This window comes from Equus caballus, chromosome 7 (assembly GCF_041296265.1).
Source record: "Equus caballus isolate H_3958 breed thoroughbred chromosome 7, TB-T2T, whole genome shotgun sequence".
NCBI classification, from domain to species: Eukaryota; Metazoa; Chordata; class Mammalia; order Perissodactyla; family Equidae; genus Equus; species Equus caballus.
The window spans coordinates 48,402,174-48,690,531 of NC_091690.1; the positions used below are offsets into that span (position 1 = coordinate 48,402,174).

The window sequence follows — 288,358 nt, forward strand, 5'->3', positions numbered from 1 at the left end:
AAAAGTCATAAGTATGTGGAGATTAAACAACATGCTGCTGAACAACTTTTGAATCAATGTATTCACAGAAATAGAACAAAAACATCCTAAAATTTGTATGGAATCACAAAAGCCCCAGAACAGCCAAAGCAATCCAGAGAAAAAACAAAACCAAGGCATCACACTCTCTGATTTCAAACTATACTACAAACTATAGAAACCAAAACAGTATGCTATTGATAGAAAAACAGATACACAGATCAATGGAACAGTACTGAGAGCTCAGAAATAAACCCACACAGCATATATGGAAAACTAACTTATGACAAAGGAACCAAGAATATACAATGGAGAAAGTCACTTCAATAAATGGTATGGGGGAAAACTAGCTAGCCACATGTAAAAGAATTAAACTAGACCACTATCTTGCACTATACACAAAAATTAACTCAAAATAGAATAAAGACTTGAATGTAAGACCTGAAACCATAAAATACATAGAAGAGTACAAGTAGTAAGCTCCTTGACATCAGTGTTAGCAATGTTTTTGTGGATTTGACTCCTATGGCAATGAAAACAAAAGCAAAAATAAAGAAAAGGTACTACAAAGTAAAAAAGCTTCTGCACAGCAAAGGAAACCATCAACAAAAGGAAAATGCAACCTACCAATTGGGAAACGATATTTGCAAATTGTACATCCAATAGGGGGTTAATGTGCAAAATATATAAAGAATATATACATCTTGGCCATAAAAAAGATGAAATTTTGTGATTTGTGACAACATGGATGGACCTCAAGAATATTATGCTAAGTGAAATAAGTCAGAGGGAGAAAGAAAAATACCATAATTTCATTCATATGTGGAATATAAAACAAAACCAAAAATAAACTCACAGATGTAGACAACAGATTGGTGGTTACCAGAAGGAAGAGAGTGAGAGAAGGGTGGAATGGGTAAAGGGAGTCAATTGTATGGTGTTGGATAGAAACTAGACTTTTGGTGGTGAGCAAGCTGTAGCATAAACAGCTGTCAAGTGATAATGTGGTATGCTTGAAACATATGTTATGAACTAATTTTATCTCAATTTAACAAATCACCTATAAAAAAGAAAAATTAATACACATGTATAAACACGTGCTCACATACACACATCAAGTAGGTTCTGTTTCCCTGGAGAACCTTAACTGATGCCATATTTTATTTTAAAAAAATTTTTGTTTTTGCAGGGAAAGATTTCCCCTGAGCCAATCTGTTGCCAATCTTCCTCATCTTTTTTTTTTTTCTTGCTCCCCGGAGGCCCAGTACATGGTTGTATATGCTAGTTATAAGTTGTTCTAATTCTTCCATGTGAGCCTCCACCAAGCATGGCAACTGACATACAGGTAGTGTGGTTCACGACTAGGAAATGAACCTGGGCCACCTCAGTGGTGAGTGCTGAACTTTAACTACTAGTCCATCAGGGCTGGCTTTTTCAATCTTTATAAAACAAATGAGCGATTCATTTTAAATGAGAAGCAATTTCTGCATGTGTTATCTTCCAAACAGTAATTTTTTAAATTGAGGTCATAATAGTTTAAAACATTGTGAAATTTCACTTATACATTATTATTTGTCAGCCACTGTATAAGAACACCCGTAAACACTTTGTGCCCACCACCAAACCCCTCCCCGTGGTAACCACTGAACTGTTCTCTTTCTCCGTGTGTTTATCTTCCACATATGAGTGAAATCATATGGTGTTTGTCTTTCTCTGTCTGGCTTATTTCACTTAGCATAATGCCCTCAAGGTCCATCCATGTTGTTGTGAATGGGATGATTTTCTATTTTTTTTATGGCTCAGTAGTCTTCCACTGTATATATACCAGATCTTCTTTATCCAATCATCAGTCAGTGGGCACTTGGATTTCTTCCACATCTTGGCTGAATAATGCTGCAATGAACATGGGGGTGCATAAGTCTCTTTGAGTTGTTGATTTCAAGTTCTTCAGATAAATACCCAGTAGTGGGATACCTGGGTCATATGGTATTTCTCTTTTTAATTTTTTGAGAAATCTCCACACTGTTTTCCATAGTGGCTGCACCAGTTTGCATTCCCACCGTGTTTGAGGGTTACCTTTTCTCCACAACTCTCCAGCATTTATTACTTTTCTCTTGGTGATTATAGCCATTCTAATGGGTGTAAAGTGATACCTTAGTGGAGTTTTGATTTGCATTTCCCTGATGATTAGTGATGAACATCTTTTCATGTGCCTGTTGGCCATCTGTACATCTTCCTTGGAGAAATGTCTGTTCGTATCCTCTGCCAATTTTTGATTGGGTTTTTTGTTTATTTGTTGTTGAGTTGCATAAGTTCTTTATATATTATGGAGATTAACCCCTTGTAGGATATATGACTTGCAAATATTTTCTACCAGTTGGTGCGTTGTCTTTTTGTTTTGATCCTGGTTTCCTTTGTGTTGCAGAAGCTCTTTAGTCTAATGAAGTCCCATTTATTTTTTCTTTTATTTCCCTTGTCCAACTAGACATGGTATTTGAGAAAGTCCTTTTAAGACCAATGTCAAAGAAAGAACTATCTATATTTTCTTCTAGAAGTTTTATGGCTTCAGCTCACTGACCCACCATCAGCTACGTTGCTTCCAACATCACAAGGGGAGAAGACCACGACTGCATTCTATTGTTTAATTTGGTTTACAAATGGGTCTTACTTAAATGATAAACAAGGACGGTTATCAAGCTGGATATGCTGTCCAGCCTCAAGAATGCCTGCTACTTTCTGTTAACTCTGCTAATCCAGTAAAAACAGTTCCTTCTACAGGCTTAAGAAATCACCACGGAAGAAGAAAAATATGTATATAGGTTACAGCAAAAGGGAAAAATACTTTTGGCAACTTTCTCCCAGTGGTTCATATAGCCTCTACTTGTTGTGCTATATGCCCAAAGTATAATCCAGAGAAGTCACTTCATGAGTCACAAAGCCACTTTCCCTTCCTAAGGGATCCTTAGAGGTATGACAATTGGACTTTGTCCAAATGCCACCATCTCAAGGATAAATACATCTTGTAATGATCTGTATGTTCTCACATTGTTTTGAGGCCTTTCCTTGCAGAAGAGCAATGGCTTTAACAGCAGGTAAATTACTATTAGAGAGAATAATTCCTGTTTGAGGAATTCCTCCTGAGTTACACAGTGACTGGGGAAGTCAAATCTGTTTGTAATGTTTGGCCAATATTGCAGCATTTCCACTGTGCTTACCATCCTCAATCCTCAGGATTGGTAGAAAGAACTAATGACACAACCAAAACTTAATTGGCAAGGTTTCAGAAGCATTTACTCTCTCACCGCCAAAAGCTCTTGTGCTAGTGCTCCTTAATCTTAGATCTACACTTTTTGTAAACATCAGCTGTCTCCTTTTGAAATAATAATAAAACAGCCTATGCACTTAGATGAAGAAATATATGAACCAAACTTTGCTTAAGGGGTATATTAAATTGTTGTCATGGTCTTATTGAGGTGCTTAAAGAAATGAAAGATTGGTAGCTGATTCTTTCACAGAGAGCTCCCAGAACTTAAGGATCTTGGACTATAACCTGGAGAATTTATTTATTGAAAGAGACAGCAAATAAGACTGTTTGCAGCCCTGTTGGAAGGGACTATACTAAGAGGAGAAGAATACGGCATCTGTTGTAGACAGCTGTCCCAAGACTCTGGACCTGGCCTGTATTCCTGACCTTATATCTCCTCATTTAAACCTTTGTTATGTTTAAACTGTAAACCTATTTTATAATTTGTTTGGAATACTATCATACTTAAAGAAAGGGATTAATTTGGAACAGACTGGTCTTGAAGGCCAGGCATTTATCGAGTGACTCCTAATGGAACTCAATGGTTATGTGGAACAAATCTTTGGCCTTGGCTACTGCCTGGATGGCTAAAACACTGCACCCTGAGTTTCCTTTAAAAGCAGGGAAGGAGTCAGGCTGAGTTAAAACCTGTTGCCAATCTCCCTCTCTTTAAGGCCGGATGGGCTTGTTCAGTCCTCCACTGGTATGGCTGTATTAGCAACTGTATGTGCTTCTTCTTTGGGGCTAACAGATGTCATTATTACATATGGAATCTCTGACTAAATTTACTCAAGAAGCCCTTAATGATAGTCAAGCAGGAATACCCTTATTTAAATACTGAAATGTCTTTAAAGAGAAGGGCTGTCCTTCAGAATAGAATGGCCTTAGATATTCTTACAGCATCCCAAGGTGGCACATGTGCAATCATTCAGACTGAATGCTGTGTTTTTATACGTGATGAGTCTTCCAATGTGTCATCTCTGCTAAAGCACATGAAGAAGCAAGTGGATGCCTTAAGTGATCCTACACCCAGTTTGATTTGCTTGATTGGTTCCCTTTCAGTACCTGTTCCCTTTTTCAATCTGGATTGCAATTCCTATTTCTATTACTTATTGGAATCCTTGCACTGATCATAATATTCAAACTAACTGTTGTTTTCTTTACTCAGTGTTGTAAAAATAGCATACAAACTAAAGTAATGATTGCTCGATGGCTTGAGATGGTCGATTTGTCTTATAACCCTGGGCAAATTTCCTTTTCTGATAGGGCCTATGACTAAATTCATTTCAGACTAATCCTTTCAAAAATATTATTGTTACTGTACTTGTTCTATAATCATATGCAACGTAAATGTGAAGTGTCATAGAAAATCACATATACAATGTTTGTGCAACAATCTAAATTAATTACATAACATATGAAATGCTTCCTCTGTTAATACATATACCTCTATGCTTGTCCACTATTTCTCCCCAATGTGGACAACTAGGCAAATAATGAGATAAAAGCCTAGCACCAAGGGACACGATGGACCCAGGGCAGGCAGCAACCACCCTGGCGCTGAGGGACAATATTTTGATCATCAATGCTTTCTATCAAAAGATTATAGATCAAAAGGGGAAAATGACAAATAAAAATGGCAAGTAATAGGATATATTGGGGTATATGAGGAAGCCATTTTGTGTAAACCTAATTCGGCCTGACCTTGTCTTTCCAAAAGGGCCTGACCACAGCCCTTGAGCATGCACTGTATATCTGCTTTAGAGATTCCCTATGGCAAGAACAAAGGCCCTTGAGATAAAGGTGCAGCTTCCCTCCCCTCCCAACGGTGGCATTTCTTTAAGGATTAAGCATCTTTCCTTAGGCTAGAAACTGATTGCTGCGCTCACCTGTGACCACCCAGATCAAGACAATAGACTTGCCTCCTGCGACGCCCTCCGAGAGAGCAGACCCACTACCTGCTGTGTCCATCAAGCACAGTGCCAACAGGGCAATCTTGTGACTGTTGTGGGAGGGACATTTCAATCATATGTGAAATGTCCTGTATGGGGGTATATAACCACTCTGTATACCTCACTTCTTTGGTGCCCTTTCTTCCTTCGGGAAGAAAGGCCCCCGGCCGTGGTCCTCAGATTTCAGTTCAGAATAAACTCACCCAAATTTTCAAAAAAAAAAAAAAGATTGGAGCCTGAGCTAACAACTTTTGCCAATCTTCTTTTTTTTTTTCTTTTCTGCTTTTTCTCCCCAAATCCCCCCAGTACATAGCTGTATATTTTAGTTGTGGGTCCTTCTAGTTGTAGCATGTGGGACGCTGCCTCAGCATGGCCTGACAAGCGGTGCCATGTCCACGCCCAGGATCCAAACAAGCAAAACCCTGGGCTGCCAAAGTGGAGTGCAGAACTTAACCACTCACCACCGGGCCAGCCCCCCAAAATCAAGTATTGATTCATGTCACAACATGGAATTCCCTGAAAAAAATTATACCAAGTGAATGATGTCAATCACAAAGAGCATATTATGTAATTCCATTCATATGAACGTCAACAAGTTCGGAAATGTATACAGACGGAAAATAGATTAGTGGCTGTCTGGGGCTGGCGCTTGGAGGAGCTAGGTGGGCAGATAGGGCGGTGGTAGGTTAAGGGCAGAGGCATTTTTTGCAGGTGATGGAAATGTTCTGAAATTGACTGTGGTGATAATTGCAGGTATCTGAGAATATACTGAAGACGATCAGCTGTAGACCTTAAAGGGGTCCATTGTATAGGATGTGTACTGTATCTTTAAAACACCGTTTAAATAAGTGGATAAATGCATTGAGTTTTTGCAATGCAAATAAGTTTGCAGTCCAATCTCTTAAGCATACGAATCATTTCCGGGTACATCCCACATTTATATAACCTTTTCTTGTTTTTTGTTATATCAGTCCAAACAGGAATTGAATTACCTTAGGGATATTACAGCCTTCTACATTTCAAAGTTCTCTGAGGATAATTCAACCAATGATCTAAAATAAAGTTCCATTCAGGTAAAACGTACACCTGAGAATTGAATGAACACATGTCAGACCTTGAGGTTAGACTGAGAAGAGACCTTGCGCCCAGCTAGGGCTGAGGGCTCCAACTTCCCATCACAGCGAAGGGCTTGGGAGGCCATAGGATTCGTTCAAGCGTGACATGAGTGGGGTGGGGAAGCGCTGGGTGGAAGACTCGTCAGTGTCAACAGTCAGATCAAAGTGGAGCCAGACATTATTACGCATGGTGAAGTGATTTCAAATGTCTGCGTTTGCAAAGAAGGGTCACAGTTCCCCAAGTGGCCTCGCAGCATTGCATTTCAACGGAAAGGTCCCCAGAGAGGAGAAGGTCCACCTCCGGCTGGTCAGAAACGTAATCTCTGTCCCCCTGTCACTCAAGAGGGAGGGGGCGGGGATTTTAACCTGTCCAATCAGGGTCGGCTCCAAGGCAGGTGGGCGGGGCGAAGCTCCTCTACCACGCGCGACTTCCTGTTGCTCCACAAGCTTTCCAGTCACGGGTCGCCTGTCCTTAAACTCCTGGAGCTGCTCTGTCACCTGTGATGAATCGTATGAAGGATGCCAGGGGACCCAGGACAGTCAGCAATGGTGAGTGTGCGGTCCCGCGGTGAGGACGCGGGAGGAGGGGCTGGTGGGAAGCGGCCGGGCGGGCCCGGCCTCCCGCGGTCCCCTCCAGGGTCTGCGGCCCCGAGTCCGCGGTGGCGCCGCTCGGCCCTCAGGCCCCTCCGGCCGCAGCGTGGGGGCGGGGCCGGCAGCCGGGCCCCGGGCGTCCTGTGGTCCCTGCGCGCGGCGACTTGGGCCGGAGCGTCTCTGGGCCGCTGTGCGCCCGCAGCCCCGCGTGTCGCAGATGGTGCGGGGCCCGCGGGAGGGTTCGCAGGACAGTCGGGCCTCGGGCTCCGGGGTCTGTGCGCGGAGGGGCTGCGGTCTGTGGGTCCCCAGGGCCTCCTTTCTCCCCACATGGCACCCGTTTTCTCCTGAGTTTTCTAAACGTTTGGGGAGCAGCGTCTCAAATCCACGACCCTGTCCCCCCAGCTCTTCCAGGGCCGACAATAAATCCCTAAATTTCCAGATCCCTCCTCACGTTCCTGAACGCCAACTTCCGGTCCCCGAGTCACAGCATCGTCATCAGCTACAAACAGACCCGATATTTTAGTTGTTTATCACTTTTCCGTAGTCAGTGGGCGGCTCTTTTAAGAGGGTTTATTCCTCGTTCGTGGACGTTTTTCTTGAGAGAAAGTAGCGCATCCCCCTGGAGGCGCGTGGTGCGAGCTCCTCCCTCCTCTCCTCCAGGCTGCGTCCTGGGCGCGGACGTGCAGCTGGCAGTCCTTTGCTGCAGGTTCCTCTCGGCAAACTTTCCTGCGCGATCTGTCCGTCAGCACTGCCCCTCCCTGGGGTTGTCATCTTTACAAGACATATCTAGGAGCCAGCCGTGTGGCCTAACGGTTAAGTTCGCGCGCTCCGCTTTGGCGGCCCAGGGTTTCGCTGGTTCGGATCCTGGGTGTGGACATGGCACTGCTCATCAGGCCATGATGAGGCGGCGTCCCACTTGCCACAAGCAGAAGGACCCACAACTAAAATATACAACTATGTACTGGGGGGCTTTGGAGAGAAGAAAAAAGGAAAAGATTGGCAACAGTTGTTAGCTCAGGTACCAATCTTTAAAAAAAAAAGGGTGTATTCAGTCTTAATAATACTAATAAACTAATAAAATGATAATTAACTGCACTTTAATTTAGTCTCAGTTTTTCAACGAATAAAAATTTATTTAATCAATACAGCTCGAAACACAATATATTTCTAAAGAGGCAAGAAAGAGGTGAATTTCAGAAAAAATAAAATATTCCAGTGTTACATTGCATGATTTAAAATTTTTTTTTTCTCTTTTCTTCTGCTGGACATGATAGTAATATTCTGAGGTCTGTTCTTTCATTTTGGGTGAGTTCAAATGGATTTCCAGGGCTTAGACATGCAGACCTGAAGTGTGAAGTAGGATTAATAGTTTGTAAAACAATTCTTCTCATGGAAACAATTATTTAACATCTTTTTTTTTCCAGAATGCAATACATGCTTGTGGGATTTTTTGTTGAGCCAGCAAACTGCCTTTCCATTTTCTTTCTTCTCTTCCTGATAAAGACTCGTTTGATTGTTTTTACTGGATTGTTCAAACACTGGGTTTGTGTCATTTAAAATACCAGTGTCGCCCAAAAACTCCAGTGGGGGCAGACGCCTGAGGGCAGTGAGTTTAAGCTAAGGCCCCCGTGGGCCTGCAGAGGGAAGGCGTTGAAGGCCCAGCTGTCCTTCCTGGGGAGCCTCCCCCTGCAGGTGTCCTACTGCTCACACCCCATGGAAGGAGCCTTTATCCTGAGAGGAGCTGCAGAGCCCTGGAAAGCTGGGGGTGCACGTGCTCATGGGGTGGGGAGTGACGCCCTTTCTGAGGTTGTCACTCTGGATTCCTTGGGCCTGTTTCTAGACATAATTGGAGTTTTGCATGCACAGTGGAGCTGCACTCAGAGAGTAATTTGTTTACACTGAGAAAGTCTGTGAGAGTCAGGAGCTTTGTGTCGTGGATTAGGGCCCATTAATGTGGGGTCCATTTGGGTCAGAACCTTAAACTGGATCCAGCTGAGTTTCCTCACTGTGAGAATGGAGCCTGAGAGAGGGAGCCCGTGCACTGTTCCCTGGGGAGAGGAGGATGTGTGGGGCTCCCAGAGCTCCTTCCTGTGGCTGCTCAGGTGCCCTCCCCTCCTTCTCCAGGGACTGACCCCCTCCAGGGCTTTGTCTCCACGAGGAGAGTCAGGAACATGGGACCTTCTGACTGTGGCTTTCCTTCTGTGCTGTGGGAAGCAGGCTGCTCATCTGAGCTGATTCCAGTGTTTGTGTTTCTTCCCTTTGGATTCCTTTATCGATGAACTAGGGCAGCCCTTTGGCTCCAGTTTCCCTTAGCAGTTGGGTCCTGAGACTGTAAGTTGATGGAGAGAGAGGATGTTAGGGAAGCCAAAAAATTGTGGAACTAAATAGAAGTTTCATTCCTTTTAGGCAAGAGAACCTCAAGGTGTGTGATAAATGTATTAAGTTTTTGAGCACATTGTTTATTTTTAGATCAATTTTCATATGTGTGTGGTTCTAGAGAATATAGAAATTTAAAAGGCTAAAGTAATTGAATTTCTATTTTAATTGATGTGAGAAAAACTTCTGAAAGCCTGTGTAAATCTTTCAAAATTCAATACATGTAAGGAGTAAGACTCAAACCAGTATTGCATTAAAATATGCTCCTTATTCCTGAAAATACCCCAGTGTGAGATACAGGGGAAGGACAAACTAGGATGCAGCTTGTCCTTCTAGTTAGGAAGAGATTTGAAAGTTTTCATTTTGTGGTTTGCAGTTTTCTAACAGCGCTTAAAGGAATTAAATCCTAGAATGGTTTCCTATGTACAAAAGTTAAAATTAAAGACTGTTAAATAGTAAAATATATATAAATTTCTCTTTTTTTTAACAATAAATCTGTAAGATTGCTAAGTCTAACTTAAGACTCACGGCCAACATATCCTGGTCCCCTCCAGTGCTGTTACTCAAGTCACCCCCAAATACACAGTTGTATCATTTTTGAGCCTCTTGTTAGTATTTCTTTATATAAAAACAAGCAATTGAGAAGGCATATTTTTCTTACCCACATTTGTCCCTGTAGTGAGCAGTCAGACTCCACATTTTTGGGTGACTGCTCACAGCTTAAGCCTCACCAACCCTCTTCCCCTTGTGCCCCCACCTGGACAAGCTGAGGAGGAAGCCTGGGTGCTCTCTCCTCTAGAGCAGGCAGGAGATTCCCACCACACCAGCCCTGCCTGTGTGCAGAGCTCTTGCCCCGGCCCCACCCCGAGGCCCAGTGAAGCCCCAGGCCAGGCTCCATTCCTTGCTTTCTGAGCCCTGTCAGAGCTGCTTGAGAGGCCGGCCCTGCCCTCCCCTCAGACCTGTGTTATGTGAATCCTAAGCCTTTTCCTACCCTGTGTGTGTGTATGTGTGTCTGTGCCACACGGGTCTGAGTCTCAACAAGGGAGCCCCGCCTCTGCAGGTGACCATAAGAGCTGGTGCCCTGAGCAGCATGTCCAGATGTCACCGCACCCATGGGTCTGTCTTCTCTTGCTCTGACTTGCTCCGCCGCTCTGCTGCCTGGTGGCGGCGTGGGCTGAGGGCTTCTGCTTGCTGGGGAGCTTGTGCTATGAGCTGTGCTGCCCCGTGTTGCATTGTTGACCCACCAAGCCTCACTTCTACGTTCATCCAACCAGAGTGGGCAATTTTGAGAATTTATAGGCATTTTGGAGCATGGCTATGGGATTGGGGCCTCTTTAAAGTGGTCCCGTTTCAGTGTCTTTGCTATAATTTATCTGTGTGTTAGAGTGAAGCTGTGACAGAGGCTAGGTTAGCTCCAACATACCCCAGGAATGTGGGTGGCACAGTGGGACTATACCCTGTGCAAGAGGAGGGCACATCGGTGGTCACTCCTGAAACAGCTGTCATTTAAAAAGAGAAAGTGAAGAGGGGGGAAAGGCAGGGAGCAGGTGGCAGGCTGATTCCACATTCCTAAGATCAGAGGGCTCACCGGGACGCTTAAGTACCTCTGCTGCTGCCCCTGCCTCTTCTGCCACAAAGATCCTGACCCTCGGGGTTCTAGGGGACGATCCCCACGGCACCCCTGTGGCACAGCAAAGGGATTCCTTTAAACTTGACTTAAGTCCAGGGACCTTAAACTCGTTAAAGAACCCAGTTGTCATGGAGGAGGTTCCTAACCCTGGTGGCACTGTTTTGAGGTTCTTGGGAAGAAAAAATGTATAAATACCAGGGTAGAGAGGACACCCCTTCCCCTGAAGTATATCCAGTAACCAAAAAGACAAAACAGAGAAGGATAAGAGGGAGGGAACAAAAGAAAAAAATACTGAAAGAAAGGTCCACAGTTTGACCCAATTAGAAGTCTAGAATATACTAAACAGATTTACACAACAAAACAGATAGAGGTACACTGCTGGGCTTTTGGGCCTCTACTGCACAGGGTCTGAATTAATTTTGCTCTCTGATGTAATGCACTAATTCAGAAACCTTCAAGCAGTTGATCATTACTAGGTGTCATATTACAGTTATACCTAGGATCCCACTAAATTTAAGGAAGGTGCCCCTCATGATCTTAGGGGTGTTAATGAATATAATATAGAGGACAAATAAGACAAATGTTTCATCTTTAGCCCTCAGAACTATTGTTTTGCCTAAATTCTCCATAGTCATAACACCCATTGTCCTGAAATATCCCATAGTGAGCTGGGAAGCTCTGAACCAATGAGCAAGAATTAAAATTAAATGAAGTCTTTGCCACTTACAAATTGGCTTGACAAATTGGGACCCAGGGACCTTACCCCACAAATAAAGTAGTTAGTATGGCCCAATGTAAATTACCCAGGGCCTGGAAGGATTGAAAACTGTATAGAAAACCTAGTTAGTGAAGGGTTCGTTATTCCCGGTGCTTCTTTTAACAGCCCAATTTGTCCTGTTATGAAACCTGGAAAGAACGACTGACCCCTCAGAGTGGTTCACCTCAACTCGAGGCTGTGGCTGCACCACACAGACCTCTGTCCCCAGTCCCCACAGTGTGGAAATTACTGACCACAACCAATCAGCAGTTGATAAATACCCTGCTCTCACAGGTTTGGCTGAGTCTGTTCTGTCCAGTCCTGTATCCACAGCCTCTCAGCTGCACTTGGCCTTCCCCTCTGAAGGGACGTGATGCCCCTTTACTGGGTTGTCCTCATGGATCTTCTACAGCTGTGCCCTCCCACAGTCATTGCAGGCGGGGTCTGAACTCATCCTGGTTCCTCCAAGAACACAGGTACGATGTCACATTACTGACACATGCACTGAGGACATTCAGGACATAGAAATATTGGAAAAAGGAGCTCACAAAAAGTGCATAGACATTGCCACTCAAACATTGAGAAGCCTTGACAACTTTGTTAAATTTCTGGAAATTATTTGATAATGTGAGACCCGCTCCTTCTCTGACACCATGAAGAAATAGCTATTGTTCTCAGCGCTCACAACAGCTACTAGCTTCTCTTGATATTTGGGAGGGAATCTATTCTTTGCTTACAACGAATTTTACTTGAGCCCATTTGTGCTGTTACTTGTAAATTTACCACCTTGAATGGCACCCCCCTGTACAAAAGGCTGGAGACTCTCAAATTGTCTTAGAGCCAACACTCCTGTTAGTGCCCTCAAAGACTCCTTCACTATAGAGGCCTCAGTGACCTTCGGTCATGCCTCCTGGGGCACCCAGGTGGCCTTAAGTTGTCCATGGGCTTCTGATGCAAGAACCTGCCCTAGTCCCCAGGATATATGTTATTAGAGCTGCTATGACCTCTACTTATGAGGCTATTATGAAAGTAGATGGCCCTGAGCATGTGACCATATATGCAGCAACCCATTTTGCCTTGGGACCTGGAAGCAGCCCTTCAGGAGCTCAGCATGGCTACTGAGACCCCCCAGAGACACGATGGAGGCAAACCTGGGCCCTCTGGGATAGCCTACCTGCAGGAGGGGGTGGTCTTTGCTGTCCTCAGTCTCCTGCCAGGTGCCATGGTGTTGAAGGAGGTCATCCTTTGTCCAGACCCCCAGGCTCCCTGGGAACATCTTTAGGATTCCCTGAGCAAAAAGTAATGGGAGTTCATAGACTTTAAGGATGACATCACCACATTTGTACATGATGGAGCTCAGGCAGAGTTGCTTTTCATGTCTTAATTGGGCCATCTCTGATGAAGGACTGGATCTAAGGGTCATCACACTGACCACACATCAAGGAGTCATCTTAGCACCGACCAACAATGGGCTCCAGCTGCAGACCTTACAGACTATGTGCAGTTCCCTGAGAGTTGCCCCTTTGTGGTAAAGGACTCTGGGAATCTCTTGCCTCACAGTTACCTACAATAGAAATCAAAGTAACACTTGTCTATAAACATACGAAGGCCACACACAAAGCCTCACCAGGACACTCTCTATCCACGTGGGAGTTCCGGACACACCTGATGGTAACAAAGGCACTCATTTCACTTCTCAGAATACACAGTGCTGGACTCTTAACAAGGCGTTCAATGGAAATTTCTCCTCTCTTCCATGTCTCAGGGTGCAGGCCTCATAGAGCAGCATTATGGCTTATTGAAGTAAGTTCAAATTAGAGGAATGGAAGATGGTCTGTTTCTGTCATCAGTTAGTCATCAGAGGTGAATATTAGTGTATCTCATTACTTTTTTTTGTAGTAGTCTTTACTGTTTTAGGAGCAGTTTTAGGTTTACGGGAAACTTGATTGGAAAGTACAGAGACTTCTCACATATCCACTCTGCCTCCACTCAGTTTGCCCAATATTTTATATCTTGTATTACTGTCATACAGTTGTTACATTTGATGAGCCAATTTGATGCATGAAAGTTCATAGGTTGCATTAGTGTTGACTCTGTGTTGTGCAATCTCTGGGCTTTGGCTAATGTCAAATGGCATGTCTCCATCATTTCTGTATCGTATGGAACACTTACACTGTCCTAAAAATCTCCTGTGCTCCACCATTCATTCACCCCCAAATCCCTGGCAACCAATGATCCTTCAGTGTCCTACACCTGTATCTTTTCCAGAATGTCATATACTTGGAATCATACAGTGTGTAGCCTTATCACGTTGGCTAGGAACCTGGGAGGATCTCTTTGGAATAGAAGTCCATTGAAGGGGAATGAGAGTTTAGGGTGGTGACAGTGGCTTAATATGCTGGTTTCTCATTGGCTGAGTTGTTGCTGGGCAAGGAGAAATTCTTCCTTCCTCCTGCTGGGGTCTATAAATTTAGCTTCTTCCTGTTGGGGAATGGGAGGGACACTTCTTCCTCTCTGGGTTCTGCAAGGTATGGCTAGTAGTAGTGCGTGAGAGCTCCCCATTCAGGGCTTCCTGATTCCATTTTAAATGGGATTTCCTGTACTTATTTTAACATTTGCAACCCCAGGTGACTGTGAGGTGTGGCAGTGGCAGACCCAGAACCCATGTCGTGAGGCACAGGCCCCTTGAATACAGTACTCCCCACTGTCACATAAACATCACCTCTGTACCAACAAGCACAGTTTCACAATAGTCTCAATACCACCAATAATGTCAAAGAGATGTCCTGCTTTATCCTAGCTCTTGGAGTCCCTCAGGCACCCAGCTCTACCTAAATCACTTTCCCTGTTATCTCTGGCACATCCCACCCTCTGGTTTCAGTGGCCTCATGCACTGGCCACACCCCGTTCCCTCACCTCAAAACCCAGCTCCAGAGTGAGTTTGGTTCCCACCTACCAAGGCCAATGCTTACTTTTTCTGGAACAGGACTCAGACTGCAGGCTTCTAGCCCTGAGGCCTGGGGGAGATGGTGATCTCAGCCAGACCCTCTGCGCTCCTGGGGCCCCCTCCCTTCACATGGCTCCCAGAATGCAATGGGCACCACACCAAAGGAAGTGGCAGGAAATGGTGGAGATCTCCACCCCTCCTGAAGGGCACAGGTGCAGGAGGTAGTGCCCCCTTCTCCTTTGTTGGAGGCCACGCCCGCTGTTTCTTGAAGGGAAGAGGTAGAAATGGGTCAAGCCACATGCCTATGTGCTCTTGCAACAATATCCTGTGCTTTCCTGGGTCCCCAAGGTGATGTCTCTGTGGCTGGGAGACCTGGGGACTGAGGTCCCCAGGCCTTGACCCCCCTATCAGGGAATGTTCCAGGGCAGGGCAGGGGTCAACGCCTCAGTGAGGATGGCCCGTGGGACTGACCCACTCGAGGTCTGCATGCAGGTGATGGATCCCAGACCATAGTGACTGCAGCAGAGGACACAGTGGCTCGTGGAGGACCCACACACCTTTGTTGTCCTCACTGAGCTTCCACTGGGAAAGCAAAGTGAGGAAGGGACATGTGGTGATGGGCACATTTCTGGAACTGATCCTGGCAGCGTGAGGGGCTGGAACACGGTGATTGCTACAGCCATTGTGGGCCGACTCTCCCCTGTTCAGGCTCCTGAGCTGTGACTCTTACAGATATGACCTTACCGTACTGTGTGGGCTCAGGAAGTGGGAAGGCCCTTTGCCATCAGGAGGGGCAGATGTACCCTCCTGTCGAGATTGGTTTGGGGCCAGGAGTCACCCCTCTGTCACACAGCATGAGCTGAGAACTGTTCACTCTGTTGAGATCAATGGGGATTGATTTGGGAGCCAGGAGACACCCCTCTACCAGGTGGGATGGGAGTGAGAACAATGCACTTTGTGAAGATCTGGGCCTGTGATGAGGTTTGTGTAAAGATTTCATGTTTACGTGTGTGTGTGTGTCTGTCTGTCTGTCTCTCTATGAGGCCTGATATGTAAGAAGTATTGGTGTGACAGGCCTTCTGGTGGGGTCTTTGGTGAACAGAGCAGAGCAAATATCCCTGTTTGCTCTAAAGCTGACATTTTAGGAGAGAAAAAGAAGATATGTAAGTAAAATTATACCATGTGTCTGATGATTGGCCCTAAAGAGTAAAGAAAAGTGGGGAGGAGTGCAGAGGGTCTGGGCTCTGTGTGTCTGTGGAAACAGCTGTGTGTCTCTGAGCCATTAACTCTGAGGGTTTGTGAGTTTTATGTCTGCGTCTGCATGTGTCTTCCTATATGTGCCATGACAAAGCATGTGTGATTTTGTAAGTCTGTCTGTGGAGCTTTGTGTGTCTGTCCTTTGAAATCTGGAGTGGGTGGTTTTCCCATGTTCTTGCCTAACTGCCCTGGTAGCTCCTTTCTCACCACGGTGGGTGGAGCTGGTGAGAGCAGACATCTCTGTCTTCTCTCTGATCTGAGAGAGAAAGCCCACAGTCCTTCACCATCAAGAGTGACGCCAGCTGTGGGTTCTTCACTGATGCTTTATTTCAGGGTGAGGGAGTTGACTGAGGGAGGTTCTCATGGTTTATTGAGTGTTTTCCTTGTGAAGGGGGAGTTGAACTTGGTCTAATTCTTGTTTGTACCTATCGAGATGATCCTGTAGTTTTTGACATTGATTTTATTAACTGTTTCTTACGTTAATTCATTTTCAAATGGAAAACCAGCATTTCTTTCCTGGGTTATGTGGTCATTGTATTTAGGTTATTTTAGTATATTGCTGGATTCAGTGTATTAGTTTTGTGTGTAGGCTTTTTTCATCTATATTGAAAATAGACATTTGTTTACTGTATTTACTGTGTATAAAATTATCTAATACTGCATACAGTGTGTATCTGTGTAGATATAGAGAAAGAATGTAGAATACAGTATATATATTTATATATGGTATATTTAGTATATTACCTGTGTATAGTATAGGTAGCATATAATTTAGTATTATATGTAATTAGTTTATACTATAATTAGAATATATAATTAATATATGTATAATTAGTCTTATAGTATATGCTATAGTGTTATACTTTTACAGAATAGTATTTCAGTCTTAGTCTGTAGCATAGTGGGTATCATTGCTATGTCTGTCTACCATATTATTCAAATAAGCCATTCACAACCTGTCATGGGAACATAGGGACACCTCACTGTCTTGATCCTCCAAAGCCTGCCTCCCACACCCTCTGTTTGTCTTCTCTGCTTGTAAGTGAAACTGAGGTGGCAGCGTGGGCTTCAGAAATTTTAACTATTTTATCAGCCTGAGAGTTGAGGTGAGGCTCTGTGGTTTGATATTTAGTACATGCCGAGACATGTGTGACCTTCTTATGTATTTGAGTGATTATGAGCAAGATTATCCCAGAGTGCTTTCTCCTAATAGGGTGACCTGGGATAAGGAGTTGATGTTGATCTTGTTTTCAGGCAGCTAGACCATTGGCAGTGATCTACAAGTCTCTAAAACTGTGAAGATGAGGTAGACTGTTGGCCAGGGCATCCTCTAGCATGATTCCTTGGAGTTTGACTAATCCTACTGACCATTGTGTCCCATTTTCATCAGGGATGGCCTGGTTAGGGACAGTAGCAGCAGCTCTCCAGTGTTCTCCATCACATGTGCTGGTGGCACACCACTGTTGATATGAAAATAGGTGCAGGATTCATTTATACATGAACAAGAAATCAGAGCACATTTCACAGTGTACACCACGTGACCTTTGCATATCAAAGGCAAGGAAAAATCTATATTTTAAATTGCTTCTTTTTACATAAATGCTGAAAAGACTTACCAGAAATGAATGGCATTATTATCTACATGAACATGGGGATTCTATATGCCAATTTTAGAAGACATGCTAGGAGCAGCCTTCAGGCACACTTAAATCTCAGACTGAGATTTTGAAACTTGATATTTATAATAAACAATTCATGACACACAAAAAAAGTGTGTGAACCATATTTTATTTTTAATAGTGTTGAATAAAAAATTGAGCCTAGTAAGTTGTAAAGATCTAATTGGCTTTATTGAGCAACTCCTCAGTTGGGCAGCATCCCATCTAGCAGGCAGAGAGGGGCTCCAGAGGGTACAGAAAGGGAAAGGTTTTAAAGACAGGACAAGGAAGTCATAAGCAGAAGAAATTATTATGTTAGGCAATTTTACCTCCCTTGGGGACACAAGGGTAATATTAGATGGATCACCTCCTCATCTTCCTTTGGGGGATGGAGAGGCCCGTGTGACACATTGCCTCATTGGTGCTGACCAGAGAATCCTACACTGACCGGTCAGGCTACATTCCCAGGGAAGGTTACCCCTGCAGTTAGGTTGGGTATTAAGCTCTGGTTTGGTGATGTGAGTCTAGCAAAAGTGACTCCATTTGGAACCTGTGGTTTTCTTCTTTATAATTTCTTCCATTTTTATTAGATTCTCAGCTTAATTGAGAGATGTGATCAAAATTTAAGGCATTATAGCCACTCTCAGCTACTGTTGTGAAATTCTCTCCGTTTTTCTTGGTCCTTTGGGTGGTATCCAGAAGTCAGAACCCTTTTTCTTAACCTCTGTGACATTCATTGGTCAAGGCTTCAGGTTTACAGTCTTTAATCTGTCATCTCTTCATTCCTTTCCTGATGTTCCAGTCTTAAGGAGATCAGTTGCTTGGTGGTTAGCAGCTGCAAACATGCATTTAAACTTTTGAGATTATACAACACACCAGGGGGTTTATTATGATTATAATAAGCAGGATAATTCTCAATATCTGTAGTGCACTTTGAAGTCATCATCCCCAAGACCCTAATCAATAAAAGAGAATCAAGGGCTGTCCTGGTATCAAGAACAACTTTGACCAGAGAGTCTAAGGATCTTTGTTGGGTGTCTCTTGTCTTAGCAATGGGTTTTGCAATGTCTTCAAGAGCTAAAGAGAGGTTTTCTGATCATATTCTCATTTACATTTACTCCTAACCAAGGAAGTATGGCCCTGTCAAAGAAAGTGAATCCTGAGTCCTGAATGCCTCCTGGTAGGTCCTTTCAAACTCAGTGATGTAAATTCAGGGGAATCAACCAGTGAGATGTCTGAGTTCACCTGTGAAAAGTTAGGGGCACAGTTAGATAATGTAAGAGGCATTGCCCAGTTATGCACTATTTTTCTAGGGATTCATAGGCCCAAGAATCGTAACTGTTACCGAACCAGGTTTGTTTTCGCCTACCGCCCAGAGAGCCAAACATCGAGACGACAAGATTGCAGCAGAGAGAGAGTGTACTCACAAGGCAGCCATGAGACGAAGCGAGGGCATGAGCCTCAAATCCACTTCCCCCAAAATAGGGACTCAGGGATATTTATGGAATTGGGGGCAAGGTGATCTGAAACGTGGAGACAGGTGATTGGAGCGGGGGAGAGGTGTGGTAATTGATGATCTGTGCAAGCGTAGTCAGACTTCATGCCTCCTCATAGGACCCGTGTTCATAAAATGGTGGCATTAGCATGATTTGAGCATGGAGTTTTTAGCCTCTTGATGTCAAAAGGTCACTTATCGGACATCTGCACGGGCCCAGTTGATGGGTTGGTGGTCTCAACTGGCCTGAAGTGACCAAGGAATTCTAATTCCTGAAAAACAGCTCGCCCACCCATTACCGTGGTGACCCAAGCTCCAGGGAGATGTTATCTATAGGAACCTAGTGGGAGTCAGATAGCATTTTGCCTAAGCAGCACAGTTAACAATGGAGGGGGGAGGTTCAACAGCTAAAAGCTATAATCAGTAATTGCCAAAAGGACAGAACCTTTAGTTCCTAGCTACTTAATCATCAATGGCTAATTCTTTGCTGGTTTCAATAACTACTACAGACAAAGATAAATCCTATAACCACTCTCACTAAAGTGGCATTGTTCATGAATTCATTCACAGGGATTTTTGCATTTACTCATTCAAGCCAGGGGTCAGGTAGATTGTCTCCTAGCCAGAAATAAATAGTTCATCTAAATTCCAGAGGTTACCCTTCTTAGCAGTGGTCTGGGGGTATGGATGATGGTGTTATCTATCCAGGCCATTGCCAGACTAAAGGAAAGAAAGAAAAGAAGTAAGGGCTTTATATTTAGCTTAAGTAGGAAGTTGGTCTGGCATCCTTAGAGGATGCAGTCTATATCAATGTCAGTTACTTCTCTTCCCTGTCAGTTTTTTTTTTTTGGAGGAAGATTAACCCTGAGCTAACTGCTGCCAATCCTCCTCTTTTTGCTGAGGAAGACTAGCCCTGAGCTAACATCCATGCCCATCTTCCTCTGCTTTATACATGAGATGCCTACCACAGCATGGCTTGCCAAGCAGTGCCGTGTCTGCACCCAGGATCCGAACTGGCGAACCCCGGGCCGCTGAGAAGCAGAACATGCCAACTTAACCGCTGTGCCACTGGGCTAGCCCCTTCCTTGTCAATTTGATTTGGAGGTCTCTAGCATCTGTACAGGACCAGATGTCAGGTGGTGCCTTCTTCACCTGTGAGATGTGTGTCCAAGGTTCAAGCCCCTGAAGTTTGGCTGTCATCTGGGTAGTGAGGAGGACCTGATATAGTTTTTTCCAAGGAGATTTAAGAACAGTCTTTATGCTCACTAGTTTATTTTTATGATCTTAAAATTATCAGAAATTTGTACTTGTCAGAAAGTTCTTTCCTTGAATCTCCTTGAAGATGAAGTACTTTTGCAGGAACCCTTTTGTAAAAGCTTCAGAGTAAAACAAAAGCTGTAAATGAGAGAAGACAAAAATGCCCATGGTTAAAGATCTGATGAGAGTGCATTACAATGTAATTGACAAGGAAAATTGTTCTCTTTTTTTTTTTGTAACATACAACATTTTAAGGTAATAACTGGAAATTTGACTGATAACATAATACCAGCATATATCAGATTTCCAGGAATTTCACACACTTACTGGAACTCATGGAACATATATCAGTACAGACACAAAATAAAGAAGGCTTAATATTACTTCGTATCTGCCAATGCTTCCCGTGTGATACAGCATATCAAGTGTCTAATTAGTTTAACAACTTCCTTTTAATAAGGAGAGAGAACAAATCCTTTGAGATGTTCTGGGGACCCTCTGGAAAAACCCAAAGTCAGTTCAAAGTCATAAAGACTTCACTTAGAATTTGACTTTTGGGAAGTTTGTCAAAAGTATCAAAAGGTTTTTTAGATACTTGCCTAAATAGGATCACAGATCATCATGAAACAATACTTAATTATCTGTTTGACCAAAGTGACAATAAACGATTTCAAAGGCAAATACAGAGGTTTACATAGTCATGTGCAAATTTAATTATTTTAATATCAAGAATTCAGGATTTTAAGTAATCAAAGACCTGATGAAGAAAACTTGGAACACAAGTAATTATTTCGCAACACACAGGATCTTCATTTTTTTTCTCTAGGCAGATTACTTAAAAAGGTAAAGAAACAAACATTCTGTAGTCTCTGATTCTCAAGAGCAGACCAATAGTTCGGGAAATGTTTGTCCTTTATAGAGAGAAAACCAGTAGTAATTTTACAGCAGCTTACTTTACATATTAAAACTCGTTTACTGAATTAAATTTATTCCAATCTCAGCCAGCCCTGACCACACATGAAATTCCTTTTCCTTTTATTTTTAGTAGTTTTAATTATATATATTATAATTTTTAATTCTTCAAATCTTTAATTTTTAGTGAAAACTAAGAAGTGTGCAATTATGAACTGTCTTTTGCATTAGTATTCTGTGGATTGACAGACTTTTATAAAAACATTTTATAATTTCTAGAAACATGTGCTTCCTCATAGTAAATTTTTTAGCGTGGCATAAGAGGTGTTTCCTAATAGAGACAAAGATCTTTAATTCCTCTGCAGAGGAAAACATAAAGTAGATAGACCTATGTTCAGTAATTAATGTTTCAGTATTTCCTCTTTTTTGGAAATGATGTGGATATTCAGTCACTTTAGCTGAACTCATCATTTAACTTAACTCAGCAAAACTTTAAGGTTACAGTTGACCAAAAAGATTTGGGGAGCTATTTAATACGTTCACCTTTGAGTGTTTTATCTTCCTTGTATCTACTTAATTTGCTTGTTCTTAACAACTATGTTTAGATTACCCACAAAAACTTCACTAGACATTAGACAAAGTCAGCCATCATCCCAAACAAATTTTTCTTGCTGACAAATTTTGTAAAACATGAATTCATTTGATTAATAAACCTAGGTGGAATAAGAGTGGTATGTCTGCATTATATTCAATGTTGATAACACAAAAGACAGGTCTGTTTTAATTAAATCTACAAATGTAAACTAGTTTAATACAAATATTTCCCCAGATCACCTGAAAAGCATTTGGGTTAGTTTCTATTATAGTTTTGAGAATTTTATGAATACTAAGCACTTGTTTGTTTAAGCCAATTAAATAGAACTCTTTTACAAATTAATTTTAGTAATACCATTTGCAGATGGAAAAATACTACATATATACATCACATAGTGACAAATGCAAACAAAAACCTTATAGTGTTTATTTAAAAATTTTAGCCATGAGACAGGTATGATAATGTAGAACTTTCTAGTTGTTAAGTATTTGGATCTAAGTTGTGTTTCTGGTAGATGGAATCAGTTAAGTTTACCTTCTCAGATGACTAGAGCCGTTCACTAGTATCTGTGGAGAAACACTAAAAAGATTTATTTGCCCAAGTTTCAAATGACCTTTCCCCCTTTCATTTTTCTTCTGATAAGAATGACCTCCCTGAGTTCATACTTTAACGTTTGTATCTCAGAGGCACAGGGAAGGGATGCAAATGTGTCCAAGAAGGACTTTGATCCCCTAGGGCCAATCATTTATAAGCCTTTGGAGCTGAATAGGGCAGGTTTTGAGATTGGTAATAGGAATTTATCTGCCTCTAGAGCTGCATTTCTAGTTTTGCAAGGATTTGTGAGATTAGGACAGTTGCTCTCAATTCCTCAAAGAATTGGGTTGTAGCCTAGAAGATAAAGGACTGACACACCCATCCACCAATATTGGAATGTTTTTCTTGCCCTCTGGGTACATTTATCTTAGAGGAGAAGGAAATTTTTTTTTCTATCAGACTCTGAATATCAGCTCAGAATTTGACCAAATTTCTGGTTTAAAAGTTATTAAATTATTTGGAATATCTTTTCAGGTTTCAGCCAGGACAAGCAAGGAATACTTCTGGTAATATTGTACAACCTCTTGGACTCAAGAGGTGTCCCTGAGGAGGGTGCAAAATATGTTATCCTCACAAGAGCTAGAGTCACTCCCAAAGGTAGCCAAAAGGAAGGACTGACAACTTGCATGTCCCAGGCAGGTACAAAACCAAGCTATGTTTTAGGACACAAAACAAGACAAGGAAGAGACAGTACTTATCTTTGGGAAAGAAAGGATCAAAAACCAGTTGGTTTGGATTTGGAAGGGAAAGGACAGTGTGAAATCTTATTTCCCTCTCTTGACTGGGCCCTGCAGCCAGTGGTCCAGGAGAGCTGGCTCTGTAAGAATTCTCACCCAAAGCCGGCTGTTGCCAGTTCTCCCAGGATCCCAGCTGCAGGCTCCAAAGCAGGCTTTAAAACAGAGGGGTATAGCTCTGGTATCTGTCAGAATTTGGGGAAATTTTTCACTAATTTTAATTGTAGTTTCTGTTAGCTCTTTAAAGAGTAGCTTACTAGAAAATCCCTGTCAGCTTTGAGAGGGGCCTCCATGGGGTCCTTCCTTTGAAGGCACCTGTCAGGGTGTTTGTAAGGCTATAAACTTGGTGAACTTTGTTTATGGTTGTACAGTCTTGTTTTAGGTACATTTCACCTTAACATGCCAGCAGTAACCAAAAGATGTTACTGCAAACTGGCCAAGAAAAAGCCTTGTGTCCACCACCAATTCCTAACATGGAACCTGGGCTAGGGGATTTATTGAACCAGCAGACTTCAAGAAATAGGGACTGCATACTGATGCCAAACACATAGGAAACTGCAGATGCCACCATCCGTTACCAACATGGAATTTGGGGACAGAATCAAGAACTAGGGCTTCCAATCAAATTGGGAATTGTGGTCTGAACTACCAGCAATTCCCAACATGAAACAAAGTGACTCCAGACAAATGGGGAACTGACTTGAAAGCCAATTAGATTGAGAGGTTTTGGCAAGACAGTGGAGCCCAGAACCAAGATGGAACTTTTTCATGGCCCTCAGAAATGGTGAGAAAGACAGAACTCAAAAGGATTATATGGGTATTACTCCTGTGTTTCTCACTGTCCCCTAATGCTGTCAGTGGTTTGCTTTGGATCCTGTTGTTGCCATCACACATGTTAAATAAAAAAATTAAATTGAGGGGCCGGCTCCATGGCGGAGTGGCTAAGTTCACGCGCTCCGCTGTGGCGGCCCAGGGTTCGGATCCTGGGCGAGGACATGGCACCGCTCGTCAGGCCACGTTGAAGCAGCATCCCATATCCCACAACTAGAAGGACCTGCAACTAAGATATACACCTATGTACTGGGAGGTTTGGGAAATAAAGCAGAAAAAAAAAAAAAAAGATTGGCAACAGTTGTTAGCCCAGGTGCCAATCTTTAAAAAAAAAAAATTAAATTGAGTAAATTTTAAAGATTGAATTGGCTTTAACGAGCTATTCATGAACTGGGCAGCATCCCATCTGGGAAATAGAGAGGAGCTCCAAAGGGCTCCAGAAAGGGAAAGGATTTTAAAGGCAGACAAAGGAGGTCATAAACAAAATAAAAGGATTATTTCAGACAAGGTTATCTCCGTTTGGGGACAAAAAGGTCTTATTAGGTGGTTTACCTCTTCTTCCTCAGGGAGATGGAGAGGGCCATGTGGCAGGTTACCTTATTATTACCTGATTACAGGAAATCCTAGACTGACAAGTTACATTACATTCCTGGGGAAGGTTGAAGCTTCAGTTAAGTATTAAGCCCTGATTTGGTGATGTGGGACTAGGAAAAGTGACTCCATTTTTGGCCTGTGATTTTCTTTTTTTTTTTTTTTTAAGGAAGATTAGCCCTGAGCTAACATCTGCTGCCAGTCCTCCTCTTTTTGTTGAGGAAGACTGGCCCTGAGCTAACATCATGCCCATCTTCCTCTACTTTATATGCGGGACACCTACCACAGTATGGCTTGCCAAGCGGTGCTATGTCCACACCCAGGGTCCAAACCAGTGAATCCCAGGCCATCGAAGCAGAACGTGTGAACTTAACTGCTGCACCACTGGGCCGGCCCCTGATTTTCTTTTTAAGAATCTTTTATAATCAAATGACTGATTTATTTTTAATGGGAAGCCACAGTTCTGTGTGTTAATCCTCTAAACAATAATTTTTTGAAGTGTGCAAGACACTTTTACAAACCATAAAAAATTAATTTTCTCAATTCTGTTTCTCTATAAAAAGACAAGTGATATTACAGCCTGTAGTACCATCGTATATTAATCTGGAGAGGATTTCTGATATGGGCAGTGTATAAATGCACTAGGGGAGTATAATAATATGAGGAGCTCCACTGACCCACTCGCCACTGAAACTGGTGGAAATTATTTCAAAACAAACTTTTGAAGCCTCTGGAAATTATCCTAAAGACAAACAGCAAGTGAGGAACATCTATTCAAGAAAATCAATGGAAATTCTGTGAGAAAGGGGAGAGTGTGTGGGGTTTGAACCATGTCCACTCCCTCCCTCCTCTCAGCTCAGCAAGTGAGCCCTCCTCTCCACAGCGCTGCCCCCCGAACCAGAAGACAAGGTTCTCCCTCCCTAAGCTTCCAGAAGGGGGGCTTTTTCCCAGGAGGAGCAGGACTTCAACATTACCCATCCTGCCCGCAGCTACGTGTTGCTGAATTTAAATCCCTTATTGGTTCACATGAAATGTGGGGACCCCTTCTTGCCCCAGCCCCTCCTCATGGTACAAAGGCTCTGCTGTGCTCATGCTGTGCTGAGAATGCTGGGCACTGACCACTCTTTCCCCAGCTCATGAGGTGGCTGTAACATGAGACAATCAAGAGGACTCTGGCTGCTGTCTCTCCACTGCACTGATCACTCAGCCCCTAGAATGGGATTGTCACCAGAGAGAGGCTTCCTGATGTCCCCACCACAGCTCCAGAGTCCTGGCACACAGATTTTACCCGAACCTAGGGAAAAGCCAGCCATAAAACACAAAGTTCTTAATTCCTTCCAAAGGAATTAACTTGGCCAGCAAAACGTCATGAAAAGTTCAAGTCAGAGGACACTCTCAGGAAAGTGGAGAATGAAGTGGGAAGGCAATTAGTAGATTTGTGTATTTAATGAAGATAGAGCTTACACTAGAGGCTGATTAGTTTTCTGGAAGGAACCAAGGAATTACACTGCTGGGAGGACACTTCCTAGGGTCAGACCAAATATCAAACAGTGACTTCAGAAAGTATTGCCCCAGAGCCAGCCCTGATGGCCTAGTGTTAAAGCTGGTGCTCAGTGTTTCAGGCTGCCTGGGTTCCATTTCCGATCATGGAACCACACCACCTGTATGTCAGATGCCATGCTGTGGCAGTGGCTCACGTAGAAAAGCTAGAACAACTTACAACTAGGATATACAGCTATGTACTGGGGCTTCAGGGGAGAAAACTAAATTAATTAATTAATTAATTAATGAAAGTATTGCTACAAAGGAGCCAGAATTTCACTGGAATATTTGGTAGAGCAAGTTATATCCCCAGGACATTGGTAAAAACAGTAGAGCAATCAGCCAGCAATTAATCTAGTTTAACCCCTTGGTGTATACGTGAAAGAGGAAGAGAGCCCTACTAATACCACTGTCTCTTGAGTGTAGACATACACAAAGATATGCACAATTGTTGGAGCTGTGTTAGAGGTTTCACTCTGTATGGAGGACATAGACTTAACTAAAATAGTCCACTCAGTCACTGAACAAATAAATAAGCTAATAACAATATAAAGGGGACCAGTACCCGGATGTGCTACAATATATTACCTAAAATGTCTGGTTTGCATCAAAAATATGACACATGCAAAGATACAGGAAAGTAAGAACTATACACTGGGGGGAAACAGCAGTTGAAAAAATTACCCAACTTCTACAGGAAACCCCAGTAAAATTAACAAGTGATGTCTCAGCAGAGAAAAGGGAGGTCAGAAGGAAGAGGGGTAACATATTCAAAGTGCACAAAGATAAAACCTGTCAGCCAAGAATCCTATATTCACCAAAACTACCATGTAAAATATAAAGATGAAATAAAGACTTTCCCAGATTAACAAAAATTGAGAGAATGTATTACTATGTGACCACCTTATGAGGTTACTGAAGGAGTTCTTCAGGTTGAAAGCAAGTGACCCATAATGTAATTGATAGCAACATAAAGAAACAAAAACACCAGTGTAGGTATATTGATAGCCAACTACCTTCCAAGATTACTTCAGGTTGAAATCAAGTGACCCAGGATGGTAATTGATATCAACATGAAGAAATGAAAACACCAGTATAAGTAATTATGGAAATATGAAAGACAGAATAATTACCTCTTTTCTCCTTTCTTCTCTTAGCTGATATCAAAGGAATTGTATAAAATACTCTGTATTTAATGTGCTGTTGTGCTTATTACATATAGAAATGTAACGTGTGTAATTTGTTTCTCATTAAGAGCACAACATTCATGGTGGGAGCAAAGCCATGTTGTGCTGATGAAGTGACTACAGATGATAGAAAAATAAGTGTAACAATATGTTATTGGTTATGCATTAATAGATATAATCTGCATAACAATAAAACCACAAAAATGGCCAAAGTGAATGCAGCTATATACTAGCAATGATTCCATGTATCACTGGAATTAAGGTAGTGTTAATCTGAAGCTTTATTTATTTTTTTTCTTTTTTCGAGGAAGATTAGCCCTGAGCTAACTGCTGCCAGTCCTCCTCTTTTTGCTGAGGAAGACTGGCCCTGAGCTAACATCATGCCCATCTTCCCCCACTTTATATGTGGGATGCCTACCACAGCATGGCTTGCCAAGTGGTGCCATGTCCGCACCTGGGATCCAAACCAGTGAACCCGGGCTGCTGACGCGGAACATGCACACTTAACTGCTGCACCACCGGGCCGGCCCCAAGCTCCTTTTTTTTTGAAAGATTGGCACTTGAGCTAACATCTGTTGCCAATCCTTTTTTTTTTTTTTTTCCTTTTTCTCCCCAAAGCCCCCCAGTACATAGTTGTATATTCTAGTTGTAGATCTTTCTGGCTCTGCTATGTGGGACACCACCTCAGCATGGCTTGATGAGCAGTGCTAGGTCCATGCCCAGGATCTGAACCAGCGAAACCCTGGGCTGCCAAAGTGGAACTTAACCACTCAGCCACGGGGCCAGCCCCCTGAAACTCGTTCTTATAAATAGTAGAGCAACTGTTATAAAAATAACTTCATTCATTTAAATTAGAATGCTACATTAGAAGATATTCAATTAATGCAATAGAAAGTCATAAAGAAAAAGAGAAACTAAAAAGTATGTGAGAATTTTAGAAAACAAAAAATAAAGTAGCAGATGTAATTACAGCTATGTCAGTAATACTAAATATGAATGGATTACATTATCCAAACAGAGGGAAGAGATTGTCACCTCAGATTAAAAACACAAACAATCCATGATCCAAATATATGCTGTGTATACTAGCACACTGTAGATTCAAAGATACAAACAGATTGAAAGTAAAAGCATGGGAAAATATACATCTGAAAATAGCCTCCACAGGAAATCTGGAGAGATGATACAAATAACTAGCAAAGTAGACTTTAAAACAAAAAATATTACTAGAGATAATGAGGAAGATTATATCATACCTGAAGGGTGAAAGTTTATAGCCTGCATCTAAAACAGTACAAAGAAATAAATTTATAGTCATCAATGCCTATACTAACAAAAGAAGAGAGATCTCAAATCAATAACCTAACCTTTTACCTGAATAGGCTTGAAAAGATGAGGTACCAAACGCAAAGCAAGGAGAAAAGAAAATAATAAATTTAGAGCAGAAATTAATGAAATGAGGAATAGAAAAGCCACAGAGAAAATCAGTGAAACCAAAAGTAGATTCTCTGGAGAGATTAACAAAATTCTACAGAAAAATGGGGAAGATTCAAATTCAGAGAATCTGAAAGGCAGAGGAATATCACTACTGACATTGTAGAAATAAAATCATTATAAAATAATTCAATGAGCAATTTTATGGCAAAAAATAGATAACTGAGTTAAAGTGCACAAATTCCTCAAAAGATCCAAAGTGCTAAACCTAAATCAAGAATAAATGGAAAATCTGAATAGAACTATAAGAAGTGAAGGGGTTGAATTAGTAAACAACCGCCCACAGTGTAAGGCTAGGCCCAGAAGTCTTCAACCCACGATTCTCTGAAACATTAAAAGATTCTTTAATGCTGGTTCTTTTTTTTTTTTTTTGATATTTTTTCCTTTTTTAAAGATTGGCACCTGAGCTAACAACTCTTGCCAATCTTTTTTTTTTTCTGCTTTTTATCCCCAAATCCCTCCAGTACATCATTGCATATTTTAGTTGTAGGTCCTTCTAGTTGTGGCATGTGGGACACTGCCTCAGCATGGCTTGATGATCAGTGCCATGTCCGCACCCAGGATCCAAACTGGTGAAACCCTGGGCCGCCAAAGCGGAGCACACGAACTTAACCACTTAGCAACAGGGCCGGCCCCTAACACTGGTTCTTCACACACTCTTAAAAATTAGAATGGAGAGAAATATGTTGCACTCATTTTGTGAGGCCAGTACAATAAATACCAGCAAACTCAATCCAGCACTGTATAGAAGAATTATGCACCATGACCAAGTGGGATTTATTCCAGATGTGAAAGGTTCATTTAACATCTCAAAATTCATTCATGGAATAAAGGATATCAATAGAATAAGAAGCAAAACTGGCACATGGTTTCAAAAGATTCAGAAAAAATAATTGGTAAAATCCACTACCCTTTCATAATTAAAGCACTGAGATTACCAGGAATAGAATGAAATTTCCTAACATCGTAATGAGCATTTATGGAAAACACAAAGCTAATATTACATTTAATTGTAAAAGAATAGTTGCTTTCTCCTGAAGAGAAGGAGCCAAGGATGTCTACTCTTGCCACTTCTATTCTAGAATATACTGCAGATTTTAGCCAGAGCCATTATGCAAGAAAAGGAAGTAAAATGCATAAAGTTGGATAGAAAGATGTAAAACTGTCTGTACTTCCAGCTGAGATACCTTGTTTTTAGAAAACTCTGAGGAATCCCCTAAAAAATTTATTAGAACTGATGAAGTTCAGCAAAATGGTAGCGTACAAGATCAAAATATAAAAATCAATTGTATTTCAACTCAGTTACATTGAACAATCTGGTGATGAAACTAAGAAATGCATTGAGAATAAGATCAAAAGGAATAAAATACTTAGGAAAATACTCAAAAACTATAAAATATGGGAGTTGGCCCTGTAGCATAGTGGTTAAGTTCGCATGTTCCGCTTCGGCAGCCCGGGGTTCGCCAGTTTGAGTCCCGGGTGCAGACCTACACACTGCTTGGCAAGCCATGCTGTGGCAGGTGTCCCACATATAAAGTAGAAGAAGATGGGCATGGATGTTAGCTCAGGACCAGCCTTCTTCAGCAAAAAGAGGATTGGCAGCAGATGTTAGCTCAGGGCTAATCTTCTTCAAAAAAAAGTTTAAAATATAAAAAAAAGTATAAAATAAAAACTTTTCTTTATTTCATAAGAAATAAAAATTGTATAAATAAATGGGAAAACATTCCCATATTGTGGGTCAGGAGACTTAACATTGTTGAAATGTAAGCTATTTCATAAAATTATGTGGAATTGCAAGGGAACCAGATTAGCAAAAATAATCTTGAAAAAGGAAACAAAGTTGTAGGGCTAACATTTCCTTATTTCAAACTTTGTAATATGCACTGATAATCAAGAGGGTGTGAGGGGCCAGCCCCATGGCAAAGTGGTTGAGTTCGTGCACTCCACTTCGGCGGCTGAGGGTTTCGCCAGTTCTGATCCCGGGTGTGGACATGGCATCAGTCATCAAGCCATGCTGAGGTGGTGGCCCACACAGCACAACCAGAAGGACCTACAACTAGAATATACAACTATATATTGGGGAGCTTTGGGAAGAAGAAGAAGAAGAAAAAAGAAGATTGGCAACAGATGTTAGCTCAGGTGCCAATCTTTAAAAAAAAAAAAGTGTTTGCTACTGACACAAGGATAGATATACAGATCTGTGGAATAGATTGAGATTTCAGAAATAAAGCCATACATCTGTGGTCCACTGATACTTAAAAAAAGTGGCAAGTATGGGGCAAGAATATTCTTTTCATAAATTAGTGGTGGCCAAGTGGATAGCCATATGCAGAAGAAAGAAGTTTTATCCTTATATGACACCACATATAGTAATTTACCAGGAAAGATAAAGACCTAAACATAAGAGTAAACTATAACAAACTTAGATAAAACATAGGAAAAAATTCATCACTTTGGATTTGGCAAAGAATTATTAGATAAGACAAAAGCAAAAACAGAAAAAAAATAGGTAATTTGGACTTCATCAAATTAATGACTTCTGTACTTCAAAGGACTCTATCAAGAGAGTGAAAACACCCTTTGGAACCCTTGTGCACTATCACTGGGAATATAAAATTATGTTGATGGTATGAAATACAACGTGGCGGTTCTTCCAAAAATTGCAAATGGAATTACCATCTGAACTAGCAATTCTACTTCTGAGAATTGAAGTAGAATTGAAAGCAGGGACTTAAACAGCTATGTTTCCACTCGTGTTTATATTAACGTTATTCACTATAGCCAAAAGGTGGAAGTAACCCAAGTGCCCATCAAGAGATGAATGGATCTTAAAAATTTGGCACATACATACAATGTGTGTTATTCAGCTTGAAAAAGAAAGCAAATTTTGACCTGTGCTATAACTGACCTATACACTTAAAAAATTGTGAAAATGTAAATTTTATGGTATGTGTATGTTACCACAATTAAAAGTAAAATTTTTAAGGCAAGAGAGTGAAAACACAACCCACAGAATGGAAGAAAATTTTGCAAATCACATATCGGCTATGGAAGTGATATCAAACTGAAGACCTCTTAAACTTAATGATAAAATGTTAACCATTTAAATATGGCAAAGTATCTCAATACACTATTTTCTGAAGAAGATAGACAAAAGGTCTATCTTCTTGTCTACCTTCTTTGGCATATGAAAGATGCCGAAGAGCATATGAGAAGACACTGAACCTTGTTAGTCATCAAGGAAATGCAAATCAAAACCCCAGTGAGGTACCACTTCACAACCACTGGTATGGCTAGAATCAAAAAGTGAGGTAAGTTTTGTTTTGGTTGTGTGAATATAAAATGGTGTAATCACTGTGGAAGTTGTTGGGGAGTTCTTCAAATATAAAACCTAAAAGTACCATGAGACCCATCAATTCCACTTGTAGCTACTTAGTAACTGTGTGTGTGTGTGTGTTTGTATGTGTGTGCATGGTGAGAAGGCTTAATCCACAGTTTTAGCAAATTTCAAGTATACAAGTTGTACATGTATCAAATCATCATATTGTAATCTTTAAATATAGACAGTTTTATTAGTCACTTATACCTCAATAAAGCTGGGGGGGGGTGGTGGGAAAAGAGTTTCCAGGTGCATCCCACATTTACATAAGGATTTATTGTTTTTCTTATATCAGTGAAATAGGAATCAGTTGCCTTAGATCTGGATATTATAGCAGTTAACGTTTGAGAGGTCTCTAGGGACACAGGCAAAAAGTGATCTAAAATAAATTTCCTTCCAGTGTGAAATGTACACCTGGGACTTTAGTGAACACACATCACATGCTGTAGTTAGATTGTTACTGCACAAAGATTGGGTTCTCGTACGTGATGGGCATTAAAAAGCTAAATATTATGGCTTCCACTTTTGGGAAAAGAAACTAGGTTTTTTGCTAGATTGATCTGCAAGGAGATGGGAGGCATATATGCTCTCAGATCTGTTTCCCTGATTCAGGATTTGGGGCAAAATTTAAGAGGTTAGGGAGAGCAGACTGGCTCATGAAAACACTAGAGGGGCAGGTTTTGATTGGAGGGCTTTAAGCCTTTATAGTAAGGTTTTAAACATTGTGGTGAGGTTTGAAACATTTACCGTAGGGTGGGGAAAGGGTTTTAACACCGAATCTTCCTGGGTGATGGACCTTTCACCTCTGAAGATAGTCCCACTTTCAAATCCCGGGCATGTCGCTGTCCTTCGGTTCCACGGGGAGGAGAATCTTTGGTTCCTATGTCATTTCAGGTCAAGATTTCCTCTTCTCTGCATGCTGTGGCTACGTGACTTTCAAAATTTTCTGAAAAACAACACTTAATCACACTGTTGATAAGAGATAGGGTCAATTTGAACTGGTCCTACTGGGCCCATGGTTACAAGACAGAAAAGTCCTTGCTGCCAGGCTGGGGCTGTGGGATTCAAACTTCCCACCAGAGCCCAGTGCTCTGGGATTCTATATCAAGTACCAAGGGAGTGGGTTTGGAGAGGGATGGGTGGAAGGCTCGTTACTGGCAAGAATCGAAGATTAAAATGGAGCCTGACTCTTTATTACAGGTGGTGAGGTTACATTTCAGTGTCTGCATTTCTAAACAAGGGTTGTAGTTTCATGAGTGGCCTCGTAGGCTTACACCAAACCCTTGACCTCTAGAGGACATAAGACCCTCTTGTTTCAGTGTGGCCTGACCTGGGCCATGCTCATGCTTTGCGCTTACTTGCTCCATTTGAAACTCAATCAGGAATTCTCTGTGCACACCTGTGCCCACGGGTTCATAAAGAGCCGAGTGAAAAGAGTAGAGGCAGCCCCAGGCCAGGAAAAAGTTCTGTTTAAATGCAAATGTGCCAGGTGAGTCAGGTTCCAGCCAACCAGTGTATCTGGTTCATCTGAGCCAAGCAGCCCGTCACTCAGGCATGAGTGAGGAGGGCGTTCCACCCTGTCCAATCAGGGGAGCCTCTGGGGAGATGGGTGAGATGATGTGCCGCGCTGACTTGGAGGTCCCTCCTCACTCCTGCTGTGCTCAGGATGGTTTATCACCTGCCCTTAACATTACCTGGTGGCTCTGCCATAGTCTCTGTCACTCTGATCTGCACTGGCCATGGGGGTCAGAGGAAGGACTCAGGGGGACCCAGGAGACCTGGAGATGGTGAGTGTGTGGCCCCGGGGTGAGGAGATGGGGAGGAGGGGCTGGTTGGAACTGACTACGGCAGGACCCAGCCTCCACCCAGTCACCTCCAGAGTCTGCTGACTCAATTCCCCCAGTGGCACAGCTGTTACCTCAGTCCCCTCTGGCTCACAGCATGGGGGCTGGGCTGGCAGCTGGAAACTTGGGTGTCCTGTGTGTCATTGCATGTGGAGACTTTGGCCCCAGAGCCTCTCCAAGCAGTTCTGTGCCATGGCCCCACGTCTCCCCAGATTGTGTGGTGACCATGGGGAGGGTCATCAGGGACAATTGAGACGCAGTTTCTGGGGGTCATTTGTGGGAGGAGCTGTGGTCTGTGGGGTCCCCAGTGATTCCTTAATCCCTAGGCAGCCCCCATTTTCTCCTGAGTTGTCCATGGAGCAGTGGAGTTTGAGGAGCAGTGTCTCAAATCCATGCGCCTGTCCCCACATCCTAGCTTAGCTTTTTCTGTTGACGTTGAACCTGAAGTGAGTTTCCTCCCTGTTGGGCAGCAATCCAGTCTCTGACATGGGGGGTGGGGGGTAGTGGCGGGGGGTAGGAATGTTATTGCACAGCGCTGAGCAAGGAGAAAGGGTAGCTAATGCTGAGATCCCAAATTCCCTGAAAAGCTAAAAGGAAGGGTTTTTATTTGGGGTTTTAGGGAGGGGAGGGTGAGCATATGGCCTTGCTGGTCGTAGCTTTCCCACCAGCCTGTGTTTGGCCTTGAGACTACTTGTAGGGAGGAGGGAGCCGGTGACCTTGCTGGTTGGCAGCTTTCCCACCAGCCTGCAGCTGCTTTAGGGGAGGAGGGTGACGAGATAAGGGGTGTTCTTGGTTGTCTGTCTCTGTGATGGACTCTGAGGAGTAAGCAGGCAAAGTGCTTGCTTTTAATCCCATATATGCTGGGTTCAGTGTAGGGGAACTGATATCAGGACCGGTATCTCTGTGACTGACAGTAATTCCCTGAATTTTCAGATCTCACCCCACATTCCCAAAGCCAGCTTCCCCTCTCAGATTCACAGGAATGTTATCAACCCTTTGTTCTCCCTGGTGCATTTCAAAACGATGCACTATTTTGACTCTATGTTTCCCCAGCCCTGTGGATGCTTCTTTTTTAAAGGATATATTTGTAGATGTTTTATATGGGATGAAAGCAGAGAATAATCACCTGGAACTATGTTGGATAAAACCCTTATGCCTTTCCCCCAGGATCTTTCTGGGCAAGAACATCCTATGGGAAGTCCTGGGGTGGAGGTTTCTCTTGAGAAACTTTCCTGGGTGATCTGTCCTGTTGGGACTGCCCCTCCCTGGGGTTGTGACCTTGAAAAGATTTATTCACTTATTTAAGTCTCCATTTTTCAATATGGGTAAATATATTTAATCAGTAGAGCTTGGAAGACAGTATGAAGTACTTCCAAACAGGCAACAAAAAGGTGAACTTCAGAAAAAATAAAATATTCCTGTGTTACGTTCCATTTGTTAATAAAACTTACTGCCCTCTTTCACCTCCTGAGCAAGCGAAGTAAGTTTCTGAGGTCTGTTCTTTACATTTGAATGAAATTCCAGGCCTTAGACATGCAGACCACAAGTGTTCAAGTGTAATTTATTGCCGTGGAAATAATAAACTGACATCTTTTTTTTTCTTGAAAGGAATAGATATTTGGGATTTTCTAGTTGAGCTAGTAAAAGTGCCTTATAATTTTCTTCCCTATTTTGAATGGAAAGGCTGGGTTTAAGTGATTTTTCTGGATTATTCAAACAATGGGTTTGTGTCATTTGAAATAACAATGATGTTCCAAAGCATCTCCAGGTGGAGCGGAGGCCTGCAGTCAGAGACCCAAGCTAAGGCCCCCTCGAGCCTGCGGAGGGAAGGCCTTGCAGACCCAGTTGTCCTTCCTGGGGAGCCTCCCCCTGCAGGTCTCCTACTGCTCACACCCCCATGGAAGGAGCCTTTATCCTGAGAGGAGCTGCAGAGCCCTGGAAAGCTGGGGGTGCACGTGCTCATGGGGTGGGGAATGATGCCCTTTCTGAGGCTGTGGTTGTGGTTCTTAGGTCTGGACATTTTAAACGTTATTTGAGTTTTGTATCGACCCTGTAGGTACACTGAGAGTGTAATCTGTGCACAGTGAGGAAGTTTGTGAAGCTCAGGTGTTCTGTCCTGTGGACAAAGGGTTCATGAATTTGGAGTTCATGTGGATCTCAGAAGCTTAAACTGAATCCAGCTGAGAGTTTCCTCACTTATGAGAGTGGGAGCCTGGGGGAGGCAGCACTTCCATGCTCACAGGAGAAGGGAGGGTGTGCGGGGCTCCCAGAGTCCATTCCTGCACTCTGCTCAGGCGTCCCTACCCTCTTTCAGCAGGCACAAAGCACTCTAGGGGTGACATCTCAGCTGGGAGTGTTTAGACTTCAAGTCTGGGAATATGGTCACTTTCTGAGCGTGGGTTTTCCTTCTGAACTGTAGACAAGCAGGCTGCTTCTATGAGCTCATTCAAACATTTGTTTCTGTCCTTGGATTCCTGTATCAGTTGAAGATTGTAGCCCTTTGATTCTAGTTCCATTAGCACTTGGGTTTTAAAATGTAAGTTGATTGAGAGAGATGATGTGAGTTAGGCAAGAAAATTTGGAACCAAATAGAATTTTTGATCCATTTAGGCAAGAGAACCTCATGATGTGAGATGGGTGTACTTAGGTTCTCAGGTACATTTTCCATTTTTAGGTCAGTTTTTGTGTGTCCATGTTCTGAGGGAACTTTGACATTTAAAAGGCTATGCTATTCCTAAGGCAAATGAATTCCTACTTTAATGGATGTGAGGAAAAAGCACTTGAATTTCTATTTCCATTGATATGAGGAAATATGTAAAGCTTGTGTAAATCTTTGGAATTCCTAGTTTATTACAGGGCTTAATCGTAAACCCGTAATGTGATGCGGGATCGGTGAGCCGAGGAGTCGAAAGAAAGATTTCTTAGACTCTCAAGATCTGGCAGTAGTGCTCTTTTATTTAGAGAATAGTGTGGAATAGCATGGGGACAGGACCCATGGGCAGGCAGAGCTTCTGCTGCTGCCGCTGCTGCTGCCCCCGCTGGCATGGGGACAGGACCCATGGGCAGGCAGAGCTGGTGCGTGGGGACAGGACCCACGGGCAGTCAGAACTCCTGCTGCTGCCGCTGCTGCTGCCCCCGCTGGCATGGGGACAGGACCCATGGGCAGGCAGAGCTGGTGTGTGGGGACAAGACCCACGGGCAGTCAGAGCTCCTGCTGCTGCCGCTGCTGCTGCCCCCGCTGGCATGGGGACAGGACCCATGGGCAGGCAGAGCTGGTGCGTGGGGACAAGACCCACGGGCAGTCAGAGCTCCTGCTGCTGCCCTGAGTTGAGGGTTAGGGCTAATTTTATAAGGCATGGGTACGTGACTTATTTTTACTGGAAAAAAAGAAAAGATGATGTAAAAAGTCATTAAATGATTTCAGTGCAGATGGGGTCTGGTTATTGTGCGGTCATATAACTTTAGATACGAATCTGGCCATATAGATCGGCATGCAGGTGAGGATGCCCCGGGCTTCTCTCCCTGGGGCAGTCCTAATTCATACCATAAAAAAAGTCCACTGGGTCATATAGTTTGGCATGTAGGCCAGGTCACCTTGGGCTTCTCTAGCTGGGGCAGCCTTAATCCACATCATAATGTATTATATATAATATGCTACTCCTTCCTGAAAATATCCCCAGTGTGAAATATAGTGGAGGGACAAACTATCATGCCGCTTGTGCTTCTGTTATCAAGGGATTGGTAAATTGTTTATGCTTTACAGTTTTATATCCATTAGTGTTCAATGGATTAAATCTTGGAGTGGTTTCCTATGTAGAAATGTTAAATTAATTTTAAAAAGAAAAAGTTAATTAAAAATAGTGATCAAGCATAGGGAAATATGATGTCTATAAATTTCTCTCTTTATTTTAAATAAATAATGCATGGGAAGGTTAAAAATATTCCTGAGAGGAAACTCACTTAAGGAGACTCCCTGCCTGCACGTCCTGCCCCGCTCCTCTGCTCTGACTCCAGCCTCCCTACATGACCAGTTTTGATCACTGCTTCATCATCCTGTTAGTGCTTCTTTGTGTAAAAACAGGCAAGTGTGAATGTGTATTTTCCTTACCCTGTGTTCTTGTAATGAGTGGCCAGGGTTTGATGCTGATGATGTTTGACGACTGAACACTTAAGCCTCACCCTCCCTTTTCCCCTGAGCCTTCTTACCTGGACAGACTGATGAGAAAGCCTGGAGGCTCCTGCACTGTGGGTTGCTGCTTGCTGGGCAGCTCCTCCTGGGCGCTGTGCTGCCCTGTGCTGCGCTGTTGACCCCACCAAGCCTGGGTTCTACATACAGAGGACTGAGATGGCAGTTTTGGTAATTTCTTGTCCTTTGGGAGCATGAGTCTGGGAATGGGGCCCTCCTTAATGTGGTCCTCAGTCAGTGTCTTGGGTGGCATCTGTCTGTGTGTTTAGAGTGAAGGTGAAACTGAGGCTGAAGTTGCCTTGATGTTGGGTGGGTCTGGGGTTACGAGGATGACTATACCCTGTGAATGAGGTGAGCCCATCAGATGGTCACTCCTTAAAGAGCAGTTAATTTCGAGAGAAAGAGAAGAGACAGGAAAATGTAGCCAGTTTTTGGCAAGATCACAGAGGTCTCACCAGGGCCCCTAAGTAACTGCTGCTGCCCCCCACCCCCACCCCCCGCATCTATTGCAACAAAGATCCTGACCCTCTGGGTTATAGTGGACAACACTTCCAGTCTGAGTTTGTCACAGCAAAGGGATTACTTTAAACCTGGGTCCTTACACTCTATAAAGCAACCAGTTGTCATGGAGGAGGCCCCTGACCCTGATGGCAGTGATGTGAGGCACTCTGGAGGAGGAACTTAAGTTGTCCATAGGCTTCTGGTGCAAGAAACTGCCCCAGGTCCCACACTATCTGCCGTTAGAGCTGCTATTATCACCAGGTACTGAGATCTCTTGAAATAGAGGCTCTCACAAACACTGAGCATGAAACCCTCTACTGAGGTGCCTGTTATGCCTTTGGCCTTGGAAACAGCACCCTGCCTGCTCAGCCTGGTTGCTGACACCTACTTGTGATATGATGGAGCCTAACCTTGGTCCTGCAGCTTATGCCACCTACAGGAGGGGATGGCCTTTCTTCAGTTCCTTGAAAGATGCTGGGGTGCTGGAGGAGGTCACCCCTCTCCCAGATACCTTGGTTCCCTGGGTAGTTCCTTGGGATTAACTGAATGCACAGCACTGGGGCGTGCATAGACTTTAAGGACAATACACATTTGTACATGACAGAGCTCAGTGGAGAGTTGCTGCCCTTCATCCCTTAATTGGGACGTCTCTGAAGAAGAACCAAACTCATCTCACCAGAGCTTAACCAAACATCAGGCAGTCATCTTATTAGTGGCCAAATATTGGCCTCATCTGCATATGTTTAAACTGTTGAATGATTATTTAAGAGATGCCTTTTGTGTAAAAGAACTCTGGGAATCTCTTCACTCAGAGATACTCAAAATAGAAATCAAAGTAACACTTGTCTGTACATTACTAGGTCTGCAATACAAGGTCTCAGGAGGACACTTGTCATCCACCTTGGGGTTTTGACACTACTGATAGTGACCATGGCGCTTCTCAGAGGATACAGTGCTGTGCTCTCCAACAAGGCGTTCGATGGAAGTTTCCCCTCCCTTATGGGTCTCAGGCTCGTAGAGCACCGTACTGGCTTATTGAAATCAGTTGAATAAAAGGTGTCTTGTTTCACTACTCAGGGGTGAATTATTATGAGTCTTTCTTCATCTTTTTTTGGAAAGACTTCAGTTTTAGAGCTGTTTTAGGTTTACAGAAAATTGATCAGAAGTTATATAGTTTCCACATAACCCTTCTCTCTCCATCCACACAATTTGCACTCTTGTTTACGTTTTGTATTACTGTGGTATATTTTTACAATTTCTGACCCATATTGATGCATTACAGTGTGCAGTGTACATTAGCATTGACTCTGTTAGACAATGTATGGGTTTTGGCAAATGTATAATTATATGGACCCATCATTTCTGTATCATATAGTATAGTTTCACTTCCCTAAAAATCTTCTGTGCTCCAAAGGTGTACCAAATTCCATTTCCACCGGCAATGAATGAGGATTTCATGTAGCTTCACACATTCACCAATATTTGGTGTTCTGAGTGTTTTGAGGTTTATCCATTTAAGAAGAGTTTAATGATACCTCGTTCTTGCCTTATTTGCAGTTTCCTAATAACATTTGATGAGGAGCATGTGTTCATATTGCTTATTTTCCATCTGCATATCTTCAGTGAGCCTTCTGTTCAGATCTTTTGCCCATTTTCTAATTGGTTGTTTGTCTTCTGACTGTTGAGTTTTAAGAGTTCTTTGGATATTTCTGAAACCACTCATTTATCAGATAAGTGCTTTACAAAGATTTTTCTCTTACTCTGTAAATTGAGTTTTTATTCTCTTAAGATTGTATTTCTCAGAGCAGTAGTTTTTCATTTTGATGAAGAAAATTCTGGGTTTTTTCTTTTGTGGAGCCTGAGTTTTGGTTTTGTGTCTAAAAATTCATCTCCAAACACAAGGTCTTCTAGATTTTCTCCTATGTTATCTTCTCAGAGTTTATTCCTTTGGTGTTTTACCTTTAGATCTGTGATGTACTTTGACTTAATATTTGTGAAAGGTGTAAGGCCTGTATCTACATTCATTTTGTGTGTGTGTGTGTGTGTTTGTGGATATCCGTTATTTCCACCACTATCTGTTTAAAAGATTTTCACTTCCATTTTTTTATTGGGGTCATAAAAGTTTACAACATTGTGAAATTTCAGTTGTACATCATTTTTTCAGTCACCATAAAAATGTGCCCCTTCACCCCTTGTGCCCACCCCCTAATACCCTTTCACCTGGTAACCACTAATCTGTTCTTTTTGTCTGTGTGTTTAGCACCTACGTATGAGTGAAATTATATGGTGTTTGTCTTTCTCTGTCTGGCTTATTTCACTTAACATCATACCCTCAAGGTCCATCCATGTTGTTGCAAATGGGACATTTTTGTCCTTTTTTATGGCTGAGTAGTATTCCATTGCACATATATACCACATCTTCTTTATCCAATCATCAGTCGGTGGGCACTTGGATTGCTTCACCCTCTTGGCTCTTGTGAATAGTGCTGCAGTGAACATAGGAGTGCATAAATCTTTGTATTGTTGATTTCAAGTTCTTTGGGTAAATACCCCATCTTGGGATAGCTGGCTCATATGGTATTTCTATTTTTAATTCTTTGAGAAGTCTCCATTCTGTTTTCCATAGTGACTGCACCAATTTGCATTCCTACCAGCAGTGTACGAGCATTTTCTTTTCTCCACAACCTCTTCAACATTTGCTATTTTTTTGTCTTGGTGATTATAACCATTCTAATTGGTGTAAGGTGATATCTAAGTGTACTTTTGATTTGCATTTCCCTGATGATTAGTGATGTTGAACATCTTTTCATGTGACTATTGGCCGTTTGTATATCTTCTTTGGATAAATGTCTGTTCATATCCTCTGCACATTTTTTGATTGGGTTGTTTGTTTTTTTGTAGTTCAGTTGTGTGAGTTCTTTATATGTTATGGAGATTAACCCCTTGTCAGATACATGATTTGTAAATATTTCCTCCCAGTTAGTGGGTTGTCTTTTCATTTTGTTCCTGATTTCCTTTGCCTTCCAGAAGCTCTTTAGTCTGATGAAGTCCAACTTGTTTATTTTTTCTTTTGTTTCCCTTGTCTGAGTGGACATGGTATTCAAAAAGATCCTTTTAAGACTGATGTCAAAGTGTACTGCTGGTATTTTCTTTTAGATGGTTTACGGTTTCAGGTCTTACCGTTAAGTCTAAAAGACTTTCATTTCCATTTTGAGTGCAGTTCTTTCTTTGTCAAAGATCAGTTGACTATATCTGTGTGGGTCTATAAGGAAAGCAATTAACTCATGTCTCCTTCAACTTTGCTTTATTTGCTTATTAATTCCGGGATTTGTTTCCAGTGGTGGGAATTCCTTCAGATGTTTCACAGAGACAATCATGCCATATAGAACAAATGTTATGAATTTAGCTACAAGATTCATAAAGTTGTTCCTTCTCAAGAAGTGGAAGTTCCCCTCTATTACTAGTTTGTTATCATAAATGGATGTTGGATTTTGTCAAATCCTTTTTTATTTTTGATACCAATCCTGGTATCAATTTCCCTACATTAAGCCCAGCATATATGGGGTTAAAACCAAAACACTCATTCCCTGCTTACTCCCTGGCTTCCTGGCTCCAGAATCCACTATCCTCCATGGAGACAGACACCGCCAAGGACAAGCACCTGGATTCATTATCTCCTCCCGGCAAAGAGACACAGGCTGGTGGGAAAGCTCTGACCAGCAAGGCCATACGCTCGCCTCCCCCTACCTAAAACCCCAAAGACAAACCCTTCCTTTTCGCTTTTCGAGGAGCTTGGGATTTCAGCATTAGCTGCCCTCGCTCCTTGCTCAGCACTGTGCAGTAATAAAGTGCTACTTTCTTCCACCACACTGGGTGTCAGAGATTGGCTTGCTGCGCAACAGGTGAGTGAACTCCCTTCAGGTTCAATGTCATTTTCATTTCCCAGTCCTTTCTGATATTAGTAATTTCTGTCTTTCATCTTTTCTTTGTTATCCTGACTAGATGTTTATCAATTTTATTAGTCTTGTCAAAGAAAAAGCTTTAAAAAATTTTCTCCATTGATTCCCAAGATGACGTTGATTTATTTTCTAATTTTTATTATTTCTTTTATTGTGCTTACTTTGGGTTTAATTTACTCTTCCTTTTATTGTTTCCTAAAGTAGATGCTTTCATTATTGATTATAGATCTTTGGTTTTTCTAGTGTATTTGTTCAATGTCATAAATTTCCCTCTAGACACTGCTTTTGCTGCATCAAGAACCTTTGGTATATTGTTTTTTCATTTCATTTAGTTCAAAATAATTTTTTATTTCTCTGGAGAGTTCTTGTTTTATCCTATGTATTATTTAGAGGTGTGTTGTTGAATCTCCACATGTATGGGGGTTTCCCAGCTATCTTGCTGTTATTGACTTCTGGATGAATGCCTACGTGGTGTGAGAGCATGTTTTGTGTGATTTCTGTTGTTTCAAATTTGTTAAGGTTTGCTTTATGTCCCAGAATGTGGTTTGTCTTGGTGAATGTTGGATGTAAACTTGGGAAGAATGTATATTCTGCTGCTGTTGCATGAAGTATTCCATAGATTACAATGAAATCCACTTGTTTCACAGTGCTGTTCAGTTCACCTCTGTCCTTGCTCATTTTCTTCCTACTGGGATTTATAATTCATGGTAAGAGGATGTTGAATTCCCCAACTATTGTACTAGATTCATCTATTTCTACTTGCGTTCAATCAGCTCTTGCCTTATGTATTTCACCCCTCTGTTGTTGTGCACATACACGTGAAGGATTACTGTGCCTTCTTGGAGAATGGACCCATTTATCAGTATGTAATGCCCATCTTTATCTCTGGCACTTCCTTGGTTTGAAATCTGCATTGTCTATAAATCACATACCTCTGGCAGCTTTCTTTTACTCTGTGTTAGCATGGGTATTTTTCTCTATCCCTTTACCTTTCATCTATCTGTGTTTTTATATTGAAAGTGGGTTTCCTGTAGACAGTATATAACAGTTTGTTTTTTAAAAATATGATATTACTATATCATTCAATTATATTGAGACCATTGATGATTAAAGTTGTTATTGACACAGTTGGATTAATATTGAGTACCTCTTTTACTGTTTTTTATATCTTTCTCTTGTTGTTTGTTTCTTTTTTTCTTCCAGCTTTTTTCCAGCTTCGCTGGCTGAATTGAGCATTTTATTTGATTTTTTTCTCCGCCTTTAGCATATCAATTACTCATTTTTTAAAAAACTCTTTTGGTGGTTGCCCTTGAGTTTTCAGTTCACATTTACAAGTAACCCACTTATTCTGCCAAATGACACTGTACCACTTCACTGTGTGTAAGTACCTCAACACACTATTTCCAGTTTCCCCTCGCTATGCCTTGTCACATTGCTGTTATTTATTTCACTTGTCAATAAGCTTCTCAGTACCAAGTCCATTGTTGGGTAATATTATTTTAAACACAGTGTCATCTGTTATATTAATTATAAATATACAAATATTTTACCTTCATTTTTTCCTTTTCTAATTGTCTGCCTTTATCATTTATATTATTTCTGATAAATTTTTGAACATTTCATTCAGAGTAAGGGTACTCATGACGAATTTACTCAATTTTTGTCTCAGGAAGTCCTTATTTATCATTTATTTTTTAAGGATAATTTTCCTTGACTGGAATTCTAGGAGAGTGGTTTTTTATTTCCAACACTTTAAATATTTCAGTCTACTCTGTTCTTGTTGCATAGTTTTTGAAAAGAAGCCCAATTTAATTCAAATCTTTGTTTCTTTATGTCTAAGGTGTGTTTCTTCTGTTGCATTTCTCAATATATTCTCTGTCTTTCATTTTTCTCTAGTTTGAATATGATATCCTTAGGTGTGCAGTTTGTAGTTTAACATACTTACTGTTCTCTGAGCTTCCTGGATGTACAGTTTGCTGGCTATCATTAATTTTAAGATATTTAGTGACTATTACTTCACTAGTTTCTTCTATTACTTTCTTTTTGTTCTTTCAGGTATTCCCATTATGTATATTTTATACCTGTTAAAGAGGGTTGTTCTAGGATTCATGGATATTGTCTTCAATCTTTTTATTTCTTTTTGTCTAATAATGATATTTGTTCCATTGTATAGCATTTCTGTCATTTCAGAACATGCCCTTGAACCTGCCATTATAGAGAAATATGATGAGATGTGATCAGAGTAAATATCTGTAAACAATTTCCATGTGTTCATGATGCTGTTAAATTGATAGGGAAGTGTGTACAGAAAAATTGTGAGTTTTTGATGATCACATCATAGAATAAATGTTTGGAGAAGACACAATCATATGTAACCTTCCTGAAAATGGAGTATGGATGTCCACTGCTGTCAGGCTCATGTATCCTACTTTACACATATTTGCGGTGTTTTAGGACTCAGTGGCCATTGGGGACGTGGCTGTGAACTTCACCCCTGAGGAGTGGGCTTTACTGGATCCTTCACAGAAGAGACTCTACAGAGATGTGATGGAGGAAACCTTTAGGAACCTGGCCTCAGTAGGTAAGAATGAGGACACTCCTTCACTGCATCACTGAGAGAACAAGTGTTTCTTGACCATCAAAGTTGTTCCAAGATGTAGAACGTAGAAAGGCGAGATGTTGAAAAATAAGCTGAGAAATGGTCATAGCTCATCATGGTCTTAGAATCTAAACATTCTTCTACAATTTCTAAGATTTTGGAACCAACTTTCTGGATCTGCATTTCAGGAAAAACATGGGAAGATCATGGTATTGAAGATCAGTATAAAAACCAGGGGAGAAGACAAAGGTGAGTCACACTCACAATAGAAAGCAATGTCTCGTGTGAGAATCCTGTTATGTTATGAAATTTTAAAAAGATATAAACAAGACAAATAACCCTTGGTTCAAATTTAGTGATTCTTAGAAAATTTTCACCACATACACTTTCTGAAATGTGATGTAGAGGTTCAGTTTTGCAAAGTAGTTCACTTGGAAACAGTTTTAATAAACCCTATATATGAATATCACTGTTTGGATAATAGCAGGGCTGAAGTCCTCTTGCAAAGAATTCAGTATATTGAATTTCTGAGAATTCAGACAAGGTAGAAAACCTAAACTTTTCCTATAAATTAGAATAAATATAACAAATTTGAAATCATTAATAAAGAAATCATTAATAATGTGATTCTCATCTTTTACAGAAGTCATATGGTGGTGAGAGTCTGTGAAAGTGAAGAGGGTAGTCAAAGTAGAGAAAACTTCAGCCTTATTCCAAATCTCAATCTGAATGAGAAAACTGCAGCAAAACCATGTAAATATAGTGCATGCAGAAAAGTCTTCATGCATCATTCATCCCTTAATAGGCTCATTCAATGTCATACTGAACACAAAGCATATGACTATCACAAATATGGAGAGAAACCATATAAATGTAAGGAATATGAGAAAGCCTTCACTTTTCCCACTTCTCTCCAAATACGTATAAGAACTCAGACTAGAGAGAAACCGTATGAATGTAAAAAATGCAATAAAGCATTCACTGCTTCCAGTTCTCTTCGAATACATGAAAGAACTCACACAGGAGAGAAACCCTATGAATGTAAGGAATGTGGGAAAGCCTTTACAGCTCCCTCAAGCCTGCGATCACACATGATCTCTCACACTGGAGATGGACCTTATAAATGTAAGGAATGTCAGAAAGTATTCATTTCTCCCAGTGCTTTTCAAATACATGAAAGGAGACACACTGGAGAGAAACCCTATGAATGTAAAAATTGTGGCAAATCATTCAGTCATCCCAGTACTCTTCAGATACATGAAAGACGTCACACTGGAAAGAGACCCTATCAATGTGAGGAATGTGGGAAAGCCTTTATTGCTCTCACAAACCTTCGAGTACACATGATCACTCACACTGGAGACGGACCTTATAAATGTAAGGAGTGTGGGAAAGTTTTCATTCATCCCAGTTCATTTCGAATACATGAAAGGAGTCACACTGGAGAGAAACCCTATGAATGTAAAGAATGTGGGAAAGCCTTCAGTTTGTCCACTAACTTAAAAAAACACAAAAGAACTCACACAGGAGGGACACCCTTTGTATGTAAGGAATGTGGTAATGCTTTTAATTCTCTTCAAGTTTTCCAAATACATGAAAGAAATCACACTAGAGAGAAACCCTATGAATGTAAAAAATGCAACAAAGCACTCAGTTCTTCCAGTTCTCTTCGAAGACATGAAAGAAATCATACTGGAGAAAAACCTTATGAGTGTAAAAAGTGCAATAGAACATTCTGTTTTCCCAGTTCTCTTCGGGTACATGAAAGAATTCATACTGGAGAGAAACCATATGAATGTAAGGAATGTGGGAAAGCCTTTATAACTCCCTCAAGTCTTCGATCACACATGATCCTTCACACTGGGGTTGGACCTTATAAATGTAACAAATGTGAGAAAGTATTCATTTCTGTGAGTTCACTTCAAAAACATGAAAGGAGACACACTGGAGAGAAACCATATGGATGTAAAGAATGCAGTAAAGCATTCAGTTATACCAGTTCTCTTCGAAAACATGAAAGAACTCATACTGGAGAGAAACCCTATGAATGTCAAAAATGCAGTAAATCCTTCACTTCTTCCAGTTCTCTTCGAGTACATGAAAGAATTCACACGGGTGAGAAGCCCTATGAATGTAAGGAATGTGGGAAAGCCTTTATAGATTCCTCAAGCCTTCGATCACACATGATGTATCACATGGAATCTAGACCTTATAAATGTAAGGAATGTGAGAAAGCATTTATTTATCCCAGATTACTTCAAAGACATGAAAGAACTCACACTGGAGAGAAACCCTATGAATGTAAAGAATGTGGGAAGGCCTTCATTTCCCATCAAAGTTTCCAAATACATAAAAGAAATCATATAGGGGAGAAACCTTATAAATGTAAAAAATGTAGTAAAGCATTTAGTTTTCCCAGTTCTCTTCGAAAACATGAAAGAACTCATATTGGAGAGAAATCCTGTGAATGTCAAGAAAGTTGGAAAGCCCTTGTTTCTCATGCAGACTTTTGAGGATATGTGAGAATGCACACTAGAAGAAAAGCTATATATACGTTATGAATGTGGGAAGGCCTTTTGTCATTCCAGTTCTTTCTTAATGTATAAAAGGAGTTACTTAATAAAAATGTCTTGAATGTAAACAGCGTGGGAGAGACTTCAAATGGCCTACATCCTTATATGTGAAACTCTCACCAAAAATAATATGAGAAAGCTTGATTGAAATTGTGTATGAAACTTGTGTATGATGTTCTAGAAAACTTTCAGTATAAAAGAGTTGTTATAAAAGTTGTAAATATATTGTGTTTAGCAAGCCTCTTTCCTAAAGTCCAACATTGGATTGTGGATTTCTATTAATTTGTTTCAGAAATGAATATTGAGGTGAGATAATTCTGCAATTCATCCTTCATCAATAATACATAACATTAATGGCTAGTGCTTTTTCCGTAAGTCAGTGAATAATATTTTTTCTTTGTTTTTAAAAGGTTTTAATTGTTCTGTGTTAAGGGGCCACTGAAAAATGAGTTTGTATTTGTTGGGAGTTTCTTACTGGCCTTGTATTGCAGTTCCTGGTTATGCCTCATCCATTGTATGTATTGCTCTTTTCTTAGAGAAAGATACTTTTTTGGGGTGGTTGGTATAGAAGAGCCTGTTTCTATTTTCCGTACTATTAAACAGCTGGAACAAAGTTTTATGTGTGGCAAGTTTATCAAAGACTATAGTTTCATGGGAATTCTTATTTTCCTATTTGGGTCTTTGCTATTTGTCCTTCCTTCTGACTGGTATTTGGTGAATAGACTTTGAATTAAGTAGATGCCTGTGATGGGGCAACAAAATCTAGAGCTGGACACATCACCCTGTATTGCATTATGTCAGTGAGGGTAATGTGAAGAACTACATCTTTAAGAATCCACCCCCTTTATGGTTCCATGTTGGAATTCCCCAGTAGCCTCACTTGCATGAGATTTGGAGCAGAAGCAAATAAGGCATTCGGCAGGTTTTGAAGCCACCACACAGGGAGAGAGACAGTTATGTAGGAGCTTTGAGGACAACACATTCCATTCCATTTTATGGGTTCTTTCCCCCTTCTAGTCAAGATCATCTTGAAAACCATTCCCAACTGTTTGATTCCCATTTTCCTAGAGGTGTATTTTCTACTGATATTTTCCCAAGTTTCACATCAAAGATCCATTAGAGTTAGGATTTTTCTGTAAGGCCTCTTATGTCCACCAGGAAACTAATTCAGACTTTTGTGGTTGGGAGTGTTCTCTGATCCCCCCCTTCTCTAGATGATATCTGTATAAGGTCTAATGTGTATGGGAAACACTTTATGCTGTTAATAGTGCTAGTGAGCCTGTTTCCCTGATTCACCATGACGTCTACAATGGGGCATAAAAAGAAGGACATGGGAGTTTGTTTCTCTGCTGCACTGTGCAGTGGCTTCCTTGACCCAGTTCTTTCACATGAGAGCAATCATCTTTCTCATGTCAGGAAGACTGTGTGTTTCCTGTTACTTGTAGCTGCACATGTCCTCTCAATATATTTTCAATAATGTTTGATTGTATGTCATTAAAAGTACATTCATCATAGATTTATCCTTGTGAAATAAACACTTCTGTGGTGGTTTTATTGATCTATCAACTGTTCTAACCCACTGTATGCTAATAAATATTGTGGTTTTCATTTCCTCAGAATATACTAAAATCCATTTAACTAGGAATTTTAAAATATACATTGCAATTTTCTTCATTTGATCATTATATATTATGAGTCAGTTTTATCATGTGTGTTCAAATTCAGGTATTTTTTCCTTTGTGTTTTTTATTCTTTTATAGTGATAACTTTTACCACAAATTTAACTTGTCCTTCAGTCTTAACACAAAACTTAAAAATCATGTTTTTTCAGTGCCCTCTTGCCAGTGACCTGCAGGATTGCACCTGCAGTCAAAGAGAGGGGTGTAAGGAATTCTAGTAAGAATGACCACAGACCATAAAGGACTGTGAGGTGTAACAGTAACACGGTGCTCAAAGGACTGCTTATAAGATTATGGCCTGTGTTTGTGGATTTGATTTCTATTCAAGGAAGCAGGTCACTTTCTGTATTGAATGCTGTGAAGAGGTCAACTTAATTCTATCTTTGGTAAACATTTTATCTTTGGTAAATGTAATCATTGTTTTCCACAAGGCAAAATCAATGTAGTAGGCATAAAGCTATTTTGTAAGAAGTTCTAGTCAGTCATTTTAGTAAGAAGAAGGGAATATTAGTGATTTTTGTGATTTGGAATTTTATCTCTTACAATTTTTACTGGTGTGGTTAGGAAATATTTTAGTTTTGTCTTGGTAACTGTGCACCTTTGATGAAGGAGGTGTGTGACATTTGTCTCTTCAGCAGGATAAGACTTAGCCTTGCAGTGGCTGCAGGCCAGGTCCTAGTCCTCTGGAACAGCTTTGGTTTCCTCCTTATTATCAACACACTAATGAACTTCCTATGGTGTGTAAGACACTCTTTGCCATAAACTACCTCAGTTAAAATACATAAATTTACTTTTCAGTATACTGTGTATTATTTTTTAATATCTCCTTTATGACTCAACTGAGGCCTTAGAGTTTAGGTAAATTGTGAGACAATACACACCTAGCAAGGGAGAGAGACAGGACCACGGTGCCAATCCAGCCTTTCTTTCTCAGAGACTGTGCTTTTGATGCTAATGTTTCAGCATCCCTCACCTGCCATGCACTGTAGAGTCAGTGTACCCAGTGTAGCAGAAATAAGGCGTGGTAGGATGTGGATATAGTGGCATGAAACAAGTTCTTGCTGTCAGGTGCTTATATGTTTGTGGGAAAAGAAAGATGATTAAAAAGTGGTAAAGCTTTGTTTTATAAGATGGAATAAGGGCTTTGAAGGAAACTAAAGAATAGCATTGAGCCAATAGGGAGGCTGAGGTGCATATGTATCTTTTCTGTGAGGGTAGGAGTGAGCGAGGATGTCATTATTATTGTTATCTGGGACTGGAGACTTCCTGTTGATTTAGGCCACAGATAATTCTGGTGTCTTTTTGTGCTTAATATCTTTTGAGAGGATTTTTATTTACCTTTAAATATTTAAAATATGGTCTTTTGCATATTCAGTTTTCTGCTCTACAAACTTGAATGTGCAATATATACTCCATTCACCGTGGAGTTCCTCCCATGTAGAGAAGCGGTTGCCTTCATCTGTCCTGTTCTAGCTCATCCTGAGTGAATTCTGAGTAGAATGACATCTCTGTGAGTCCGCTGTGATCTCCCCGTGGAAACAGCACAAAGAGCTCTAGCTGGTTAGAGGCAACCATCCCAGGAATAATTGAGTGAGCTGCAGAGAGAGGGTGTCATTTTTAGTAACATCCTAATTGAGTATAAAAGAAGAAATAGGAAATAATCACTGTCTTTTTTAGCAGGAGTGGCCGGAAGTCTTTAGTTTCAATGATCCACAATGCCCCAGAGCACATTTAAGCTGTTCACAGGTTTCATTTCCATGTGCGTAAATGTCCAGCTATCTTGCGGAAAAGTCAGAAACAACAATAACAGCGACAAGGTTTGATAAAGCACAGAGAAATTGTTACTCTTCCATTTTTCTTTAGTGTTAACTTGTATATTGGAGGAGTGTCTTTCATATGAGCACACGAGTGTTTTTTGATGATGGCATGTTTTCCATTTTTTGATGACAGGATTGCTATACATTTGTGACAATTCACAATCGTGCCTGAAATACTATATATAATTAATAGAAAATGAATAACAGAATCACTTTCACATGTTAGGAGAATGTTAAATTCTCCTGACCCTTGATTTTTGTGCATTCAACACTTCTTTCTAGCACTGTGGGATTCTTCTTAGGAAGAATTGAAGTATTGAAAAGAAGAATTCATTCTTCAACAGGGCTTTCTTGCAACCCTGTCTTCATTGAGAAAACACCCCCTAGAGTTGCACTTGCCCTCCTCCCATCTCATAGTCATAACTAGGAGTGAAGTGAGAGGGCTCCCAGAATCTGAGTTTAAATCAGGTTCTGTGGACAGATGTGTAGAAATGCTGTGGTTCTGAAACAAAAAGGTGTCTCCTAAGTGGGATCTGTCTGGGGACGTCCTCACTCATGTGCATCAGCCTCATTGCCTTCCATTATTATCCATAGACTGTTTCCAGCTCTTCATTTCCCAACTCAAGCCTACTTGTGCCTTCTTACATGGAAACAGCTTTAGAAATCCATGCAGATCTCACTTTGGAAAATTTCCACCAGACAATGCTGGGGGCCTGTGAGCTGAGAGGATCACAGAGGCAGTGGTAGAACCCATGTCATGGGCACGTTCTGTCAGTCACCGTGACCAGAAACAGCACGTTTATCAGATCTGCTTGCTTACTTATTCAGCCGTACTTTAATGTGACTGACATTGAACAGGGAAACATAGCTCTAGAATTTGTCAAAATAAGTCCCTCCATTAGCATCTCCCTCCACACACTCCTTTCCCGTAAAGGCTTCAGCAGCCTCCTGTGATGCATCTAAGAGTCTCCAAACCTCTCCTGGTGGATGTAAATTGCCCAAGGCATTCTTCTACTGGAACTCTTCTCATCCAGTGCTGCACATAATTGGAGAAGCCACTGCTGGCAACTGACAGAGTCTTTTTGTAAATGGAGGCCCTCCCAGGGCCTGAGTTGATGATCCTCCACAGCCAGCTTCCCTTTGGGTCATGAATGCAGGACCCCTCAGGCCTGCTAACCAGAAGCCTCCTCATTGAAGAGATGGGTAGTTACAGCACTGAGCCAAAAATGGCGGTTCTGGCGTATCACCCTACAGGAGGAAGTGTGTTCCCCTCTTCTGTGATTGATGTAATACATTCAGGAGGAGGTGCCCTCCTTTTTACACACATTGGCACTTTAGGAGTGACTTGGGGGCACATGGATGACCAGGGAGTTCATATACTTTATGCACAGTGTGTACCACCACACCTGATGGGTCCACGGCAGAGTTGCTGTGTTCTTCCCCAGATCAAACAGGCCAGCCCTGATCACGGATTGGATCAGATTGATGAGTCAAACCCCAGGCAGTCATGCCAGCAATGTTGAATCCCCTGGCCAAGAATCAAACTCATCTGCACATTTTTATAAAAGATTTGTGGCCTTTGCCAATGATCTAGCTTTCTCATCCCACCAATAGCAATAGCTGCTTATCCAAGGCTCATTTCATTGCTCAGGGTGATAAATTCACTCAAATTTCTGAGACACATACTGACTCCTCAGACCTGATGGCCCCTGGGCCCCTGTGATATGGAACCATTAAGAGGCCTCTAACCTAAAGGCCTAGGCAGAATCAAGGAACTTCCCTCCCCTTTCCCATATAACTTAGTGACTGACCAATGAACCTGATATGAAAAAAAACATGTCACAGGTAATAGAATCCATGCTCATTAAGTCCAGGTGGAGGAAGGGACCCTATAGCTGATGGCAGATAGACTTTGTCGGGCTGCTCACCCCCTCTGCTGGGCTGCTTGCTATGCTCAGACCACGGTAGGACCTTTTATACACAAATTACCCCTCCTGTCTTACGTGATCCTCCTGAAGCGAGAATCAAGGACTCACCAAGACACTCTAGAAATTATTGATTTTATCAACTAATGTCTCAAAATATAAAACATTATGCTCTTGACAAAGCTATTCAATGGATCTTGTACCTCTCTTATGACTCAGGCTGCAATGCTCTTAGGGTGGCTGAGGCTTACATAGGCAAACCTTGCTTTCTTCTAAATAGATGTTCCTGCTCTTTGAGTTACATTCAATCTCCATGCTTTGGGGCTTATTACTTTTCTCTGATCATCAGGCTTACTAGCACCGTCTAAGTAGAGCCTTTCTATACTAGACATGTCTGTCAGAACAGTCACTCCTACAGGTCTTTGGTTTCTTGTAATCGTGCCCCCTGGCCACCACACTTATATCCCACTCACAGGTCTTCCTCCTAACGTCACCTGTAGTCTGAGTGCCCTGCATGTCAACATTTCATTTTGGGCACCTTCTTTCAGAATCCCTTCAGTCCATCCGATGCAAATGTTCTGCTTTCCTACCATTTGCCCTCACATGCTCATGACTCACATGGGAGTCACTGGTACTGACCTGGGCATCATGATGTCATTCAACAAACATGTCCTTAATGCCAATCACACAATGTCCCAAACACTCAAAATACATGTAGCAGTCAGCCAAAGTTTGAGATGTTTTCCATGAAGGAAAACTCCCTGGCAGCCATGGTACTCGATGACATCTGTGCCAGTCATCCTCTATTTTGTATGTGGGGTGCTGCCACAGCATGGCTTGATGAGCAGTGTGTAGGTGCATACCTTGGATCTGAACCCATGATTCCTGGACTGCTGAAGTGGAGCATGAGAACTTAACTACTATTCCACCAGGCTGGTCCCAAGTTTAGGGAATTTTTATAAGATGAGGAAAAGAAATCTGAATACAGAGATCCCACTGGGATAATGTTTTTAGATGCATTAATCACAAAAGAAAAATTTTGGAACCACCCATATGGCTCTAGCAGTAGGATTACCAAGTGAAAATGGTATAGCCTCACAAGGGAAAATACAGCAACACAAGTGAAGGATGGTTTCTGTTCTGATATGTAAAGAGCGCTGAGTGATCATCTCATCTTCACAAGAAACAAACTAAACCACCTGAAAAGCAACACCTCTTGCTTTTTCCAAGCGTGATGTGAGATTATATGGCAAACCAATGCTCCCAAAATGAGAGACTGAGAAATAGAGAGCACTGTTACGTACCTGGAGGAGAAACAACTGGAGCCAACAACCTCTAGGAACACATACTCTCTTACTGATGAATTTGCTGGAGACCCAGATTGGACTAGCTTGAGAGTCAAAAGCTTTAAGGAGTCCTGTGTTAGAGAACCCCCCAAATTTATGTATTTTTCCACCAGGAACCCTAGGAGGTTCTTGTTGTGAAGACTGGAAGAAATTGTCTCATGCTTCATTCAGGAAATGGGGGAAACCCTCTCGATATACACACAAAGCATTCTGTGCTCTGTGACTTAGGCCCTCCCTCAAAGGAAACTAATTTGCCAAAACATCTGGTTGGCGAAAGAGCAGTCAGACACACCCAGACTCTTCAGGATTTCTCTCTGACAAAAGGGGAGGAATAAATGCTAAGAACATATTCTGAAGTTCACCGTCCAGGGATTCTGTCCCATCAAAACATTACAGGTTTAATCATAACATGACAACATATTCTCACCCTAATGCCTTCCCACATATCAACGTGGCTCCAGTGTAGAAACAGTGAGTGAAAACAGAATTGCAAGACACGGATGACCTAAGATTGAGTTTCTAGGGACGCGCAAACACCAGGGGAGAAAAACACAAGGACACTTGTATGCGGCATAAGGCATAGTAAGAGAGAATTTTATAGCAATAAATACATATGTTATAAAGATATCAAGTTAACAAGGGAACTAGAAAAAGAACAAACTAAACCCCAAGTACAAAATGAATACTCTGAAAACTACAAAACATGGTCAAAGAAGAAATGTATAAATAAATGGGAAAATATCCCAGTTTCATGGTTTTCAGGACTTAACATTTTTGAAATGGCACTGCTGCACACCATGATCTAGAGATTCAGTGCCAGACCGATCGTAAGCCAGCTGTACCCCTTATAGATATTGGCAAGCTGTTTCACAAATTCTATGGAATTGCAGGGAAACCAGAATAGCCAACTAATCTGGAAAAAGAAAAAACAAAGTAGCAGGACTAACATTTCTGGATTTCCAAACTTTATAAAGCAAAGGTAATCAAGCTAGTGTGGTAGTGACATAATGATAGACAGAGATCTGTGGAAGATTGAGATTAGAGAAATAAACCCCACATTTATGGTCTTTGACAAAAGTATCAAAAGAGAGGAAAGAATATTCTTTTCCTAAATTTGTACTGGGCCAACTGACAGCCATATGCAAAAGGAAGAGATTGTACCCTTAAAACAAACAACATACACTGACTTCCCAAAAAGGATCAGAGACCTAAAGATGAGAGTAAAAGTGTAACAAAATTATATAAAACACAGGAAAAAATTCCTGACCTTGGATTTGGCAAAAATATTTTGGATATGACACCAGGAGCAATAATGGGAAAAAATTGGACATTTGGACTTATGCACTATGGATTACTACTATGGTACTAATTTTATGGGACCACTGTGATATATGTGGTCGGTCATCGACCCCAACATTGTTATGTGGACTATATATATAAGGATTACATCTCAATAAAGCTGTTCATATAAGTAAATAAATGCATTCAGAGCTTTGCAACGAAAAGAGTTTTGCAGTCCCCTCTCGTAGGCTTATTTAAATTTCCAGATTCATTGACAACATCCATCACCTGACAGTAACTTTGCGTATGTGTGATGACAATGTCTTAATCTCTTGTCTGCAGTATACATATATCACACCATCAAGTTGTAATCTTTAACTACAGACAATACTATTAATTATACCTCAGTAAAGCTGGGGGGGGGGGGAAGGTTTCCAGGTGCATCCCATATTGACATAATTTATTTGTTTTCTTAGATCAGTGATAGTAGGAATCAATTGCCTTAGGGGTATTACAACTATTTACATTTCAAACTTCTCTAGAGACAAAGGCAAAAGTGACCTAAAATAAATTTATCTCCAGTGTAAAATGTAAAATTGAGGATTTAGTGAGCACATCTCACAGCTTGTGGTTGGTGAGAAGAGTCCCTGTGCCCAGCTAGCGCTGCGGGGTTCCTACTTCCCGCCAGAGCCCAGGGCCCTGTGATTGTTTATCTTAAGAATTGATCGAGTGGGGTGCAGTAAGGATGAAAGATCAAAATGGAGCCAGACTCTTTATTACGGTTGGTGAGGTCACATTTAAGTCTCTGCGTTTCTAGACAAAGGACAGGTTCCATGAGTAGCCTCACAGCGTTACACCAAGCCCTTGACCCTTGGAGGAGATAAAACCCTTTTGTTCCAGTGCGACCTGGCCTGGGCCACCCCCTTGTCTGTACTTGTTCCTTCTTGAAACTCATCAGGCATTCCCTGTGCACACCTGCGACCACGCGTTCATATAGCGGTGGGGAAAGCAACGGCGTTAGTCCCAGGCCTGGAAAAATTTCTGTTTAAATGTAAATCACCCAGGCGGGGACAGGTTAGGGCCACTGGCAGAAGCCGGTTTGGCTGAACCAGGCGTCTTCCTGCTCCGCTGCCACTCAGGGTTGAGGGGCCTTTTGGAACTGTCCAATCAGGGGAGTCGCTGGGACAGGTGGGTAGGGTGACTCACCACACCTGCATGGAAGTCCCTTGTCTCTCAGGCTTCGCTGGGGACCCCCCGTCACCTGCCCTAAGTGGTCTCTGGTGGCTCTGCCGCAGCCTCTGTCGCTGTGACCTGCACTGGCCGTGGGGGTCGTAGGAAGGACTCAGGGGACCCAGGAGCACTAGAAATGGTGAGTGTGCGGCCCCGGGGTGAGGACGCGGGAGGAGGGGCTGGTGGGAAGCTGCGGGGCGGGCCCGGCCTCCCGCGGTCCCCTCCGGGCTCTGCGGCCCCGAGTCCACGGTGGCGCCGCTCGGCCCTCAGGCCCCTCCGGCCGCAGCGTGGGGACGGGTCCGGCAGCCGGGCCCCGGGCGTCCTGTGGTCCCTGCACGCGGCTTCTGGGGCCGGAGCGTCTCTGGGCCGCTGTGCGCCCGCAGCCCCGCGTGTCCCAGACGGTGCGGGGCCCGCGGGAGGGTCCGCAGGCCAGTCGGGCCTCGGTCTCCGGGGTCCGTGCGCGGAGGGGCTGCGGTCTGTGGGTCCCCAGGGCCTCCTTCCTCCCCAGGGGGCACCCATTTTCTCCTGAGTTTTCCAAAGGTTTGCAGAGCAGGGTCTCAAATCCAGTCCTTTCCCCACAGGCTGCTCTTCCTGGCACTGACAATAAATCTCAAACTTTGAAGATCCCTCCCCAAATTCCCAAAGCCAATTTCTGCTCTCCAATTCAAAGCATTCGTCCTCCGTGGTGCATCAAACAGACTCGTATTTTAACTGTCAGGACTATGAATTCAGAACAGGTTTTTACCTTTTATATTTCCTCAAGAGGAAATATAAGCTTCACGTAATAGGACGTTTTCTCTCCCAAATGCTTGACACCATGTCAGCATGGCCCCCAGGATAAAAACAGTGGATTAAAAAGAGAGCTTCAAGACACAGACTCTGCTTAAGAATGAGTTTCTAGGGAAACCCAAACACACCAGGGAGAAAAGCACAAGGACACTACAAGATATTGAAGCCTGTAGCACCCACAGCTGCAGCAAACATTAAAGATAATCTAGGGCCAGCCCGGTGGCGCAGTGGTTAAGTGCGCACGTTCCGCTTTGGCGGCCCAGGGTTTGCTGGTTCAGATCCCAGATGAGGACATGGCACTGCTTGACAAGCCATGCCATGGTAGGCGTCCCACATATAAAGTGGAGGAAGATGGGCATGGATGTGAGCTCAGGGCCAGTGTTCCTCAGCAAAAAGAGGAGGATTGGCAGCAGTTAGCTCAGGGCTAATCTTTCTCAAAAAATAAAAATAAAAAACTAATAGCAACAAATGTTGGAGAGGTTGCGGAGAAAAAGGAACCCTCATACACTGCTGGTGGGAATGCAAACTGGTGCAGCCACTATGGAAAACAGTATGGAGATTCCTCAAAAAACTAAAAATAGAACTACCATACGATCCAGCCATCCCACTACTGGGTATTTATCCAAAGAGCCTGAAGTCAGCAATCCCAAAAGTCCTGTGCACCCCAATGTTTATTGCAGCACTGTTTACAATAGCCAAGACGTGGAAGCAACTAAGTGCCCATCAACAGACGAATGGATAAAGAAGATGTGGTACATATATACAATGGAATACTACTCAGCTGCAAAACAGAACAAAATCATTCCATTTGCAATAACATGGATGGACCTTGAGGGAATTATGTTAAGTGAAATAAGCCAGCGAGAGAAAGATAATCTGTGTATGACTCCACTCATATGAGGAATTTAAAACTATGGACCAAGAACAGTTTAGTGGATACCAGGGGAAAGGTGGGGTGGGGGGTGGGCACAAAGGGTGAAGTGGTGCACCTACAACATGACTGACAAACATTAATGTACAATTGAAATTTCACAAGATTGTAACCTATCAATAGCTCAATAAAAAAATAATAAAAAAAAATATTAATACCCCCAAAAAAGTTTAAACTTAAAATAAATAAATTAATTAATTAAATTAAATTAAAATAAAAAAATAAAAAACATAATCTGACACTTGTTCAAGAAATAAGCTCACACTAACAGCCTATTTATCTCAAATATTATTGTGAAAATTCACAAATACATGGAAACTAAACAACACACTCTTGGACAACCTCTGGGTCAAAGACTAAATCAAGAAGGAATTTTAAAAATATCTTGAGACAAAGAAAAATGAAAACACAACTTTCAAAAACTTATAAAATGCAGCATAAGGAGTACTAAAAGGGAGTTTATAGCAATAAATGCCTATATTAAGACAACAGATGTCAAGATAACCTAAATTTATGCCTCAAGGAACTAAAAAAAAAACAAAGTGAACCCAAAGTTACCCAAAGTTAGGAGGAAACAATGAAAAAAAGGGTGATGATTCAAGTATATAAAATAAGAAATGAAAGAGAACCTATTATAGCAGATTCCTCCAAAATAAAAAGGATCAAAATGGGCTGTATTGGGGCCAGCCAGTGGGGCAGTGGTTAAGTGCGCACATTCTGCTTCGGCAGCCCGGGGTTCACTGATTTGGATCCTGGGGGCAGACATGGCACCGCTTGGCAAGCCAGCTGTGGTAGGCGTCCCACATATGAAGTAGAGGAAGATGGGCACGGATGTTAGTTCAGGGCCAGCCTTCCTCAGCAAAAAGAGGAGGACTGGTGGAGATGTTAGCGCAGGGCTAATCTTCCCCAAAAAAAGAAAAAAAAGAGAGAGAGAAAATGGCCTGTTATGCACATTTATATGTGAACAAATTGAATAATGTAGAAGAAAAGCAGAAATTCCTAGAAACATGCAACCTACCAAGAAAGAATTTTAAAATAACCTGAAGAGACCATCAACAAACTCAGAGAATTAATACTAATTCTTCTTGAACTCTTTCAAAAACTACAAGTAGAAGAAATAGAACAATCCCCCCTTCTCTATGGGGGATACATTCCAAGACCCTCCATGGGTGCCTGAAAGTGTGGACAGTACCAAACCCTGTATATACTGTGTTTCTTCCTATACATACGTACCTACGACAAAGTTTATTTTATAAATTTGGCACAGTGAGATCAACAACCACTACTAATAAAATAGAACAATTATAACACTATGCTGTAATAACAGTTATTGTGAATGTGGTCTCACCATTTTTTCCAAATTTTCCATTTAATATTTTTAGGCCATGGTTCTGAAACTGTGCAAAGTGAAACTCTGGATAAGGGGGGACTATGGTACTTCCAAACTCATGTTATGAGGCCCTGATCTCCTGATACCAGAGCCAGATAAAGACATCTCCACAAAAGAAAACTACAAGCCAATGTCTCTGTGTCAACTTGGCTCAGCCATAGTCAAACATTCTACTGGATGTTTCCGTGCAGGTTTTTTTCATGAGATCACCATTTCAGTGGGCGGAGTTTGAGTAAATCAGATTGCCCTCCTTAACGTGGATGCGCCTCATCTGATCCATTGTAGTTCTTAATAGAACAAAGACGGACCTTCCCCAAACGAGAAGGAATTCGGCCACTGGACTGTCTTGGGACTTGAAATACAATTCTTCACTTGGGTTTCCAGCCTGCTCATGTAGACTGCAGATTTTTGATTTAACCATGTCTCCATAATGACATGAGCCACTTCCTTTAAAAAAAAAAAGGGGGGGCTGGCCCCGTGGCCGAGTGGTTAAGTTCGCGCGCTCCGCTGCAGGCGGCCCAGTGTTTCGTTGGTTCGAATCCTGGGCGCGGACATGGCTGGGGCAGCGTCCCACATGCCACAACTAGAAGAACCCACAACGAAGAATACACAACTATGTACCGGGGGGCTTTGGGGAGAAAAAGGAAAAAATAAAATCTTTAAAAAAAATAAAAAGACAAGATAGAATATATATGTATAAACACACACGCACTTTCACAGACACATCATGTTGGTTGTTTCCCTAAAGAACTCTCACTAACACCGTATTGGGTTTTTAATACTTTATAATTCAAATGATTGATTAGTTTTGAATGTGAAGCCATTTCTCTTTGTGTAATCCTCTAAACAATAATTTTTAAGAAGTGTTAAATGGCTTTTTGCAAATCATAAAAAAATTTTCTCAATTTTGTTCACAAGTGATGTTAGAGCTTCTCCTTCCTTCCTACTTGAAACTCGTATTTCCTGGAATGAGCTTCCTCCTAAATGCGTTAGGATGGCGTGACCGTGACAGAAGCTCTGCTGACCTACTCCTCAATAAAACTGGTGAAAATTACTTAATAACAAGCATTTAAAGCCACTGGAAATGGTCCCAAAGGCAAACAGCAAATGAAGAACATTTACTCAAGAAAACCTGTGGAGTTTTGTAAGAAACATGAGAGTCTGGTCCTTGAACCAAGAACAATCCACCCTCAGCTCCCCCAGCTCATGTTGGGGGAGACTACCCCTGAGACCACTGAAACCGAGAGCACCTGGCACCTTGTCACTCAGCTCCACTGACAGGGCTGCCCAGGAAGAACAGGATGCAACACCGGGAACCCCGCCCCCAGTACCTGCTGCTGAGGGTTAACAAGCGCTGGGTGAGTGTGCTTGAAAAGTCAAGATACTGTTGTTTCAGTCCCTACACATGGAAGTGAGCTGATACGTTTGGAGAGATGAGCTGAGAATGCTGGGGTGACACTTGCCCTTATTCTAGCTCATGAGGTGGCTGTAATATAAGCCATTCCTGAGGGGCCAGGAGACAATCAAGATCCCTCTGGCTGCTGCCTCTCCACAGAAGTGAGCTCTCAGCTCCTATAATGGGATTGTCACTCCAAGAGGCTTTCCATTGTCCCCAAAACAGCTAGAGGGTCCTGGCACTGAGATTTTGCCTCTACATGAGGCCAAGCGAGACAAAGCACTTTACTTTCCAAAGAATTAACTTGGTTGGCACAAGATCATGATAAGTTCAAGTCAGAGGACACAAACAAGCAGAGAATAAGATGAAAGGCAGGAATAGATTTGTGTATTTATTGAAGATACAGCCTAGACTGTACACCAACTATTTTTCTGGAAAGAACCAGGGAATTAGACTGCTGGGAGGAGGATTCCAAAGCTCAGAACAAATATCAAACAACAACCTCAGAAATTGTTTCTAAAAAGCAGAGATTTTCAGTGGATTAATTGGTCAAGAAAGTTTTGCTCCCAGGACATTGGTGATGTCAATTAATAAAAGGCCTAAACTGCAAGAGAAGCAAGAGGTTTATTTGGGGTCCTGGGAGTTGCAATTCAGGGGGCACAGATTTGAGTAGGAACTCAGATGTGCTCTGAAGTGGACCAAGGAGGCAACAGGGGTTTATAAAAGCAAACCCACAAGCTTCCATAAGTTGTCCTGAACAATTAATGATCAGTTCTGGCAAGGAGAGAGCTGACATGCCAGTAGGTGATTGATTCCTAAGCTGGTCCTAAGCATTTTGTTCATTTCTGGGTGAGGAATTGTTCCAGGATATGGTTTCTGTGGTCAGGCAAAGTTCAAACCTTCAGTCTACACCTGGCTGTGGACGCACATAAACCTCCCTTAATGTCAGCTCCATTTTAGAAGTCTTGACATGTGTTATTATGTTTTGGAATCCTCATCTACATTATTTTCCTTTTGATCCAGATATTTAGGCGGTTGTGAATCAACTGTTTGATGTTATATGTTTAGGTGTCTCCCTATTTTCCAGGAAGGCTCATTCTTGTGAAGTTCAAATCCACATGGGGGGAAACTGAGGTCCTTTATGGGAGTAACTTAGTCAAAGGCTTAGGTGACATCTGAGCGAGAAGTAGGCGGTCAGAAAATGAGTCTTAGGCATCATTTATAGTCCCCAGACGTCGATAATGGTCTTGTTCTCAATGGTCATCAATGGATAGGTCTTTCGAATGCTCTCAAGTCTCTGGACAACAATGACCTTGATGTTTTGGGAAGCCACCAACAGTGAGAAGTACACATTATGAACAGTGTAAATATGACAAAAAGAGAGCAAATTAGGATTATAAGAAAATAATTTGTAATCCAGACCTTAGGAGAGTCTCAAGACCAGAAAGGAGCCACCTAAATATATCGGCTAACTTGAAATTCAAACCACTTGGAGTAAAATCAGAGTGGCCCTTCAGAGATTCAGCGAGTTGGATGAGCTTCAGTGTCTCTAGTTCAACGGGTTGAGAATTATTAATGCAGGTGCCACAGGAGGTGTCGGCAGGAGCACAGACTCCTCCTTGGGCAGCAAGGAGAGAGTCCAGGGCTGTCTTCCTGTCCAGGACTGCTCAAGCTAGAGCACCTGAGGGCTCCGTGCTGCTCTTATTGATTTGCCGTAGAGGGAGCAGCTGCACTGACAGTTCTGGTAAGATTCCTCATCATCAGGTCCAGTTGGAACATGCCAACTCCTAACCAAGAAAAGACTCCTAAGGAAATAATGTCCTATATGTCCTGAATAACCAGCAGGCAGGTCAAAGCCTTGAGTAAGAACACAGCTATTGTCTTCATATTCAGAGGGATCTTGGGGCCAGCCCAGTGGCACAGCGGTTAAGTTCTCACGTTCCGCTTCAGCGGCCTGGGGTTTGCTGGTTAGGATCCAGGGTGCAGACCTATGCACTGCTTGTCAAGCCATGCTGTGGCAGGCATCCCACATGTAAAGTAGAGGAAGATGGGCATGGATGTTAGCTCAGGGCCAGTCTTCTTCAGCAAAAAAGAGGAGTGTTGGTGGCAGAGGTTAGCTCAGAGCTAATCTTCCTCGAAAAAAAAAGAGGGATCTTCATCAGCATAGTCCTCTAAGATAGAGAGGGCCCTTTTCTTTTGAGTTTTCTGCGTAGAATCAGTCTGTCCAGAAATCAGTTTAGTAAAAGGAGTGGTTAATTGGCCTAGGAGACAAGTACCACCCATTTGTCAGCTATCTGGCCAGTCAAATGCCCATGGTTTTCTATGATATTCCCATATAAAAATATATCCTGGGGGCCAGCCCAGTGGCATAGTGCTTAAGTTTGTGTGCTCTGCTTCAGCAGCCCAGGGTTCACAGGTTCAGATCCCAGGCATGGACCTAGCACCACTGGTCAGGCCATGCTGTGGTGGCATCCCACATAAAATAAAGGAAGATTGGCACAGATGTTAGCTCAGGGCCAATCTCACACACACACACAAAATATCCTGAAGGGGCAAAGAACACCAGCCCATGTTTGATTACTCAAAGACTCATTTACAGATAAAGAAGGTAGCACAGGAGTGAACCAGAGCTCTGTCTTGTGTGTGCATATGGGAAGAGTGTCATTCTCTAGACGGTCTACAACGTCATCAGTCTTCTGGAAGAAGGTCTTCCAGACAGGAGTTGCACATCATGATATTAATCGGGGAACAATTATGGCCTCTCTGATGACATTTTTTATAGAGCCACATGTATGAGTGTGGGAGTTCATGGAGGGGCATGGATGGAGCATATTTAGAGGCAGTCAAGCATTCCTTGACAGGGGTTAGAGAAAAGCAGGGCTGATCTTGCTGTTTAAGGGGACAAAGATGAACTCTGTACGTAAAGGTGGAAGGCCAGGTTGTCTGATTTATGATAAAATTAGGGATAAAAGTGAAATTGTAAGTTCGTGCAGCAATAGGATCGTTTATTCCCCTAAAACTATTGGAAGGTTGGTGATGACAGATCTAGCAACCAGATAGGTTGCTAGAGGAGGCTAGGGATTGGGAGAATTGTTTCACAGCATTTTTATCCCAGGAATTAGGGACTGGGAAAATGGATGGTGGGAAAAGCACAGAGGTCAGTAATAAGGCAAACATGTTACCACCAACACAGAATGCCTACAGTGTGTAGGAGGACAAGGAACGTTAGAATTCCAGCAAAGAGGAAAAGAATGCCAAAAAGTTCAGATAGGTGATGCATGAATACTGGCCTGGTCCAGATTCTGGGGACAGCTGTCTACCTCAGATGTCATCAGCTTATCATCCAGGTGAAGAGCAGCATGAGATATTTTTAATTTGAGGTCTCCAGTGGGTGAGAGGTCCAGTGAGGTGAGGGTGCCTTTATGAGAAATATGAATCCATGCCCTGAAGTTTGGCTGCACAGGGATTGGTCAACAATATGTGGTATGGTGCTTTCCGTCATGGTTATAGGGCATCCTGGAGAAGGTATCTTTGTGAAGACTCTGGTGATGTACCTTTTTGTCTCCCAGGATCACCCTGTGAAAAGATTTTTCTACTAGAGCAGTATTATCCTTAAGAGCCTTGTGAGCTCCTTGCAGTAGGTCAGAATATCTACTTTAAGCAGGACAGGCTCATGTAGTCCTCGATCTAATCTCATATGTCACCCTTTGATGATTCAAAATAGGGAAAGTTTGTGCTTCCCAAAAAGTGTGGACCTAAGGTTAAATAATACCAAAGGCAAGGCTTTCATCCATGGGAGATTAAAAGATTCTGAGTTTGGCCAATTGAGTTTTTATGATCCCATTAGTTCTTTCAACAAGACAAGAGGATTGAGGATGATACACACAATGAAAATGTAAAATGGGCCAGATTTTACATACAGATTGTATGGTTTGACCTGTAAAATGAGGTCCTGGACTGCTGTGAGGCTCTGAGGGGACACTGCAGGTAGGTATCATCTTTTCCAGGAGAATTTTACTTACACTGTGACCTGTTGCCTTGCAGCATGGGAATGCTTCAGTCCAGTGGGAAAACATGCAGACCATTACTAAACCTAGTCATATCCTGGAGATGGTGGTAGTTGGATGAAGTCCCACTCCCATGTCTCGAAGGATCCAGAAAGTCAAGGAAATGGCCTATGGAACTGTGGTTGGGCTCTCCAGGGTTCTGTTTAGGACATATATGGCATCTTTGATAAACCCTCAAAGGCATTTTAGGTATTGGTTTCCTAATATTGTTTTCCCCACAGCACCATCTTATCAGTATCCCAGTGAGTGAAATGATGAGCAGAGCTTAGGATGCGTTCCTGGGGGTGATCATGCAGGAGAAGACAGCCATTAGGAGCGTACCATAAATTTTTCTTCCCTTCACATATGAAACTTTCTTCTGTCCATTTTCTCTTTTCCTGTTTGGTAACCAAATGTTGGGCTTCCATTAATTTATTTTTTTAATCTCTGATAGGATTAAGAGTAATGTTGGTTTTAGGGCAAATTCAAATGAGGTTTGTAATCTCAGAGAGTTGCATTTTTTGCAGCTGAATCAGCAAAATGATTACCTTTACTTTCCTCTGTGTTCACCTTAGAATGTCCAGGAATCTTTATTGTTCCTAAAGATTTCAGTTTCTGAATGGCTTCTACAAGATCTAACATATAGGAGCTGTTTTTCATCTTTTGACCTGTAGAGGTTAGGAATCTTCTTTGTTTCCAAAGCATGCCGCAGTCATGAGTTACTCCAAAGGCACATCTGCTGTCCGCATAGTTATTGGCAGTTTTCCCTTTGGCTGGATAACAGGCTCGGGTTAGGGCTATAAGTTCAGCTAGTTGTGTAGAGGTGGCCATTGGTAAAGGACTAGTGTCTATTGTTTCTATTAAAGACACAATTGCAAAGCCCACCTTATATTTCCTATTTTCGTCTTTCAGAGAAGATGCATTAGTAAACCACACTATGTCAGCATTTTCCAGTGGGATTTCTTATAAGTCCAGCCTGGGGACCAATTATTGGTCTGTCAAAGTAAAACAGTCATGAGGTGTGTCATCAAAAGGCAATGGGAGAACCCACAGCCAGCATCATACTCAACAGACAAAAACTGAAAACCATCCCTCTGAGAACAGGAACAAGACAAGGGTGCCCACTTTCACCACTCCTATTCAACATAGTACTGGAGGTGTTGGCCAGAGCAATTCGGCAGGAAAAAGAAATAAAAGGAATCCAAATAGGCAATGAAGAAGTAAAACTCTCGCTGTTTGCAGACGACATGATCTCATATATAGAAAACCCCAAAGAATCCATAGGAAAACTATTAGAAACAATCAACAGCTACAGCAAAGTTGCAGGGTATAAAATCAACATACGTAAATCAGTAGCATTTCTATACACTAACAATGAACTAACAGAAAAAGAACTCAAGAACTCTATCCCATTCACAATGGCAACGAAAAGAATAAAATACCTTGGGATAAATTTAACCAAGGAAGTGAAAGATTTATACAATGAAAACTACAAGACTTTCTTGAAAGAAATTGATGACGACATAAAGAGATGGAAAGACATTCCATGCACATGGATTGGAAGAATAAACATAGTTAAAATGTCCATACTACCTAAAGCAATCTACAGATTCAACACTATCCCAATCAGAATCCCAATGACATTCTTTACAGAAATTGAACAAAGAATCCTAAAATTCATATGGGGCAAGAAAAGACCCCGAATTGCTAAAGCAATCCTGAGTAAGAAGAACAAAGCCGGAGGCATCACAATCCCTGATTTCAAAACATACTACAAAGCTACAGTGATCAAAACAGCATGGTACTGGTACAAAAACAGGTGCACAGACCAATGGAACAGAATTGAAAGCCCAGAAATAAAACCACACATCTATGGACAGCTAATCTTCGACAAAGAAGCTGAGGGCCTACAATGGAGAAAAGAAAGTCTCTTTAACAAATGGTGCTGGGAAAACTGGACAGCCACATGTAAAAGATTGAAAATTGACCATTCTTTTTCATCATTCACAAAAATAAACTCACAATGGATCAAAGACCTAAAGATCAGGCCTGAAACAATAAGTCTTCTAGAAGAGAATATAGGCAGTACACTCTTTGACATCAGTTTCAAAAGAATCTTTTCGGACACCATAACCCCTCACATGAGAGAAACAATAGAAAGAATAAATAAATGGGACTTCATCAGACTAAAGAGCTTCTTCAAGGCAAGGGAAAACAGGATTGAAACAAAAATACAGCCCACTAATTGGGAAAAAATATTTGCAAGCTGCTTATCTGACAAAGGGTTAATCTCCTTAATATATAAAGAACTCACACAGCTCAACAACAAAAAAATCAAACAACCTGATCAAAAAATGGGCAGGGGACAGGGGGCTGGCCCCGTGGCCGAGTGGTTAGGTTCGCACGCTCTGCTGCAGGCAGCCCAGTGTTTCGTCGGTTCGAATCCTGGGCGCGGACATGGCACTGCTCATCAAGCCACGCTGAGGCAGCGTCCCACATGCAACAACTAGAAGGACCCACAACTAAGAGTGTACAACTATATACCGGGGGGCTTTGGGGAGAAAAAGGAAAAAATAAAATCTTAAAAAAAAAAAAAAAAATGGGCAGGGGACATGAACAGACATTTCTCCAAAGAAGATATAACGATGGCCAATAGACAATGAAAAGATGCTCATCATCACTAATCATCAGGGAAATGCAAATCAAAACTGCACTAAGATATCACCTTACATCCGTTAGATTGGCAAAAATATCCAAAACCAAGAGTGACAAATGTTGCAGAGATTGTAGAGAAAAAGGAACCCTCATACACTGTTGGTGGGAATGCAAACTGGTGCAGCCACTATGGAAAACAGTATGGAGATTTCTCAAAAAGTTAAAAATAGAAATACCTTATGACCCAGCCATCCCACTACTGGGTATCCTAAGAACCTGAAATCAGCAATTCCAAAAGTCCCAAGCACCCCTATGTTCATCGCAGCATTATTTACAATAGCCAAGATGTGGAACCAACCTAAGTGCCCAGCAACTGATGATTGGATAAAGAAGATATGGTATATATACACAATGGAATACTACTCAGCCATAAAAAAGGACAAAATCGTCCCATTCACAACAACATGGATGGACCTTGAGGGTATTATGTTAAGTGAAATAAGCCAGACAGAGAAAGACGAACTCTATATGACTCCACTCATAGGTGGAAGTTAACATATAGACAAGGAGAACTGATCCGTGGTTACGATGGGGAGGGGGGGTGGGGGGAGGGCACAAAGGGTGCAGTGGTGTACCCACAACATGACTAACAAAAATATACAACTGAAATTTCACAAGGTTGTAAACTATCATAATCTTAATAAAAAATAAAGGCAATGGGAGGAGAGTGGCTGGATTAAGGGAACAGCAGTAAGAGTTGATGTGGGGTCGGTGAGCCGAGGAGTCGAAAGAGCCGAGGAGTAGTTGAAAGAAAGATTTCTTAGACTCTCAAGGTCTGGCGGGAGTGCTCTTTTATTTAGAGAATAGTGTGGAATAGCATGGGGACAGGACCCATGGGCAGGCAGAGCTGGTGCGTGGGGACAAGACCCACGGGCAGTCAGAGCTCCTGCTGCTGCCGGCATGGGGACAGGACCCATGGGCAGACAGGCTGCTGCGTGGGGACAGGACCCACGGGCAGTCAGAGATGCTGCTGGCATGGGGAGCTGCTGCTGCCGCTGCTGGCATGGAGACAGGACCCATGGGCAGGCAGAGCTGCTGCCGGCATGTTGCTGCTGCTGCTTCTGCTGCCTCTGCTGCTGCTGCTGCAAAGTTGGGTGGAGAGTAAGGCTAAATTTAAGGCATAGGTATGTGAGTTATCTCTTTACAAGACAAAGAACATGTAAAAAAGTTAAAATGGTATCAGTGCCCGTATGGTCTGGCCATTTGGCGGTCCCACTTTTAGATAAGAATCAAACCAGATTGAGTAAATGGCAGAAGTCACAGCTTGAATTTTATCCTCAGCTAAAGACAAAGGAGGATTTGTTTTGGGCGGGGGGGGGGGGGGGGGGGGGGGGGTGTCAGTTACATGAGGTTGCCAGACAGTAACCAACTTAAGTTCTTGCCTCTGGCATTGATTAAGAGCTTCTAGAGATAAGACCATCCCCCTTCTTCCTGGCACAGAGAGGGAGGCATCTTCACAGATAGAGGTTTCCCTTAGAAATGTAAATATTTCCCAACAAAGGGGCAAACAAATTCCACTCCTTGGAGCCTGAATCTCATCTGTAGTTTTAAAACTAACCAGCCTAAAAATCCTCATCATAAACCATTTTAAAATTAAGCAGCCTAAAAATCCTCATCAAGAGTGACATTTGGCAAAGATAGAAGAAAAAGCTCATAGGGGGTTAGTCTGCTGGCAGAGAGGTGCTGAGCATGTTGAGAATTAAGAAGGGCTTCCAGTGAGTGGGGTACGTAAATAGTCAGAGGAGAACCTATAACAATTTTTTCAGCCATTTTAAAGAGAAGTGCTCTTGCAGCAAAGGCCCTCATGAAGGCAGGTGGTCCTTTAGGTACAGGGCCTAGTTGTTAGCTGAAATAGCCTATTCGCCTATATTGCCCTCCACCCTATTGACAAAGGATGCTAATGCATTTCCTTCTTTCTCATGGACAAAAAGGACAAAGGGCAATTTGTAGTTAGGATGCCCTAAGGCTGGGGTGTCAAGGAGACTCTGCTTAATAGTCTCAAAGGTGTTTTGATCTTCTTCAGTCCACTTGGGGGTTCTGGTTGGTTAACATTTAAATAGAGAGTGTGAGGGTTGAGCCACCATGAAGAGTTGGGAATCCAGTTTCTACAATAACCAATTGTCTTTTATTCTGGGGAATGGAGAAAGAAAGGATTCCTCTTATCCTATCTGGATTGAAGATCAATCGTTGATTGGATATTAAATGCCATAAATATTTATTTTGTGCTTAGAGACTTTGTGTCCCTTGGAAGCAAGTTCCCTTAGGAGCTGTACTCCATCTGTTACATGCCTTCTTTGATGCTGAGCAAAGGAGGAGATCACATATTGTCATAAGGTAGAATTTTTGGAAAAGGTTACCTCTGCTATATTTGCCTTTAAACTCTGAGAGTAGTTGGGGCCTTCAGTCTAACCTTGGGGCACGATGGTGCATGCATATTGCTGTCCATCCCAAGTAAAAAAATAAAAATTGGCCATCAGGATCTATAGGGATGCCACAGAAGGCACTAGAAAGGTCTACAACCTTAAAGGATTTGCTATCTGGAGGAACAGGAGACAGTAAGGCAGGAGGGCTAGGGACAACAGGCTGTCTAGGTATTACAGTGTTATTAATGACTCTCAAATCGTGTACTAATCTTCATCTTCTTCCATGAGGCTTATGTACAGGAAGGATGGGAGTATTGCAAACATTTACGCAGGGAATAATGAGCGCTTGTTTCAGTTATTCTTCAATTATAACCTTAAAACCTTGAGTTGTTTCGGTATATAATATTAGGTAAAGGCTTATTTGGATCCACTTCAATCTTTATTGGAACAGCAAAATGAGTATGACCAATGTCTGTGTAGGTTTTTGGCCAGAGATAATCAGGAATGTCATCTAAGGTAGGATTTTCTTGCCTATTGACTTGAGTGGGTAAAATAGGGATGGTAACCATTATGAGCTCAGGATCATCTTTTAAAGAATGATTAGGGTACCTAAGGTTTCTCAATTCATGAAATATTTCCCCTTCTGGAGAGAAAGAGATACTGGCTCAGCAGTTGCAAGGAGATCTTTCCTAAGTAAATGTATGGGAGCCGAAGGAACTAATAAGAATGGGTGAGATCCTGACGTTGGGCCTAATTAGAAAGGACTTGGGAGTGACTTAACGACAGTCATGGGGTAATTTGAAACACTCACCATGAGTACAATTTCTGAACTCTGAGGAAGAAGACAAGAAAGGCTGGTGGGGTTGAGGACCAATAAGGTGGCCCTGGTGTTGATGAAGGCTTTGCTGACCTCATCTCCAATAATCAGATCAGTTTGCCGCAAAGAATTGGTTAGGGGAAAAAGGGAATGTCCCCTTTGAGTCTTTGGAGCAGCCCTATTGTTGAAAAGATCATAAGGTTCTCCAATTGGGAAAGGACGGTTGAGACTGAGGTTCTTGCCAGGGGGCCTGATTTTTCTTCTTTAGCTTATAAGAATCTTTTGTTCAATGACTGGGTCTTTTTTAAAAAAAAAAAGATTGGCACCTAAGCTAACATTTGTTGCCAATCTTCTTTTTCTTTTCTCCTTCTTCATCCCCCCAAAGCCCTTCCAGTACATAGTTGTATATTCTGGTTGTGAGTGCCTCCGGTTATGCTATGTGGGAACACCGCCTCAGTATAGCTTGATGAGCGGTGCCATGTCCACACCCAGGATCCAAACTGGCAAAACCCTGGGCCGCTCAGGTGGAGCACACAAACTTAACCACTCAGCCACGGGGCCTGACTGGGTTTTTTACAGTAATTACACACACCCTTTATAAGGGTATTGTTGGTCTGAGGAGGCTAACAAGTTAGTTGTTGCATCTGAATTTGCAGACTGTGTGGCCTGAATTCGAACATCTAACCTTGAACTGCGTTCTTTTTGGCTGCTTTCTCAATTGTTTCAGAAAACTGTTCAGCCAGTCTGACTAAATCATGTGTTTCCATAGTGGCCCAGTGAAGAGGGTGTCTTTTTCCAAGGGTAGCAAGTTCATCCTCCAACCCATTGACAAAAGTTGAGTTAAACAGGAAGAAAGTTTCATAATTAATGTGATCGATTCCAGAGTACTGTTTAAATGCCTTTTAAATTTGTAAAAATAATCAAACAAGGATTCATCAGATTTTGTACACATTGTTGAATCCTTTTTCCAATCAATAATTTTGGGGAAAACAGCAGGCATTTTGTCATGAAGCCTCTTGGCTAATTTATGGACATCCCATAGAGCTCCTTTACCTTGTTTAGAAAAACCTTCCATGGGGCTGTTCCTTCCTGCTTTAGAGAAGCATTCTTTGGCTCTCTCTTCTCCAACAAGCATGTGGATTAGCTGATAGGGGTCTGAATGGCAGGGATGATAATTTTCAATAGTTAACAAGAATTATTTGGTAAATTTAATGGGGGTCTCCCTTGGGCTTGGGGAATCCCTTAGTTAGAGCTAACTCCTCAGATTTTGTCCAAGGGCTGTAGGAGACTAAGAGGTTATTTCTGTCTTCTATCTTAACCTTAAAAGGGGCAAATGGGAGGTGATCAAGAGGAGCCTCAGGGTCATTGTAAAAAGGAAGTCCAGCTAAGAAGAGGAGGTGAGAAAGACGTGGACAAGAAGCCGAAGCAGTTGTAGCAGCAGAGGAAGACTTGGCTGACTTTTCAAGCTCAGCAAGTCTTTGAGAGAGATCTGAATTGGCTTCAGTAAGTTTAGAATTAAGAGCTTTCAGGGAAGCAACTTATTTGCTGTTTCATTTATTGGTCTTGAGAGGCCAATTAAAATAAGCTTTCAATTTGTTGGTTCTGTAGGGGAGGAAGACAAATCCTCTGCCCTCTAGGTCCTTCTGGCTGGGCTATGAATTAAATTGACATGAAACACAGTAAGAGGAGAAAATCAAGCAAAGCTTTATGACATGTATACATGGGAGAAGCCCGGGAAAACTGGGTAACTCTGGGAATGGCTGAGGTTGTCATCTTAAATACCATCTTCAGCTAAAGACAAAGGAGGATGTTGGAGGTGGGAGGAGTCGGTTATGGGAAATTACCAGAAAAGGACAGTAAATAAGATAAGGCTATTATGCAGATTTAAGTCCTAGCCTTCTGCATCTATGAGAGTTTCTAGAGATAAAGTCATCTCCCCCTCTTCCTGGTACAGAGAGGGAGACACCTTTACAAATGGAGATTTCCCTTACAAATGTAAATATCTCTTACAAATGGTAACTTCTACTTGGTTTTCAGAGCTTCTTCCATGCCTGCAGTTTTAAAAAAGTAACCAGCCAAAAAGAATCCTCATAGCAAAAAGACACATCCTGAGGTGGCAAATTCTGCTTCCCTACTGTTCCACAGGCTTTTTCCTATTAAGGGTGCAAGTAAACCAATTCAGAAATTTCAAAGGAGCCCCATTTAGGCCAATGAAGCCTTAAATCATCCCAACCGATGTGGGTCTAGTGGGACAAGAATCTAAATGTAGAAGGACCATATTATTTAAACATAAATCCAGCAGGAGTCCCAGAGGGGAGTTGCCCAAGGGCAACTCCCTTAGAGAATGGACTTCCCATTTGTACATACTAATCAAACAAAGTCCTAAGAGACAAAAGGGAACAGATTTCCCTACAAAGCTGGCACAAAACACACCCAAATAAAGACTTAACCCCACCTATGGACAGGAGGTACAAGTCCAGGAGGACTTACCAAGAGAGCTGGGGCCGCTGGGAGGAGATGAAAGGGTTCAAAGGACTCTTTAAGGGCCTTGCTCATGTTCACACAGCAGTGCCAGAGTCAGAGTCCAGTCACTCTGGATCCCAATTCTGATATCATAAAAGGAGAATTAATAAGTTGAGATGAACTGCAAGAGAAGCAAGAAGTTTATTGTATCCTGGGAACTGCAATTCAAGAGGCTCACATTTGGGGCCGGCCCCGTGGCCAAGTGGTTAAGCTCGCGTGCTCCGCTGTGGCGGCCCAGGGTTTTGCCAGTTTGGATCCTGGGTGCAGACATGGCACCACTCGTCAGGCCACATTGAGGTGGCGTCCCATATGCCACAACTAGAAGGACCTGCAACTAAGATATACAACTATGTACGGGGGGGATTTGGGGAGATAAAGCAGAAAAAAAAAGAAGCTCACATTTGAGTAGAAACTCAAACATGCCCTGAAGTGGACAAAGAAGTCAGCAGATATTTATAAAAGCAAGACCAGAAGCTTACATAAGTTGTCTTGAACAATTAATGATTAATTCTGGCAAAGAAAGAACTAACATGCTAGTAAATGATAGACTCTTAAGTTGTCCCTAAGCAGTTTGCTCATTTCTGGAAGAAGAATTGTTCCAGAATATGGTTTCTGTGGTCAGGCAAATTTCAAAAGTTCAGTCCACACCTGGCTGTGGATGTGCATAAGCCTCCCTTCCTTAATGGCCTTCCAGCTCCATTTTAGAAGTCCTGACATATGTTACTCCATTTTGGTATCCTCATCTACAGAGATAACAATAGAGCAATCAGCCAGCAATTAATGGAGTTTAACCACTGGGTGTGGTCCATAAAAGAGGCAGAGAGCCCTACCAATGCCATTGTCTCATGACAGTGGGCTCACCCAAAGCTGTGCCCTACCTTAGAAACTGTATCAGAGGTTTCACTCTGTATGGGGGAAACAGACCTCACTAAAACAATCCAGGAAGTCACTGAAGAAATAAATAAGCAAATTACAATATAAAACCCCTGAAAAAGAGACCAGTACCTAGGGTTACTACAATAATTTACTTGTAATATCTGATTTGCAACAAAATTATGAGAAATACAAAGATACAGGAAAGTAGAAACCATACACAAGGAAAAGACAATTGAAAAAACAACCCAGCTCTTCCAGGAAACCCCAGTAAAATTAACAGGTGACATCTCAGCAGAAAAAAAGGGAGGTCAAAAGGGAGAGGGATAACATATTCAAGGTGCACAAAACAATCCTATATTCACCAAAACTATCATGTAAAAAATGAACATGAAACAAAGGCTTTCCCAGATAAACAAAACTGAGAGACTATTTTGACAGCCAACTGCCATGCCTGAATTACTGAAGGGTTTCATAGGCTGACAGCAAATGACCCCAGATGGTAAATCATATCAATACAGAGAAACAAACACCAATATAAGTAATTATGTAATCATAAGAGACAGAATAAGTACACATTTTCTCCTAACTGATATCAAAGGAATTATATAAAATACTATGTATGTAAAGTGTTGTTGGGACTATAGTGTATAGAATTGTAATACACGTGTAATGTGTTTACCACTAAATGCACAAAAGTCATGATGGGATCCAAGCTGTATGGGGCTAAGGAAATGACTACAAATGGTAAAGAAATTAGTGTAACTAGGTATTATTGGTTATATTGTTAATAGATATAATCTGCATAACAATACCACAAAAATGGCATAAGAGAATAGAGCTATACATAACATTTCTATGTATCATGGGAATCAAAGCTCATTCTTACAAATTAAGAAGTATATGTTAAACAGCAGAGTGACCCCTAAAAAAAACCTTCAAGAATGTAGTGGAAAAGCCATTTAAAAATTAAAATGCTACATTGGAAAATATTCATTTAATGTAATAGAAAGCTATAAGGAAGAGTAGAGAAACTAAAAAAAAGGTAAGAATTGCAAAAAACAAAAAGTAAAATGGCAGGTGTAATTGTAAGTATGTCAATAGTACTAAATATGAATGGATTACATTATCCAAACAGGAGGATGAGACTGTCACCTCAGATTAAAAACATACATTATGATCTAAATAGATGCTATATACACTTTAGATTCAAAGATACAAGTAGATTGAAAGTAAGACCACAGGAAAGATACATCTGTAAACAGCCACCACAAGATAGCCAGAGAGAGGATCCTAATCTCCAGCCAAATGACTTGAAAACAAATAATATCAATAGAGATATTGAAGGACATTATACAATGCCAAAAGGGTCAATGTTTATGGGCTGCATCTCAGACACAATATAGAAAAAGATTTATAGCCATCAATGCCTATAGCAAAGGAGAGATCTCAAATCAATAAACCACTCTTTCACCTTAACATATTTGAAAGGATGAGGCAGGAAACCCAAAGCAAGCAGAAAAGGAAATAATAAAAATTAGAGCAGAAATTAATGAAATGAGGAATAAAAAAACCACAGAAAAAAATCAATGAAACCAAAAGTGGGTTCTATAAAAAGATTAACAAATTGACAAATGTTTAGCTAGAATGATCTAGAGAAAAAGGGTGAAGATTCAAATTAATACAAACAGGAAGAAAGAGGGATATTACTACTGACTTCAGAAATGAAAAGGATGTAAGGAATACAATGAACAATTGTATGGCAACTGAAGAAATGCATACATTCCTTGAAAGACAACAACTACTGAAACTAACTCAAGAGTAACCGAAAAATCCGAATAGAACTATAATAAGTGAAGTGGTTGAATTAGTAAACAAAAAAATTAAGTCTAGGCCCAGATGGCGTCAACTCAGAATTCCCCGAAACACTCAAAGAAGGATTATTATGGATTCTTTACAAACCCTTCTAAAAAAAATGGAGAAAACACTTCACACTTTTTTTGAGGCCACTACTACTCTGATACCAAAACCAACAAGTGTATTTCAGAAAAAACTACACTTCGATTTCTTTTGTGAACATGAATGCAAAAAACCTCAACAGGGCCAGTCCTGTGGTCGAGTGGTTAAGTTCACATGCTCTGCTTCAGTGGCCCAGGGTTTCACCAGTTCAGATCCTGGGCATGGACTAACACTGCTCATCAAGCCGTGCTGACGTGGTCTCCCACAAAGCAAACTAGAGGGATCTACAACTAGAATATACAGCTATGTACCACGGGGCTTTGGGGAGAAGAAAAAACAAGATTGGCAATAGATGTTAGCTCAGGGCCAATCTTTATAGAAAAAAAAACCTCGCAAACCAAAAACACCTCAAAAAACCAGAAAAAAATTGAGCTTGCTAGGAAGCCCAATCTGAAACATGTAAAAATTACATACCATGATGAAGTGTGTTTATTCCAGAGATGAAAGGTTAACATCTCAAAATCCATTAATGTAATAAAGGATATCAATAGAGTAAAAAGCCAGAATGGCAAGATCATTTCATTGACTCAGGGAAAATAACTGACAAAATCCAATACCCTTTCATGATTAAAACAGTCAGCTACTACAAACAGAAGAAAATTTCCTTACTTCATAATGAGCATCTATGGAAAACTCACAGCTAATATTATATTTAATGGTGAAAGACGGGTATGTTTTTGCGTGAAGATAAGGAACCAAAGAAAGATGTCTGATCTTTTTTTTTCTGAGGAAGATTAGCCCTGAGGTAACATCTGCCACTAATCCTCCTCTTTTTGCTGAGGAAGACTGGCTCTGAGCTAACATCCGTGCCCATCTTCCTCTACTTTATATGTGGGACGCCTACCACAGCATGGCTTGTCAAGCAGTGCATAGGTCCACAGCCAGGATCCAAACCAGCGAACCCCAGGCCCCCAAAGCAGAACGTGCGGACTTAACCACTGTGCCACCAGCTTGGCCCAAAAAGATGTCTGATCTTGCCACTTCTATTCTAGAATGTACTGGATATTTTAGCCAAAACCATTAGGCAAGAAAAGGGAATAAAATACAAGCAGATTAGATAGGAAGATGTAAAACTCTAATTCTGGATGAGGTATCTTGTGTAGAAGTTCAGAATATGGTACTCCCAAGATATGGCACATTGGCCTATGGATTATTTTGAATTAAAGGCTGAGAAACAGCCATCACAAGAAGGACACTCTGACCCTCCTTTGTCCCCCTTGAAAGCAAGAGATGAGTCTCTCATGTAAAGGTACCCTCTTTGAACCAGGAGGGGAGAAGGCAACCTTATCATCAGAGACAGGGAATTTAGGGCTGAGGTTATATAAACAAACCTTGTTATTTGCATTTACTACAACCAGCTTAAACTCCTCCGCCTTAATTCTTACCAAATATATTGTTCCTTTATCTAAAAGGTATAAAAGCTTCCTGCTCTGGTCACTTCTTTGAGTCTCATTTTTCTGAGTCTCCCATAGGTAGGAAATTAAATCTGTCTTTTCCTGTTAATATGTCTTACATCAATTTAATTTTTAGACTAGTCAAAAAACCTAGCAGGGGAAGAAGCTACATTTTTCCATCCTTACATTTGCTTATAGAGAACTCTAATCAATCCACAAAAAAAGACTATTAGAATTTCTAATTGTGTTCTGCAATGTTGTAGGATACAAGATCAAAATATAAAAAAAGCATTTCTAACTTGCAATGAACAATGTAAAAATTAAGAAACAAATGCATTTACAGTAGCATCAAAAGAATAAGATACTTAGGAATAAATTTAACAAGAAAAGTACAAAACAAATACTATGAAAAGTATAATCATCATTGACAGAAACAAAAAAAGGTATCAGTAAGTTGGAAAACATCCAAATTTCATAGATCAGAAGACTTAACATTGTTGAAATAGCATTGCTTCCCAAAATGATCAGGAGTCAACACAATGCTTATCATATTCCCAGTGATTTTTTATAGAAATTGTCAAGTTGGTGTATAAATTTATATAGAATTCAGGGAGTCAGACTAGTCAAACCATACTTGAAAATAACAAATTGGCTGGACTAAGATTTCAAAAGTTTATACTAAGCAATGGTCCTTGAGATAGTGTGGTGCTGACACAAGAATAGACCTACAGATCAATGGAAAAGATGGAGATTTGAGAAATAAAACCACACATCCATGGTGCTGCCACCAGGAGGAAAGCAGGGAGGGAGTGGCAGCCCTCCTCGGGGGCACCATAGATCTCCAAGGTCCCTTACAGCCTGGGGGAAAGCAGCCCCCCGAAGTGACTAGCTATCATTGGGGTGTCTTCATCAAGCAAACACCCCAGGAGAGCAGATAGCAACGGCAGAGCAAGAAGGCCCTGAGATCATGCAGGAGAAAGCAAGCTCCCCTCCCCCTCCCCGGGAACCCCAGGCCAGCACCTGGGAGTTGGCCCTGCAGATCACAGCAGGCTCAGAACACACAGCTCTTGACCCCCACCCAGTGGTGACAGGCGGAAGCGTGAATCAATGGCCAATAGACATATGAAAAGATGTTCAATATTATTAATCATCAGGGAAATGTAAATCAAAGTTACACTAAGATATCATTTTGCACCCATTAAATTGGTTATAATCACTAAGACAAAAAATAAATGTTGGAGAAGTTGTGGAGAAAAAGGAACCCTCATACACTGCTGGTGGGGATGCAAACTGGTGCAACCACTATGGAAAACAGTACGGAGATTCCTCAAAAAACTAAAAAAATAGAAATACGATACGACCCAGCTATTCCACTGCTGGGGATCTACCCAATGAACTTGAAATCAACAATTCAAAGCAACTTATACACCCCTATGTTCATTGCAGCATTATTCACAATAGCCAAGATGTGGAAGCAACTCAAGCGCCCAGTGACTAATGATTGGATAAAGAAGATGTGAGAGAGATATATATACACACAATGGAATACTACTTAGCCATAACAAAGACAAAATCGTCCCATTCACAACCACATGGATGGAGCTGGAGGATATTAGGTTAAGTGAAATAAGCCAGACAGAGAAAGACAAACACATGATTTCCGTCATGTGTGGAAGATAAACGAAGACATGGACAAAGAGAATACTTCAGTGGTTACTGGAGGAAGGGGGCTGGGGGTGGGCACAGGGTGTGAAGGGGAGCACTGATATGGTGATGGACATGTAATAATGTACAACTGAGATTTCACAATGTTGTAAACTATTATGAACTCAATAAAAAAAAAATCAAGAGACTTGTCATGAGCAACAGTGTTCTGCACAGCCATTTGTACTGCCACCAGCTCAGCAAGGTGAGCCAACCCTGACTTGCCATCTTTGCTAAGCGTGGCAGCGCTGGCGGGATGGTACACTACTGCTCTCCATGGGGCTCCCCCATGTACAGTGGTGGCATTGCTCTCTGTGAAGTAAAGAGACTCCCGTTGTCATTCCATCAGCTCTTCCCAGGGGCTACCCGAGGTCATCAGTCTTGGGAAATCGGTGCTGTCACCAGTTCCTCAATGTCCACGGGCAGGGGACTAACAGGGGAAGTCACAACCTCCTATAATTTAGAAAGACCTGCCATGTCAGGTTTAGCCAATTCCTGAAGGTACCATTTCCATTTTAGCAAAGAGGCACTTGTGCCCATGCCGAGCCACTGTTGGGAGGCACCCCTATCCGTGATGTGACAGGAATGTGGGCATGCAGGAGACCAGGCTCCTGTCCTGTGAAGGCCTGTTTCTAACAAAGCCCAATGAGTGGCCAGAATTTGATGTTCCAATGGGGTATAGCAGGCAGCTGGGGGAGGCAGCCCTCTGTTCTAGAAGCCCATAGGCAACCAGGAGGAGGCATGTTTAGTCCAAGGGTCCAGGATTCAGCCCATGGTGGCCAGGGCCTCAACCCAAAGGAGTAGCCAGGACACAGGGAGAGAGCTTGATGAACTGACCTTTGCACCAGCTGTAAGTCTTGCTGTTGAGATTCTCCCTAATGAAATGTAGAGGATTTGCGTGTGAGTGCGTGAATGGGTCTGAGAATGATGGCTAAGTGCAGTATGCATTGCCTCCAAAATGTGAAGAGATCCAAGATGTGTTGGGATTCTCACAGCTTGATGGGAAGCTGAATAGTTAACAATTGATGTTTAATTGGAAGCAATTATCTGTGGCCTAAATCAATAGGAAGTCTGAAGTCCCAGGCAACAATGACATCCTCACTCACTCCTACCCTCACAGAACAGATATACACACACCTCAGCCTCCCATTACCTTACATTGTTTTTTTACTTTTCTTCAAAGCCCTTAGTTCCGTATTACAAACCAAAGCTTTACCATTTGTTAATCATCACTCTTTTTCCACAAACACATAAGCACCATGATTGTAAGAACATTTGTTTCATGCCACTATATCCATATCCTACTGTGCCTTATTTGTGCAAAATTAGGTATGTTGTGACCCTATAGTGCATGGCATATGAGAGATGCTGAAATATTCGCATCAGGAGCACAGTCTCTGAGAAAGAGGCTTGACAGGCATAGTGGTCCTGTCTCTCTCCCTTGCTAGGTTTGTATTGTCTCACAATTTACTTAAACTCAGAAGCTTTAGTTGAGTCATAAAGGAGATATTAAAATATTATGTAGTATACTAAAGAAGTGAATTTATATAACTTAACTGAGGTACTTTATGGTAAAAGTGTCTAACACACCTTAGGAAATAGATCAGTGATTAGATAATAAGTAAGAAAGGCAAAAGCTGTTCCAGAGGGCCAGGAGCTGGCCTGCATTCACTGCAAGGCCAAGTCTTATCCTGCTGAAGAGAGAAATGTCACACCTCCTTCATCAAAGGTAAATGGTAACCATAATGACCAAGACATTTATAAGAGAACTTCGTAACTCTATCTCTAAAAATGGAAAAAGATAAAATTCCAAATAGTAAAAATGACCAATACTCCCCCCTTCTTACTAATATGACTGAAGCTTCCTTGAAATTGTTTAGCTCCATTAAATTCTTATTGCCTTCTAGAAAAAAATGATTATGATTACCAATGATAGAACAAAATTTACCTCCTTACAGCAGTCAGTACAGAAAAATGTCTTGCTTTCTTGAATAGCAATCAAATCATCCAACACAAATCAAAACCTTCTAAGAATTCCTTTTGGGCACCCTGTTACATTTCTGCCTCACCGTCCTTCAGCATTTATGGTCATTCTTACTAGAATTTATTACACCTCTTTTTTGACAACAGGTGCAATCCTGTGGGTCACTGGAAAAGGACATTGAGAAAACTGATTTTTGTTTTTGGTATTGAGAATATCTGAGAATAGTTTCATGAGAAAAAGAACTGTAAAAGAATAAAAAACAAAATTTGCCTGAGGGAAAAATACCTGAAGTTGTGTGTACATGATAATACTGACTCATAATGTACAATGATTAAATAAAGGAAACTGCAAGTTTATCTGAAAATCCATTAATTTTAATGGAATATTTTAATATATCCTCTGAGAAAATAAAAAACAATAATATTTGTTAGCATATGAGGGATTACAAGATAGTTGATAAAATATTTCCATAAAACTACAGAAATACTAGTCTCACAAAAAATTCATATCCTTTAAACACAAACACAATCAAAAATATTTTTGAAGAATCACGTTCATCTACAAGTAACAGTTAAGAGTCTTCCTGACAGGAAGAAGGTGCTGCTTCTCACACGGAAGAACCAGGTCAAGGCAGCCGCTGCAGAATGCAGCAGAGAAACAAACTCCCATGTCCTTCTTTTTGAATACACCACTGTGGATGTCACGGTGAATCAGGAAAACATCCTGGCTAACAGCAGTAACAGCAGAAGTTGTTTCCTATACACACTAGACCTTACATGGATATAATCTAGAAAAGATGGGAACCAGAGAATACTCCCAGTCACGCAAGTTTGAATTAGTTTCCTGGTGGACACAAGAGGCCTTACAGAAAAACCCAAACTCTGATGGATTGTTGAGGTGGAACTTGTGAAGACATCAGCGGAAACCGACACCTCAAATAAACTGGAAATCAAACAGTTGGTGGTGGTTTTGAGGATACTCTTGACTGGAAGGGCAAAGAATCCAGGAAATTGGCTGGAAGATGGTGTCCTGGAAGCTCCTATGTATCTGCCTCTCTCCCTGGATGGTGGCTCCAAAATGTCACTAATGTCTTCTCTTCTGCCTTCCAAATCTCATGCAAGTGAGGCTACTGGTGAATTCTAACTGGGAAGTATAAAACGGATGGATTCTGGAAGATGTGCTTCCTAACATTACTCACAGGAAGGATATCTCCAACTCTAGCTTTTTTGTCCTATCACAAGTCTCTCTTATTAATCAAAATCTATTCACAAAATATCAGTCAGAAGGACAATGAGTGAATGCCTAAATGTGAACATAATAATTCAAATGGAACCATACTCTTTGATAACCATACAATACATAAAAATTTATTCCATTTAATAGTATGAAAAATAGAAAAAAGATCCTATATCCTCCATCACAAAACAGCTTTTTCGGGGGGGTGGGGAATGAGCACAATATATATCATTTGGTAGGGATGTCCAGGAATTGCCAAACAAGGCCATGAAGAAAATCCCAACAAATACCAAACTGTCATTTTTCAATGGCCCCTTAACATGGAAAAAATAAAACATTATAAAAAGAATAAACCTAACTGCATAGGAGAAATACATGTCAGTTCATGCTTGGATCCAAGAGGCTTCAAAAAAAGTAAAGAGAAAATATTATTAACAGAGTTAAGGAAAAATCACTACCTATTAATCTTATGATCTTATGTACTACAGTAGAAAAATGACATAGAATTCTCTCACCTCAATATTCATTTCTGAAAGTAATTAGTAGAAATCCTCAGTCCAGTCATGTATCTTAGGAAAAAAGCTTAGTAAACACAATGTATTTACAGTATAACACAACACACTTAGTAAGCACAATATCACAACTCTTTCATATTGAAAAGTTTCTGGAGCATTATGCATGTATTAATTCCCATTAAGCTTTCTCATGTTATTTACATTTATTTCTTTTTGGTGGGAGTTGTCACATTTTAGGAAGTGGGCCAATTGAAGTCCTTCCCATGCTGTTCACCTTCAAGAGGTTTTCTCTAGTGAGTTCTTTCATGCTTTTGGAAAGTACCGGGATCACAGAAGGCCTGCCCACATTCTACACATTTATATGGTTTCTCTCCAGTGTGCATTCTCATGTGTCTTTGAAAGTTTGTGTGACAAATGAAGGCTTTCCTGCATTCCTTACATTCATAGGGTTTCTCTCCAGTATGAATTCTTTCATGTTTTTGAAGAGAACTGGGACAACTGAATGCTGTAGTACATGTTTTACATTCATAGGGTTTCTCTCCAGTGTGATTTCTTACATGTACTTGGAAGGAACTGTAATAACTGAAGGCTTTACCACATTGCTTACACTCATAGAGTTTCTCTCCTATGTGACTCCTTTCATGTCTTTGAAAATTGTGATGATATCTAAAGGCTTTTCCACATTGTTTACATTGATAAGGTTTCTCCATAGTGTGAGTTTTTTCATGTATTCTAAGTGAAGTTGCGACACTAAAGGCTTTCCCACATTCTTTACACTCATAGGGTTTCTCTCCTGTGTGAGTTCTTCTGTGTATTTGGAAGGAAGTGATATAACTGAAGGCTTTACCACATTCTTTACATTCATAGGGTTTCTCTCCAGTGTGGATCCTTCGATGTATTTGAAATGCACTGGGAGAAATGAATGCTTTCTCACATTCCTTACATTTATAAGGTCCATCTCCAGTGTGAGAGATCATGTGCCCTCGAAGGCTTGAGAGAGCAGTAAAGGCTTTCCAACATTCCTTACATTTATAAGGTTTCTCTCCAGTATGAGTTCTTTCATGGACTTGAAGAGAACTGGGAAAACTGAATGCTTTATTGCATTTTTTACATTCATAGGGTTTCTCTCCAGTGTGATCTCTTTCATGTTTTTGAAGAGAACTGAGACAACTGAATGCTTTACTACATTTTTTACATTTATACTGTTTCTCTCCATTGTGATTTCTTTCATGTATTTGGAAACCTAGATGAGAAATGAAAGCTTTACCACATTGCTTACATTCATAGGGTTTCTCTCCTGTGTGAGTCCTTTCGTGCATCTGTAAGGAAGTATAATATCTGTAGGCTCTCCCACATTCCTTACATTCATAGGGTTTCTTCCCGGTATGAGTTTTTTCATGTCTTTGAAGAGAACTGGGACAACTGAACGCTTTACTGCATTTTGCACATTCATACGGTTTCTCTCCAGTGTGGGTTCTTTCATGTACTTGAAGTGAACTAGAACAATTGAAGGGTTTCTCACATTCTTTACATTTATAAGGAGCATCTCCAGTGTGCATTCTCATGTGTCTTCGTAGGGTTTTGAGCCACATAAAGGCTTTCCCACATTCCTGACACTGATAGGTTTCCTCTCCATTGTGATTTCTTTCATGTTTTTCAAAAACGTGGAAATAAACAAAGGCTTTCCCACATATCTTACATTTATATGGCTTCTCTCCATATTTTTGATAGGCAGATGGTTTGTGTTCATTGTGATACCTTATGTGCCTATTAAGGGATGAATGATGTGTGAAGACTTTTCCACATGCCCTGCATTCATGTGGTTTCACACCAGTAGTTTTCTTCTTCAGATTGAGATTTGGAATAAGGCTGACATTTTCTCCACATTGACTACCCTCTTCACTTTCACAGAGTGTTTTTACCATATGACTTCTGTAAAAAACAAAAATCACATTATTAGTGATTTCACAATTTATTATGATTTATTGTGTAGGTTTTTCTGCCTTATCTGAATTGTTTGAAATTCAACATACCGAATGCACTACAGGAAGACTTTACTTTGTGATTATTTAAACAGTGAAATGCATATAATAATATAGGGTTATTAATACTATTTGCAAGTAAACTTTTTTTTTTAAAAGATTGGCACCTGAGCTAATATCTGGTGCCAATTTTTTTTTTTTAATTCTTCTTCTCCCCAAAGCCCCCAGTACATAGTTGTTTATTCTAGTTGTGAGTACCTCTAGTTGTGCCATATGGAACACCACCTCAGCATGCCCTGACAAGCAGTGCCATGTCCAAACCCAGGATCCAAACCAGTGAAATCCTGGGCCGCTGAAGCAGAGCAGGCAAACTTAACTACTCGACCACGGGGCCGGCCCCTCCAAGTAAACTCTTTTGCAAACACTAAACAACTATGTCACATTTCATAAAGGATTTTTAGTGAAAAATTTCTAGGAATAACTAAACTTGAAGCAGGGGTTATTTTGTTCGCTTGTTTAAAAAACTTTATAACACACCAGGATTCTCACCTGAGACACTGCTTTCTATAGCAAGTGTGGCTCACCTTAGTTTTCTCCCCTGGTTTCTGCACTGATCTTGGGTGTCATGATCTCTCCATTTCTTTCCTAAAATGCAGACCAAGAAAAATGATTCCAAATATTAGAAATTATAAAAAAACTGATTCTAGGTCCATGATGAGCTGTGACCATGCCCAGCTTATTTACCAACATCCCCCCTTTCCACATTCCAAATATTGGAGCAACATCGATGGGCAAGAAACACTTGTTCTCTCGTTGACTAAATGAAGGAATGTCCTCATCCTTACCAATTGAGGCCAGATTCCTGAAGGTTTCCTGCATCACATCTCTGTAGAGTTTCTTCTGTAAATGATCCAGTAAAGCCCACTCCTCCAGGGTGAAGGTCACAGACACATCCTCAATGGCCACTGAGTCCTAAAACATCCCAAATATGTGTACAGTAAGGTGCATGAGACTGACAGCACGAGACATCCATATGCCCACTGTAGGAAGGTTATGTATGATTCTAAACATTTATTTATGTATTTATGTATGATCTCCAAACATTTATTCTATGACTTGATCATCAGAAACTTCCTCTGTACAAACTTCCTCATCAATTTAACAGCATCATAAACACATAGAAATTACTTACACACTTTTACTGTGATCATGTTACATCTTATTTCTCTCTAATGGCAGGGTACAGAGCATGTTGGGAAACGACAGAAATGCTATACAAATGATACAAATATCATTTTAAGACTGTTGATTCCTTATGAGAAAAGTTCCTTCATCTTATTACCCACCAGTTAGAGCACTCCAGGAAGCAGAGGGTGAAATCTGCATGAGCTTTCAATGAGTAAAATCATAGTGAAGAACTGGAAGCTATTTTGTCTCATCCCATCACCAAGCATGAGAGTCCAGGAGGCCTGTAAAAATCAAACTTTTAACAAAGCCAGCTGGTCACATTGTCCTAAAGTACTCCAGGCCATTACAAATAATGAGATGCAGCTGGCTGAAGGTAAATAGTCTTGTGGGGGAAGCAGTGCTTTTAACGTGTGTAATATTTATCAGACTCACTTCTCCCTTTCTCCATCCAATTTGATGGAGCTCAAAAGTTACTTGGAACTTAGAGTTCAGACATGAGGAAGAAGGCATGACAACTTACACCAGAAAATCCCTCACTTCTGTGCCTCAGGGCTGCTTCCAGCCAATTTCAGAACAGATAGTGAGATAACAGTGTGCCAGAAGAGCTCTTTTTGGTCAATCCCAGAGTATCCTGGGCCTTGTTGCCCTTGAGGGGTAGACTGACAGGTGCAGGTTGCAAGAGTGTTCACTGAAGTCCAAAATAGTTTGAAGTTGAATTTGCCCATGATTATAAAATATGTAAAGGATTCAACAGTGCTTCCTTCCAATAGAACATAAAATCTCTATTTTTCCCAAAGAGACACTCTAGATGATGCCCTGCAACTTCTTGCCTGGCATTGAGGGAATTTAGAAGCCGTCATTCTCTATCTCACAAGAGGAAAATGAACAAAGGTGAAATGAACAACTCTTCTTAGAGTCATGAGAGCACTGAAGTGACAGGGCAAACAGTGTCTCCAAAATTGGGAAAGAGAAGAGAAAGATGGCACTTTGAAATATGCAACAAGTGGCCTGTTCCTAACAAGGCCTGTACTCAAAAAAATCTATTTCATTGGAGTCTAATGCAAAGACAAAAAAGAACAAAAGAGACAGAAACCAGTATCCATGAACCTGTTAGAACAACCTTTTTTAACAAAGGTTTACAATATACCTTATGGAAATATCTAAAGGAAAAGAAAGCAACAGAAAAATAATAACCACCAATTTCGTAAGATTAATCATAGATGGCAAAGTCTAGATCCAGAAAGCTCAGAGAACACTAAGTATAAAGACACCAAAAATGCACCCCAAGTATATCATATACACAATAGACAAAAATCAAAACAAAGAAAATATACTGAAAGAAGCCAGAGGGGAAAACACACTTTATATATAGAAAAACAAAGATTCCAATTAAACTGGACTTCGTTTTAGAAACCCTGCAATCAAGAACGGAGTGGAGGGGGCCGTCCCTGTGGCTGAGTGGTTACGTCTGCATGCACATGCCACAACTAGAAGGACGCACAACTAAAAATACACAACTATGTACCAGGGGACTTTGGGGAGAAAAAGGAAAAATAAAATCTTTAAAAAATGAAAAAAAAAGAACAGAGTGGAGGGAAATATTTAATGTTTTGAAATTGAAAAAAATCACTCTCCTAGAATTCTGTGTCAAGCAAAATTATCCTTCAAAAATAAAGGAGAAATAAGGACTTTCTGAGACAAAAATTGAAGGAATTTGTCATTAGTACACCTACTTTGAATAAAACCGTGTAAAATTCAGAAAGAATGTAAATAATGAGGGGAATATTAGAAATAGAATAAATAAGTGTAATTATATTTTTTATATCTTAACATAATTTATATAACAGATTGCAACTTGTTTAAAATATTATTAGCAACAATGCATTTGGTAATGAGAAACTTATATAGACAAGTGAAATAAATTACAACAATGTGGCAAGGCACAGGGAGGGGGAAATTGGGAAGTGTGTGTTAAGAGGTACTTGCACACAGTGAAGTGGCACAGTGTCACTTGACAAAGGAGGTGGGTTAGTTGTAAACGTATGCTGAAAACTCAAGAGCAACCACTAAAAGAGTGTCATAAGAAACGTCTAATTGATATGTTAAGAGAGGAGGAAAAAGGATAAAATGCTCAACTAAAGACAGAGAAGGCAGAAAAATGTGGAAGACAAAAAGAAACAAAGAACAAGGCTAAAAATGGAAGCCTTCAAAGGTTTCATAAATATTAATCCAACTGTATCAATAGCTACTTTAACCATGAATGGTCTCAATACAACTGAGGGATAAGAGTAGTATCAGATTTTTAAAATCACATTTAATTATATGTTGTCTACAAGAAAGTCACTTTAAATATAAAGCCAAAGATAGATAAAAGGTGAAGGGTTGAGGAAAATGTACCACATGAACACAAATCAAAAGAAAGCCACAGGTATATGAATTATCAACAATACAGATTTCAAACCAAGGAAAACCCAGATATAAAGAGGGACATTACATAATGAGAAAGGGGTGCATTCTGCAAGAAGGCACAGCCATTCTCCATTTGTACCTTGTAACAAAAGAGGGGTAAAATTCATAAGGCAAGAGCTGACAGAATGCAAGAAGAAATAGATGAATCCACTACTATAGCTGTAGACTTCAACATCCCAGAACCATAAATTCCAGTAGGCAAAAAAAAGTCAGGAAGGACAGAGTTGACTGAACAGCACTGTACAGCCACTGGATTTCATTGTAATCTATGGAATACTTCATGCAACAGAAGTAAAATATACATTCTTCTCACATTCTTATGGAACATTCACCAAGAAAAATGACATTCTGGGACATAAAACACACCTTAACAAATGTGAAAGAACAGAAGTCACACAAAACATGCTCTTAGACCACACAGACATTAATTCATAAATCAACAACAGCAAGATAGTTGGAAAAGGCCCAAACATGTGGAAATTCAACAACACACTTCTGAATAATACATGGGATCAAAGAAGTTGTCTCAAAAAACTTAAAAACTATTTTGAACTGAAGGAAATTTAAAAACCAATGTATCAAAGAATGAGGGATGCAGCAAAAGCAGTACTTACAGGAAAATTTATGCCATTGAACAAATATACTGGGAAAAAAGAAAGATCTATACTCAATAAGGTAAGCATCTACCTTAGAAAACATTAAGAAGAGCAAATTAAACCCAAAGTAAGCACAATAAAAGAAATAATAAAAATTGGAAGATAAAGTAATGCATTTGTAAGAAATTAATGGAGAATTTTTTTAAAAAGCTGTTTCTTTGACAAGACTAATAAAACTGATAAACATCTAATCAAGATAACTAAGAAAAGAGGAAAGACAAAAATTACTAATATCAGAAACGAAAGGAAGGGTAGTGAAAACAAAAATGATTTGAACAAATCCAACTTCCATTTATGATAATAAACTAGTAAAAGAGAACTTCCACTTCTTGAGAAAGACCAGCTTCACAAAACCCGTAGCTAAATTCATAAGGTTTGTTCCATATGACATGATTGGTTCTGTGAAACATCTGAAAGAATTCACAACAGAAATAACTCCTGGAATTAATAAGAAAGTATAGCAAAGTTGAAGGGTATAGAAGTCCACTACTTTCCTATGGACCTACACAAATATACTCAACTGATCTTTGACAAAGGAGGAAAGGTAATTCAAATGAAAAAGAAAGTCTTTTAAACAAATAGTGTTGGAAATAATGGATATTCACATACGAACGAACACACACACACACAGACAAAATGAATGCAGACACAAGCCTTACATATTTCACAAAAATTAACAAACACATCATAGATCTAAATATGAAATACAAAAGGAATAAATTCCTTCAAGAAAAATAGGAGAAAATCTAGATGACCTCGGGTTTGGTGATAAATTTTTGGATACAACCCCAAAGCAAGGTTTGTAAAAGTTTTTCCTTTTATGATAATTTCATTTCATTCAGATGAAAAAACTGCTCTGAGAAAGACGGTATTAAGAGAATGAAAAGACAAGTCACAGAATAGGAGAAAATCTTTGTAAAACCTGTGTCTGATAAATGATTGGCATCCAAAATATCCAAAGAACTCTTAAGACTCCACAGTAATAAGAGAAACAGTCCATTGAAAAATGGGCGAAAGATCTGAACAGACAGTTCACCAAAGAAGATAGAAAGCTGGGAATCAGGCAATATGAAAACAGGCTCCACATCAAATGTCACTGGAAATTTGCAAATAAAACAACGGTGGGGTATCATTGAACACTTATTAAATGGGTAAAACTCGAAACACTCAGAACACCACATATTGGAGAAGATGTGAAGCTAATCTCATTCACTGCTGGTGGGAATGGAATTTGATAACCCTAGAACAGAAGACAGGGACTTACTTTTCAAAGCAATATATAGTGTTAGTATGTATACTGAGAGCCGGCAATCATACTCCTTGGTATTTTTCCAATTGAGTTGAAGCCTTTTGTTCACAGAAAACCTGTACATGGAAATTTGTTGGCACTTTAATCATAATTGGCAAGAGGCAGAGTTAAACAAGTTGTCCTTCAAGATTCAAACAGATAATTGGTGGTGTATCCATATGATGAAATACTATTCAGTGATAAAAAGAAATGAGGAATCAAGCCATGCAAACACATGGAGGAACCTAAAGCTTATATGGCTAAGTGAAAGAAGCCAATCTCACAAGGCTACACACTGTGTGATCACAAGTATACGACATTCTGGAAAAGACAAAAGCAGAAGCCAGTAAGAAGAGCTTTGGTTTCGAAGGATGGAACACAGAAAATTCAGGAAGTGAAAATACATTATATGACACAGAAATGATGGATCCATGTTGTTATGCTTTTGCCAAAAGCCATACATAATATAACACAAAGCGTCAATGCTAATGTACACTGTGCACTTTATTGCATCAATAGCAGTTCACCAATGTAAATGTACCACCATCACACAAGAAGCAAAAAAGAGTGCAAACTGAGCGGATGCAGAGCGATTATGTGTGAACTCCCTGTACTTTCTGATCAATTTTTCCTTTAAACTGCTCTGAAATAACTGGTCTATTCTTAAAAAAAGACGAAGACAAACTCATTACAATTCAACCCTGATGACTGATACAGACTATCTTTCATTCCACTGAACTTACAGATCTTCCTTGACTTGCAATGAAACTCGTCATAAGTTGAAAATGTATTTAATACACCTAATGTGGCAAAAAACATAGCTTACTCTCCTCTCCCTTAAACATGCTCAGAACACTTAGATTAGCCTACAGTTGGGCAAACACATCTAACACAAAGCCTATTTTGTAATAAAGTGTTAAATATCTCAAGTAATTTATTGAATACTGTACTGAATGGTTGTAAGAGGATCACGTGGCTGACTTGGGAGCTGCCCAGCATCATGAGAGAGCATTGTCCAGCCTACCACTAGCCTGGGAAAGGCTCAAAATTCAAGGTATGGTTTCTACTGAACAGGTATCACTTTTACAGCATTACAAAGTTGAAAAGTCCTAAGTAGAATCTTTCAATAAGCCAGTATGGTGTTCTATGAGCCGAGACCCAAAAATCTTGTTGGAAAGAGAGGCACTGTATACTCTGAGAAGTGCCCTGGTTACCATCAGTAGTGTCTGGAATTCCAACGTGGATAAGAAGTGTCCTGGTGAGTCCTCATACTGTGGACTTAGTAATGTACAGATAAGGATTACCTCAATTTATCTTTTGGGTATCTCTGAGTCAAGAGATTCCTGGAGTTCACAAAGGGGCAACTTTTGGACAATAGTCCCAAGAGTCTGAAAAATATGCAGATGGGACAAACTGTGGGGCAGTAATAAAATGATGGACTGATGTTTGGTTACTGTGGTGACCTGCAGGTTTGGTATTTCATCAGAGAGGTCCCAATTAAGGGGTAAAGAGCAGCAACTCTCCACTTGAGCTCCCTCATATACAAGTGTAGTGTTGTCCTTAAAGTCTATGCACTCCCCAGTGCTGTGCATTCAGTTAATCCCAAGGAACTACCCAGGGAACCAAGGTATCCTCCAGCACCCTAGCTTCTTCCAAGAGACTAAAGAAAGGTCATCCCTCCTGCAGGTGGCATAAGCCAGAAGGCGAAGGTTTGGTTCCATTATTACAAATAGTGTCAGTAGTTGGGCTGAGCTGATGGGGGCTGTCCCGAGGGCCAAAAACATTACAGGCACCTCGGCAGAGGGTCTCATGCTCAGTGCTGTGAGAGCCTCTATTTTCAAGAAATCTCAGTACCTGGTGACAATAGCAGCTCTAGCGGCATATAGTGTGGGGACCAAGGCAGTTTCTTCATCAGAAGCCTATGGACAACTTAAGGCCCTCCTCCAGAGAGCCTCACACCACTGCCATCAGGGTCAGAGGCCTCCTCCATGACAACTGGTTGCTTTATAGAGTTTAAGGAACCCAGGCTTAAGTTGGTTTGAACTAATCCCTTTGCTGTGCCAAACTCAGACTGTGGTGTGGCCCACTATAACCCAGAGGGCCAGGATTGTTGTTGCAATAGATGCAGGGGTGGCAGGAGCCCAGTTACTTAGAGTTCCTGGTGAGCCCTCTGTGATCTTGCCATCTAATGGCTGCCTTTCCTTGTCTCTTCTCTTTGAAATAACTCCTCTTTCAGGAGTGACCATATGAAGGGCTCACTTCATTCACAGGGTAAAACCATGCTTTTATCCCCTCAATATTCCCCCATATCCTCCCCAATGTGTGGGTAAACCCAACCTTAGTCACATCTGCACTCTAAACACAGACAGATTCCAGCCAAGACACTGACCCAGGACCACTGTAATGAGGGCCCATTGTCATATGCCTGCTCCCAAAGGACAAGGAATTACCAAAACTGCCAACTCAGAGTCCTGTGTAGTTAGAACCCAGGCTTGGTGGGGTCAACAGTGCAGCACAGGGCAGCACGGCGCCCAGGAGGAGCTGCCCAGCAAGCAGGAGCCCACAGTGCAGGAGCCTCCAGGCTTTCTCATCAGCCTGTCCAGGGAAGAAGGCCCAGGGGAAAAGGGAGGGTGAGGCTTAAGTGTTCAGAAGTCAAACAGCAAAGATGTGGACCCTGGCCACTCGTTATAAGAGCAAACACAGGTAAGAAAAATAGGCATTCACACTGGCTTGTTTTTACAGAAAACTGTAAAAACTGGTCATGTAGGGAGGCGGGAGTCAGGCAGAGGAGCGGGGCAGGACGTGCAGGCGGGGAGTCTCCTTAAGGGAGTTTCCTCTCAAAGGAATATTTTAATCCTTCCAATGCATGATTTATTTAAAATAAAAAGAAATTTTTATATAATGTATTTTCCTATGCTTAATCATTACTATTAACTTTTGCTTTATTAATTAACTTTTCTACATAGGAAACCACTCCAAGATTTGATCCTTTAAAGAATGATGGAAATCAAATTCTAAACCTTAAAAAATGAAAACTAACAAATCCCTTTCTAACCAAAAGGAAAAGACACCAAAGTTTGTCCCTCCATTATAGTAAACATCAGAGATATTTTCAGGAAAGATAGCATATTATAATACATTACAGGTTCGCAATTAAGCCTTTAAATGTATTAGGAATTTGACAGATTTACATAAGCTTTGCAGTGATTTGTTATATCAATTAAAACAAAAATTCAAACGTTTCTTCCTCACAATCATTAAAATAGGAATTTACTGGCTTTAGGAATAGTATAGCCTTTTAAATGTCAAAGTCTCTAGGGACACGGAGTTATAAAAACTGACCTAAAAGTGGAAAATGCTCCTGAAAACTTAATATATTGATCTCATGTCCTGAGGTTCTCTTGCCTAAAAAAACAAAAATTCTATTTGGCTCCACAATTTTCCTGCCTTATACGGTATCAGTCAATTAACTACATTTTAAAACCTGAAGTGTGAACAGAAACCAGAATCAAAGGGCCACAATCTTCAACTGATAAAGGAATCTGAGGACAGAAACATGAATATTCCAATCAGCCCTGAGAAGCAGCCTGCTGGCCTGCAGTTCAGAAGAAAAACCCACACTCAGAAAGCGAGCACGTTCCCAGACTTGGGGTCCAGACACTCCTGGTTGAGATACAACCTCTAGATTAAGTCAGACCCTAGTGAAGGACGGTAGGGACACCTGAGCAGCCACAGGAATAAACTCTGGAGCCCCACACACCCTTCCTCTCCTGTGAGCATGGAAGCAGTGCCTCCCCCAGGCTCCCACTCTCACAAGTGAGGAAACTCTCAGCCGGATTCAGATTAAGCTTCTGACCCGCATGAACTCCAAATTCATGAACCCTTTGTCCACAGGACGGAACACCTGATCTTCACAGACTTTCTCACTGTGCACAAATTACAATCCCAGTTCACTTATAACTATGATGCAACACTCAAATATAATATTTAAAATGTGTAGGTCCAGGGAATCCAGTTACAACCTCAGAAAGGGCGTCACTCCCCACCCCATGAGCACGTGCACCCCCAGCTTTCCAGGGCTCTGCACCTCCTCTCAGGATGAAGGCTCCTTCCATGGGGGTGTGAGCAGTAGGACACCTGCAGGGGGAGGCTCCCCAGGAAGGACAACTGGGCCTGCAAGGCCTTCCCTCTGCAGGTTCAAGGGGGCCTTAGCTTAGACTCACCACCCTCAGGTTCTGCCCCCACTGGAGATGCTTTGGAACACCACTGATCCGTTAAATACACAGACCCAGTGTTTAAACAATTCAGCAAAATCACTGAACAATTCAGCAAAATCACTCAAACCCAGTGTTTCTGTGTTAAGGAGAGAAGAAAATTCTAAGTCACTTTTACTACTTCAACTGGAAAACCCCAAATACATATTGTGTTCAGGAAAAAAAGGGAGTTAATAGTTATTTCCAGGGCAAGCTTGTTTTCTAAATAACTCATCACACTTGAACACTTCTCATCTGCAAGTCTAAGCCCTGGAATTTCACATGAAACCACCCAAAAGTAAAGAAGAGTCCTCAGAACTTACTGCACACACTCAGGGGAAGAAAAACGAGAGAAGAATTCTTAACAAATGGAACGTAATACTGGAATATTTTATCTTTTCTAAAATTCACCTCTCTTGTCTCTTTGGAAATATTTTGTAATGTCTTTCGAGCCCTATTATTTAAACACATTTTAATACCCATTGAAAAGTGGACACTTAAGTAAATCAAGACATCTTTTCAGGATGATGGACCCAGGGAGGGGCAGTGCTACCAGGATGCAACACCTTGGAAAGATCCCGAGGGACCGGCACAAGGATTTCATACTCCATATTCCTGGTGGTTATTCTCAGCTTTCCACTCACGTAAAACATCCACAGACAAAAAATTCATCTTTAATAGAAGCCATGCATGGCTTGGTGGAAAAAGGGTAAACAATTGAAATATTGGGTCTGTTTGACCTAATAATACCGTGAAATGAAATGATGATGATGCTGTGAATCAGAAAGGGGAAGCTGGTGTTTGGGAATGCAAGGAAGGATCTGGAAATTTAGGTATTTGTTGCCAGCCCTAGGAAGAGCTAGGCAGGGGGCACAAGGTTGTGGATTCGAGACTGATCCCCAAATATTTGGAAAACTCAGGAGAAAACGGGTCCCCTCGGAGGAGAAAGGAGGCCCTGGGGACCCACAGACCACAGCCCCTCCGCGCACGGACCCTGGAGACCGAGGCCCGACTGTCCTGCGGGCCCTCCCGCGGGCCCCGCACCGTCTGGGACACGCGGGGCTGCGGGCGCACAGCGGCCCAGAGACGCTCCGGCCCAAGTCGCCGCGCGCAGGGACCGCAGGACGCCCGGGGCCCGGCTGCCGGCCCCGCCCCCACGCTGCGGCCGGAGGGGCCTGAGGGCCGAGCGGCGCCACCGCGGACTCGGGGCCGCAGACCCCGGAGGGGACCGCTGGAGGCCGGGCCCGCCCCGCCGCTTCCCACCAGCCCCGCCTCCTCCGGGGCTGAACCCTCACCATCGCTGAGGCTCGTGGGTCCCCCGGCGTCTTCCCTACGCTTCGGATCAGGTCACAACGCAACGGAGTTCGCGGCAGAGAACCGTTAGGAGGTCAAGGGCAGACGACCCGTGACCGGAAGGAGGGTAGAGCTATAGGAAGTCGGGGGTGGTTGCGGAGTGTCGCCCCGCCCACCTGCCCCGGGACCGACCCTGATTGGACAGTTCGAAAGGCCCTTCAGTCCTGAGTGACAGCGGGATGGAGATTGCACCTCTGAGTTGAGTTGGAGCTGGACGTTGTCCTCTCCAGGGACTTTTCCAGTGAAACGCGGTGCTGTGAGGCCACTCGAGGAACTGTGACCCTTCTTTGCAAACACAGACACTTAAAAGTCACCTCGCCGTATGTAATAATGTCTGGCTTCCCTTTGATCTCTGTTGACAGTGTTGATCTCCTACCCAGGGCTTTCCCACCTCCGTTGATATCATACTTTAATGAACCCTATGGCCTCCCAAGCCCTTAGCTCTGGTGCAAAGTTGGAACCCACAGCCCTAGCTGGGTGCAAATGAGACAGGAACCATCCTAAAGACACAGGGCCATCTGCAAGGCCCTGGGCCTAACAAGATAAAGCCCTAACAAGATTGGCCCTAACCAATCGACAAACTAGGAGAATCAGGTAGAGGCCACCAAGATCCACATTCTGCAGCCTCTGCGCTTTCCTGGGCTTACACATGCGCCCTAGCACCCAGGAGTGCACTGAAGGTGACCCTAGCCCCACTAGCATAATAAAAATCACACCTAAGGGTGGAGAGCTAGCATGCTAGTGATACGTATGTCACATGAAAAGGCATGTTGAACAACAGTGCGAGCACAAGCACAACCCCACCTCTACATGCCATGACAAGGACCTCCTCCCCAGCCTTTGCCTGATGAAAGCCCCACAATCCTGCTCACTAACAACCCAGTTACCTGCCCCTTTCCCTTCTGCACCAGCTCACTTGTGCCTTTCCTGTGCACAAGCTAATAGACTTTTACGTTTCTACTCCCATTTGTTGTCTCTCTTCATTTCTATCCTGGGGGACAATAACAACCCAATGTGCCGGTAACATCCCCAGTAGATTTTCATTTAGAACACCAATCCCTACACCCCATTTTTCTCTATAAAAGCAGCTCCTTTTCTTAGTTTGGTGGATTTGCCCATGGTTTGCCATAGCACGCCATCCCAAATTGCAATTCTTTGGGCTATTCTTTTTTTTTAAAGGATGGATTTATTTTTAAAGATTCACCTTGAGCTAACATCTGTTGCCAATCTTCTTCTTTCTTCTTCTCCTTTTCCCTAAAGCCCAGTGGTTATGTATGATAGTGGTAGGTTCTTCTAGTTCTCCTATTTAAGCCACCACCACAGCACAGCTACTGACAGACAAGGGATGTGGTTCCACCCCTAGGAACCATACCTGGGCCACCGAAGTGGAGCACACTGAACTTTAACCACTAGGCCATCAGGAATGGCTCTTGGCTACTCTTGAATAAATTCATTTTGAGATAAAATAACAGGCAAATTTGCTTGTTAAGTTGACAGTAGAAATTGGCAAGTTGTTTCATAAATTATATGGAATTGCAGGGGAACCAGGACAGCCAAACCAATCTTCAAAAGTAAAACAAATTAATAGGATTAAAATTTTCTGATTTGTAACCTGACTAGTCAGCATGGTAATCAAGGTATGTGGTAATGACACAAGGACAGACACACAGACCAGTGGATTTGATTGAGATTCCAGATATAAACCCATTCATCTATGGTCAATTGATTTTCAAAAAAGGTGCCAAGAATGAAGAAAGAATATTCCCTTCAAAAATTAGTGCTGGAACAGTACTGGCCCAGTGGCATAGTGGTTAAGTTCATGTGCTCCACTTCAGCAGCCTGGGGTTCACCAGTTCAAATCCTGGGCATGGACTTATGCAGAGCTTACCAAGCAATGCTGTGGCAGGCATCCCTCATATAAAATAGAGGAAGATGGGCACAGATGTTAGCCCAAGGCCAATCTTCCTCAACAAAAAAGAGGAGGATTTGTGGTGGATGTTAGCTCAGGGCTAATCTTCCTCAAAAAAAAAAAATAGTACTGGGACAACTGGGCAGCAACATACAGAAGCAGGAAGTTGGACCCTTACATTACACCACATAAAATAATTTACCAAAACAAATTGAAGACTTAAATCTGAGATAAAACTACAATACTTTTAGAAAAAATGTAGGAGCAAATATGACCTTGGATTTGGCAAAGAATTGTTAAATATGATACTAAAAGCAAAACCGGTAGAAAAAAAAACAGATAATTTGAACTTCACTGAAAGTAATCCCTTTTGTGCTTCAGAGGACACCGCCAAGACAATGAAAACACCCATTGGAACCCCTGTGCACTTCTGGTGGGAATGTAAAACCATGTCTCCGTTGTGGAAAGCAATATCGTGCTTTTTCAAAAATTACAGAGAATGCTACCACATGATCCAGCAGTTCCATTTCTGAATATTTAACCAAAAGAATAAAAAACATGGACTCAAACAGATAGTTGTACACCTGTGTTCACAGGAGTGGTATTCACAGAAGCCAAAAGGTGGAAGCAACCCAAGTGTCCATCAACAGAAGACTGGATCAACAAAATGTGGTCTACACACGGAACAGAATATTAGTACTTTTTCTCCTGTGTTCTCTTTCAGGAATGTTGCAGTTCTACGTTTTACACTAAGATCTATGACCCACTTAGAGTTAATCTTTATGGAAAGTATGAAGTCTGTGTCTAGATTCTTTTTTTCATTAGCATGTGGATGTCCAGTTTTTCTGGCATTATTTGTTGAAAAGACTGTGTTTCCCCCATTGAATTGCCTTTGCTCCTTTGTCAAAGATGAGTTTACTATATTTGTGTGGCTCTATAGGAAACAGTTGACTTTTGTATATTAACCTTTTATCCTTCTTGAACTAATGTTCAAGAAATTTTCTTTGTCATTGGGAATTCTTCGAGATTTTCTCCACAGACAACATTGTTATATGCCACAAAGACATTTTTATCTCTTGCTTCCCAGTCTGTATATCTCTTATTTCTGTGTGTCTAGTTGCATTAGCTAACAATTCCAGTAAAGGGTTGACTAGGAGTGATGAGAGGGCACATCCTTGCCTTCCTCCTGATGTTACTAGAAAGCATCTAGTTCCTTCAGTGTAGTCCACTAATATTAAACAAGAGCCCAGTTGATGTAGAGGGAGGTGTGGGCAGAGGGGAAGCATTCTCTAGTCTAGCAATTGGGTCTCAATCTCTTAGTGAGGCTGTGTCCCTGGGTTTGACCTCCTGTGATATAATAAGAAAGATATTTGATCTCTGTCCTCAGTTCCTAGCAAAAAGGTCTTGAAGTCCTTGGAATACTTGGGTGATAAGGGTGATAGAGTGTCTTTTGTTTTAATGAGGCACTTCTTGGCCAGCTCCTAGATGGCTTCAGGATGGGGGTCAGACACCAGAAACACAAAGCCTTGATTAGAGGCTTGGAACTTTCAGTCCCAGCTCCCAGCTCCTGTGGAGAGGAGAGGGGCTGGAGACTGGGTTGATCACCAATGGGCAATGATTTAATAAATTGAGCCCATGTAATGAAACCTCCATTGGAACCCTTACAGACAGAATTCAGAGAGTTCCTGGGTTGGTGAACACATGCAGGTGCTGGGAGGGTGGAGTGTCCAGAGAGGATGTGGAATCTCTGCAGCCCCCTCCGCCTCCACTCCCCTCACCCATACCACTGCCCTACTTTGCCCTGTGCATCTCTGCCTTTTGACTGTTCCTGAGTTGTATCCTTTATATAAACCAATAATAGTAAGTAAAGTGCTTTGTTAAGTTCTCAGAATTGTCCTGAAATTACCAAACCTGATGGGTGTCCAGGGAATCTATGAATTTGTAGATGGCTGAGTGGAAATGTCAGCAGCCCAGCCACCCCATTTGTGGACGGCATCTGCAGAACAGTCAGTGTGTGGGACTGAGCTCTTAACCTGTGGAGTCTGACAAGAACTCTGCGTAGTTAGTGTCAGATGTCCAACAGTTCAATTCAAATCTATTTGGTGACATAGAGTTGGAGAAGTGACATTGGAACCAATACCATGTATTTGGTGTCTGGAGGGGAAAAACCTTATCATTCTCACAAGTGCCCCACCTTTGAGAGCAGAAAATGCTAGAAGAGACTCAAGTTGGCTCTTTCCTTCCCCACAGGTCACTTAGGCTCTGGGAAGGTCCCAGTCAGTTATGCTCTTGTGAAATAGATTGTTTTGAGGATGTGCTTTGATAAGAATAGAATATTCTTTTTTTTTTTTTAAGATTTTATTTTTTCCTTTTTCTCCCCAAAGCCCCCTGGTACATAGTTGTATTTTCTTCGTTGTGGGTCCTTCTAGTTGTGGCATGTGGGACACTGCCTCAGCATGGTTTGATGAGCAGTGCCATGTCCACGCCCAGGATTGGAACCAACGAAACCCTGGGCCGCCTGCAGCAGAGCGTGCGAACTTAACCACTCGGCCACGGGGCCAGCCCCAAGAATAAAATATTCTGGGCATATTTTAAAATACCTACTTTTTGGTCTCTCTTTCTAATTTGGGGGATGCTAGTTTACCCCATGTACTCATTTGTCTGATGGAAGAGTTGATTTTAGGTTTCTTGGCTTTTCTCTTCTGCAGACTGGAAGGTGGTTTCTAAGCTCTTGACGTGCCAGACCAGAGATCAGAAGTCTCTAATTCCTTTTTTTTGACCACTGACAGCTTTAAAGTTTCATCTCTCCTTCATTCCCTTGTGCCCCACATCTGAACGTGGTGATAAGAAAGCCTGGGTTCTCCTTCCTTTAGTTCTGGCAAATGATTCAGTCCACAGAAGGCCCTGCCCCTTTACCCAAACTCTCCCCCTAGCCCGCCTCCTTCAGTAAAATACCCAGGCCAGGCTCCTCTCCTTGCTCTCTCTGGGCATTTCCCACCTGCCTGAGAGGCCTGCCCTGCCCTCCCCTGACAGTTCCATGACGGGAGTGGTAAACCCTTTCATACCCTCTAGGCATGTGTGTGTTATCATCAGCGTAGACATCTGAACCAAATCATGGTTTGGGGTCCACCTGCTTGTGCAGGTGACCATAAAGGTTATAGAATAGGTAACATGCTGCATATTTTGCAGTACTCATTGCTTTATTGTTCTGTTGACAAATCCTCCAGATCATTTGATATTAGTACATGCCACCCTTGTATGAGCCTCCAAGTGCATTCTGTGGACATTGTTGAAAACTTGCTGGGCTGTAGATGGTGATCAAGTTCAAATTTACAGGAAATAGCAATGGAGTACATGACTTGACCCTTCCTCCATTTGTGCATAATTTATTGATTTGTTCACAATAGTCTTCAACACTTGGGTTTATGGGATTATTTAATTGAAAAATTTTTGTTCTAATCACTGTGAAATGGGATCTACTGGATGTTTTATTTTCTATTTACCTCATTGCCAAGGGGCTAGACATTTCCTTGTATATATAGTTGGCCCTTCACATCCACAGGTTTTGCATCCACAGAATCAACCAACCGTGAACCAAAACTTGTAGAGATGTGGGGCCAACTATATTGTCGACGAAAATAATCCATATCCAATCTATAAATGAAAATTTGGGTGAGTTTATTCTGAGCTTAAATCTGAGGATTATAACCCGGGAGAGTCTTTCCACAAAGGAACAGAGCACTCCAAAGATGTGGGGGTATAAGGGTGGTTATATACCCTCAAAGAGGATGTTTCACATAGGATTGAAATGTCCCTCCCACAATAGTCGTGAGACTGCTCTGTCGGCACAGCGATTGATGGAAATAGCAGGTAGGTCTTCTGTCTCTGTGAACACAGCAGGGTGGCAGTCTGTTGTCTCCAGCTGGGTGGTCACAGGTGAGCTGGGAGGTGAGTGCAGCAATCAGTTCCTAGCCTAGAGAAAAATGCTAATGTCGGGGGGAAGTTCCATCTTTATCTCAAGGGCCTTTGTTCTGGCCAAAGGAAATGTCTAAGCAGATATGCAGTGCGTGCTCAATAGCCAGTCAGGCCCTTTTGGAGGAAAAAAAAAGAAGTCAGGCCGAATTAGGTTTCTACCAAATGGCTTCCTCATATACTCCAATATATCCTATTGCTTGCCATTTTTATTTGTCAATATGATCTTCCATCTTCTGTTAAGTACACTTTGCTTTTTTCTCATTTTTAAGTTGTGTCTGTTCGCTTTTACTCTGGAAACTAACCCTTTCATGTTGTATGCATTGGTGATATTTTTCTTCCCTTTGATGTTTATCTTTTAAGTACCTTAATTTTATTTTATTTTTTATTTTTTATTTATTTATTTTTAAAGATTTTATTTTTTCCTTTTTCTCCCCAGAGCCCCTAGGTACATAGTTGTATATTCTTCATTGTGGGTCCTTCTAGTTGTGACATGTGGGACGCTGCCTCAGCGTGGCTCAATGAGCAGTGCCATGTCCGTGCCCAGGATTCGAACCAACGAAACACTGGGCCGCCTGCAGCGGAGCGCGTGAACTTAACTACTAGGCCACGGGGCCAGCCCTAAGTACCTTAATTTTAATATATTTGAATTTGTCTGTCTCTGGCTTTATGGCTTGTTCTTTTTCTTGTATGAGAATTTTCTCCCTATTGTTGTGTCAATAAAACATTTACCTGTGACTTCTAAAAGTGGCCCAGTCTTACCTTTCACATTTAAATCTACAATAAATTGGCTATTGTCCATAGAATAGAGGGGAATACAATGCATTTTTCCACTTAGATAACAGTGTGTCCCTGCACCTGGGTATTAAGGTGCTCATGGTATTTGCCACTGCTCCACAATGCCCGCTCTGTCCTTGACCAACTTTCCATGTTAAATCCCAACCCACGGAAGACACTTTTCCTTTCCCTTGTTCTGTTTGTCTCTCTGCTAATACTGTATCGTGTGGAATACTATGGCTTAAAAATTCTTGATCTGTGTTAGACGGCCACTTTGTTCTTCAAAACACTTCTGTTCATTTTTGGACGTTTGTTCCACTAATAGACTTGGAGGAGTAGTTTTTGCTGACTCCTAAAGAGGCTGTTTGGGGATTTAAGAAGTGTTATAAAGATATCATTTGGGAGAGGTGACATCTGGGTGACACCGAATTCCATCTAAGAATACTTGCCATCCTTCCACTTTTTACACTCTACTTTGATATTTCCCAATAAGTTTTTAAAAATTTTTCTGTGAGGATCATTAAATATCCTTTATTAGTCTTGTATGGTAAGGAATTAAATTTGATCTGAAGGAAACCAGGAGCAAGCTTCCAAATGGTGTCTCTCAGTGCAGTCACATAGGCTGGGCTCAGTTCTTGAAGCAACAAGTTGTAAGTGTGCATGTGGATTATTGTCTTCCAGGGAAGCTTACTCAGTAGAGACTCAGTGCCAGAGTGTGTTTTGGGGTCTGAGCACAAAGGCATCATCTGTCGAACGTGTAACAAACTGACAGACTCTCAAAAAGAAAACAAGAGTTTACTATATACCATATTGTGTGCATAAACACTTTAGGCACACTGAGGCCCTCTTATCTGTAAAGTTGGCTGGGTCACTTCTGTGGGGGACTGAAATTGGCCACCCCAAGATATGCCTCTTTGGCATAAGGATTATTTTGGGCTGGTTACTTTTAAAAACTGCAGACAGGAAAGAAACTCTGAAAAGTAGAATTTACTTACCCTTTGTTAAGAGACATGTACATTTGTAAAGGAAATCTCTCGCCTGTAAAGGTGTCTCCCTCTCTGTACCAGAAGAAGGGGGGATGACCTTATCTCTAGAAACTCTTAATCAATGTGGAAGGCAAGGACTTAAATCTGCATAATAATCTTACTCTTGTTTAACCTCCTGTAACTGACTCACCCCACCCCCGACCTCTTCTTTTGTCTTTAGCTCAAGGTGATATTTAAGGAGGTGGCTTCAGCCATTTTGGTGAGTTGCTCAGTTTGCCTGAGCCTCTCCCATGTATACATGTTATAAAGCTTTGTTTAATTTTCTCCTGTTATTCTATCTAATTCGTTGTTTGGCCAGAAGGACCCAGAGCAGGTAGAGGAAATGTCTTCCTACCCTACACTTCCAAAATCCCATTTCCCAGATACCACTGAAAGACAAACTTTGTGAGCAAGCATTTCTAAGGATAAGGGATCTCTAGTCTGTTAATGTTCACTTTCCTCTGCACATTAGTTAGTAGGACTTGTTCTGAGCAGGTGCTAGAGATCTGATGTAGAAATCGTAATTAGTATTGACCCCAGCAGCTTATTTTACTGCCCAGGCAGGAGGGCTGTTTCTATTTTGCTGTTGCTCTGCTGCCTAGGTCAATCTAGGACCAGAATTGCTGATGAGAACCTTTTCTCAGTCCCCTGCATGTGGGCATCAATGGGTTACTGATCTCTTTGATGAACCAGCATTTAGGAGATTTATGCCCCTGGGGGATTCCTATGCTTGGGATGGGCTGTCATGCTGTTGTGACCCACAGGGGAACCTGGAAAAGAGAAATTGAGAGGACAGCCTCTAGAGTGATTGATAGGGAGTCACTTGCTGCAAAATTAGAGAAAGGGGATTTTATGTTTTTTTTTTTTTTGAGAAAAGCACTATTGAACTCTCTATGTATTTTGTAATCATGTCCAAATTCACCATGAAATCATTGTGGATTTTAATGAAGCCCCTTGCATATTCCAAGTGTTAACTTGTTCCTCAAGGTCATCGTGGCCCAGGTTACAGTTTTAGGATTCTGCCAGAAAGGGCTCTTCTGTGATCTTAGCATCCCAGTTTGCATGAACCTGTGTCCTAAGCATTGGTGGGAAGTAACCCTGAGGCTCATGAGTACAGGGATTTGGTGGAGGTCTGAGTTGTCCTGCCTTCTTCCTCATGCCTGAGCTCTACCTGAATAATTTCCTTGCTCTATGAAGTGAGACAGAGAAAAGAAGGTAAAACTGAGTCTGTGATAAATATTATACAAACAAATTATAATCCATTCTCCTCCACAAGAACATTTTCATTCAGCCAGCTGGATCTATCATGTTTGATGATGGGAACAGAATAAAGAGCTTCCACTTCTTCGCTGGAAGTTTCTTTAAAACTTCATGCAGATATGAGGCTGTGCTTCATAGGGTGCTGCATCACATGGTGGTATTAAGAAGAAGATGAGTTTTCTCACAAGGAATTGATGTGCTTAAAATAGAAACATTTCTTTCATTTGTATAGCATTTCTCTGAGGTGTTCTGTACCCTGACATTAGAGAGCAACGAAGACTTGAAGTGATCACAATGAAAATGTACCAGTACATTCTATGTTTTCACAATGCTGTTCAATTCATGAGGAAGTGAATGTGGCCAGAGAGTAATACTTCTGATGACCAAGTCATGGAATAAACGTTGGGAGACGACAGAGTCATATGTGAACTTCTTATGGATTGAATCTAAATCCCCAGCACTGTCCGTCTTAGCTATTCTCCTGTATACATCTGTGTCATGTTTTAGGACTGAGTGGCCTGTGAGGGTGGGACTGTGACCTTCACCATGGAGGAGTAGGCTTTTCTGGATCCATCCCCGAAGAAACTCTACAGGGATGTGATAAGATCCCTAAGGTAACTGAATTCCTATTTTCACTGATGTAAGAAAAACCATAAATCATTGTGTAAGCTCGGGATGCATTTGGCAACTATTTTCCCTCCAGCTTTATTGAATTGACTGAGAAAATTGATTTCAAAATTGCAACATGATGATTTGTTATACATACACTGTATTGTGTAATTACAGTTTGTTAAGAGAGTAGATCTTTCTTTTTTTTTCTTTTTTTAAAAATTTTTCCTTTTTCTCCTCAGAGCCCCTTGGTACATAGTCATGTATTTTTAGTTGTGGGTCCTTCTAGTTGTGGCATGTGGGACGCTGCCTCAGCATGGCGTGATGAGTGGTGCCATGTCCATGCCCAGGATTCGAACTGGCAAAACCCTGGGCTGCCGAAGCGGAGCATGTGAACTTAACCACATGACCACAAGTCTGGCCCCCAAGAGAGTAGATCTTAAGCTTTCTCACCACACACAGACACAGAGACGCACACTCATGATAACATTGTGAGGTGATGGATATGTTGATTAACCTGGATACTCATATGCCTAAGTTCATATTGCAAAATTCTTTCACATTGCAAAATTTTTAAGACATTTCTTTATTTATTTGAACAGCTTTGTTGAGATGTAATTTACATACTGTACAGTGCATCTCATTAAAGTGCACGTTTTCATGGTTTTCAGTATATTTGTAGAAATGTGAAATGATCACCACAGTCGATATTTTTTCTTTAAGATTTTATTTTTCCTTTTTCTCCCCAAAGCCCCCCCCGGTACATAGTTGCGTATTTTTAGTTGTGAGTCCTTCTAGTTGTGGCATGTGGGACGCTGCCTCAGCATGGTGTGATGAGCAGTGCCATGTCCGTGCCCAGGATCCGAACTGGCAAAACCCTGTGCTGCCAAAGAGGAGTGCACGCACTCAAGCACTTGGCCATGGGGCTGGCCCCATCATAGCTGATTTTTAACATTTTCATCACCCCGAAAAGCAACTGCTCTGCCCTTTAGCTATCACTCCCAACCTTCTCATCTTCCTTCTCCAATCCCAGCCCTAGACAACCACTAATGTACATTCTGTCTTTATAAATCTCCCTATTCAGGTCTCTCCTGTGAATGGAATAATTAAATATATGGCCTTTGGGATGGATTTCAGTAACTTAGCATAATGTTTTCAAGGTACATCCATGTTGGACCTTGTGTCACTACTTTATTCATTACTATGGCCAAATATTCTATTGGATGGTTAAAATGTGTTTATTTTATTCATCTGTTCATGAACATTTGGATTGCTTCCACCTTTTGGCTACTAGAAATAATGTTGCTATAAAACCCATGTATGAGTTTTTTTCCAACATGTTTTTCACTTTTCTTGGGCATATTCCTATGAAAGGAATTGATGGATCATATGGTAATTCTAGGTTTAATTTTTGAGGAGCTCCCAGACTGTTCTCCAGGGTGGCTGCACCATTTTATGTTCGTATCACCCATGTATGAGGGTTGAAATTTCTCCATGCATCCTTGGCAAGATTTGATATTATCTCATGTTTTGATTCTGTCCACCCTAGTCTTTGTGAAGCAGTATCTCACTGAGGTCTTGATTTACATTTCCTTGATGACTAGTGATGTCCAGCATTTTTTTCATATGCTTTTGGCCATTTGCCTATCTCTCTTTGAAAAATATGTATGCATGTCCTTCACCACTTTTCAATTGAATTATTTGACTTTTTATTATTATGTTATAACAGGTCTTTATATGTATTCAATACAAGAATGCAAATGCCACCAGGTATGGATACTAGTTGGTTGATTCAAACCTTCTAAAATGAGACCAATGGCCCAAATGCTTAAAGGCCACCAATGCTGCCAAAATGGTCACCAATATCCTGACCTCTGGGCACTGGTCAATTCGTACTCAAATTTTAACACTAATAGCTGATAGGCTTAAGCCTATCCACCAATATATACCATCTCTGGTGATACAGGGCCAAATATTTAACTGTTGGGAGCATGTAACTAAGTTTTCCTTAAACCAAGGCTACCCATGTGCCTCCAACCTTTACTATTTATGGATGGAGACCTCTTATGCCTCAAAAGAGAGCACCATCCAATTGTTTGGAAGGTGCACCACTGAGGACCCCTAAAATTTACTAAGAATTCTTGATACCAGTAGGTGCTCCTGAAGGTGGAAGCAAAACTTAATCAGGGCTTCTCAAATCTATACAACCCTGTTTGGTCTTTTGGCCCCTCAGTTTCCCTCCTGGGTGGCTACTTGGCAGGACCATCCCCCTCTGGAATGGCTCCCTTTACCTGCAATAATGCTGAAGATGACAATCCTCAGCACATGACATGGTGGGACACAAATTCATGCCAAATTCTGCTTAAGCAACTTTCCACTATGCCAGAGATGACACCAAGGAAGACACGCCAGATGATGGCAAGCACTCCCTGTGACTTGGGTGCTGAACTGAATGCTTGTTTATCTAAATTCCCTACCTATGACCCCCTTGAATGGCATTTTGCATAACTAACTATATGTTTATTCCAAGGCCCTCCTGCTTACTACAATGCTTGCTGCTCAAAGGTGAGGCAGTACTCTCCCTGCCAGGCTGCCCTCCTCTGCACCTTTGAGCTTTGAAAGGCCAAGGTATGTGTGGAGTCTCACAACCTTACAGGGGCCCCTTTAAACACATCACTCAGTTGCTTGCCTTCACCACACCCTATACATTGGTCCACGTTATGAGTCCCACTTGGAGTTAGTGAACTTAGTTTCTGAACCCCTCCCCAGCTTCAGATGCTGCTACCACCACAGCATCCCCCCTACACCCTCCAGGACCACACCTGCATGGTCACCTCCCTACACCACCCTAAAGGACCCTACCCCACAGTCACCACTCAAGGCTTCACAATCCTCCCATTCAAGCCTTCCAACATTCTTCGTATTTTTATACAATGCACAGAAATCAGATCTTATTTTGGGGCTGTCATAATTGCTAGGCATGTTACCAGGCCAATCTTTTTCCAAAGTTAGTGGCCCACCAGGCTGATTTGTTGACCCTTAATTGTTTGCTCAATGGAAGGCACCCCCTGCATCCCTGTGGCTTGACCGGCTGCTCTCTACGGTTCTCAACCACAGTCAGGCAGGCCACTTGGCAATACAGTCTGTGCCACCGGGCAGGAGCCCCAACATGCCCTTTATAATCTCCCTTATCTGCCCAGGACCAATACCACATCGATGAATATGACCTACACCTCCTCCCAAGGGGTGCGATCCCTATGGTCTTGGGCCGTGAGGCCCAGCCACCTGGGGAGAACCTCCATTACTTCATCTTCCCTGATCAAAGAGTTTCTGTCCACTGTGTGTCCAGTGCCCCGGGGCCATCACACATACATGGCTCTCCAGATGTGCACATCTCCATCCCTCATCCTCCCATGTGTTTGCCTCCTTGATGGCCCCTGGGGGATCCTGTCTGTTCGCACCAATTTACTTTAGTCTTGTTAAAATAAAAAACAGAGACCAACTTTGAAAATTCCCTGAGCAGATAAAACCAGTTTAGTCACACAAGTAAAGCTTAATTTAACTTATTTTGCAAAACGAGTATGACCTGGGTCATTTCTTGCTCAAGTCTCTGAAAATCATAAGAAAACTTACACTGTTTCCAAAGGTTGATATCAGATAACCACTGACCAATTCTTTACCAATCAAGAAAATTCTAATGTTATAACCAATCACCGTGAAGAATCAACAGTCGCTGCTTTCTCTCTCTATAAGCTGCTTTGTAACAATGCCCCCGTGAGCCTCCTTCCATGTTTTGGCTTGAGTGCTCCTAGTTTGCAAACCGTCTTAGACATCTGCACAATCCACATTCATTAATTACTACTTTGGTAATTCATTGGTTTTACATCTGTTATTTTTGAACTTGTGACAGTTTCCCTGGGGCTACCCTTATAAAACACTGAGCAGCACCCCCAGTTCATCTCTCTTCCAGCCCCCTCACATCAAAAGTATGCAGGGTTCATCCCCATTATGTTGGGAGTAGATCTGCTACTATCTTCACCTGGAGTGGGCACCTGGGGCATGCCATAACACGTTACTAAGGCAAACACCAACCTGTCAGCCACCCTGGCTGAATGCACTGGGATATTACATCAAAGCCAGGCCTTAATGCAACAACAGGATTCTTTAGTGTAGATGGTTTCCATAACTGTTTACCTTTAGATTACTTATTGGCCAAGGGAGGAGGGGGATGTCCTGTAAGGGGCACCACCTGCTGCATGTATGTTAATAATTCTGGACAAGTTCAGACAAACTTACAAAAGACGGCCCGACAAGTACAAGGATCCCATAATCTCACCCAAGTTTCTCATCAAATACTTAGCTTAACTTCATCTGTGAATATACTGAACCATTGAATTGTACACTTTAATGGAGTGCACTGTGTAATGTGTTGAGAAGCTGGAGCTGGTGTATTAAATTCAGTGTAGGCAGGCTATGACCTGCTGGATGGGGAAGCACAGGCCACGCACATGGGGTCAGTAGGGAGCTCCCTCAGCACCCGAGCTCCCACTTTGGGGAAGTGAAAACCACAGGGTCTTTTGATTGAAGACCCTGCACGATACACCCATGTGAAGTCACAGGATTTGTTACTTTTCGATTGTAGAAATGAGGGCAGGGGTGCAATGAGCCAGGGGAAAGGCTGTCCTCTGTTCCAGGTCAAGAGCCAGTAGGAGATAGAGAGCCGGGTAACAAGCACCCGTTACTTATAAGGGGGTTGGAGCGGAGGTTAGTAATTTTTCACTGGCTCAGCTCTAAATGGTTATTTAAAAAGTTGTCCTGGGGAAAATAAACTGGGAACTTATGGTGGGAAATCTAGGCCCAGGTCCTTATCTAAATGTCCAGAGTTTGGGTGTGAGCAGATTGTCATGTCACAATGCTATGTGAACATGTGTCTCTGATTTCAATTCTGTGGAGGACTTACCCAGAAGTAGAATTGCTAGATCAGATGGTAACTCAGTTCCCAATTCTTTGAGGAACTGCCATGTTGTTTTTCTTCCCACGAACGTGATTTTATATTCCCAGCAAAAGTGCACAAGAGTCCCAAAGGGTGTTTTCATTTTCTTTCTTCTTCTTCTGCTTCTCCCCAAAGCTCCCGAGTACATAGTTGTGTATTCTATTTGTGAGTGTCTCTGGTTGTGTTATGTGGGATGCCGCCTCAGCATGGCCTGACGGGCGGTGCCATGTCCACACCCAGGATCCGAACCAGCAAAACCCTGGGCCGCTGAAGAGGAGCCCGCAAACTTAACCGCTCAGCCACAGGGCCGACCCCTGTTTTCATTTGCTTGTTGGTGTCTTTTGAAGCACAAAAGTCATTAAATCACCTTTTCCCCCTCCTTTTTGCTCTTGGTGTTATATCTAACCATTCTCTGTCAAATTCAAAGTCAGGAACTTTTTCCTATGTTTTATCAATTGTGATAGTTTTACACTTATGTTTAGGTCTTTAATCCTTCTTGGTAAATTATTGTATGTGGTGTGATATGTGTACAACCTATTTCTTTGCATGTGGCTAACAATTGGTCCACCACCAATTTATGAAAAGAATGTTCTTTCCCCATTCCTGGCGCTTTAAAAAATCAATTGAGCATAGATTGGGCACAGTGGGTTTATTTCTCAAATAGCAATCTATTCCAGAGATCAGTATGTCTAACCTTGTGTCAGCACCACATTATCTTGATGACCACTGCTTAGTACAAAGTGGTGATATCAGGAAATATTAGTTCAATCAGCTTGTTTTTCTTTATCAAGAATAGTTTGGCTAAGGCCAGCCCCAGTGGCCTAGTGGTTAAATTCAGGGCACTCCACTTAGGTGGCCCAGGTTCAGCTCCTGGGAGTGGATCCACACCACTCATCTGTCAGTGCCATGCTGTGGTGGCAGCTCGCATAAAAAAAGAGGAAGATTGGCAACAGATGTTAGCTAAGGGTGAATCTTTCTGAAAAAAAAAAAAAATGGTTTGGCTATTCTGTTTCCCTGCAATACTATATAAATTTATGAACCAACTTCCCAATTTTGATAAAGAAATCAGCTGGGATTATGTGCTATGTTCACTCTTCAGATAATTTTGGGGAGACGTGACATTTCAACAGTAAGTTTTCTGATCCATGTAATTGGAACATTTTCCAGTTTATTAATACCTTTATTAATTTCTTTTGATAATGTTGGTAGTTTTCATAGCATTTGTTTTGTAATCTTTGTGTTAGATATATTCCCATGTATCCTATTCCTTCCAATACTATTGTAAATGCATTTATTTTCTTAATTTCATTATCAGATTGTTCATTGCAAATATATAGAAATACAATTCTTTTTTTTGGGGGGGGGAGATTAGCCCTGAGCTAACATCTGCCAATCCTCCTCTTTTTGCTGAGGAAGCCTGGCTCTGAGCTAACATCTGTGCCCATCTTCCTCTACTTTATATGTGGGACGCCTACCACAGCATGGCTTGTCAAGCAGTGCCATGTCCGCTCCCGGGATCTGAACTGGTGAAACCTGGGCCGCCAAAGCAGAATGTGTGCACTTAACCTCTGCGCCACCGGGCTGGCCCCATACAATTCATTTTTATGTTTTGAGCTTGTATCCTACAACACTGCAGAATTCAATGATCAGTTCTAACAGTTTTTTGGTATACTTCTCAGAATTTTCTGTATGCAAATGTAGGTGCGGAAAAATTTCCCCTTCTTCCCTTCTAGGTTATTTGGTTGGTCTAATAATTAAAGCGACATAAGACAGACTAACAGAAGAAAAACAAATTTAATTACCTATGTATGGGAGCCCCCAAAAAGGTGAGACTCAAAGAAGTAACCACAGCAGGAAGATTTCATGCCCTTTACACCAAGAAACAATAGATTGAGGAAGACTTGACAAGGCTGAGGGGTTTGGGCTAGAGGTAGTAAATGGTGAGGAAACAACAAGATTTGTTTACACAGCCTTCTCAGCCCTAAATGCCCTGTCTCAGATGATAAGGCTGGCTTCTGGTTCAAGCAGCATACAGATCAGCTGGAAAGTCATCTCCTGCTCTCAAGGGGACAAAGGAGAGCCAGAGTGTCTTTCTTGCAATGGCTGTTTCTCAAGCACCTGTAATTCAAAATAATCAATATGCCAATGTGCCATATTCTGAGGTGACATAATCTGAACCTCTAGACAAGATAGCTCATTTGGAAGTAGAGACGGTTTTACATCTTCCCAACCAATCTGCATCCATTTTATTTCTTTTCTTGCCTAATGGTTCTGGCTAAAATCTCCAGTACTTTCTGGAATCAAAGTGGCAAGAGGAGACATCCTTCTTTGGTTCCTCCTCTTCAGGGGAAAGCATTCCAGTCTTCCACCATTAGATATAATATTGGCTGTGGGATTTCAACGCATGCTCACTATGAAGTAAGGAAATATCTTCCTATTTTTGTTATGCTGAATGTTTTAATTATGAAAGAGTACTGATTTTTGTCAATTATTTTCCTGAGTCTATTGATTTCATTGATAGATTTCAGTCTATCTTGCAATTTTTGATTTTTGATATCCTTTATCACATTAATAGATTTTGATATTTTAACCCAACCTTTCATCCCTATAATAAACCCACTTGGTCATGGTGTATAAATCTTTTTTTATGTTGCTGTTTTGGGCTTCCTAGAATTTGTTGAGGATTTTTACATTAATATTCGCAAAAGAAATAGGGGTGTCGTTTTTTTGGTGATGCACTTGGTTTGGGTATGAGAGTAGTACTGCCACACCCACCCACAATAATCTTAAAAGTTTATATAGAGGCTTTAATGGGGTTCAGTAATATCTACGGTCCAGATGGTCTCAACAACACATTATTCTCTCCAGGCTGCATCCTTGGAATGGCTCTTAGTTTGGGAACAGTGGGTGGAATGTATATTCCCAGGACAGGGGCGTGTGTAAGGAGCCTCCAGTTGCCCAAGTCCAGCTGGAGTGTCAACCAGTGGTCACATCCTCTCAGTGACCTCCTTCGCTTCTTGAATCTTGGGTAAACTCATTCCATTGGGGTCATTTTTCAAGGTCATATGGAAAATCTCTCTCTCCATACCTACAAACAACTCCCTATGCTTCCTCAGTGGGGCTCTTTCTTTGGCTTAGACGAGCACCTTGTAGGATATTGTTGAATTCTCATGGGCTTCCCTTAGTGCAGGTGGATGCACCAACACTCTAAGTGTATCCTGGCCCTCATGTTTGCCATGATGGAGAAGGACAGGAACCACATGCTATTAGCAAAGACAACCTTAAGGCGTCATGTCTATTGTGCCCACCACAGCGATTAAAGGACCTTTGAGAGCACCATGATGTGACACCAAGAGAAAGCCAGACTGGCCCTAATGTTACCTATGAGAAGCAGAACAATTTATCAATTCATCAGTGCAGGAAGCACATCCCCGGTTTCTGCCCAGATGGGGCCACTACTGAAACTGTACAGTTCCCACAGATGCAAATGAAGTTGGGGGCGGGGGGGGGGCGGGGGGGGGGCAGTGATGAAATGTAGTTTCCTCAGCATCATGTTTCTGACAGTGTGTGAGAGTGGAGCCAGACTCATGCATCTCCCCAGGCGAATGCACATTCTTAGTATAGTGCGCCCTTTATTTGAGGTGAAGACAAGGAGCTAGCAGCAAAAAAACAGAGGCTGGGCGACTGGCCCCATGGCCAATTGGTTGAGTTCACATCCTCAGCTTCGGCAGCCTGGGGTTTGCATCCTGGGTGCAGATCTATGCACCGCTCATCAACACGTGCTGTCGCAACATTCCATGTAGAAGAACTAGAATGATCTACAACTAGGATGTACAACTATGTCCTGGGGCTTTGGGGAGAAGAAGGAAAAAGAAAAAGAGGAAGACTGGCAAGAGATGTTAGCTCAGGGCCAATGTTCCTCACAAAAAAAAGGATCCAAAAAAAAAAACCAAAACAAAACAGAGGCATTCCTGACTTAGGAAATCAGAGTGATTTCCAGGAAATCTGCTTCTAGACTATTATTTTCCAGATAGTTCTTAAAGGGAAGATGAAAAACAGATAATGAAATGGAAATATCTTCTGCATCTCTCAATGCCTGATGCTAAATACCCACAGAACTTTTCTTTCTGCATTCTATGGATGACTGATTGACGATGCCACTGCCCAGCAATGTTCCCCCTTGTATGATGAGCACTAGTTGCAAATTGGGCCTTCCTATTCTTTTTTTTTTAACTTTTTTTTTTTTGAGAAAGATTAGCCCTGAGCTAACTGCTGCCAATCCTCCTCTTTTGCTGAGGAAGCCTGGCCCTGAGCTAACATCCGTGCCCATTTTCCTCTACTTTATATGTGGGACGCCTACCACAGCATGGCTTGCCAAGCGGTGCCATGTCCGCCCCTGGGATCTGAACCCTGAGCCACAGAAGCAGAACACGCACACTTAACCGCTGCGCCACCAGACCTGCCCCTGGGCCTTCCTCTTCTGTTTTCATTGTGATCAGTATAGTTCTTTGGCCCTGCCCCTCACTTTGCATTTGTCAGATGGCCTCCAGGAATACTTCTGTCCGTGGGTGAAGTGAAGTCCATGGTGAAGTTATTGCTGAAGTTCAGGTGGACTTGAGTGGTGCTGTTTGACTCAGATTGTATAGAAAGGGAGCATTTCCTCAGGGAATTGGGATAGGAAGTGTTCAGATATGGTATTTGTGCAGACTACGTGGAGAGGATGCCTGTCGTGTAGTGATTACAATATCGTCAAAATGAACGTTACTCTGTAGTATCACAGACTCACCAATCAGTGAGATGATTATTTAGACGAAACCAGTAGTCTAACAAGTCTCATTATAGTTGGATTAAGCAGTGTAACCACAAGTGAGGGTGGGTCATGACCACAGAGAGATTTAACTACCGTGAGAAAGAGCTCCTGTTTATATTTTCCTTGGGATACAAATATTTTGATGTCAGAGACATTTTCTAAATTTATCTATTCTGAATAACCAGAAGTCACTTTTCTTCTGAAATAATGGCTTATTTTTGCTCCCAATGCCCTTATTCTGAATCTGGCTGAAGTGTTGTAAGGATAGTCACCTAATGCGTCCCTGATACTGTAACTGAACTCAATGGGTTCACCTCTTCGTCAATTCTCGAGCCAAAAAGCACAAGCAAGGCAAAAGTGGGAAGAAAGGTTTATTACTTGCACAGGCAGGGGAGAATTCCGGGCATCTCTCCCAAGCAGTGTCTCCCCAAACAAGGGTTTGGGAGTCCGTTTATTGTGAGATCATAGCACAGTTCATGAATATTCAGTTACGGAAAAGGCAGGAGATCACGTTTGTTGCCTAACAGTCATGTTCCTTTAAGTCTCAAGGGTAGCATGTACACACGCTACTACATATATAGCATGATCTAGAAATGACTGCTTGGTCCCTCCCAGAGGAGGAGAATTTAACATGTTGACGAGATTATAATAGGGACATTTTACTTCAGAGCAACTTGAGGGGGCTAGAACTGGCTTCAGCTGGCCTGTTTGTGGGAACCTTTGGTGGTTAGGCTCTTCCTGGAACTTTCTGTCTGCAAACACTCAACAGATAATGTTAGTCTGTATCAGATTCTCAGTACACTCCCTGGTCACAGTATCTGCGCCTGTGTACCTTTTTGGCAAAACTTTGTCAGACACCAGTTGTCAACAAAGATCAACAGAGAGAGAGAGTAATCATTGCATGTGGTGAGGTGACTTTCAGTTGTGTGTTTGTAAAGAAGGATCGCAGTTCCAGGAGTCCCCTCCCAACACTACCTTTCAATGCAAATATCCCTGCAGAGGACGAGGTCTGGCTGGCATTCTGCTCAGACACCTAAACTCAGGGGCTGTCACTCAGACACAAGGGGGCGAGTCTTGCGAACTGTCCAATCAGAGGCGGCGCCGGGGCAGGTGGGTGGGGCGAAGCTCCGACCCCCCCGGAAGTTGCTGCTCGAGAAGCGCTGGGGACCGTGTCTCCCCGCCAGTAAAGGGCTTTTTGTGCTTCTGCCGCCTGTTCTGTCCAGTTGTAACCGGTACCGACCTCAGGAGTTGCAAGAAGGACGCCAGGGGACGCAGGAAACGTAGAAATGGTGAGACTTGGGGCCTGGAGTCAGGATTTGGGGGAAGAGTGTCTGGCCCAAAGTGGACTCTCCTTCTCGCTTCTGCCCTGCTCCGGGTCGTTTGTCTCCTGCTGTTAACGGTCCTGGTGGCTCTGCCGCAGCCTCTATCCCGCTGTGACCTGCACTGGCCGTGGGGGTCCTAGGAAGGACTCAGGGGACCCAGGAGTCCTAGAAATGGTGAGTGTGCGGCCCCGGGGTGAGGACGCGGGAGGAGCGGCTGGTGGGAAGCGGCGGGGCGGGCCCGGCCTCCCGCGGTCCCCTCCGGACTCTGCGGCCCCGAGTCCGCGGTGGCGCCGCTCGGCCCTCAGGCCCCCCCGGCCGCAGCGTGGGGGCGGGGCCGGCAGCCGGGCCCCGGGCGTCCTGTGGTCCCTGCGCGCGGCGACTTGGGCCGGAGCGTCTCTGGGCCGCTGTGCGCCCGCAGCCCCGCGTGTCCCAGACGGTGGGGGGCCCGCGGGAGGGCCCGCAGGACAGTCGGGCGTCGGTCTCCGGGGTCCGTGCGCGGAGGGGCTGCGGTTTTGGGGTCCCCAGGGCCTCCTTTCTCCCCAGGGGAAACCCTTTTTCTCTTGAACTTTCCATGGATTTGGGGAGCAGAGCTCAATCCACGACCGTGTCCCGCAGTCTAGGTCTTCCTCGGGCTGACAACAAATGCCTGAATTTCCAGTCGCTCCCCAAATTCCCAGATGCCAGCGTCCTGCCTCTGATTCACAGCATTACTATCAACTATTTGTCCTTGTTGTATTTGAAACAGACGCAATATTTTAATTATCATTTTCTCACAGTCAATGAATGGCTGTTTTAAAAAGATTTATTTTGTGTGTGTGGATATTTTACATGAGTGAAAAGCAGCCTCTAACCACCTGGAAGTACGTTATGTGAAATCCTGGGGCGTCTCCCCAGGATCTTCCTGGGCGCAGACATCCTGTGGGAAGTCCTCTGGGTGCAGGTTCCTCTTGAGAAAGTTTCCTGGATGATCTGTCCTGTCAGCACTGTCCCTACCTGAATTAGTCACCTTTAAAAGATTTATTCACTGTATTTTAGTCTCAGTTTTCCAATGAATAAAAATAAACTTAATCAACATGACTTGAAACATGATATAAAATATTTCCAAAGAAGGAAGAGGTGAATTTCAGAAAAAATAAGACATTCCAGTTTTACACTGGATGTACTAGATTCTTCTTTCCTTCTTTTCCTCCCATCCAGGGCAGTAATATTCTGAGGTCTGTTCTTTTATTTTGGGGGAGTTCAAATGGATTTCCAGGGCTTAGACTTGCAGACCTGAAGTGTGAAGTAGAATTAATAGTTTATTTAAAAATTTACTGTCATGGAAGTAATACTATATTAGCATCATTTTTGTTTCCAGAATGCAATACATTCTTGTGGGATTTCTTTTAGAGCTAGCAGATTGCCATACAATTTTCTTCCCTCATTTCCACATAAAGACTGGTTTGACTGTTTCAGCTGGATTGCCTCAAACCCTGGGTTTCGTGTATTTAAAATATTGCTGGTGGTCCAAAAAACTCCAGTGGGGGCAGAGGCCTGAGGGCAGTGAATCTAAGCTAAGGCCCTTGGGCCTGCAGAGGGAAGGCCTTGAAGGCCCAGTTGTCCTTCCTGGGGAGCCTCCCCTGCAGGTGTCCTACTGCTCACACCGCCATGGAAGGAGCCTTTGTCCTGAGAGGAGCTGCAGAGCCCTGGAAAGCTGGGGGTGCACGTGCTCATGGGGTGGGGAGTGACGCCCTTTCTGAGGTTGTCACTGGTTTCCTTGGGCCTGTTTCTAGACGTAATTGGAGTTTTGCATCCACAGTGTAGCTGCACTCAGAGAGTGATTTGTTTACACTGAGAAAGTCTGTGAGAGTCAGGAGCTCTGGGTCCTGGATTAGGGCCCATTAATGTGGGGTCCATTTGGGTCAGAACCTTAAACTGGATCCAGCTGAGTTTCCTCACTGTGAGAAGGGAGCCTGAGAGAGTGAGCATGTGCACTGTTCCCTGGGGAGAGGAGGGTGTGTGGGGCTCCCAGAGCTCCTTCCTGTGGCTGCTCAGGTGCCCTCCCCTCCTTCTCCAGGGACTGACCCCCTCCAGGGTTCTGTCTCCACCAGGAGAGTGAGGAACATGGGACCTTCTGACTGAGGCTTTCCTTCTGTCCTGTGGGAAGCAGGCTGCTCATCTGAGCTGATTCCAGTATTTGTATTTCTTTCCTTTGGATCCCTTTATCGATGGACTAGTGCAGCCCTTTGGCTCTGGTTTCCCTTAGCACTCGGGCCCTGAGACTGTAAGTTGATTGAGAGAGAGGATGTGAGGAAAGCAAGCAAATGTTTTCATTTTAGATCAGTTTTTCTATGTGCATGTCTGCAGAGAACATAGAAATTTGAAAGGCTAAAACAATTGAAATGCTATTTTAATTGATGTGAGGGAAACTTCTAAAAACTGATGTAAATCTTTGAAAATCCGGTACATTTAAGGGTTTAAGCACAAAACCTGATTGCCTTATATTATGCCATTCGTCCCTGCACATATCCCGAGTGTGGGGTGTAGGGGAAGGACGGACCAGGGTGCTGCGTGTCCTGTTACTCAGAGATGTGAAAAGTTTATTCTGCATGGTTTACGCTTTTGTATCTATTAGTGTTTAAAGGAATTAAATCTTACAATGGTTTCCTATGTACAAGAGTTAAAATTAAAGAATATAAATATCTCTGTTTATTTGAAATAAATCTGTAAGACAGCAAAGTCTTACTTACGATGACTTGCTGTGGACATGTCCTAGTCTCCTCCAGCACTTTTACGCCAGCCACCCCCAAATATACAGTTTTGATCGTTTTTGAGCCTCCTGTTCGTGTCTTTGTATAAATCCATCGAGAATATATATTTTTCTTACCCACTTTGTCCTTGTAAGGAGCAGTCAGACTCCACATTTTTGGGTGACTGCTCACAGCTTAGGTCTCACCCACCCTCCTCCCCTTGTGCCCCCACCTGGACAAGCTGAGGAGGAAGCCTGGGTGCTCTCTCCTCTAGAGCAGGCAGGAGATTCCCACCACCCCAGCCCCTGCCTGTGTGCAGAGCTCTTGCCCCGGCCCCACCCCCAGGCCCAGTGAAGCCCCAGGCCAGGCTCCATTCCTTGCTTTCTGAGCCCTGTCAGAGCTGCTTGAGAGGCTGGCCCTGCCCTCCCCTCAGACCTCTATTATGTGAGTCCTAAGCCTTTTCCTACCTTGTGTGTGTGTGTGCCACCCTGGCGTGACTCTCAACAAGGGAACCACCCCTCTTCAGGGACCATAACAGTTGGCGCCCTGAGCAGCATGTCCAGACATGACCCCACCCGTGGGTCTGTCTTCTCTTGCTCTGACTTGCTCCCCTGCTCTGCTGCCTGGTGGTGACATGCACTGTGGGCTGCTGTTTGCTGGGAAGCTCGTGCGGTGATCTGTGCTGCCCCGTGTTGCATTGTTGACCCACCAACCTCAGTTCTAGGTTCAGCTGAGCAGAGTGGGCAGTTTCAAGAATTTATAGGCATTTGGGAGCAGGACTGTGGGATTGGGGCCTCCTTAAATGAGTCCTGAGTCACTGTCTTTGCAAGGATTTATCTGTGTGTCAGAGTGAAACTGTGACAAAAGCTGGTAGCCTGACATACCCCAGGGATAGGGTGTGTCTACGAAAATAATCCATAACCAATCTATAAATGAAAATTTGGGTGAGTTTATTCTGAGCTTAAATCTTAGGATTATAACCCGGGAGAGTCTTTCCACAAAGGATCAGAGCACTCCAAAGAAGTGGGGGTACATAGGTTGGTTATATACCCTCAAAGAGGGTGTTTCACATATGATTGAAATGTCCCTCCCACAACAGTCACAAGATTGCCCTGTCTGCACAGCGCTTGATGGACACAGCAGGTAGTGGGGTCTGCTATCTTCGTGGGTGTAGCAGGAGGCAAGTCTATTGTCTCAAGCTTGGCGGTCACAGGTGAGCGCAGCAATCAGTTTCTAGCCTAAGGAAAGCTGCTTAATCCTTAAGGAGACGCCAATGTTGGGAGGAGGAGGGAAGTTGCACCTTTATCTCAAGGGTCTTTTGCTCTTGCCATAGGGAATCTCTAAAGCAGATATACAAGGCATGCTCAATGGCCTCGGTCAGGCCCTTTTGGAAAGACAAGGTCAGGCTGAATTAGGTTTACACCAAAATGGCTTCCTCATATATTCCAATATATCCTATTACTTGCCTTTTTTTTTTTTTAAAGATTTTATTTTTTTCCTTTTTCTCCCCAAAGCCCCCCAGTACATAGTTGTATATTCTTCGTTGTGGGTCCTTCTAGTTGTGGCATGTGGGACGCTGCCTCAGCATGGTTTGATGAGCAGTGCCATGTCCGCGCCCAGGACTGGAACCAACGAAACACTGGGCCGCCTGCAGCGGAGCGCGCGAACTTAACCACTCGGCCATGGGGTCAGCCCCTATTACTTGCCATTTTTATTTGACAGGTGGTAGACAGGGACTATACACTTTGCCAGAGGTGGGTCCGTCAGATGGTCACTCCTGAAAGAGCTGTCATTTTAAAAAAAGGGAAGAGATGGGGAAAGGCAGGGAGTGGGTGGCGGGGTGAGTCCACACTCCTAACACCAGAGGGCTCCCCAGGCCCCTTCAGTACCTCTGCTGCTGCTGCTGCCTCTACTGCCACAAAGATCCTGACCTAGAGGGTTATAGGGGACACACTCATGGCACCTCTCTGGCACAAGGGATTAGTTCAAACCTGACTTAAGCCCAGAGTTTAAACTCTATAAAGCAACCAGTTGTCATGGGGGAGGCTCCTAACCCTGATGGCACTGTTTTGAGGCTCTTGGGTGGAAAAAATTTATAAATAGCAGGGTAGGGAGGCACTCCCTCTCCTGCAGTGTATCCATGATGAAGAAAACAAAACAGGAAAGATCAGGAGGAAGGAAACAGTAGATAAAATACTGAAACAAAGGTCCACAATTTGACCCAATTGGGAATCCAGAATATACTAAAAGAGTTTACATATCAAAACAGATAGAGGTACACTGCTTGACTTTTGGGCCTCTACAACATCGGTTCTGAATTAATTTTGCTCTCCGATGTAATGCACTAATTCAGAAACATTCAAGCAGTTGATCAATATGTGTCAAATTATAGTAATACTTGGGATTCCACTAAATTTAAGGAAGGTGCCCCTGATGATCTTAGGGGTGTCAATGAATATAATATAGAGGACAAATAGGACAAATGTTTCACTCTTTTCCCATCAGAACTATGGTTTTGCCTAAATTCCTTGTGCTCCTAGTACCCATTGTCCTAAAATATCCCATAGTGAGCTGGGAAGCTCTGATCCGATGAGCAAGAATTAGAGTTAAAGGAAGTCTTTGCCGCTTACAAATTGGCTTGACAAGTTGGGACCCCAGGGACTTTGCCCCACAAATCTAGTAGTTAAAATGGCCCAATGTCAATTTCACAGGGCCCTGAAGGACTGAAAACTATAGAAAACCTAGTTAGTGAAGGGTTGATTATTCCCAGTGCTGTTTTTTTTTTTTTAATCTTGAATGGCCCTCTTATTTATTTATTTTATTGAGTTCATAATAGTTTACATCGTTGTGCAGTTTCACTTGTACAGTTGTGCAGTTTTCCTTAACTGTGATTGCTACATGTGCAACACTTGCTTCTACCACCTTGGGTTCCTTCTTTGGAAACGAGGAAGGATGGGGAAGGAGGACATAGGCCACTGGTACCTAGTCAGAAGTTAGAAAACTCCCTCTAGGTCTGCTCTCATGTCATTTGACAATTGGTGAGAAAGTGAGAGGGCTCCTGGCCTCTGTCTTTGAATTGACACCAGGTTTCTTGGGTCATATCCTGGGAATGTTGCCATATGCAAAAGAAAGAGGTTTTATCCTTACGTGACACCACATACAATAATTTACCAGAAAGGATAAAAACCTAAACATAAGAGTAAATGATAACACAGTTTGATAAAATATAGGGAAAAATTCATCACCTTTGATTTGGCAAAGATTCTTAAATAAGAGACCAAGAGCAAAAACAGGAAAAAAAAAAAAAGGTAATTTGGACTTCATCAAATTAATCACTTTTGTGCTTCAAAGAACACCATCAAGAGAGTGAAAACACCCTTTGGAACCTTTGTGGACTATCGCTGGAAATCGTTGATGGTATGGAATACAACATGGCGATTCTTCCAGAAAGTACAAACTGAATTACCGTCTGAACTAGCAATTCTGCTTTTGAGAATTGAAGTAGAATTGAAAGCAGGGACTTAAACAGCTATTTGTCCCCTTGTGTTTACATTAGCATTATTCATAATAGCCAAAAGGTGGAAGTAACCCAAGTACCTGTCGACAGACGAATGGATTGAAAAATTTGGGCATATACATACAATAGTGTATTATTCAGCTTTAAAAAGAAAGCAAATTCTGACGTGCTACAACCGAACTATACACTTACAAAATGGTGAAAATGTAAATTTTATGCTTTCGGTTTATTACCACAATTAAAAATAAAATTTTTAAGGCAAGAGAGTAAAAACACAACCCACAGAATGGAGGAAAATTTTGCAAATCGTCTATCTGATAAAGAACTTGTATCAAAAATTCCTAAGGACCTCTGAAAACGTAGTTATAAAAAGTCAAATAGCTCTGTTTAAATATGGCAAAGGATCGGAATACATTATTTTCCAAGAAAAGTAGAGAAATGGTCAAAAGCATATGTAAAGATGCTGAACATTGTTAGTCATCAAGCAAATGCAGATCAAAATCCCAGTGAGATACCACTTCACCATCAGTAGCATGGCTAGAGTCAGGAATTGACATAATAACAAGTTTTGTTGAGGATATATTTAGAAATTTGAACTCTCATACGTGGGTGGTGAGAATATAAAATGGTATAGTTACTTTGGAAAAAGGTCTGGGAAGTTCTCAGATATAAAACCTAAAAAAAATTGGGCTGGCCTGGTGGCACAGTGGTTAAGTGCACACATTCCGCTTGGTGGCCTAGGGTTTGCAGGTTCGGATCCTGGGTGCGGACATGGCACCACTTGGCACGTCATGCTGTGGTAGGCGTCCCACATATACAGTAGACGAAGATGGACACGGATGTTATCTCAGGGCCAGTCTTCCTCAGCAAACAAAGGAAGATTGGCAGCAGATGTTAGCTCAGGGCTAATCTTCCTCAAAAAACAAAAACAAAAGCAAAAAACCTCTAAAATTACCATATGTCCTATCAATTCTGGTCCTGGGTATTCACTTTTGTGTGTGTGTATGTGGTGAGAAGGCTTAATCTGCTTTCTTAGCCAATTTCAAGTGTACACACTTTATACCTATATCAAATCATCATATTGTAATCCTTAAATACAGACAATTGTGTTGTTCAGTTATCCCTTGATAAAGCTGGGGGTGGGGGAAGAGTTTCCAGGTGCATCTAACATTCACATAGCGATTAACTGATTTGCTTATAACAGTGAAAATAGGAATCAGTTGCCTTAGATCTGGATATTATAGTGGTTGAGATTCAAAATGTCTCCAGGGAAAAAGTTCTCTTTAAATGCAAAGGTGCCAGTTGAGTCAGGTTTCAGCCACCAGCATAGGCTGGTTCCTCTGAACCATGCAGCCACCCACCCACTGTCACAAAGGCGTAAGGGAGTGGGGCCTTGTGGACTGTCCAGTCAGGCGAGCTGCTGGGGCAGGTGGGTGGGATGATGCACGACACCTACATGAATGTCCCTTCTAGCTACTGCAGTATTCCAGATCGATTGTCACCTGCTCTAACAGTCCCTGATGGCTCTGCCATAGCCTCTGTCATGCAGTGATCTGCACTGGCTGTACGAGTTGTAGGAAGGACTCATGGGGGTTCCAAAATGTGGTTGGTCTTGGTGAATGTTCCATTTGAACTTGAGATGAATATATTTTCTGCTGTTGCATGAAGTATTCTGTAGATTACAAAGAAATCCGTTTGTTTCACAGTGCTGGTCAGTTCACCTCCATCCTTCCTTATTTCTTGCCTAATGGAGATTATAATTCATGATAAGAGGTGTTGAATTCTTCAGCGATAGTGCTAGGTTCATCTGTTTCTCTTGTCATTCTCTCAGTTCTAGCCTCATATATTTTGCTCCTCTCTTGTTACACAGGTACACATGAAGGGTTGCTGCTGTGCCTTCTTGGAGCATAGACCTCTTTATCAGTGTCTGATGCCCCCTCTATCTCTGAATTTTCCTTGGTTTCAATTCTGTATTGTCTATAATTCATATACCTATGGCAGCTTTCTTTTGATTAGTGTTGGCATGGTCTTTTCTCCATCCCTTTACCCTTCATCTATCTGTGTCTTTATACGTAAAGTGGGTTTCTTGTAGACAACATATAATTCCCTTTTTTGATATCTGATATTACTGTGTCTTTCAATTGTATTGAGACCATTGAGGATTAAAGTGGTTATTGATACAGCTGGATAAATATTTACCAAACCTTTTCCTGTTTTTCATTTCTACCCTTGTTGCTCTTTTCTTTTTGTCTTCTACCATTTCTTCTGTCTTCTCTGGCTGATATTGAACATTTACTCAGATCCTTTTGTTCTCCTTATCATGTCAGTTACACATTTTTTGAAAAACATTTTGTAGTGGTTGCCCTTCAGTTTTCAGCATACATTTACAACTAAGCCATCTCCTTTGCCACATAACACTATACCACTTCATTTGTGCAAGTAGCTCTTAACACACTATTCCCAATTTCCCCTTCCTTGTCCCTCATCACAGTACTGTCACTTATTTCATTTGTCCATAAGTTTTGCATTACCAAACACATTGTTGCTAATATTATTTTAAAGTGTCATTTATTACATTAATTATAAGAAATGTAAATGATATTTCACCTTCATTTTTACTTTTTATAATGCTCTACTTTTATCATTTACAGTCTTTCTGTTAAATTTTTGAGGATTTCATTCAAAGTAGGTATAATCGTGACAAATTTCCTCAACTTTTGTCTCAAGAAGTCCTTATTTCTCCTTTATTTTTGAAGGATAATTATCCTTTACAAAGAATTCCAGGAGAGTGTTTTTTTAACTTTCACAACTAAATATTTCACTCTACTCTGTTCTGGCTTGTGTGGTTTTTGGAAACAAGTCCAATTTACTTCAAATCTTTGTTTCTTTATACCTAAGATGTGTTTCTTCTCTGTCATTTCCTAATATATTCTCTTGTCTCTGATTTTCTGTAGTTTGAATGTGATACCCTTGTTTTTTATCAAGTTTAGTGTCCTCTGAGCTTCCTAAATGAACAGTTTGCCAGCTATGATTAGTTTTAACTGGTTCATAAATACTAGGTTCTTTTTTGTTCTTTGTGTCTTTGCATTAGACTCTGGTGAAATAGGTTTTCTGTTTAGTACAGGCCTTATTAAGAACAGAATATTTGGGGCATATTTCAAAATGCCATCTTTTTTTCTCTTTCCTAATTGTGGAGACACTAGCTTTCCTTGTGACCTCCAGGATCTCCTGGATCTAAGAAGGGTTGTTCGTGTGAAGTTTGTCCATTTTCTTCTTGTGAGATCAAGAGTGGCAGCTTCTAAGAGTCTTAAGTGCAGGATCAGAAGTCGGCAAGGCATCATTTAGAGTGGCTGGTCGGGAAACACCTCCTCTTGAAGTTGGAGAATGGAGGTTTTATGTTCTTTTGGAGGAAAGGACAGTTGAATCCTTCACATATGTTATAATCATGGGCAGATTTACCATCAAACCATTGTGAACACTCTGCAATCTGCATCTATAAACCTCCCCCTCAAGGCCAGGATGACCCAGGGTACACTGTTACTGTTTGACCTGAAAGAGCTCTTATGGCACATTATTATCTCACTGTGTGTTCTAAAAATTGGTGAGAAGTAGCCTTGAGGCACATGAATTTAGGGATTTCTTTGGTCAGTGGTGTCATGACTTCTCCCTTGTGTCTGTGCTCTAAGTTCCGAGTAACCTCCTAGTCCCATCAAATCAAAGAGGGAAAGGAAGAGCAGAGTCTGATAAATATTGCACAAGTGAAAAGCAGTGCTTCCCCACAAGTGTATTTACATTTAGCCAGCTGCACCTGCTTACTTGTAATGATGGCCTGGAGTACTTTAGGACAATGTGGCCAGCTGGGCTTTGTTAAAAGTTTGATTTCTACAGGCCTCTTGGACTTCTCTTTGATGATGGGACCAGAAAAAAAAAAAAGCTTCCAGTTCTTCACTATGCTTTTATCCATTCAAACCTCATGCAGATTTAACACCTCATGGAGTGCAGTAACTGGTGGGTAATAGGAAAGACAAAGAAAGAATTTTTCTAACAAGGAATAATCAGTTTTAAAAGGATAATATTTGGTTCATGTGTATAGTATTTCTTTCATTTCCAAACATGCTCTGCACCCTGCCATTAGAGAGAAATAACGTGTAATGTGATCAAGTAAAAATGTGTAAATAATTTCCATGTGTTGATGCTGTTAAATTGATGGTGAAGTATGTGCAGGAAAATGATGAGTTTTTTATGATGATGTCATAGAATAAATGTTAGGAGATGACAGAACCATATGTAACATTCATACAAAGGGACTATAGGTCCTCACTGCTGTCAGGCTCATGCATCCTACTCTACACACATTTGTGGTGTTTTAGGACTCAGTGGCCATTGAGGACGTGGCTGTGAGCTTCACCCCAGAGGAGTGGGCTATACTGGATCCTTCGCAGAAGAAACTCTACAGAGACGTGATGTGGGAAACCTTCAGGCACCTGGCCTCAGTAGGTAAGAACGAGGACATTCCTTCACTGCATCAATGAGAGAACAAGTGTTTCTGGCCTTCAACATGGTTCCAAGATGTAGAATGTGAAAACAGGAGATGTAGGTAAATAAACTAGGAATGGTCATAGCTCATTGTGGACTTAGAATCTGATTGTTTTTTATAATTTCTAATACTTTGGAATCAATTTTCTGGGTCTTTGTTTCAGCAAAAACATGGGAACATCATGATATTGAAGATGAGTACAAAAACCAGGGGAGAAAACTAAGGTGAGTCACACTCACAATAGATGGCAGTGTCTCTTGTGAGAATCCTGGTATTTTATGAAATTTTAAAAAGAAGCAAAACAATTCTTGCTTCAAATTTAGCTATTCTTAGAAGATTTCACCAAATAAACTTTCTGAAATGTGATTTAGAGGTTCAGTTTTTATAAAAGAGTTCACTTGGAAATGTATTAGTAAACCCTATATTTGAATATCACTGTTTGGATACTAACAAAGGTGAAGTCCTCTTGCAGAGCATTCAGTATATTCAATTTCTGAGCATTCAGACAAGACAGAAAGCCTAAACTTTTCCTGTAAATTGTAATACATATATAAAATCATTAATGAAGAAAGCATTAATAATGTGCTTCCAATTTTTTACAGAAGTCATATAGTAGTTAGACTCTGTGAAAATGAAGAGCATAGTCAATGTAGAGAAGACTTCAGCCTTATTCCAAATCTGAATCTGAACAAGAAAACTACAGGAGCAAAACCATGTGAGTGCAGTGTATGTGGAAAAGTCTTCATGCATCATTCATCGCTTAACAGGCACATTAGACGTCACACTGACTACAAACCATATGAGTATCAAAACTATGGAGAGAAGCCATATAAATGTAAGGAATGTGGGAAAGCCTTCACTTTTCCCAGTTCTCTTCGAATACATGAAAGAACTCATACTGGAGAGAAACCCTATGAATGTAAAAGTTGCAGTAAGGCATTCATTTCTCCCAGTTCACTCCAAAAGCATGAAAGAATTCATACTGGAAAGAAACCCTTTGAATGTAAAATATGTGGTAAAGCCTTCAGTTTTCCCAGTAATGTTCAAATACATGAAAGAACTCATACTGGAGAGAAACCTTATGAATGTAAAATATGTGGTAAAGCCTTCAGTTTTTCTTGCAGCGTTCAAGTACATGAAAGAATTCATACTGGAGAGAAGCCCTATGAGTGTAAGGAATGTGGGAAAGCCTTTAAAACTCCCTCGAGCCTTCGATCACACATGATCTCTCACACTGGAGATGGACCGTACAAATGCAAGGACTGCAATAAAGCATTCATTTCTCCCAGTGCATTTCGAATACATGAAAGAATTCATACTGGAGAGAAACCATTTGAATGTAAAATATGCGGTAAATCCTTCCGTTTTTCCTATTCTCTTCGAAAGCATGAAAGAACTCACACTGGAGAGAAACCCTATGAATGTAAAAAATGCACTAAAGCATTCACTTCTTCCTGTTCTCTTCAAAAACACGGAAGAACTCATACTGGAGAGAAACCCTATGAATGTAAAAAATGCAGTAAAGCATTCAGTTCTTGCAGTTCTCTTCGACTACATGAAAGAAATCACACCGGAGAGAAACCCTATGAATGTAATAAATGCAATAAAGCATTCACTTCTTCCAGTTCTCTTCGAAAACATGAAAGAACTCATGCTGGAGTGAAACCTTATGAGTTTAAAAGATACAGTAGAGCATTTGCTTCTTCCAGTTCTCTCCAAAAACATGAAAGAAAGCATACTAGATAGAAACTACGAATGTACAAAAGTCACAAAGCATTTAGTTTTCCCAGTTCATTTCCAAGACATGAATGAAGTCACGATGGAGAGAAATACTATGAATGTCAGTAAAACGGGGAAGCCTTTATTTATTTCTCGTGAAAACTTTTGAAGATATGTGAGAATGCACACTAGAGGAAAAATCATGTAAAGAATGTAGGAAAGGCTCTTGTCATCCCACCTCTTTCTGAAGGCATGAAAGGACTCACTTGATAAAACCCTCTTGAATGTAAACATCATGGGAAACACTTCAATTGGCCTACATCCTTCTATGTGAAACTCCCGCCAAAAAGAAATAATAAATGTAAGTCATATGAGAAAACTTGATGGAAATTAATTTGTATATGATGTTCTAGAAAACTTTCAACATGAAAGAGTTGTTATAAAAGTTGTAAATATATTGTGTTTACCAAGCTTCTTTCTTAAAGTGCAACATTGGATTGTAGATTTCTATTAATACATTTCAGAAATGAATATTGAGGTGAGAAAATTCTGAAAGTCATCCTTCATCAATACTACATAAAGATTAATATGTGGTGCTCTTTTCTTAAATCAGTTAATAATATTTTCTCTTTAATTGTTTTAAGATGTTTTAATTGTTCTGTGTTAAGGGGCCATTGAAAAATGGTAGTTTGTAGTTGTCAGGATTTTTTTATTGGCATTGTATTACAGTTCCAGAATATGCCTAATCTGTTGTATGTATTGTACATTTCTTAGAGAAAGCTCCTTTTTTGGGGGTGGTGAGTATAGGATCCTGTTTTCATTTTCCACACTATTAAATAGTTGAATAAATTTTTATGTATGGGAAGTTTATCAAAGAGTATACTTTTCTGTTAATTCTTATTTTCAAATGTGGTTCTTTGCTCTTTCTCCTTCCTTCTGAGTGTTATCTGGTGAAGAGACTGAATTGAGTCGAGGCCTGTGATAGGGCAACAAAATCTAGAGCTGGACACATCACCCCTGTCAGTGAGGGTAAAATAAAGAACTAAATCTTTAAGAATCCACCCCCTTTATGGTTCCATGTTGGAATTCCCCAATAGCCTCACTTGCATGAGATTTGGAAGGCAGAAGCAAACAAGGCATTAGGCAGATTCTGGAGCCACCGTACAAGGAGACAGACAGTTACACAGGAGCTTTGGGGACACCATCTTACATCCCATTCTCTGGATTCTTCGCTATTCTAGTCAAGAGTATCTTGAAAATCACCACCAACTGTTTGATTTCCATTTACTCAGGGGTGTATTTTCCACTGATGTTTTCACAATTTTCACACCAAATATCCATTAGAGTTAGAATAATTCTGTGAGACCTCTTGTGTCCACCGGGAAACTAATTGAGACTTTTTTGCTTGTGAGTATTCTCTGATTCCCCTCTTCTCTAGATGGTATCTGAAATAGGTCAAATTTGTATAGGAAACACCTTATACTGTTAATAGTGCTAGTGAGCTTGTTTTCCTGATTCACCATGACATCTACAATGGGGCACAAAAAGGACATAGGAGTTTGTTTCTCTTCTGCATTGTGCATCAGCTGCCTTGACCCAGTTCTTTCATGTGAAAACAGTTGCCTTTCTCATGTCAGGAAGACTGTGTTTCCTGTTACTTGTAGCTGAACATATTCCCTCAATATGTTTTCAATAATGTTTGATTGTCTGTCATTAGAACTGTATTTCCTTGTGAAATGAACACATCTGTAGTTGTTTCATTGACGTGTTTTATCAACTCTTTTCTAATCCATCATATGCTAATAAACTTTATTGTTATTATCATTTTCTCAGAATATATTAAAATCCATTTTAGTTATGGATTTTCAGACATACTTTGCAATTTTCTTCATTTAATCATTTTGTATTATGATTTAATTTTTTCCTTTGCATATAAATTCAAGTATTCTTTCCTCAGGTTAACTTTATTTTTTATTTTCTATAGTTGCAATTTTTGTCATGAAACTAATTTCTCATTCATTCTTAACCCAAAACTTAAAAATCATCTTTTTCTCAGGGTCCTCTTGCCACTGACCTGTAGGATTGCACTCATACTCATAGAGAGGGGTGTAAGGAATTCTAGTGAGAATGACCACAGACCGCAGAGGACTGTGAGCTGTAACAGTAGCAGGCTGCTCGAAGGACTGCTTACAAGATTTTGGCCTGTGTTTGTGGATTTGGTTGTTATTCAAGGAAGCAAGTTGTTTTCTGTATTGAATGCTGTAGGAGGTCAACTTAATTCTATCTCTGGTAAACATTTTATCATTAGTAAACCTAATCATTGTTTTCTAGAAGGCAAAAACACTAGTGGAGTTAAAGTTAATTTATAAGCAGTTCCAGTCTATCATTTTAGGAAGAAGAAGGAAATATTAATCATTTTTATCGTTTGGAATTTTATCTTTTACCATTTTTACTGGTGTGGTTACAAAATATTTTAGTGTTTTCTTGGTGACTGTGTTCATTTAATGAAGGAGGTGTGTGACATTTGTCTCTTCAGCAGGGTAAGACTTGGCCTTGCAGTGGATGCTGCCAGCTCCCGGTCATCTGGAACAGCTTTGCCTTTCCTACTTATTATCAAAACACTGGCGTATTTCCTGTGGTGTATTAGACACTGTTTACTATAAAGCACCTCAGGTAAAATAAATAAATTCACTTCTTAGTATACTACATAATACATATATATTTTTTGGTGAGGAAGGTTGTTGCTGAGCTAACCTCTGTGCCAATCTTCCTCTCTTGTATGTCGGCTGCCACCACAGCATGGATTGATAAGTGGTGTGTAGGTCCACACCCGGGATCCAAACCTCTGAACCACGGGCTGCTGAAGTAGAGCCGCACACTTAAGTACAACTCCACTGGGCCGGCCCCTATATATATATATATATATTTTTTTTTTGAGGAAGATTAGCCCTGAGCTAACATCTGTGCCCATCTTCCTCTACTTTATATGTGGGACGCCTACCACAGCATGGCGTGCCAAGCGGTGCCATGTCCACACTGGGATCCGAACAGGTGAACCCCGGGCTGCCGAGAAGCAGAACATGCACACTTAACTGCTGTGCCACTGGGCGGGACCCTATATAGTATTTTTAATGTTTCCTTTTTGACTTAGCTGAGGCCTTTGAGTCTAGGTGAATTGTGAGACAATACAAACCTAGCAAGGGAGAGAGACAGGACCACTATGCCAATCAAGCTTTTCTTTCTCAGAGACTATTCTGTTGGTGCTCATGTTTCAACTTCCCTCACATGACATGCACTGTAGAGTCAGTGTACCCAACTTAGCAGAAATAAGACACGGTTGGATTTGGGTATAGTGCTTGAAACAAATGAGTTTTTATAGTCCTGGTGCTTATATATTTGTGGGAAAAGAGAGATGATTAACAAGTGGTAAATCTTTGTGTATAAGTTAGAGATAAGAAGGAAAGTAAAAAATAACATTGCGTTAATAGGGAGGCTGAGGTGTATCTGTCTTTTCTATGAGGGCAGGAGTGAGTGAGGATGTCATTGCTGTTGTTTAGAGGTGATCATCTCAGGAATAATTGAGGTGAGCTGCAGGGATATTATTTTAAGTAATACCCTAATTAAGTATAAAAGGAGAAATGGGAAATTTTCAACCTCTTTTCATCACAGGAGTGGCTGGAAGTCTTTAATTTCAATGATCTACAAAGCCCCAGAGCCCAGGCAGCTGATCACAGGTTTCCTTTCCATGTGCTTAGATGTCCAGCACATGCTGTGGAAAGGTGGGAAACAGCAGTCACAGCGTCAAGGTTTAAAACAGTGAAGGAAATGGAATGTTTTCCATGGTACTTTTTAGTGTTAACTTATGTATTGGAGGGGTTTCATTCAAATGGGGACCACAGGAGCTTTCTTTTAGAGTGATAGTGTGGTTTTCATCTTTTTTTTTTTTAAAGATTGGCATCTGAGCTAACAACTGTTGCCTATCTTCTTCCTTTTTTTTTTCTTTTTCTGCTTTTTCTCCCCAAATCCCTCCAGTACATAGTTGTATATCTTAGTTGTAGGTCCTTCTAATTGTGGGATATGGGACACCGCCTCAATGTGGCCTGACAAGCGGTGCCATGTCCACGCCCAGGATCTGAAACCTGGGCCACCGCAGCAGAGCGTGCAAACTTAACCACTCGGCCACGGAGCTGGCCCCTGTTTTTCAACTTTTAATGGCAGAATTTCTATACATTTGAGAAAACTCATGAGTGCACTTAAAATATTTTATATACATGTTATGTATATAATTACTGGGAAATGAATAATATAACTGCTCTCATATGCTAGGAAAATGTAAAGCTCTCTTGAATGTTGATTTTTATGTGCTCAAATCTTCTTTCCACCACTATGGATCCTTCTTAGGAAGAATTGAGGGACTGGGCAAGAAGGACTCAGACCTCAACAGGACTTTCTTGCAACCCTGTCTTCATTGAGAAAACACCCCCTAGGGTTGCACCTGCCCTCAGCTCATACTCATAACAGGAGTGAAGTGAGAGGGCTCCCAGAATCTTTGAGTTTAAATCAGGTTCTGTGGACACATCTGTAGAAATACTGTGCTTCTAAAACATAAAAGTGTGTCCAGGAGGGATCTGCCTGGGGACATCCTCATTCATATGCATCAGCATCATTTTTTCTCATTGCCGTGAATGGACCACTTCCAGCTGTTCACTTCCCACATCAAGACTACTCTGTGCCTGCTTCCTGGGAAACATCTTTACAAATCTATGCATGTCCCACTCTGGAAAATTTCTCTGAGGCAACATGAAGGGCCTGTGAGCTGAGAGGGTGACAGAAGCAGTGATAGAACCCATGTCATGGGCACATTCTGTCAGCCACAGTGACCACAACATCCCATATTTATCAGATCTGCTTGCTTACTTATTCATACAACACTTAGAAATTGACTGAATTTAATTGGGAACCAAAGGGCTCTAGAACTTTTTTGAGATAGCCGTCCCTCCGTTAGCGTCTCCCTTCACACACTCCTTTCCCATAAAGGCTGTAGTAGCCTCCTGTTATGCATCCAGAGTCTCTAAACCTCTCACAGTGGACGTAAGTTGCCCGAGGCATTCTTGCACTGAAATTATTCTTGTCTAGTGCTGCACACCATTAGAAAAGCCACTGCTGGAAACTGACAGAATTTTTTGTAAATAGAAGCTCTCCCAGGGACGGAGTTGACCCTCTTCCACTGCAAACGACTTCTGTTGCCTTGGGCCATGAATGCAGGACCCCTCAGGCTTGCTAATCAGAGGACGTTTCATTGAAGAAATGTGGGTACTTAGAGGATGGAGCCAAAATTGGTGCTTCTGGCATATCCTACTTAGAGGAGGAAGTGTGTTCCCCTCTCCTCTCATTGATAGAATCCATGTGGAGGAAGTCACTTCCTTTTCAGGCACAATGGCCACTTGGGGAGTCACCTGGGAGCACAGAGTAGCCAGCATGTTCATATACTTTATAGAGAGTGTGCTGCCATGACACCTGAAGGGGTCCACTGCAGAGATGCTGCGTTCTTTTCCTAGATCAAACAGGCTATCTTTAATCAAAGATTGGACCCAAGCATGAGATCGATTAGTCAAACTACAGACAATCATGCTAACAATAGAAAATTTCCTGTACAAGAATTGAGCTCGTGTATATTTTTACAGATCCTTTGTCATTACCAACCACTAGCTGTCTCATCCCAACACTAACAACTCCTTAGCTAAGGTGGCCCTTATGGTATACAGGACACCGGGAATATCATGCCTCCCAACGCTCAGGCACAAACCAGGTCACTCTTCACTCTGCACATATTAAACCTTAACTTGCAGCAGCTCATGTCATTGCTTAGGGTGATAAATGGACCCAAATTTCTGAGACACATACCAGCACCTCAGACCTGATGGTATTAACCTTGGCCCTCTGATCCCACAAAATACAAAACCATTTGGAGGCCTCCAAACTAAAGTTTTACGCAAAATTCAAGAGACTTCCCTCCTCCGCTGTGGCTAACTTAGTGACTGACAAAGAAGGTAATGTGAAAAAACAAGTCACTGGTAATATAATCGAAGGACATACTTTCCAGGCTGAGGAAGGGGTCCCTACAGCTGGTGGTGAATAGACACTGTAGGGTCCCTCACCTCCGTTGGGGCACTTGCTATGCTCAGACTACGGTAGAAACAGAAAAATTACTCGTGCTATCGTACAGAAACTCCTGAAACCAAAATGTGAGGATTCTTCAAGACACTCTAGAAATTGATAATATCAGCACATTTATTAAAACACAAAACGCTGGGCTCTTGGAAAAGGTATTTAATGGACCTTGTACCTCTCTTACAACCCTGGGCATCTCTTAGTGCTTGATGCTGAATATACACATAACTTTTCTTCCTACATTGGACGGGTGACTGATGAGTGAGGCTACTGCCCAGCAGTGTTCCCCCTGGTATGATAAGCACTGGTTGCAAACTGGGCTCTTTTCTCTCTTAATTGAGATCACTTATGGTTCTTTGGCTCTGCCCCTCAGTTTCCATGTGTCAGATGGCCTCTCTGTCCCTGGGTGTGGTGAAGTTATTGCTGAAGTTCAGGTGGACTTGGGTGGGGCTGTTTGACTCAGGTGATATCAAAGGTGACAGTTTCCTCAGGGAATTGGGAGAGGAAATGGTCAGAAAGGGTATCCGTGCATCCTGTAGAGAGAGGATGTCTGTCATGTAGTGATTCCAACATTGTCAGAATGAACATTACTCTCTAGTATCATAGACTCACCAATCAGGGAGATGATTATTAGATGAAGACCAGTTTTCTGATGTCTCAGTATACATGGGTTAAATAGTGTAACCACAAGTAAGGGGTGCATTCTGACCACAGACAGTGATTAAACCAGTGTGAGAAGGAGTCTCTCCTTATATTTCCCATGAGACACAAATATTTTCATGTCAGAAACATTTTCTTAAGGTAACCATTCTGAATACTCAGAAGTCATTTTCTTTTGAAATAATGGCTTGTTTTTACTCTCAGTGATCTTATTCGGAATCTGAAGTGTTGGAAGGATGCCCACCTAATGCATCCCTGATATTGTAACTTAACACAATGGGCTCACCTCCTGGTGAGAGCAGAGCCAAAAAGCACAACAAAGGCAGAAGTAGTGAAGAAACTATTACTTGCACAAGCAATGGAGAATACCACGGATTTCTCCCAAATAAGTGTCTCCTCAAACAAGGGTTTGGGGGTCCTTTTATTGTGAGATCAAAGTACAGTTCATGAATATTCAGTTAAGGACGAAGCAGGAGATCAGGTTTTGTTGCCTAACAGTCATGTTCCTTTAAGGCTTATGGGTAGATGCCACATGCTTCTACCTACATATATCACATGATCTAGAAATGGCTGCTTGGTCCCTCCCAGAGGAGGAGAATTTAAAATGTTAATAAGATTATAGTAGGGACGGTTCACTTCAGTTCACTTAGGAACGGTTTGAAGCTGCTAGAACTGGCTTCAGCCAGCTTGCTTGTGGAAACCTTCAGTGGTTAGGCTCTTCCTGAACCTTTCCATCTGCAAACACTTAACAGACAATGTTAATTTTTATCAGATCCTCTGTACCCTTTTCTTTGCCTAGTTCCCTGGTCACAATATCTGTGTCTGTGGACCTGTGTGGCAAAACTATGTCAGACTCCAGTTGTCAACAAAGATCAAAATGAAGACGCTAATTATTGCATATGGTGAGGTGACCTCCCGTTGTGTGTTTGTAAAGAAGGATCACAGTCCCCTGAGTCCCCTGCCAGCACTACCTTTCAATGCAAATATCACTGCAGAGGACGAGTTCTGGCTGGCGTTCTGCTCAGACACCTAGACTCAGGGGCTGTCACTCAGACACAAGGGGGTGAGTCTTGCGAACTGTCCAATCAGAGGCGGCGCCGGGGCAGGTGGGTGGGGCAAAGCGCCAACCCCCCGGAAATTGCTCCTGCTCCAGCCGCGCAGGGAACTGCGTCTCCCCGCCGTTAAACGCTCCAGGTGGTTCCGTTGAGTTGTGACTTGCAGGGACTGCGGGAGTCGTAGGGATGATACCTGGGGACCCAGGAGCCCTAGAAATGGTGAGTGTGCGGCCCCGGGGGTAGGACGCGGGAGGAGGGGCTGGTGGGAAGCGGCGGGGCGGGTCCGGCCTCCCGCGGTCCCCTCCTGGGTCTGCGGCCCTGAGTGCGCGGTGGCGCCGCTCGGCCCTCAGGCCCCTTCTGCCACAGCGTGGGGGCGGGGCCGGCAGCCGGGCGCCGGGCGTCCTGTGGTCCCTGCGCGAGGCCACTTGGGGCCGGAGCGTCTGTGGTCCCTGCGCGCCCGCAGCCCCGCGTGTCCCAGACGGTGCGGGACCCGCGGGGGGGGCCCGCGGGAGGGTCATCAGGACAGTCGGGCCTCGGGCTCCGGGGTCCGTGCTCGGAGGGGCTGCGGTCTGTGGGTCCCCAGGGCCTCCTTTCTCCCCAGGGGACACCCATTTTCTTCTGAATTTTCCATGTATTTGGGGAGCAGAATCTCAAATCCACGACTCTCCCCGCAGCCTAGGTCTTCCTGGGGCTGCCAATAAATCCCTAAATTCCCAACTTCTCCCCGAATTCCCAAAGGCCAGCTTCCTGCTTCTGATTCACAGCATCATAATCGACTGTTTGTCCTCCTTGTTGGATTTGAAACATTCATTATTTTAATTTAACGTTCTCTCACCGTCAATGGATGACTTTTTAAAAAAGATTTATTTGGTGCGTGCGGATATTTTACATGAGAGAAAACCCAGCCTATAACCACCTTGAAGAACGTTGTATGAAATCCTCGTGCGTCTCCCCCAGGATCTTCCTGGGCACAGACATCCTGTGGGAGGTCCTCTGGGTGCAGGTTCCTCTTGAGAAACTTTCCTGGATGATCTGTCCTGTCAGCACTGTCCCTACCTGGGTTAGTCACCTTTAAAAGATTTATTCACTTTATTTTGGTGTCAGTTTTTCAATGAAAAAAATTTATTTAATCAATATGACTTGAAACACAATATAAAATATTTCCAAAGAGGGAAGAAAGAGGTGAATTTCAGGAAAAAGAAGTACCAGTTCTACATTGCATGTACTAAATTCTTCTTTCACTTTTTTCCTCCCATCGTGGGGAGTAAGATTCTGAGGTCTGTTTATTTATCTTGGGTGAGTTCAAACAGATTTCTAGGGCTTAGACTAGCAGACCTGAAGTGTTCAAGTATGATCAATAGCTTATAAGAAAAATTTGCTGTCATGTAAATAATACCATATTAACATCATTTTTTTTCCCAGAATTCAATACATTTTTGTGGAGTTTTTTGTTAAGCCAGTAAATTGCCATACAATTTTCTTCTCTCATTTCCACATAGAAGGTAGTTTGAATGCTTTAGCTGGATGGTTCAGACACTGGGTTTGTGTATTTAAAATATCCATGGTGGCCCCAATAAACTCCAGTGGGGGCAGAGGCCTGAGGGCAGTGAATCTAAGCTAAGGCCCTTGGGCCTGCAGAGGGAAGGCCTTGAAGGCCCAGCTGTTCTTTCTGGGGAACCTCCCCCTGCAGGTGTCCTACTGCTCACACCCCCATGGAAGGAGCCTTTATCCTGAGAGGAGCTGCAGAGCCCTGGAAAGCTGGGGGTGCACGTGCTCATGGGGTGGGGAGTGATGCCCTTTCTGAGGTTGTCACTGTGGATTCCTTGGGCCTGTTTCTAGACATAATTGGAGTTTTGCCTCCACAGTGTGGGTGCACTCAGAGTAATTTGTTTACACTGAGAAAGTCTGTGAGAGTCAGGAGCTCTGGGTCCTGGATTAGGGCCCATTAATCTGGGGGGTCCATCTGAGTCAGAACCTTAAACTGGATCCAGCTGAGTTTCCTCACGGTGAGAATGGAGCCTGAGAGAGGGAGCATGTGCACTGTTCCCTGGGGAGAGGAGGGTGTGTGGGGCTCCCAGAGCTCCTTCCTGTGGCTGCTCAGGTGCCCTCCCCTCCTTCTCCAGGGACTGACCCCCTCCAGGGCTCTGTCTCCACCAGGAGAGTCAGGTACACGGAACCTTCTGACTGTGGCTTTCCTTCTGTCCTGTGGGAAACAAGCTGCTCATTTGAGATGATTCCAGTATTTGTGTTTCTTCCCTTTGGATTCCTTTATCGATGGACTAGTGCAGCCCTTTGGGTCTAGTTTCCCTTAGCACTTGGACCCTGAGACTGTAAGTTGATTGACAATAGGATGTGAGGAATGCAAGAAAGTTTTTTTCATCTTTGTCAGTTTTTCTATGTGCATGTTTCTAGAGAACGTAGATATTTAAAAGGTTAAAGCAGTTGAAATTCTATATTAAGTGATGTGAGGAGAACTTCTGAAAGCTTATGTAAATCTTTCAGAATCCAATTCACTTAAATATTCAAACTCAGAACATGATGGCGTTGTAATATGCCACTTATGCTTGAAAATACCCGCAGTGTAAGATAGAGGAAGGACAAACTAGGATACCACATGTTCTTTTAGTTAGAGATTTGAAAATTTTATTTTGTATCGTTTACACTTTTGTAAATGTTAGTCTTTACAGAAATTAAATCTTAGAATGGTGTCCTATGTATAAGAGTTAAAATTAAGGAATATAAATTTCTCTGTTTATTTGAAATGAATCTGTAAGACAGCAAAGTCTAACCTAAGCAGACTCACTGCCAACATATCCTGGTCCCCTCCTGCACTGTTACTCCAGCCACTGCCAAATGCAGTTTTGATTATGTTCTGAGCCTGCTGTTAGTGTTTCTTTATATAAAAACAAGTAATCGCAAGTGCATATTTTCCTACCCACATCTGTCCTCATAATGAGCAGTCAGACTCCACATGCTGGGTGACTGCTCACAGCTTAAGCCTCACCCACCCTCTTCCCCTTGTGCCCCCACCTGGACAAGCTGAGGAGGAAGCCTGGGTGCTCTCTCCTCTAGAGCAGGCAGGAGATTCCCACCACCCCAGCCCCTGCCTGTGTGCAGAGCTCTTGCCCCGGCCCCACCCCCAGGCCCAGTGAAGCCCCAGGCCAGGCTGCATTCTTTGCTTTCTGAGCCCTGTGAGAGCTGCTTGAGAGCCCGGCCCTGCCCTCCCCTCAGACCTCTGTTATGTGAGTCCTAAGCCTTTTCCTACCCTCTGTGTGTGTATGTGTGTCTGTGCCACACGGGTCTGAGTCTCAACAAGGGAAACACCCCTCTGCAGGTGACCATGGCAGTTGGCGCCCTGAGCCGCATGTCCAGACATGACCCCACCCATGGGTCTGTCTTCTCTTGCTCTGACTTGCTCCCCTGCTGTGCTGCCTGGTGGTGGCATGCGCTGTGGGCTGCTGCCCACTGGGGAGCTGGGCTGTGAGCTGTGCTGCCCCATCTTGCATTGTTGACCCACCAACCTCAGTTCTAGGTTGAGCTGAACAAAGTTAACAGTTTCAAGAATTTATAGGGGCTGGCCTTGTGGCCGAGTGGTTAACTTTGTGCGCTCCGCTGCGGTGGCCCAGGGTTTCACTGGTTCGGATTCTGGGCGCGGACAGGGCATCGCTCGTCAGGCCACATTGAGGTGGCGTCCCGCATGCCACAACTAGAAGGACCTGCATCTAAGATATACAACTGTGTGCGGGAGTAGATTTGGGGAGATAAAGCAGAAAAAAAAGAAGAAGATTTGCGACAGTTGTTAACTCAGGTGACCATGTTTTAAAAAAAAAAAGAATTTATAGGCATTTGGGAGCAGGAGTATGTTATTGGGGCCTCCTTAAATGAGTCCTGGGTCAGTGTCTTTGTCAGGATTTATCTGTGTGTTAGAGTGAAGCTGTGACAGGACCTGTGTGACCTGATATACCCCAGGGGTGGGGGTAGACAGGGACTATACCCTGTGCATGAGGAGGGCCCATCAGATGGTCACTCCTAAAAGAGCAGTCATTTATAAAAGGAGAAGAGAGGAGGAAAGGGAGACAGTAGGTGGCAGGGTGAGTTCACACTCCTAATAGCAGAGGGCTCCCCAGGTCCCTTCAGTACCTCTGCTGCTGCCCCTGCCTCTACTCCCACAAAGACCTTGACCTTCTGGTTTAGAGGGGACAACACCCCTGGCACCCCTCTAGCACAAGATGTTAGTTCAAACTTGACTTAAGCCCAGGGTTTAAACCCTATAAAGCAACCACTTCTCACATAGCAGGCTCCTCACCCTGATACCACTGTTTTGAGGCTCTTGTGTAGAAAAAAAGTTGTAAATACCAGGGTAGAGAGGCACTCCCTCTCCTGAAGTGTATCCCATTAGGAAGAAGAGAAAACAGGAAAGATCAGGAGGAAGGAAACATAGATAAAATACTCAAACAAAGGTCCACAATTTGACCCAATTGGAAATCCAAAATATACTAAAGGAATTTACACAGCAAAACAGATAGAGGTACACTGCTTGGCTTTTGGGCCTCTACAACATAGTTCTGAATTAATTTTGCTCTCTGATGTAATGCACTAATCCAGAAACCTTCAAGCAGTTAATCAACACCAGGTGTCATATTACTGTTATTCCTAGGATCCCACTAAATTTGAGAGAGGTGTACTTGATGATCTTAGGGGTGTTAATGAATATAACAAAGGGAACCAATAGCACAAATATTTCATCTTTAGCCATCAGAACTATGGTTTTGCCTAAATTCTCCATCATCATCACACCCATTTGTAGTAAGATATCTCGTAGTGAGCTGGGAAGCTCTGATCCAATGAGCAAGAATTAAAATTAAATGAAGTCGGGGCTGGCCCCGTGGCCGAGTGGTTAAGTTCATGCGCTCCCCTTCCGAGGCCCAGGGTTTCGAATCCTGGACATGGCACCTCTCGTCAACCCATGCTGAGGTGGCGTTCCACATGCCACAACTAGAAGGACCCACAACTAAATACACACAACTATGTACCAGGGGGCTTTGGAGAGAAAAAAGAAAAATTAAAAAAAAAAATTAAATGAAGTCTTTGCCACTTAAAAATTGGCTTGACAAATTGGAACTCCAGTGACCTTACCTGACAAAGAAAGTAGTTAGTATGGCCCATGTACATAACCCAGGGCCTTGAAGGATTGAGAACTGTACAGAAACCCTAGTTAGTGAAGGGTCGATTATTCCCAGTGCTTCTTTTCTTTCTTTTTTTTTTTCATATGAAAGTTAGCTTTATTACGTTAATAGATCTTTTACCAGCTTTATATGTGAAAGTAGCTTTGATTTTCTTTTTTTTTTTATTGAGTTAATGATAGGTTACAATCTTGTGAAATTTCAGTTGTACGTTATACACCACTTCACCCTTTGTGCCCACCCCCCCACCCCACCTTTCCCCTGGTATCCACTAAACTGTTCTTAGTCCACATTTTTAAATTCCTCATATGAGTGGAGTCATACACAGATTCTCCTTCTCTAGCTGGCTTATTTCACTTAACATAATTCCCTCAAGGGCCATCCATGTTATTGCAAATGGAATGATTTTGTTCTGTTTTGCAGCTGAGTAGTATTCCATTGAATATATGTACCACATCTTCTTTATCCATTCGTCTGTTGATGGGCACTTAGGTTGCTTCCATGTGTTGGCTATTGTTTCCCAGTGCTTCTTTTAACAGCCCATTTTTTCCTGTTTTATGAAACCTGGAAAGAATGACTAACACCTCAGAGTGGTTCACCTCAACTCGAGGCTGTGGTTGCTCCACACAGACCCCTGTACCCAGTCCCCACAGTCTGGAAATTACTCACCACAGCCAATCAGCAGTTGATAAATACCCTGCTCTCACAGGTTTGGCTGAGTCTGTTCCGTCCAGTCCTGTGTCCACAGCGTCTCAGCTGCACTTGGCCTTCCCTCTGAAGGGACATGATGCCCCTTTACTGGGTTATCCTCGTGGATCTTCCACAGCTGTGCCCTCCCACAGTCACTGCAGGTGGGGTCTGAACTGCATCCTGGTTTCTCCAAGAACACAGGTATGACATTACATTAATGACATCTCCTCTGAGGACATTCAGGACATACAAATATTGAAAAAAGGAGCTCACAGAATTGGATGAGACATTGCCACACATGTGATGTGAGGCCCTGAAAACTTTGTTAAATTTCTGGAAATCGTTTCCTAATCTGAGACCCACTCTTTCTCTGAGACCATGAAGAAATAGCTATTGTTCCTCTCAGCACTCAAAACATCTACTAGGTTCTCTTAATGTTTGGGAGGCAATATGTTCCTTGTTTACAAGTTTTACTTGACCACATTTGTGCTGATACTTACAAATTTGCCGCCTTGAGTGGGCATCCCCAGTACAGAAAGCTGGAGACTCTCTTCATACTGTCTTACAGCAAATAATCCTGTTAGTATCCTCTGAGGCTCCTTCACTATGGAGGCCTCAGTGACCTTCTGTCATGCCTCCTGGGGTACCTGTGGTTGCCTTAAGTTGTCCATAGGCTTCTGATGCAAGAACCTGCCCCAGGCCCCACACTATATGCCATTAGAGCTGCAATGACCTCTACTTATTAGGCTCTCCTGACAGTAGATGGCTCTGCACATGGGACCATCTATCGAGCAGTCCATTTAAACTTGGGACCTGGGAACAGCACTCCAAGAGCTCAACATGGCTAATAAGAACCCCTGGAGACATGATGGAGCCAAACCTGGACCCTCTGGGATAGCCTATTTGCAGGATAGGGTGGGCTACCCTATCCTCAGTTTCCTGCCAGGTGCCATGGTGTTGAAGCAGGTCACCCCTTTCCCAGACCCCCAGGGTCCCTGGGGACATCTTTATGATTCCCTGAGAGAAAAGCAATGGGAGTTCATAGGCTTTAGGGATGACATGACCACATGTGTACATGATGGAGCTCAGGCAGAGTTGCTGCTTCTCATGTCTTACTTGGGACATCTCTGATGAAGGACTGGACCCATGGGTCATCATAACTGGCCATACATCAAGCAGTCATCTTAGCACCGACCAACAATGGGTTCCAGCTGCAGACATCACAGACTATGGACAGTTCCCTGAGAGTTGCCCCTTTGTGGTAAAAGAACTCTGGGGCTCTCTTGCCTCACAGTTACCTTCAATAGAAATCAAAGTAACACTTGTCTCTACACATACAAAGGCCACATACAAAGCCTTTCCAGGACATTCTTCCACGTGGGAGCTGCAGACACTACTGATAGTAATGAAGGCACTCATTTCACTTCTCAGAATATACAGTGCTGGGCTCTTAACAAGGCGTTCAATGGAAGTTCCTCCTCTCTTCCAAGTCTCAGGATGGAAAAAACGGAAGTACAAGACCCTGGCCTCAGGTGGCCTCAGAGAGCAGCATTATGGCTTGTTGAAATAAGGTCAAATTAATTGAATGAAAGATGGTCTGTTTCTGTCATCAGTCAGTCAACAGGGATGAATATTAGTGTGTCTGTCTTTATCTTTTTTTCCTAGTAGACTACTTTTTTTTATTAAAGATTGGCACCTGAGCTAACACCTGTTGCCAATCTTCATTTTTTTTTTCTGCTTTTTGTCCCCAAATCCCCCAAGTACATAGTTGTATATTCTAGTTGTGGGTCCCTCTAGTTGCGGCACGTGGGACACCGCCTCGACGTGGCCTAATGAGCAGTGCCATGTCCGTGCCCAGGATCGAAACCGGCGAAACCCCGGGCCGCCGAAGCGAAGCGTGCAAACTTAACCACTCAGCCGGAGCTGGCCCAACTTTACTTTTTTTTAAGAGCAGTTTCACATTTGCAGAAAACTTGATAGGGAAGTACAGAGATTTCCCCCATAACCCCTCTGCCTCCACACAGTTTGCCCTATATTTTATATCTTGTATTGCTGAGGTATATTTGTTACATTTGATGAGCTAATTTGATGCATGAAAGTTCATAGTTTATATTAGTGTTGACTCTGTGTTGTACAATCTCTGGGCTTTGACTAATGTCAGATGACATGTCTTCATCATTTCTGCATCATATGGAACACTTGCACTGTCCTAAAAATCTCCTGTGCTCCCCTATTCATTCTTCCCTCCCTTCCACCCCGCACGCCCCTGGCAACCAATGATCTTTCAGTGTCTTATACTTCCATTTTTTCCAGAATGTCATGTTTGTAATCACACAGTGTGTAGCCTTGTCATACTGGCTTCTTTAACGTAGCAATATGATTTTAAAGTTTCTCTATGTCTTTTTCACTTGGTAACCTCCTTTCTACTCATCACTGAAACCAGTGATTGTTTATCCATTCCCTATTGAACTTATCTTGGTTACATCTAGGTCTTGACCATTGTGCATAAAGCTCCTATAAACATTCACGTGTAGGGATTTTGTGATCATCAGGTTTCAGCTCATTTGGGTGAATTCCAACAACATGATTGCTGCATTGTATGGTAAGTGTAGAGTTACTTTTAAGAAACTGCCTCTCTCTCAAAGCAGGCGTACCATTCTCCATTCCCTCCTGCAACGAATGAGGGTTCCTCTTGCTCTCCACCTACACCATCCTTTTGTGTTCTCAGTGTTTTTAATTTCAGCCATTGTGATAAGTATCTGGTGATATTTCATTTTTCTTTTATTTTCACTTTCATAGTTCCATATGATTTTGAGCATGTTTTCGTGTGCTTATTTAGCATTTGTATGTCATTGATGAAGTGAGTGTTCAAATCTTTTGCCCAGTTTTAACCGAGTTGTCTGTCTTTTTGTTTTGGGTACCAGTCGTTTGTTAGGTGATTTTCAAAGATTTTCTGCCAGTTTGTGGCTTCCGTTTTTATTTTCAACACTGTTTCACGAAGTGGAAGATTTTCATTTTAATGAAGGCAAACTTATCTTTTTCTACCTCGGATCTTGCTCTTGGTGGTGTATCTAGAAATTAATCACCGAACCCAAGGTCACCTAGGTTTTCTTGTTTTTTATCTTTTAGGAGTGTTATAGTTTTACATTTTATACTAAGATCTGTGATTCATTTTGAATTAAATTTTGTGAAAAATGTAAAGTCTCAGTTTTTCAATGTGACTAGATTCTCTTTTTGCAGGTGGATGGCTAGTTTTTCTGGCATTATTTGTTGGAAAGAACACGCCCCTCACCACGTGCCCCTTCCTCACTTTGCTTTCCCAGTGGAAGCTCAGTGTGGACAGCAAAGGTCTGTGCATCCTCACCCAGCTGCCGTGTCCTCTGCTGTGGTCTCCACGGTCTGGGATCCATCACCCCATGAGGTCTCCCCTGTGTGCAAACCACACACAGGTCTGCCCTATATGCCACCCTCATTGAGGCCTTGATCAGTGTCCTGCCCTGAAACATTCACTGACAAGAAGGTGGAGGCCTGGGGACCTCAGACTCCAGGTCTCCCAGCCACAGAGACATCACCATGGGGACCCAGGAAAACACTGGAAGTTCTTGGAAGAGCACACTGGGACATGGCTTAGCTCATTTCTGCCTCTTCCCTCAAAGAAACAGTAGGCATGGCCTCCAGCAAAGGAGAGAGGGCCACAACCTCCTGCACTTACGCACTTCAGAAGATGTGGAAATCCACTGCCATTTCTGCCATTTCCTTTGGAGGGGTGCCCATTGCATTCTGGGAGCCATGTGAAGCAAGGGGTCCCCTGACTGCAGAGAGTCTGGCTGAGATCGCCATTTCCCACAGACCTTGGGGCTGGAACTTTGCAGGGTGAGTCCTGATCCAGAAAAAATAAGCACCAGCCTTGGTGAGTAGGCTCCAAACTCACTCTGGAGGTGGGTTCTGAGGTGAGGGAGCCAGGCATGGTCAGCACGTGAGCCACTGAAACCACAGGGTGGAATGTTCCAAAGATCTCAGGGAGAGTGATTTAGGTACAGCCAGGTGCCTGAGGGACTCCCAGAGCTCGGACAAGGCAGAGCATCTCTTTGACATTATTGGTGGTATCGAGACTATTGTGGAACTGTGCTTGTTGGTGCAGAGCTGAAGTTTATGTGACAGAGGTGAGTATTGTGTTTGAGGGGCCTGTGTCTCATGACATGGGTTCTGGATTCTGCCATTGCCTCACCTCACAGTCATCTGGGGTTGCAAATATGAAAACAAACTCAGGAAATCTCATTTAAAATGGAGTCAAGAAGCCCTAAAGGGAGAGATCTTATGAACTACTACTCACCATAACTTGCAGACCCAAACAGGAAGAAGTGTCCCATTTTCCAACAGGAAGCTTACATTACAGACCACAGTAAGAGGAAAGATTTTCTCCTTACAGAGCAACAGCCCAGCCAATGAGAAACCACCACATTCAACCACTGTCATCACCCTGAACTCTCATTCTCCTTCCATGGACTTCTGTTCCAAACAGCCCCTCCCAGCCTCCTCCTGTCCTCTATAAGAGCAAACTTGTCTGTTGTGTTCTCTCTATCTGCCTATGGTTCATCACAGTTTGCATGTCCTTAGTTGTACTTCCTCTGTTATTCCCACATAAACTCATTTTACTGGTAAAATAACTGGCTCTTTTGATTCTAAGATCAACACAACAGAGAACATTTCCAGAGTGGACAGGTGTTGCATTTAAACATGTTTCCCAGCAAGGAGGCACAGAGTAGGCTTGAAATGGGGAACTCAAGAGCTGGAAACGGCCTCAAGACCTGCTCTGGGAAGACAGGATTTCGATGCCCAAGGGTTAGATGAGGATGCACCCAGGCAGATCCCACATGGAGAGGTGTCAGATGCACCTTTATGTTTCAGACCACCGCATTCCCAGGATACAAACTGAGAAACCTGGTGTCACTCAAAGATGGAGGCCGGGAGCCCTATCACTTTCTCTCCAGTTAAGTGAAGGACACGAGGGCAGGTGTAGCCCTAGAGGGAGCTTTCTAACTTCAGACTGAGTGCCAGGAAAAGTCTATAGTGGCCTGTGTCCTTCTTCCCCAGTCCTGCCAGTTCTTTGTAAGAAGGAACCCAAGGTGGTGGAAGGAAGTGTTGCACACGTAGCAAAGTTCAGGAGAGTTTAACATTCTCCTACCATGTGAACACATTTGTGTTGTTTTCTATTAATTGAGTTTAGTATAGACACATAATATTTTAAGAGCAGTTGTGAGTTTTCACAAATGTATAGTTACACCACCATCAGGATGGAGAACACTCCAACACCCCAAGGGAACACTCTCATGGTACACATTTGTACTGAACCCTCCCACCCTTAAGAACTCATCTCTTAGGTTTCTATGCCTTTGCCTTTTCTAGAATGTTTTATAAGTGGAACACCATGTCCCCTTATGGGTCCTGTTTGGAAACTTTGATGCCACATTTGTAAGAGTGCACCATTATATAAACCTTGTAGTGTTCTTGTGATTTTGAAATTTTTGACAGTGCCCATTATGTCTTCAAAACTGAGAGATTCCTCTGCTATGAGTTCTGTGAATTTGGGTAAGACCTTTTGCTTAACTTTCTTTGTATCATGGAAGGAAGGATGGGCACAGGGGATCAAATGAGATACTAATAATCATCACATCACATAATCTCTACACTCCTAGGAAAACATAAATAGCACTGAAAAAAAGGAACACGTTTGGATTTCCCTTGTTTAGTAAAACAAAAGCTGTCATTTTGTTTGTTTGTTTGTTTGTTTTTTAAAGATTGGCACCTGAGCTAACATCTGTTGTCAATCCTCTTCTTTTTTTTTCTTCTTCGTCTTCTCCCCAAAGACCCCCAGTACATAGGTTTATAATCCAGTTGTAGGTCCTTCTGGTTGTGCTATGTGGGATGCCACCTCACCATGGCTTGAGGAGCAGTGCAATGTCCACACCCAGGATCCGAACCAGCGAAACCCTGGGCCACCAAAGTGGAGCACACGAACTTAACCACTTGGCCATGGGGCCAGCCCAAAGCTGTCACATTTTACCCTCTCTTCCGTAACATCTCCTGGAAATGTAAACATATGGAAATGATCCCTGAAAACAGTAAAAATGGGATTTGGAGTCTTTGTGCATCATGGAAACAAAAACCTCCCAGCTACTCCTCTTATAAAAAGGCATTGGAGGGCTGGCCTGCTGGCGTAGTGGTTAAGTTTATGTGCTACACTTCAGGCAGCCTGATTCTTGGGTTTGGAGCCCAGGCATGGACCTAGCACAGCTCATCAAACCACCCTTTGGTGGCACCCCACATAAAATAGAGGAAGATTGATTGGCACAGATGTTAGCTCAGCGACAATCTTCCTCAAGCAAAAAGAGGGAGATTGGCAACAGATGTTAGCTCAGGGCCAATCTTCCTCACCAAAAAAAAAGGGGGGGGGGGGGGCATTGGAAATTTCCCAGTTTGAGGATGTCAAATTTACCTCCTTTGCCAGCATATGGGATATTACTCAAAATGATACTGTGTGTCTGTCTACAGGTCACCTCAGTCATTGCTTAGATCATTACCCTCTAAACATTCACAGCTTTTTAGTGTTTTAACCAGGAAATCACACTGAACTTGCACAGATATCATTCTTCTTAGAGGAAAACCCATGATGGGCTACAACTGTGCAGATGACCAGAACCCTTCCTCAAACTGGGAGAAACTCAAAGGTTTCATGGGGTACAAATTGTGTCAGTCTGAATAGCAGCAAAATGATGTGCTAAATCAAAAGGCAAATTCAAATCCTTTCTACTGAGTTAAACAGAAACATAAATACCACCAATACCATGGCCCAAAGCAATGGCAGTCTCGAGTTCCAGATACCCATGTATCTGGATTGTGATCAAATAGCACATGCAGTGAAAGGTTTAACCACGGCTAAAATGAAGATGCACTCTGTCTATGCCTTTATCTTTATGGAGAATCTTTACTGTTAATCTCAAGAATGCAGGACTTTTGGTATTGCTGTCCAGTGTTTACATCCATGTATTAGATGGTGGGAAAACAATGATATCAATGTTGACATCCTCATTCACTGAGGCCCCTACCTACCATAGAGAAGATATGCATCCATGAATGGATGAATGGATACACAAGTTGTGGTATATTTATATAGATCATGGAGTATGAGTCAGCCATAAAAAACAACGAAATCCTACAATTTGTGAAAACATGGATGAAACTTGAAGCCATTATGCTAGTGAAATAAGTCAGACAGACAAAGACAAATACATTATGATCCCACTTATATATGGAATCTAAAAAAAACAACAACAAAAACAAACTCATAGAAAAAGAAATCAGATTTTGTTTACCAGAGGTGAGGGGAGGCGATTAGGGGAACGTAATCAGAAGCTACAAACTTCTAGTTATAAGATAAATAAGTACTAGGGATGTAATGTACAACATGACAACTACAGCTAACACTGCTGTAGATACACAGGAAACCTGTTAAGAGAGTAAATCCTAAGGGTGCTCATCACAAGAACATTACTCTTTTCTTCTTTCTTGTATTGTATCTATACGAGAAGATGGATGTTAGCTGACCTACTGTGGAAGGCATTTCACCATATGTGTAAATCAAACCATTATGTGGTACAGCTTAAATTTATACAGTCATATGTGTCAGTTTTTTTCTCAATAAAAGTCAGGAAAAAAAGAGTCAGAGACTTCAGGTTTCTGGTCTGTCATGTAAGGAGCTTAAACCTAGGTTCCAGTCCTCAGAAGCAAACACCCAAGAAACTTGAAGTCGACAACTCTTCCATCAGAGAATTGAGGTCACAGGGTAAACCACTGTCTCCACAACTAGATAGAGAGAGACACAAAAAAGTAGCCATTTAAAAGTATACCCAAAATATTCTATTCTTAATATGGCATGCCCTAAAAACAATCTATCTAACAAGAGTGTAACTGACTTGGATTGTCCAAGAGCCAAACTGACCTTGGGGGAGGGAAATAGCCAACTTGAGCCTCTTCTAGATTTTTCTCTTCTCAAAGGTGGGGCAATTGTGAAGATGAGGGGATTTTTCCCCTCCTGACATCAAATATTTGGTGGCTCTTACAATGCCAGTTCTCCAACTCTACATCACCAAAGAGGTGTCCAACAGTTCAGTTCACTTCTAACAGTAACCACCCAGAGTTCACATCAGACTCCATGGGGTAAGAGCTCAGTCCCACAAACCGCCCCTTTTTTAGATACCAACCACAATGGGGTTCCCAGGCTACCAACATTTCTACTCAGCTGTCTACAAATTCATTGATTCTCTCAACACTTCATTACATTTGGTAATTTACTGAACAATTCTGAGACCTCAGCAAAGTGCTTTAATTACTATTACTGGTTTACTATAAAGAATACAACTCAAGAAAAGACTAAAGGTTTTGATACATAGGGCAAAGTAGAGTCATGGTATGGGTGAGGGGAGTGGAGGCGGAGGGGGCGGCAGAGATTCCACATCCTCTCTGGACACTCCACCCTCCCAGCACCTGCATGTGTTCACCAACCCAGAAAATCTCTGAATTCTGTCTTTAAGGGTTTTGATTGAGGGTTTGCTACATAGGCACAATTTATTAAATCATCAGCCATTGGTGATTAACTCAGTCTCTAGCCCCTCTCCTTCACACAGGGGCTGGGAGTAGTTCTAAGCCTCTAATCAAGGCTTAGTGTTTCTTGTGTCCAACCCCCATCCTGAAGCCATCTAGGAGCTGGCCCAGAGTTACCTCATTAAAACAGAAGACACTGTATCACCCTTCTCACTCAAGTAATTCCAAGGACTTCAAGAGGTTTTTGCTAGGAACTGAGGACAAAGATCAAACATCTTTCTTATTACATCACAGAAGGTCAAGCCCAGGGACACAGGCTCACTAACAGATTGAGACCAAATCACTGGACTGGAGAATGCTTCCCCTCTGCCCACACCTCCCTCTATATCAGCTGGGCTCTTGTTCAGTATTAGTGAACTGCACTGAAAGAACTAGATGCTTTTTACTAACATCAGGAGGAAGGCAAGGATGTTCCTTCACATCACTCCTAGTCAACCTTGTACTGGAATAATTAGTTAATGCAACTAGACACAAAAAGGAAATAAAATGTACATAGACTGGGAAGTAGGAAATTAAACTGTCCTTCTGGCACAAGATTGTCTATGGAGAAAATCTCAGAGAATCCCCAATAACAAAGAACACCCCTTGAACTAAGAAGAGAGTAGAGGAAGGTTAAAAGGTAAAATGTTAATATACAAAATCCTATTCTCTACAGATCCACACAAAGGACCAAAGGCAATTCAATGGGAAAACATAGCCTTTTCAACAAATAATGCCAGAAAAACTGGCCACTCACATGCCAAAAAGAAAAGAATCTTTACACTTTTACACTTTTGTCAAAAATTAGTTGAAAATGAATTGGGCTTGCCCAGTGGCATAGTGGTTAAATTTACATGCTCCACTTTGGCGGCCCAGGATTCTTGGGTTCAAATCCCGGGTCTGGACCTGTGCATCACTCACTAAACCATGCTGTGGTGGTGTCCCACATAAACAATAGAGGAAGACTGGCACAGATGTTAGCTCAGGGACAATCTTCCTAACAAAAAAAAAAGAAAGAAAATGAATCATAGATCTTAGTATAAATGTAAAATCATAACACTCCTAAAAGATAACACAGGAGAAAATCTAGATGACCTTGCGTTTGGTGATTAATTTTTAGATACAACACACAAAGCAAGATCCAAGATAGAAAAGAATTAGATTGACTTCCTTAAAATGAAAATCATTTGATCAGTGAAACACAGTGTTACGTGAATGAAAATACAAGGCACAGACTACAGATAATCTTTGGAAATTACTTATCGTTTAAAGGACTGGTACCCAAACATCTAAAGAACTCCTAAAACTCAACAAAAAAGAATACAAACAACCAAGTTAAAATGAGCAAAAGATCTGAACACACACTTCAACAAAGACACATAGATGATAAATAAGCACATGCTCAAAATCAAATGTCACTAGGAAATTGCAAATAAAAGAAGAATGAGATATCACCAGACACTTATTACAATGGCTGAAATTAAAAGCACTTTCAACACTGAACAGTGATGAAATGGAGAGCAACAGGAACCTTCACTCGTTGCTGGTAGGAATGGAGAATGGGATGCCTACTTTTGAAGAAAGGCAGTTTCTGAAAACAAAGCCTGCTTTTAGCATGTGATACAGTGATCATGTTCTTCAAACTTAACCCAAATGAGTTGAAAACTGATGTTCACAAAAATCCCTACATGTGAATGTTTTTAGGAGCTTTCTAATTTTCAAGACCTAGATGTAATCAAGGTAATTTCAGTAACTGAATGGGTAAACAATCACTGGTACTTCCATAGGATAAAATATCCTTCAGTGATGAATACAAATGAAGTTATCAACCCAAAAAGACATGCAGAAACTTTAAAATAGTATTGCTAATGAAAGAAGCCAATATGACAAGGCTACACACTGTGTGATTCCAAGCATGTGACATTCTGGAAAAGATAAAAGTATAAGACACTGGAAGATCATTGGTTTCCAGGGATCTAGGGGTGGAAGGGAGGGATGAATGAATGGTGGAGCACAGGAGATTTTTAGGACACTTCCAGTGTTCCATATGACACAGAAATGATGCAGACATGTCATTTGACATTAGCCAAAGCCCAGGGATTGTATAACACAGTCAACACTAATGAAAACTATGAACTTTCATGCATCAAATTAGCTTAACAAATGTGACAACTGTATGACAGTGATACAAGATATAAAACATAGGGCAAACTGAATGGAGGTAGAGGGTTATGTGGGAAATCTCTGTACTTTCTGATCAAGTTTCCTGTAAACCTAAAACTGACCCTAATAAAAAGAAAAGTCAACTACGAAAAAAAAGGTAAAGACAGGCATATTAACATTCACCCCTGATCACTGACTGATGACAGAAACAGACCATCTTTTGTTCCATTAGTTTGAACATTTTTCGAAAGGCCATAATGGTGCTCTCTGAGGCCTGCAGCCTGAGATTTGGAAGAGAGAAGAAACTTCCATTGAATGTCTTGTTAAGAGCCCAGCATTGTATATTCTGAGAAGTGAAATGAGTGCCTTCGTTACTATCAGTAGTGTCTGCAACTCCCACCTGGATAAGGAGTGTCCTGGTGAGGCTTTGTGTGTGGCCTTCGTGAGTGTAGAGACAAGTGTTACTGTGACTTCTATTGTAGGTAACTGTGAGGCAAGAGATCCCCGGAGTTCTTTTACCACAAAGGAGCTCCTCAGGGAGTCAGCCATGGTCTGTAACGTCTGCAGGTGGAGCCAGTTGTTCCTCAGTGCTAAGATGACTGCTTGATGTATGGTCAGTGTGATGATCTCTGTGTCCAGTCCTTCATCAGAGGTACAATTAGGAAAGGAAAAGCAACTCTGCCTGAGCTCCATCATCTACGAATGAGGTGCTGTTGTCCTTAAAGTCCATGAACTCTCATTGCTTTTCTCTCAGGGAGTCCTAAGGAGCTCCCCAGGGAGCCTGGGGGTCAAAAGGGGAGATGATCTTTTCCAACACCAAGGTACCTGCCCAGGGACTGAGAGCACAGTTCTGCAAAGAGGATATCTCAGAGGGCCCAAGTTTGGCTCCATCATATCTCTAGGAGGTCTCAGTAGTCATGCTGAGCTCTTGGGGTGCTGTTTCCAAGTTCCAAGGCAATATCGACTGCTGGATAGAGGGTCCCATGCTCAGGGCCATCTACTGTCAGGATAGCCTTGTAAGTAAAGGTCATTGCAGCTCTAATGGCATATAGTGTGGGGCCTAGGGCTGGTTCTTGCATCAGAAACCTATGGGCAACTTAAGGCCACCATGGGCACCCCAGAAGGAGTGACAGAAGGTCACTGGGGGCCTCTTTAATGGCTCTACCTCTGATGGCACTAACAGGACTGTTTGCTGTATGACAATTTGAAGAGAGTCTCCAGACCTTTGTGGTAGGAGTGCCCACTCAGGTGGCAAATTAGCAAGTTACAGCACAAAGAGGCTCAAGTAAAATTGGTAAACAAGGAATATACTGCCTCCCAAACATCAAGAGAACCTAGCAGATGTTGTGGGTGCTGAGAGGAACAATAGCTATTTCTTCATGGTGTCAGAGAAGGAGCAGGTCACGGATTATCAAATAATTTCCAGAAATTAAAAAAAGTTGTCAGGGCCTCACATTATGTGTGGCAATGTCCATCCACTTTTTATGAGCTCCTTTTTTTCAATATTTACATGTCCTGTATGTCCTCAGAGATGTCAGTAATGTAACATTGTCCCTGTGTTCTTGGAGACACTAGGATGCAGTTCAGACCCCACCTGCAATGACTGTGGGAGGGCACAGCTGTGGAAGATCCACGAGGAGAACCCAGTAAAGGGGCATCATGTCCCTTCAGAGGGAAGGCCAAGTGCAGCTGAGAGGCTGTGGACACAGGACTGGACAGAATAGACTTAGCCAAACCTGTGAGAGCAGGATGTTTATCAGTTGCTGATTGGTTGTTGTCAGTAATTTCCATAATGTTGCAGACTGCATATAGAGGTCTCTCTGGTGCAAACATATCTGCAAGATTGAGGTAAACCACTTTCAGGTGTCAATCATTCTTTCCAGGTTTAATAACAGGAAAAATTGGGCTGTTAAACACTGGGAAAAACCAACCCTTCGCTAACTAGATTTTGTACAGTTTTCAGTCCTTCAAGGACCTGTATAATTTACATTGGGTCATATTAACTACTTGATTTGGGGGTAAGGTCCCTGGGGTCCCAATTTGTCAAGCCACTGTGTAAGTGGCAAAGACTACACTGAATTTTAAACTCTTGCTCATTGGATCAGAGCTTCTCAGGTCACTATGGTATATTTTAGGACAACGGGTGTTATGACCATAGAGAATTTAGGCAAGACCATAGTTCTGATGGCTAAAGATGAAATACTTGTCCTATTTGTCCTCAATATTATATTCATTAACAACCCTAAGATCATCAGGGGCACCTTCCTTAAATTTAGTGGGATCCCAGGTGTAAATGTAAATTGACACCTAGTATTGACTAACTGCTTGAAGGTTTCTGAACTAGTGCATTACATCAGAGAGCAAAAGTAATTCAGAATTATGTTGTAGAGGCCCAAAAGCCAGGCAGTGTACCTTGATCTGTTTTGTTGTGTAAATTCCTTTAGTATATTTTGGATTTCCAATTGGTTCAAAGTGTGGACCTTTCTTTCAGTATTTTTCTCTTTTCTTCCCTCCCTCTTCTCCTTCCAAGTTTTGTTTTCTTGGTCACTGGATATACTTTGCGGGAAACGACATCCTCTCTACCCTGGTATTTAAATATTTTTTTCTTACCAAGAGCCTCAAAACAGTGCCATAAGGTTTAGGAGCCTCCCCGATGACAACTGGATGCTTCACTGAGTTTAAGGTCCCTGGACTCAAGTCAGGATTGAACAAATCTGTTTGCTGTGTCACAAAAGTGCCATTGGTATTGTCCCCCGTAGCCCTGAAGGTCAGGATCTTTGTCACAGTAGAGGCAGCAGCAGGGGTACTAAAGGGTCCAGGTGAGCCCTCTGCTATCAGGACTAGGGACTCACCCTCTATCTACTGGCTGCCCTTCCCCCTCTCTTCTTTTTCTTTTTCAAACTGACTGTTCTTTCAGGGGTGACCATGGCCCTCCTCTTGCACAGGGCTTAGTCCCCTGGTGCCACCCCATCCCTGGGGTATGTCAGGCCAACTCAGCCTCTGTCACAGCTTCACTCTAACACACAGATAAATCCCATCAAAGACACTGAAACAGGACCACTTTAAGGAGACCCCAGGGGCCAGCCCCATGGAGTGGTTAAGTTCACCACTCTACTTTGCTGGCCTGGGGTTTTGCCATTTTGGATCCTGGGGGCAGATGTGGCACCAATCTCAAGCCACGCTGGGGCAGCGTCCCACATAGGACAACCAGAGGCACTCACAACTAGAATAGACAACTGTGTGCTGGGGGGTTCCGGGGAGGAGAAGCAGCAGGAGGAGGATGGGAACGGGGAGGGGGAGGAGGGGATTGGGGAGGGGGAGGAGGAGGAGAAGGGGAAGGGGAGAGGAAGGAGAGGGAGGAGGGGCAGGGGAGGAGAAAAAGATTAAAAAATAAAATAAGGAGATCCCAATCCCAAAATCCTGCCCTGAAATGATTGTGAATTCTTGAAACTGCCAACCCTGTTCAGCTGAACCTGGAACTGAGGTTGGTGGGTCAACAATGAAACACAGGGCAGCACAGCTCACAGCCCAGCTCCCCAGCAAGCAGCAGCCCACAGTGCATGCCACCGCCAGGCAGCAGAGCAGGGGAGCACCCCCAGCTTTCCAGGGCTCTGTAGCTCCTCTCAGGATAAAGGCTCCTTCCATGGGGGTGTGAGCAGTAGGACACCTGCAGGGGGAGGCTCCCCAGGAAGGACAACTGGGCCTTCAAGGCCTTCCCTCTGCAGGCCCAAGGGGGTCTCAGCCTAGATTCACTGCCCTCAGGCCTCTGCCCACACTGGAGTTTTCTTGGACCACCACTGACACCTCAAATGACACAAATCCAGTGTTTGAACAATTCAGCTAAAACACTGAAACCAATGTTTATGTGGAAATGAGGGAAGAAAATTTTACTGCATTTTGCTGGCTCAACAAGAAACCCCACAGGAATGTACTGCATTTCTGCAGGGGGGTGGGGGGAGGTGTTAATTATTTCCTTGACAAGAAATTGTTTTATAAACTGTTAATCACACTTGAGCACTTCAGGTCTAGGCCCTTGAAATCCACTTGAACTCACCCAAAATAAGAGAACGGACCTCGGAATATTAGTAACATGCTCGGGGCGGAAAAAAAGAAAAACAATTTTTAAATCAAGCAATGTAAACCTGTAATGTTTTATTGTTTCTGAAACTCACCTCTTTCTTTCCTCTTTGGAGATATTTTATATTGTCTTTCAAGCTGTATTGATTAAATAAATTTTATTCATAGAAAAACTGCAACTAAAATAAAGTGAATACATATTTTACAGGACACACCCCAGGGAGGGGCAGCACTGACAGGACAGATCGCCCGGAAAAGTTTCTCAAGAGGAACCTGCAGCAAAGGACTGCCAGCTGCGCGTCGGCGCCCAGGACGCAGCCTGGAGGAGAGGCGGGAGGAGCTCGCACCACGCGCCTCCAGGGGGATGCGCTACTTTCTCTCAAGAAGAACATCCACCAACGAGGAATAAACCCTCTTAAAAGAGCCGCCCACTGACTACGGAAAAGTGATAAACAACTAAAATATCGGGTCTCTTTGTGGTTGATAATGATGCTGTGAACCGGGGACCGGAAGTTGGCGTTCAGGAACGTGAGGAGGGATCTGGAAATTCAGGGATTTATTGTCGGTCCTGGAAGAGCTGGGGGCACAGGGTCGCGGATAGGAGACCCTGCTCCCCAAACATTCAGAAAACTCGGGAGGAAACGGGTCCCCTCCGAGGAGAAAGGAGGCCCTGGGGCCCCACAGACCGCAGCCCCTCCGCGCACGGACCCCGGAGACCGACGCCCGACTGTCCTGCGGACCCTCCCGCGGGCCCCGCACCGTCTGGGACACGCGGGGCTGCGGGGGCACAGCGGCCCAGAGACGCTCCGGCCCAAGTCGCCGCGCGCAGGGACCACAGGACGCCCGGGCCCGGCTGCCGGCCCCGCCCCCACGCTGCGGCCTGAGGGGCCTGAGGGCCCAGCGGCGCCACCGCGGACTCGGGGCCGCAGAGCCCGGAGGGGACCGCGGGAGGCCGGGCCCGCCCCGCCGCTTCCCACCAGCCCCTCCTCCAGAGTCCTCATCCCGGGGCTGAACTCTCACCATTTCTAGGGCTCCTGGGTTCCCCGGCGTCCTCCCTACGACTCGGTACAGGTTACGGCACGACAGAGTCCGCGGCAGAGCACCGTGGGGCCTTTAAAGGCAGGCGACCGGTGGACAGAGCGACAGGAAGTCGTGAGTGGTTGTGGGGCGTCGCCCCGCCCACCTGCCCCTCGGGGGGATGGAGATAAAGTCTCTGAGCCAACCCAGAGCTGGAAGTGGTCATCTCTCGGGATTTTCCCACTGAAAAGCGTTGCTACGAGGCCACTCGGGGAACTGTGACCGTTCTTTGCAAACACACTTAAAATCACCTCCCCATATGTAATAGTCTGACTCCACTCTAAACTTTGATCTTCCACCCAGCGCTTCCCCACCCTCTCCTGTCAGACTTTAAGGAATCCTGTGGCCTCCCAAGCCCTCAGCCCTGGTGGGAAGTTGGAACCGGCAGCCCTAGCTGGGCGCAGGGTCTCTTCTCAGTCTACCACAAGGTGTGAGGTGTGTTCATTTAAGTCTCAGGTGTACGTTTTACCCTGGAGGGAAATTTACTTTAGATCGTTTTTTGAGTGTATCCTGAAAGAACTTTGAAATGTAAAAGGCTATAGTATCCCTAAGGTAATTCAATTTCTATTTGGACTGTTATAACTAAAAAACAAGAAAAGGTTATGTCAATGTGGGATGTGCTGGAAAATATTCATATGAGTAAGAGATTGGGATGTAAAACTCCTTTTGAATTGCAAAACTCAATGCATTTATCCACTTACCTGAACTTTTTTTTTTTTTGAGAAACAATACACATACAATGGAACCCTTTAATGTGTATAACTCACTAGTCTTCAGTATATTGACAGATACTGTGCAATTGTAACCGCAGTCAATTTCAGAATATTTCCATCCATTAAAAAGAAATCCCGGGCTGGCCCCGTGGCCGAGTGGTTAAGTTCGCGCACTCCGCTGCAGGCGGCCCAGTGTTTCGTTGGTTCGAATCCTGGGCGCGGACATGGCACTGCTCATCAAACCACGCTGAGGCAGCATCCCACATGCCACAACTAGGTGGACCCACAACGAAGAATATACAACTATGTAACGGGGGGCTTTGGGGAGAAAAAGGAAAAAGATAAAATCTTTAAAAAAAAAAAAAAAAAAAGAAATCCCTCTACCCTTGACCTTTCACTACCCTATCTTCCCACCATCCTCCTCCAAGCAACAGCCGTAGACAGCCACTACTCTGTTTTGTGTCTATAAATTTCCGTATTTGTTGACTTTCATATAAATGAAATTGTATAATATGTGGTCTTTGTGTTTGAATTCATTCATGGTATAATTTTTTCAGGGAATGCCATGATGTAGCATGAATCAATACTTCATTTTTTTTTTTTCAGATATAATTGACAAGCAACATTATATTTGTTTCAGATGTACCACAATAAATCTAGTTAACATCCATCACTACACAGAGATATAAATTTCTTTTCTTGTGCTGAGAACTCTTAAGATCTACTCTCTGAGCAGCTTTTAAATATACAATTCAGTATTATCAACTATAGTCACCATGCTGTACATTATATCTCCTTGACTTGTTTATTTTATAACATGAAGTGTGTACCTTTTGATCACCTTCTATATTTATTGCATAAAAGTTACATCTAGGGCCGGCCCCGTGGCCGAGTGGTTAAGTTCATGCACTCCACTTTGGTGGCCCAGGGTTTCACTGGTTCAGATCCTGGGCGTGGACATGGCACCGCTCAGCAAGCCATGCTGAGGTGGTGTCCCACATGCTACAACAAGAAGGACTCACAACTAAAAAATAGACAACTATGAACTGGGGGGATTTGGGGAGAAAAAAGGAAAAAAAAGTTACATCTTATCCCTATTTAAGTGTATAGTTCAGTAGTGTGAAGTACACTGACATTGTGAAACCAATCTCCAGAACTCTTTTCATCCTGCAAAACTGCTACTCTCTGTATTAAACAACAGCCCACTTGCCCTTGACGACCAGGCCCTGACAACCAGTGTCCTGATGTCTCTATGAATCTGACTACTCTAGGTACCTCCTATCAGTGGAATCATACAGTTTTTGTCCCCCAAAACAGAATCAACACAACACTTCAAGCTCTTTTGGGAAGTCAGTGTTATCCTGATACCAAAATCAGACAGAAATATCACAGGAAAAACTACAGGCTTCTTTCCTTTGTGAGTATGGATCCAAAGAACCTCAGCTAATACTAGTCCCTAATCCAGCAACAACCTGAAAGAACTACACACCATGACCAGGTGGGATTTATTGCAAGGATGCAGGGCTGGGTTAACCTCAAAATCCAACTACCTTGTTTCACTTAGCATGATGTCCTCAAGGTTCACCCATGTTGTAGCATGTGTCAGAATTTCATGTCTTTTTAAAGCTGAATAATTTTCTGTTCTATGTGTGTACCACATTTTGTTGATCCATTCATCTGCCGATGAACGCTTGGGTTGTACATTTATACCCATTTATTTATTGGTAGACACTTCGGTGGTTTCCATATCTTGGCTATTGTAAATAATGGTGCAGAGAATATCGAGGTACATATATCTTTTTGAGTTAGCATTTTTCATTTCTTTGGATAACAACTCAGAAGCGGAATTGCTGACTCACCTGGTGGGTCTATTTTAATTATTTGAAGGATCCCCACACTGTTTCAATAGTGGCTGCACCAATTTATAGCCCCACCGACAGTAGACAAGGGTTTCCTTTTCTTCACATCCTCACCAACATTGGTCATTTCACACTTGTAGATCTTTATGGATTTTTTAATGGCGTTTTGCAGTTTTTGGAGTATTTTCTGCTTTTATTAAATTTATTCCTATTTTAATCCTTTTGATGCTATTGTAAGTAGATTTATTTTGTTAATTTCATTATCAGATTGTTCATTGCAGTGTATATAATACAATTTATTTTTATATACTTATCTTCTATTATACAAATTTGCCATACTCGATTATCAGTTCTAATAGTTTTCTAAGTGGATTCCTTAGAATTTTCTATTTACAAGATAAGTATATGCAAGTGAGGATAGTTTTACATCTTCCTACCCAGTCTGGATGCTTTTTATTTCCTTTTCTTGCAAAACTGTTCTGGCTAAAATATCCTATACATTGTCAAATAGAAGCGGCAAGAACAGACATTCTTGTTTCATTTCTCACTTCTGGGAGAAAATATCCAGTCTTTCAGCTTTAAATACAATATTAGCTGTAGGTGTCCCATACTTGCTCATTATCAGGTTCAGGAAATTTCCTTCAAATCCTGGTTTGGTGAGTGTTTCTATCATGAAAGGATGTTGAATTTTGTCCAATATTTCCTCTGAGTCTATTGAGAAGAGCAGATCATTTTTGCTTTCACTCTATTAATATGATGTATCACATTAATGGGTTTTGATAGATTAACCCAACCTTGTAACCTTGGAGTAAATCCCAATTGGTCTTGGTGTATAAATCATTTAGATTGTTGCTGGATTAGGTAGTAGTATTTACTCAGAATTTCTTGGATCCAAATTCACAAAAGAAATAGGTCTACAGGGTTTTTTGATGATACTTTTGTCTGATTTTGATATCAGGATAACACTGGCTTCACAAATGAGTTTGAAGTGTTGTGTTGATTCTGTTTTGGGGGAGATTTTGTGAAGAATCACTATTAAACCTTAACTGGATGTTTTGGAGGATTCTGCTGTGAAACCCACTGGGCCTGGGCTTTGCTTTATGGGTAGTTTTTTCTTTACTAATTCAACCACTTCATTTCTTATACTTCTAACCAGATTTTCTGTTTCTTCTTAATCACTTTTGGTAGTTTGTGTATTTCTGGGAATTTCTCCCTTTCATCTAAGTTATCTAGTTTGTTTGCAGGAAATTGTTCATTGAATTTCTTTATAATCCTTTTTATTTCTATCATCTCAGTAGTCGTATCCCCTCTCTCATTCTGATTCTAGGAAATTGAGTTGACTGTATTTCTTTAGGTCAATCTACTTAAATTGTCTATTAGTTCCCTATTGTTAATCTTTTTGAACTTTTCGTAGAAACCACTTTTGGTTTCATTGATTTTCTTTATGGGTTTTCTGTTCTCTATTTTCTTGATTTCTGCACTAATTTTTATTTCCTTTCTCCTTACTTTTGGTTTGGTTTCTCATCATTTTGAACGTGGTAGGTAAAAGGTTAAGTTATTGATTGAGATCTTTCTTTGTTAGTTTATGGATTTATGGGTATAATTTTTATCTATATGGTGTGTTTGATGTAGTCCATAAACTTTGGTATATTGGGTCCTCGTTTTCATTCATTACAAATGTTTTCTGATTTCCTTTTGATTTATTTCAGCCGTTGGTTATTTCAGAGTGTCTTGTTTAATTTCCTCAAAATGTGAGTTTGCCCAAATTTTCCCAAGATAGTCATTTCTAATTTCAACCCATTGTGGTCAGAGGTCTTACATTGCATTTTAAATTTTAAAATACCTAGCTAGCATTTGAATTTATGAGGTTTTTTTATGGTTAGGATTTGATCTATTCTAGAGAAAGGTCCATGTGTGGTTGAGAAGAAAATGTATTCTGTTGTGTAAGGATGTGTAAGAAGTTGCACACCAGATGCCACAAGCCTTGTTCATGTGCCCCAGTAATGATTCCACATTTGGAAGACAGCTGTAATTAACATCCCAAGCTCTTTAAGTTTGTAATATCCTAAACTCACTCTCCATAGTTTTATAACAAAAAAACGTGCAAATTAAAAAAGAAGGTGATAAAAATGCCCCCATACATCTCAGGTCTTTGGTGATAGAAATTATCTTTGCAGTTCGTCTATGGATAAGGTGTTACTTCTGGGTTACTGTCTTTGTTGGGGAACAGATCAAGAAGCACCCACTTGGCCTTTCGCACCAGAATATGCCTCACTAAACGTGTTAGGAAGTCAGCATATGTATCTTGCACATTAACAAGTACATCTATTTTCGTTATATATCTGGGGCCTAATGAGTTAATCTATTCTAATAACGTTGTTAGGCATTTATAATGTATAATTTTGATAAGATTTGTGCATGGCCTTTGAACATGTTTATTGGAACATACATATTTTGTTTTTGATTACTAAGAGCTATTTAAAGTGTTAATGACATTATCTTTTTCTCTATATTATTATTGAAAACATTTTCCCAGATGGTGTTTCTGTATCTTTTATTATTATTAATGATATATTCACCTTTTTTAGTTTGTCAAATCTATGTAAGTTTTCTTTACATTTTTCTTGGGATGTCATGACTTCCACTGGCTAAGCATATGGAAATACTTTGTGATGTTTACTTTCAGTATTTTCACTTTATCTTTTTAAATGTTTAACTCTTTACTCCGTAGGGAATTTACTTGGACGTAGTGGACAGGAGAATTGTATTGACGTAATTCATCTATTTTGTTACATCCTTGTCCCTGTTTACACACCATAAAGGGTTCGTCTGACTAGTCTGATTTCTCAACATTGACACTACTGACATTTTTGACAAGATGACACTTTGTCAAGGGAACTATTCTGTGCATCATAGGGGCCCTAGATGTCTGTAGCAGTGCTCCCCACCTCCCACAGTCATGACAGCCAGAAATGCCTCCAGATATGGCAATTGTTCCCTGAGAGGCAAAATCATCCCATATGGCAAACATCTGGTCAGTTCTTATGGCGGCAACAGACCATTAAATTATCACTTCTCATTAACTTTTGTAACTGGTACATCTGGTGAAACATGTTTTTCTTCATTCTTTTTTTGCCATCATTTCCTGAATACCCTTTGGGCATATTTCAGAGATAAACTTTTGAATTACTGTATTATGAGGCAGAAACAAAGATCCTGATGCAAATTTAGGGGAAATGTCTTTAGAAATGTGGCTGTGTGTAGAGAGAGCTGCATCTTGGACTTCAGGAGTCCTCCATGCACCAAAGTTGATTATATGTCCATGGAGATGACACTTCTGTCACCTCATCAGGAATCACTCAGACTTGTCTCCGTATACATCTCACACATGCTGTTAACCCTAAACCTCCAAATGTATTATGTATTTTTCAGGATATGTGATTTTAATTCCATAATATGAGTTGTTATGTATAATCTGTGTATTTACACAAAGTTCAGAAAATTGAACCCTTCATAAGTTCTACTAATTTTCCAGCTATTTCATCTTTACCTTGTCAAGGAAACAATGCTATCATCTCTAATAACAATATTTGCTTCTTCCATCTTAGTCATCATATTTATCTTTGCATTTTCTCACATGATGTTAGAGATGAAAGCAATGATAAATACTGGGAGTGAAAAGAAACATCTTTGGTTGTTGTTTAAATCGGTTCCTCCTTTCAGTGGGCTGCCTCTCACACAGCGGTTCCTCTCCATGCTCTGCTCCCACACATCTTCTAGGAGTGCTAGGCTGGGCTGGCAGTCACTGTGCCTGAGAATCCCTACAAGATTTTAGCACCAAAAGTGACTAAAAATACTGTGGCACCCTCTGCAGATTTCAACCGACGGCAAGGGCAATCTATTCCATAGTGGGGATTTTAATAAGGCCTGTGGGGAAGAGCAAAGTTGTTTCTGATTCTCACACAGGGTCCATCCTAGTTAATGAACCATTATTCTTAATTTAATCATAAGAGTTAAAGAGTGCTCAGTGGCAAAGCTTGGTCTGAGTCGGGCAGCCTGGTGATGAATCGAGCCCCCTCCTGACTGCCTGTGTAAAGACACCCAAGTCACTCAGCTACCCCAAGTCTCAGTTTCCTCTCTTATCAAATAGGATCATGGTGGCGCTTCCCTGTTAGAAGTCCGTGAAGATGAAAAGGAATGAGCCAGTCCACCTATGGTGCTGAGTGCCGTGCCCCACACTCAGTAAGCCTCCCCGAAGTGCCTTTATTGTTAGTTTCAGCATTCCTGTTACTATTCTCACTCTCATTTTCATTATCATCTTTATAATGACTTAGAAAGCAGAATTCTCTCACTGGAATCTACGACATTTTACACTGCAGATGACCCAATGGTTCCTTGACATTTAAGGTTGCAACTGGCTTTTAAAACTACTGAGAACTAATGCCTTTACTAGAGTCTTGTAATGACTATTTTCATTTCTTCTATGAGTGCTTACTTTCCCATACTTTGAAATCTTCACTAAATAAATGCTGTGATAATTCATTTCTGCCAATTCATGCCTCCCCACTAGACAGAACAATTCGATTGATCCTTCCTCCCACCACTACCTCAGACAACCTGTCATAGTTCAGTCAGACCATGAAGAAAAAATAGTCTTAAAGTGCAAACATTCATCTTGATGTTGTGCCATTTAAAAGTACTTCATGCTTCCCAGCACAAGAAGGATAAATTGCTCTCTTATTTTCATTCAGAGCTAAGAGCATGTTGGTTCACAACCTCGAGAGTTTGGATGACATCTGAAACTGGTTCCCATACATGGAAGGCAAGGAGAGAGTGAAGAAAGAAACAGATCCCTCCCAATTGGGAGGTGGCAGTTTTAATAAGCAAGGAAACTTATATATGAGGCTTCTCTTAGGTGGTGCAAGATGAGTAGCTCTCCACAACCACCCACCAGAATCTTAAATGTTTATGTAGAGGCTTTAACGGGGTTCAGTAATATCTACAGTCCAAATGGTCTCAACAATGCATTATTCTCTCCAGGCTGCATCCTTGCAATGGCTCTTAGTTCATGAAGAGTGGGCAGAATGTATATTCCCAGGACAGGGATTGGGTAAGGAGGCCTCAATTGCCCAAGTCCAGCTGGAGGGTCAACCAGTGACCTCCTCTCACAGAGCAGCTTGTTGAATCTTGGGTAACTCATTCCATTAGGGCCATTTTTCAAAGTCCTGGGGAAGGTATCTCTCTCCAGACCTACAAATAACTCCCTGTGCTTCTTAAGTGGAGTGCTTGGTTTGGCTTAGAAGACCACCTTGTGGGCTATCCTTGAGTCCTCATGGGCTTCCCTCAGTGCAGATGGATGCACCAACACTCTAAGTGTATTCTGGTCCTCACGTTTGCCATGATGGAGATTAACAGGAACCACATGCTCTTACCAAGGACAACCTTAAGACATCATGTCTATTTTGCCAACCACGGTGATTCAAGGACCTTTGAGAATACCATGATGTGACTTTAAGAGAGAGCCACACTGTCCCTAATGTTACCTGTAAGAAGCAGAACAATTTATCAGTTCATCAGTGTCAGAAGCACATTCCCAGTTTCTGCCCAGATGGGGCCACTAGTCGAACTGTACAGTTCCCACAGCGCAAATGAAAGTAGGGTGGGAAAGTACAGTGATGAAAAGGAGTTTTCTCAGCACCATGTTTCTGAGAGTGTGTGAGACTGGAGCCAGACTAATGCATCAACCCGGGTGAATGCACCTTCTTAGGATGGTGTCTCCTTTATTTGAAGTGGAGATGAGGAGTTAGGAGACAAAACAAAAAAACAGAGGTATTCCTGACTTACGAAATGAGAGTGATTTCCAGGAAACCTGCTTCTAGACCATTATTTTCCAGACAGTTCTTAAAAGGGAGATGAAAAACAGATAGTGAAATGCAAATATCTTCTCCATCTCTCAATGCTCGATGCTGAAGACCCACAGAACTTTTCTTCCTACGTTGGATGGTGACCGATGGATGATGCTATTGCCCAACTGTGTTTCCCCTTGTATGATGAGCACTGGTTGCAAACTGGGCCTTACTTTTCTGTCTTCATTGAGATCACTTATGGTTCTTTGGCTCTGCCTCTCAGTTTCCATCTGTCAGATGGCCTTCAGGGATGCTTCGGTCCCTGGGTGTGGTGGAGTTATTGCTGAAATTTGGGTGGACTTAGGTGGGGCTGTTTATCTCAGATGATATCAAAGGTTAGCATGTCCTCAGGGAATTGGGAGAGGAAATTGTCAGAAATAGTATCTGTGCAGACTATATGGAGAGGATGCCTGTCAAGGAATGATTCCTGTCAGAATGAGCATGACTCTCTAGTATCATAGACTCACCAGTGAGACGATTATTTAGATGAAACCCAGTTTTCTGATAAATCTCATTGTAGATGGATTAAATAGTGTAACCACAAGTAAGGGGCGGGGCGTAACCACGGAGAGTGATTTAAGCACTGTGAGAATGAGTCCATGCTTATATTTTCCATGGGATACAAATATTTTGATGTCAGAAGAAGTTTCTAAAATTACCCATTCTGAATACCCAGAAGTCACTTTTCTTGTGAAATGATGGCTTGTTTTGCTCCCAATGCTCTTATTATGAATCTGTGATGTCTGGCAAGGATGCCCACGTAATGCATCCCTGATATCATAACTGAACTCAGTGGGTTCACCTCTTGGTGATTGTGGAGCTGAAAAGCACAACCAAGGCAGAAGTAGGTGAAGAAAGGTTTATTATTTGCACAAGCAATGGAGAACGCTAAGGATGTCTTCCAAACAGCGTTTCCCCAAACAAGAGTTGGAGGGGGTCCTCTAATTGTGAGATCATAGTACAGTTCATGAATATTCAGTTGAGGAAAAGGCAGGAAATCAGGGTCCATTGCCTAACAGTCATGTTCCTTTAAGTCTCATGGGTAGATGTACACGTGCTACTACATACCTCACATGATCTAGAAAGGGCTGCTTGGTCCCTCCCAGGGGAGGAGAACTTAAAATGTTGATGAAGGGCAGGCCCAGTGGCATAGTGGTTAAGTTCATGCGCTCCACTTCCATGTCCCAGGCTTCGCAGGTTCGGATCATGGGCATGGACCTTCATGCTGCTCATCAAGCCATGCTATAGTGGCATCCCACATACAAATAGAAGAAGATTGGTACAGATGTTATCTTAGGGACACTCTTCCTCAAGCAAAAAGAGGAAGATTGGCAACAGATCTTAGCTCAAAGCCAATCTTCCTCATCAAAAAAATAAAAAATGGAAAAAATAAAATGTTGAGTTTACAATGGGGACAGTTCACTTCATTTCACTTAAGAGCAATTTGAGGGGGCTAGAACGGGCTTCAGCTCGCCTGCTTGTGGGAACTTTCCGTGGTTAGGCTCTTCCTGAACTTTCCCTCTGCAAACACTCAACAGATAATGTATGTTTTTATCAGATCCTCAAGACCCCTTTTTTTGCCTAGTTCTTTGGTCACAGTATCCGTGGCTGTGTACCTATGGCAAAACTATGTCAGACTCCAGTTGTCAGCAAATATCAACATGGAGAGAGACTAATTACTGCGTAAGGTGAGGTGACTTTGAGTTGTGTGTGTTTGTAAAGAAGGATCGCAGTTCCAGGAGTCACCTCTCAGCACTACCTTTCAACGCAAATGTCCCTGCAGAGGACGAGGTCTGGCTGGCATTCTGCTCAGACACCTAAACTCAGGGGCTGTCACTCAGACACAAGGGGGCGAGTCTTGCGAACTGTTCAATCAGATGCGGCGCCGGGGCAGGTGGGTGGGGCGAAGCCCCAACCACCCGGAAGTTGTGACGCTCCAGCCACACTGGGCACCGCGTCCCCGCGCCATTAAAGGCTCTACGTGGCTCTGTCACCTGTTCTGTCGCGGTGTGACCTGCAGGGACCGCGGGAGTTGTAGGAAGGACTCGGGGGTCCCGGGAGCCCTAGAAATGGTGAGTGTGCGGCCGCGGGGCGAGGACACGGGAGGCGGGGCTGGTGGGAAGCGGCGGGGCGGGCCCGGCCTCCCGCGGTCCCCTCCGGGGTCTGCGGCCCCGAGTCCGCGGTGGCGCCGCTCGGCCCTCAGGCCCCTCTGGCCGCAGCGTGGGGGCGGGGCCGGCAGCCGGGCCCCGGGCGTCCTGTGGTCCCTGCGCGCGGCGACTTGGGCCGGAGTGTCTCTGGGCCGCTGTGTGCCCGCAGCCCCGCGTGTCCCAGACGGTGCGGGGCCCACGGGAGGGCCCGCAGGACAGTCGGGCGTCGGTCTCCGGGGTCCGTGCGCGGACGGGCTGTGGTCTGTGGGGTCCCCTTCTTTTCTCCCAGAGGGCACCTGTTTCCTTCTGAATATTCTGTATGTTTAGGGAGCAGAGTCTCAATCCACGACCGTGTCCCCCAGTCTAGGTCTTCCTCGGGCTGACAACAAATGCCTGAATTTCCAGTCTCTCCCCACATCCCAAATGCCAACTTCCTACCTCCAGTTCACAGCATTATTATCCAATATTTGTTCTCCTCGGTGGATTTAAAACAGACCCAATATGTTAATCATCATTTTCTCACAATCAGTGGATGGCTGTTTTATTTTAAAAGATTTATTTTGTGTGTGTGGATATTTTCCATGAGTGAAAAGCAGCCTCTCACCGCCTAGAACTAGGTTGCATGAAATCCTTGTTCGTCTCCCCCAGGATCTTTCTGGGCACAGACATCCTGTGGGAAGTCCTCTGGGTGCAGGTTCCTCTTGAGAAACTTTCCTCGATGATCTGTCCTGTCAGCACTGTCCCCACCTGGGTTAGTCACCTTTAAAAGATTTATTCACTTCATTTTAGTCTCAGTTTTTCAATGAATAAAAATTTATTTAATCAAGACGACTTGACATAAAGTATAAAATATTTCCAAGGAGGGGCCGGCCCCGTGGCCGAGTGGTTGAGTTCCCGTGCTCTGCTTCAGCGCCCCAGGGTTTGCCGGTGGGGATCCTGGGCGCCGACATGGCACTGCCCATCAGGCCATGCTGAGGCAGCGTCCCACATGCCACAACTAGAAGGATCCACAACTAAAATATACAACTATGTACCAGGGGGCTTTGGGGAGGAAAAAAAGCAGACACACACACACACAAAAGATTGGCAACAGTTGTTAGCTCAGGTGCCAATCTTTATAAAAAAAAAATTTCCAAAGAGACAAAGACGTGAATTTCAGAAAGACTAAAATATTCCAGGTTAACATTACATGTACTAAATTATTCTTTCCCTTTTTCCCTCCCATCGTGAGTAGTTATGTTCTGAGGTCTGCTCTGTTATTTCGGGTGAGTTCAAATGGATTTCCAGGGCTTAAACTTGCAGACCTCAAGTGTTCATGTAGGATTAATTGGTTATAAAACAATTTCTTGTCACGGAAATAATACTATATTAACATCTTTTTTTTTTTTTTTTGAGAAGGCAGTACATTTTTGTGGGGCTTCTTGTTCAGCCAGCAAATTGCCATACAATTTTCTTCCTTCATTTCCACAAAGAGATTGGTTTGAGTGTTCTAGCTGAATTGTTCAAACACTGGGTTTGTGTATTTAAAATATTAATGATGGTCAAAAAAAACTCCAGTGGGAGCAGAGCCTGAGGGCAGTGACTCCAAGCTGAGGCCCCCTTGGACCTGCAGAGGGAAGAAGGCTCAGTTGCTCTTCCTGGGGAGCCTCCCCTGCAGGTGTCCTACTGCTCACACCCCTATGGAAGGAGCCTTTATCCTGAGAGGAGCTGCAGAGCCTGGAAAGCTGGGGGTGCACGTGCTGATGGGGTGGGGAGTGACGCCCTTTCTGAGGTTGTCACTCTGGATTCCTTGGGCCTGTTTCTAGACATAATTGGAGTTTTGCATCCACAGTGTAGGTGTGCTCAGAGAGTAATTTGTTTACACTGAGAAAGCCTGTGAGAGTCAGGAGCTCTGTGTCCTGGATTAGGGCCCGTTAATCTGGGGTCCATTTGGGTCAGAACCTTAAACTGGATCCAGCTGAGTTTCCTCACTGTGAGAATGGAGCCTGAGAGAGGGAGCATGTGCGCTGTTCCCTGGGGAGAGGAGGGTGTATGGGGCTCCCAGAGCTCCTTCCTGTGGCTGCTCAGGTGCCCTCCCCTCCTTCTCCAGGGACTGACCCCCTCCAGGGCTCTCTCTCCACCAGGAGAGTGAGGAACATGGGACCTTCTGAGTGTGGCTTTCCTTCTGTCCTGTGGGAAGCAGGCTGCTCATCTGAGCTGATTCCAGTATTTGTGTTTCTTCCCTTTGGATTCCTTTATCGATGGACTAGTGCAGCCCTTTGGCTCTAGTTTCCCTTAGCACTCGGGCCATGAAACTGTAAATTGATGGAGAGATAGGAGGTGAGAAAGGAATAAAATTTTTTCATTTTCACATCAGTTTTTCTGTGTGCATGTTTCTAGAGAACATAGAAATTTAAAAGGTAAAGCAATTGAGATTCTATTTTAATTGATATGAGGAAAGGTTCTGAAAGCTTATATAAATCTTTGAAAATCCAATTCATTTAAGAGTTTAAACTCAGAACATGATTGCACTAAAATATGCCACTTCCTTTTGAAAACCCCTTCAGTGTGAGCTATAGGGGAAAGACAAACTAGGATGCTGCATGTGCTTTTAGTTAGAAAGATTTGAAAATTTTATTTTGTGTGGTTTACACTTTTGTCACTGTTATTATTTAAAGGAATTAAAACTTAGAATGGTTTCCTTTGTACAGGAATTAAATTTAAAGACTCAATTGCTCTGTTTATTTTAAATAAATCTGTAAGACGACAAAGTCTCACTTAAGAAGACTCACTGTCCACATATCCTGGTTCCCTCCTGCACTATTACTCAAGTCACCCCGAATATACAGTTCTGATCATTTTTGAGCTCCTGTTAATGTTTCTTTATATACATCAATCAGGAATGCATATTTTTCTTACCCACTTTGTCCTTGTAAGGAGCAGTCAGACTCCACATTTTTGGGTGACTGCTCACAGCTTAAGCCTCACCCACCCTCCTCCCCTTGTGCCCCCACCTGGACAAGCTGAGGAGGAAGCCTGGGTGCTCTCTCCTCTAGAGCAGGCAGGAGATTCCCGCCACCCCAGCCCCTGCCTGTGTGCAGAGCTCTTGCCCCGGCCCCACCCCTAGGCCCAGTGAAGCCCCGGGCCTGGCTCCATTCCTTGCTTTCTGAGCCCTGTCAGAGCTGCTTGAGAGGCCGGCCCTGCCTTTCCCTCAGACCTCTATTATGTGAGTCCTAAGCCTTTTCCTACCCAGTGTGTGTGTGTGTGTGTGTGTGCATGCGTGTGCCACCCTGGGATCAGCCTCAACAAGGGAACCACCCTTCTGCAGGTGAACATAACAGTTGGTGCCCTGAGCAGCATGTCCAGACATGACCCCACCCGTGGGTCTGTCTTCTCTTGCTCTGACTTGCTCCCCTGCTCTGCTGCCTGGTGGCGGCATGCGCTGTGGGCTACTGCTCGCTGGGGAGCTCGTGCTGTGAGGTGCGCTGCCCTGTGTTGCACACCAAGCCTCAGTTCTAGGTTCAGTCACCCGAGTTGACAGTTTGAAGAATGCATAGGCACTGGGAGCAGGAATGTGGGATTGAGGCCTCCTTAAATGAGTGTTGGGTCAGTGTCTTTGTCAGGATTTATCTGTGTGTTAGAGTGAAGCTGTGACAGGGGCTTGATGGGCCCTGACATACCCCAGGGCGGGGTAGACAAGGGACTATACTCTTTGCAGGAGGTGGGTCCATCAGATGGTCACTCCTGAAAGAGCTCTCATTTTAAGGGAAGACGTGAGAGGGGGAGAGGCAGACAGTAGGTGGCAGGCTGAGTCCACACCCTAACACCAGAGGGCTCCCCAGGCCCCTTCAGTACCTCTGCTGCTGCCCCTGCCCCTACTGCCACAAAGATCCTGACCTTCAGGGTTATAGGGGACAACACCCATGGCACCCCTCTGGCACAAGTTATTAGTCTAAACCTGACTTAAGCCCAGGGTTTAAACCTTATTAAGCACCAGTTGTCACATAGGAGGCTCCTAACCCTGATGGCACTGTTTTGAGGCTCTTTGGTGGGAAAAAAAATTATAGATACCAGGTTAGAGAGATACTCTTTCCCCTGAAATATATCCCATCAGGAAGAATACAAAACAGGAAAGGTCAGGAGGAAGGAGACAATACATAAAATACTGAAACAGAGGTCCACAATTTGATGTAATTGTAAATTCACGATATATTGAAGAATTTACATACCAACACAGATAAAGGTACATTGCTTGGCTTTTGGGCCTCTACAAGGTAGGTTCAGAATTGATTTTGTTATCTGATGTAATGCACTAATTCAGAAACTTTCAAGCAGTTAATCCACACTAGGTGTCAAGTTACAGTTATATCTGGGATCCCACTAAATTTAAGGAAGGTGCCCCTGATGATCTTAGGGGTGTTACTCACTATAATATGGAGGACAAATGGGACAAATGTTTCATCTTTTGCCGTCAGAACTATGATCTTGTCTAAATTCTGTATGGTCATAACACCCATTGTCCTAAAATATCCCACAGTGACCTGGGAAGCTCTGATCCACTGATCAAGAATTAAAATTAAATGAAGTCTCTGCCAGTTACAAATTGCCTTGACAAATTGGGACCCAGGGACCTTAGACCACAAATCAAGTAGTTACTATGACCCAATATAAATTACATAGGTATTTGAAGGATTGAAAACTGTATAGAAAACCTAGTTAGTGATGAGTTCATTATTCCCAGTGCTTTTTTTTAACAGCCCAGTTTATCCTGTTATTGAATCTGGAAAGAATGGATGACACCTCAGAGTGGTTTACCTCAACATGAGGCTAGGGTTGCACCACACAGACGTCTATATCCAGCCCCCAACAGTGTGGAAATTATGGATTCCATCTAATCAGCAATTAATAAATAAACCTGCTCTCAGAGATTTGGCTAAGTCTGTTCTGTCCAGTCCTGTGTCAGCAGCCTCACAGCTGCACTTGGCCTTCCCCTGTGAAGGGACATGATGCCCCTTTACTGGGTTGTCCTCATGGATCTTCCACAGCTGTGCCCTCCCACAGTCATTGCAGGCAGGATCTGAACCGCATCCTGGCTTCTCCAAGAACACAGGTATGGGGGCTGGCCTGGTGGTGTAGTGGTTAAGTTCATGCACTCTGCTTCAGCTTGGGTTTCATGGGTTTGGATCCTGGGCATGGACCTACACACTGCTCATCAAGCCATCCTGTGGCAGCACCCCACATACAAAATAGAGGAGGATTGGCACAGATGTTAGCTCAGGGCCAATCTTCCTTACCCAAAATAATGTATATATATGGGTATGACATTACATTAATGACATCTTCTCTGAGTACATTCAAGATGTACAAGTAATGAAAAAAGGAGCTCGCAAAAAAGTGGAATGGACATTTCCAAACATAATGTGAGGCCATGACAACTTTGTTAAATTTCTGAAAATTATTTCATAATCTGAGGCCTGCTCCTTCTCTGACACCGTGAAGAAATAGCATTTTTCCCCTCAGCACCCACAACATCTGCTAGGTTCTTTTGTTGTTCCAGAGGTAACATATATGTTGTTTATAAATTTTACCTGACTCTGTTTGTGCTGTTACTTGCAAATTTGCCACCTTGAATGGGCATCCTCAACACAGAAGTCTGGAGACTCTCTTTAAATTGTCATACAACCAACACTCCTGTTAGTGACCTCAGAGACTCCTTTACTATAGAGGCCTCAGTGACCTTCTGTCATGTCTCCTGGGGTACCCATGATGGCCTTAGGTTGTCCATGGGCTTCTGATGCAAGAACCTGCTCTAGACCCACAGTATATGCCATTAGAGCTGCAATAATCTCTACTTATGAGGCTACCCTCGCCGTAGATGGCCCTGACCATGGGACCACCTATCCAGCAGTCCCATTTTTACTTGCTACCTGGAAATAGCACTCCAGGAGCTCAGCAGGTTACCAAGAGCCTCTGGAGACATGATGGAGCCAGATCTTGGCCCTCTGCGATATCCTGTCTGCAGGAGGGAGTGGCCTTCCCTGTCCTCAGTCTCTTGCCAGGTGTCATGCTGTTGAAAGAAGTCACCCATTTCCCAGGCTCCCTGGGGAGCTCTGGGAGTTCATGGACTTTAGGGATGACATCACCACATTTGTACATGATGGAGCTCAGGCAGAGTTGCTGCTTTTCATGTCTTAATTGGGGTATCTCTGATGAAGGACTGAACCCAAGGGTCATCACACTGACCATACATCGAGCAGTCATCTTAGCACTGACCAAGAATTGGTTCCAGCTGCAGAGGTTACAGACCATGCATGATTCCCTGAGAGTTGCCCCTTTGTGGAAAAAGAACTCTGGGAATTTCTTTCCTCACACTTACCTACAATAGAAATAGAAGTAACTCTTGTCTCTAAACATATGAAGGCTATACACCAGCCTTGTCAGGACACTGTTTATCCACATGGGAGTTCCAGACACTACTGATAGTAATGAAGGCAGTCCCTTCACTTCTCAGCATATACAGTGCTGGGCTCTTAACAAGACATTCAAGGGAAGTTTCCCCTCTCTTCCAAATCTCGGGGTGCAGGCCTCATAGAGCACCATAATGGCGTATTGAAATAAGTTCAAAGTAATGGAATGAAAGATGGTCTATTTTTGTCATTAGTCATCAGGGATGAATATTAATGTGTCTGTTTTTATCTTTTTTTCCTAGTAGACTTTATTTTTTTTTATTGAGGTCATAGTAGTTTATAACATTGTAAGATTTCAGTTGTACATTATTTGTCAGACATCATATAAATATGTCCCTTTAACCCTTGTGCTCACCCCCAATTCCCTCCCCCCAGTAACCACTGAACTATTCTGTTTGTCCATCTGTTTGTTTATCTTCCACAATGAGTGAAATCATATGTTGTTTGTCTTTCTCTGTCTGCCTCATTTTGCTTAACATAATATTGTCCAGGTCCGTGCAGGTCTATCCATGTTGTTGCAAATGGGATGATTTTGTCTTTTTTTGTGGCTGAATAGTATACGATGGAATACACACACACACACACACACACACACAGGAATACTGTGTGTATATATATATATATATATATACACCACCCCTTCTTTATCCAATCTTGGGTCAATGGCCACTTGGGTTGCTTCCATGTCTTGGCTGTTGTCAGTAGTGCTGCAATGAACATAGGGGTCCATAGGTCACTTTGGATTGTTGATTTCAAGTTGTTTGGATAGATAACCCAGTAGTGGGGTAACTGGGTCCTATTCTATTTCTATTTTTAGTTTTTTGAGGAATCTCCATACTGTTTTCCGTAGTGGCTGCACCAGTTTGCCTTCCCACCAGCACTATATGAGAGCTCCATTTTCTCCACAGCCTCTCCAACATTTGTTGTTTTTAGTCTTACTGATTATAGCCATGTTAACAAGTGTAAGGTGGAATCTTAGCTTACTTTTGATTTGCATTTCCCTGATGATTAGTGGTGTTGGACATCTTTTCATGTGCTTATTGCCCATCTGTATATCTTCTTTGGAAAGTTGTCTGTTTATGGCCTCTGCCTATTTTTTGATTGGGTTTTTGTTGTTGTTGTTGAGTTATGTGAGTTCTTTATAGATTATGGAGATTAACCCCTTGTCAGATATATGATTTGCAAATGTTTTCTCCCAGTTGGTGGGTTATCTTTTTGTTGTGATCCTAGTTTCTTTTGCCTTGTAGAAGCTCTTTAGTCTGATAAAGTCCCACTTGTTTATTTTTTCTTTTGTTTCCCTTGTCTGATAAGACATGGTATTCAAAAAGAACCTTTTAAGGTTGATGTCGAGTGTACTACCTATATTTTCTTCCAGAAGTTTTATGGTTTCAGAACTTATCTTCAAGTCTTTGATCCATTTTGAGTTTATTTTTGTGTATGGCATGAGATAATGGTCTACTTTCATTCTTTTGCATGTGGTTGTCCAGATTTCCCCACACCATTCCTTGAAAAGACTCTCTTTTCTCAATTGTATGTTCTTGACACCTTTGTCAAAGATTAGCTGTCCGTAGATGTGTGGTTTTATTTCTGGGCTTTCATTTCTATTCCATTGATCTGTGTGCCTGTTTTTGTACCAGTACCATGCCGTTTCAATCAGTATGGCTTTGTAGTACGTTTTGAAGTCAGGGATTGTGATTCCTCCAGATTTGTTCTTTTTTCTCAGGATTGCTTTAGCTATTCAGGGTCTTTTGTTGCCCCATATGAATTTTAGGATTCTTTGTTCTATTTCCGTCAAGAATGTCATTGGGATTCTGATAGGGATTGCATTGAATCTGTAGATTGCTTTGGGTAGTATGGACATTTTAACTATGTTTATTCTTCTAATCCATATGCATGGAATCTCTTTCCATCTCTTTATGTCATTATCTATTTCTTTCATTAATATCTTATAGTTTTCATTGTATAAATCCTTCACCTCCCTAGTTAAATTTATTCCTAGGTACTTTATTCTTTTTGTTGTGATTGTGAATGGAATTGTATTCCTGAGTTCTCTTTCTCTAAGTTCATTATCAGAGTACGGAAATGCAACTGATTTTTGTAAGTTGATTTTGTACCCCACAACTTTGCTCTAGTTGTTAATTATTTCTAATAGTTTTCTGATGGATTCTTTAGGATTTTCTATATATTAGTCTCCATTTCTGTTTCTTTCTTTCTTTCTTTTTTTTTTTTTTTGAGGAAGATTAGCACTGAGCTAACTACTGCCAGTCCTCTTTTTGCTGAGGAAGCCTGGCCCTGAGCTAACATCTGTGCCCATCTTTCTCTACTTTTTATATGTGGGACGCCTACCACAGCATGGCGTGCCAAGTGGTGCCATGTCTGCACCCAGGATCTGAACCGGCAAACCCCGGGCCGCCCAGAAGCAGAACATGTGAACTTAACCACTGTGCATGGGCCTGCCCTTGTTTCTTTTTTATAGTTTCAATTTCTGGTGAAGAATTCCCTCTGTTTATTAATTTATTCCTGATTTCATTGAACTGTCTTTCAGAGTTTCCTTGCATCTCATTGAGTTTCTTTATGATAACTATTTTGAATTCTCTGTCATTTGGATTGTAAATTTCTGTGACTTCAGGATTGATTTCTAGGTGATTGTCATTTTCCTTCTGGTCTGGAGTGTTAACATACCTCTTCATTTTATTTGATGGTGTTGACTTGTGCCATTCCTTAATGGTAGTATCTGGTCACAAATTCCACCTGCCACCCCCAGTGGGGAACAGGAGCTGTGTATTCTGAGCTTAGCACTATGCCTGGTAGCTGCACCTGTCCTTTGGAAGCTGTGCTGACTGTGGCCCATCTGCATTTGCCCACTGGCTGCCACTGCTTTGCACACATAGGCATGCAGGCACTCCCGCAGGAGTCCCCTGTTGTGGCCTGGTGGCCAAGTTGGTGCATCAGGTGGAAGAGGAGAGGGGCGCTTTCTTTCATGTGCATGATCCTGGGGGTGTTTCTACTCTGCGCTCACTGTCTGCCTTCCTGGCCTGCTCAGCTTGGTGAAGACACCCCCATGATTGCTTAGCCTCCTCAGTGCAGAACATTCCCACAGGCTAGGAGGCAACTCCAAAGGGGAAGATGTTCCCTTGGGGGGCTGCCCTTTCCTCCCCTCTGCTTTCAGGGTTGTGTGCCAGCCACCACATGCACTCCCACACCCTAGATTCCTGCCATTTTGGGAGGGGGGAAGATCCCCTTCCCTCCTTCCACTACCTCCCATGGGGTGCAGCACCTCCACCTTCAGAGGTATGGCTGTTTTGATCTCTCGGGTGTCTGTTGTGTTCTGTGAATGTCCTCTCTTGGTTTATGAATGTCTTTTTTGTTGTGTCTTAGGGAGGAGAGACTAATGGAAGAGCTCACTCTACCATCATGCTGCTGTAACCTTCTTGAAAATTATTTTAAAACAGTCGTTTAGAGCCTCTGGAAATTGTCCTAAGGACAAGCAGCAAATGAGGAACATCTATTCAAGAAACAATAACTTTCCATGAGAAAGGGGAGAGTGTGTAGTATTTGAACCATGTCCACTCCCTCCCTGCTCTCAGCTCAGCAAGTGAGCCCTCCTCTCCATAGTGCTGCACTCAGTCAGAAGACAAGGTTCTCCCTCCCTAAGCTTCCAGAAGGAGGGCTGTTTCCTAGCAGGAGCAGGACTTCAACATTACCCATCCTGCCCGCAGCTACCTGTTGCTGAATTTAAACCCCTTATTGGTTCACATGAAAAGTGGGGACACCCTTCTTGCACCCAGCCCCTCCTCATGGTACAGAGGCTCTGCTGTGCTCATGCTTTACTGAGAATGCTGGGCACTGACCACTCTTTCTCCAGCTTGTGAGGTGGCTGTAACTTGGGACAATCAAGAGGATCTCTGGCTGCTGTCTTTCCACTGCACTGATCACTCAGCCCCTAGAATGGAATTGTCACCAGAGAGAGGCTTCCTATTGTCACCACCACAGATCCACAGTCCTGGCACAGAGATTTTGCATGAATCTGGGGGAGAAGTGAACCATAAAATACAAAGTTCTTAATTCCTTTCCAAAGGAACTAGCTTGATGAGCAAAAGATCATAAAAAGTTTCAGTCAGAGGACACTCTCAAGAAAGTGGAGAATGAGGTGAAAGACAATTAGGAGATTTGTGTATTTAATGAAGATATTAGCTTAGACAGTAGGCTGACTAGTTTTCTGGAAAGAACCAGGGAATTAGACTGCTAAGAGGATACTTTCAAGTATCGCGGCAGATATCAAACAGTGGCTTCAAGTATTTCTGTCATGGTGTGAGAATTTCACTGGAGTATTTGGTAGAGCAAGTAATGCCCCCATGACATTGGTGAAAACAGTGGACTAATCAGCCAGGAGTCAATCTAGTTTAACCACTGGGTGTGTCCATGAAAGGAAGAGAGCCCTCCAATGCCACTGTCTCTTGACAGTAGATTCACCCAAAGCCATGCCTGATTTTAGGAGCCATGTCAGAGGTTTCATTCTGTATGCAGGAGATAGACTTAAATAAAATAATTCACCCAGTCACTGAACAAATAAATAAGCTAATAACAATAAAAAGTCCAAGTAGGAGGGGAGGCAGAACCTAGAGTTGCTATAACATATTACCTAAAATGTCTAGTTTGCATCAAAACTGTGAAACATGAAAGATATAGGAAAGTATGAACTATATACTGAGAAAAAAAAGCAATTGAAAAAATTTCCTAACTTTTACAGGAAACTTCAGTAAAATTAACAAGTGATATCTCAGCAGAGAAAACCAAGGTGAGAAGGCAGAGGGATAACATATTCAAAGTGCACAAAGCAGAAACATCTCAACCTAGAATCCTATGTTCACCAAAACTTCCATGTAAAATATAAAGGTGGAAAAAAAGACTTTCCCTGATTAGCAAAAGCTAAGAAAATATAGCCAACTGCCTTATGAGACTATCAAAGGAATTCTTAAGGTTGAAAGCAATGACCCAAAATCGTAATTGATATCAACATAAAGAAACAAAAATGCCAGTATAAGTAATTATGTAAATATGAAGGACAGAATAAAGATCCATTTTCTCATATCTTCTCTTAGCTGTAATCAAAAGAATTACATAAAATACTTTGTATTTAATGTGTTGTGCTTATTACATATAGAATTGTAATATATATGGAATTCCTTTCTCTTTAAAAGCAAAAGGGGGCCAACCTCAATGGCTTAGTGGTTGAAGTTTGGCATGCTCCACTTCAGCAACCCAGGTTTTGTTCTGGGTGTGGAACCACACCACTCCTCTGTCAGTGGTCGTGATGTGGCAGTGGCTGACATAAAAAAAAAAAAGAGGAAGATTGGCAACAGATGCTAGCTCCAGGCAAATCTTCCTCAGGAAAAAAATTGAAAGAAAAACTCGTAAGACACTATTATATTATGTTTACCAGTGAAAATTTAGAGGAGGAAAGCACTAAATATTCAACAATAGGGACATAGTTATAGAAAGAGTGTAGCCACGCATTGTAATGTTCTGTGAACATTCAAGAATTATGGAAAAATCTCTTACCAAAAAACCCACTAAAGTCCTGGGTGGGTCAAAGCTGTGTTGGGCTAAAGAAGTGACCACAGATGGTAAAGAAATAAGTGTAACAATATATTATTGAGTTATATCATTAATACATATAATATGCATAAGAATAATTTGACCAAAATGACAAAAGGGAATAGAGGTATATATGAGTAAAAATTCCATATATCACTGGAACTAAGCTAGTATAAATTCAAAATTTATTCTTATACGTTAATGTGTATATGTTAAATAGTTGAGCAACCGGTAAAAAAGAACTTTCAAAAATATAGTGAAGTTATTTAAAAATTAAAAAGCTCCATTAGAACATATTCAGTTAATGCAGTAGAAAGCCATAAAGGGTAGAGGACAAACTAAAAAGAATATGAGAATTATAAATGAAAAAAATGGCAGGTGTAATTGCAAGTATGTCAATAATACTAAATATGAATGGATTACATTATCCAAACAGGAGGAAGAGATTGTCACCTGAGAATAAAAAAATAAAACTATGATCTAAATATATGCTATGTACAGGAAACAGTTTAGATTCAAAGATACAAACAAGTTGAAAGTAAAAGCTCTGGAATGTACATCTGTAAATAGCACACAAAAGACAACTGGAGAGATGATAAAAATGTCTGGCAAAATTGACTTGAAAACAGAAAATATCACTAGAGGTAATGAAAAACATTATAACTAAAATGTCACTGTTTATGGCCTGCATCTAAAATAGTAGAAAGAAATAAATTTATAGCCATTAATGCCTGTACTAAGAAGAGAGCTCTCTAATGAATAACCTAGTTTTTCACTGTAACAGATTTAAAAAGGTGAGGTACCAAACTCAAAGCAAGGATAAAAGGAAATAATAAAAATTAGAGCAGAAATTAATGAAATGAGAAAAAGGAAAATTACAGAGAAAATCAATGAAACCAAAAGTGTGTTCTATGGAGAGATTAGCAAAATTGATAAATCTTGAGCTAGATTGAGCTAGAGAAAATGAGGGAAGATTCAAATTCATGCAATCAGAAAGAAAGAGGGCTATTACTACTGACATTACTGAAAAAGATTATAAAAGAATTCAATAAACACTTGCATGGCAATAAATTAGATAACTCAGATAAAATGGACAAATTTCTTGAAAGACACAAACTACTGAACCTAAATCAAGACTAAATGGAGGATCTGAATAGAACTATAACAAGTTAAGGGGTAGAATAAAAAACAAAGAACTACCCACAAATTAAGGCTGGGCCCAGATTTCTTCATTATGGCATTCTCCAAAACTTTCAAAGATTATTTAACACCAATTTATCAGAAACTGTTTAAAAACTAAAGTAGAAAGATCACTTGATACTCATATTGTGTGGCCAGTACAACAAATTCCAGCAAACCCAATCTAGCAACATAAAAAAAAGATTACACATGATGACCAAATAAGTGGGATTTATTCCAGGCATGGGAGGTTGGGATAGCATCTCAAAATCCGTTTGTGTAATAAAGGATATCAATAGAGTATAAGCAGAAAGGGTAGATCATTTCTGTCAACTCAGGGAAAGTAATTGACAAAATCCTCTACCCTTTCATGATTAAAGCACTCAGATTACTAGTAATAGAAGGACATTTCCTGATGTCATAATGAGCATGTATGGAAAACCCACAACTAGTGTTATATTTAATTGTAAAAGACTGGATTCTTTCATCTGAAGATAGGAACCAAAGAAGAATGTCTGCTTTTGCCACTTCTATTCTAGAATATGATGGAGAGTTTAACCAGACCATTATGGAAGAAAAGGAAATAAAATGCATAAAGCTTGGTTAGAAACATTTAATACTATCTCTCTACTTCTAGCTGAGATATCTTTCTTTTATAAAACTGTATGGAGTGCACTAGATAAATTAGGCGAACTGATAATTAAGGTCAGCAAAATGGTAGGATACCAGATCAAAATATAAAAATCGGTTGTATTTCTTTACACTTGCAGTCTGATAATGAAGTTAAGAACTGCATTGATGAAATCAAAAGGAATAAACTAGGAATAAATTTAGCAAAAGAAGTACAAAATGAATACTCAGAAAACTGCAACATGTCAAAAGAAATAAAAAATGTATAAATAAATGGGGAAAATCCCAATTTCATGGATCTTAACATTGTTGAAATGGCAGGCTATTCCCCACATGATCTGAGATGCAGCACATACCTATCATGATCCCAGCTTAGTCCTTTATACAAATTGGCAAGATTTTTCATAAAATTATGTGGAATTGCAAGTTAACCAGGACAGCCAAAGCAATCTGGAAAAGGAAAAACAGAAGGGTAGAACTAACATTTCCTGATTTCAAACTTTGTAATATGCAGTGGTAATCAAGAGTGGTCCTGACATAAGGATAGACATACAGATCCATGGAATAGATTGAGATTTCAGAAATAAACACATACATATGTGGCAAACTGATACTTGAAAAAGTGCCAAGTATGGGGCAAGAATATTCTTTTGTGTATTGGTTATGGGCCAACTGGATAGCCATATGCAAAAGAAAGAGATTTTGTACTTACACAAGACATACAAAAATTTGCAGGAAAGGATAAGCACCTAAATATAAGAGTAAAGTATAACACACTTAGATAAAACATAGGAAAAAATTTATGCCCTCAGATTTGGCAAAGAATTTTAGATGTTACCAAGAGCAAGAACAGAAAAAAATAGGTAATTTGGACTTCATCAAGTTAATGACTTTAGTGCTTTAAAAGACACCATCTAGAGAGTGAAAACACCCTTTGGAACCCTTGTGCACTATTGCTGGGAATATAAAGTTATGTTGATGGTCTGAAAAACAGCTTGGTGATTCTACCACAAATTACAAACTGAGTTACCATCTGAACTAGCAATTCTACTTCTGAGAATTGAAGTAGAATTGAAAGTAGGGACTTATATATATTTGCACTCATGTTTATATTAGCATTATTCACAATAGCCAAAAGATGGAAGTTACCCAAGTGCCCTTCAATGGATGAATGGATCAAAAAAATTTGGCACATACATGCAATGGTGTATTATTCAGCTTTAAAAAGAAGGCAAGCTCTGACCTGCTGTAACTGATCTATACACTTAGAAAATGATGAAAATGTAAATTTTAGGGTATGTGTATATTACCACAATTAAAAGTTAAATTTTTAAGGCAGGAGAGTGAAAACACAACCCGCAGAATGGAAGTAAAATTTGCAAATCATGTATCTGATAAGGAAGTGGTTTCAAAAATATCTAAACTTCTTAAAACTTAATATTTAAAAGTCAACTCAGTTTAAATTCAGGGAAAGGATCTGAATACAGTATTTTGAAGGAAGGTAGAGAAATGGTTAAGAGCATATGAAAAGATGCTGAACAGTGTTATTCATCAAGGAAATGGAAATCAAAACAGAAGTGAAATACCACTTCACAACCACTGGAATGGTTGGAATTAACAAGTGGAGTAATAAGTTTCATTGAGGATGTATTTAGAAATTTGAACTCTCATACATGGGTGGTGAGAGTATAAAGTGTCATTTTGGAAAAAGGTCTGGGAGTTCCTCAAATATAAAACCTAAAATTACCATCTGACCCATTGTTGCTGCACAAAGGGCATGAGACTATGAGACAAAAGCCAATCGTCAAGAAGTAAGATGATGGCAGAGAAAGGGTATTTTCTTATAGCTTGCTAGCAAGAGTAAAGATGGCTGACTAATGTCTGAAAGAACCATCTTAAGAGGGCACAGAATCTTGAGGCAGTTATATAGGCTAGTGGGTTACAGGGAAGGGGGTTAGGAATGTTGACCCTCTGGTGTTACAGACTGGGAGTTGCCACACTAGATCTTTCATTGATGTTATCTATCAGCATATCCTCACTATTTGGAGATGTTCACATTCTAAGGAACTGAAAAGAACACAATTATTGTCTCATTGCAGCTGGGAGGTACATGCACAAGCAGGGGTCATAAAATGTACAGAGCAGTTAGATCTCCTGGAGGGTGCATATCAAGCTGGGATAGTTAGAGGTCATTCAAAGTTACAATATGGTTTTTTTCCCCCTACAATGTGGTTCCCCTTATGTCAACCTTGTGTTGAGCTGGTATCAATTCCCCCCTTTTGTTGTTCAGTCCTCAATCTTGAGAGATATCCTGCTGATGAGGGGCATAGGTTGTTCTATCTCATTGAACCAGTTCCTTAGATGGTGATGAAGGTGGGCTCCCAAAGATAGGCCTATATCATGTAAACAAGTAGCCAGGTATTTAATAAGCATTTCTAGACAAACAAAAAGAAAAGGTTAAGTGATTGGAGCAAATTATAGACCAGTTTCTGACCCCAGGGAGCAGCCAGTCAAAGGATTTCTAGATGTCAGAGTTGAAGCATCTTTTGCAGTTTGAAATGCCTCTGATGATGTCACTGGATGTTCAGGTATCTTTCTGAGTGTCTTCCACAGCAACAGATATGAATCTCTCTTAAGTTTATATCAAGTTGTCCAGCTTCAATTTGCAAGGCTTCAGGAAGAATGACAGATTCGGTTCTCAATGATTCGAAGTGAAAATGATGGAAAAAAATTGAAAACATTAGTTTGGAGATTTGCAGCCAGAGATTTCAGGACACTGGAAGAATTCAGGATCCGGTCCAGTTTATAGATAGAAAACAAAAACCTCAAAGATAATTATCAGAAGTAGAACCTAATATCCATGAATTAGTGTACTGTAGTTTCTATTGAAACATAATTTTTCTCTCTAAAAGTCACCCTCATTTTTACCAAAGATAACCAATTAAGACTCATTAGTCTGCAAAATAAGTCTAATTTCAACAAACTTGGCCCAATTTTACATAAGTACAGCAAGAATAGCAATCATATAGGCTCGTTTAAATCTGTTTTGCTGGATCTTTTCATAAGGAATCTCGGATTGGACGTAAAAGGCCTCTCATGGCCAGGAAAGCCAAGCCAAGGATTTGTCATCAGACTTCCACCTGTAATACCTACAGATTTGGGAGGATTTCTCCCTTCTCGAGGTCCCCAACATATTCTGAAAATCCAGGCACTTGGTAAGGTGCTGGGAACAATGTAAACAAGGTATCAAGCTGACATTCCCAACTGGCTTTCTTTTATAAAGTCCAATCTTTGTCCCTCAAAAGCTGTCTTGTCATGTCTGAGTCTTCATGTTTCTCTTAAATATGACATTCCAGTCAAAGCCTTGGAAATATAACCAATGTTCCCAGTTGTGTCTTCTTATAAGAATAACAGATTCTTATTGGACTTATGCAAATAACTGTATTGCTGTGAAAACAGTGCTAAGAGTTTCCAAATCCTGGAGGGATCAGGTAAGGAGAAAAAGATAAATGTTTCAATTCTGCTTATGAAGGTATGATTTTACCAAATTGCTGTAAGTCATAGTTAGCTTAAGAGAAAGAGTAAATGGTTTCCTTAAATCTGGAAGAAAAAAACAAAACATCAAAAAATCAGGAATATCTCAAACAAAAGGTCATAAAAATTATAACCATCCTTATCCGTTCCTTTAGTCCTTTGTAATCAATTCTTGACCTTAATCTTCTGTTAGCAGTTTTATGGGACCATCAGTTCCTCCATTAGAGTTCTGTAATTTCCTATCCAGTTCAGTTTTATTATCTGAAAGTTTATCAGAAACCTGTATTATAGAGTGTCAGAATCCTTTCCATGAATCTTTCTGAAGATGCAACATTTGCAAAGGCATCAGAGTAAAACAACAACTATCTGCAAATGACAAAAGACTTGGAAATTGACAAAGAAACGGCTATATCTGTGACATACACCACTTCAACATAATGACTAGAATTATGGCTGACAGCCAGGACAGATCAGAAATTTAGGAATGTTATATAATTTTTAAAACATATCAAGAACATTTACCCACATACCACCACCTAAGAAGGTTTATCATCACTTATTGGACAATGCTCCTCATGTAATTTAATATTCCAAATAAGCCTAATTAGTTTAGTATCTTTTTCTTTATAGAGAGAGAATGAATTTCTTTGAGTAGTCCCAGGGGTCCTCTGAAAATTCTCAAAGAAAAATTTTTGGGGGTTAAAAGAAAGACTTCATTTAAGATTTGAATTTTGGGGAAAGCTTGTCAAAAATATCAGAAGGGTTTAAAACACTTGGTCAAATAGGAAACGACACTCACTGTGAAAGAATGCTCAGTTATCCATGCAATCAAAGTGACAACAGAAACAGTCAAGGGCAAATAGTTAAAACAAAAACCTAAGAGAGAAAACTTAATCTTTTTGAACATAGGAAATTATTTTAATGAAACAGATATCTTCTGTTTGCTAGGTTAACTTATTCAGAGGTAAAGAAAAACTTCTATAACCTCTTTATCAAGAGCAGACTAAAAGTCCAAGAAAATTATCCTTTTAAGAGAGAGAGAACCAAATTTTAATTTTTTCACCTGCTTGTTTTTGACATTAAAACTCATCTACTTAATTATATTTACTTCAATCTTAGCCAATTTGACCATGCATGAAACTCTTTTTTAGGGTTCTTTTTCCACAAACCTTCTATAACTTTACATTGAGAATTTGTCCCATTCCTTCCTTTTTCCCTTCTAGTACTTTAGGACAAATTTATCTTTCTTAACAAAACAAAAATATTTCCATTCCTTATACCTTTTTTTACTGAAAACATGCATCTTAATTTTCTTGAAATCAAATATGTTTTCCTCATTAATTTTTAGTAGAATTTTTAGTGAAAACTAAAAGTAATTATGAGCTGCCTCTTATGTTAGCATTCTAAACACTTTTCATAATTTCTAGAATCATGTTACTTCATAGTATATAATAAAATACAAGACTGAAACATTTTTTAATTTCTCTGTAATAAGAAGCCAAAAGTAGATAAACCAGATTTAATAACAAACATCTAATATTCTTATTTAGAAAAAATGTATCTACTCAAAGAATTTTTGTCATTCAGTTTAACCTAGCAAAACTTCAGTGTTTCAAGTTACCAAAGAAATTTTGGAAGTTATTTTAAGTAGTCATGTCATAAATTATAATTATTGTTAAAAGTTTATCTATAAACTTTATCTCACATCTAGACCATTTGTAACAATTATATTTAGACTACTCACAAAAACTTTGTGACACTAAAGCAGTTATCCATCATCTTAAGTTGTTTTAATTACGTACATCATAACACATAATCGTTAAAAGTTTTCCCAAAAACTTTTACCCTTTTTACATTCATTTAGTTTACCTGTTTCTGATAATTATTCAGATTTCCTACAAAATTTCATGACATTAGACAAAATTAGCCATCAATTTATTATATTTGCTAACCTGTTTTGTGATAGAGATAACATAAGTTTATTGGACCAATAAACATAGAATAAAGGCTACATGTCTACATCATAGCCAATGCTGATAACTTTAGGACATGCCCATTTTAATCAAACCAACAATCTTAAGTAAATTTTAATTTACCAAAGATTAATTTATATCGTGTTAACTTGCAACACATTTGGGTTAGTTTCTATTACATTTAGAAGTAATTTGTATAAGTTGCTTACTTTAAGCCAATTAAATAGAGCTCTCTAGGTAGGTATCTGTAGGTAAAATAGCACACATGACACACATATAGACACTTATACACAGGGATCTCACAGCTGTCATTTTTAAATTACCACCATGAACCAGGTACAAGGCTTCTTAGTTATGAATCCAAATTTTGTTTTAAGCCTTTTAATATTAATGGAGAAGACATGGAAGATGGTAGGTTTTTGGTGTCCTCTTATGGCCTTTTTTCCTTTTTCTTCTTTTTGCTTTATCCTAGAAATTAGTGATGAGTTAGATATTCCCTGGAGGGTTTGCAAGCTCTTTGAGATAAGGGAAATGGGTGGAACCTGAACTGCCTCTAGAGCTGCATTTCTAGTCTTGCAAGGATTTTTTAAAGGATAATTACTCTTAATTTCTCAGAAATTGGCTTGTAACTCAAATGGCATTCTAGGTTGATCTGCCTGTCTAACTACATTGCAAAGGCACAGAGAAACCACTGAAGTTTTCTCCAAGATAGAGTTTCTGGGGCATATTTGCCTTATCAGTTTCTAACACCCCAAGATCTACAAGCATTTTGAGAGGAACGGGGCATGCTTTGGGATTGGAAAAGGACAAGTGAACTTTGAACCACCTTCTAGAGCCATAACCCTGGCCCTGCAGGGATTTGCAAGACAGAAATGATTGTTTCCAGCTCCCCAAAGAACTGGAAAGAGGTTGACCTTCCCTTTCAGCTACATTTTTAAATTTAGGAGTTTTTACAATTTAAAGATCCATGCTCTGACCTTTGATGAGTGAGATCTTAACTGCTCAACCTGTACCCACCAATATTGCAGCCTTTTTTGGCTTCCAAGATATCCTGTAGCAACAGCTTCCACCTTACATGCATACTTCATATGCGGGGCCTACAGCAAGGTTTACTCTAGGCCCACCCAGACAACAGACTGATAGAGATGCCTGCATCTTGCTCTATGGTTTTCCCTTTTTATGACATATGGCACAACAAAAGACAAGGGAAAATAGTGACTGTCTCTGGGAGGAGAAAGATCAATAAACTAATGAGTACTCAGTAGCTTGTACTACTTACTTGTAGCTGAAAGTCGCCCAATTTGGGAGAATGCAGCCAAAGGGGCTACAGGTCAGGATCAAATTGGCGTTTCCCGTTGTTTCAGAATTTAGACACAGCTGGTCAAAAGTATATTTATGCTGCAGCTAGAATCAGATCATGAAAATTTCAAGCATCCCTGAAATCAAGACCCTAACAATGAAGGCCCAGCCAAGGCTTTCTTCTAATGGCCAATGTGATTCCCCTGAGGCTGATGGCAGTTTGGTAGGACTCTTAGCCACAAACGAGTGAAACCCACATTTCTGCTCTACTATCTTTGACCACAAAATGTGGGGTGTAATCATATTTTTGTCTGACCATATTTTGGGACTCCCATCCCCAACCTGATGGTTATTAAGCCAAACCCTCAGGACACAAACAAGCTTGGTAAGATTTTGCTGTTCTCTGTAAATATTTACAGCCTCTGGAAACTTTCAGTCGAAAGGTGGAGCCCTGGACTCCTTAAAGATTAGAGATTTTTCCTTGTTCTTTGGTTTGGAGGCTCAGAAAGAGCCCCAAATGGCCAGTGTAATTTTAAATTATCCCAGGTTATCTTGCCAGCTGTTTACAGTTATCCCCATTTTAGGGGGCTTTTCCCAAAGTGGCCACAACAAACAAGGCAATTTCCAGAGGGAGTTTGTTATGATCACTGAGAAACTCAGTCCCCAAACAGGTAATTTTAACAAATAAAACAGTCAGACATATACAAACATGAACAGACACCAAAATCCAATACTCTGCAACTCTAAACTAGGATACTCTGGGGCTCTAACCCAGAGATCAGGACTCTAACCTGATCGTTTTGAGTGCCCTAGTGGCTTTAACCCCTTTATATTGTCTCTCACAATCCTGGCCTTGGAACTTTAACCCAGCAACCAAATCTCACCAGTGAGGCCTCTAACCCATTATCCTGATGAGATAGTAGACAATTTTAGGCACAAGTGTGTTTTAATGAGGCCACTCATCCAAAAGACATCTGATCCAGGAACCTACTCCAGATGTGAGCCCACTGACCCACCAGAAGTAGCTGTTTGTCTTCCCACCATAGGGAGCATTAGGAGGCAGCCAGGGTTGGCACAGGAGAACAGGAAAGGCAGATCCCCAAGACAAAGGGAGCCTTATCAGCTGCTAGAGACTTAGCCAACAGGTCACCCATCAACTGGCCACAAGCAGGATTTAAAGTCCCATCTAGGGTGCCAGATTTCTGTTGCCACACAAGGGGCGTGATCTGCTCGCCATGAGACAAAAGCCAATAGTCAAGAGGTGAGATGGTGGCAGAGAAAGGGCGTTTTCTTACAGCTTGCTAGCAAGGGGGGAGATGGCTAATGTCTGAAAGAACCATCTTAAGGGGGCACAGAATCTTGAAGCAGTTACATAGGCTAGTGGGTTCTAGTGGGGGGGGGGGGCGGCGGTTTAGGAATGTAGATCCTCTGGTGTTACAGACTGGGCGTTGCCACACCAGATCTTTCCGTTTCCATTGATGATGGCTGTCAGCATAGACTCTCTGTTCAGGGGTCATCACATTCCTAAGGAACTCAAAGAAGAAAGTTATTATCTTATGACAGCTGGGAGGTATATGCATAAGCAGGGGTCATAAAATCTCCAGAGCAGTTAGATCTCCTGGAGGGTGCATATATATCCAGCTGGGTTAGTCAGAGGTCATCTGAAGTTACAATATGGTTTCTTTTCTACAATATGGCTTCCATTATGTCAATCTTATCATGAGCCGGTATCACCATCAATTCCAATCCTAGGTACTTACTTTTGTGTGTGTGTGGTGAGAAAGCTTAATCCCTTGTCTTAGCAAATTTCAGGTATACAAATTGTAGATGTATATCAAATCTTCACATTGTAATCTTTAAATATAGACAATTTTATTAGTTATATCTCAATAAAGCTGGGTGTGGGGGAAGAGTTTCCAGGTGCATCCCACATTTACATAACAACTCGTTACTTTCCTTATATCAGTGAAAATAGGAATAAATTGCCTGAGATCCATATATTATAGCAACTAACATTTGAAAGGTCCTAGGGAAATGGGCAAAAACTAATCTAAAATAGATTTCCTTCCAGTGTAAAATTAAAGTCCTGAGACTTTGATGAGTGCATGTCACACCCTGTAGGACTGAGAAGAGTCCCTGAGTCCTGGCTAGGCCTTTGGCATTCAAACTTCCCACCAGGGCTGATTGTTCTCTGATTCTTTAAGTACCAAATGAGTGGGGTAAGGAGGGATGGGTGGAAGGCTCATCATTAGCAAGGATCACAGATTAAAATGGAGCTTGACTCTTTGTTACAGACAGTGAGGTCACATTCAAGTGCATTTCTAAACAAGGGTCATAGTTCCATGAGTGGCCTGGCAGCCTTATGACAAGCCAGTGACACCTAGAGGACGTAGACCCTCTTGTTTCAGTGTGGCCTGGGCGATTCTCATGATTTGTACTTGCTCCATTTGAAACTCAATCAGGAGTTTCCAGTGCACACCAGATGCCCATGAGTTCACAAAGACCTGAGTGAAAACAAAAGAGGCAGCCCCAGCCCAGAAAAAAGTTCTCTGTAAATGCAGACATGCCAGTTGAGTCAGGTTCCAGCCACCAGCCTAGGCTGGTTCCACTGGGCCCTGCAGTAACCCATCTACTGTCCCTCTGGCAGGGAGGTGCCTTCTGAACTGTGCAATCAGGAGAGCCACTGGAGCAGGTGGGTGGGGTGATGCACCATGTCTTTGTAGACACCCCTTATAGCTCCTGCCATTCTCCAGATCGACTGTTACCTGCCTTAACAGTCCTTGGTGACTGCCAAAACCTCTGTAATGCTGTGATTTGCACTGACCATGGGAGTCATTGGAAGGACTCATGGGGACTCGGGACTTAGAAATGGTGAGGGTGCTGCTCCAGGGTGAGGAGATGGGGAGGAGGGGCTGGTCGGATCCAGCCATGGTTGGACTTAGCCTCCCTTCAGTCAACTCCACAGTCTGTGGACTCGAGTCTGAAGGTGGCCCCCGGTCAGACCTCAGCCCCCTCTGGACTGCATCTTGGGGGCTGAGCCAGCATCCAGGACCTTGGGTGTCCTGTCTGTCACTGTGGATGGTGACATCAGCTCCAGAGGCTCTCTGGGCAGCTCTGTCCCCTCACCCTCATGTCTACCCAGATTGTGTGGTGACCACTGGGAGGCTCATCAGGGGCAATTGTAACTCAGTCTTCGGGGATCATGTATAGGAAGTGCTGTGGTCTGTGGGGTCTTCAGTGTCTCCTTTTCTCCCCAGAGGGCACCCATTTTCTCCTGAGTTTTCCAGATGTTTGGGGAGCAGGGTCTCAAATCCATTACTCTCTTCTTCCAGCCTGACTCTTCTTAGGGCTGACAATAAGTCTAAAGTTTTAGATCTCTCCCCACATTTCCAAAGCCAACTTCCCCTCCTGATTCACAGCATTGTTATCAAATCTTCATCATCCATGGTGTATTTCAAACAGTCCCATTATTTTAACTGTTTATCATTATTTCCCAGAGCCATGGATAGATCTTTTTTAAACATTATATTTGTTGTGGATATTTTACATGAGAGGAAAGCAGAGAATAACCACCTGGAATTACACTGCAGGAAATCCTTGTGCCTCTCCCCCAGGATCTTTCTGTGTACAGACATCCTATGGGAAGACCTTTGGGTGGAGATTCCTCTTGAGGAAATTTCCTGGATGATCTGTCCCATTAGCACTGCCCCTCCCTAGCTTTGTGACCCAGAAAAAATTTATTCCCTTATTTAAGTCTACATTTTTCATTAAGGGTAAATATACTTAATCAACAGGACTTGGAAGACAGTATAAAATACTTCCAAACAGGCAACAAAGAGGTGGATTTCAGAAAAATAATATTCCTATGTTACGTCCCATTTGTTAAGAATACTAGTTGCAGTCATTCTTCCTCTGAACATGTGTAGTAAGTTTCTGAGGTCTGTTCTTTACTTTTGGATGTTATTAAATGAAATTCCAGGGCTTAGACATGTAGACCACAAGTGTTGAAGTGTAATTTCTTGCCATGGAAATAATGTCACCACAGGACCAGGAATAGAATTTTCCCAAAATATGCATCTTTAGCATAAGGGGTATTTTGAGCTGATGGTTATTAAAAGACAGCAGACACAGGAAAAGCTCTGAAAACCTAGTAGAAGTTACCCTTTTGTAAGGGAAATTTACATTATAAGAGAAATGTCCCTTTGTAAGGGTGCCTCCCTCTCTGTTCAAGGAAGGTCAGGATGACTCTAGATCTCTAGAAACTCCTATCAATGGAGAAGGCAGTGACTTAAAGCTGCATTACAACTTTACCCTTGTTTACTCTGCTTTTCCTGGTAACCTCCCATCACTAACCCCATCTTAACAACAGGAGGTTAAACCTGTTTTTCAGGGAAGGTGAGCCAGTCAGGAGCCTGTGCAGAAGACAATGTTTTGATCTGCCAGTCAGACCTCATCCTGCCAGGGCTTCTGCATGGCAGCTGGCCCTCCCTGCTCCCTTAGAGCTTACCCACTACTTTGGGTGGGGGAGACAGAGTTGAGAGCCTGTCTTTCTGTCTTCTTGCCAATTGATTGCACAATAAACTGTTTCTTCTTTCAAAGACGGGTGTGCCATGGTGTCGGCTTCTGTGCACATCGGGTTGCAACCCTTGCTCAGTGACAGTAATAGTTACTGACTTTTTCCTAAAAGGAGTAGATGTTTGGGGTTTTCTAATGGAAATAGTAAAAGTGTTTTATAATTTTCTTCCCATTTTCCAGAGAAAGGATGGTTTAAGTGACTTTGCTGGATTATTCAAACACAGGGTTTGTGTCATTTGAAGTAACATTGATGTTCCAGAGCATCTCCAATGGGAAGCAGAGGCCTGCAGTCAAAGGCTCAAGCTAAGGGCCCCTTGGGCCTGCAGAGGGAAGGCCTTGAAGGCCCAGTTGTTCTTCCTGGGGAGCCTCCCCCTGCAGGTGTCCTACTGCTCACACCCCTATGGAAGGAGCCTTTATCCTGAGAGGAGCTGCAGAGCCCTGGAAAGATGGGGGTGCACATGCTCATGGGGTTGGGGAGTGATGCCCTGTCTGGGGTTGTAACTGTGGTTCCTTAGGCCTGGACATTTTAAACATTGTTTGAGTTTTGCACCCACACTGTAGTTGCAGTGAGATGAAAAAGTCTGTGAAGATCAGGTGTTCCATCCTGTGGACAAAGTGTTCATGAATTTGGAGTTCATGTGGGTCAGAAGCTTAAACTGAATCCAGCTGAGGTCCCCTCACTAGTGAGAATGGGAGCAGGGGTGAGGAAGTGCTTCCATGCTCACAGGAGAGGGGAGGGTATGTAGGGCCCCCAAGAATTCATTCCTGTGCCTGCTCAGGTGTCCCCTCTGTTCTTCACCAGGGACTGACCCACTCTAGGAGTGATATCTCAAACCAGGAGTGTTTAGACCATAAATTTGGGAATATGGTCAACTTTTTGAATGGGTTTTCCTTCTGAACTGTAGGCAAGCAGGCTGTTTCTATGAGCTGATTCAAGTATTTATGTTTTGTCCTTGGATTCCTTTATCAATTGAAGGTTGAAGCCCTTTGATTCTAGTTTCCATTTGCACTTGGGATTTTAAAATGTAACTTGACTGAGTGATATTATGTGAGGAAGGCAAGAAAATTCTGGAACCAGATTTTTTTTTGCCAATCTTCTTTTTTGTTTCGTCATTCTTCTCCCAAGAGCCCCCCCAGTACATAGTTGTATATTTTAGTTGTAGGTCCTGCTGGTTGTGAGAAATAGAATTTCTTGTTCCATTTAGACAAGAGAACCTCAAAATGTGAGATGGGTGTACTTAAATTCTCACATGCATTTTCCAATTTTAGGTCAGTTTTTGTGTGTCCATTTCCCTAGAGAGCCTTGATATTTAAAAGGCTAAACTATTCCTAGGCAAATGAGTTCCTGTCTTAAAGGACATGAGGAAAAAGCACATGAATTTCTATTTTCATTGATATGAGGAAACATGTAACAGCTTATGTAAATCTTTAGAACTCCAAGGTTATTGCAGGAATTAATTGCAAACCCCAAATGTATAATAATGTGCTACTCCTTCCTGAAAATATCCCCAGTGTGAAATATAGTGGAGGGACAAAGTATAGTGCCGTTTTTCCTTTTCATTAGAAAGGGATTTGTAATCTTTCTATTGTCTTCAATTTTATATCCATTAGTGTCTAAAGGATTAAATCTTGGCATGAGTTCCCATGTAGAAACATTAAAATTAAATTAATTTTAAAAGCAAAAGTTAATTAAAAACAATGACTAAGCATAGGAAAATATAGTGTATATAAATTTATCTCATTTTAAATAAAACTTGCACGAGAAGGTTAAACAATTCCTAAGAGAGGTGACATCAGCATCATGGCGGAGTGAGCTTGCCTGGGACTCTCTCCCCTCCAACATACAACAAAAAGGAGCAACCATATTCCAACAGAAAATACTGTAAAAGCACAGGAATCCATGGAGAGTCACGGCACCCACATGACAGAGGGTGGAGAGGCTGGAGCCCCCCTCAGAGGAGCTGGAATAGGGTAAGAGAGAACGTCACTCCCTCCCCTAAAGACTGGAATCACTGCCGTGGGAGGCTCCGAGAGGGAAGAAGCAGTGGAGGGGTTGCGTGTCCATGGGATCACCCACAACTCCCTAGGGCGCTTGAAGCCTAGAGGGAAGCCCTCTAATGGGGCAAAAGCTTTCGCATGGGGTGACCTCATCAAGTCAAGGCCCCAGGAGACGAGATGGCAAGAGCTGATCAGGAAACCAGGGACTGCACGCCAGAGAAAGCACCCCTCCTCTGACTAGCACTGTGCCACACCATCTTGGCTGAAGGCGGAGGGCTCAGAATACATGGCTCTCAATCCCCTTCCAGCACTGATAGGTTGTAACTGCAACCGAATAATATCACAATGGGAAAACCCCATTCTTCCAGCATCAGGCAATTCATCAAATCTCCAGAACAGAGAGAAAACAATAAATACCCAGAATTCAGTCCTGAGGACTCAGAAATAAATAAACTAAACAACAATGAGTTCAAAATAGCTACTGTCAAAAAACTCAATGAGGTAAAAGAGAATATAGAAAAACAATTCAACGAGTTCAGGAGCTACTTCATGAAAGAGATTGAAACTATAAAGAAGAATCAATCAGAAACACTAGTGAGGAAAGACACAATGGAAGAGATAAAACAAAGTATGGATTCCCTGAATGCTTGTGTGGACACCATAGAGGAGAAAATCAGCATAATCAAAGATAGACATGTTGAATTGCTCCAGACAGAGGAGGAGAGAGAACTGAGACTGAAAAGAAATGATGAAAGTCTCCAAGAAGTATCCAACTCAATGAGGAAATGCAACATAAGAATTATAGATAGTCAAGAAGGTGACAAGAAGGAGAATAGAGCAGAAAGCATGCTCAAAGAAATAACAGCAGAGAACTTCCCACATCTAGGGAATGAAGGGAAATGTGTGTGGAGGAAGTTTTCAGATCTCCTAGATTTGTCAATGTAAAAAGACCTACTGCAAGGCATATAGTAATAAAACTGGCAAAAATGGATGACAAAGAAAGAATACTCAGGGCAGCAAGGCAGAAGAAAATAACCTACAAAGGAACCCCTATCAGGCTTTCAGCAGATTTCTCTGCAGACACCTTACAAGCTAGGAGAGAACAGAATGACATATTCAAAACTTTAAAGGATAAAAATATTCAGCAAAGAATACTGTATCCATCAAAAATGTCCTTCCAATATGAGGGAGAAATTAAATCTTTCCCAGACAAACAAAAGCTAAGGAACTTCATAGCCATGAGACCCCCCCACCCCCCAGAAATCCCCCAAAAGGCCCTCATACCTGAAAAAGAAAAAAAGGGAGAAAGGGGTACAAAACACACAGTAAGGAGACACATGCATAGAATCAGAATAAGATAGCAAATATTCAACTATAGCATTAGGCTAAAGGGGAAGAAAACACCAAAAACAAAGACAATCTTGTCACTTTAACCGCAAACTCACAACACAAGTTGGAACAAGATATGAGAATAATAACTTAGGAGGAGAGGAAGAAAGGGACTAAATCAGTTTAGACTAAGGAAATAAGAGGCCATCAGAAAATGGACTATGTTATGCACAAGATTCTGAATACAGACTTCAGGGTAGCCACTAAACTAAAAAGTGGAGCAGAGACACAAAAAATAAATAAGGAAAAAACAAAGAAACACATCATAAAAAACTGCATAATTCAATGGGTAGACAAAAACACACAAGACAAGACACAAAGGAAATGCAGGAAAACCAGAAAATGAATGATATAATGACAGCATTAAGCCCTCATACATCAATAATCATGCTCAATGTAGACGGATTGAGCTCTCCAATAAAAAGACACAGAGTGGCAAAGTGGATAAAAGAACAAGATCCAACAATTTGTTTCCTCCAGGAAACACACCTCAGCTCCAATGACAAACACAGGCTCAGAGTGAAAGGGTGGAAGACCATACTCCAAGCTTATGGCAAACAAAAGACAGCAGGTGTCGCAATACTTATATCAGACAAAGTAGACTTCAAGATAGGGCAGGTAAAGAGAGAAAGAGGGGCAATATATAATGATCGAAGGGATGCTCCATCAAGAAGAAATAACACTTATAAATATCTATACACCCAACACAGGAGCAACAAAGTTCATAAAGCAACTATTAGCAAACTTAAAAGTAGATATTAAAAACAACACAATAATAATAGGGGACCTCAACACCCAACTCACATCATTGGACAGATCATCCAGACAGAAAATCAACAAGGAAACAGTGGAATTAAATGAAAAGCTAAACCAGTTGGACTTAATAGACATATATAGAACACTCCATCCAAAAACAGCAGAATACACATTCTTCTCAAGTGCGCACAGAACATTCTCAGGGATAGACCATATGTTGGGAAACAAGGCAAGCCTCTGTAAATTTTAAAAAATTGAAATAATAACAAGCATCTTCTCCGATCATAATGCTATAAAGCTAGAAGTTAGTTACAAGAAAAAAGCTGAGGAGGAGACAAAGATGTGGAGACTCAACAATATGCTATTGAACAAGCAGTGGATCATGGCAGAAATTAAAGAAGAAATAAAAAAATATCTGGAGACAAGTGAAAATGATAACATGCCATACCAACTCATATGGGTGCAGGAAAAGCCATATTAAGAGGGACATTCATCGCAATACAGGCACACCTTAACAAACAAGAAAAATCTCAAATAAGCAATTGCAAACTACACCTAACTTAATTAGAAAAAGAACAAGCAAAGCCCAAGTCAGCAGAAGGAGAGAAATAATAAAACTCAGAGCAGAAATAAATGCTATTGAAACAAAAAAGGCAGTAGAAAGGATCAATGAAACAAAGAGCTGGTTCTTTGAGAAGATAAATAAAATTGACAAACTGCTAGCCAGACTTACAAAGAAAAAAAGAGAAAGCTCAAATAAACAAAATCAGAAATGAAAGAGGAGAAATAACAACAGACTCCACAGAAATGCAATGGATTATAAGAGAATGCTGCCAAAAAGTATATGCCAACAAAATGGATAACCAAGAGGAAATGGATAAATTCTTAGACTCTTACAACCTCCCAAAGGTGAGTCAAGAAGAAACAGACAATCTGAACAGACCAATCACAAGGAAAGAGATTGAAAAAGCAATCAAAAACATCCCAAAGAATAAAACACCAGGACCAGACGGCTTTCCTGGGGAATTCTACCAAACTTTCAGAGAGGATTTAATACCTATCCTTTGCAAGCTATTCCAAAAAGTTAGGGAGGATGGAACACTTCCTAACACCTTCTGTGAGGCCAACACCACTCTGATACCAAAGCCTGACAAGGACAGCACAAAAAAGAACTACAGGCCAATATTGCTGATGAACATAGATGTAAAAATTCTCAACAAAATTTTGGCAACCTGAATTCAGCAATATACATCAAAAGGATCATACATCACAATCAAGTGGGATTCATACCAGGGACACAGGGATGGTTCAACATCTGCAAATCAATCAACGTGATACATCACATCAACAAATTGAGGAATAAAAACCACATGATCATCTCAATAGATGCAGAGAGAATGAGAAGATCCAACAGCCGTTTGTGATAAAAATCTGTTAACAAAATGAGGATAGAAGGAAATTACCTCAACATCATGAAGGCCATATATGACAAACCCACAGCCAACATCATACTCAATGGGCAAAAACTGAGTGCCATCCCCCTGAGAACAGGAACCAGACAAGGATGCCCTCTATCACCACTCTTATTCAACATAGTACTGGAGGTTTTGGCAAGAGCAATTAGGGAAGAGAAAGGAACAAAAGGAATCCAGATAGGGAGTGAAGAAGTGAAACTCTCGCTGTTTGCAAATGACATAATCTTACATTCGAATACCCAAAAAAATCCATTGGAAAACTAATAGAAATAATTAACAACTACAGTAGAGTTGTAGGATACAGAGTCAACCTACAAAAATCAATTGCTTTTCTATAGTCCAATAACAAACTTACAGAAAGAGAACTCAAAAATATAATTCCATTTGCAATCACAACTAAAAAAATAAAGTACCTAGGGGCCACCTAGTGGTGCAGCAGTTAAGTGCACACGTTCCACTTTGGCGACCTGGAGTTCGCCGGTTTGGATCCCGGGTGCAGACATGGCACTTCCTGGCAAGCCATGCTGTGGTAGGCGTCCCACAGGTAAAGTAGAGGAAGATGGGCACGGATGTTAGCTCAGAGCCAGTCTTCCTCAGCAAAAAGAGGAGGATTGGCAGCAGTTAGCTCAGGGCTACTCTTCCTCTAAAAAAAAATTTTTTTAAATAAATCAAAAGTACCTAGGAATAAATTTAACCAAGGAGGTGAAGGACTTATATAAAGAAAACTATAGGACATTACTGAGAGAAATTGATAATGACTTAAAGAGATTCCTTGCTCATGGATTAGAAGAATAAACATAGTTAAAATGTCCATACTACCCAAAGCAATCTACAGATTCAATGCAATCCCTATCAGAATCCCAATGACATTCTTCACGGAAATAGAACAAAGAATACCAAAATTCATATGGGGCAATCAAAGACCCCAAATTGCTAAAGCAATCCTGGAAAAAAAAGAATAAAGCTGGGTATCACAATCCCTGTGATACCCCTGTCACTTAAAAATGTACTACAAAGCCATAGTGACAAAAACAGCCTGGTACTGGTACAAAAGCATGCACACAGATCAATGGGACAGAACTGAGAGCCCAGAAATAAAACCGCACATCTACAGTCAGCTAATCTTTGACAAAGGTGCCAAGAACATACAATGGAGAAGAGATAGTGTCTTCTATTGATGCTGTTGGAAAACTGGACAGCCACATGCAAAAGAATGAAGGTAGACCACTATCTCACACCATACACAAAATAAACTGAAAATATTTCAAAGACTTGAAGATATGACCAGAAACTAAATAACTCCTGGAAGATAATATTGGCAGTACACTTTTTGACATCAAACTTAAAAGGATCTTTTCAAATACCATGTCTTCTTGGACAAGGGAAACAAAAGAAAAAATAAACAAGTGGGAATTCATCAGACTAAAGAGCTTCTGCAACGCAAAAGAAACTAGGATCAAAACAAAGAGACATCCCACCAATTGGGAGAAAATATTTGTAAACCATGTATCTGAGAAGAGGTTAATCTCCATAATATATAAGGAACTCACACAAATGAACAATAAAAAAACAAACAACCCAATCAAAAAGTGGGCAGAGGAGATGAACAGACATTTTTCCAAAGAAAATACACAAATGGCCAATAAACACATGAAAAGATGTTCAACATCACTAATCATCAGGGAAATGCAAATCCAAACTACACTGAGATACCACCTTACACCTGTTACAATGGCTATAATGGCTAAGACTAAAAATAACAAATATTGGAGAGGGTGTGGAGAGAAGAGACTCCTCACACACTGCTGGTGGGAATGCAAACTGATGCAGCCACTATGCAAAACAGTATGGAGATTCCTCAAAAAACTAAAAATAGAAATACCATATGACCCAGCTATGCCACTACTGGGTATCTACCCAAACAATTTGAAATCAACAATCCAAAGTAACATATGTACCCCTATGTTCATTGCAGCACTGTTCACCATAGCCAAGACATGGAAGCAACCCAAGTGCCCATCGACCAATGATTGGATAAAGAAGATGTGGTGTATATGTAGACAATGGAGTAATATTCAGCCAGAAAAAAGAGAAATTCATCCTATTTGCAATAACATGGAAGGACCTAGAGGGAATTATGCTAAGCAAAATAAGCCAGACCGAGAAAGACAAACATTAGATGATTTCACTCATATGTGGAATATAAACAAGTACTGGGACAAAGAAAACAGTTCAGTGATCACCAGGGTAAGGAAGGTGGGGGGTAGGCACAGGGGTGAAGGAGAGCACTTATGTGGTGACAGTCAAGAAATAATGTACAACTGAAATCTCACATTGATGTAAACTATTATGAACTCAATAACAAAAAAGAAAAATTCCTAAGAGAGGAAACTCACTTAAGGAGACTCCCTGCCTGCACGTCCTGCCCCGCTCCTCTGCCTGACTTCAGCCTCCCTCACGTAACCGGTGTTGATTACCAGTTGATCATCCTGTTAATGTTTCTTTATAAAAAGACAAGCAAGTACAAATGATTCTTTTTCTCACCCTTGTTTGTTCTTGTAATGAGTGGCCAGGGTCCACATATTTGATGTTTGACTTCTGAACACTTAAGCATCATCCCTCCCTTTAACCCTAGATACTCTTCTTCTTCTTCGTTTTTTTTTTTTTTTAAGATTGGTACCTGAGCTAACCTCTGTCACCAATCTTTTTTTTGCCTTCTTCTCCCCAAAGCCCCCCAGTACATAGTTGTATATTCTAGTTGTAGGTCCTTCTGGTTGTGCTATGTGGGATGATACCTCAGCATGGCCTGATGAGTGGTGCCCTGTCCATGCCCAGGATCTGAACTGGCAAAACTGTGGGCCGCCAAAGTGGAGCATGTGAACCTAACCACTCGGCCATGAGGCCGGCCCCCTCCCCTTTCCCTTGGGCCTTCTTACCTGGACAGGCTGATGAGAAAGCCTGGAGGCTCCTGCACTGTGGGCTGCTGCTTGCTGGGCAGCTCCTCCTGGGTGCTGTCCTGCCCTGTGTTGCATTGCTGACCCCACTAAGCCTGGATTCTATATAGAGAGGACTGAGTTGACAGATCTGATAATTCCTTGTCCTTTGGAAGCAGGAGTATGAGAATGGGGTCACCCTTAGTGCCGTCCTGGGTCCTATGTCTTGGGCGGAATCTATCTGTGTATGTAGAATGAAGATGAGACTGAGGCTGGGATCACCTGACGTTTAGGGGAGGCCTGGGGTTACAAGGATGACTATACTCTGAAGTGAGCCCATTAGATGGACGCTCCTTAAAAAGCAATTATTTCAGAGAGAAAGATAAGAGACAGGAAAATTTAGCCAGTAGGTGTTGAGATTACAGAAAGCTCACCAGGATCCCTAAGTAACTCTGCTGCTGCTGCCACCCCTGCGTCTATTGCTTCAAAGATCCTGACCCTCTGGGTTATAGTGTGCAACACCCACAGTCTGAGTTTGTCACAGCAAAGGGATTAGTTCAAACCCAATGTTAGCTTGTGTCCCTTAAACTTTATAAAGCAACCAGTTGTCATGGAGGAGGCCTCTGACCCAGATGGCAGTGGTGTGAGGCTCTCTGGAGGAGGGCCTTAAGTTGTCCAGAGGCTTCTGGTGCAAGAAATTGTCCTAGGCCCCACACTATATGCCATTAGAGCTGCTATTGTCACCAGGTACTGAGATCTCTTGAAAATAGAGGCTTTCACAAGCACTGAGCATGTGACCCTCTACCAAGATGCCTATTATACCTTAGGTCCTGGAAACAGCATCCTGCCAGCTCAGCCCAGCAACTGACACCTACTTGTGATATGATGGAGGCTAACCTTGGCCCTGTAGCTTATGCCACTTACAGGATGGGAATGACCTTTCTTTCTTCAGTTCATTGAAAGATGCTATGATGATGAAGGAGGTCACCCCTCTCCCAAACACCTTGGTTCCCTGGGTAGTTCCTTGGGATTAACTGAGTGCACAGCACTGGAGAGTGCATAGTTTTTAAGGACAACACACATTTGTACATGATGAAGCTCAGTTGAGAGTTGCTGCTCTTCATCCCTTTATTGGGATGTCCCTGATGAAGAACAAAATCCCAGGGTCAGCAGAGCTAACCAAACTTCAGGCAGTCATCTTACTACTGGCCAAAAATTGGCCTCATCTGGATATGTTCAGAAACCTTGGCTGATTGTCTAAGAGATGCCCCTTTGTAGTAAAAGAACTCCGGGAATCTCTTTACTCAGAGATATTCAAAATAGAAATCAAGGTAACACTTGTCTGTACATTACTAGTTCTACAATACAAGGACTCACCAGGACACTTGTTATCCCCCTTGGAGTTCCAACACTACTGATAGTGACCATGACACTTCTCAGAGGATACAGCGCTGTGCTCTCCAAGAAGACAGTTGATGGAAGTTTCCCCTCCCTTATGGGTCTCAGGCTCATAGAGCACCATACTGGCTTATTGAAATAGGTTGAGTGAGAGATTCCTGTTTCAGTCAACAGGGGTGAATTGTAATGAGTCTGTCTTCATCTTTTTCTTTGAAAGACTTCATTTTTTTTCAGAGTAGTTTTAGGTTTACAGAAAAGTTCATCAGAATTTACAGAGTTCCCACATACCTTCTCTCTGCATCCACACAGTTTGCACTTTCACATTTTGTATTAGTGTTGTACATTTTTTTATGGTTTCCAACCCTTATTGATTCATTACAGTGCACAGTGCCCATTAGCATTGACTCTGTGTGTTACACACCGTATGGGTTTTGGCAAATGTGTAATGACGTGTCCCCATCATTTCTGTGTCATAGAGTGTAGTTTCACTTCCCTAAAACTCCCCTGTGCTCCACCTGTTAACTCATCCCTCCCTCCAACCCCCAAATCCTTCACGACCAAGATCTTTCTAGTGGCTCAGGCTTTTGTCTTTTCCAGAATGTCATATACTTGGAATTATACACTACATAGTCTTGTCACATTGGCTTCTTTACTTAACAATATACTTTTAAAGTTCCTCCGTGTGTTTTCATGGCTTGGCACCTCATTTCTTTTTATCACTGAACAAAATTTCATTGTATGGATACTCCAGTGTTTCTCTATTCAATACTTGAAGGACATCTTGTTTAAAACTGTCTTGTCAATTATGAATAAAGTGCCTATAAATATTCACGTGTAGGTTTTGTGTGAATGTAAGGTTTCATCTAACTTGGAAAAATACCAAGGAACCTTATTGCTGGATCTTAGTCTATGTAGGCACTGCTTTTGCTCATCCAAGAACCTTTGGTATGGTTATGTTTTCATTTCATTAAGTTCAAAATTATTTTTCATTTCTCTGGAGACTTCTTTGATTCTACATATATTCACAAATGTATTGCTGAATCTCCATATATTTGGGGGTTCTCCAACTGTCTTACTGTTATTGACCTCTATATGAATGCCTAGGTGGTGTTAAACCATATTTTGAATAATTTCTGTCCTTTCAAATTTGCTAAGGTGTGCTTTTTTTTCCCCAGAAGGTGGTTTGTCCTGTTGAATGTTCCATGTGAGCTTGAGAAGAATGTATATTCTGCTGCTGTTGTATGAAGTAGTCAATATTTGAGTACAGTAAAAGCCAGTTGTTTCATGTTGTTATTCAGTTCACCTCTGTCCTACCTCATTTTCTGGCTGCTGGACTTCATAATTTATGATAAGAGCGTTTTGAATTCTCCAACTATTGAACTGAATTCATTGATTTCTACTTGGATTCTCTCAGTTCTTGCCTCATGTATTTTGCCCCTCTGTTGTTACATGTATACACGTGAAGGATTGCTGTGCCTTCTTGGAGAATAGACCCCTTTATCAGTATATAATGCCCCTCTCTTATCTCTGAATTTTCCTTCGTTTGAAATCTGCATTGTCTATAATTCACATCCCTATGCCAGCTTTTTTTTTGGATCTATGTTTGCATTGAATATTTTTCTCTGTCCCTTACGCTTCATCAGTCTGTGTTTTTATATTGAAATTGGGCTTCTTGTAGACAGTATATAACTCAGTTTTTTAGAAATCTGATATTATTATCTTTCAATAGTACTGAGACCTTTGATGACTAGATAGGTTATTGATACAGCTGAATTAATATTTAGCACCTCTTGCTGTTTTTTATATCTTGCTCTTGTTGTTTGGTTCTTTTTGTCTTCCACCTGTTTTCCACATCCTCTGGGTGAAATTGAGCATTTTATTTGATTCTTTCCCCCCCTCTCTTAGCAAGTCAACTACACATTTTTTTTAAAACTCTCTTTTAGTGGTTTCCCTTGAGTTTTTAATACGTTTATAACTAACAGACTTTTGCAGCCAAATAACACTATACCATGTCACTGTGTGCAAGTACTTCATAACACTATTCCTAATTTCCCCTCTGTGCCTTGTCACATTGCTGTCACATACATTGTCACATTTATTTCACTTGTCCATAAGTTTTTTCATTACCAAATAAATACATTATTGGTAATATTTACAGATATATATAAAAGGTATTTTACGTTCATTTTTTCCCATTCTACTCCTCTACCTTTATCATTTACAATCTGATAGTTTTTTGAACATTTTATTCAAAGTATGTGTACTCATGACAAATTTCCTCAATTTTTCTCAAAAAGTCCTTAGTTTTCCTTTTGAAGGATAGTTTTCCCTCGACTGGAATTCTAGGAGAGTGGTTTTCTATTTTCAACACTTTAATTATTTCACTCTACTCTGTTCTTGTTGCATGGTTTTTGGAAAGAAATCCAATTTGGTACCCAAAGTGTGTTTCTTCTCTGGCATTTTTCAATATATTCTTTGTCATTGGTTTCTCTCTAGTTTGAGTGTGATATCCTTGAGTGTGCACTTTTGTAGTTTATCATGTTTAGTGTGCTCTGAACTTCCAGGATGTGCACTTTGCTGTCTATCACTAATTTTAGGATATTTTGGTGATTATTATTTCACTTGTTTCTTCTTTTACTTTCTCTTCTTTTCCTTCAGGTATTCCCATTATGTATATTTTAAACCTTCTATTAAAGGGGATTGTCCTAGGCTTCATTGATATTGTGTTCTGTATTTTTTGTGGGTTTTTTTTTTTTTGACTCAATGATAATATTTGTTTCGTTGCATGGCATTTCTCTCATTTGCCAACATGGTCTTGACCCTGTCATTACAGAGTAATACAATAAAATGTGATCACAGTAAAAACGTGGAAATTCCTACAAAATAGATCCCCACTGCTGTCAGTCTTATGCACCCTACTCTACATATATGTGTGATGTTTTAGGACTCAGTAGCCATTGAGGATGTGACTGTGAACTTCACCGTGGAGGAGTGGGCCTTACTGGATCCTTCACAGAAGAAACTTTACAGAGATGTGATGTTGGAAACCTTTAGGAACCTGGCCTCAATAGGTAAGAATGAGGACATTGCTTCACTGCATCAATTAGAGAGCAAGTGTTTCTTGCCTTCAACATTGTTCCAAGATGAATGGAAAGGAGAGATGTTGCTAAATAAACTAGAAATGGTCATAGTTCATCATAGACTTAGAATCTAAAAATTTTTCTGTAATTTCTAATACTTTGGAATCAACTTTCTGGGTCTGCATTTCAGGAAAAACATGGGAAGATTATGATACTGAAGATCAGTGCAAAAACCAGGGGAGAAAACTAAGGTGAGTCATACTCAGAATAGTAAGTAGTATCTCATGTGAGAATCCTGGTATGTTATTTGAAAATGAATGAAACAAATAAAAAACCCTTGGTTCAAATTTAGCTAGTCTTAGAAAATTTTCACCAAATATACTTTCTGAAATGTGATGTGGAGTTCAGCTTTTACAAAATGGTTCAGTTGGGAACAGTTTTGGTAATCCCTATATATGACTATCACTGTTTGGATAATATCAGGGCTGAAGTCCTCTTGCAGAGAATTCAGTTTCCAAGAATTCAGACAAAGCAGAAAACCTAAGCTTTTCCTATAAATTATAATAATTATAACAAATATAAGATCATTAATAAAGAAATCATTATTAATCTGCTCATTTTTTACAGAAGTCATATGGAATTGAGACTCTGTGCAAGTGAAGAGGGTAGTCAATGTGGAGAAAATTTCAGCCTCATTCCAAATCTCAAGCTGAACAAGAAAACTACAGGAGCAAAACCATGTGAGTGCAGTGCATGTGGAAAAGTCTTCATGCATCATTCATCCCTTAATAGGCACATAAGGTGTCACAATGAACACAAACCATATGACTATCAAAAATATGGAGAAAAGCCATATAAATGTAAGGAATGTGGGAAAGCCTTCACTTTTCCCAGTGTTCTTCGAATACATGAAAGAACTCATACTGGAGAGAAACCCTATGAATGTAAAAAATGCAGTAAAGCATTCACTTCTTCCAGGTCTCTTCGAATACATGAAAGAACTCACACTGGAGAGAAACCCTATGAATGTAAAAAATGCAGTAAAGCATTCACCTTTTCCAGTTCTCTTCGAGTACATGAAAGAATTCATACTGGAGAGAAACCCTATGAATGTAAGGAATGTGGGAAAGCCTTTACAGCTCCCTCAAGCCTTCGATCACACATGATTTTTCACACTGGTGATGGACCTTATAAATGTAAGGAATGTGAGAAAGTATTCATTTCTCCCAGTGCATTTCAAATTCATGAAAGAAGTCACACTGGAGAGAAACCCTATGAATGTAAAAATTGTGGCAAATCATTCAGTCATCCGAGTACTCTTCGAATGCATGAAAGACGTCACACTGGAAAGAGACCCTATAAATGTAAGGAATGTGGGAAAGCCTTTATTGCTCTCACAAACCTTCGAGTACACATGATCACTCACACTGGAGTTGGACCTTACAAATGTAAGGAATGTGGGAAAGTTTTCATTCATCCCAGTTCATTTCAAATACATGAAAGGAGTCACACTGGTGAGAAACCCTATGAATGTAAAGAATGTGGGAAAGCCTTTAGTCTGTACACTAACTTAAAAAAACACAAAAGAACTCACACAGGAGGGACACCCTTTGTATGTAAGGAATGTGGTAATGCTTTTATTTCACTTCGTGTTTTACAAATACATGAAAGAAATCACACTAGAGAGAAATTCTATGAATGTAAAAAATGCAATAAAGCACTCACTTCTTCTAGTTCTCTTCGAAGACATGAAAGAAATCACACTAGAGAGAAACCCTATGAATGTAAAAAATGCAGTAAAGCATTCTGTTATCCCAGTTCTCTCCAGGTACATGAAAGAATTCATACAGGAGAGAAACCCTATGAATGTAAGGAATGTGGGAAAGCCTTTATAACCCCCTCAAGCCTTCGATCACACATGATCTTTCACACTGGAGATGGACCTTATAAATGTAAAGAATGTCAGAAAGCATTTATTTCTCCCAGTGCATTTCGAGTACATGAAAGAAGTCACACTGGAGAGAAACCCTATGAATGTAAAGAATGCAATAAAGCATTCAGTTGTACCAGTTCTCTTCGAGTACATAAAAGAATTCATACAGGAGAGAAACCCTATAAATGTAAAGAATGCAGTAAAGCCTTTACTTCTTCCAGTTCTCTTCGAGTACATGAAAGAATTCACACAGGAGAGAAACCCTATGAATGTAAAGAATGTGGGAAAGCCTTTATAGATCCGTCAAGCCTGCGATCACACAAGATGATTCACAGAGAAGATAGACCTTATAAATGTAAGGAATGTGAGAAAGCATTCATTTATCCCAGATTACTTCAAAGACATGAAAGAAGTCACACTGGGGAGAAACCCTATAAATGTAAAGAATGTGGGAAAGCCTTCAGCTCTCATCAAAGTTTCCAAATACATAAAGGAAATCATAGTGGAGAGAAAAAATATGAATGTGAAAAATGTAGTAAAGCATTTAGTTTTCCCAGTTCTCTTCGAAGACATGAAAGAACTCATAATGCAGAGAAACCCTATGCATGTCAGGAAAGTGGGAAAACTTACTTCTCATGAAAACTTTTACGGATAATCAAGAAGACACACTAGCGGGAAAACCACATAAATGTGTTGAATGTGAGCGAGACTTTCGTCATCTGAGTTCTTTCTGAAGGCATGAAAGGAATCACTTGATAAAAACCTCTTGAATGCAAACAATGTCAGAAAGACTTCAAATGGCCTACATCATTAAATGTGAAACTCCTACCAAAAAGAAACATAAGTGTAAGTCATATGAGAAAGCTTGATGGAATTTTACTTGTGTATGATGTTCTAGAAAACATTCAACATGAAAGAGTAGTTTTAAAAGTTGTAAATATATTGTGTTTACCAAGCCTCTCTCTTAAAGTGCAACATTGGATTGTGGATTTCCATTAATCACTTTCAGAAATGAATACTGAGGTGAGATAATTCTTCATGTCATCATGCATCAATAGTACATAAGATTGTACTATAAGTACATAAGTACATGTACTTAGTGTTTTTTACTTAAATCAATTAATTATATTTTCTCTTTAATTTTTTATAATGTTTTAATTGTTCTGTGTTAAGGGGCCATTGAAAAATGACAGTTTGTGATGGTTGGGATGTTACTACAGGCCTTGTACTGCAGTTCCTGGATATGCCTAATATGATGTATATATTGTTCTTTTCTTAGAGAAAACTCCTTTTTCAGGTGGTGGGTATAGGAGCCTATTTTTATTTTCCATATTATTAAACAATTGGAATAAATTTTTATGTGTGGCAAGTTTATCAAAGAGTATAGTTTCATGTGAATTCTTGTTTTCATATTTGGACGTTTGCTCTTTGTCCTTCCTTCTGACTGGTATTTGATGAATAGACTTTGAATTACATAGAAACCTATGATAGGACAATAAAATCTAGAGCTGGACATATCAGCCCTGTATTATCTTATGTGAGTGAGGGTAATAATAAGAATTAGAACTTTAAGAATCCACCACCTTTTTGGGTGTATTTTCCACTGATGTTTTCACATTTCACATCAAAGATACATTAGAGTTAGGACTTTTTCTTAAGGCCTCTTCTGTCCACCAGGAAATAATTCAAACTTTCATGCTTGGGAATATTCTCTGACTCTCCTCTTCTCTAGATGATATCTGTATAAGGTCTAATTTGTGTAGGAAACACTTATGCTGTTAATAGTGCTAGTGAGGCTGTTTTCCTGATTCACCGTGGCATCTACAATGGGGCATAAAAAAGTCTCGGGAGTTCATTTCTCTGCTGCATTGTGCAGTGGCTGCCTTGACCCAGTTCTTCCATGTGAGAACAGTCACATTTCTCATGTCACAAAGACTATGTGTGTTTCCCATTAGTTGTAGCTGAATGTATTCCCTCAATATGTTTTCAGTAATGTTTGATGGTATGTCATTAAAACTATGTGCATTTCTCAGTGAAATGAACATTTCTGTAGTTGTTACATTGATATATTTTATCAACTGTTTTCTAAGCCATGGTATGTTAATAACTATTATTTTGGTTTTCATTTCTTCAAAGAATATATTAAAATCAATTTTAATTATGGATTTTCAGATATATTTTCCAATTTTCTTCACTTAATCACATTATGAGTCAATTTTATCATGTGCATGCAAATTCAGATATATTTTCCAAAGGCAAACCTTGTTTTTTATTCTTTTATACTTATAATCTTTGTCATGAGTGTAAGTTCTCATTTATTCTTAACCCAAAACTTAAAAATTATGTTTTTTCAGTGCCCACTTGCCAGTGACCTGCAATATTGCACCTGTAGTCAGAGAGAGGTTTAGTGAATTCTAGTAAAAAGGACCACAGACCATAGAGGACTGTGCGGTGTAACAGTAACAGGGTGCTCAGAAGAACTTCTTACAAGATTTTGGCTTGTGTGAGGTGATTTGATTGTCATTCAAGGAAGCAAGTCATTTTCTGTATTGAATGCTGTGAGGAGGTAAACTTAATTCTATCTTTGATAATCCTAATCATTGTTTTCTAGAAGGCAGAAACAATGCAGTGGAGCTAAAGTTAATTTGTAAGACGTTCCAGTTAGTCCTTTTAGTAAGAAGAAGAGAATATTAGTCATTTTTATAATTTGAATTTTATCTTTTGTCATTTTCACTGGTGTGGTTACAAAATATTTTAGTTTTGTCTTGGTAACTGTGTACCTTTGCAAAAGGATGTGTGTGACATTTTTCTCTTCGGTAGGATAAGACTTGGCCTTGCAGTGGATGCAGCCAGCTCCTGGCCCTCTGGAACAGCTTTGCCTTTCCTACTTATTATCAAAGCACTGATGTATTTCCTATGGTGTATTAGACGGTGTTGACCATGAAGTACCTCAGTTACATTATATAAATTCACTTCTTAGTATACTATATAATATCTTTAGTATCTTCTTTATGAGTCAACTGAGGCCTTTGAGTTTAGGTAAATTGTGAGACAATGCAAACCTAGCAAGGGAGAGAGACAGGACCACTATGCCAATCAAGCCTTTCTTTCTCAGAGACTAGAAAGAAAGCCTTCTTTCTTTCTTGATGCTACTGTTTCAACATCCCTCACATGCCATGCACTTTAGAGTGAGGGTACACAATTTTATACAAATAAGGCATGGTAGGATTTGTATATAACAGCATGAAACAAACAAGTTCTTGCAATCCTTGTTCTTATATGTTTGTGGGAAAACAGAAGTATTAACAAGTTGTAAAGATTTCTATTATAAGATGGAAGTAAGCGCTTTGAAGAAAAGTGAAAAAAAAAAGAATAACATTGAGCTAATAGGGAGGCTGGGGTGTGTATATCTTTTCTATGAGGGTAGGAGTGAGTGAGGATGTTGTTATTATTGTTATCTGGGACTTGAGACTTCTCGACTTAAGCCACAGATATTTTGTGATGTCTTTTTGTGTTTAATATCATTTGAGAGGATTTGCATTTACTTTTAAATATTTAAAATGTTATAGTCTTGGGCATTTTCATTTTGCAGCTGTAGAGACTGAGTGTGCAACATACACCCCATTAAACCACGGAGTTCCTGCCACTTAGAGAGACAGTTGCCTTCATCTGCACTGTTCTAGCTCATCCGGAGTGAATTCTATGAGTAGAGTGACATCTATGCAAGTCCACTGTGATCTCCCAGTGGAAACACCAAAAAGAGCCCTGGGTGTTTAGAAGCAATCATCCAAGGAATAATTGAGGTGAGCTGCAGAGAGAGGGTGTCATTTTGAGTAATATCCTAATTGTGAATACAATTAGAAATGGGAAATAGTCACTTGTCCTTTTTAGCAGGAGTAGCTGGAAGTCTTTAGTTGCAATAATGGACAAAGTCCCCTAGCCTATTTTGCTGTTCACAGTTTTCATTTCCATATTCTTAGATGTCCACCTGTGTTATGGAAAAGTTGCAAACAACAGTAACAACTACAAGGTTTACTACAGAGCCAAATAATTTATTAATCATTTCCATTTTTTTCTACTGTTAACTTACATATTGGAGGGGTGTTATTCAAGTGGTAACCACAGGAGTGTTCTTTTTGATGATAGCACATTTTCTATCTTTTGATGGCAGGATTACTGTACATTTGTGAAAATTCAGAACTATACTTGAAATAGTGTGTATTTATATAATTAATAGAAAATGAATAACAGCATCACTTTCATACGTTAGGGGAAAGTTAAACTCTCCTGATCCCTGATTTTTGTGCATTCAGCACTTCTTTCTAGCACTGTGGGATTCTTTGGAAGAATTGAAGTATTGAAAGGAAGAATTCAGTCTTCAACAGGCCTTTGTTGCAACCCTGTCTTAGTTGAGAAAACACCCCCTGGGGTTGCACCTGCCCTCATCTCATACTCACAACTAAGTGAAGTGAGAGGGCTCCCAGAATCTGAGTTTAAATCAGGTTCCGTGGAAAGATCTGTAGAAATACTGTGGTTCTGAAACAAAAAGATGTCTCCTAAAGTGGATCAGTCTGGAGATATCCTCACTCATGTGCATCAGCGTCATTTCTTTCCATTATCATCCATAGACCCTTTCCAGCTCTTTGTTTCCCAACTCAAGCCTACTTGTGCCTGTGTATTTGGAAATATTTTTAGAAATCTGTGTATATCCCACTTTGGAAAATTCCCACCAGACAATGCCAGGGGCCTCTGAGCTGAGAGGGTGACAGAAACAGTGGTAGAACCCATGTCATGGGCACATTCTGTCAGCCACAGAGACCAGAAAAATTACGTATTTATCAGATCTGATTGCTTATTCAAAAATACTTAATCATGACTGACTTTGAATGGGGGAACAAATGGCTCTAGAATTTGTCAAAATAAGTCACTTCATTAACATTTCCCTCCACACAGTCCTTTCCCATAGAGGCTTTAGCAGCCTCTATTAGGCATCTAGGAGTCTCCAAACTTCCTGTGGTTGACATGAATTGCCCGAGGCATTCTTGTACTTAAACTGTTCTCCTCGTCCAGTGCTGCACACAATTAGAGAAGCCACCGATGGTAACTGACAGAGCCTTTTTGTAAATGGAGGCCCTCCCAGGGCCTGAGCTGATGATCATCCACAGCCAGCTTCCCATTTGCCTTGGGTCTTAAGTGCAGGACCCCTAAGGCCTGCTAACCAGAGGCCTCCTCATTGAAGAGACTGGTACTTACAGCATAGAGCCAAAAATAGTGCTTCTGGCGTATCACCCTACAGGAGGAAGTGTGTTCCCCTCTTCTCTGATTGATGTAATACATTCAGGAGGAGGTGCCTTCCTTTTTAGACACATTGGCACTTCAGGAGTGACATGGGGACACATGAATGACCAGGGAGTTCATATACTTTATGCACAGTGTGCACCACCACACCTGTTGGGGTCCACTTCAGACTCTCTGTTCTTCCCCCAGATCAAACAGGCCAGCCCTGATGACAGACTGGATCAGATTGATGAGTCAAACTCCAGGTAATTGTGCTAGCAACAGAGAATTGCCTGGGCAAGAATCAAAATCATCTGCACATTTTTACAGATTCTTTCCCCATTGCCAATGATCTAGCTGTCCTATCCCACCAATAGCAACAATTCCTTACCCAAGGTCATCCCCTTTGTCATAAAGAACTCTGGGATAGCTTATCTCATAATATCCAGGTACAAATCAAAGTCACTCCTTACTCTGCACATATTAAACCTCAGTCTGCAGAGGCTCATTTCATTGCTCAGGGTGATAAATTCACTCAAATTTCTGAGACATATACTGACATCTCAGACCTGATGGCCCCTGGGCCCCAGTGATAGGAAACCATTAAGAGGCCTCTAACCTAAAGATCTAGGCAAAGTTCAAGGGACTTCCCTCCCCTATCCTGGGCAACTTAGTGACTGACCAACACACCTGATGTGAAAAACATGTCACAGTTAATAGAATCCATGCACATTAAGTCTTCGGGGAGGAGGCGTCCCTGCAGCTGGTGGCAGATAGACTTTGTCGGGCTGCTCACCCCCTCTGCTGGGCTGCTTGCTATGCTCAGACCACGCTAGAACCTTTTATACACAAATTACTCATCCTGTCATGCGTGATCCTCCTGAAGCCAGAATCAATAACTCATGAAGACAATCTAGAAATTATTGATATTATCAACCAACGTCTCAAAATACAAAACATTGGGCTCTTGAAGAAGGTATTCAGTGGATCTTGTACCTCTCTATGACCCAGGCTGCAGCCCTCATAGGATGGCCTAATGCCTTACTCAGACAAACCTGCTTTCTTCTAATAGATGTGCCTGCTGTTTGAGTTACATTCAATCCCCAGGCTTTCAGGCTTATTACTTTGTTCTGATCATCAGGATTACTGGCACCTTATAAGTAGAGCCTTTCTATACTAGGCTTTTCTGTCAGAACTGTCACTTCTACAGGTCTTTGGTTGATTGTAGTCATGCCCCTTGGCCACCATTCATATCCCACTCCCAGGTCTTCCTCCTAACATCACCTGTAGTCTGTGCCCTGTGTGTCAATATTTCATTCTGGCACCTTCCTTCAAAAGCCCTTAAGTCCATGGAACACAAATGTGCTGTTTACCTACCATTTGCACTCATGTGCTGATTGTCCTGGGAGTCACTGGTATTGAGCAGGGAACACATGATGTCATTCAACAAGTATATCCTTAATGCCAATCAAGAAATGTCCGAAACACTCAAAATACACGGAGCAGACAGCTTATGTTTGAGATGTTTTGCATGAAAGAAAACCCCCTGGCAGCCATGGTAGCTGCTGACTCCTTGGGTTGGACTATTTATTAACCAGCCAGGGAGAGCTCTGTTCCCTAAAAGGGCTGCTCGCTGCATGTGGGCAGGCTGCACTGGCAGGGTGCCACCAAGAACACAACAAATGAGGGAGCAAATTAAACAGCATTACTAACATATTTGAAAAGTGTTCTGGAACCACACTGACACACTTTGTTGGATCTCTCCAACACCCTGGGATGACTGGATTCAAATATTTTTGGAGGCTTTGTGACCCTAATTATAACTTCTTGTGTTTTTCACATGGCTTTTCAGTTAATATTGGAATTCAAATTCATTTAATGAGATATGTCATCATTCAGTCAATGAGCCTCAGGAGTGAACTTTAATAAAGACACTGACCTCACTGTTGCTATCTGCATCTTCGTCGGCTTTAGATACCTGCTCACCCTGTCTGGCCCACAATGGGTAAATAAGTCAGGAAGGGTGACACTTGCCCATTTTCTTTTTGTGCCAACAGGTAGGAAGGTCAAATCTTGAAAACCTGCAGACTCTACTCCTGTACACCTTAAAGCATACGCCTTTCTCCCTTGCATGAGACTCCCCAACCAGCTTACCCTTGCCCTGCCCTCCTTAGAAAGTACCTTTGAGTAATAAATGTGTTTCTCTTAACTTGATGCATGTGATGACATAGTCTGCCATTCAATCCCATTTTGTGTAGGGTGTTAAACCTGCCCCCAAAAAGGTAAGGAAAAAACAGAAGGTAACCAATGGAAAGTGTCTTTTCAGTGACAAACAGGTATTCATGGTAGGGAGTTTTTGCAAGATGATGAAAAGAAGCCTGAATACAAACACTCCAGTATGATAATGTCTTCAGATGCCTTAGTCATAAAAGAAAAACTTTGAAGCCTCCCACATGGCTCTAGCAGTAGAATTAACAAGTGAAAATGGAATAGTCTCACAAAGTAAAATACAGCAACAGAAGTGAAGGATGGTTTCTGTTCCGAGATGTAAAGAGCTCTGAGAGATCATCTCATCTTCCACAACAAGAAAAAAACTGAACCACTTGAAAAGTAAATCTCTTCTTGGGTCCAAGAGAGATTTGAGATTATGTGGCAAACAAATGCTCCCCAAATGAGAGACCAGCAAGTATAGAGAATTACCACGTACTTGGAGGAGAAACAACTGGAGCCAGCAACTTCTAGGAACAAATATACCCTTAATGATGAATTTGCTGGAGATATAGGTTGAGTTCGCTTGAGAGTTAAAAGGGTTAGAGAGTCCAGTCCTAGGGAACCCCCCCAAATTTATGTATTTTTCCATCAGGAACCCAAGGAGGTTCATGTGGAGACTGGAAAAAATTGTCTCATGCTTCATGCAGGAAATGGGGGGAAACTTTTTGATGTACACACAAAGCATTCTGTGCTCTGTAACTTAGTCCATCTCTCAAAGAAAACTAATTTGCCAAAACCTTATGTGGTTGTGGAAAGAGAAGTCAGACAACTCCCAGACTCTTCAGGATTTCTCTCTGACAATAGGGGAGGAATAAATGCTAAGAACTTATTCTGAAGTTCACAGTCCAGGGATTCTGTCCCATCAAATCTTTACAGGTTTAATCATAACATGAGAACATTTTCCTCCCCTAATACCTTCCCACATATCAACAGGCTCCCTTGTAAAAACAGTGGGTTAAAACAAAATATTGCAAGATACAGACAATTTAAGATTGAGCTTTTAGGGTTGCCCAAACACACCAGGGGAGAAACATCCCAGGATGTTAACAAGGGAGATAGAAAAAGGACAACAAACTAAACCCAAAGTACAAAATGAATACTCTAAAACTACAAAACATGGCCTAAGGAAATGAAGTATATATAAATAAACAGAAAAACATCTTAGTTTCATGATTTTCAGGACTTAACATTGTTGAAATGTCATTACTCCACAAAATTATCTAAAGATTCAATGCAATGTACATCATAATCCCAGCTGTACCCTTCATAGAAATTGGAAAATTGTTTAATAAATTCTATGGAATTGCAAGGGAATCAGAATAGCCAAAGCAATCTGGAAACAGAAAAACAAAGTAGTAGGATTAACACTTCTGGATTTTAAAACTTCATACTAAGGAAAGGTAACCAAGATCATGTGGTACTGACACAAGGATGGACATAGAGATCTGTGGAAGATTGAGATTGGAGAAATAAACCCCCACATTTATTGGCAACTGATCTTTGACAAAGGTACCAAAAGTGAGGAAATAATATTCTTTTCATAAATTGGTGCTGGGCCAATTGGATAAGCACATGCAAAAGGAAGACATTGTGCCCTTAAAACCCACAACATACAATGACTTACCAAAAAGGATCAAAGACCTAAAGATGAGACTAAAACTGTAACAAAAGTAATAAAACTTAGGAAAAAATTCCTGACCTTGGATTTGGCACAAACATGTTAGATATGACACCAAGTGCAATAATGGGGGAAAAAATGGGAAATCTGGATTCATGTACAATGGATCAGTACTATGGTAGTAATCTTATGGGACCACCATGGCATATGCTGTCAGTCGTAGACCCAATTGTCATTATGTGGTTCATGACTGTATACAGATTATATCTCAAAGCTGATCATATATGCAAATAAATCCATCAAGAGCTTTGGAATGAAAAGAGTTTTGCAATCTCCTCTCTGAGGCTTATTAGAATTTCCAGGTTAGTTGACACATCCATCACCTGACATAGTTACTTTGTGTGTGTGTGTGGTGAGAATGCTTCATCCACTGTCTACAGTATACATATATCAAACCATCAGGTTGTAATCTTTAAGTATAGACAATATTTTTAGCCAATTATACCATGAGAAAGGTGGAGAAAAAAGTTTCCAGGTACATCCCACGATTACATAATGATTTATAGTTTTCTTATATCTGTGAAATTAGGAATCAGTTCCCTTAGGGATATTATAACCATTACATTTCAAACTTCTCTAGGGGCAAAGGCAAAAATTAATCTAAAATAAATTTCCCTCCAGTGTAAAATGGAAACTTGAGAATTTGGTGAACACATCTTATACCTTGTGGTTGGTCTGAGAAGAGTCCCTGCGCCCAGCCAGGGCTGTGGGATTCCTACTTCCCACCAGAGCTGAGTACCCTGGGATTCTTTAAGAATCTAATGAGTGGAGGTGGAGCGGGGCTGGGTGGAAGGCTGAACACTGTCAAAGATTAAAGATTGAAATGGAACCAGACTATCACAGATGGTGAGGTCACATTTAAGTCTCTGTGTTTCTAAATAAGGGGCAGGGTTCCATGAGTGGCACTGCAGTCTTACCGCAAGCCCTTGACCCCAGAGGACATAAGACCCTCTTGTTCCAGTGTGGCCTGGCTTGGGCCACCCTCTCGTCTGTACTTGCTCCAGCTTAAAACGAAATCAGGAATGCCCTGCGCACACCTGTGACCACGCATTCATAAAGAGATAGAGAAAGTAACAGTGTCAGTCACAGGCCTGGAAAAGGTTCTGTTTAAATGTAAATGACCCAGGTGGGGACAGGTTAGGGCCCGCTGTCAGAAGCTGGTTCTGCTGAACGAGCATCTTCCTGTTCCTCTGACACTCCGGGTTGAAGGGGCGAGGGCTTTGGTAACTGTCCAATCAGGGGCGCCACTGGGGCAGGTGGGTGGGGTGACGCACTACACCAGCGTGGACGTCCCTTCTCTCTCAGGCCTCACTGGGGATGACTGGTCAGCTGCCCTAAATGGTCCCTGGTGGCTCTGCTGCAGCCTGTCACGCTGTGATCTGCACTGGCTGTAGGAGTCCTAGGAAGGACTTGGGACCCAGGAGACCTAGAAATGGTGAGTGTGCAACCCCGGGGTGAGGAGATGGGGAAGAGGACCTGGTCGGAACCATTCTTGGTGGGACTCTGCCTCTTCACCGTCACCTCTAGTGTCTGCGGATTTGAGTCTCCTTATGGAGCTGCTTGGACCTCAGTCCCCTCCAGCCCACAGCGTGGGGATTGGGCCAGTGGCCAGGACCCCAGATGTCCTGTCTGTCACTGGGCACAGTAACTTCAACCCTGGAGCCTCGCTGGGCAGCTCTGCGCCCACTACCCTGTGTCTCCCCAGATTGGTGGTGACCATGGGGAGGGACAATCATGACTCAGTCTCTTCGAGTTCCTGCATAGGAGGAGTTGTAGTCTGTGGGGTCCCCAGTGCCTCCATTCTCACCAAGGGGTACATGTTTTCTCCTGAGTTTTCCAAATGTTTGGGGAGTAGGGTTTCAATTCCAGGATCCTGTCCCCCCAGCATAGCTCTTCGTAGGACTAACAAAAAGTCCCTAAATTTCAAGAGCCCTCCCCATATTCCCAAATGCCAGATTCCCCTCTCCAATTCACAGTATCATAATTAACTATTCATCCTCTGTGATGCATTTCAAACACACCCAATATTTTAACTATCATTATTCCCTAGAGCCATGGATGACTCTTTTTTAAAGATTAGATTTGTCTGGATATTTTACATTAGAAGACAGAAGACGATAACCACCTGGAACTGATACTGACCCTGATATCAGTTCCCCTACATTAAACCCAGCATATATGGGGTTAAAACCAAAAGCCCTCATATGTAAATATCTGTTTCTTTAACCTTTGACCCCCTGAGATTTACAACCAAATAGAAGTTACAAATCGCGCAGATGGCCTCAGCTGGGCTCCCACTGAAGTCCTGACTAATCACAGGTCCTTGAAGTTTATTACAAGGAAATTGATGTCCAGAGAATATCAAGAAACTGAAGGTTCCCAGAGCTTCCTGGCACTGGAACCCACCACCACGAAGATAGACACCAGGAGCAGCCACCTGTGGAATTCCTTATCTCCCCCTCTCTACAAGCAGCTGCATTCCGAGGGGGCGGAGCAAAATGGCGGGGTGAGCTGACCCGGGATTCTCTCCCCTCCAAAATACAACAAAAGATTGGAAGAACTGAATTTCAGAGAATAAACATAATGCGAGCTCGTTAGAGTCCTACAATACCAAGAAGGTGGAGATCATAAACCTTGCTTACATCCTCGGAGGTGCTGGAACTGTAGGAGAGAACATGGCTCCCTCCCCTACAGTCTGCGATCGCTGCAGCGCGGTCCGGAAGGAGCAGGGGAGGGCCGCGCGACTAGGGGATCATCCAGGACTCCTGCCACTGATTCAGTGGAGACCCGCTGATGGGGGGAAAGCTTCCGTCGACGGGGACCCCATAAATCAAGGGCCTTGGGAGACCAGAGAACAGAACTGATCTGAACCCAGACCGGTGTGTGTGAGTAACAGCCCCTCCCCCCTGGCAAAGCCAGTGGGCGCAGATCTTGCCCCAAGGCGGAGAGCTCATAACACGTGGCTCTCGACCCCCATCTAGTGGCGACAGGCTGTAACTGCAACTGAATTCTACCACCATGCGAAAAAACCGCTCCTCTACCATCCAGCAATTTATAAAAGCCCCGGACCAGAAGGAAAACAATAAAAACACAGAATTAAGTCCTGAGGACTTGGAATTAGGTAAACTAAGTGATAATGAATTCAGAGCAGCTATAATAAAAAAACTCAATGAGGTAGAGAGAAAGATAGAGAAACAAGCCGAGTTCTGGAGTTACTTCACAAAAGAGATTGAAATCATAAAGAAGAATCAAACAGAATTACTTGAGATGAAAAACACAATGGACCAGATAAAACAGAATACGGATTCCCTGAATGCCCGTGTAGACAACATAGAGGAGAAAATTAGCATAATCGAAGATAGACAGGCTGAATGGCGCCAGACAGAGGAAGAAAGAGAACTAAGAATTAAAAAAAATGAGGAAAATCTCCGAGAGATAATGGATTCAATGAGGAGTAAGAACATAAGGATCCTAGGAATTCCCGAGAATATGGAAAAGGAAAATGGAGCAGAAAGTGTGCTTAACGAAATCATTGAAGAGAACTTCCCAAATCTAGGGATCGGCGGAGAAATGTGTGTACAGGAGGGTTTTAGATCTCCTAGATTTGTCAATGTAAAAAGAGCTACCCCACGGCACATAGTAGTAAAGTTGGCAAAAAGGAAAGATAAGGAAAGAATACTCAGGGAAGTAAGAAAAAAAAGAGAATAACCTATAAAGGAGCCCCTATCAGACTGTCAGCGGATTTCTCTACAGAAACCCTACAAGCTAGGAGAGAATGGAGTGACATATTCAAAGCTTTAAAGGATAAAAATCTTCAGCCAAGAATACTCTATCCAGCAAGAATTTCCTTCAGATATGAAGGAGAAATTAAATCTTTTCCAGACAAACAAAAGTTAAGGGAATTTGTAACTAAAAGCCCTCCATTACAAGAAATCCTCAAGAAGGCTCTCATACCTGAAAAAAGAAAAAAGGGAGAAAGGGGACACAATCCACAGACTAGGGAGACCGATGGATAGAACCAGAACAGGATAGCAAATATTCAATTATAGTATTAGGGTAAAGATAAGGAAACTACCAAAACAAGGACGATCTTAGCACTCTAACTACCAATTAATAAGACGAGTTGGAATAAAAAATGAAAATAATTATTTAGGAGGGGAAGAGCAAAGGGTCTAAATCAGTATTGGTCAAGTAAGTAAGAGACCACCAGAGAATAGACTATATTATACACGAGATTCTAAATACAAACTTCAAGGTAGACACTAAAATAAAGTACAGAACAGAGTCACAAATCATAAATAAGGAAAAATCTAAGAAACACAGCATAAGAAATTGCAGTATTAAATGGGTAGTCTAAAGCACACAGGAAAAGAAACGCAGGTAAACAAGATAATGAGCGACAGATTGACAGCATTAAGTCCACATGGATCAATAATCACTCTCAATGTGAATGGATTGAACTCTCCAATAAAAAGACACAGAGTGGCAAAATGGATTAAAGAACAAGATCCAACAATTTGTTGCCTCCAGGAAACACACCTCAGCCCCAAGGACAAACACAGACTCAGGGTGAAGGGGTGGAGGACAATACTTCAAGCAAATAGCAAGGAAAAAAAGGCAGGTGTTGCAATTCTCATATCAGACCAAGTGGATTTCAAAATAAGACAGGTAAAGAGAGACACAGAGGGACAATATATAATGATCAAAGGGACACTTCATCAAGAAGAAATAACGCTTATAAATATCTATGCACCCAACACAGGAGCACCAAGATTCATAAAGCAACTATTAACAGACCTAAAGGAAGATGTTAAAAACAACACAATAATAGTAGGGGACCTCAACACCCCACTCACATCAATGGACAGATCATCCAGACAGAAAATCAACAAAGAAATAGTGGAGCTAAATGAAAAACTAAAACAATTGGACTTAATAGACATATATAGATCACTTCACCCTGAAAGAGCTGAATACACATTCTTCTCAAGTGCACATGGAACATTCTCTAGGATAGACCATATGTTGGGAAACAAGGCAAGCCTCTACAAATTTAAAAAAAATTGATAATAACAAGCATCTTCTCAGATCATAGTGCTATAAGGCTAGAAATTAATTACAAGAAAAAAGCTGAGAAAGGCACAAAGATGTGGAGACTAAACAACACACTACTGAACAAGCAATGGATCATTGAAGAAATTAAAGCAGCCGCATTCCTCACAAAACTTTAAAACCCCTGGCCTCCCATCTTTCCGGGAGACGAGACAAGACAGAAAGATTTGTGGGCTCACTCTCGTCTCCCAGTTGATATCATCTGAAATGAAAACCTTACCTTGCCATAAGCCTGGCGTTCCAGTTTTTATTTGGCCCCTCTTGTGTGGCAGGGAAAGAACCTATGTTTGTAGCCAGTAACAGAACTACATTGCATGAAATCCTTGTGCCTCTCCCCCCAGGATCTTTCTAGGCACAGACATCCTATGGGAAGTCCTTTGGGTGCAGATGCCTCTTGAGAAACTTTCCTGGATGATTGTCCTGTCAGTCTTGCCCCTCTCTGGGTTTCTGACCTTGAAAAGATTTACTCACTTATTTAAGTCTCCTTTCTTCAATAGGAGTAAAATGTATTCAATCAATACAGTATGAAAGACAGTATAAAATATTTTCACGCTGGCAAGAAAGAGGTGAATTAAAAAATAAAATAATCCTGTATTGCATTCCATTTATCAAGAATTCTAATTTCGGAGCCAGCCCCGTGGCTGAGTGGTTAAGTTCACACACTCTGCTTCGGCAGCCCAGGGTTTTTCCGGTGTGAATCCTGGGCATGGACATGGCACCACTCATCAGCCCATGCTGATGCAGCGTCCCACATGCCACAGCTAGAAGGGCCCACAGCTAAAAATATACAACTATGTACTGGTGGGCTTTGGGGAGAAAAAGGAAAAGACCAAAATCTTTAAAGAAAAAAAAGAAAGGGACAAAAATGACCTTTCAAATATGTAATTGAGGGCCCTAAAAAATACTAAACCCTTTGAACCACTTATTGCTGTTCAAGGAAACACAGCAGAGATGAGGAGGAAGACTGATGTTTGAAGGCACCAATCATGAAATCAGTCACAATAACAAAAATTGGAAACAACTTTAACATTCCATAGGAGAATGATTAATCTAATGACACTATATTGCCATGAAGGACAAATATTATTGTAGACAAAGATGTGAGTATGTGTTTATGAGATGCTGGGTTAAAAAAAAAGCAAAGAACAAACTATCTCTACATGGTACGATTCTAAATGAAAGAATGTATTTACAAGCACACACACACAGAAACAAGGCTGGAAGGAAATATAACAAAATATTTACAGAGTTGTGAGAATATGGGTAAAATCTGTTTCCTCATTTAAGTATATCTGTACAAGTTTTCTACGATAACCACATATACTTTTATAATTAGAAAAAAAAAAGACGTCATTCAATTAAAATTCTCACACTCCAGCTTTGAGGGTCATATCCACTAGAAAAACATGTACACAATCCTCTGAAAGTATCTAAAGTTCTTAGGTCTCTTGAGATCGATTATATTCCTTGTTTTCTTAATTCTAAGGGAGAAAATGAGCACTAATGGTTTTTTAGGTCAGTGGTGGGGAACTTTCCCTATCTATGATGTGGGTACAGGTTTGCTAGAAGAATTAATGACGGTTCCTGGCTCTAGAAATAAGGCAGTGAGGCTTCTCAAGCTAGTAAGTGAGAGCACAGAGGTGCCCAGGGAAGAGAGCCCAGTAAACTCTCTTACTTAAATAGAGATGGTTAAAGAGCTAAATATTTTTTTAGATGTATCAAGTTTTTATTTTTTAATCCATTCTGCCAATCTCTAGCTTTTTAAAAGGAGTGTTTAATCCATTTATGTTTAAAGTAATTACATACAAGGAATGATTTATTCCTGTTTTGGTATTTGGTTTTGGTATGACTTATCTTTTATGTTCCCCAGTTCCTACATTTCTTCATTTTTTATTGTGATAAAATATACATGACATAAAATTTAGGATTCTAACATTTTAAGTGTACAGGACAGTGACATTAAATACATTCACTTGTGCAACCATCACCACTATCCATCATTAAAACTATCATCTTCCCAAATTCAAACTCTGTACCCTTAAAGCAGTGATTCCCCAGAGCTAAATATTTTTGAATTAGGATACTAACACAGTAGGAATTATTAGCTATTAAACTTTTATTCCTTAATTCCTTAGGCATACAAGAGGATGTTTACGGACAAATGCAATATGAAAAAAAAAAAAGCCTTATTGGAATGCTTCTTTTAACCTATGTTAGAATTTTTAGAATATGAGAAAATATAGTAAAAACAACTCCACTGTCAGGAATGAAGGTTAAGTCATTAATAGAAAATAGAAACAGAGCATTTTTAGTTTCCTCGCTTGTAAAATGGGAATAATGCTTATCCTACTTGGTTACAGGAATTAAATAAGATAAATGTGTAAGCATCAGATAGAGGCACTTAGCACATAATATACTCATTTCCCCTTATCTCATTGCAATGGATAATTTTGGACTTAATCTTACTATATATAGAAATATAGTTCAGCTCTGGACGTGAAGTTAAGCATTAGCATAGCCCAGGACTAAGTAAGGCACAACTACTCTGAGGTGCCTCATTTTCAAAATAGGTTAATAACTTACGGCTTTGTGGTAGGGAACAAATGAGATAATAATTGTAAAACCCTTTTATAAATTCTAAAAGGTACAATGATAAGAGTAGCCAGTGATACTGATTAAAAACAAAAGCCATATTTTCTTAGCAGATGCACATGCTTTGGTGTAAATACAACTAATAAGCTGCATGGGATGGGAGTTGAGACCCTTCCAGAAAGACAATCAAATGGCAGTAAGGCTGACAAATTCTTGTCTAAAGATGGTGGGGTCCAGCTCCTGTAGAGCTTTAGTTCTGCTGCGTGAGGTATACAAATGCGGGTCAAGGACTGAATTCTCAGAACAATAGACTTTTATAGGCTATAGTGACTGACAACCAAAAAGACACTGGAGAGGGAAAATAAATGTCTGAAGGGTAATTTTTTGGATGTTGGCTATGTCTTCCTCTTGAAATCTTCAGTCCATCTTTAGCCCATCTCTCAATTTGTTTAGCACCCATATTTCTGTTTCCTCGTAGAAAGGTAATCATATATTCTTAAAACTCACAGTGAAGGCAATGCTGCATCATTCCTTACAAAAGCAATATCCAGGTGCATAAAGTGTCTTTTTCTTTCTTTCTTTTTTTTTTTTTGCTGAGGAAGATTCGCTTTGAGCTAATGCCCATTGCCAATCTTCCTCCTTTTTTTTCTTCAGGAAGATTAGCCCTGAGCTAACATCTGTGCCAATCTTGCTCTACTTTATATATGGGTCACCGCCACAGTGTGGCTGATGAGTGGTGTAGGTCCGTACCTGGGATCTGAACCCATGAACCTGAGCCACCGAAGCAAAATGTGTGAAATTAACCACTATGCCATGTGGCCGGCCCCTCGTGTGTGTGTCTTTCTTTTTGATCCACACTTTAAAATAACCAGTTCCTAAACCAGCAGCAGATTTTCCTGAGTGCTCGAGTCTCAGATTCTGTTCTCCATCTTATTCGTACATCTGTCATAAGCTGGTAACCAATTTCTTTCCAGTTTTCAATGGAAAGATTACTTCAACTTCTCAGTTATCTATTGGGTAAGAGTGCTATTTTTGGCATCAATGTGTAATCCAGAAAATTATACTCCTGTTAAAAGACCTGTAATTTAAAAATGTTCACCAGTAGAAGATCCAAAGGACAGTGTTGAGAGTACTGCTTAATATCATTCCTTTTCATCTCTTAAAGCAGCACACAAGTTTAAAGATGGATGAAAGAGCAGAGAAGAAAGTGGGTATTGTTTTAGGACGGGAGCCAAGGTGGGAGATGAGGAAGGGACGCTGCTGGCGAGGAGACCAAGGTTGTGAGGAGGTCTGCCCACCGAACAACAGGGCAGTCAGTGCAGATAGTTTGTAATTGATCCATCTGCCATATTCATATCATCCACAAAATTATATAAAGACACGTTCCCTTCTTAAGAGTCAAAGGAACTAATTATTGTGAGATAGATTTGTTCTTTAACATCTAATTTCCTTGAACTGCTAAACCATTAAAACCTGTATATTCAGCGAGTCTACTAATGAAACCTGAAAAAATACATTTACAAGAACTTCGAGACGCATCATCACATTCCAAATCCATGTAGGCCCAGCGAATTTGGCTAATCTACTAGAAAGAATCACAGGCTAAACAAGGGTTTTTAAACTGTGCTATAAGCTCGAGATTTTATTTCCAAGTGGTTTCCCACAATTAGTGAGGGCCTTTTCAGAAAGGAAAAGGAAAGAGAGTCTGAAAGCAAAGCAGAGAATACAAAATTCTTCATAAATACTGAAGGCAGCAGAGCATGTCACGATCAACCTTTGACACATGCAATTTAAGGCTTATTAGTAGTCAGTGTAAATCTGAGAGCAGAGACCTGCCTTTCTCCTCTATATCTTGCCAGATTTTATGCAGATAACTGTACCTAGTGAGAACTTATTAAAAATGATTTGGCTATTCCGACAGTGGTCCTGGGTCTCCAGAGATTCTCACATCCTTCTAGATCCTGGGTGCTGTCCTGGAAATGAAGGAAAACAGACAGACAGACTCCTTTTCTTAAGGAAAACACAGTTCAGAAAAGGGAAAGCTGGAAAGTGAAGTGAAGCAGGCTGAGCAGATCACTGTGGCAGTCCCATTATCCTGACCCTAAAATTTTGCTTTTATTCCTAAATTTTGAATGCTTCTGGTATTTGCTCCTCACTTTTCTGCTTGGTCAGAAAAAGAAATCCATTATGACACATCCCTCTTCTGAAAATTCACTTTAATGCTCCGATTTAGCAAAGAACTTGCATCTTACTTTTTTTTTTTAATAGATTTTTTTTAATTTTTTCCTTTTTTCTCCCCAAAGCCCCCCGGTGCATAGTTGTATATTCTTCATTGTGGGTCCTTCTAGTTGTGGCATGTGGGATGCCGCCTCAGCGTGGTTTTGACGAGCAGTGCCATGTCCGCGCCCAGGATTCGAACCAACGAAACCCTGGGCCGCCTGCAGTGGAGCACGTGAACCCAACCACTCAGCCACGGGGCCAGCCCCAGCATCTTACTTTTTAACATGCCTACTGTGTGCTCCCACCGCCACTGCAGTCAGCACCAGTGATCTGACGAACAAAACCAGAACTTGCACCTTCATGGACCTACATTCTGGGTGCAGCTATCTTCCTCAAATGAATAACATCACGTACCACGTTCAGCACCTTGAAGCAACTGAGTACTGTGACAGAAAATGCAAGTGGGAATCTACAACATGAAGGTCAGGGAAGGCCTCCCTGAGGAACTGACATTTAAGTTGAGACATGAAAGACAAGGGGTCAATCATGAGGAAAAGCGTTCCTGGCAGAGGGAACAGCAAGGGAAAAGGCCCAGTGGTGGAAAAGTTTCATGTGTTTGAGGATTTGAGAGAAGGCCCCTGACGATAGAGCAGTGACTGTGAGGGAGCACAGCAAGAGCTTATTTTTTGAGTGTTTAACATGCGCTAGACCTCATGCTGAGTACTTTACTGCCAGCTCTTACCATTACAAGAAACCTATGAAGTTAGATACCCCGCCATTTTCAAAATGAAATAAACAAGCACAGGAGAGGTTAAGAAACTTGTTCAAAATCACACAGCAAGTGGTGGAGCTTGGATTCAATTCAATGCAGCATGAACCCAAAGCCCCCGTTTTAAAGTCAACCTTATAAGAGGAATACTAGGAACTCGAAACATTTCCAAATATAGAGTTTGTACAATCCTGTGGTGAAGTGCATGGTACATGGGTTCCGGCTGCCTGGATTTTAATTCTGGCCCCTACACTTATCGTCTGTGTGACCTAGGGCAAGGCACTTACTGTGCAGTTTCCTCAGCAGTAAGTTGGGGATAATGATTTATTGGGTTGTTAGAAATGAATTAGTACCTATACTTTTTTTTTTTTTTGCTGGGAAAGATTTGCTCAGATTTAACATCTGTTGCCAGTCTTCTTCTCTCTTTTTTTTTTTCCTCCCCAAAGCCCCAGTACATAGTTTTATATTTTAGTTTTAAGTCCTTCTAGTTCTTCTACATGAGCCATTGTCACAGCATGGCTACTGACATGAGTGGTGTGGTTCCGCAGCCAAAACACAACCCAGGCTGCCAAAGCAGAGCCTGCTGAACTTTAACTGTAAGGCCATCAGGGCTGGCCCATTAATCCCTGAACTTTTGGACTCAAAAAGTTAGCTATCTGGTTAAGTTCACACACTCTGCTTCAGGAGCCCAGGGTTTTGCCGGTTTGGATCCCTGGCAAAGGCCCAGCACTACTCATCAGGCGACGCAGAGGCAGCGTCCCACATAGTAGAAATAGAAGGACCTACAACTAAACTATACAACTATGTACTAGGGCTTTGGGGAGAAGAAGAAGAAGAAGAAGAAAAAAAGATGACTGGCAACAGATGTTAGCTCAGGTGCCAACCTTTAAAAAAAACCCAAAAACTTAGCTATCTTACTAACATTGACACTAAGTTATTGAAACAAAAGTTGGGGTTTTGTGGGGGAACAAAAGTGAGAGACCCAACAACTAATCACACTAATGTTTCAATTAATTCAACCAAGGACTCGTAGCTCTGTTTAGATTTCACAACAAGGCCGAAACGTTTCCTAAACTCAATTCTCTTAACTAAGGGCTTGCAGGTCCCAGTCTGGATTTTAAAACAAAGCCAAAACACATCCCCAAAGTCCTTAGGATCCAAAACAATCTTTGGAGGCAGAGAGGGAAAAGGGAGCAACTAGCGAGTCCCGGCTCACACATTAAAGCACGTCGGACAACGAGGTCCATCCAGGGCCTGACTCCCTCTGAACCAGTTATCTGATCCTCTTCTGGTCTCTCCTCCAGAGAAGGAACGTGCTTTCGAAGGCTGAGAAAAGTCCAACCACGCTTTTGAACGCGAGCGCAGCAAAGAGCCCAGAATCAACTCCGTGGCAGCCACAGGCGAAGGCGTCTCCAGAGTCGGCGCCTGGCGTCCAGGGGCACCGTGGGGCAGGCTCCTCTAGGCGGGTTATGGGGCAACGGCGGCCTTCCTCCTTCGGCTCCCACCCCGACCCCGTCCCCGGGAGCAAAGCAGCTACCGACCACCCCTCCCCTCCGCTGGCCGGGCTCCAGCTCCAATCCGGGGCCCAGGCTCCCGCCTCCACTCGCCCAGCCCAGGAGACAGCCCGGGAAGAAAGCATCGCGCCGCGGCGCCTGCCGCCCCTCGCACGGGCGCGGCCGTGGAAGCAGACGAAGCCGGCGCTCTGGACGCACTTGGCGCGGGTCAGCCGGCGGCACGTGGGGCCCCTCTGCACGGTCGGCCGCTCGCACCAGGACCCACGCGAGCGGCCTGTGGTGCGGGCTCCCAGCCCACAGGGAGACGCCATGACTGCCGGGAGCAGCGCCCGTCCCGCGGGATTTTTGCCTTCAACCAGGTGCATGCCGGGCGATGAGGCGGGGCCTGGGCAGGTGCGTGGCCCCGCCCCCCGGAGCTCGGCCTGGTGCCCTGCAGGACCGCTGAGCTCAGCGGCCGGAAGGAGGAGGGTTATCTTAGAGGGCGAGTAAGCCCGACAAACGTCGTCTCCGCTGGATCCTGCCAAGGCTACAAGTGAACGCCCCAAACTTGTGCCTGAGATAGTACTACGATGCCCTAAGGCTTCTGGGAAAACGCATTGGGAACAAAATAAGGGAATTTCTAATTCGCTACAGATGGTTTTTTTTTCTTTATATTTTTTTCCTTTTTCTCCCCAAAGTTCCCCGGTACATAGTTGTATATTCTTCGTTGTGGGTCCTTCTAGTTGGGGCATGTGGGACGCTGCCTCAGTGTGGTTTGATGAGCAGTGCCATGTCCACGCCCAGGATTGGAACCAACAAAATACTGGGCCGCCTGCAGCAGAGGGCTCAAACTTAACCACTCGTCCCCGGGGCCAGCCCTGCTATGGATGATTTTAAATTTGTCTAAAACCACAGCCAACAAAGTCAGGTGAAGGGGCTGGGTCTCGGAGCGAGTTTGAATTTTGGCCCACCCACCTCCTTAATAGCTGTGTGATTTGAGGCAAATTCCTAACCTTTCTGGGCCTGTGTTCTTATCCGTTTCATGGAGATCATTACAGTACCCACCTGACATTGTGATGATTAATAAGTAAATACGTTTAATAGTAATCTGATAGTACTTTACCGAAGATAGGCAGCCAGTGGAAACAGTGCTGGACTTGGGAGTCAAAGTTGTAGCTTTCAGAAAAATGAATTTTAAATTAATGTCCAACATTCCTCTCCTACTCTGGGCCACGCTCTGAGAAAAAATCTGAACTAGGTGGAATTTAACCTGGAAAGTCGATTTCCTCCAAATTTTTTTCTGTGGGGGTAAATAGGATGAGTCAGAGGATTAAATCAGAGTAATTAGTGTTGAACATGCCTCTAAACTACAAAAGGAAAAAAGAAAAGTGGGCATGTAGGTCAAATTATCGACATTAGTGATTCTCAAGGATTATCTTGGTGGGCTGCGGTGGAAATCAATACAAGAAACCGTAACTAAATTGGAGTCAGGAAGACCTGTAGCGGGAGGTCTCACACCCTATTCCACCTGGTCAACTTCCCCCGATAGGAAGAGAGGGCGACTGAGAGGGAGGCGCATGTCTTCCCAGGAGGTAAAAGTCGGTTCCTACTGAAGGAAGACTTTTCCCCCCACTGGTGCCAACAGCTCAGCCAATGAGAAGCAGTTAACCCCCTGAACTGCTACTTTCCCCGAACGGACTTTCCTTTAGAACAGCCCCTTGCCGCTCCCCCTCTTGTCTCTACAAAGGCAGCTTCCCTCCTCTGTTTTCTGGATTTACCTATGGTTTGCCATAGCATGCACATCCCACATTGCAATTCTTTTGGCTATTCCTGAATATTGAGATAAAATAAGAGGCAAATTTGCTTTTTAAGTTGACACTGTCAGTTATGACTGCCCTAAATTCTCTCTCTAGCCAGACTTCTCTCCCAAGTTCCACACCCAGAGATTCATAACTGCCTACTAGGTCTAAAGTGAGGTACCTGGTGGCCACCGCAAACTCAGCGTGCTGGAAACGGAACTCTCCCTCCGCACAAATGTGTTTCCTCCTCCTGGTGAATGACAATCGCTGCCCACTTGGGAACAAGAACCATGAGTCATGTCAGCCCCATCCTTCCCTGTTAACCTCCACATCTCTATCAAATGCTCATGATTCCACAACCTAATTAGGTCTTGAATCCGAACTCTTTACTCCATCCTCTTAGTCTTATCAGGTCTATTTTAATACAATTACATAGGATTATGAGAGTATGAAAAAGGCAAGAAGACCCTAAACTGTTTTCAAAATAGAGCTTACACTAAAACTGAACAGTTCCTAAAAGTTTAAGATTCATAAGTGAGAGAAATAATTTTCACTGATCATTTCAAACAGAAAGATATTTAATTTTTCTTAAGGTTTCAGATTTTCATTTCATTTGTATTCTAATAGGATTAGTCACAGTGCCTGTACCTAATGGCCAAGATCATCTACTTCATATTTCAAAAGGCAAAAAAAAAGAGACAAATTTCTATTCTGCTGGAGAATATTAGATATTAGCTATATTATTCAGTTATTTGAAATTTGTATATATTGCTGTGTATTTTCAGAAAACAGATTAACATACATCTTTAGCAAGAGCAGAGCATTAAATTTTAATGATGCTACAATGCCATTCTGCCAAGGTCCTAACTCAAATTCTGAAATAAGTCTACTTGTTCACTTTTTAAAATAACAAAAAAGTCATTTTGAAAACAAAGTTTCTTCATTTCTTAGACATGGTTACTCACATAGAATCACTCTTTAATAAGTAAAGTCAAAATATGCATGGAATGTCTACAATCCACCATTTCTGTCCTGGGCTTACGTACATATTCAAACCAATATACTGTGAGATGTGGAATGATATACTCAGGCTTTTTCAAAATTCTTTAGAATAGGATAGATGTTTTTAAATGCTTCATAGATCTCAGAACGTTCTTTGGCACCTGTAAAGAAATCCAAGTTTATATAATTTTTAATATAAAAACAATACCAAAGTTTTCTTAAAACTAAAACTTCATTGTCATCTCCAGTTACTTTTAATACGATAACATCCCTTTAGTTGTACCTGAGAAGTGACGTTTATTCCTGGTAAAGAAAAAAATTTAGTGACTACAGTCACATTGCCACAAACACGTACCCTAGAGGAGAGTTTTCTAGTACTTCTGCTCTGTGGGCATATCAGCTCATTTTTTAGCCTCACAGGGCACAGTATAAAATATGAAATGTTCTCTCTCATTTTGCCATGAACATCACCACAGAACATGACCTTCAGCAGCACCTGTGAGCACTCAGCTACCAGCAAAAGGGACTTCCTTTGATCCATTCATTTCTAGTTAGCATCTCAATTCCCTAATATTGACTAACAGAACGAGACAAACTGGAGCTGTTTTACATTTCAGTGTGGGAAGGGGTTATTAGAGGGGGAAAACTACTATTGTCACCCTTAGTGTCTTAAGTTTCAAGGCATCTTTAATTATAGCATTACTGCCCTACAAGTTAAAAAGGATCAAAACATGAGTTAGACGCAGTCCTCACCCCTTGAGAGATATTATCACTCAGTCCCTACTCATCTCTCACCATCACTCACCACTAACTTCTGCCACCTTAAAACTATGCAGGCACATTGTGCTAAGGGTTGTAGACTGGTAGCGCTTATGTTATTTGGAGCTGTCAGCTAATCAAGAAACTATTATCTGATATTATTGGGCAGGAGACAAAGATGTTAATGAAAATATAAAAAACTGTTGGCATGAAGAGGAAAAGAAAATAGCTCAAGTTAATAAAGACTCTTCCTTGAGAGCTATAAAGTAAGAGAGGAGAAAGGCTCAGTATAAGGGCAGAAATAACATGTGGGAAGTGATTATCTGGTTCAATTACAGTAATAATGGGAGGGAATTACCAAAAGGAGGATCACCAGATTTGAGAAGCAGGTAGAAATCAGGATTCAGAATCAAGGAAGAGCTGTAATAATATTTTAAAAAATGGAGGGGGCCGGCCTGGTGGCGCAGCAGTTAAGTGCACACGTTCTACTTCAGGGGCCCAGGGTTTTCTGGTTCGGATCCCAGGTGCAGACATGGCACCGCTCATCAAGACATGCTGTGGCAGGCATCCCCTACTATTATTGTGTTATTTTTATATCTTCTTTTAGGTTTGTTAATAGTTGCTTTATGAGCTTTGGTGCTCCTGTGTTGGGTGTATAGGTATTTATAAGCATTATTTCTTCTGGATGTAGTGTTCCTTTGATCATTATATATTGACCCTCTATGTCTGTCTAAGTATTGTGACACCTGCTTTCTTTTGTTTGCCATTAGCTTGGAGTATCGTCTTCCAGCCCTTCACTCTGAGCCTGTGTTTGTCATTGGAGCTGAGGTGTGTTTCCTGGAGGCAACAAATTGTTGGATCTTGTTCTTTAATCCATCTTGGAACTCTGTGTCTTTTTATTGGAGAGTTCAACCCGTTTACATTGAGGGTGATTATTGATGTATGAGGGCTTAATGCTGTCATTCTGTCACTCGTTTTCTGGTTTTCCTGCATTTCCTTTGTTTCTCGTCCTGTGTGTTTTGGCCTACCCAATGACTTCTGCAATTTCTTATGCTGGGTTTCTTAGCTTTTTCCTTATTTTTTGTCTCTGTTCTGTTTTTTAGTTTAGTGGCTACCCTGAAGTTTGTACTCAGAATCTCATGCATAACAGTACATTTTCTGGTGGCCTCTTATTTCCTTAGCCTACTGATTCAGCCCCTTTCCTCCTCCCCTCCTAAGTTATTATTTTCATCTCTTATTCCAACTTGTGTTGTGAGATTGTGGTCAAAGTGACAAGCTTGTCTTTGTTTTTGGTGTTTTCCTTCCCTTTATCCTAATGCTATAGTTGAATATTTGCTATCCTATTCTAATTCTATCTATCTTTCTCCTTACTCTGTGTTTTATGACCACTTTCTCCCTTTTTTTCTTTTTTCAGGTATGAGGGCCTTCTTGAGGATTTCTTGTAGTGGGGGGAGGTCTCGTGGCTACGGAGTCTCTTTGCTTTTGTTTGTCTGGGAAAGATTTAACTTCTCCCTCATATTGGAAGGATATTTTTGCTGGATAGAGTATGCTTGGCTGAAGACTTTTATCTTTTAAAGTTTTGAATATGTCATTTCAATCTCTCCTAGCTTGTAAGGTTTCTGCAGAGAAATCTGCTGAAAGTCTGATGGGGGTTCCTTTGTAGGTTATTTTCTTCTGCCTTGCTTCCCTGAGTATTCTGTGTCATTCATTTTTGCCATTTTTACTACTATATGCCTTGCAGTAGGTCTTTTTTACATTGACATATCTAGGAGATCTGAAAGCTTCCTCCACACACATTTCTCTCTCAATCCCTAGATTTGGGAAGTTCTCTGCTATTATTTCTTTGAGCATGCTTTCTGTTCCATTCTCCTTTTCTTCACCTTTGGGGATTCCAATAATTCTTATGTTGCATTTCCTCATTGAGTCAGCTATTTCTCAGAGATTTTCTTCAGTTTTTTTTTTATTCTTAGTTCTCTTTCTTCCGCTGTCTGGAGCCATTCAACCTATCTTCAATTATGCTAATTTTCTCCTCTGTGGTGTCTACACAGGCATGTAGGGAATCCGTATTTTATCTGTTCCATTGTATTTTTCATCTCTAGTATTTGATTGATTCTTCTTTATAGTTTCAAACTCTTTTGTGAAGTAAATCCAGAACTTGTTGACTTGTTTCTCTGTATTTTCCTTTACCTCATTGAGTTTTCTGATGATAGCTATTCTGAATTCATTGTCATTTAGTTTACTTATTTCCAAGTCCTCAGGACATAATTCTGTGTTTTTATTGTTTTCCTTCTGGTCTGGAGTTTTTACGAATTGTTTGATGCCAGAAGAGTTTTTCCACATAGTGATATTATTCAGTTGCAGTTACAGCCTGTTACCACTAGATGGGGGTCGAGAGCCGTGTATTCTGAGCCCTCTGCCTTCAGCCAAGACAGCATGCACAGCGCAGGTTGGGGGAGGGGGGTCACCTTCTCTTGTGCACGACCCAGGTTTCCCCGCCAGCTCTTGCTATCTGGTCTACTGGGGTCTTGGCTTGATGAGGTCACCCCATGCGAAAGCTTTCACCGTGTTAGAGGACTTCCCTCTAGGCTGCAAGGGCCCTAGGGAGTCCTGGGTGATCCCACAGACGTGCGGCCCCTCCCCCACTCCTTCCCTCACAGAGCCTCCCAAAGCAGCGACCACAGTTTTAGGGGAGGAAGCTAAGATCTCTCTTACCCTGTTGCAGCTCCTCCGAGGGGGGCTCCAGCCTCTCCACCCTCCATTGTTTGGCTGCTGTGGGTCTCTGAGGATTCCTGTGCTATTAGGATATTTTTTGTTGGAATATGTTTGCTCCTTTTTGTTGTATGTTGGAGGGGAGAGAGTTCTGAGCAAGCTCACCCCACCATGATACTGATGTCACTCCAACTTTTTCAGCTTCTGGATACATTTGAATGCAGCAGCCATCTTCTTAGGAGACAGTGAAGTATAGTAGGTATAGCAACACACACATCCCCTCCACTCCCCACAAACCAAAGTCCTTTTCATATTGAATTGAGGAATAGAGTGTCTAGGCCCAGCATTTTGGGTAACTATGTACTTTAGTTTTTTCATAACACTTAAAAAAAATCATACCTAAGCATTACATTCAAGCCCCAAAGAGTACAGCATCTGGCACTTCTGGAGAGCAGAAAACACCCATTGCCCAAGAGGAAACAGACATTGAGAGTGATTATTTTATATCAGAAAAACTTTAGACACAAAAAGGCTTTAGGGAAATTATCTAGAACATTTCTTCATTCCCTTTGTGGGGAAATGAGGCCCAAGAAGTTGAAGTTCCCTTGAATTATGAGTAGCAGCTATGGGAGAAGACCTCACGTATCTAGTTCCTTCCTTTACACCAAAAGTCATCAAATAAACATTGCCAGGATTTGTAACTTGGTGTTACAATGAGGGGATTTAGTCAATTTGCTCAAATATTTCCTCACTGAAATATTGGCATCAAAACTTTAAGGGAACTTAAATTGGTCCCATAGTCCTATTAATAATCAATCTATAATCAAACATCCTAATTTGCAGCACCAGATTCAGATGAGATGACCCTTGCCTTTTAAGCAAAACTTATCAGCCCTTTCCTTCAGGTAATAATGACCACCACTTTGGGGGATAAACACCATTCTGTGGTGACAGAGGTGGAAATTCTGTGGCTGCTGCATTGGAAAAAGGACTGGCTCTGAGATCAAAGCATATTGGCTCAAATGCCAGCTCTTCCACTAACCAGGTTTGAATCACAGGCAAATTGCTTAATGTCTGAGTTTGTTTCTTACCTGTAAAATCAAGATGACAGCCTTCTCATGGGCATGCTATAAAGGGCTACGTGAACAAATGTTTGTAAAAAGTCCTTTGTCAACCATAGCATTTGTCAAAACCTAAGCTGTTTTTATTGTCCTAGAAAATGTGCTTCAGGATTAGGGTGTTAGGATGGCTAGTCCAAGGACACAGGGTTTGCCATTTGGTTCTGTAAGAGCCAATTTGTTTACATCTGTCTCCTTCACTAGGGCTGGATTCTTGCCAGATGGAGTGTGTGTTATGTTCACTTTTCGGGTTTTTTTAACTTTTTTTTTTTTTTTTAGGCAGATTAGCCCTGAGCTAACATCTCTGCCAATCCTCTTCTTTTAGCTGAGGAAGACTGGCCCTGAGCTCACATCCGTGTCCATCATCCTCCACTTTACATGAGGGATGCCTACCACAGCATGGCGTGCCAAGCAGTGCCATGTCCACACCCAGGATCTGAACCCATGAACCCCGGGCCACCGAGAAGTGGAACGTGAGAACTTAACCGCTGCACCACCGGACCGGCCCCTGTGTTTGCTTTTCATCCTCAGCACCTAAAACATCATGTGTACCTGGTAGGCAGCTAAAGTTTATGAAATATCTATCATCTGTCAATAAGGTTTGTAAGCTCGTCCCTACCCCTCAGCCAGCCCAAATATTAATTTCCAACACTACTTGGATTTGCCAATTCTATTCTTAAACCAAGTCACAACTACACATCATATTTCCTCAAGTGATACCACATGTGTGCACACAAGTGAAAATCTTGCAATGTGAGGGAAAAAAACAGCATGAAACCCCTCAAGGTACACGTTTTGCAGTATATACAAACTTGCTATTAGTGGGGGATCCCTGGTAATGACTGTCATGGATATTCTGCTCTCGCTGGCCCACTCACTAAGAAGTCTGTTTTGTTTCTTTTTTTAAAGATTGGCACCTGAGCTAACAACTGTTGCCAAACTTTTTTTTTCTGCTTTTTCTCTCCCCAAATTCCCCCAGGATATAGTTGTATATTTTAGTTGTGGGTCCTTCTAGTTGTGTCATGTGGGATGCCACCTCACTGTGGCCTGATGAGCGGTGCCATGTCCGTGCCCAGGATCCGAACCCAGCAAAACCCTGGGCCGCCAAAGCGGGATGCGTAAACTTAACCACTCAGCCACGGGGCTGGCCCAGGCTGGTCATTTTTATACTGCCCTCTGACCTAGACATTTCCAAGAATCACTGATGTCTAGCTGATTGTGAGTGACCCTCAGTAACAAAGACCCAGCTTCTTAGTCCTTTATGCTGGAGAGAAATAAGTAAATGTGAAGCATTTTATTAAATCCTCTTTAGACTTCATATTCCCATTGGCAGGGCAAGGCATCACAGCACATTTCCAGTCTTTTTGAATGCCAGGGAAAAAACATGAAGAGTGGGCTTTCACCGAGGTAATAACCACTAACACTGATACCATGGCCAACATATACCAGGCACAGGTTTTCTGCCTCCTCACAACACTTGTGGCAGGTAGCTTCTATGGCCACCTGCCCTATGCATATGTGGAAATCAAGGTGGGGAACTCAAGCTCACCCACGTTCATACAGCCTAAGTGGGAAAGGCTGGAATCACACTGGATAACTGGTTTCCAGAGCCCAGCCTCTTAGCCACCACACCTGCTGCCTCTCCCCACTAATAGAGTACACATCACTCCTTCAGCTGACGAGGAGGATTAGGGAGAAAACGTCCAACCAACCATACAGGAGTTTTCACTGACTTCCAAAGAGCTGGGGGATGGGGCAAGTATGTGAAGAGGATGGGCTCTGGAGTCAAGCTGCTTAAGTTACCACCTGTGCTGCAGCACACAAAGCTGTGTGACATTGCTAAGGTTACTTAACCTCTCCATTGTCCCCACTTTACAGGTGAGGAAACAGATATTAAGTACAACCTCACATAGTTAACTAGAACCCACGTAAAAGATCTTATCACAGTGCCTGGCATGTGAGTGCACCAAATATGTCAACTCTATTATGTCTGATCTTAGAAGTGAAAATTAACATATCTGTTCATTGTATATTATTCCAGATCTTGGCTATATTATTAATTTTACTGTGGTTTGAGAAAAAAACATGGGTCCTAGGTGTCATGCCAGCTGTAGAAAAGCAGCATGGACCTAGGACAACAGTGTTAAGCTTGTCCCAGGTCCCACTGCTTTTTGCTGTCAGGGACCATGACAAGGTAGGATACTAGGTCCTGTTTGTCCTTGGCTCACTTAACTATAATTAGAACATTCAGATGTAGCCTTGGATATCGTGGCTGCAGCTTTGGTACCTCAGAAGAGTAAGACAATTTTACATGGATAAAGGGTTTTCAAAGACCCTGCAAATGGCACATGATACAATGGTTTCAAATCGCCACTTCTTTGTATTGTGTATTGGTGTTCTACAGTTCCTACTTGGGGAAGTGCCAGGATCCGTTACTTAATACAGTGAAATTCAAACTGCATTTTTAATTTCAATACTCTTATGTTTTCTAGGCAAAAATTATTTACCCTTGTAGAGACTTTGCTTTCAAAACAGATCTGCAGAGTTTTGCCATGTTGGAGTAGACAATGTGAGCCTCTAGGACTCCACTGGACACTTGACATGACCATCCCCAGCTGAAGCTCTAGAGGTAAGGTTCAAAGGAAACTCCTTGGTCTCTTTCCCCAGGTTTACACTCAAAATTGGGCCCTTGAGTTTTTAATCCTTTTGCAGGGGAAAAGAGTCTAGATACCTAAGGATAAGGGATAAAGAATAAGGAACATTTGTCTCTAAGGTTGGAGAAAAAGTAACCTAAACTACATAGTTCTAGGTGAAGTACTTTAAGACAATACAGCATACAGGAAACCACATGAGAAGAGAGCAAGAGAAGAAGGAACAGAGAAGAACTACTAAAACACCCAGAAAAAACAAAATGGCAAGAAGTACATACTTATCAATAGTTTCTTTAAATGTCAATGGACTAAATGCTCCAAAAAAAGACATAGGTGGCTGACTAGATGAAAAAAAAAAACAAGATGCATATATATGCTGCATACAAGTGACATGCTTCAGACCTAAGGACACTCACAAAGTGAAAGTGAAGGGATGGAAAAAGATACTCCATGCAACTGGCAATGAAAAGAAAGCTGGGGTAGCAATACTTATATCAGACAAAATAGACTTTAAAACAAAAACTGTAACAAGAGACAAAGAAGGACACTGCATAATGATAAAGGGAACAATCCAACAAGAGGATATAACACTTGTAAATATCTATGCGCCCAACATAGGACCACCTAAATATAGAAAACAATTATTAACAGACATAAAAAGGAGAAATAGACAGTAACACAATAATACTAGGGGACTTTAACACTCCTCTTACACCAATGGATAGATCATCCAAACAGAAGACCAATAAGGAAACACTGACCTTAAATGACACATTAGACTAGATGGACCTAGTAGATATATACAGAACATTCTATCCAAAAACCACAGAATACACATTCTTTTTGAATGTACATGGGACATTCTCCAGGATAGATCACATATTGGGCCACCAAACAAGACTCAATAAATTTAAGAAGATTGAAATAATACCAAGCATATTTTCTGACAAAGAGTATGAAACTAGAAGTCAACTACAGGATAAAAATTAGAAAAGCCATAAATATGTGGAGAGTAAACAAAACGCTGTAGTTTACTGAATAAACTGAACAACTATTGGGTCAATGAAGAAATCAAAGGAGAAATCTAAAAATTCCTGGAGACAAATGAAAATGAAAGTATGACATGTCAAAATTTATGGGATACAGCAAAAGCAGTTCTAAGAGGAAAGTTTATAGCAATACAGACCTACCTCAGCAAACAAGAGAAATCTCAAATAAAAAATCTAGCAGTGCACCTAAAGGAACTAGAAAAAGAACAAACAAAGCCCAAAATCAGTAGAAGGAAGGAAATAATAAAAACCAGAGCAGAAATAAATGAAATAGACATTCAAAAAACAATAGAAAAAAAGTCAATGAAACTAAGAACTGGTTCTTTGAAGAGATAAAACAAAAGTGACAGGCCTTTAGCTAGACTCACCAAGAAAAAAAAGGATCAAATAAATAAAATCAGAAATGAAAGAGGAGAAAAACAATGGACACTAGGAAATACACCAACAAATTGGATAATCTAGAAGAAATAGATAAATTCTTAGAATCATACAACCTTCCAAAGCTGAATCAAGAAGAAATAGAGAATTTGAATAGACCAATCACCAGTAAGGAGATCAAATCAGTAATCAAAAACCTCCCAAAAAATAAAAGTCCAGGACCAGACGGCTTCTCTGGTGAATTCTACCAAACATTCAAAGACGACTTAATACCTATCCTTCTCAAACTCTTCCAACAAATTGAAGAGGAAGCTTCCTAGCTCATTCTATGAGGCCAACATTACCCTGATACCAAAACCAGACAAAGACAACACGAAAAAAGAAAATTACAGGTCAATTTCACTGATGAACATCGATGCAAAAATCCTCAACAAAATACTAGCAAATTGAATATAACAATACATTAAAAAGATCATATACCCCCCCAAAAAAAAAAAAAAAAGATCATATACCATAATCAAGTGCGACTTATTCCAGGGATGTGGGCATGGTTCAACATCTGCAAATCAACCAATGTCATACACCACATTAACAAAATGAAGAATAAAAATCATGTGATCATCTTAATAGATGCAGAGAAAGCATTTGACAAGATACAGTATCCATTTATGATAAAAACTCTGAATAAAATGAGTATAGAAGGAAAGTACCTCAACATAATAAAGGCCATATATGACAAACCCACAGCTAATATTCTGAATCAAGAAAAACTGAAAGCTATCCCTCTAAGAACAGGAACCTGACAAGGGTGCCTACTTTAGCCAGTCTTATTTAACATAGCATTGAAGCCCTAGCCCAAGCAATCAGGCAAGAAAAAGAAAGAAAAGGGATCCAAATTGGAAAGGAAGAAGTGAAACTGTCACTATTTGCAGATGACATGATTTTATATATATAAAACCCTCAAGAATCCACCAAAAACTTTTAGAAATAATAAATGAATACAGTAAAGTTGAAGGATACAAAATTAACAAACAAAAATCAGTTGTATTTCTACACACTAACAAAGAAGTAGCAGAAAGAGAAATCAAGAATACAATCCCATTTACAATTGTGACAGAAAGAAAACAATACCTAGGAATAAATTTAACCAAAAGAATGAAAGACCTGTACACTGAAAACTACAAAGAAAGACTGGTACAGTGAAAACTATAGAACATTGTTGAAAGAAACTGAACGAGACACAAAGAAATGGAAAGATATTCCGTGCTCTTGGATTGGAAGAATTAACATAGTTAAAATGTCCATACTTCCTAAAGCAATCTATAGATTCAATTCAATCCCTATCAAAGTTCCAATGACATTTTTCACAGAAATAGAACAAAGAATCCTACAATTTATATGGAACAACAAAAGACCCCAAAAAGCTAAAGGAATCCTGAGAAAAAAGAACAAAGCTGGAGGCATCACACTCTCTGATTTCAAAATATACTACAAGGCTGTAATAATCAAAACGACATGGTACTGGCACAAAAACAGATACACAGATCAATGCAACAGAATCAAGAGCCCAGAAATAAACCCACACATCTATGGACAGCTAATTTTTGCCATGGGAGCCAAGAACCTACAATGGAGAAAAGAAAGTCTCTTCGGTGAATGGTGTTGGGAACCTGGACAGCCAAACACAAAAGAATGAAAGTAGACCATTCTCTTACACGTACACAAAAATGAACTCAAAATGGATTAGCAACTTGAATGTAAGACCTGAAACCATAAAACTTCAAGAACAAAACAAAGGCACCATGCTCTTTGACATTGGTCTTAGCAGCATATTTTCAAGTACCATGTCTGACCAGGCAACAGAAACAATAGAATAAACAACCAAATGGGACTACATCAAACTAAAAAGCTTCTCGTCAACAAAATGAAAAGAAAACCTAACAATTCAGAGAAGATATTTGCAAACCATATATCTGATAAGGGGTTAATACCCAAAATATATAAAAAACTCATACATCTCAACAACAAAAAAACCCCTAACAACTCAATTAAAAAATGGGCAAAAGATCTGGACAGACATTTTTCCAAAGAAAATATACGGATGGCCAACAGGCACATGAAAAAATGTTAAACATCGCTAAATACTAGGGAAATGCAAATCAAAACTACAATGAGATATCACTTCACTCCCATCAGAATGGCTATAATTAACAAGACAGGAAACAAATGTTGGAAAGGATGTGGAGAGAAGGGAATCCTCATATACTGCTGGTGGGAATGCAAACTGGTGCAGCCACTATGGAAAACAGAATAGAGATCCCTCAAAAAATTAAGACTCAAACTACCATATGATCCAGCTATTCCACTGCTGGGTATTTATCCAAAGAACATGAAAACATGAATGTGTAAAGATACATGCACCCCTATGTTCATCACAGCATCATTCACAATAGCCAAGACTTGGAAACAAGCTAGGTGCTCATCAAGGGACGAATGGATAAAGAAGATGTGGTATTTATACACAATGGAATACAACTCAGCCATCAGAAATGAGGAAATCCGGCTATTTGTGACAACATGGATGGACCCGGAGGGAATTACACTAAGTGAAATAAGTCAGAGGGAGAAAGTCAAATGCTGAATGAGCTCACTCATAAGTAGTAGAAACAACACCAACCAAACACATAGATCCAGAGATTAGATTGGTGGTTACCCGAGGGGAAGTGGAGAGGGAGGAGAGTGAAAGGGGTCATTAGGCACATGTGTGTGGTGATGGATTTTAATTAGTCTCTGGGTGGCGAACATGATGCAGTCTACACAGAAATCAATATAGTGATGTACACCCAAAATTTATATAATGTTATAAGCCAATCTCACCTCAATAAAAAAAAGAATAGGATAAATAAGGAAAAATCCCAATAGATGAAAATTACTCCTACTTCAGTTGTAAGACATTGACTTTTATTTCATAACATAAGCAGAAATTTAGACTTCAGTCAATGCATCTCATTCCCCCCTCCACAAAAGTGATGATCTATATCTTGCAAGAATCAAGAAATTTAGTTTTGTCTGTTCTATGTTCTAATAAATTTTAAGGGAAGTGTATTGTATGGTCTTCAGTATTGCATGTTGACAATTCTTTTGTGATTTGAAACTTCCAGCAAATGTGTACACGAAAGCATTTTGTTTTTCCTTTTACTTTGGGGTAAGTGGGAAAGCTAGTTGGAATTAAGGAATTTAAAGAAGTTTGTTTCTGTGTACCTATATTGGGAACTTAGCACCTACTGGCCGTTTGAACTTTTAATAAGACTGACTTGTAATGACACAGTATATACTTGAGAATATCCTTCCAAAGGTCTTGAAAAGTTTGTTTCCTTAAGTAGGGCATCTATTTGCCTCCAATATCTATAACTATTCAAGTTCCTTGGCAGGCTTTTCCTGCTTCCTTCAAGACATATAGAGGTCAACTTCGTCCATCACCAGGAGCTCTTAATTGTTCGAGACTCTGGTGACATCTGAGAAATTGTAGCTTTGTTGTATTAAAACAGTTCTTGAATTCTCAACAGGCTTTCCCCACTTTGAAGACACATTGGTTATTTCTTAGAGAGAAAACAAACGACAAACTTTACTGAGAATTCTAAAAGATGACTTAAGAACAAACATTCCATGTTTTTGGATGCTGAATGATAAATTTTTTCTCAAATTAATGCGGGTAATGTAAAAATCTCAATTTTTTCTGGATGGGGCAAGATTTTATAAAATTCTAAAGTTTATTTAGAATAAATATTTGATAGGAGCTAAGAAACATAAAAAGAGAAGCAATGAGGGGAAATTGGTCCTATCAGATATAGAGACCACGAGGATCAAAGCACATTTATACCGCAATAGGATCCATACAAGAGGATTATCATAGTGTAACTCTGGAGCAAAGACAGACCTGGAGAACAGACCTATGTATAAAAATAAAGGTCAAAAGGACAAATTAATAATGAGAAGAATGTGTCATGTTAAGATGGCTGGCTGGGGGCGGACCTGTGGCCAAGTGGTTAAGTTTGTGCGCTCCGCTTTGGTGGCCCAGGGTTTCACTGGTTCGGATCCTGGGCGCAGACATGGTACTGCTCATCAGGCCATGCTGAGGCGGCATCCCACATGCCACAACTAGGAGGACCCACAACTAAAAATACACAACTATGTACTGGAGGGATTTGGGAGAAAAAGGAAAAATAAAATCTTTAAAAAAAAAAAAAAAAGACGGCTGGCTAGCTATTTGGGGGTGGGGCATAATCAATTTATGGCTCATACCATATAACCTGGGTATTCAGCTTGGTACAAAACAGTAAAATGTGTAAAAACAGACAAAGTTAGACAAAAATAGCAAACTGAGTAGAATTGTATGGAAAAGAATCGCAACAATTTACCTCAAGAATTTTTAAAACCCTTCTTTATGTAAAAATAAGGCAACTGGAAAAAGCCACAAATGTAACAAAGAGTAATTATTTTTAATATTATGGTGAATTCATACAAATCCTTAGAGGAAAAACAATTAATGAAAACTAGACGAAAGGAATAAGTTATGTACACACTATTTACAAAAGATAAAATGCTGTTTACTGGCTGTGTTGGACCGCAGTCCATTTCTATTTCTGATTACAGAGAAGTTAAATAATGAGATCATCTCACACAGTTAAAGTTTTCTTTTGTACCATTTTGTCTGAATGCCGCTGAAGATTTTAAAAGATATTTAGATGCATTGCTGCTAGGAATGGATCATATAGGAGAACTGTGTTGTATATGCCTTTAAAAAACAATTTGGGGGGCCGGCCCCGTGGCCAAGTGGTTGGGTTCAGGCGCTCCACTTCGGTGGCCCAGGGTTTCGCTGGTTCAGATCCTGGGCGCGGACATGGCACTGCTCATCAGGCCATGCTCAGGCGGCGTCCCACATGCCACAATTGGAAGGACCCACAACTAAAAATATACAACTATGTACTGGGGGGATTTGGGGAGAAAAAGCAGGAAAAAACCCCAATTTGGTAATTTGTACTAAGAACCTTAAAAGTGGTCATCTTTGAACTAAAGCTCCACACTCTGAGCATACACACTAATAATTCTCCACACATGAAAATAGCCAAGGGTTTGTGCCATTTGTAAGCAGCAAACAAAAAAGGGACATTTAACCACCTGACAATGGGAGAATCAGATGCAGTGACGTGTTAGGACAAAGGTCAGGAAACAGGCCAGCTGGCCAAATCCAGTTGGCTGCCTGTTGCAGCCTGTGAGGTATGAATGATTTTTATATTTTAAATGGCTAAGGGGAGAAGAAGAAGAATATTACACGACACAAGTAAATTATATGAATTATATTAAATTCCCATTTCAGAGCCCTTTCCTCTATGCAGTGTCTCCAGCTACTTTCACACACAACGGCAGACTTCAGTTGTTGCGACAGAGACCCTAGGACCTGCCAAGCCTAAAATATTTAGTATTTGGCCCTTTACAGAAAAAGGTTTGCTGACCCCTTGTTAGAACATTGTGCAGCCATTAAGAGCCTTCATGAAGAGGTTGTAACAATGAGTTAAGCTACATGTCATATCGGTTGATAAAAAGGCAGGATGTAAAGATGAATGTACACATCAAAATGACATAAGAACATGAAAAAAGTTAAATTGTTTTGGGACTGATGCATGATACATTCCCTTCTACTTTTCATTTTTTCCAGGTATTCTATAATAGCAAAAATTACTTTCAAATGGTGAACAAGCTATTTAAAGGAAAAAGCAAAGCACACATATAGCAATCAATTTTACGGAAGTCAGAAAATAATCTTAGAACTCACCTGTCAACACAACTTTTCCAGATACAAAGATAAGCAACACAACTCGTGGGTTTACCATTCTATAAATAAGGCCAGGAAACAGTTCAGGTTCATAACTGTTAAGATATAAAAGGAAAAAGTTAAAAATAGCACCATTCAACTCCTCTCCCATGAGTGAAGACCCAGTATATTAAAACTGTGTATTAAAGAAGTTTTAAGAAGCTGTTCTACCAAAAACCTTCTGGCCATCTTGATAAAAGTAGTCTTGAGTGTCCTAAGTAGTTTCTCATAGCAGTCAAAACAGAATTCACTTTTGATCATAATATTTTTTTCAAGTGCAAGTCATGCTACGCTATTAGAAATTTGGACATCAGGTTTAATTTATTAAGATCTTGTTGGTTAAATGCTAACCGTCTTTCAAAAACGCCTATCAGTAAAAATATATAAACACATTTTCTAAATTTTCCAAGTTCCCCAATAATAAGCATATTTTGTATGCATTTATGAACCGCTAAAGTTAACATTTTTAGCAGATAGAACCTAAACAACTTTCTAGACCACTGTCATTTGTCTTTGGACAGGTGCTATATAAAGAAAACTAAATTATCCCAAGTTTTAAAAATTCAGAATTTGTTCCTATAAATAGTCACTCACTCATATTCACTACTAAATGGAAGCTGGCTTCTCCAGAGAACAAAGGAGGACAGGGCAAACAACTGCTTCTCCACACGCCACCTAAGAGGAGAGAGAGCTGGAAAGGCTTAAGGAGCCTCCAAAAAAAGAAGTCAGCAGATAAAAGGAAGCTGATAAAATAAAACTATTCTCAAAAAAAAAAAAAAACCTAATGGAGAACAGATATAAGAAAAAGAAGAAATCAGAGACGGAACACTATAATACACATGAATGTCTGCAGTGAAAGGGTGAATCCAGGCCACATGGAAAAGCTCCACTCCACTCTGCAATGAATAAGACCCACGCACCAGCAGATGTAAAACCTCTTATTGGCACCAGAAAGATGCATCACAGTGGTGAGTACTTGTAAAGTACATGGAGATTGCTGCAGGTGGACCTGTCTTTGTGGAACACCACTCTGTCAAGTCAATACTTCTGTCAAGACTTCTACCCACTAGCCACTTCCTAACACTGGGGAGACACGATACTAGCTGGAGCCCTGGAAAACCCCTCTGGGAACTAAGAGGTTTGAGCCAAGAAAGTGAAGGCTGGGGGCACAGAAGGAATGTTTTCGTTTGATCTTCCAACCGAATCTTAGGACTTTAAGAGGGAAAAGAAAAAGCAAAAGTATGTAAATGATGTACTGCATTTGGCTTTCAGAACCGTGGTTTTATGGTACCAGCATAATGATCTCTCGATTAGAGATTTACTTCATTTTATTTATTCTCTGCCTCATTTCATGAGGATGGAGAATAACAAACACCTGCCAATCTCTTGGCCAACCCAACTTCAGCTCATTGTTCAAGTCTCAGCTTAAATGTCACTTTCCTGAAGATGTCTTCCTTGACCCCCACACCTCCCCCATTACATTAAGTATCTATCCTGCTTGATGGTACCATGGCACGCCAAGGGGTGTTCACCTTCATATTTACCATATTTCATTATTGTTTTTGGCTTGTCTGTCTTCCTTCCTCCAAGAGGGCAAGGGACCATGGCTGTACTGATTGTCACTATCACTGTAGCATCTGCTACACAGTAGCCCCCTAGATTTTACTAACTTAAGAAATATTTATTATCAGGATAGCTTTGATTTTAAAATTCTTTGAAGGGAAGGGAGAAAAATGCTCAGGGAAAACTGAAAAGAATTATGGCAGAGAAAGATTGATGGAGAAGGTGCCCGATAACAAGGAAGACATTTGTATTATCAGATGCTGATAAATGCAAATTTGTAAAACTTGGGAAATTAAATGAACTTGAGGTTTTAATGTAAGACAAACGTGACCTGATAATTATAACTGATGTGTGCCATGGTCCCCAGAGGGTGACAGACAATAAAGGGAGGCCTCATTTTAAAGATGAAACCTGCTGAGAAGGGGGTGTTTCAATGCCTCCATGTCATGAATACACACAGTGGAGTTGTAATCTAAGGATGGAGGCTGAAGGGAGAGCATTTGGGGGAGGCAAGGAGGAGACCAGAAGGAGATAGCTGTGGGAACACAAAGCAAGCTTCCTGGCCAAATTTAAAAAGATGGGCGAGATCATAAAATGGGCTCAGAAGGAAGACAGAACAGTGATGAGCCCACTCCAAGTGGCTAAAAGCAGCACATCTGATAAAATTGCCAGTAGGGCAAGATGAGAATTTATCTTTTAGAAAGTGTAAAGGCACTTTACAAGAGGCACTACTATTGTTGATTTAAATCTGATCTGCAAAGATGACAATGTTGGCGAAAAAGAAATGAAATTATACTTGGGAGGAATTCACACATCATTTTAGAGCCCTAAATGGCCAGAAAGGGGAATGCTAAATCTAATATAGACACGTATCTTAGAATGCAGGCAAGGATCTTTCATAGGTTCAGAAAAAGTTGGTTCAGAGAAAGATCAACTGGAGGCCCACAGCTGAGAATCTTAAGAAGAGATAGCTCATGTGTTGAGAGACTCTTAAAAATCAAGGTTTTACTACAAATCTACAAATTATCCCAAGATCAAAGAAAGAAAAAGATACCTACAGAGGCAATGTGTCTTGCATGGGGACTTCCCAGTGAATTCAATGGCTGCTTCATAGGCACTCAATAAGCCTATGTTGGGAAAACAAAACTGATACTGAGGAAAAAACATACAATCAAGGGGAAAATAAACACTGCCTGAAGAGTATCATAAAAGCTAAATCTCAGAATGAACTAAAATTTTTAAAAAGTTAGGAAGAAACAAAGCAATTTTAAACTTCTATCAGGTCATGTGTCAAAGCACAGCCGTAGGAACCCTATCTACTCTGTTCAACAGAACGATTGCTCAAAGGCACAGAAGAGGAGAAATGCTGAGTGAAAGGAGTTAAATTCAAGCCAGATTAAGAGAATTGAAGAGCGTCTGTGATTCTAAGCCAGTTCAAGGGCCTTGGCCCAAGTGTATATCCCAAGGGGTGGTGAGATTTGCTGTTGATCAGTCAAGGTCCATCACTGCTCTCCAGGCCTCACTACCAAAGCAGTTGAGGGAGGAAGAGGAGGGGCATTTGCTGTTGGAATGGGAAGCTGACATCTGAAGAAGCCAGGCAGGCTGGAGATACTCCCCGAGGAATAAAAATATGCTGAGGAAGAAATTGTGGTGGGGGCTATAGCTACACAGACAAAAAGAAAAGCCTCAAACTCAGCAGGACAAAAACTGGATAGGATTGCCTTCATAGAATGTGCTGTGGCCATTCTTTGTCATCTTCTCTCCAACCCTTTCTCTTCTCACCTGTTGTCAGCTCCTTCAAACTTGCCTACCTCATCTCACACCCCTTCTCCTCCTGCCATTGCCACCAGCAAGCCAGGTGTGCCTGTTTTAGAAATCTGTACATCAGTGGGTCTCGACGTGTGGGCCTCTGGCCAGCAGCACTGGCATCATCTGTGAGCTCGTTAGAAATGCAAATTCAAGCAGTCTCTGGTGATATGTTTTAATAAGCTGTCCAGGTGATTACTATGCGATTTAATTTTGAGAATCAATATTTCAAAAGATTGGACACATATGGTAATCAATGAGGACTTAGGTATAGCATCTCAACTATTTCACCTACTGTATCTTTAAAAACAAATTATACTTTCTCTGAAAGATACATTATATCAGCAGCCCATAATACAACTTTAATATCTTGGTAAACTCAAAGTTAAGTTATATAACACTCATACCTACAGAACTGCTGATGGGTTAGCACCAAACCTTCCAGCCTGATGGGAAATCTCACGTCACAGCTTCCAACCAGGTTCTGAATTTTAAAATCGAGGAATCTGGCAGGGAACCCAAGCTTCTGTATCACACGAGCAAACTTTCTCGCTGCAAGTCGAGACTGCTCTTCACTGGGGAGGGGCAAACGCGTGAAAGAAGTCTTAATCACCACGTCCTCTATACTCCTTGTCCTGTGTTCACACACTTCTGATTGTATTTTCAGCATCTGCACCACGCTTATCTTTCAGTGGACACTGCTAACCTGTAGACTCAGAGGACAAGGACCTACCTCCTCTACGTTTGTCCCTAGCACCTAGTACAACGTACAGTTGTGGAACTGAATCATAAACAGATTTTTGTCTCAATTCGTCATCTCTCACATACAAGGTATTTTTCTTCTTTTACTTGTTTTAAATGTTAATAGGTAGAATTCACTATTCCACTGGGTCTCAAAGTGTGTGCTCAGATCAGCAGCATCAGTACCTGAGAACTTGTTAGAAATGCAGAGTCCCAGGTCCCACATCAGATGTGCAGACACTCTGGGGATGGGGCCCTCCCTCTGTGTTTTAACAAGCCCTCCAATGATTGTGATGCTCACTAAAGTTTGAGAACCATCTGTCTGGTCTACAAGTGTGTGCCATTTAGATGGGAACAGCAGCAACAAAAATAAGGACACATGCATACAGAAGAACTCAACATGAGGACGTAAGATATGTGCCAACTGAGGAGCATAGACAGGATGTCAGGACTTGGGTGTTTATGAGACAAATGGTAAAACAAAAAACCCCTTAATATATACTTCAAAACCTGCCCAATTTTGCTCAGTCTTTCTCACACAATTGTCATTCAACTCATATCCAATATGAGAAAGAAATTCAACCTGACTTTGTGGCCATGTTCTTCTAAGTTCTTCCCACCCTAAATCCATGTCAGCGAATGTGAAGCCCTGAGATTTGAGCTTTATATTTCACTAGATACTTTTCAATGGTCACTGCCAAAACAAAGCAATGAGTCATAGGGGTTGCCAAACAGGGTGGGCAAATCATGTCAACTGTGCCCTCTCTCACAAGTTGTCCCCATCTTTCAGTTGAAAATCAGACGCAACTGAAAGGAAAGCCAGATTAAACTTGTCTCCCGACCAACGGAAGTGGTTGATTCTCTTTTCCATCTAGATCCTTCTCAATTGCCCCTTTTATGTGTATTAATTATTTCACATACTTCACTTCATGTTGAAGCTCCTCATCTACTTCTAACTCCTGAAATGTCCCTAGCAAGGCCTTGAGGCCAAGTTAGCAGTGAAATAAATTGATTCCATTTTGAAAAACATTTCCCCTAAATGACCCGTTACATTTCCGATAGTGTTAGTGTTTATAAGGTCAAATTTCAAGAGTTCGCATAGCCCTGTAATTTCTTGGGCTATTAGCTGTGACTATCACACAGAAATTCCCATTCAAACAACTAACAGTTAAAGTCTGCATACATGCTTTTGTACAAACATTAGAAAATAAAGAACCTTGAAATGTCACCACCAGTGATGATACCCACTGATAAATTTGACCCTTCTGCACTTTTCCTATGCAAACACAGGTATCCCTCACTATGCAAACCATGGTTATTACAACTAAAGAGAGCAGGTTTGGATAACTTTTTGGAGATAATTCTGACATCTCTTACGCTAACCAAACTTTCACAACTCTCTATCCAAAACTCAAGAACCAAATACTTGTTATCTCTTATTATCTGAACTCACTATCCAAGCTTTCAGGACCAGATTTTAGGAACCAAATAAATTCAGACAGGGAAAGATACCCATGAACATGTGTCTAATATGAGCATATTTTAAAGTGAAAGTTGGATAATAAACTTACAATTTAATTGCCTGCCCCCATGAATGTAACACGATGGGACCATCCTTCTAATTCAATATATGTGTGTGTTTTAATGGCTAAATAAAAGTTTATTTTATGATCTAATCAAAACCCTATTACTAGATGTTTAATTTGTTTTCCCAATTTTAAACAATGCTGAAATGAACATCCTTGCAGATATCTTGCAGAGCTGTCTCCATTAAAAATGGAGATTTCTAGGTCAAAGAACACACAGATCAACAGAAGAACCCAGAAATTTACTCGGACACACATAAAGAAACTAACATGTAAAAACAGGTAGGGGAAAAAGGGAGTAAGAATAGATTCTTCCATAAACATATTGGGGCACTGACTGGTCATTTGAAAAAAAATTATTTCTCTTCGATTGAAATAAAATTCTAGATCTGCTCTGCCCAATATGATAGGAACTACCCACATGTGGCAATTTAAATTTAAATTAACTAAAATAAATTATTCAGTTCCTCTGTTGTATTAGCTATATTTGTGCTCAGCCACATGTGACTAGTGGCTACCACAATAGACAGCAGAGATAGAGAACTTTTCCATCATCTAGAGAAAACTCCAGATAAATCAAAACATCAATTTCCTTTCTTCAACACAAAGCAGGACCTAAAAAAGGCCAGAAAAATATATGGAGGTCAATGTTTATGTAATGTTGTGCATGGGGAATGCCTTCCTGAGCATGAAGCTAAATGTTGAAATCATAAAGAAAAAAATTGGATAGACTGACTATACACAAATGTTTAATTTTGTTAAAAAAAATCGTAACACTATTAACATTAATCTGAGAAAAGTATTTACAGTACAAAATGGTGGAAATACTTAACTATTAAAAGACAAATATCTGCATAGATTATTGGGCAAAAGACACAATGGGCCTCGGACAGAAGCCCAGAGGGCGGGGCGTCCCCCAGCTGCCGTTGCCCGCCCCGTGGGACTAGGGATTGCCGGAGATCTCGGAGAGGACTGGGGCGGGGGAACTTTCAAAGGCGGGTCCGGCGACCCGGAGGGGAAGCGCCGGAGCTCCGCCAGGCAGCAGACAAAACTCTCTGTCTGCCGGTAGCAGAGGGGCCACGCTGAGCATTCAGAGCTCCCGGCAGAGGCCCGGAGAGAAGCCCAGAGGGCGGGGCGACCCCCAGCTGCCGTTGCCCACCCGGTGAGGCTAGGGATTGCCGGAGATCTCGGAGAGGACTGGGGCTGGAGAGAGTTCCAGAGACCCAGCTTAGTAGCCTAGGGGGAAACCCTACAGGCTCACAGAAGCCTTAGGGAAAGCCTCTGCACAGCACCAGTAGAAGGCACCCAGCCGCCAGCCACAAGGCTGGAAGACCCCAGGGCAAAAGCAGCATAGCTAGGTGTACTAACCACAGACTGTAGAAGATGCCAATAGCTCTCCTGGGACCCATAGAGGACAAGTGAGATTTGGTGGGTGCCGACAGCAACCGAGCGACAAATAAAAGTGATCCCACCCCTGGCCGCTGGAAAAGCCCATAACACCGTTGCAGACCCCAAGGAGAGAGCGCATCTAGGTGGGCAACAACAGTAGGCACCTGCAGTCTGAAGCCCCCCGTGACGGCCCCCACGGCAGAGGAGGGAATCCAAAGGGCCACTGTGGCTACGAAGAGGGGCCCAGGCCCAGTTAGCAACTACGGACAGGGTTCCTGGTTGGTGAAGTATAAACAGCTGCTCCCCCCACCGCAGCAGCTGAAACAAGTGAAAGGAGCAACTAAACTCTATCTCCATGCGGAGGCACAAATCAACATCATCAAGCAATATGAAAAGATACATTAAATCTCCAGAACAGAAAGAAAGTAACAAATACACAGAAAACAATCCCAAAGAAAATGAGATATATAACCTAAATGATGATGACTTCAAAACAGCCATCATTAAAATACTCACTGAGTTAAGAGAGAATTCTGACCGACAACTCAACGAGTTCAGGAGCTATGTCACAAAAGAGTTTGATACGATAAAGAAGAACCAAACAGAAATACTGGAAATGAAGAACACAATAGAGGAGATTAAGAAAAATCTAGATGCTCTGAACAGTAGGGCCGATAATATGGAGGAAAGAATTAGCAATTTGGAAGATGGCAATATAGAATTGTTGCAGGCAGAGGAGGAGAGAGAAGCAAGACTTAAAAGAAATGAAGAAACTCTCCGAGAATTATCAGACACAATTAGGAGATGCAACGTAAGGATTATAGGTATACCAGAGGGAGAAGAGAAGGAGAAAGGGGCAGAAAACCTATTCAAAGAAATAATGGCTGAGAACTTCCCAAATCTGGTGAGGGAGATGGATCTTCAGGTGACAGAAGCCAATAGATCTCCAAACTTTATCAATGCAAGAAGACCAACTCCATGGCATATAGTAGTGAAGCTAGCAAAAGTCAACGACAAGGAGAAAATATTAAGGACAGCCAGGCAAAAGAAACTAACCTACAAAGGAACCCCCATCAGGCTATCAGCAGATTTCTCAGCAGAAACTTTACAGGCTAGAAGAGAGTGGAATGATATATTCAAAAATCTGAAGGACAAAAACCTACAGCCGAGAATTCTCTACCCAGCGAAAATATCCTTCAAATACGATGGAGAAATAAAAACTTTCCCAGATAAACAAAAATTAAGGGAGTTCATTGCCACAAAACCTCCTCTTCAGGAAATCCTCAGGAAAACCCTCATTCCTGAAAAATCCAAAAAAGGAAAGGGGCTACAAAACCAAGAGCAGAGGAGATAAGTAGAAGGACAACAACAGAGAGTAGCAGCTCTACATCAGAACAGATTAAACCATGGGACGAGAAACAAAGGAAACTGAAGAAAACCGGAAAACAAGACACAAAATGGTAGTGGTAGGCCCCCACGTCTCAATAATCACTCTAAATGTAAACGGATTGAACTCCCCAATCAAAAGACACAGAGTGGCAGGATGGATCAAAGAACAAGATCCAACAATATGCTGCCTCCAGGAAACACACCTCAGCCCCAAAGACAAACACAGACTCAGAGTGAAGGGATGGAGAACAATACTCCAAGCTAATAATGAACAAAAGAAAGCAGGTGTCGCTATACTAATATCAGACAAGGTAGATTTCAAAGCAAAACAGATAAAGAAAGACAAAGAGGGACAGTATATAATGATAAAAGGGACTCTCCACCAAGAAGACATAACACTTATAAATATATACGCACCCAACACAGGAGCACCAAAATTTGTAAAGCAACTCTTAATAGAACTAAAAGAAGACATCAACAACAATACAATAATAGTAGGGGACCTCAACACACCATTAACACCAATGGACAGAACATCCAGACAGAAAATCAACAAGGAAATAATAGAATTAAATGAAAAATTAGACCAGATGGACTTAATAGATATATATAGAACACTTCATCCAAAAACAGCAGGTTACACATTCTTCTCAAGTGCACATGGAACATTCTCAAGGATTGACCATATTTTGGGAACCAAAGCAAACATCAATAAATACAAGAGAGTTGAAATAATATCAAGCATCTTTTCTGATCATAACGCTATTAAACTAGAAATCAACTACAAGAAAAAAGCAGAGAAAGGTGCAAAAATGTGGAGACTAAACAACACGCTTCTCAACAAACAATGGATCATTGAAGAAATTAAAGAAGAAATCAAATATTATCTGGAGACAAATGAAAATGAGAACACGACATACCAAATCATTTGGGATGCAGCAAAAGCAGTCCTAAGAGGGAAATTCATCGCAATACAGGCTCACCTCACTAAACAAGAAAAAGCTCACGTAAGCAACCTCAAACGACACCTAACAGAACTAGAAAAAGAAGAACAAACAAGGCCCAGAGTCAGTAGAAGGAGGGAAATAATAAAAATAAGAGCAGAAATAAACGATATTGAAACAAAAAAGACAATAGAAAGGATCAATGAAACAAAGAGTTGGTTCTTCGAAAGAATTAACAAAATTGACAAACCCCTAGCCAGACTCACCAAGAAAAGAAGAGAGAAATTGCAAATTAATAAAATCAGGAATGACAGAGGAGAAATCACAACAGATACCAATGAAATACAAGAGATCATAAGAGAATACTATGAAAAACTATATGCCAACAAATTGAACAACCTGGAAGAAATGGACAAATTCCTAGACTCCTACAATCTCCCCAAACTGAATCAGGAAGAAATGGAGAATCTGAATAGACCAATCACAAGTAAGGAAATAGAAACGGTAATCAAAAACCTCCCCAAAAACAAGAGTCCAGGACCAGACGGCTTCTCTGGAGAATTCTACCAAACATTCAAAGAAGACTTAATACCTATTCTCCTCAAACTGTTCCAGAAAATTGAGAAAGATGGAGAACTCCCTAACACATTCTATGAAGCCAACATCACTCTGATCCCCAAACCTGACAAGGACAACACAAAGAAGGAGAACTACAGGCCGATATCACTGATGAACATAGATGCAAAAATCCTCAACAAAATTTTGGCAAACCGATTACAGCAATACATCAAAAAGATTATACACCATGATCAAGTGGGATTTATACCAGGGACACAGGGATGGTTCAACATCCGCAAGTCAATCAACGTGATACACTACATTAACAAAATGAAAACCAAAAACCACATGATCATCTCAATAGATGCAGAGAAAGCATTCGACAAGATCCAACACCCATTTATGATAAAAACCCTCAGTAAAATGGGTATAGAAGGAAAGTACCTCAACATAATAAAGGCCATATATGATAGACCCACAGCCAACATCATACTCAATGGACAAAAGCTGAAAGCCATCCCTCTGAGGACAGGAACAAGACAAGGGTGCCCACTTTCACCACTCCTATTCAACATAGTTCTGGAGGTGCTGGCCAGAGCAATTCGGCAGGAAAAAGAAATAAAAGGAATCCAAATAGGTAACGAAGAAGTAAAACTCTCGTTGTTTGCAGACGACATGATCTTATACATAGAAAACCCCAAAGAATCCACAGAAAAACTATTAGAAATAATCAACAACTACAGCAAAGTAGCAGGGTATAAAATTAACGTGCATAAATCAGTAGCATTTCTATACACTAACAATAAACTAACAGAAAAAGAACTCAAGAACTCTATCCCATTCACAATAGCAACGAAAAGAATAAAATACCTTGGGATAAACTTAACCAAGGAAGTGAAGGATCTATACAATGAAAACTACAAGACTCTCTTGAAAGAAATAGGCGATGACATAAAGAGATGGAAAGACATCCCTTGCACATGGATCGGAAGAATAAACATAGTTAAAATGTCCATACTACCTAAAGCAATATACAGATTCAATGCTATCCCAATCAGAATCCCAAGAACATTCTTCACAGAAATTGAACAAACAATCCTAAAATTCATATGGGGCAACAAAAGACCGCGAATTGCTAAAGCAATCCTGAGCAAGAAAAACAAAGCCGGCGGAATCACAATCCCCGATTTCAAAACATACTACAAAGCTACAGTGATCAAAACAGCATGGTACTGGTACAAAAACAGGTCCACAGATCAATGGAACAGAATTGAAAGCCCAGAGATAAAACCACACATCTATGGACAGCTAATCTTCGACAAAGGAGCAGAGGGCCTACAATGGAGAAAAGAAAGTCTCTTCAACAAATGGTGCTGGGAAAACTGGACAGCCACATGCAAAAGATTGAAAATTGACCATTCTTTTTCACCACACACCAAAATAAACTCAAAATGGATCAAAGACCTAAAGATTAGGCCTGAGACAATAAGTCTTTTGGAAGAGAATATAGGCAGTACACTCTTTGACATCAGTTTCAAAAGAATCTTTTCGGACACTGTAACTCCTCAGTTGAGGGAAACAATAGAAAGAATAAACAAATGGGACTTCATCAGACTAAAGAGCTTCTTCAAGGCAAGGGAAAACAGGATTGAAACAAAAAAACAGCTCACTAATTGGGAAAAAATATTTACAAGCCACTTATCTGACAAAGGGTTAATCTCCATAATATACAAAGAACTCACACTGCTTAACAACAAAAAAACAAACAACCCGATCAAAAAATGGGCAGAGGACATGAACAGACATTTCTCAAAAGAAGATATGAATATGGCCAATAGACACATGAAAAGATGTTCATCATCGCTAATCATCAGGGAAATGCAAATCAAAACTACACTAAGATATCACCTTACCCCCGTTAGATTGGCAAAAACATCCAAAACCAAGAACGACAAATGTTGGAGGGGTTGTGGAGAAAGAGGAACCCTCATACACTGTTGGTGGGAATGCAAACTGGTACAGCCACTATGGAAAACAGTATGGAGATTTCTCAAAAAGTTAAAAATATAAATACCCTATGACCCAGCCATCCCATTACTGGGTATCTATCCTAAGAACCTGATATCAGATATCTCAAGAGTCCGTTGCACCCCTATGTTCATTGCAGCATTATTTACAATAGCCAAGACGTGGAACCAGCCTACATGCCCAGAAACTAATGATTGGATAAAGAAGATGTGGTATATATACACAATGGAATACTACTCAGCCATAAAAAAAGACGAAATTGGCCCATTCACAACAATGTGGATGGACCTCGAGGGTATTATGTTAAGCGAAATAAGTCAGTCAGAGAAAGACGAACTCTATATGACTCCACTCATAGGTGGAAATTAGTATATTGAGAAGGAGATCTGATTGGTGGTTACCAGGGAAAAGGGGGGGTGGGGGGAGGGTACGGAGGGGGAAGTGGTGTACCCACAACATGACTAACAAAAATGTACAACTGAAACTCACAAGGTTGTAATCTATCATAACATTAATAAAAAAAAAAAAAAAAAAAAAGACACAATGGGCAGTTTATCTGCTTATGAAAAGTTAGTGTCACTAGTAAATCAAAGATATGTCAGTAGAACAACGTAACTTTTTTGCCATTCAAGTTGACAAATATAAAAAAGAATATGAACACCCAGTGTCCAGAGAAAATGAACACTTCATACGTCTCTAGAGCAAGAAGAAATTGGTATAACCTTTCAGGGGGACAATTTGCTACCCCCCTTTTAATACCTAGAGGCAAGGGCAGCTCTTCCACTACCACTTTAGGTGACAGGATCTACATGAGCACAGGGCACCTCTGCATGACACCCAGGATAGAAGAGCCTTTCAAGAGATGCCTCCTGACCTAATGCTCAAGCTCATGGTCAAGAAATGTCTAATTGCCCTCCTTCAAACTCTGTTACTCATTTATCTGCAATAAGGAAAGTACACAAAAACTGCTTTCCCAGGTTTATAGCAGGCTTTATCCCCACTGTAGCTTCTTTTTAAAATACACCTTCAAAACAAGATGTACCAGCCTAGCGAAGCCGCCTCTGTTTAACGGGAGGGACTGTGAAGTAGGATATAAGTATTATAAGGCTGAATGTTTTTAACTCAAAATTTGGCATTTCATGAATTTAACTCTTCAGTAAAGAAAATATTATGCTTCTACCATGTGTTTTAGAACATTAATGCTATCCTTCCTTGCTTTAATACTGAATTACTTGTCTGGCGGTGGTGGAGGGGGGTTCCTCGTACCTTCTGGCTCCCGTGCAGACTATTTTCCCGGAGCTAAATATGAGGGCTGTTGTCCTGGGCTCGCGGATCCTCATTATGACAGCAGCAAATCTCTACACACAGAAGCCAAAAAGACAATTAGCCTCTGCCAGGAGTTAATACCATTCCAGTTGAAAGGCTGAGCTGGACAAGAAAACAGTCTTGAATAAACTGAAATTGGATGGGAAAATTAGAAAATGTCTGGGTCTATTCCCCCACATTAATATTAACATAAATGATCGTGATTCTAAAATGTATTTAGAAAAAACAGGTAAGAATAATAAAAGTAAACCTGAAATAGGAGTGTCTGTTATGTTTCAGGCCCTATGCTAAGGGCGTTACACGTTTTCTCTCATTTATCCTCACGCCAGGACTAAGTCGAGTCCAGTACTATTCCCACTTAGTGCACAGGGAGACTAAGTGGTTATTTAACCTCCCACACTACACAGGAAATGGTAAAGTTGAGATTTAAAATCACCACTAACCTGACTTTGTGCTTTTTACTTTGAAATACTTCCTTTTTCTTTCAAAGAATCGTTGGGGGAAAAAAAAGTATGAAGTTTGCTAGAAGCTCACCGAGACTCTAGAGCGTACTAAAAAGCAGCCAAAATATAGAATAGAATATATATATTGATAGGCATGCTGAGGATGAAGGACAAAAAGTTGATTTGTTAAGTTCTTGCCTGCCGTACTTCTCCAAGTGTGGTCCTCAGACCAGCAGCATCGGCAAGGCCTCCAGGTGGTGCTGAGCAGGGGAAGGCTGAGAGCTACTGGCCCACCACCACACTGACATATGACTGAATGACCTGCTTCTCCTACTGGTCCTACACAGATACTTCCTTTCCCTTCCCTTCTTTCCCCCAGAAAGCTGGGGTGGAAACTGGGGTTGGCACTGTGCGAGACCACCAGTTCCCTGGGCCAAAGCTACTCCACAGGACCATAGATCACTCCACAGGCTGGCAATTTCAGATCTGAAGCGTTAACAGACAGGAAAAGAACCTGCAGAGTTGGTCCAGTCCTCTTAATGTTTTCCAAGTGTTTCCTAAAAAGATAGCACTCTCACCTGGTAATCTCTTTGTCCAATTCTTAAGGTAAGTTAAGCGCCAAGCCAGAATTTCTTTGGCTGTCAAGTCCAAGTTTGGACATATCCAGTACATCAAAATAAAATGAGGGGAGAGCTAAGGATGATGCAGAATAAAATATACGTAAAATGCAGATTGCTCAGCAGTGTGGTCAATCATTGCTGCAGCCATAAGAATCCTAGCTCATCACTGTGTTCCTGTTCTCAACATAGGCAGCTATAGGAAATACGAAAAGGAAAGCTACATTGCACTGGGGTAACATTCAGGTAAGATTTAAATTCAGATGTCAGTAACAACACTACCACATCAGGAAAACAGCCACCTAATCCATAAATAGGTGATACTGGCAAAGTCCTCTGGATGCCTACTAATATGATCTTTGTCATCTAAATTCATGAATCCCTACATCACCCAAGACAGTGAACTTTTTCCCAGTGAGGACCAGACCTTATTCATCTTTGTACTCCTAAGCACAGAGCCACCAAATCATGAAATGTTGATCGAATTAACAAGTCTACTTCCTAGGTGAATAGACCACTGAAAATGGGATGCCTGGCCTTGGAAAGACACAAGATAGACTAGATCTTATTTCACTTTGGGGGGAAAAAAGTCTTATATTAGTAAGTAGAAGCTTGAACTTTAGGGGCCGGCCCCATGGCTGAGTGGTTAAGTTCACGAGCTCCTCTGCAGCGGCCCAGGGTTCGGATCCTGGGCGTGGACATGGCACTGCTCGTCAGGCCATGTTGAGGCGGCGTCCCACATCCCACAACTAGAAGGACCTGCAACTAAGATCTACAACTATGTACCAGGGGGGATTTGGAGAGATAAAGCAGGAAAAAAAAAGAAGCTTGAACTTTACACTTAATCTTTCTCAAATAAGAGAAACTATAAGTGGAAACAAGCGTCAGCTAGATGGGACAACACTTGGAAAAATTATTTCCAGAATTATGACAACGTTTTAAGAAAGTTAGCATCTCCATAGTCAGGCTGAAAATCATAATATGGGGAATTCTTTTGGGATGACAAGGGGAACATCTCCACTTGTAAGAGCTGCTCAGTCACTGCTTTATTCAGCACAGAGAATGAGAATATTTTTCAAAACTTCAAAACAGAATGAGGCAATTAACCTTTTGAGTTGCCAAAAGCTTTTTACTAACAAATTTTTAAAAAAATATATGTAAACAAAGGAATGGGCCAATATCATGATCATATGAGGAAAGTAAATCTAAAAAGCAGCTAATTGTTGGAAAACCGAGAACTCTTACCTTTGGGTTATATTCTGCATTTCTTGCTTGCAAAGCTATTTTCTTCAGATCCAGTTTACAGGCCAGGTTTGCAGTGGAAACTACATTCCTAAAGAAGTAAGTCAATTTAGAAAACTATATCAGATATAAAAAGTAAAAAAGAATTAAAACATTAACTTCCTCATTTCCTAGGTTGTTTCTTGGTGACTTCCTAGGGGGAGAATTATTCTAAATGTGGATACATAGTAACACGGTCCCTAGCAAAATGTAAAAATCCAAAAAGCACTAAAATAGCTGTTTCTAAAATTTCACTAGATGACGAAAATTAAAATTTTAAAACTTTTAAAATTACATTAGACATCTGTTTCAAAATTATGCCTCAAAAATAGAAAGTGCCATATGTCAACTTGCAAATCAAATTCAAGTTTCCATCTTTTTATTCTTTGTGTTCATCTAACCCTAACCACAATTTTCAGCCGCTTCAGTGCTTTAGTATAAACAATACAATCCTTCGAGAATGTGGGTATCAACTCTTAACTCCCTCTTAGGAGATCAAGTATTAGCACTTCATTTTACAGATAATGGATTATGGCTTTAGACAGTTTGGTTAAGAACTCATAAAACAAAGAAGAATGGAATCCGAAATTCTCTCCCTTACACTATTCTAAAATTAGTGGTCATCACATTCAGGAATATAAAATGCACACCCAGACGCATAATTTTACAACACCCCAAAACTTACTGTAGTTGAGGCACAGTTCCAGAACATTCTGAAACAGAGGTCATTGGTGTCATGGGAGTTATGGATGCCAGAGGCAAGAAGGTTGATTTCTCAAGAGAGGGCTGGACCGAGTCAGCATCACCAGGGTGCAGATGAGAATGGGAATTTGACAACCTGCTGTTTAGATCCGGGCCAGCGTCCTGTTCGCTGGGTAATGGCTGCCTTGGAGTTTTACAACTTTCTTCAATTTCACGCTTGCTTCTAGCGACAGCTGGGTCTTTATTTTCTTGGGTAAGTTCATCCGATAGGAAGCTAAGATCCACCGATGAGAAATCACCAGATGCTTCTTCGACCTCCTCAAGAAGTGAACTAAATGCGGTCTCCGGGGTGGATGAATTAGGCATGAACACATCGAAAGGCACAATTGAGCTGGGCAGGGGTGACCTGGGCCGGATGAGGTCATCCTAGACCGTTCCCAAAACAGACAGACAAAAAACAAATAGAACGTCACATCACACCAACGGGATACACGGTGGCAGGCAGGCACCCTGTGCAGGGTGAGAGGCCATTCGAGCTTCTAGTCAGGCCCCACCTCTTTGCACAAAGTCTCACGGAAGCTCTGTGTTAGGCTAATAGCAAGCACACTTAAAAGAAACAAGAACGCATACCTTAACATGCAGAAAGAAAGCATTTTTTATAAAATATTTGTCCTACTTTAGTTGATCCATAGTAGGATACCACTCTGGACCCAATTTTGTAAGTCTGTGGCTTTTGTAACTTTTCTAACTCTCTCCATTGAGCCATGGTACTCTTAATTGTGTGTACTTTGAAGAGAATAAGTTTACTGTTCTCTAAGTTGATTGTAAACACTTGATTTAAAGATTTTTTAGAGTTTTAAATTCATATTTTAAAGAGAAGGACAGTAAGTGAAGGAAGGTTAAGATACAGTCCTGAGTGCTCATCAAGATTCCACTAAAGAGCCATCATTATTCCTTCCTGTCCAAGAAGAGATAAGAAAACATCCTAGTTACACGGATTCATGATAGGAAAAAATGTTATTGAAGTTTAAATGGCAAGAATAGTTTAAATCAGTGTCCAGTCCAGGGAAGGCTGCTCAACTTTCCTTACCATCCGCTGAGGGAAGGAGGCGGTAACTGAGGGAAGCAGCTAACGTAAAATTCATGGGCTTTGTTATAGAAAAAACTGGTTACCTTTGTACATATATTACCACCTGCTGCACCCAAGTTGCAGGCCTAGATTCTAGACTTTGAGCACCGCCTGCAGGATGACCTCATCCCTTAGAAGATCTTTCTCCTGACAACTGAACAGTCATGAATGCCTCGTGTTGCATCTTCTCAGTGACAAAGCTACCTCAGCTGAGAGAAAATGTCTGGCTAGATCCTATTGCATTGCTCTGTTACCACAAGCCCAGCAGATGGCAGGGGTGACTGATTGTTCAAAGAAAACACTTTGAAGAAAGGAGTTCCTCTCTTGAAATAAGATTTTTGAGCTTATTTCATTTTGAATTAATTAGCCTCCATCTCCCCTGCTACAGTATGGTCCTGAGAAAAGTGCGGTGGGGACAGTGGCCCTGATTCCTCTCCATTGTTTCCTTGGCTTCTCCTGTCCTAGCTGGAAAGGATTTCAGCCATCAATTTACATTAAACGACTAATATCTGCAACAACCAGTGTCTCCCCTCTGTTTCCACATTACACCAGAGGACAAAGCTCTCACCCAAGGAAACAAAACTTCAGAAAGGACTCTAAGGCAAGGGCAACAAGATATTGAAGGAAGATGTTCTGTGGCGATGGAAACTTGGCAGCCCCCTTGCAAGTAGTGACTGCATCTTTGGCCTTGTATCTGAAGAAACTTTTTGTTAAACTCTTACTGCAGGACCATCAACTCATCTTTCCCAGAACCCCCTCCTGCGTGGGCTCTCCTTTGCTATGTTAAATGCTATGGGACGTCACAATTTCTATCGTTGGGGCCCAGGGCAGGCCACCTCAAAACATCCCACAAGAGCGCATTGATTATTTTGAATTAAAGTTACTTGAAAAGCAAAAAGGGCATTCTGACCCTCCTGTCTCTGTTCCTGAGATCTCCCACACGAAACGTACTCTTCTTGCATCCTTATCACCAAGCTACAAATTCAGGGTTGAGAAGCCTATATAAACAAGTCTTGCTAATTTACACCTCAAACCTAAACTCTGCTTAAATTCGTCACAAATTACATAGCTCAAACCTTAGTTTCTCTGTCCCGTCATTCCTTAAATTTATTGCTTCTTTGTGTAAAATATATATATATATATACTGCCTTTGTTCATTCTCTATCATTTTTCTATGATCTCCAATACATACATATTAAACTGAGTTTTTCTCCTATTAATCTGGTCTTGCATCAATTTTATTACTAGTCTAGCCGTAAGAGCGCAAGAAGGGGAGAATTTCCCGCACTCCGACAGTTTCGGTGACCCAGCCAGGAGAATCACCAGCTGAGAAACTGCTTTCTCCCCGAGGCTGCTGCAGCTAAAAGATCCTGGACATCTACACAAGCCATCAAGAAGGTAAGCCTTCTTACCATGTCAGCCTCCCAGATCTCTGTCTGCAGAGTCTGATGGGAATGAAAGGGGCGCGAATTTCTTTTTCTCTAAATTTAGATTAGCAGGAGAAAATATTTGTGAAACTCGTTTTGTGGACGAGTACTCTTGATTTTGCTGATCTTCTCCTCCAGAGATGATCTTCAGTCTCCACAGCTGGAGGATGCACCTGCATCTGGCACGCAACCAAGTAGACGGTGGGTCCAAGCTCGGGGAATCTAAACACCCTATTCTGTTCAAAAATGGAAAAATGTGCTTTCCTGTGTTTTGGAATAGCTGCTTAAAACAGGGCCCCTCATGGTTCTCAGGCTAACTCTGGCAGGGGACTCTCTGGATGTGGTGAGGACGGCATCCTTCATGCTCTCCTTTGGGGACACCTCTTGCTTCCATGGTTAAGCCATTAAAAGGCTTGTTGATAGACGAGCTGAGAGCACATAATGAGTTTTAGAGATCTTCACTTTGGGTCAGATCCTTGGAGAACTGAGCTGTAAACGTTAAGGCTCCAGCCTTCCTTGGCTAATGATTGTGTAAGTTGTAAGAGTTCTTTCATCTCTTAAGTGTTTTCCTTGTATTTTGAAATGTTATCTTTTTTCTAATGATAAGGTAGCCTGGACCACAGCATCTGGTAATAAGTTGTAAAAACATGACATTTTTGTTGTTCAAAGTTTTCAAATAGCAAATATTTAGTTCTGAATAGGTTTTATTCCAATAAAAATAACATGCATTTTCTTTAAGGCCAAAGGACAAGGAAAAAAAGCCTTTTAATGCAGTTTCTTATAATGTATATGAAACAGCATTCACACATTCAGCATCTGTTAAGTATCATACTGTGTGCCAGGCCTGTGCTGGTGCCATAAATAAAAAGATTCCTTCAGCAGGAAAAAAAAAAAAAAAGGCTTATTGGTTTGAGTCACTGTTAAGATGCTAATCCTACTTGTCAATGGACAAATGATGGATCCTTTAAACTAGAAAAACTTCTAAGTTGGAAAAAAATTTTTTTAGAGAGCACTCATATTGGTATAATGGCTAGCATTGAGACTCACTTAAGAGGGAAAGACAGAAATTAGGACAGAAACCAAAGTCCACTCAGACCCCTTATTTACCTGCAGACATTTGCAGATATTGTAAAAAACAAACAAACAAACAAAACAACACATCAGGACATTGGAAGTACAACTGTCCATCACTTCAGAAAAAGGGAAAGTATATAACAGCTAGACTTTGGGGCTCCCTAACAAGATGAGAGAACAAAACATTTATATTTAGTACAAAAACCCAACGTAAAATCTCTTTCTTAAAATCCGGGCCCATCTGCCTATTTTAGCTTCCTTTGCCTTCAAGATTTACAGAGAGCACCCCAGCCTAATCTCTACGAGTACATAGGTTACTCACGTAAATAGAAAAAGCCAGAAAATGAATTTAACAGAAGCACCCAGGGCTGGCAGTAAAGCTCGCTTTGCTGGGCTCTATAATCAGGGTCTGCCAGCTTCAGGCCTTCCTGTGTAATATCCTTTGCTGATATATCCTAGAACCCCTTGCTGGGGAATTCAGGCACCCTGGACAACAGCCCTTTGAGCTCCACTCAATGGCCATTCTCTGACGCCCAGTCAAGAGAGGAGAACATTTCATGTTGTTCCTTCCTTTCCAAACCCAGACTCGCCGGTTACTGACCCTTTCTCTCCCAGGGATAACTATCACCTTCCTGCCTGTCTCACTTTGTGTCCTAGGAGCTTGACTTAACTTTCTGCCTGCCTGGGACATGCAAGCTGACAGTCCTTTCTTTGAGTTATCTTTGAGAATGACTCTGGATCTTGGAAAAGTAATAACCTTTATGGACACCTCTTAGGTCCATGGAGTTGTTTAACACTACCAGAAATGTTTATCCCAGTTGAAAACTGACAAGATATTTACAAGGATTTTTTCCCCCAGTAGTTCTGTGGTTAAAAATTGGCCAAATTGAAAGCTGATATTTGGAGCCTGATAGGATTTTTTTAAAGGCCTTCTTCCCAAGTTAAAATAAAACTATGTACCCAGAGGAAAAAAAACAAATTAGGGATAATGTAATTGGATGGGTAGATCAACCTATGATGTCATTTAAGTTACAACCCAATTTCTGAGGAACTGAGAGCAACTGTCCTTATCTTGCAAATCTTTGCAAAACGGAAAATGCAGCTCTAAAAGCAGTTCAGATTCCACCCATTCCTTTTCATCAATCCTAAAACCTCTCCAATTTATCTCAAAAGACAAACATTTCTGGGAACTCTTATTTAGATCAGCTCCAATTCCTAAGACTGAAGGAAAAATTACCCCAAAACTCCTAGGAAAAAACTTGCATTATTTTCTCTGTCCTTTAAGGTTGTAAATTTTACCCTGTCTGGAATGTAAACACCCCAGAAGATAACAGCCCGCAATTTCCTGAGACTACCAGGCCAGCTCAGTCAGAAAAGTCTGAAGTTTAAAAAAAAAAAAAAAAAAGGGAAAAATGTTTCATTTTAAATGCAGGCTGCTGGAGAGGCTCTTTTGCCCCAAATCTAACTCACAGCCTCCTTGTCTAAGGCAAATATAAATCTTAAAAGTCTTCTCCACAAATATTAACCAAAAAAAAAAAAAAAAAGCCACTTCTAAATAGGTAACCTTAATTTGTTCCATCTGCTAGAGACACAATTATTTATAAACTAGTGAGTTTTGTATTACACCTATGGCTGAAATTTTAAAATAAAAGCTATAAGATCTGTTGTGTCTGTCTGTCTGTCTCTCTATGTATGCTATAGATAAAGTATTTTTCTACCTCCCCATGGTATTCTCAAAATTAATTTCTAAAGAGCTCTAAGTAACAAAGTAAGTGCTTATATAAATTATTTATAAATATAATAGAAACTAATCCAAATGTTTTCCAAGTTAACATGATACAAAATAGATTTTGGTAAATGAAAGCTTGTTTAAGTTTGTTGACTAATTAAAATAGGTATGTCTTCAGAGTTATCAGTATTACATGCAACTTTCATTCTACCTGGGCTATTAGTCAAATAAGCTCACATTAACTCCATTACAAAATTTGTCAACAAAAAAAATAACTTGAGATGATGGCTTACTTCTTTAATGTCTTATGAAGTTTATGAATAATCTAAGTATAATTATTAAGAACAAATGAATTATACAGATGTTAATGCACTAAGAATCTTTAGATGCAACAATTATGTTTAATGGTATGTGCACTTAAAAATAACTTCGAGTCTTTTTGATGGCTTAAAACTTTAGAATTTTACTAGCTAAGGTTGAATGATGAAAAGTTCATTGAATATCTGGATCATTTCCAGGTAAGATAAAATGATAAAACACTAATTACTGAACAGAGGTTTATCTCCTTTTGGCTTCTTATTACATAAATACTAAAAGATGAATTTGGGTCTATTAAAAAACATGTCTTCTGCTTTACTGGAAGATTGCACTACGAAAAAATGTTTCTAGAAATTATAAGATGTATTCATAAATGTGCCAACCTAAAGAATATGGGTATAACATACAGTTCACAATTGCTTACTTCTTAGTTTTTACTAGAAATTAAGGTTTCTAAGGTTAAGAATTCTAACGGAGGGGCTGGCCCCATGGCTGAGTGGTTAAGTTCACATGCTCAGCTTTCGCAGCCTGCAGTTCACCGATTTGCATCCTGGGCGTGGACCTACACACTGCTCATCAAGCCACGCTGTGGCGGTGTCCCACACAGAACTGGAATGACTTATAACTAGGATATACAACTATGTACTGGGCCTTTGGGGAGGAAAAAAAAAGAGGAAGATTGGCAACAGATGTTAGCTCAGGGCCAATCTTAAAAAAAAAAAAGAATTCTAATTGATATATGTAATTAAAGCTACTAAAAATAATTTAAAAATCTCTATGCAAGGAAAATAATACTTATGTTTTTGGTTAAAAAAAGGTATGAGGAATGGAGATGCATTTTTGATGAGGAAAAAAACCTAATTGCCTCAAAATAAAGCTGGTTATTTCTGAATAAAAAAGAACAAGGGACAAACTAAAATGGACGCAGTAAGTTATGGAAGGTTTATAGAAAAGAAATCTTTGGGAAGGGCTTTTATGTGTGGTCAGTGCTAACTAAAATTGGAATGAATTTAATTAAGTGAATGAGTTTTAATATCAAAAGTAATCTGGCACAAAATTAAAATATGGTTTTCTTGTTAAAAAAAAAAAGAGAGAGAGAGAGAAAGAGGTGCCAGCCCTGTGGCTGAGCGGTTAAAGTTCCATGCATGCCATGTCAGCAGCCCGGGTTCCCAGGCTCAGATCCCAGGCATGGACCCACTCCACTCATCAGCCACGCTGTGGAGGTGTCCCACACACAAAGTAGAGGAAGACTGGCACAGATGTTGGCTCAGGGCTAATCTTCCACATACACACATACACACACACACATACACACAGACACACAAAACAAAAAAGAGAAAGAGGAAAGTCTTACCTTGTGTGGTCAAGTTAACGAAAATTAAAATATCTTAAGAATTTTAAAAATAAGCTTTACTATCAATAATGTATTTGTATAAAACTGGAACTTAATTTTCTTTTCATTTCTTAAAAGAACAAAATATTCTTAGAATATTAGTCTGCTGATAAGAGATTATGAAAGGTTCTTCTTTAACTTTTTGTGTTTTATCAGAACTATTTTGTGCTTTATGTTAAAAGCTGTCTTTTCTATTAAAAAGAGCTAAGGTTTTGCAGCAATGTAACCTTCTATGTTTGTCTTTGAAATCTTTTTGTCATTTTGATTAATTAGATATTAAGTTTCATAATAATCTGTGATCCTATTTAGGCAAGTGTTTTCAAACTTGATTTTTTTTTAGGAAGATTAGCCCTGAGCTAACATCTGCTGCCAATCCTCCTCTTTTTGCTGAGGGAGACTGGCCCTGAGCTAACATCTGTGCCCATCTTCCTCTACTTTATATCTGGGATGCCTGCCACAGCAAAGCTTACCAAGCAGTGCCATGTCCACACCGGGATCTGAACTGGTGAACCCCGGGCACTGAAGTGGAACATGCAAACTTAACCTCTGTGCCATCTGGCCAGCCCCACTTTGGTATTTTTTGACTAACTTCCCAAAATCAAATTCTAAATGAAGTCAGTCTTGACCTCTAGCTAACTTTGTGATTCTTTCCAAGGATTCCTGAAACATTTCAAAAGATTTGCTCTTTCTTCTTATAAAGAGAGGGATATGAAACTAATTAAGCTTATGTGATATGTTAAATTACACAGGAAGCATTATCAAATAAGAAATTTACATTAAGCCTTCTTTATGTCGTAGCTGTTTATTTTATGAGTTCCAGAAATTATGTGAAATTCCTGGAAGTCCAATATGTCCTGGTATAAAATGTTGGCTGTCATCAAAATTGAGGTTCACCAAAAGGACTGAATCTAAATATAAGAAAACCACCTTTGCTGACTTTCCTGCAAAGCCAGCAACAATAGAATCTATAAAGGTTATGATACACGTGGATGAAGTTCATTATACTTCTGCAAAAATAATTGACCCCTCCGCCATTGCCAGACTCTTGCCATCCTGATGTCCTGGTAACATGGCAACAGGCTGCTGAATCAGAAAAATTAAGATTAGTAAACAATAGCTGTAAACTAAACGAACAGTCAGAGCTATGGGAAACCCAAGATGGCCACTTAGTTCTTTCCAGCTTCCTGGAAAACCCCATTTTTCAGTTTTTACATTCCTTCACCCACTATAGGAAAAGCTATTTCTGTCCCCAGAGGCCTCAGAACTCCCTCTGGGCCCTCTGAACATTTTCAGTTGGTCTTCATTCAACTGCCATTTCGTATGAGTTGTCAATATGTTCTTGTTGTCATATGTGTGTTTTCTGGATGGGTTGAAGACTTCCCTTGTCACAAAGCTGATGACCTCACAATGGAAAAGAAAACTGTTAGAAAATGTGTTTCCCACTTGGGGTGTACCTTCCACAATCTCCAGTGACTGAGACACCCACTTCACTGGGCAAGTCATACTAGCCTTAACAAAAACCTCACAAACTTCTTGGAATTATCACTGTCCCTATCACCGTCAATCATCAGGCAAAGTTGAGAGAACTAATAGAAAAACTGGATTCAAACAGAACAAGAATTACATCAGACTAAATGAACTGATGATGATTATAATTTGAGACTTTTTGTCTGAAATGTTATTTTTTAATCTCTTGTTTTTCCAGTTCTAAGAACATTTTTTTCCTTCTTTTCTCTTAAGCTATCTATGACTTACAGCAATTTGGTGAATTATACCTTTGTAATGTAAGCAGAATTGAAACAATTACTTTTCCTCTCTACTTTATCCCTCCAGAATTCAGAAACTCAGTATTATTATTTTCATGGCAATATATTTATTTGCCTAAGTTCAATAGGAATCTGTTCTCCTTATAACAGGACACAGTTGGAAACAATGGTTATATTACCAAGGCTTTGTCTGGAATGTCATGTTTAAGAGAGACGTGCATAAACTTAGCTATGACCAAACAGCTTTAAGGAATTAAGGTTGATTTTATGAAGCCAATAAAGTGCCTTGGAGGAAAAAAAAAAAAAAAAACCCACACACCCCTGGTACCTTACTTACAGGGTTCCTGACAGCCTAACCAGGTAAGTAAAAAGGTCACTTCCTGGCAGGTACAAGAACCTCAAGAAATGTTGGGAGCCTTACGAAGAGAAGAACTGACCAAAATCTATAGGTATTGCAGGTGGAATATTTGGCTTGACTTCTTAGCCTTGAGAGGCTATTAAAAGTTCAATCTCGAGATTCCTTACGAAAAGTTCCATCAAAGCAAATTTTTAAAAGCCTATAGCATCAATCATTATTTGTGCTGTAGTTATGTAAATAACTGAGACAAGTTTATTGAAACTAAACTTATTTTGCAAGCAAATTAGTCTTAATTTGACTATCTTTGATCAAAATGAGGGTGATTTTATAGAGAAAAATTATGTTTCAGTAGAAACCATAATACATACTTGTGGATATTAGATTCTAGTGCTGTTAATTTTCTTTGAAGTTTTGTTATTTACGTAAAAACTGGAGTGGATCCTAAATTTCCTTCTGGTTTCCTCCAATATTTGACTACAACTCTCCAAACTAACATTTACAATTTTTCTCCAGCTTTTGACTTGGAATCATTGAGAACTAAAGCTGCCCTTCTTCCCTGAAGCTTTGCAAACTGAAGCTGAATGACTTGCTATGAATTTGAGAGACCACCACACAGCCTGTGTTTAAACAGCCTTCATGCCTGTTGCTGAGTGAGCATCTCAGGAAGTTTACCTGAACCCCTGATGACATTATCAGAGACATTTCAAACTGCAAAAGATGCTTTGACCCTGACATCTAGAAACCTTCTTGAGTGGCTGCCTCCTGGGCTCAGAAACTGGCTTATAATTTGCTGTAACCATTAATCATTATTTTTCTTTGTTTCCATAGAAATGCCTCTTATTAAATACCTGATTGCTTGTACCATAGACCTAATTTTGGGAGCCCACCTGCCTCACTGTCTCATAAAATGAGACACGACTGTTTAATTGAACTGAACTTTTTTTTTTAAAGATTGGCACCTGAGCTAACATCTGTTGCTAATCTTTTTTATTTTCTTCTTCTTCTTCTCCCCAAAGCCCCCCAGTACATAGTCGTATATTCTAGTTGTAGGTCCTTCTGGTTGTGCTATGTGGGATGCCACCTCAGCATGGCTTGAAGAGCAGTGCGTAGGTCTGCACCCAGGATCCAAACCAGTGAAACCCTGGGCGGCCAAAGTGGAGCACATGAACTTAACCACTTGGCCTTCGGGCCAGTCCCTGAACTGACCTATATTCAAGACTAAAAGATCAACTCAATGAAATAATGGAACAATCTACCATGTCAACTTTTAATATGTGAAGCTTCCAGGGAAGTCTCAGAGGAGGGAGCTACTGGGGCCCAATCCAGGCTGCCTCCAAATGTCCCACAATAGCATGCTGACTATTCAGAATTAAAGTTACTTGAGAAGCAAAAAGGGCATGTCCTGCTTCTGTTTCCCCTGAAAGCAGGAAATGAATCTCCTGCGTGAAGGGTGCTCTCCCTGCATCCTTATCACTGAGGCAGGGCATTCAGAGTCCAGAAGTCTGCGTAAACACCCCTCACTAATTTCCTACCTCAGGCCCAAACTGTTTAAATTCCTAATTATGTACCTCAACCCTAAGTGTCTGTCCTGTCATTCCTCATAAACTTGTTTCTTTGTGTGAAAGGTACATATACTGCCGGGTTTGTTGACTCTCCGAGCATCATTTTCATGATTCTCCCATGGATATGTAATTAAATTGGGGTTTTCCTGTTAATCTGGTCCTGTGTCAATTTCATTATTAGTCAGCCCACAAAGCACAAGAAGGAGCCGAATTCCCCCTCCTTGACACTACGTCAGCACTAATCCTTGTCTGTTTAAAAAATGGCCCCATTCCCAAATAAGTTGCTCTCTTGCTTTTGTTTTTGAAGAATCCTTCCTCTCTTTTCTACGATACTTCACGCTAAAGATGTTTTGAATTATAAAAAAAGCCAAAAAACAAAACCAAAAAATCTTCAGAATCACAAACTGAAAGAAGCCACAGGTGCCTCCAATTCCCATTTTCAGTTCACACAAGACCAAGTTCAAGTTCTGCTTGGCAACCTTGGGCAAATGACTTCACCTCTAAGCTTCTACTTTTCAGCTGAAAGCTGGGGAGAATCAAGACCCTCTTAAGGTCGCTAGGAGTTTTATAAGAGATAATAAAGGCAGAGCTCTTGGGCGCTGGACTTGGCCCTCCGCAGCTGGGCAGGGACGCGGGTCCTGTCTCTGAGACAGTGGCCACCCTCCCAGGCTCACCTGCGCGGCGCGCTGGTCCAGGTAGAGCTCCAGGTACGTCTCCTCCTCCATGGGCAGAGGTCCCACCACGGGCAGGGCTGCGAGCAGGGACAGGGAAGTGCTCTAGCGAGTCGAGCTGCCATTTATCAGCCCACAGCCCACGGGGAGGCGGGCGGGGGCGGGCCCTCCTGGAGCCTCAGGCCGGCCTGGTCCACAGGTGAAGAGATGAGCCAGGGAGGGAGATGGAGGAATCGGCGCCAGGCCCACGGGGCACTAGGAAAGGGAGGGCTGGGGCTGCGAGGGGAGGACAGGGGAGGATGCAAGAGGGCGGGAGGGAAGGGCTCCTCACCAGGGTGACATCACAGCACCTGAGAAGCCCCTGGACCTGCAAATCTGGAGATTTCCTTCTGGAGTAGCTGCAAATGCTGCCTTTGCCTCCTGAAGGAGAGGAGGTCTGGTGTTAGCATAAAAAGTGAACGCGTGGGACAGTGAGAAAAGAAAGGATTTTTTTCTAAGTGAATTTTTATTTCTAATCCTGAGCAGGGCGAGTGGAATTGGAGGCCCCTGACCTAGTCAGGTGTAGTGCTTTTATGCTCTAATTACTTCCCCCCTTCAAAGCCCAGGTGGTTCTCCTCCAGTCACAGAATTCCGGCTAAAGCCGCATTCAAAGGAGGGTGTTGCTGCAGAGTTAGAGTGGAGGCAGCTCGAGAAGAGAATACAGAACCAAATATTCAGAGAGCTGCCTCTTTCTTGACATCATTATTTTAACTTTCAAAGTCTCAGCTTTCCTAAGAACTTAAATGTGCCGAATGGTTCGTAAATGTAATCTACACTTTTTATGTGAGATATTTCAAAATGTACGTGGACACACACATAAAATGTCTCTCCTACTAGACTCTAGCGAGAGCAGGAATTTTGATGACTTGTCTGTGTGTCTCTGTACCAAGCTCATGGATGAGCAAGAAAACTTGATGGGTGGGTGAAACTGTTCTCAGAATGGAGAATGGGAAGCACGCATCAGTGGAGGGGGATGAAGATGGCTGTAGCAATCAGGTCACAAGAGGAATCTTATAGAATTTCTAGTCAAGAATATAGGAAACATTCCAATAATGCTAGAGTTGTATATAATGGTTTATAATGGTATATAATTATGTTAAATGAGATAGCCTACAAAAAATGTGCCTGGCCGGTAGCTTCAACATTAGCTTAGTTTTGTTATTAGTTATGGACTGAATTGTGTCCGCCTTCTGCCAAATTCATGTGCTGAAGCTTGAATCCAATATGGCTGGTGTCCTTATAGGAAGAGAGAGAGACACCAGGGATGTCTATGGACAGAGAGAAGTGCCATGTGAGGACACAGTGGGAGGTTGGCCATCTGCAGGCCATAGAGAAGGGCCTCGGGAGAAACCACATCTGCTGACTCCTCGCTCTTGAACTTCCGGCCTCCAGAAGAAACAGAGAAAGGGAAAAATCGATTTCTGTTGTTGAAGCCGCTCAGTCTGTGATATTGCTAGGGCAGCCCTCGCCGACTGATACACAGACTTAGTAATGGTCTTATGTGGTAGACAGAACTCTGAGATGGCCCCCCGAATTCCCGCCCTCTGATGCAGACACAGCTTCTCCAACTTATTCAACTGCAAATCTAGGTGCTGCTCTGAAGGGGTTTTGCAGATCTAATGAAGGTCCCAAATCAGTCAACTTTAAGAAAGAGAGAGAGATTACCCTGGGTGAGCCTGAGCTAATCAGGTGAGCTCCTAAAAGGAACTGAGCTCTTCCTTGGGAGGGAGATTCAAAGCTTGAGGACTTCCCATGAGGGAGACTCCATTCCCGGCTTTGGAGGTGGATGGAGCCATGTTGCAAGGAAGGTGGCTGCCCTGTAGGAGCTGAGAGTGGCTCCCATTTGACAGCCAGTAAGGAAATGGAGCCCTCAGTCCTGTAGCTGTGAGGAGCTGAATTTGGCCAACAGTGACAAGGAAAGGAGCCCCAGGAAGGAGGTCGGCCTGGCCCATACCTTCATTTCAGCCTTGTATGCCCTCAGCAGGGAATCTAGTCAAGCTGGGCCCAGACGTCTGACCTGTAGAACCGGGAGCTTGTAAATAGCTGTGGTTTTAAGCTACTAAACTTGTGGTAATTGGTCACCCTGAAATAGAAAATGAAGACATCAGATTATGGGTAAGAGATAGGGACGCAGATTCTCAGTGATCTGCAGTGAAAATGATAAAGCAAAGAATAAAATGTGAACAATAAGTAAATCTGGGTAAAGGGTACATGGGTGGTTCCTTGTACTGCTTTTATTTTTGTAAGTTTTTTAAATTTGAATTTATTTTCATGTAAAAAGTTTCAAAACAAAAGATGAGCGACTGTTTTTGTGGATGTTTTCAGTTGTTTTGGTGAGAGTTAATTTATCCAAAATCGTAAGTTGTTCTACAGTCACACGTCACTTAATCATGGGGATACATTCTGAGAAATGCGTCATTAGGCTATTTTGTCATTGTGCGAACATCCCAGAGTGCACTTATACAAACCTAGATGGGATAGCCTACTGCTTTACTATTTCCCAGACTGAACAGGGAAGTCTGACCCGAATGACAGCCACCTGCTCCTGCCGTGCCCAGCAGATGAGGTTTGATGACCTTTGCTTGGGGAAGTGCATGTAATGATCACAGCTTCTGTCTTCTCACCGAACTCTGCTTCATACACGCCTCGCCAAAATATGAATCTTTGCTCGTGCTTGCACTTGCATGCTGGATAATTAGCGTCAAGTGGGGAATGACTCTCAACACTGCCTTTTCCTCCAAGAATTCACATTGAAAAATAATGTCATTCTGGCAGACATGCTCTGGGAACTTGAAATATGCTTACATTTATTATTAAAATCAAGTAAACTTCTGGGAATGCAGCTGTTTTCCCGTGAAGGGTCTGCCTCACTGTTTGTCACCTGAGAAATGCAAGAAGAAGGCCGTTATTTTCATTCACACCTTCGACATCAAGTGGCCCTCCCACCTGCAGCTGTGGAGGGAGGAAGTGTGCCTTTCCTGCTGTGTGGACGCCCGTGAGGGGGCGGTGGAGGACAGGGATCAAGAACCTGAACCTGAGAGTTAGATTTCAGCTTGAATCTTTGCTTAATCGCATGCAGGAATTGTGATTTTAGGTAAGTTATTTAATATCTATAAGCCTTAACTTTCTCCCCTGTGAAATGGGGCCGATCATAGGTCTTCCTAGAGCTGTGGGAAGGATTACGTGGGATAACCAGTAGAGCATTTATTACAGTGTCTGGCACATAATGAGCACCTAGTCAATGGCGGTGGGGTTGCTAGGAATATTATCTGTAGCCAGGAGGGAGTGACTACCAGCCCTCAATTCTCTCTCTCTCTCTTTTTTTTGTTCTTTGGTGAGGAAGAGTGTCCCTGAGTTAACATCTGTGCCAATCTTCCTCTATTTTATGTGGGATGCCACCACAGTGTGGCTTGATGAGCAATGCTAGGTCTGCGCCCAGGATCTGAACCTGTGAACCCCGGGCCGCCAAAGCGGAGTGCGTGAACTTAACCACTACGCCACCAGACCAGGCCCAGCCCTCAGTTCTAATAGTGAAAATCTTCTAGAAATCTTCAGACTATTCTAAAGCAAAGGACAGAACCATCCATCAAGAACTTTGGCCCTTTAGAAGGCAACTTTACAAAATAGCCCATGGGGTTACGTGGGGGAGATTATGGCGTGGAGAGAGAAGAACTGGCAGTAACACTAAAGGCTTCCAAACTCCTGAGAGGCCCTCACCGGGCGCAACCTATGGGAGGAGGCCAAGGTCAAGGTGAGTCAGCACCCTACCCAGTTCACATGAGATGGCTCCCTAGGGCCACTGAGTCACTCTTCCCTTAAATCAGGAGTCAGGCCCCTCCCCCACCCAATTTCCCTTTCTATTTTGGAGTCAAGTCAGTGCCAGGAGTTACAGTGGGAATAATATAATATAATACAATTACCATGATGACAAGCCCGGAAATGATGTTCTTTATGAAAATGAATTCTCCTTTGGATAAGCTGTACTTACTCAGAAGGCCCCTGAGTGGCAGGTCTCCAGGTGGTGCTTCTTGTAAGTCAAAGGGAGTAACTGTTGGCAGAAATGTCTTACCAAGAAGAGACTCTCCATCCCTGGGGAAGACCTGAGCATTTCACTGTTGCTGGGGAGTTGGACAGAGGACTCATTCCCTTCATAACATTTCCAAACATGTCTCTGTGTTAACTTTTCTTTTTCTTTGAGTAATCGGCTTCTCAGTCTTTCTTTCTTTCTTTCTTTCTTTTTTTCTTTTTGGTGAGGAAGATTGTGACTTAGCTAAGATCTGTGCCAGTTTTCCTCTATTTTGTATGTGGGATGCTGCCACAGCATGGTTTAATGAACCATGTGCAGGTCCACACCCAGCACCTGAACCTGTGAACCCCAGGACACCAGCAAACTTAGCCACTATGCCACCAGGCTGGGCCCTGTGCTGAGTATTTTATTTCAAGACAACTTTTGTCATTTTTCCCTGACATGGTCACTCATCTGTTAGTCTGTGCAAGATACTCCTTAGATACCACAGAGGATACAGAGGTACCTGCCTTTAGGGAGCTTACAGTATCGTAGGGAAGACGACAACAACAATAATAATAATAATGATAATGATAGCACTTATTGATGACTTACTGTGTCCAGGCACTGTTTTAAGTCCCTTAAAACTTCTTTTTATCAAAACAATGCTATAAGTAGATGGAATTATCATCTCAGTTTTAAAGATGAGGAAACAAACTTTTACTTGATGAGGCCTGTGAAGTTAGGCATCTCACTCAAAGATAAGCCCTACGTGCAAACACACAAAGATACAGCGTAGATGCAGGCAGATATCTTGGCAGTTTATAGGAGGGAAAGAGTACTTCCTGTGCATAGGCATCCGAGGATGCTTCACAGAGGAGGTGGCAATGGAGCAAAGTCTTGAAGGGTACAGGAGTTGAATTGTGGCCCCTTCAAAAGACATGTTCTCCCAAAACCTGTGAATGTGAGCTTATTTGGAAAAAAAGAGTTATTGCAGTTGTAATTAAGTGAAGGAGCTGGAGATGCGATCATCCTGGATTTAAGGTGGGCCCTGAATTCAATGACAGGTGTCCTTATAAGAGAAGGGCAGAGGGAGATTGGAGACACAGACACACAAAGAGAAGAAGACCACGTGAACATGAAGGCAGAGACTGGCAGCCCTAAGCCAAGGAATACCAAGGATGCAGGCAGCCGTCAGAGCTGGGAGAGATGCTGGAACAGCTCTCCCTCAGAGCTCCCGGAAGAACCAACCCTGACAATACCTTGACTTTGGATGTGCAGATTCTAGGACTGTGAGAGAATCGATCTCTGTTGTTTTAAGCCACAGTTTGTTGCAGTTCATTATGACCGTCCTGGAAAGCAAATCTGAAGGGCAGGTGAGACTCACGGGGAAACAACAGCTCAAGCTAAGATGCTGATGAGCAAACGACAGAGGTTCCCGTGCATCTGTTTTGGTTTGCCTGGAGCCTGAGGACCCTGGAAGGGAGCAGGCTGATGAAGGTGGAGGTTGTATGACCGACAGCTTTGAAGGGCAGGTGAGGAAATCTAGACTTTATTTGATAAGCATGAGGAACTTGATGAGAGTTGTATATTGAGAAAATTCAGGTGTCCTTGAGCTGTGAGGAGGTCATATGGGCCTGAATTAAGGCAAGGGCCATGGAAGGAAGAGAAGAACAGAAGGGAGGTTTCTTGTCTGAATCCAAGACTTGGCAATTGACAGATCCTCATTCTGTCTTGCTAAGGAGCCTGATTCATATTTTACCTGCTATCGTTCATGCATTTTGTCTTCTGGGCTGCATAACGCCCATGCTTTAAAATGAACCCCCCAAGTCTTATGGCTGCCGGTTGAGTTGGATTATTAATTTATTCTGACTTCCTGGCAGTCAAGCTGTGTTCTATGTTGCGGACTTTCTTTTCCTGAATCTTAGGAACATTTCTTTTGCCTTCTCTGCCAAGCTGGGGGCAGGAGGCAGGGTTTCAGGGCTGCTGCACTGGCCTCACTCCAGCAGTCTATTACAGATCCAGTCTTATTTGATGCTAAGTGTGATGTCAAGGTGGCATTGATCAAGCTGTGACATCCGGAACAGATGCAAATCTTAGATTCATGTCAGAAGTTAGACATCACCAGTGCCCTGGAGACCTTTAATGGTCTCTGAGGTTTCAAGCCTCATTAGCATCATATTCCTTTGGTTAGTTTCCCAAAATCACATGAAACTTCTTGATGTGGCTTTATACTATGAGGCCAGTATGGGGAACAGAAGAGGAACCAGTGTTTCTCCAGGGCTCGCTCAATGCCAGTTATCATGTGAGGCGCTTTGCAAATGTTCCATTGTTTCATCTTCTCATCAGGACTATGAGGGGGGTGCTATTGTCCTAATTTTACAGATGAGGAAATTGAAGCTCAAAGCAGTTAGGTCACACAGCAGTGGTGCTGCCAGGATTCAACCTTGGGACTTTCCCAGATACCACACTGCCTCCTACAGAGGAGATGCTTTTTTTGTCAGTGCTAGTAAAGCAGTAGAATTCCGTTTTGGGCATATGTGCAGGATTTGCCTGGTTCATGCTTACTTTTGACGTTGTGCCATGATTTTGTACGATCATTTCTCCCATGGTTCTTCCCAGAGCCCAGGCACTGAGCTAGCACATCCTGGACATCATCTTCAAGAACATTTGAGAACTTTCCAGAGTGATGGATTTGTGCTGTTTCCCAAAGGAACAAAAGTGTGTTCCAGCATCAGGTTGCAGCTTGACGTTTTCTGGTTGCATCTCTAGGTTCGATTGTATTGGAAAGAGTGAAAAATATGGGTCCTCTTTTTTAGCCTTGATCTCTACATTGGTTTGAGGAAAGGAAGTAGCTTTGATACAGTGTCGTGGGCGGTACTGCCTGCAAAACCTGGGATGCATTCCGTCTAGTTTCCGAACCCAGCCCACTATCCTCAGGACCCCAAGTCCACTGACCTACCAGCCTTTGTTTGTGCTGCTTTTGTCCCAATTTCCTCCTGCTTGATCCCAGAATGTACTTCTCCCTTCTTTCTGCACTTTGAATCCTAAACTTTGTTCATTGCTCGGCCCCAGCTCGCTTCCTCCATTAAACCTCTTCTGATCAGCTTTCGTTTTCTGAGTTCTTGCAGCCAGTTGGCCTATATGGTGCTCTTCCCCAGCTCTCTTTCTGATTCTGGGTCTGTGCCTTAGTTCTTTAGTTGATTGTAGCCCCTCAGAGTAAGCAGTGTGGTCTTCCTTTTGGCCCCATGGTGCCTGGCAGAATGCTGGGCATACCAGGAGAACACAAGTTATTGATTGAGTCCATAAACTGCAGATACCTTTCTAGAACATGGATTACCTTGTGAAGTCTGCATTGCTTTCCCCACTGTGGATAAAATAAAGTGCAAGTTCCTGAGTACGGAATTTTTAAAAAACCAACAAAAAATAAAACCTCTCCGTCTTCAGCTTCCAAACTATGCTTCCAGGCTCTGAAAAAGCCCTAAGTTATCACTGCTCCTTTAATGCCTGCAGCTGGGAATATCCTTTCTGGATCCTCTGGCCCTGGAACTTCTTCCCAGCCTTCACATGCCACCTTCTGTGTGGAGCCCTCCTTGATCTCCCAAAACACAGCTAGGATGCAGTTTTCTTCCGTATGCCCATGCCATGTCACTTTGGCGCAATCGGGCCTGTATGTCATTTAACCCTGTCCCCTATTTCATCGTGGACACTCCCTTCTGGACTGCACAGTCGTGAAGGCGTGGAAGGCTGTTGGTTCACCTTTACAGCCAGTTAACACCTAACAGAGGATCAGCAGCCTTTGCCGAGGCTGGCTGTGCTCGGGGTAGTTCCCGTCTGCTCGGAAGCAGCGGCAGCTCTAACGCTTGTTAGCAGCAGCTTGCTTGGAGAGGAGCTAAAGGAGGAGGGCCAGGCGGCGATGGACCTGCTCCTCCCTTCTCTCCACCCCTCCCTGCGGCAGAGCCTGGATTCCTAGGTCTCATCTCTGGATGCTTACCTGGCCTTCCTCAGCAATCTCCCTTTGCTGGGGAGGAGACGGAAATCGTTCCTGATTCAAAGGCGCACATTGCATCAGAGCAGCCGGGCCCCTGTGTCTTGTGAGTGAGTAGGCATTAAACCACGCTCCTCTCTGCTTCCCTCTAAAGCCCGCAAAGCAGCAAACTCGTTCTCGCTGTGCGGGGGAGAGTGAGCGTCGGGCCAAGGACGGAGCAGCCTGGCTGCTGCGGGGGCTGCCTTCCTCGAGGACGGTGCAGCGGGCCGTTTGCCTTCGACTGCTCACAACTTGTCACTACTCACTGACGGTCTGGACCGGAGAGCCCACGTGACATGGTGATCCTGCGATCCAGATGTCAGCCACTATTGGTTTCTAACTTCCCCAGTGTGCTGTGCTCATCCAATTTAGAAAAAATTTTTATGATTTTAAAATTAATTTTTTAAATATGATTTAGTAAAAATTTTCTCAAGTCCGCATCCCTTATTCAGTAAGTCACCCAGGAACATTCCTGATCGTTCTGAACATTCCTGCTGGCAGGGGCACAGGGAGGAAGCCTGTGCTCCATCTGCCACTGGCCTCTGCTTCCGTGGCTTTCCTGGCCTCCACTCTGTGCTCTGCCTCCTGCAGGCCCTGCTCCTTTTCATATAGTATCTACTTCCTGGACTCCTTACAAACCCACCATCCCTAGGATGCCACTATTCACAGCTGTGTGTGTGCTACAGACTTTACTGAAGTCTTGGGCAATGGAGTGTGTGTGTGCGTGTGTGTCTCTGTGTGTGTTTAGTTTCCTAGGGCTGTCATAGCAAAGTCATACAAACAGAGTGCCTTAAACAACAGACATTCATTGCTCCACAGTTCTAGAAGCTGAGATCAAGTTGGCAGAGCTGTGCTTCCTCTGAAGGCAGGAGAGAAGGATCCATTCCAGGCCTTTCTCCCAGCTCCTGGTAGCTCCTTGGCTTGTGGCAGCATAACTCCATTCTCCACATGGTGTTCTTGCTGTGTGTGTGTCTATGTCCAATTTCCTCTTAAATGATACTGGTCATATTTGATTAGGGGCCTACCCTTCTTCAGTATGACGATGACATCATCTTAATTATATCTGCAACAACCCTATTTCCAAATAGGGACACATTCTGAGGTATGCGGTGTGGTACGTCTTCAACACATGAATTTTGGGGGACTACAGATCAACCCATTACTGTGTGTGTGTGTATATGTGTGTGTGTTATGGTCAGAGGGGTTATTTTACAGAATAGAAGGGCAAAACACTTGCAACTGAGTATTTAACCATCTCCGTTTTAGAAGTCCCTCAGCCTTTCCATCCTCTTGGGAACCTCCTGACGTCATCTCTGCCCCTGGCCTCCTGCCATGTTGCTGGACCCCTTCTGACCCTCTTCTTGGACCTCTCCCTGCTTTCTCCTGGTTCATTCAGCAACAACTCCAAAACTTACTGTGCGTTTCTTTTTTTTTGAAAATTGGCACCTGAGCTAACATCTGTTGCAATCTTCTTTTTTGTTTTTTTTTCCTTCTTCTTCTCCCCAAAGCCCCTCAATACATAGTTGTATATTCTAGCTATAGGTCCTTCTGGTTGTGCTATGTGGGGTGCCACCTCAGCATGGCCTGATGAGCAGTGCTGGGTCTGCACCCAGGATCCAAACCAGTGAAAGCCTGGGCCAGCGAAGCAGAGTGTACGAACTTAACCACTCAGCCATGGGGCCGGCCCCTACTGTGCGTGTCTGATGCAAAACAACTTAACTGTTTTCCTCTCGCCACAAAGCATCCAGACTTGGCCCAGAGGGCCATCCTAATAACTAAAAAGTCCACTGAAGATGTTTCTAACAAAGACAGTTTGCTGCCTGAGGAGGAATTCTGAGATCAGCTCTGATAGTAACATTTTTTTCCTCCCTCTATCAGTAAATAAAATGAAATTATTTATTGATCTGAATATCTGGTTATTTCTGGGTGCGTTAAAAAAAATAATAATGCCCCCTGCACAATGAGAAAAAACCAGAAATGATAGTGAGCATAGGTTGTGCCTCATAAGCCAGGGATGGGCAGCCTATTATATCTTCTACTGGAAGGCGTCCTAACAAATATGGCACTAGTCAGTAGAGGTCTGGTTCACAGCCTCTCAAAGATTCCATGAGATGCCCAGTATCTTTCAATAGATTTCCTTTCTTGCTTAAATCAGCCAAAAGTAGTTTTTCAGTATTTTTTATTTTTATTGAGTTCATAATAGTGAAATTTCAGTTGTATGTTATTACAGTCAAAGTAGTTTTTATATGCTTGTGACTGAGACCCTGACTGACATGCGATACATGGGTTTTAATTTTAGTCCACACATTTGAAGCACAGAAAATCTATCCTTTGTTTTGGTGAATTCTTGCATCTGGAGATGCTGTGGAAAGAATGTGCTTACGTGAGAATCTGATGAAAAGCATTTTCCTCCTTGGAGTCAGATTACTTGAACGTGGTGTCTTCTGCTATTTACTTGCTATATGACCTTGGGCATCTCACAGTTTCTAAAGTCTCTAAAATATCACTTACAATACATGCACCTAGGGTTGGTGTGAGTGTTAAAAGTGATAGCATATGTTAAAGTGATCTTTAAGTTGTTAAGTACTTAACAAGTGTTAAGTTTTTGTTTTGTTTTCTTTTGAGGAAGATTAGCCCTGAGCTAACTGCTGCCAGTCCTACTCTTTTTGCTGAGGAAGACTGGCCCTGAGCTAACATCCATGCCCATCTTCCTCTACTTTCTATGTGGGACGCCTACCACACCATGGCGTGCCAAGCGGTGCCATGTCCGCACCTGGGATCCGAACCAGCGAACCCCAGGCCGCCGAAGCAGAACGTGCGCACCTAACCGCTGCACCGCAGGGCCGGGCCCAGTTATTTTTAAATATAAAAAAATCTACCAAGCTCTTACTCGAAGGCTGCTACACTATTCCCCACTTTGGATGGTTTGGACAGTACTTAAAGTCAGTTTACAAGCTTGTACACATTCTTCACATAATTTG

At 41.6% G+C, this 288,358-nt stretch overlaps 3 protein-coding genes and 2 long non-coding RNA genes across 12 annotated transcripts; 4 read left to right on the plus strand and 1 right to left on the minus strand.

Moving 5' to 3' along the window:
- The first annotated feature begins 6,757 nt into the window (after positions 1-6,757).
- LOC100065264 (zinc finger protein 709) lies at positions 6,758-131,089 on the plus strand. Of its 3 annotated transcripts, XM_023645346.2 has the most exons (5): positions 117,512-117,684; positions 117,816-117,891; positions 128,334-128,460; positions 128,664-128,724; positions 129,103-131,089. In XM_023645346.2, exons 2-5 carry the CDS (start codon positions 117,889-117,891, stop codon positions 130,244-130,246), a joined length of 1,335 nt encoding a protein of 444 aa, XP_023501114.1. In that variant the 5' UTR covers positions 117,512-117,684; positions 117,816-117,888; the 3' UTR covers positions 130,247-131,089. The 3 variants fall into 3 exon arrangements, with proteins under 3 accessions (XP_023501112.1, XP_023501115.1, XP_023501114.1); XM_023645344.2 differs by lacking the exons at positions 117,512-117,684; positions 117,816-117,891 and adding an exon at positions 6,758-6,938; XM_023645347.2 differs by lacking the exon at positions 117,816-117,891 and having other exon boundaries at positions 117,483-117,684.
- LOC100065202 (zinc finger protein 709) lies at positions 82,469-97,125 on the minus strand. Of its 3 annotated transcripts, XM_070274028.1 has the most exons (5): positions 96,983-97,103; positions 87,180-87,302; positions 86,679-86,805; positions 86,418-86,478; positions 82,469-85,783 (listed from the first exon to the last, which is right to left on the minus strand). In XM_070274028.1, the coding sequence occupies exons 3-5, from the start codon at positions 86,710-86,712 to the stop codon at positions 84,142-84,144; spliced, it is 1,737 nt and encodes a 578-aa protein (XP_070130129.1). In that variant the 5' UTR covers positions 86,713-86,805; positions 87,180-87,302; positions 96,983-97,103; the 3' UTR covers positions 82,469-84,141. The 3 variants fall into 3 exon arrangements, with proteins under 3 accessions (XP_070130129.1, XP_005611924.4, XP_070130130.1); XM_005611867.4 differs by lacking the exon at positions 87,180-87,302 and having other exon boundaries at positions 96,983-97,125; XM_070274029.1 differs by lacking the exons at positions 86,679-86,805; positions 87,180-87,302; positions 96,983-97,103 and having other exon boundaries at positions 86,383-86,478.
- A 7,069-nt stretch (positions 131,090-138,158) lies between the features above and the next one.
- LOC138925141 (uncharacterized) lies at positions 138,159-160,680 on the plus strand. The gene is made up of 2 exons (XR_011440944.1): positions 138,159-138,324; positions 159,067-160,680. It is a non-coding gene; the product is annotated as an uncharacterized lncRNA (long non-coding RNA).
- Positions 160,681-170,275: 9,595 nt separating this feature from the next.
- On the plus strand, positions 170,276-212,130 carry LOC100065350 (zinc finger protein 709). Of its 3 annotated transcripts, none has more exons than XM_005611870.4 (4): positions 170,276-170,485; positions 208,688-208,814; positions 209,014-209,074; positions 209,451-212,130. In XM_005611870.4, exons 1-4 carry the CDS (start codon positions 170,291-170,293, stop codon positions 211,393-211,395), a joined length of 2,328 nt encoding a protein of 775 aa, XP_005611927.2. In that variant the 5' UTR covers positions 170,276-170,290; the 3' UTR covers positions 211,396-212,130. The 3 variants fall into 3 exon arrangements, with proteins under 3 accessions (XP_005611927.2, XP_070130127.1, XP_070130128.1); XM_070274026.1 differs by having other exon boundaries at positions 170,306-170,485; positions 208,577-208,814; XM_070274027.1 differs by lacking the exon at positions 208,688-208,814 and having other exon boundaries at positions 170,335-170,485.
- A 27,750-nt stretch (positions 212,131-239,880) lies between these two features.
- LOC111774286 (uncharacterized) lies at positions 239,881-276,787 on the plus strand. 2 transcript variants are annotated; one of them, XR_002809212.2, is made up of 5 exons: positions 239,881-240,110; positions 242,048-242,184; positions 253,542-253,705; positions 268,256-268,405; positions 275,586-276,787. It is a non-coding gene; the product is annotated as an uncharacterized lncRNA (long non-coding RNA). The 2 variants fall into 2 exon arrangements; XR_002809214.2 differs by having other exon boundaries at positions 253,567-253,705; positions 275,586-276,465.
- The last annotated feature ends 11,571 nt before the right edge of the window (positions 276,788-288,358 follow it).

Excerpts from the sequence above, each read along its gene's own strand:
- LOC100065264 (XM_023645344.2), top strand. The coding sequence starts at position 6,909 with ATGCCAGGGGACCCAGGACAGTCAGCAATG. Across the intron at positions 6,939-128,333 it reads ACCCAGGACAGTCAGCAATG|GACTCAGTGGCCATTGAGGA; the intron begins GTGAGTGTGCGG and ends GTGGTGTTTTAG. Across the intron at positions 128,461-128,663 it reads CAGGCACCTGGCCTCAGTAG|CAAAAACATGGGAACATCAT; the intron begins GTAAGAACGAGG and ends TCTTTGTTTCAG.
- LOC100065202 (XM_005611867.4), bottom strand. Across the intron at positions 86,479-86,678 it reads CAGGAATCTGGCCTCAATTG|GAAAGAAATGGAGAGATCAT; the intron begins GTAAGGATGAGG and ends TCTGCATTTTAG. Across the intron at positions 85,784-86,417 it reads AACCAGGGGAGAAAACTAAG|AAGTCATATGGTAAAAACAC; the intron begins GTGAGCCACACT and ends TGTTTTTTACAG.
- LOC100065350 (XM_005611870.4), top strand. The coding sequence starts at position 170,291 with ATGCGGCGCCGGGGCAGGTGGGTGGGGCGAAGCCCCAACCACCCGGAA. Across the intron at positions 170,486-208,687 it reads TCCCGGGAGCCCTAGAAATG|GACTCAGTAGCCATTGAGGA; the intron begins GTGAGTGTGCGG and ends GTGATGTTTTAG. Across the intron at positions 209,075-209,450 it reads AACCAGGGGAGAAAACTAAG|AAGTCATATGGAATTGAGAC; the intron begins GTGAGTCATACT and ends CATTTTTTACAG.